Below are 280,721 nucleotides of genomic sequence, written 5' to 3'. Positions count from 1 at the left end.
CCTTCAGCAAGTGCATATTGCTCCTAGGCTCAAAGCCAAGTCTTTATAGTAGCCACATTACCCTTCACACCCCATATGATCTCAGAATAGGCACCAGCTCCTCTAGGAAGCCTTCCGTGACCCACAAGACTCAGGCCCTTGGTGCTCCCTAAATTGTTCTCGCGGACCACTTAGCTCCATTAATTAAACCTTCATTAGAGAAATGATCTGATTAGTCACTGTCTCTCCCCCAGATTCTAAACTTACATACTTCTGTCACCCACTTAGCATTCAAAGGGTCCTGTCTAGGGAGGCACCTGGGTGGTGGCTCAGTCGGTTGAGTGTCTGACTCATGATTTTGGTTCAGGTCATGATTTCATGGTTTGTGGGGTCGAACCCTGCCGGGGCTCCATGCTCAGCGGGGGTCTGAGATTCTCTCCCACTCCTTTGCCTCTCTCTCTCTCTCTCTCAAACAAATCTTTTTTTTTTTTTTTTTTAAGATTTTATTTTATTTATTTGACAGAGAAAGATCACAAGTAGGCAGAAAGGCAGGCAGAGAGAGAGAGAGAGAGGAGGAAGCAGGCTCCCTGCCGAGCAGAGAGCCTGATGCAGGACTTGATCTGAGGACCCTGAGATCATGACCTGAGCCAAAGGCAGAGGCTTAACCCAGTGAGCCACCCTGGCGCCCCTCTCAGAAACAAATCTTTAAAAAAAAAAAAAAAAGGCCCTGTCTAGAGGTGGGATCCACCTGCCCTTTGGGGAGTGGGTGGGTGGGACAGCTCACTTCTTCTCTGCCCTGCACCGTTGCCTCTAGGTGCCCCCATTGCACAGCTATGTGTGCAGCTTCCTCCAGTCCCCTGATCCCAGAGCAGAGGCAATGTACATAAACAGCTCAACCAGGAGAGTGGGAAGCTATACATCTCAGGGTTCCCAATTCAATGCCACACTTCTCCAAAGTCCATCTTGCCCTTACCTTCCACAAAGCACCAGGCCTAGGGCTATTGCTCAGCGAAGCCTGGTGTGTGGACACTAGTGCCTCCTCCTGAACCCACAAGTTACAGGTCAAAGCTCAGAGAGCAAAAGAAGGTCTTTATTTGGGGGGCGGAGGCCCTGGGCTGGCAGCTGGGGGCACAGGGGTGCTATGTCGGTAGGTACCCAGTAGGATGGCATTGATGTGCTCCAGAGTCTGGTTACTGAAGACCATGTTGAGGTGCTGTGTCCCGTGCAGAGGCAGCAGGTGCACAGGCTGGGGCTGGCGGCTCTGCCAGCGGGCACAGAGCTCAGTGCTGCGTGTGGCCACGGTGTCATCACCATCTTCATAGAGTATCCCTACAGGGTCTGTGTAGGGAAAGCCGTGGTCAAAGATGTAGGTGCGGGGTGTGGGCAGGCCCACGCCATACAGACAATATACTTCCACGCCAGGTGCTGGGAGGCCTGCCAGTAGGTCACGTGACTGTAGCCACATGTACCAGCCTTCCTCAAAGTGCACGTCTGCAAAGAAGCGCTGGAAGTCATGGCCTGTGTAGTTGACTCTGGGTGTGGAAATGAACACATGGTCTTCAGGCCATGCCTCGCTAGAGGGAAACATCCAGGGGGAAGTCGTTGTTATACGCTGTTCCTCTCTCAGCTTGATGCTGGACATGATTGGGATGCCCTGGTTGTCACCTGTGAACACAAAGCCAGGTGGGTCAGGGAGCCTGGCTACGTCCGGCCCACAGCTTGTCTCCCAGCCCATTTCAGCTGGACGCTCAGTCTTGTCCCTGCCCAATTCCAACACTGCCTCCAAGCCACAAACTCTGAGCATGCCAGCATTCAGTGGGTGTTCAGTGTGTGCTTATTAAATGAGAAGCCCTGATGGCACGTGGGGCAGAGCTGTAGAGCCCCAAAAGGAGGGAGAAGTTGGTTTCTGGAATATGGGTATATATGTGTGTAGATGAGAGGTTGGTGCGGTGCTTCTCCCTCAGCCAAGTGTCTGGTGGCCGCTGTGGACTGAGGCTACTCGGGGTCAGAGCCATGTTATTGAAGAATCAAATCAGACTGAGTCTCTGTTTGGCCCTTATTGATGGAGTCTGATGAGTGTTTTCCTCAGCAGATCAATGAGCTACTGGAGGGAAGGTCAAGTCTGGCTGTGCCCAGCATATAGTCAGTGCTCAACAGGTGACAGCTGTGTCAGTTCTCAGGGAAGGGCAGAGGGGCTTCCAGGGACTGGCCCTGCCTTTGGCAGATCTGTTCTCAGTAAGCAGATCTCTGGAAAACGGGCTCCTGGAACCAGAAGCCTGCCGAAATCCGAGTGGGCAGGCCCTGAGACTACAAGGAACAGACCTAGGTCCATGTGTCAGATTGATGGGGTTCACTTCCTCTCTTCCTCTCCATTTACTTTCCCTTTGTCACTGAAACACCAGATCACCAAAACAGACTTCTGGCAGGAGCTACCAGGCCAGGCCAGGCTTACTGCTCTCAAGGGGCCAGTGACAGGGGCCAGGCCTCAGGAGTGGTAAATAACACCCCCCACCCCCAGCCTGGCCATGTGAGCAAAAGCAGGAGTGAGGGCAGGGCCGTGGTCAGCTTCATCCCCCTTCACCCCAGGCCCCTCATTAACATGGGTGGTCTGAGGCCCTCTCACCTGAGGCCAAGACCAGCATGGGCTTGATGGAGCCCCCCCAGGGAGCCCCAAGAGAGATGAATCCATCGATGAAGCGGTCCTTCCAGGCCTGGGGCTGGCGCAGCAAGAAATAGAGCAAGTGCAGGCAACCAAGGCTGTGACCAATGAGGAAGACAGGCTTCCCATAGGCAGCGTGCATCTCCTCCACCAGCCCGGCGAGCTTCCGGTAGTATTCCTCCTGCTGGCCTGCAGCGGAGTGGGGTGGGGGGTCAGGGCAGTGAGGGGTCAGGGCCCACCTGCCCCAAGCCCACTGTCTACAGAGACACTCACTGGGCTCCAGCCGCCAGTCGTAGGGGGCAGCGCGTACCGTCTCATCCCGCACATACCCATTGTTGACCAGATTTTGCACCAGCGTGTGCATGTAACCTGTGGGGAAGGCAGTGGCATTGGAGGCTCTGGTCACGGCTCCTGTGGGCTGGCCACGGCTGCAGCCCACCCTTTCCCCAGTAAACACACCTGCCAGCTTGTTGTTGTCCAGGTACTCAACAGAGTAGGTCTTCCCGAAGCCGGGAACACGGATCTGTACACCAGGGGCATTGGACACGCGCCCAGAGCTGCGGTTGTAGACAACCCTGGAGGCGGTGGGACATTCAGCCCACCAGCAGCCAAGGGGCTGAGCGTGGGGGCCGGCAGAGGGGAGGGCACGTACCTGGTATTATCAATCCAGCAGTCCACCCCAAGGGGTAGGAACATATTGAGATCCAGCCAGATGGTGAAGAAATCCTCTGTCTTGCGGTAGCACATCCAGTTCACCACATCTGGTTTATCCAGCTTGGCTTCCAGCTGATTCCCCAGGCAGCCAGGCACTGTGGGTACTAGCCTTCATTCTGAATTCTTTGGATTCCTCCTCCCCTGTGCTCCTCTCCCCACTCCCCTCCCTTCTCCCCCCCCCCCCCCAATCAGGCTGTGTGACCAGCTCCGCCCCTCCGTCTCCCACACCCTCAACCTCCAGGAACTAAGGACTTGATCCTTTCCTTTAACACCCCCACCCCAACCCCCCAGCAGCCTAGAGCCCAGGTTCTCCTCAGGCGTGGAAGGTCCAGGGGCCAAGGCCACTGGCCCCAGTCTACAAAAGGCAAACACCTACCCTGGCCTCTCCATTAATGCCGAAGTCCAAGGTGAGAACAAATAGGTATGGGGGATTGGGGGCTGGGCCTAGGAGAAGGAGGCAGGCCTTGATGGGCCTCTTCTGATTTCCTGGGTTGGGCATCTTGTCTGTGCCCACATCTTGTCTGTGCTGGGGGATGGGGGCTGAGTGGCTATAGCTGACCACAGCTTGTAATACCCAGGCCAAGCCCTCAGGCTCACCCGCCCCCAACTCCACAGGCCTGGGGTAGATAGCTGAGAGACGCAGAACAGTGTGGTGGGGGAAGGGGTTCATTTCTTTGCAGAAGCCTTTGGACCCTCAAACACAGGCAGGTATGAGGCAAATGCAGGGGCAGAAGGGCCTTGGCAGGGTCTGCTACCGGGGGGCTGGGGCCCAGGCTCCCTGAGGTCTGGCCTGGTGCATCAGGGGCCTGACGGGGGCTTACCGAGGATGACGGGCCGTGTGTGGTTATTGAGCTCAGCCTTGGGCGTGGTGTGCGGGGGGAAGAGCACATTGAAAAGCCAGAAAGGGGTGGCAGGGGGGAGCAGCAGCCCCAGCAGCAGCAGCCCCCACTGCCATGGGGAGCCCGGCGGCCCCATTCCAGCCCTAGTGCCTATTGCCCAGTGAAGCAGTCCTGGGCTGGCCTTATCTGGAGTGGGGGTGGGAGGGGCCCTAAGGCCAGTGGGAGGGACAGCCTGGCCAATGGGGGTGGCCAGAGATTGCCGGAAAGGGGCATAGCCTCAGGGAGCCAGCTCTGGGCCTGGTTTCAGTTCCGCCTTCTTCCCTTGGTGCCAGGGGAAACAGAGCCGGGGCAGCAGGAGGCCCAGAAGTACACAATGTTTTATTGAAAAAAGTCAGGCTCCAGCTGGCCAGTTCCATTCGGCTTGGCTTGGTGGGGGACCCTGCCCACAGGAGCCTGAGCCAGGTCTTCCTGCAGGTGGGCAGGGCCAGACCCCCCCTCCCCTGTTGCCCTTCCTCTCCTCTCTGATGGTGACATCCAAACAATAAATATGCAATAAATAGCGTTCCTGGGCAGGCTGCCTTCCAATCCCATGTGAGCCCCCCTCCCCCTAAGTCTTCTCCAGCCAGGACAGCCCTCCTGGGGTGCTGGATGGGGAAGTCCCCAGACCTCTCAGGGTCCTGCAGAACTTCGGATCCATCGGCATTATCAGCCCACGCCTGGGCTTCCACAGAGACCTAGCAGAGCTGGGTCCAGGACAGGGCCAGGCAAAGCAGGGCTGCTGGATAGGTGCTAGGAGGGGGCTATTATCCTGGACACCTTCACTCCAAGCCACAAGTGTCTAGCCGGCTCAGGAGTAGATGGTGATCACTTCACGGCCGCCGCCACGCACCAGCAGCACACGCTCGAGGCCCTCGGTCAGCACCTCCAGGAACTCCATGTCTGTAGGGCATCAGGTCAAGGAGGCAGCACCGGCACCAAGGGGCACCCAGGGAAGTTTGGCCTATTAATCAGAGCTGGGGTAACCTCGCACTCCCCGCGGGCATCTAAGGAGAAGAGCTCCTGGCCTGACCTCAAGTGTTGTCTACCTCCCCACTGCTTCCCTCTCCACAAGAGGATACAGTTCTCATCACCTTCGCTGTTCTTGGGTGGGCCAGGCATGTTCAGTAGAACCAGGCGGGCATCGTGGGAGCGCGTGACAATGACTTCATTGAGCTTTACGGCAGTGTGCATGCGACGCACGTTGGACTGGTCCCTGTAGGAGATGCAGCTGATCACAGGCCCCACCCCTGGTCCACCAAAGACCTTCTCCGACCCAAGCACACCTCCGCTCCCAGACTCCTCTATGGTGGGGTCCATTTTTGCTACACTCACGGCTTAATATGCACCAGCTCCCGGAAATTGTCAGGGGCATGGCTAGGGTCCCAGGACTCAGCCGCCATGTACTTGTCCCGCGTCCATGTCATCTGGATTTTGTCAGCACCAGTGCCAGACTCATCCTCCTCGTCTGAGTACAGGCTCTCCAGCCGCAGGGCTGAGTGTCGGTCCTTGACCAGCTGGGCCTGAGGAAAGTCAGCCTTGGTGCCACAGGAAAAGGGCGGCCTGGCTGGCCCAACATGAGCACTGGGCCTCCGGGAAATGGGTACTGACTCAGGTGAGGTTAGGTGGGGTGAGTCATTCCAATTCCCCAAACCAATGGGGTCTCCGAAGCCTGACCTACCACCTGCGCCCCTGCCCCAAACAAGAGAGCCACCAACTTCTCGCTCCCGCTCCGTCTTCGTCAGCCGCATCTGCCGCAGCATCTGGGAGCGCTGTTCCATCATCAGTGTCCGCTCATAGGTGTATGCAGAGATATCGCTGTTGTGCTGGAGAGAGAGAATGGGCCACAAGGAATGGGCTGCATGCGGCAGGGCAGCCATGGGGCCACAGGGGCAGGTGACTCACCATCTCTACCACCTCCACCTCCGCCTCAAGGCGCAGATGGTACAGGAAGATGGCCAGATCCTTCTTCATCTGGATGCTGTTGTCGTCCATCTGGGCCACAGTGAAGATGCGCATTCGGCACTTCCTCCACACCTGGGCCCCAGGAGCAGGTAGGCGCTTTAGCCACAAGCCACCCCACCAAGGGCCCAGCCCTGCCCGCCTGCCTCCACCCCGCCGGCCCACCTTGTGCTGGCGTAGCAGGAAAGGCAAAAGCATGAGCATGCCCCCGTCGTGCACGATCCACCAAATGTCAATGTGGCCCTCCAGGTAGCGCTCATGGTTGCTGGGGTAGAAGGCGATGTTCTTGGGGACGAGTAGGGCCAGGTGGGCCGCCGTGGTGCAACGCACGGTGTCTGGGGAAGAAGGCCACTGCTGAAGGCCAGCCTGTGGCCCTCGGGCCTCCACCCTTACTTGATCCCCAGCCCCTCTCCCACAGCCCAGGACCTGCCCCGTCACGCACCGATAAAGGTCTTCCAGGCACGCGGGTCCTCGCTCTGTCGCCAGCCGTAGGGCCAGCCCAGCACCACAGAGTTGTGCCTCATGCCGCCCAGGCCACAAGACTGGATGAGGTGGGCCAGCCCCTCTCGAACCTTGCTGGCTACGACCACCTGGCAGAAGCCCTTCACCTTCTCAATCTCCATCATGTTCTTGATTGTCTGTAGGGAAGACACCAGGGGCGGAAGACAAGGCCATTAGTGTTCCCTCTGGTGGGCTCCCTCTCCACAGAGTGTCCCAGGGGTGAGGGTCAGGGAGGAGAAGGGGATAAGCCGCCCACCCAGAGGCCATATTTTCAAGGTGGGACAGCGATTCCCCCTTGCCTCAGCTCTCGGGGCAGCAGTGCTGGCCACCTGGCTGGCCAGGATTAGTCCCCTTCTCCTAGGAGTTAGCAGGAGCCCAGACACCTCCAGTCTGGTGCAGCACCCTGCCCCCTACAGCAGGCACCTGTTCAGCTGCCTGAGCCTCGCCATAGCTCTCCAAGAAGCTGCCCTGGATGACAGAACCGACGATGGTCAGGCCCTTGCCGGCCTTCAGCTGGGAGGCGAAAGTGAGGAGCCGCGGGTACTTCACGTGAAGGTCCTCGTCCAGCTTCAGCAGCACCAGCAGCTGAGGCCTGCAGGGCCCAGGTGGACAGCCTGAGACCTGGGCCACAGGTTTCCAGGGAGCCCCTCTTCCTCCTTTCTCAGCTCACAGGCCCCCACAGGTTTGAGAAGCAAGAATCCAGGGGCACTTGACAACCCTGGGACAGGGAACATGGACTTGGGAGGGAGAGCCAGCACCTCTTGACCTCCCACCCTCCCAACAGCCCGAGGACCTAGAGTGGCTCTTGCCAGCCCGGGTGTGAACTCACCGCCAGTTCTTGGTGTGGGGAGGCCCCTCCTCTAGCCGCAACAGTGCATAGCGGGCAGCACTCAGGGAGAGGCCTCGGATCCCGTCACCCCACTCCTTTTCAGCCCTGCGGAGACCACCATGCGCTGGTGAGCCCCTGGGCCCACCCGCGGGATTCCGTCCATGTGTATGTGAGCCAGTCCCAGTCACAGAATCCCGGCCCCACACCCACGGTGGCTAGTAATAGATGGCTCAGCTCCCTCAAACCCGACAGACCACCCCACCTGCCCTGACCAGGTGGCAGCCTGCGCTTACCCTTGGTATTCGATGTACTTGTAGATCATGCCCGCAATAAGCATGGCCACCAGGGCGTAGTACCAGGAGGAGACAAACATAAGGGCCAGGCAGAGGCTCATGCCCAGGAAGGACAGCGCCCTGGGCCAGAGTGGGTAAGGACCAGAATCAGGGAGATCAGTAGGGTCCCCAGCCAACCCTCCAACACCCCAATCTCTTACCAGAGCAACGCTACCCAGGAAACTCAAACTCCATCCTGGGCGGGGCTCCCCTCTTCCCCCACAATTCTTGTGTCAGAGGACTTGGATGATGGGTCCGGCTGGTGCTTACCAGTGATAGTACTTGAACCGGGGCCGCCAGTTGGGTGTCCTTAAGAGGGTCTGCACGGCACAGGCCAGGTTCACAAACAGGTAACACATCAGAAAGAACCTGCAGCACAGGGAATGGTTGGTGCAGAGCAGCCTCCTCGGCAGCCAGAGGCCTGACGTACCTGCCTTTCCTCAGGCTGGGCCTGGCTGAGGAACCGGGAGTGTGTGGTGGCCCCGCCCTGTGTGGTCAGGTCTCCTCAGCCACAGGGCCTGAGGCAGAAGGGCCCACTGTAGGGGTGTCCACAGAGTCAGCTCTCAGAGGACCAGCAAGTGTCTACAGGCAGATGAGGTGGGAAGGGGGCTCCAGGGAGGGGAGCAGTGGAAAAGGATGGCGCTAAGGAGCGCTCAGTGTCAGGAGAGGACAGACAATACTCAGGTACTCAGGCTGCTGGCCAGGTGACCAGTTGGATGAAAGGCTATTGTGAATGTGGAGAGGAGAACCTCCAGGGAATATGAAAGGGCCATTTTGCATACAATGAAGTAGGGACCTGTGGGGACTCCGGTGGGTGTGGGAGGCTGGGACGTGGGAGCCCTCCAGCTGAGGAGCACAGGGCTGAGGGAAAGGAGCGCCCACTTCCACCTTCAGCTGGCAGAAAAAGGAATAGCAGACAAGAAGCCAGGACAACTTACTAGAAAAGGCATACCAGGGGGTAGAAACCCCTAGAACGGAGAAGTGGTCAGTCCCTTTGGGGCTGCAGGGAAGAACCACCTGATAAAGGCTGATACACCCTTTGGCCTGGGCAGTGGGGGGTCACCATCTGATGAAGATGGCAAGAACGGTTGTAGGCGCACACGCAGGCACACGCGGAGCTGGGCAGCAGAGCCGCCAGCAGAGCTGGGGGCAGTGAGAGAGAGCGATTCTGGCAGGCCTGGCTTTGGCTAGGGGGCTGTTTCAGGGGGAAAGGAGGACCTGTCACGCCAAAGGCTGAGTCGGGCAGTGAGGGGTAGGTCTGTGGTAACCAAACAAGCACGGGCGGTGGAACGAGATGCCTGAAGAGAAGCAGAGTAGCCACTGGCAGAGGGGCACATGGTGACCACAGGAGCTCCGGCTCAGGGACCCCTGGAAAGTGCCACATGCTGACCAACTTCTACACAGCACCGGGGGCCTCAAATGTCCAGCTGACTCCAGAACTTTAAAAGCAAACAACTTTGAAAACAGATGGGTGGGGCAGTGGTGACTTCATTAAGGCACTCGGCATTCAGTGCATGCCCTATTGGGTGCGGAGGGCTCTGGCTGCCTGCTCTGGGAGTCTCCCACAGAGAAGTGTGGGACCTGCTGGTCTCTAAGATCCTGTGTAAGTGGTGGGCTCACTCTGGAACCGTCTCCATGCAGAGGCAGGCTGATCTCGACCATGCACACTTCTCCCCACACAGCCTGACCCCGCTCCCAGCTGGACCCTCAACAGCGGACAGGGTTACACAGGAAGGTGCTGGGGGCCCCTAGATGACAGGTGCTGAGGGTACAGACTCCTTTCCCAAGACCATTCCCCTGCCCTCCCCTGGCCCCCAGCTCACATGGATAGAATGGGGGCCACCATGTCAAGCGAGGCGATGAGGATGCCCAGCTCGGCAATGAGTGCCGTCAGGAGGAGTGCCCACGTTGGTTCACCGTTTGCTTTTCCATGGCCAAATACCTGCAGGCACCAGGGTCAGTGGGGTCAGCAAGGGAAGAAGCTGGTTCCTCACCCCCATGCCACACCCTGGGCCACAAGCCACAGCCCGGCCTCCATCATTCCCAAGGCTCTCTTCCGGGGCTTGGGTCATGCCCACACCTGCCCTGACAGGTACCACAAGCTTCTCCGCCCTCCCATCTCTCCAGGACACTCTGCTGTAAATGAGCCATAGAAAGGCCATGAGATAGAAAGGCCATTGGGATTCTGGGCCCAAGTAGCTCTGCCAGCAGCAGGGCAGGGCTGGGCCAGGGCAGCTCTCAGCAACTTCTCACAGATGGCTACACAGCCCCAGGGCCACGAGAGGCCCCAGCATGATGCAGGGCATCCATACCCCTACCTCTCTCCCCTGCCAGTGTGAGTGGCCAGGGGCACGCAGGCTGTGGGGGGTGGGTCAGATGGGCTCACCCTGAGGAAGGGAATGATGTTGTCCTTGGCAATGGCCTGCAACAGGCGCGGTGCCCCTGTGAGGCTTTGCAGGCCGGCACCACACGTTGAGAAGAAGGAGCCGATGACGATGACCCAGGGCGAAGGCCAGGCCAGTGTGCCCACCACCAGGTTCCTGCTGACGCCGTCGCCGTACCTGCAGGGGCCAGGCTCAGGCCATGCTCCATGCAAGGAGCCCCCAAACCCTGCTGGGGGGGCTGCCCAGAGTGAAAGATGTCAGCAGTCAGGAAGGCTGGCTACGGTGGGCAGAGTTCCGGCCCCTCAGCAGAGAAGACTAGTTCCTTAGGCCCTGTCCTTTCCCTCAGCCCAGTCCTGGTCCTAAAACCACCATCCTCTCAGAAGAAGAAGTCCTGGTGGGGCCGGACTCACCTGGTGGCACAGACCACCACTGGCAACCAGCAGCCTGAGGACATGTGTGGGACCACGTGTACGAGGGGAGCTGGTGTCAGGGCAGGCAAAAGCTGAGCCCCCTGCCACAGGGAGGGGCCCGGCTCACTCACTTGTCCCGGAGTACCACACCCTCGATGCAGGCGCCAAAGAGAACCACACTGCTGAAGTCTGCGGCCGTGTCAAGGAAAGCGAGGCCTCCGCTGGCTCTGCCGCCCCCCTGGGTCCCCACACAGAACCCACACTCCCCTCACCCCAGCCTGAGGCAGCAGGCAGCTGGGACAACCCCAGCTGAGGGTCTCGTGTCACCCATCGCGCGCACGCATGTGAAGAATGAGGTGTGTATGTGTCCACGCGTGTGTGGTGCGTGTGTGCTGGCCAGCTGGTGACTTATGTGCAGATGAGGGCCTCCCGCCCCTCTCCCCACCCACCCGTGGCCTGGGAAAGGATACACACAAGGGAGGTTGTAACAATGGCTAGAATGGTCCCCACAGGGATGGACTTCTGGGCATCACGGAGGTCCCCGGAACGGTTTGAGCCAGCCATAATGCCTCCAAAAACAACAGGACACCCTCAGGGGCTCCCCAGGAGTGAGGGCAGGGCCGGGTGGGCGGGCGAGAGGTACTCACCTGTTACGGAGGGAAAGAAGATGCCAACCAGCACGGTGAAGGATGTGGCGATGTCAGCCACCACGTACAGGGGCAGGCTCTCCTTGAAGCCGAGGGCATCTGTGGAAGGCAGCCCATGCTTCTCCACAACCTCGCCCTTTTCCAGGTAGGCGCTCCACAAGTTTTCTGTGGGGGCAGCGGCATCAGGACTGTGGCCCTGCTTACTTCCCAGGGGCAGTTTGAGGCAGCCCAGTCAGAAGCTGCAGCTGTAAGGGGCTCTGGGGTTTCGGGATGTTGGCGGGCGGCGGGGGGGCAGCATTGGCCACAGGGAAGGAGCTGTCTTGACAGAAGGCTGACAGGCAAAGGTGGCTGAACCACCATTGACCAGAGCCTCGCCACTGCCTGCCTCCTTCACAGAAGCCCTTTATAGCTCCTGTGAGAATCACAGGCAGCATCAGAGGCGGGTGGCTGAGGAGAGAGGGGCTGCCAGAACTTTCTGGGGGCTGCTGCATGCCTGGGATACTGGCCAAACTGGCTCTTTTCACCCAAAACCTAGCTGCCAGGAACAAGGCTGAGAGGACACCGCTGGGCCGGGAAGGCAGCCAGACATGCCCCCCATTCCTGAGCTGGCCACACAAGGACAGCTCTGTGCTCCAGTCCCCTTCCGCACTCGCTCCCTGCCTCCTACTCTGCCCGTGTGTCAGAAGCAGGAGGATGGGAGGGAGGACGCACGCACCCTGGAGCACACCGGCAGCTGCACCGGGGATGCCAGGGATCTCGGTCACATTGTTGACCAGGAAGTAAGGGTCACAGGAATCAGTGGTAAGGTTGGGGCTGTGGCAGAAGAGGTTCCATAGCTGGGTGGCCACTGTCTCATTGTTCATTGTGGTTGTCTTGGCACACACGTCAAACTGGTCCCGGGACAGGGTCCTGTTGCCCAGCATGCACACTCTGTGGGGAAGGATAGGAGGGGCAGAAGCATCAGCACCTGCTCAGCTGGAGGCCCAGTGTGTTCCCATCCTCCAGTCTCTGGGACTTAAAGGCCACGTCCTTGGGAGGGATGTCAGGGCGATGCGTGGAGGTATTCCCAGGTTACTTACGGAAACACAGGAGGGTCAAAAATTGACTTGATGCCCCCGGCATAGATGGACAGGATGGAGATGATCACACATGCCAGGAAGAGTGAAGCAAATTTGTTCACATACTTGACACCAACAAACACCACCAGGGTCATGAAGGTCAGAAAAATGGTCCCATACACCCGCATATTGTTCAAGGTAGCACTTGATGTATCGTGGGTGCCTGTTGGGTAAAAAATGGCAGCCGGCGGAGCAATGTACGTCTGAAACAAGACGGATAAAGAAAGTTCAATCTTCCTTTTTGGAAAGTGAATTCTGTCACTTTGGTTTTCTTTTTAAAAGAATATTTAGACAAAGACAGTCATAAAAGACCATATATTTTATGATCCCATTACATGAAATATCCAGAATGGGTAAATCCGATTAAAGACAGAAAGTAAATTAATGGCTGCTTAGGGCTGGGGGGAATGGGGAACAAGACTACCAACAAGAATGGGATTTTCTTCTTGGGGGGATGAAAATGTTCTAAAATTGACTGTCGTTGATGGTTGCACAACTCTGCGAATATACTAGAAACCATTAACTTGTATACTTAAAATGGGCAGAGAACTGCATTGTATGTGAATGATACCTTAATAAAGTTGTAATTTTTTTAAGATTTATTCAGACACAGGAGTCAACCTGAATAGCTAAAGAGCCAACAAATAAAATTATGATAGTACTGGATTATGAGCCAAAGAATAAATACCCAGGAGTCTGTAGTGATACAAATACATGGTTAAATAAATAAATCAACGGAGAAGAGGACACATTCCGCTTACAGAAGAAATCCAAATAGTAAATGCAGGAATGCGGGAAATGGAAAATAAAAAACAACCCCTCTCCCCAACCCGAGAAGATGCAGGAGCAGAGCCCTATTACAGGCAAAGGAGCTGGAGGTGGGGATAGTGAGGCAGTTCCTCTAAACATCTCCTATTGTCTGGATCCCCAGGGACGTGTACTCTGTGCTCCCCACAACCCCTCCATCTCTGCTCCACCAGCTGGGGCAGTTCAGTGGGGAGGAGGAAGCTGAGTCAGAGTGCACCTGGGGCTCATGGAGGGGGCACAGGTCCGGTGGCTGTTCACCCTTTTAGGGACAAGGATAACATGGATCTGAAGGGCCTTGGCACAGAGCCCTGGGGAGAGACAGGCACAGAGCCTACACAAGCCCAGGAGGTAGGCTCTGCATGATCACCGAGATCACAGAGTTAAACGCAACAGTTTACAGACCACCTGCTATGGCTGAAATGGTGCCTAGGTAGATGGAACACTCAGGGTCAAGGTGAAGGCAGCCAGGCCCCTCCCCTGCCTGGCCAAAACTGGCAAGGGCTTGAAGGGGAGACTGGGTGAGCAAAGATCCTTCTCCCTTGAGAAGGCCCTCCACATAGTAAGGCCCAGCCCCTGGCCAGAGGTGATGGGAGCATGAGCAGCCTGGCTTAGGGAAAAGGGACTAGTTGGACAAGAGCAGAATTGGCCAGGGCTTAGCCTAACTCACCAGCAAGATCTCAATGGCACCTAGGATGTACATGGCGGCTGCAAATGTTGTTCCCAGGTAGAAGCACAGGCCCACAGCGCCTCCAAATTCTGGCCCCAGCGAGCGGGAAATCATGAAATAGGAGCCCCCAGCTACAAAAGAGAGTCAAGTCTGGTTCTTCTGCAAGGGGTTCCCCCTGCAGGACAAGCCCTCACAACCACCCAGGGTGACAGGGAATGTTTTTCCCACTTACAGATAAGCAGAGGGTCAGGAGGCTTGCCCAAGGCTGTACAGTTCATAAGTGGCTGGGCTGGGCCTGAACCCCTTCCCACAGGACTCCAACATTCAGCATCGGCCAGTGAAATTCAGACACACAGCTTTGCTAGAGCAGCTCTGATCCACAGCAGTGCCCATGCAGCCCGCTGTCCCCCAACCCCCTGCACTCAGGCCAGTCCTCACAGCCTCCTCTAGCCAGGGCTGTCCTATCTCAGCATGCTCACCCCTCACAAGGGCTGTGTCTGTTAGTCAGACCCCTCCAGACCAAGGCAAGGGCTTGGTCCAGTTTTTTTGTCCCCAGGTTCCAGCACAGGGCTGGCCACCAGGCTAACTCTCCTGCCTTGAGACTGTGCTTCTGTCAGAGCCTAATACCCCTGGCAACACTGACGGAGTCAAAACTGGGCCCCTGGGGCTAGTGAGGGTGCAGGGGACAAGAGTGACTCCATGTTTCTTGTTCAATCTGCTCCTAATAAAATGCCTCTGGTGAAAAATCTGGGAATAGGGCTCCAAAGACTTTTAAAAAGTAAATCCTTTCCAGGGCTCTAATCCTATCTCTAGGATCCTCTCCTAAGGGAGCTATCAAGGGCCTGAACAGAGATCTGTGTGCAATGCTGTTCATGACAACGTTTACAATGGTGAGGAACCAGAACTCGAGAGCAGAATAATCACATAAATTAGGTAATATCTTATTGATCCTGTTTAAATAACCAAATAAACTGTTTCTAACTCGGGATGATGGGATTATGGGTACTTTCAATTTTCCTTTCTGTATTTTTCTTCACTTCCAAACCTTCTTATGGTAATCATCATATATTGCCTCCCCGCCCCGCCTTACTTTTGTACTAATACTAATAAAGCTGTTATTTTTTTTTTAATATTTTATTTATTTATCAGAGAGAGAGAGGGAGAGAGCGAGCACAGGCAGACAGAATGGCAGACAGAGGCAGAGGGAGAAGCAGGCTCCCTGCTGAGCAAGGAGCCCGATGTGGGACTCGATCCCAGGACGCTGGGATCATGACCTGAACCAAAGGCAGCTGCTTAACCAACTGAGCCACCCAGGCGTCCCATAAAGCTGTTATTTAAAAACAAAAATCCACACAGGGGTGCGGGGGAGAAAAAAAAGTCCAGAGACAGAACCCAACTTGAATAGTTAAAGAGCCAAAGTGGAACAGTTTGAACAATAAGATAAATAGTGATAGCACTGGATTATGATCCAAAGAATAACATAAATATCCGGAAATCTACGTTAGTATAAAAACTGTTTGAATAAATAAACAGGGTCTCTGAGAGCGAAGTCCAATTTCATCACCTGTCGTGAAAATGAAAACCCTCTACCTTGTCTATCTTATAATCCATAGTGTCTAGACTCTTTGGTGTGGGCCACCCTGTAGGTCCCATCATCTTGTCAGCCTGGGTACCCTTTTTTTAAAAACTATTTTGGGGGCGCCTGGGTGCCTCAGTGGGTTAAAGCCTCTGCCTTTGGCTCAGGTCATGATCCCAGGGTCCTGGGATCGAGCCCCACATCGGGCTCTCTGCTCAGCGGGGAGCCTGCTTCCTCCTCTCTCTGACTGCTTCTCTGCCTACTTATAATCTCTGTCTGTCAAATAAATAAATAGAATCTTTAAAAAAAAATAACTACTTTTAGACTAAACAAACAGAACATAAAACATAACAACAATCTCAAAATCCCTCAAGCAAGGGTGCTCCCAGAGATTAAGACCTCACCAGACAACGGCCTGGGGGGAAGGAGGGCATGGGAACGGGTCTCTGGACCCCTTCCTCCCACCAGGCCTGGGGTGGTGCGTACCCACCTGGAACCACACCATTGGTGGCGATGGCGCTCATGGAGATGGCCGTCAGCAGGGTCTGTGGGAAGGAGGCCTAGGTGAGCAGCTCAGAGGGGTGGGCTCCGTGCGGTGCCTGCGGCCCCTACCCCCGCAAGGATACTCACACAGCAGCAGCAGATGAGCACTATGAGGAGGGCCTGCAACACACCGGCCGTGCCCACCATCCAGGTCAGCCGCAGGAACAGGATAACCCCGAAGATATTTTGCAGACAGGGCAGGTACACCCCCATGAGGGTGCCCATGCTGGGTGCCTGTGGAGCAGGAGGGGAGGAGGGGAACACGGAACATCAAAGGGGCCCAGAGGGAGCACGGAAGGCCAGCCCCCGGTCACTCAGAAGACTCCTTATCCCCGGGGTGTTCTCTCAGAACGGTAGGTTGGAATCCCGAGTGCAGTCCTGGGAAGCACGGGGGGTTGGTGTGACAGCTAGGTTATCTATGCTGACTTCCACATATGAAGACAGTTTGGGACTAGAAAAGTATAAAGCCTGATTTTTTTTCAAAACCCCACATGTGAGCTTTTGAGCCTCACTTCCCTCTCAAGGTGTGGCCCCCTTCCCTTCCTCTCTTCAGTTAAACTTCTAGAAAGAAAGATCTGTCTTGGACGCCCAACTTCTCACCCAGCAGACCCCATGTCATCCACGTTAGAGTCCAAGAAGTTGTCCCTGGGACTTCCTCTGCCAACCCCCAACTCCAGTCCTGGTGGATACCAAGGGCTGCCTCGTCTATCTCTCAAGCTGCCCTGAGATCAGGCTACCTTCCCTTGGCCTAGTCCCCTGAACCTGGGGTACCACACCTGTGGCACCTGGGTGGCACCCCAATGTGCCTGTCAACCTCTCCACATTCCAGCCCACTCGGCTGCCAGAGCAGGTCTCTGAAAACCAAGCCCAAACTCATAGTCCATGCTGAAAACTCTCTGCATTGTCCATCCTGTAATTCAGTGTGGGCCAGATTCCCTGGTTTGGGCCACCACATGAGCCCCGTCACCTTCTCTGACAGCTTCAGCCCCTGATGACACTGGTCCCGCATAGCCTCTGAACCAGGACATGTGCTGGGCTCTGCTGGGAAGGGTCAGCCCTGTCTCACTGCCTGGCTAACTCCTCTTCAGTTGAACCTTCAGGTGCTTAACGGTTGCCTCTTCCAGGAAGTTCTCCTGGGTTGCCTTAGGTTGAGTTGCATCCCCTCAACACATCTGATATACATGGTAACTGTTCACTCAAATGTCTCATGGCTACACTGGGTTATAGTCGGTTTGCTCACATTTCTATCACCAGTAGACCCTACAGGTACCCAAAAAGTGACCCTGAGCCCAGTGAGTAGTGCCTTGAAAGGCCCCTGGGATAACCTGTTGGGAAAATCCTGCAGAAACAATAGAAACTCAAGCTGAAGGACAGGTGAGGAAGGTCCAGTGGACAAATCCAGACAGAATTTCTCAACTCTTTAAGGGCAGAGTAGGGGTCATCCAGGAGGTCAGGGCAGAGGCTGAAATAAGAGGCAAGGCTAGCACCTTCCTGAAAGGTTCCTTTTGAGTGCAGCCTAGGGCAGTAGGGCCATAAGAGCTTTCACAAGAGCCCCAGCAAAGCCTGCTGCCCTGGAGCTGGGGTGTCAGAGAGAACCATGTGGCCACAGGAACTCTACTGAAGGGTCCAGGTCTGGGGCAAAATCTATGTACAGCCTAAAAGGGCCTCAGAAGGGCCTGGAAAGGCCAGAGTATGAACAAATGGTCCCTCAAACTGTAGGTGATAAGCACATCTCATCTGGGTTCTGAACCCTTCATAGAGGGCCTGGACCACTCACTGGATGGTGGCAGCTCCCAGCCCCACCTCCATTCTAAGCTGAGTCACTCTGGGGAAAGGGCAGTGTGGGAAAGGGCAGGGCCGGAAATGCTTTCTGCATCCCCAAATAACCTCTGGCAGCCTCCGAAGGTCATTTGGCCAGAGGCAGAGCAGCTGCCACGGAGAGGCTGTCTTGGGTCTGGTTGGAGGCCCACCCTTCCTGCTTTAAGTCTCCTTTCCTGAGGGCCCTGCTCAGACCCGTCCTGGGTAAGGATCACAGCTCAGTGGTTACAACTCCCTAGATTCCTGCTGACCCACTGCAGACTGGACCAGCCTTCTCCTTCCTCCATGGAAAAGCCACTGAAACTGAGACACGCTGCCAAGCTCTCACATCCCAACCCTAGAGCCGAGTGAGCTGGGCAGGTAAGCTGAGGCTGGATCCCAGCATCCTGACAAGGCTCCTCATAGGCTAGGGGACCCTGACCCTTCACTAACACAGACTTCCATCTGACACTCTTGTTGAGATGTGCGCTAGTCTTTCTCAGGGACCTTTTAACTTCCAACCATCAGGTCCCTGGATTCAGCCAGAAGGAAAAGGGAGGAAGCTCTTATCAAGGATCCTACCACCTGCTGCAAGCAACACTCTTAGAGGCTGACACACCCCTGCAGGACTGAATAGGGAGAGCTACAGATACCCGGGCTTCTCTGCCATGGGTGGTCCAGAAAGTGCCAGCAAAATCTAAATCACAACCAGCAGGATAGAGAGGGGGTCAGGTCTGAGTGACCTCAAGACCTTAGCTGCCCTCTCTGAAGGGGGGGCTGGTTTGCCTCCTGGAGGAGCAAGGTGAGGGGTGCACAACAGTCCTGTGTACCCTCTCCTTGGGCCACCCCAGGGAGGCCCAAATTTCACAAGCAGGTCTGAGGCTGCGTCCCCAGTTTATCGTAACCAGGAACAACTTCTATTAGTGCTGACCTCCAGCAAGAATACTACAGTTAGTGCCAAACATAAAATTTATTTATTTATTTATTTTAAAAAAATGTTCTTTATTTGAGAAAGTGGGGGAGAGCATGTGTGCATGCCTGTGCATGAGAGTAAGGGCTGGAGCAGAGGGAGACAAGGACTCCACGCAGAGCCCGGAGCACGACACAGGGCTCAATCCCAAAGGCCAGAGATCATGACCTGAGCTGAAATCAAGAGTCAGACACTTAACCAACTGAGCCACCCAGACAGCCCTCAAGCTTCTTTTAAATCACAGCTGCTTCCTAAACCTCAGGGAGTCAGGTGGAGACTCAGGTGGAGAGGGAGGGCTCCTTGCCTTCAAACTGAAAATATGGAATAAAAACCCAAACTTCACTTAAACTGAGCCCCATCCTATAGGGCAGCTGAGCAAGGATGTGTAAACTCATCCGGAGTGGAGAGGATGGCTGGAGGGCCAGAGGCCTGGATAGTGACGAGGGATGGGGACAGGAGAGGGAGAAGTAAGCTCCAAGAGACAGTGTTATGTTCCAAACATGCCCCTAACTTTGGCACCTGAGGAACAAAGGGGCTGTTGGAGAGGTCTGCCAATGGAAGCAACACAGTGAGGGGCAGGTTTTGGTCACTTGATTACATCGCCCCAGTGTACAACCAGGTTCCTGATTCCTACCCTTAACCATCCTGACGGAATGCCAGGGCTCTGGCCCTCTATAGTCATCTATCACACAGTAAACCCACAAATCTGTCTTCTCGTGTACGCATTCATCTTGTCTAGCTGAGTGACCTCAGACGAGTCACTTCATGCCTCTGACACTTAGTTTCCTTGTCCGTAAAATGAGGATGAAAGTAGCACCTGTTTTATACCTTTGTTGTGAAGATGGCAGGCAAGTACCCAAGCCCACTGCTTAGCATGACGCCTGGTACACAGAGAAGGCAGAGAAAAGGCAGCCATCACTCTCACTATCGTTCCTAGGGTCTTCTTGGCCCTCTGCCCCCATCAGAGGCTCCTCTTCAGGCCACCACTTAAAGCTTTCTTGAGCCCAAGGCACTCAGTGCCCTTGATCCATGCTCACCGTACCTGCTACCCACACCCCCTGGGATGCTCACAGTTGCCAATTCCATGGTGTTGAGTCTGTCTGTCCTCCTAGGACTGGCCCCCCTACTGCCCCGACCAGCTTACCTTGGCTGCTCTCCGGCGGGCGCCCTCCCCACTCTCAGCTTCCTCATGCTCCTTGGCACCCTGTGTGAGGTTGGTGTAGCTGACGAGCTTGCCCAGAAGAGATGATACCTTTGGGCGGATGTCCAGCTCCTCCTGTAAACAGAGCCACAGGGCAATCTGGCAATGGGCCCTGAAGGTGCCAGGCTACTCGTGTGTAGCCAGCAGCCTGGCTTCTGGCCCCTTGCCAAGCCCTCAAGCAGGTCTGGGCCTGATTCCACTTTTTGCCTGGGGAAGCCCAAGCCAGCCTACTGGACTGGTGTGCGCACCACACCCTAGCACGCGCCACTCAAAGGCCCAGTCCAATGACTGCTTCTCTCTGCCTTATCTTGGCTACAATCACTACCAGCCCATTTGTGAAAACTACCTGCCTCGGGTAAGGGCAGGGCAGGGCACAGCTGGCAGAAGAGTGAATGACACACTTCATCCTGAATGTTCTGCCTGTCTACTTCCCAGCCACGAGTGGCCCTCTGGTACTCACATCTGCCCACAATGCTCCCACAAAAAAAAAAAAAAAAAGCCATCCCAGCTAACCAAGGAAGTCAAAAGAGGATGTCTGGAACCAAGTTAAGTCTCTCTTATTTGCCCAGACCCTGAGCCTCTCAGATGGTCTTCTCCTCAGGCCCCAGGCTTTGTAACATACCTCAATCCCTAAGGTAGGATCCTGGCTCCCTAGCCCATCTTCAGGTGGAGCCAGATCAAAGCCTTTGCTGCAGAAACTTGCCATTTTTCCAGGTCAGGAGGCCTCCAGGGCTCAGGCTCCCCAACCCCCACTTGAGTCTAGGCCTTCCCTATTCCTGCGCCCTTCTCAGCACCACGCCTCTACCTGCCTGTTGCCCATTTAGTCTCTCCCTGTCTGTCATCTCCCTTCCAGCTCTACACACAAGGAGAAACTGGTTTGAAGTGAGAAGTGAAGATGCAGGTCTATTGGGGCATATGGAGGCTGACAAGGAGCCCATGAGATTCCACGGGGCAGCTGAATGTATGGGTCAGCGTTTAGAGGCCTAAACCATGCCTTAAATCCAGATCCAACTTCTGAGCTTGAGTCTGAAGAGGATAAAGTTCAAGTTCAGAGGCATAATATTGGGAATGTTTGCAGAGAGGTGTCCACTAAGCCTGCAGATGTGGAGACAGAAAGGAGATCCAGTAAGAAGGACCAGTACTCTATAAATATGAAGACAGAGTTAGAAGAGCCAACCAGGGAGAACAAGGAAGAGTTCACAGGAGATGGAAAAATGAGAAATCCTGTAAGTAAAGGGAAGAAAGGAAATCCCAAGATGAGAAATCCTGACAGGCGGTCATCTGGCAAGGGGCTACATAGAAATCAAAAGTACATACCCCTGGAGGTGATAATGGTGTAGGGCTGTGAGTGGACTCTGGGAAAGCAGTTTCGGTTCAAAGGGCCAAGGGAAATAGGCAGAAAAGGGGAGACTTTAGGAGGAGCTGAGATATTAGGTGACACAACTGTCCAGACTGCCTGCTTAGCATAGGCTTGAGTCCTGGAGGGTCCCTGCACCACCCCCACCTGCCTGCCACACCTGTGGCCCAGAATGGCTGCTCAGCTACCTCAAACAGTGCCAGGTTCCTGTCATAGTAGTCACTTCCTCTGGAAGCCTCCAAGGGACAAAGAAAAGGGCTGCTCTCTCTGTGGTTGCCATGTCCTATGGAGAGAGAGGGACAAAAATCTCAGTCAAGGTCTGTCTCTTGAGTCCCCAGCTTGCCTGCACCCCAGCCCTACAAGCCAGCCCACAAAACATATCTCTGTGGAGCATTTTAGTGGCCAGTGTACCAGGCTGGGCCTGTTTCCCATCATATTTTGCCGTGAAGAGCCAAAATTAACAGAGTGACCTACGACTAAAAGCCAGCGAAACACTTCCTCCAAGGCAGCTATGTGAAGGGTCCAGACACACTAGCTCAACCACGTGTTAAGGCCGAGGGGCGGAGCCTGATGGGAGGGGCGTGGGCAAGTCCTGGCCAGCCCTCCGACCGTCCCAGAGCCCAGTCCCCCCACCCTCAACCCCGACTCCCATTTTCCAGGTCCACCTGGAATACCCAGCATGCTGGGCGCCGAGGGCTCAGCGTCCTCAGGGCCCGAATGGGCGCTGCCCTCCAGGTAGATGAAGCCACACAGGGTGCCTTCAGCGGCCATGGCCAGCAGGCCGCCTGCTCGCTATCCCACCATGCACTGGGCGGGGGCGTCCTGGAGGGCAGCCCAGGGCATGCTGGGAGGAGGCAAAAGGACTGTCCAGACGGCGGAAGTGGTGCAAGGAGCCACGTAGGGTCGCCTAAGAAAACCCTAGGAGAAAGCCGGGCCAGGTGGGTGGTGGACTGAGCAGGGATTATAAACGGAAGCCTGTTGGTCTCCCTTCTAGGTCCCAGCAACTTGCCGCAGAGCGAGGCTGATACCAGCCTTCACCCAGCATCCCGCTTCCAAGCTCGAAGTAAACCTCGCGGAAAGGAAGAGGGAAGACCCTTTTTAAAATAAGCCCGCCTCGACCCGAAGCTCAGCTGATTTTTCTGGTTGTTCAGCATTCAAATTCTCCCATTTCCCAGACTTTATCCTTTTTCTGTCTCTGTGGGTTACATTCCCAGTTTTCCATCGAGTAGGCAGAGGACACCAAGTACGCTTTTTCTAGTCGTTAGGTGCTTTTGTCCCCCTCTAGACAGTATGGCAGCTGCGGCGGTGGCTGGAGGCCTCATAGCAAATGGAAAGCTGTCATCTTGGGTTACAAAAGCCATGTTGGTGTTGGATGGCAATAACCGTGGCAGCGGGGTTGGCCTAGTATCCATTGATGTAGGTGGCAACAGAATTGTCATCACCGACCCACTAGTGGTGTCCCAGCCATGCACTGGCCAGGCCTGGTTTTGTGAATTATGTGCCAACCCTCCCTGGTTCAATAACCCCCCTTCATTTCTCTTGTCTGCAGCTAAGAATGCTGAATGATGCTTCTTCCATCTGAAACATTCTCTTGCCATCGGCGTAAGATTTAACTTGCCTTCTCTGAGCTGACAACATTCAGTAGTAGGTGCTGCACTGTGGATTCTTTATTGTCCAGAGACGGACAGGTAAAGTGTGCTGATGAAAATTTGGGGGCAGTCAGCTCTTTGTTCCCCCAGCATGTGAAGGGGATGTATCACCTCACGTAGGAACCTGAACTATCTAAGTGAGACAAGCAGCGCAGTCCCACGAGCTACACAATTGTATGTAGGTCGTGCCAACAGCACAGTGGACAAAGAAAGCAAGCAAGAGTTCAGGACAGCCCACTGGGTCATGTTAAAGCCTCATGGGGTCATTTAGCTCCTCAGACACTCTATGAAATTTGCTGTACCCTTGATACTTGTTCACAATCAGGATAAGGAGCTACAAGAAAAATCAGAAAACCCAGTAACACTGCTCATTCCATTAACAGCCCTTCAGTGAGAAGCCTCTGAAAAGTGAAAAGTGTGACCAAAAAATGTGTCTCTTCTGAGTAAGTCAGATGCTTCATTTTGTCAGAAAATGGCAGCTGTAGAGCGCATCTTCTTTCCCTTCCTGCCCTGGCTGCCAGGAATCTCCAAGCTAAAGTTACTCCTTAGGTACCGTCACCATCTGTCTCATCTCAGAGTCCTTACCCTCTTCCTCTTCATGGTTATGATCTTTCTGACTGTTCCAGTGCTTTGGGGAGACACTTTTGTTGCATTTATCTCTTCTGACCCTTTTGTGAAAGTAGGCTGGAAATAAATTATAAATTATGCTAAGCTCGTGCACTGCAGCCTGTCTCACCATTGTTGCCTATTTCTCTGAAGAGACAGCACTGGTATCCAGAAAATGCAGAGTTGAGCACATAGCAGTACCCTCTGCCAAATGCTTGTGAATAGTCCTCCTAAACCCACCTGGTCCTTGTCCCTCCAGCCATGACCCAGAGTGGCTGAGAGCCTATCCAAGGGTTGCCTTTAGTATTCATTGCAGCACTCCAATAGATATTATTTATTTCCTTTTACTAACAAGGAAAATAAGGCTCAGAGAGATTCAGAGACATGGTTACCCGGTGAGAGGAGTCAAATTTGGGTCCCAGGATCCACCAGAATCAGGTGGCAGCTAAGCTACAAGTTTCCTACTCCTACTCTTCTGGGCCCTGGTTCATCCCAAGATCCACCTCAGGGTACAGGTAGCCTTTAACCAGAGAAGAGTGGCTGGGGTTTGCAGTTAGCCCAGGGTGCATATACTCACAGTTCTTGGCGCTCACATGGCTGGCAGCCTGGCTTGGATTCCAGACCCTCCCTCTGTGTGACCCAGGGCAACCTCCTTACCCTTTCTATCCTGCTTTAGTTTCCTCTTCTATGAAGTAGAGATAGTAACACCCACTCTTGCAACGACCCAGATGCATCAGAAAAGGAACAATCTGGCGCCAGACACCCTGCAGTCATTCCTTGGATTTCCCCAAAGATTTGTTTAAGGACAGCTCCCAAGGAACTGTGGGAAGGTGGGGAAACCTTAGCAGTGCCTGGATGTCTGTACTGCCCTCAGCTATTCCAGAAATTCCAGGGCAGGTCTGGACACGCCTGCCAGGCCAAAGCTACTCAGATACCAACCTGAGACCCCCAATGAACCAGGGCATGGCGTAGTCCTGGGGACTTCCTGTGAGGTCCACATAACTGTGTGTTCCTGCCAACAGCTATGAACACACCAGCTACAAGTGGGGATCCAGGTGAGAGTCCTCATCCCTGTGCTCACAGGGATCTGCCAGGGGTACCCCTCTAGAACCTTCCTACCCCCTGCCCACAAGCCATAGTGAGGTGGATGAGAGGCCCATTTACACCCCTTGGAGCTTAAGTATGAGCCTTGAGAGAGTCAGGTACCAGGTTGGAGTGGCGCCATGAGATGGACCTGAGGCTGTTTTTGTGCTCCCTGACCTTTTGCAGTCCCTACCAAGAAGGTTCATAATCACTCACCAGGGCGCAGAGTGTCCCCCATACTGCAGACACAGCCAAGTTCTGGCTGAAAAGGAGCAAGAGGAGAAGGAGGGGGACTAGTGGGAGGAGCTGGCTCAGCTTGGAGGGACCTGGCAGGAATCAGCCAATGTGGCTCCAGGTCCCCCCAGTCACCCTGGGACGCCAGGGCGGGGCCAGAGGCTTGGCTCAGCTCTGCTTGCCCACTGGTCCAGGCTGATCTGGGGATGCAGCCCCGCCCAGCCTCTGTAGGAAAAGAACGTCCCAGGGCTAACCGGGAATCAGGGGACACTGGCTCTTGCTGACCACTGGAATAAGGCTAGGGGCAGGGGTGGAGGTGGAGTGTGTGCATGCACACAGCTGTAAACCTTCATGTCTAGCAGCCCACTCCACTGTCCTGTGCCATCTCCACACACAGCTGTCAGGTTGATACAACATCACACTTGCACAAGAACATATATATGCTGCTATTTGCACAGACATGCTTTCTAAGAGAGTCCTGGCAAGGAGAGCCCCTCACCCCCAGGGATTCCTAGGGTGGAAGATGGAGAAAGGGGCTTGGGAGAGGCAGGAACCTGGAAGAACAGAAGCGGGACCACCTTTAGGCCCAATTCTAACACCTAGGTTTAAGGTTAGGGCACTGGAGTTTCTAAGCCTGGGTTTGAATGCCTTGGGGCAGATTTAATAACTGCTCCACTCCTCAGTTCACTCCTTCCTAAGCGTGAGTAACAGGACCTATCCCCTGGGCAAAATTGGGAGGATTAAACGAGTTAATTCATGTGCAGCCGCGAGACAAGCCTGGTTCTGCGGGAGTGCTTCACAGATGCCCAGGGGACCTCCAGCTCTGAGGTGGAATCAGCTGGAGTGCACTCACAGGCAGTTACCCCTAGACTCCCTCAGGCAGGCACAACCTTCTTTGCTGGCTCTGGGAGGAAAGAAAAGAGAGGGTAGTCCCAGGGACTGAGTCGCTGAAGCGCAAATGGGTAGGCGAGGCGAGAGGAGGCTGGGAGAGGTTCACAGAAGGTCTTGGGAGTGGGGTCCGGGTTGCGGCTGTGCTCCCAGGCGGGAAGGGCCAGAGATGGGTGCTCCGCGCTATTCTCGATCCGGGCGGCCCCGCCGGCCTGGCTTCCTTCGTCGGCCACGTCTGCAGCTCCCGCCCGCGGCCCGCAAGGGAGGAGCTGGGATGGGGAGGGCGGCCCAGCCGCGGGCGCCGGGGGGCCCAGAAAAGTAGTGTCTGCGTGCGCGGAGCGAGAGAGGTGGCGGAGGGGCAGACTAAGAAAAGTTGGGCCCCCATCGACGTGTGCTCGCACGGTTCGGGGGTCTCTGCGAGCGCCAGCCACGCGTGGCCCGCTCCCCTGCCCCCCACCAAAGCCCCCACCGGGAGCGCCCTCACCGTCCGAGTCCTCCCGCTCCGCGCGTTCCCCGTAGTCCACCCAACTGAGACCCTCGAGGTTGTCATAGTCGCCGCGCCTCGGCCCGTCCACCGGCACCACGGTGAAGTGAGGCATGGCGCGCGCTCGGCCCCGCCGCCCCGGCTGCCTGCCGGGCTGCCCCGCTGCCCCGGGCCGCCGCGCCCCGCCCGCTCGCATTCCTCCCCGCTGCGCTCACTTCCTCCGCCCGCCCCCCGGGCCGCCCCTCGGGGGCGGGGGAGCAGGAGGGGCTCGGGTCAGCTCCTCCCCGAGGGGGGGCCTAGGCGAAGCGACACCCACCCCCCAACCCCAGCAGTGCCACTAAGCAGCTCTACGCCCTGCAGAGAGCCCAATTCCTGTGTGACCTTGGTTGAGGGACCGCCCTCTCTGAGCCTTAGATGTGATTCTTGTAAAATGGGGAAATGCGCTCCAAGAGATGGGGCTCGGGGTGCACGGGCTTCTGAGCAGAGGACAGTTCTGTTTCTCAGGAAAGAGTAGGCAGGTTCGGAACAGGACCGCACAGGCCATCCCAGCCCTACCCTGGGCCTCCCAACATTCCTGGGTATCCCCACCCCAATCCCATCATCTTCCTCTCCCCCTTCTCTTTCATGTCTCTGTAAACCGAACCCGAAAAGATGCCGTCCCTACACTGTGCCCCTCATGGCAGTTTCTCCCTGTTGGAGGAGGCTGGAGATTTCATGCCCCTTCCCCAAAGGCTGCTGCCTCTTTGGCGGGAAGGATACCTATGCCCCTCCGCCGCCCCATTGACCCCTTTGGGACACTACAATTGGGTTCTTATAGTCAAGTTCTTTTATCTTAATTTTCTCTTTTACTGTTTACCTCCTGGGGGTTCCTTTACCAAATTGTTTACTTCTTTGCTCTTAACTTTTTTCTTTCACTTTCTACCCCACTGCTTCAGATAACTTATCCATGTTGGCTTTCCTTTAACATCTTTATCTTTCTAGGCTATCCTTTCAGTTATTTCTCGAACAGAAAACCCCAGAGCCCAGAGACTGACTTGTCTCCTTTTTCCTCCCCCTCTCTCTTGTGGCTCAGAGAACTTTAGAACATCAGAGAAGAATCAGTGGTGTCTCTCTGACTGCTGCCTCTTCTGGGCTTCAGCTCTGGGGTGGAATGAGGAATCAGTGTCCCTGGGTCCTGCAGGGGGTCCTCCAAGCTGACCACCACTTTGGCCCTTACCCCAAAGTCATCCATCTAGAGCCTGTCGACTCGACCTCCTGTCCTTCACGCCACCTTCAGCTGTCCATGGTGGCAGCCTTCCTATGGACTCCCTGTTCTCTCCCAGTGCTCACGGTAGAACCATCTCTTCTGAAGGGAAAGCACGTGCTCTTCTCTCTTCCCTTAGCCCACAGGGCCCTGTTTCATCTGGCCCCTCCAACCTCCCCAGCCTCAGTCTTCTGACCTCTTTCACTTCCCTAAACTCAGAGCCTGACTGCACTGCACATTACCTGCTCTTTGCTCAGACAGAATGCCTTTCTACCCCCTGCCCCCACTCTTGCTAGCCAAACTCCCTGGTATTGGGGAGGTCTCACCCTGGAGTACCACCTTCTCCCCAGAAGACATCTCTGACTCACATGCGTCCACCCCACCTCACCCTCCTCTGGATTGGGTTCTTCTTAGGCACTTGCCCTTCCCAGTACCCTCTGCAAGGACACAAATGTTACTGGGGATCTTTGATTAACATTTTTCATGCCCACTAGGCTGTGGCCTTCAGGACCCTTTTGGTCTTGTCACCTTGGTATTCTTAGTCCCTCTCCCCAACACATCTTTTGAATAAAAAATGAACAGGTCCCTGCTCTTCCTGTCTTCCCTAATGCTCTGCAAATGTTTCTATACACCCTAACATGCAGCCTCTCCTCAGGGGTGGGGTCAGGTATTGTGTGAGAAGATAGGCCACTGTAGCCCAACTGACAACCTTGGACTCTAAGGGACTCTGTGGCTAGGATACAACTTCCCCCATACCATCAACTGTCCAAGTAGCCTTTACCGTCAGGGTACTTCCAGGCAAAAAGAAAAAGACATTGGGGAACACAGACATTTCAAAAGAAAACATCTATCAGGAAAAGTTTTCAAACACATGAAATAAAAATTCCAAATTAGCCTAATAAACATTATAAAAATAAGGGAGAATATTAACAACATGAAACAAGAAAATATAAAAAAGCACAGGTAGAAAGATATGAAAAATAAAGTTGTTCTGTGGTCTATTGCTACATAACAAATTACCCCAAAACAAGGACTTAAAACAACAATCAACAAAAATATTCGCTCATATCTCTGTTAGCTGAGTAAAGCTCATCTCTACTCCATGTGACATCAGCTGGGGCCAGAGGTTCCCTTTCCAAAATGACTCACTCGCATGGCTAGCAAGTTAGTACTGCCTGTAGGCTGAGAGCTGAGTGGGGCTGTGGATCAGGGGATTGGGTCCTCTGCATGAATACTTCTCCGTGGGCTGCTTGGCTTCCTTATGGCACAGTGGCTGCAGTCCATGAGTGAGGGTCCCAAGAAGCAGGGAGTAGAAGCTGACAGTTTCTCTAGGCCTAGGCCTGGAAACAAGCACAGCATCATTTCAGCTGTATTTTACATTATTTATTTTTTATTTTTTGAATAAAATTTTTTATGAGACTGATGCGCTACCTACTGCGCTAACGAGGCACCTGAATAAAATTTTTTAAAAGGTTTCATTTATTTACTTGACAGAATGCAAGAGAGCACAAGCAGTGGGGTACAGAGTGCAAGGGGAAAGCAAGCTCCCTGCTGACAGGGAGCCCAATGCGGGGCTTTTTCCCAGGACCTGGTATCATAAACTGAGCCGAAGACAGACAATTAACCGACTGAGCCACCCAGGCCCCCCATCTGCTGTATTTTACTGCTCAAGCAATAACCAAGCCCAGATTCCAGAGGGAGTCGGGTGACATTGAATCTATCTCTGGATGAGAGAAGTATCAAAAGAATATGGGACCATGTATTAAAGTTACCACAATAATATTTGGAATGAAGAACACAGTAGGTGATCTGATAGCAGAAAGTTATAGCTGAGAATGAATTAGTAAACTGAAAAGACCAAATGAAGAGTCCTCCCAAAAAAGGAATCCTCCCAAAAGAAGAAAGAAAAAAGAATGAAAAGGAAAACAAAAAGAGACGGGAGGATGGAAACAGAAATCCTAATATCTGCACCGTAGGAATCCCCCCAAAAAGAGTAAAAATGGAGGAAAAGTACAACATAAATGGGCCTTGAAAACATGCTAAATGTCAGAAGCCAGACACAGGAGGTCAAATCTTGTATGATTCCATTTGTAAGAAATATCCGGAATAGGTAAATCCATAGAGATAGAAAGCAGATTGGTGCTTGGGGGAATATTGGGCTGGGAAGTAACTGCTTAATGTGTACAGGGCTTCCTTTTTGGGGGACCAAAATGTTTTAGAACAAGATAGGTGGTGGTTGCACAACATTATGACTGTTCTAAATGCCACTGAATTATACACTTTAAAATGGTTAGTTTTATGGTATGTGAATTTCACATCAATAAAAAGATTGCTAGAACTATAGGGAGAAACTGACAAATACACTACCACAGTGGAAGATTTCAACACAACTGTCATGGTCACTAAGAGGTCAAGGAAAAAACAAGGGTATAAAAGATTCTAATAATACAATTAATGAACTTGAACAATTGGACACATATATAGTTTGACATCCAACAATTGGAAAATTCCATATTTTTGTTAAGTATACTTGGAATATTTACAAACACTGATTATTGGTGGTGAGGAATACCTCAACATAACTTCTGTTTCCAACCATGATGGCATAACAGGGGCCAAATTTACCGATCTCTGTAACATAAGTAGAAATCCTGACAAAATGTATAAAACAATGATTTTCAGACACTGGACAATAGGTAGTGCAGGATTGTGATCCCAGATGAAAGGAAAATAAAAATGATGGGAGGCCTATGAGAGCACTACCTTATTGCCTAAGAGATAATTTCCATGCTGTAACGCGGGAGTGGGAGGAAGGGTGGAAACCTAGATGGAACCCAGTGATCTTGCTGCATTGAGGAGAAAAAAAAGTCAGCTTTTTGGAAGGCCAAAGCAGCTAGATTCACAGGATAGAATACCAGAGGAGGAAGCTACACAAAAAGAGAAAGGCCTAGAGATCTGTAGCAGATCCTCTTGAGTCTACCAGAAGATTGATCTGCACACATGTAAGAGGAAGCTGTCAAGGCCAGAGAAAGAACCACTTGGAAAGAAGTAGGCTCCACAATTCCTGTAGCTCACATGGTTCATGTTCCCACCATCTACAGTGAAAGACCTTTTAACATATGAGACATTAGCTAGAATCTTCAGAAGGACATCACCTTAGTAAAGAGGCTAGTTTAGCCCTAGATGAAAAAATTGGAAACAAGGACTTGAACAGATGCCCATATGACACTGTTCACTGCACAGCTGAAAGATGGAGGCTACCCTAGTTTTCTTTGACAGATGAATGGATAACAAACTGATCTGCCCATCTAAGGGAATATTATTCAGCCATAAAAAAGGAATGAAGTCTGATATATAGTACAATGTAGATGAACCTTGAAGACATTTGGTTCAGTGAAATAAGCTGGATGCAAAAGGACAAATGTTGTATGATTCCACTTACAGAAGTTAGCTAGAATAGATAAACTCATAGAGACTGGAAAAAGAATAGAGGTTATTGCTTAATGATTAGAGTTTTTGTTTGGGATAATGAAAAAGTTTTGGAAATACCAATGATGTTTGTACATTTGTGAGTGTAATTAATGCCACTGATTTAAACACTTAAAAATGGTTAAAATGAGGGGCACTTGGCTGGCTCAGTCGGTGGAACATGTGACTCTTGATCTCAGGGTCAAGAATTTGAGCCCCGTGTTAGGTGTAGAAATTACTTAAAAATAAGATCTTTATTTTATTATTTTTAAAGATGTTATTTATTTATTTTAGGGAAAGAGAATGAGTACATGTACATGCGTGAGCAGGGGCGTAAAAAGGAGAGACTTTTTTCTTTCTTTTTAAAAGATTTTGTTTATTTGTCAGAGAGAAAAAGAGAGGACAGCCCAGCCCGGGAGGGGCAGGCAGAGGGAGAAGCAGATTCCCTGCTGAGTGAGGAACCTTTGATCCTAGAGCCCTAGGATACCTAAGGCCGACTTTTAACCAACTGAGTCATCCAGGCATCCCGAGAGAATTTTTTTTTTTAAAGATTTTATTTATTTGAGAGAGGGAAAAGGAGCAAGGGGGAGGGGCAGAGGGAGAGGGAGACAAAATCATAGGCAAACTCCCTGCTGATTGCGGAGCCCCTACTGGGAACTTGATCACCCGATCCTGAGATCATGATCTGAGCCGAAAATGTGAGTTGGATGCTTAATAGACTGAGCTACCAAGTAACCCTAGTCTTTGTTTTGTTTTGTAAACTGTGATATAATTGACACAAAAAGTGGTGTAACTCGGGTATTTTCTAAGTATCTGAGTTTGATGATAACACTTTCTTGTTTGCCTATTTAAAGGGTCAACCTGAGGATGCATCTTTGAAAATTAAGTTTAGCCTTTTCTGGTTTTTATTTTGCTTTTTAAGTAGGCTCTATGCTGCACGTGGGAATTGAACTCAAGACCTGGAGATCAAGGTTGTGTGCTCTTCTGCCTCAGCCAGCCAGGAATCTCCAAAACCTTTTGGTTGACAAAAAAAAATCCATAGAGGGGCGCCTGGGTGGCTTAGTGGGTTAAAGCCTCTGCCTTCAGCTCAGGTCATGATCCCAGGGTCCTGGGATCGAGCCTCACGTCGGGCTCTCTGCTCAGCATGGAGCCTGCTTCCTCCTCTCTCTGCCTGCCTCTCTGCCTACTTGTGCTCTGTCAAATAAATAAATAAAAATCTTAAAAAAAAAAATCCATACAGAAAAATTCACATACCAGGACACCTGGGTGTCACATACTAGACACCTCAGGGTGGCTCAGTTGGTTAAGTGTCTGCCTTTGACTCAGGTCATGATCCCAGGATCCTGGGATCGAGTCCCACATCTGGCTCCTTGCTCAGTGGGGAGCCTGCTTCTCCTTCTGCCTGCTGCTCCTCCTGCTTGTTCTCACTCTCTCCCTCTCTCTGGCAAATGAATAAATAAAACCTTTTAAAAATAATAAAATAAATTCAGGGAAAAAAAAGAGAAAGAAAAATTCACATACCCTATGTGTATATAGCATGCTGAATGTTCACAAAATAAACATACCTATGCAACCAGCACTCAGATCAAGGTATAGAACTTTACCAGAAACCCAAAAGCCCTTCCTCATGCCCACTTTCAGAAATTACCTCCCCCAGGCTGTTACAGTATAGATCACTTTTGCCTGTCTTTGTACTTCATATAAAATAATGAAATGATATGAGATGTATTATTTTGTGCTGACTTTGACTCAGCATTACTTTGAGAGATTCTTCCAAGTTGTGTGTAACTGTCCTTGGACATATGTGTCTTCAACTTTAGTAAAAAATGTCAAACTGTCTTCCAAAGCAGTGGGTGTAAGTATGCTTTTTTCTCCACATTCTTGCTAACACTTGGTACTGTTCATCTGTTGAATTTTTAGCTGTCTTCACTATGAGTTTTACTTTGCATTTCCTTAGTGGCTAACAATGTTTAGTACCTTTTCATATTCTCCTTGGCCATTTGAATATCCTTTCTTATAAAGTTCCTATATCTTGTCCATTTTTATATTGGACTGTCTGTCTGTGGATATAAATCTTCTGTCAGTTATATATGTTGAAAATTTCTCTTACTCTGTAGCTTGCTTTTTCACTCTTTTTAATGGTACCTTATGGTAAACATAAGCTATTAATTTTAATGTCATCCAATTTATCAATATTTTCCTTCTGTTGTTAAGGCTTTTTATGCTGAAGTCACCAAAGTATGTTTCTACATTATCTTCTAGGAGTTTTACTCTTTTGCTTTTTGCATTTGGATCAGTAACATCTTCAAATTAATTTTATATTGTGTTGCATTCTGTATGGTGTGAGCTAAAGGACTAATATTCTCCCCTACCCCAACTGTCCCGGGTTGTCCTTGTTCTCCTTCACCTCACATCCAGCTCTCCGTCCTAACTTCTGGCTGGCTTCTCTATACAGAGTAAGACCCAACACCAGATGCGCAGGTAACAAACAGCCTTGCACAGATTTTTCCTTTGGTTCCTACATATGCAAAAAGTCCAACCTCTATAATAAGTCTCTTATTTTATATCATTCCTAGTGGATCTACTTATCTGATCAAACACCAACTGAAAGGATACGCTTAAAGTGACAGAACTCATTCTACCAGATAGCAAGACTTGTTTGAAAGTTACTGAAATTAAGACAGTGTGGTATTGATACCACATAATATTGATTTATTTATTGATAAATAAATAAATGGAAAAGAATTAGAAAACAGACCTATACATTATATGGACATGATTTACAACATAGTCATTGTGTATAACATATACATACGCAGAGAGTATAATTTCTCTTTCTCCCAATTTTAAGTTCCCTTGCAAGGAACTTAGATCAGGCTCTGGCCTGAGTGGATTAAGAGAGGAAAGGTGGCTAAAGATGAAGGGTCTGTAGTAAGCCAAGCAAATGGTGCTAGTTTCCTTTTCTTTTTATTTTTTTTTTTAAGATTTTATTTATTTATTTCACAGAGAGATCACAAGCAGACAGAGAGAGAGAGAGAGAGAGGGGAGAAAGCAAGCTCCCTGTTGAGCAGAAAGCCCGATGTGGGGCTCGATTCCACCCTGGGATTGTGACCTGAGCCAAAGACAGAGGCTTTAACCCATTGAGCCACCCAGGCACCCCTTCTCTTTAAGTTTGATTTTTCCCTTTCTACTAAAAAGTCAGTTTAACAACAAATCAGGACTTTATTTTTAAAAATCTAACATTATATAAATTTTTTTTCTTGACATTTCCAAACAAGTTACTACTTATTATAAATGGTAACAGTTTCAGCTTATTTCTTTTTTAATTTTTATTTTTAAATTTTTTTAAAGATTTTATTTATTTATTTATTTATTTGTGTGTGTGTGAGAGAGAGAGAGAGCGAGCACAAACACAGGCAGAGTAGCAGGCAGAGGCAGAGGGAGAAGCAGGCTCTCTGCCGAGCAAAGAGCCCGATGTGGGACTCGATCCCAGGATGCTGGGATCATGACCCGAGCCAAAGGCAGTGGCCCGACCAACTGAGCCACCCAGGTGTCCCGCTTCTTTTTTATTTTATTTTATTTTATTTATTTATTTGACAGAGATCACAAGTAGACAGAGGGGCAGGCAGAGAGATGGGGGAGCAGGTTCCCCGCTGAGCAGAGAGCCCGATGCGGGGCTCGCTCCCAGGACCCTGAGATCATGACCTGAACCAAAGGCAGAGGCCCAACCCTCTGAGCCACCCAGGTGCCCCTCAGTTTCAGCTTTTTTTTTTTTTTTTTTTTTAAAGATTTTATTTATTTATTTTTCGGAGAGAGAGAGGGAGAGAGAGCGAGTGAGCACAGGCAGACAGAGAGGCAGGCAGAGGCAGAGGGAGAAGCAGGCTCCCCGCCAAGCAAGGAGCCCGATGTGGAACTCGATCCCAGGACGCTGGGATCATGACCTGAGCCGAAGGCAGCCGCTTAACCAACTGAGCCACCCAGGCGTCCCTCAGTTTCAGCTTCTTAAACACACACACACACACACACACACACACTTGAATCTTTCAGAGACTGGGAAATTACCTATTGTCACATTCCATGATGGCATAGACACTGCACAGAAATGGATTCCTTTGTGTTCTTCTCTGGGCTCGGGCTTTTGGCATAGGAATATGGTAAGATCCCTTTGTGTTTCCCAAAAGAGGCAAAGCTGGAGTCCATTCACTTTGAGCCACTGAAGGTAGACCTAAAAGAGCCCTTACTAACCAGGAGCCCACCAGACCCCACTCCCCTACTCCCCGGGGAGAAGAAAGGACTTTCACACCAGGATCCATACTCAAAAATGTTTATTCTCAGCATATACTTGTGTCTGGATGAGCAGGAGGGGCACTTTGTGAGACTTTGCCCCAGTGGCCTCAGGGGGAAATGGCCAGGTCACCAGAGATACAGGGTGAGGACTGAGAATGTGGCAGCAGCCACGGGACCTAGAACAAAGTATGGGGAGGCTTTTGAGGGCCTCTGGAGGACCTGACTGGTTGGCCACTTGGTCACCTCCAGGCGTGTGGCCACGTGTCCACTCTGAGGCTGAGACAGGAGGTGGGAGTGGCAAGACCTGACCACTTGCCTGTCTGGAAACTCATCATCCACAGGGTTCTGCCCACTGTTCTGTTCTCTGACCTGGGGGTGGGAGTCAGCAGTTAGTGGCTTCCATAGCACTCCTCCTCATCTACTCAAACCACTGCAACTTCCTTTTGCCCAGCCCCGCATACCTTTTCTACCTGTCTGAAGACCCGCAGCAGGTTTCCACGAAGGACACCCTGAAGCTCTTCCTCACTCCAGCCGCGAATCAGCAACTCCTCTATTAATACTGGGTATGTGGACACGTCCTCCAGCCCCCGAGGGAATCTGTGTGGCGGGTGAGTCAGCCAGCTCTGGAACCTCAGCCCTGATCCTGGTCTAGGGCCCACCATCCCACCAGCCCCAATCACAGATGCAAAACTGAAGGTCATGTCCTCCAGGCTACTGAATGTCGCTTTGGGAGCTCCCTGGAGATTGAGCTGTGGCTTATGCCCTGAGCAGATGACTGGCCCAAAACAGATCTGCTGGGCTGGGAGTGGAGCATGTGCTGGGCAAAGGAGGGTACTTAATGAATGCGATGATCTGGAGTGGGAGTGGGTCCACCAGGCCACAGGAGGGGCAGGGACAGTCCAGGAAACAGGCCCTGGTAGTGTAGAAATACCAGGGGAGCTAGGAAACCAGAGCCTATAGACAAGGTCTGAAGGATGGGAGGACCATGGCATGGGAACAGAGACTAAAGGACTCCCTGTTGTCTTGCCCGGGACAAACCCCAGGGAAACACTCACCGACCAGACCCATCATAATTTCCGCCAATCCCGATGAACTCTGATCCAATGACTTCTCTGATGTGGTCAAAGTGATCTATGGGGTAGGGGATAGTGGTGGGCAGCATAGGCTGGAGCTAGCCCTGGTCTGGGGAAGCTCAGCCCTGGTCAGTTCTCCTGCCCACAGCGCTCCCCACCATGGCAGCTGACTTCATGGAGCCCCGGGCCAGTTGTGAGTTCTGAAGTGGCTCGAGGATGAACAGTGGACTTCAGAGCTGCACCTTTAGAATTTTTTCTGCCTGGGAGCCACCCTGCCTCTGGGCTCCTTGAGAGCCTGCCTGTCCTATCCAGAGAGGGGAGAGCAAAGAGATTCAGAGACAGAGGCAGTTGCTTCTCCCAAACACGCCAGCACTGATTGTGGCCCCAGATCTGGGTAGCAGTGAAGAGCTGTGTCTGCTCCCCTGGGTTGTCAGAGGTCTGCCTGTTGCCCAACAGCCATGCTGAACTGCTGGAGCTGTCCCAAGGGCCCCCCATGGTCATAGGCTCAAGCTAGAAGGGCATAAGTGGACGTGAGGCTCACCTGCCACAGTGGACACATTAGCAAACAGGTTACACTGAAGCACCCCCATGGACAGCGTCACCATCACAATGCCACCATTCTTCTTCTATAGGGATAAACAAACCGGACACTCAGTTTGGCTCTTCTGACCTGATGGCCTGCCCTGGGCCCTGGGGACCCTGGTAGGACAGTGCTTGGTCCTAGCTTCAGGGGCTGGAAGAGGCTTCACCTCTGGGTCCCTGAGTGAAGCTGATTTGGCTTTGACTTTCAGAGATGGGGGTGGTTAACCAGCCTTGGATCCAAGGATGGTGCCTGTGCTAGTAGCTCCGCTTAAGGTCAAGAACATTGTATGAAGCAGGCCTACCTCTGGGTTTGAGCTGAGGTAGCTACTCACCAGAAGTTGCAGGATGTCATCGGGAACATTCAGCACACTGTTGCACACGGCCCGGGCAGCTGAGTGGGAGAAGATCACGGGAGCCTTCGACACCTTCAGGGCTTGTCGTACCAAAGTGTCTGATGCATAGGACAAGTCCACCATCATGCCCAGGCGGTTCATTTCCACTATCACCTTCTGCAGAGACAGTTTTTTTTTTTTTTATTTTATTTTTGAGGTGGGGAGATGTCAAGGACGCACATACGAGCATATTCTCTGTTTGTAGGGAACAGGTGGGGTAGGGTATAGAACAGGAGTCCTCACCTCACCGAAGCTTGTCAACCCACTGACGTTGGTGTAGAAGTGGTGTTTAAACTTGGTGGAACTTTCTGCCCTGCAGGAGAGCCAGAAGAGGGCAGTTTGTCAAAGGCCACACATCACGGGCAACAGCGCCTGAGGGCTCTGCAGTTCCTCCATTTGTCCATCCATCCAGAACAGAGTAAGGACCTGGGCTAGCTGCTTTCTGGGAGTGTGAGGGGCCTGCTGGGGTGGACTCCTGTGTCCTCACCTCTTTGGACATTTCCCCACCACGCCGTGTGCCAGCTCACCCTGGCTGGGCGCTGCGCTTACCAGGGCGTGCTGCAGGTGAAGGTGAGTGCCAGGTAGCGCACTCCCAGCAGGTAGAAAGCACGCAGCACCGACAGGCTGCTGTCCAGTGAGTGACCGCCCTCCACACCAATGAGGCAGGCCAGCTTTCCAGTGCTGTTCAGACCTGGGAGAGGATGGATAATCCAGTGGTCAGCACCAGAACCACCAGAGGGAGCTCCCAACTGCACCCCATTTGCCAGCCCACCTTCGGCTGACGTCACTAGTTCCAGTTCAGAGTAGGAGGCGCACAGGCGACGAATGAGGTCAATCTGCTCCAGGGTGAGGCGCAGGGCATCCTGGTCCTGGGTCTGGCAGGGGGCGTAGGCTGACCAGAACTAGAGGTAGGCCCCGAGGGTCTGGAGTGAGATTAGGGTGGCCTCCGTAGTCCTTGGCCTGCCACTCTTCCTCAGCCCCCAAGCTACTCTTTTGGGTCAGTGGCCCAGAATGAAATACTGCATGACCCTGTGGTATCCTGATGACTGTGAAGCTTGTTGCCAGCAGTCAGACTGTGGACCGTGGAACACCATTGTCTGCTGTTTGTCCCTGTGTTGTGTGAATGCCCTGAGGCCAATCCACTATGTCTTTTTGGCTCTAGCAGCCCCCACACTCACCAGAGATCTTTGAGTCACTTTCTGTGTATCTCCACAGAGCCTGGGGACCCATGTGGCTGGCCTGCCTTGGCCTCCAGTGTTCCCGGCAGCCACATGATGACACACTGTGTGTCCTATGATTCTAATCACCCAGAGGTCTGCCTATCCAGGTTTCTGTGGCCCCAGCATTCCCCTTCAGCCATGCTGTAGCACCCTGTGTATCCCTGTGGTACCTGGGCAGCCACGAGGCCTTCCTTAAGCTTGTCCAAGCTGGTCTGGCCACGACTGAAATTTCGCAGGTTAACATCTTGTAGTCTGTTCTGGAAAAGCTGTCTCAGGAGCTGGGGCAAATGGTTGTGGCTGGGGATATCAAGACAAGGTTAGAGTTGAAGATATGACCTCCAGGTCAGGCAGGACATGTTGACACACCTGGTCCTCTTCTGTCCTGGTCCACTTCTCCGTATCACAGCGGCAATATGGAAGGATTCCTGAGGTGCAGCTGAGGGAGTACGGGGTGGGGGTGGGTGGGTGGGGGTGTACACCAGGACGGGGCGGGGGAGGTAATGGAGGGAGAGGGCCTGGGTGATGGAGGAGAGAGTGCATCCACGGGATGCTATGAGGGAGCTTCCTCACTAGCCCTGCATGCTGAGAACCTCTTCCCCAGCTTTGGGCTCGGTCTCCATCCGCCCCCCAACGACCGCACCTACGCACCCGTCCACGAGAGGGAAGACCCGCATCAGGGCCCGGGCGCGTTCCCGCATTCTTGGAGTGCCGGAGGTGGCCGGCGTGGTCCGGGAGCTGGGGGTGACCGCTGGGGTCGGGGAGCTGGCAGAGGCTGGCATGGCCCAGGAGCTGGGGGCTGCTGGTGTGGTTGGAGCTCCGGGGATTCCCGGCGTGGTCTGGGCGTGGGTTACCCGCCACTGCAGCAGAGATAGCAGGAGCAGGAGACGCAGCAGAAGTCGCTTGCCGAGCGCGGGGGTACCCTCGAGGCCCAGGGTCTGCATGCTGCGCAGGGTGGGACGGGTAGGCAGGGGCCGGTGTCGAGAGGAGGAGCGGCGAGGGGTAGAGCGCGGCGATGGGGTCCCGACCGACCGTCTAGTAAGGTGACCCAGCGGCGCGGCCTAGTGAGGAAGCGGGCGGGCGTCAGAACGCTTCCACCGACAGGGGACGACGCCGCCGCCTCGCATAGTGGCCGCAGGGGGCGACACAGACTTCCACCCCCAGCTCGGAGGGCGCCCCAGCGGCCCGGATCAGCCTCTGCAGCGCCCCCTGCTCCTGGATCTGACCCCTGCACCTACTGTTTTCCTGGCTCCGGGGACCCAGGGATCGACAGCTCCTAGACGAGGGACGGGGGTGGGGGGCAGCGGTCTTCCCAATCTCACCCCTAGACGGACAGGTCGCAGGTCCATGTGGGGTTTTAGTTTCAGGAATGTGCCCCACCCTGCAATAGGTCAAACATTCCATGAAAAAGAGTAAATTGGATCTGTACTTCTTGACTGAGAGAAAAAAGATTCTATGTATTTTTAATAAAAATGAAATATAACAATAATATAATGGGACCATTTTGTTTTAGTATCTAGTATTGAAATTTGCTTCTGTTATGTGCTAATACATGCACAAGAAAAGACTCTAGATACTAAACATTAGTTATTTGTAGCCATCTTGGCAAAGCTACTCCCTGGCCAATTTATGTCACATTTTTTCTTTTTGGTAATATGGTCCTCCTGGCTGAGGGATGGGTGGTGCTGGTGAAGGCTGGCCAGGTTAATAAGAGATTAGTGGAGGCACCACAGCAGCTGAGTCTTGGAAGGATGGGGTCTGTATTGGCAGGGGTTGGAGAGGGCATCCCAGATTGGACAATTGCCCCGGCAAAAGTCTGGTTTGGACAGGATAGCTGTCTGTAAGGGAGGAGCTGGAAGGTCCTCAAAGGCATAGAATAGTGGGACAAGAATTCTTGCTTAAGGGTATGAGGGGGCTTGGTCTGACACATGATTTCATGTGGGAAGAAATCCTCCTTCAAGACAAGGTTGTTTCCAGGATGGCCAGAGGCCTGGACAGTGTAATTCATTGTTTTCTGCAGAAAAAACGCAGATGCACTGGGAACTGATCTAGAACTGCATTTGGGTGGCATCTGGGCCTCCTGGGTCTGTACCAGGTCCTACAGTCTGAGAGGGGCCTATAGTGCAGACTAAAATCTGATTCATTTCCTTTCTGTAACTGGACCTGTCACCTATTCTCCCATCTGAGCTCCCTGATAATTGGGCCTCCCCTTCTGGGCACCAGGAGAAGGGCCTTGACCTCTGATCACCCCTACCTCCTGTCCTGCTCCCTACTCATGCATGGGGGTTAAGGACTAAATCTGACCCTGCTGCCTCCAGCTTTGGCTCTCTCAGGAATGAGAGAGACAGAAGGGAGGGAGAATGTTCATTCTGGTCTCTCATATACCAAGCTGTCTTGCTACAGGAGGTCTTCATTTAAGTGATATAAACGACAATGAATGATGAATTTGCTAATAGTTTATTGAAAGTTCAGAAGTACTGGGGTGCTTGGGTGGCTCAGTCAGTTAAGCATCTGACTCTTGGTTTCAGCTCATGTTATGATCTCAGGTTCATGAAACGGAGCCCTGCGTCGGGCTGCACACTCAGTAAGGAGTCTGCTTGAGATTCTCTCTCCTTCTCCCTCTGTCCCTCCCGCTCTGCTCTCTCTGTCTCTCTCAAAAACAAATGAATATATTTTTAAAAAGTTCAGAAGTATTGTACATACAGCTATTTCCTATGATAGTCTTAGGTGAAAAGAGAGGGCATAATGTTTATAATTAATTTTTAATGTCTTCAAATTAATACATAAACACCATTTCAAATGTCTGGTTTTGGTTTACTAAGTAAATCAGAGTTATACTCTTCCTGATAATGATTGGAAAAGTTGGGAAAAATATAAAAAGGATCTTCTTGAAGACAACAGAGAGTTAAATAAGACACTTTAAAAATTACTTGATGAGGATCCAGCGAGGGTGGAAACCCAGAGATGAGCCCGAGTTTTGGGCTTCTCTTCCACAGGGGTGTTGTGGTCTGAAGAATCACCAAAGTAAGGGGGACCCTGATGAACACTTAGTTTTGAGTTAGAACACAAAAGTACGCGCCGGGAGAATGAATGAGGGAACCCACCGCAGGCCTACAGCACCTCTGGTTATTAAGCAATTGTCTCAACTCCAGATGCAGTCTTGTGTGCTCTGCTCTGTGATGCTGGGGCTCAAACTCCTAAAACCATATTTTCCAGCCCCCTTGCTGGCTTCCTGGCATTCTGCCAAGAGGGGCTACAGAGGAAACTGAAAGGCAGTTTTTTTCTGTTCCAGCAGTGACAGTTAGCTGCAGGCTGTCACAGAGCAGCCCCTCATGTTTAGAACACCTGCACTGCTGAGCAAGGTCCTGTCCTCAAGAGGTCTGCCCCCCAGCAGCACAGGGCCCTCCCATAAGCTTCTATTTCCTACCACCTCTTCCCATTTTTTCCTAAATGGGCCCTGAGCTGGATCAGCTTTGCTTGGAAGGATCTGTAAAAGGATTAAGGTAATCTCACGGGGCTACTCAGTGTACCCAAAAGAGTCAAGAAGGGAGTGAACAGGCAAAATGAAGAGAAAGCACTATTAGAACTTTCTGAGTAATATCGCAAACTGCAGCCCATTTGGAGCCTGAGGGAAAAGGAAAACACGTGTTCCGATATACATTTTCAAAGATGAACTTCTCTAGAACACTAAAATAGTTGAAAAATATTAAAGAACTGAAAAGTAGGTGTACTAACTCACACATTATTTTATTCATACCCAAACCAGAATTTATTATAATTTTACTTAATTGGCTTTAATGGAGGCAAGCTCATGAATAAAATTTTCCTCTTTTTTTTTGGGGGGGGGGCTTTGTATGTTTTTATTTTAATTCTTGTTAGTTAACATACAGCATTATATTAGTTTCAGGTGCACAATATTATATTGGTTTCAGCAATTCCATACATCACCCGGGGTTCAACAAGTGCGCTCCTTAATCCCCATCACCTGTCTCACCCATCCCCCCACCCACTCGTCTCTGATAACCATCAGTTTGTTTTCTACAGTTAAGAGTCTGTTTCTTGGGGCGCCTAGGTGGCTCAGTGGGTTAAAGCCTCTGCTTTCGGCTCTGGTCATGATCTCAGGGTCCTGGGATCAAGCCCCACATTGGGTTCTCTGCTCAGCAGGGAGCCTGCCCCCCACCTCTGCCTGCCTCTCTGCCTACTTGTGATCTCTGTCAAATAAATAAATAAAATCTTAAAAAAAAAAAAAAAGAGTCTGTTTCTTGATTTGTCTCTCTTTCTCTCTCTTTTTTTCCTTTGTTTTGTTTCTTAAATTCCACATGACTGAAATCATACGGTATTTGTCTTTCTCTGACTGATTTATTTGCTTGGCATTATACTCTCTAGCTCCATTCCATGTCATTGCAAATGGCAAAATTACATTTAAAAAAAAAGATCTATTTATTTATTTACTTATTTATTTGACAGACAGAGAGAGAGAGAGAGATCACAAGTAGGCAGAGAGGCAGGCAGAGAGAGAGAGGGAAGAAGGCTCCCTGCTGAGCAGAGAACCCAAATAGGGGCTTGATCCCAGGACCCTGAGACCATGACCTGAGCTGAAGGCAGAGGCTTAACCCACTGAGCCACCCAGGCACCATAAGTTTTTCTTTATAGCTGAATAATACTCCATTGTGTGTTTGTATGCATATATATATGCCTCATCTTCTTTACCCATTCATCATTCATTGGACACTTGGCCTGCTTCCATAATTTTTTAAAGATTTTACTTATTTATTTGACAGAGAGAGAGATCAGAAGTAATCAGAGCAGCAGGCAGAGAGAGAGGTGGAAGCAGGCTCTCTGCTGAGCAGAGAGCCCGATGTGGGGCTTGATCCCAGGACCCTGAGATTATGACCTGAGCCAAAGGCAGAGGCTTAACCCACTGAGCCACCCAGGTGGCCCATTGCTTCCATAATTTGGTTATTGTAAATAATGCTGCTATAACCACAGAGGTGCATTTATCCCTTTGAATTAGTGTATTTGTATTCTTTGGGTAAATACCCAGTAGTGCCATTGCTGGCTCTGTAGGGTAGTTCTATTTTTAGCTTTTTGAGGAACTGCCATCCTATTTTCCACAATGGCTGTACCAGCTTACATTCCTACCAACAGCGTACAAGTGTTCCTTTTTTCCCACAGTCTTGCCAACATGTGTTGTTTCTTGTGTTGTTGGTTTTAGCCATTCTGACAGCTGTGAGGGGATACCTAATTGTGGTTTTCATTTGCATTTCCCTGATAGTATGTGACAATGAACATCTCATAAATAATATTTTCAAAATCTCCCCCTTGGTTTAGCTCATTTACTATTGAGAGATTGAATGTTTGGCAATTTCTCTTGACCAAGTGAGGATCTTAAATAATTTCTAAATAACTGTAGCCTATGAAACTTCTTTTATAGGATGCCACTGTGACTGATACAGTTAAAAAAAATTTTTTAAGGCCATGTCTAAATTTGCATAAAATTCCAGTAAGCAAAACTGAGAGTTTGATGTTCAACTAACTGAGCCACCCAGGCTTTGAACTATACCATTTGGGGTTATTATGAAAAGTGCTGCTTTAAATATTATTTAATATGCCTTTTGGAAAACCTATATATGCATTCCTGTTGGATATATACCTGGGGTGAAATTACTCATTCATGGGGTATGCATAGACTATTAGTATTAACTATTATTTTTATTAGTCATTATTATCATATTTATTATTATTAGCTGTCATTATTAGCATTAACTATTAATTTTGACTATTATTAATGCAGTTGCTATTATCATTAATGGCCTGGGAATAAGATAGTGTGGTTTTCTAAGTAGCTTGTGCTTCTCAGAGAGGAAGTCCCTGAGGGACATGGGAGGGGGTGGGTCCACATCCAGGGAAGGTCCGTGGCCCATCATGTAGCCTGGTGTTTTGGGCTCTGTCCAAATAGGAACAAAGATTATTTGTGATCCAGGCAGATTCCCTTCTTGGGAATCCGAACCGGAGTTCCCTTCAAGATCCCCAGGTTGTGGGGCACCTGGGTAGCTCAGTCGTTAAGCGTCTGCCTTTAGTTCAGGTCACAATCCCAGGGTCCTGGGATCGAGCCCGACATCGGACTCCCTGCTCACTGGGAAGTCTGCTTCTCCTTCTCCCTCTCTCTGCCTGCCACTCCTCCTGCTTGTGTGCTTTCTATCTCTTTCAAATAAATTTAAAAAAAAAAACTTAAACAAAAAAGAAAAAAAAAAGAAAAGAAAAGATCCCCAGGCTGTGGGTCAGGATGTGGACTGAGTGAGCTATTGAGAGGCAACCCAGAGGAAGATCCATTCTCCCAAAGCTGGAGCATGTGTCATCCACTGTCTTCTTCCAGTGCTGAGCCCAACCACTGGGGTCTTCTTGGGTCATGCTAGTGAGACTCAGGTCTTACCTGAGTAACTGGTAGTTGACTGCAGGATCCCCACCAACCACCAGAACTGGGATCCTGTGCCACCATCCAACCCTCCCCGCCCAGAGAAGGATACTCATGCCTGGTTCCATGTGTAAAACATTTATTTTCAGGAAATGTTTGTGCCTGCATGATGGCGGGAACATTGTGCAGTGTCTGTAGCTGCCGTAGTAACATCTGGTAGGATTAACTGGGTCACCAGAACCACAGAATGAGGACTAAACAGGCAGCAGTAACTGTGAGGCCTGGAGCCATTCTGGGGGGAGATCTTGACAATGATTGTCTAGGTGACCACTTAGGTGTCCAATGCTCTGAAGGCTCAGTTAGTTTCTGGTCTGGAGCCAGGTACCGTGTCTGGTGCAGACGTGAGAGAACAGAGCGGCAAGAGCTGCCCAGCTGCTCATCCGGGATCTCATCCTCCAGCGGGCTTTGCCCCTTGCTTGCCTCCCGTACCTGGAGGTAGGAGTCCATGGTCAGCAGCTCCCATAGCAGCTCCAACACACTTGCTCACACCCCTGTGCTACTCTTTTGCCCAGCCCAGCAGCATACCTGCTCCACCTGTCTGAAGACCCGCAGCAGATTTCCGCGAAGGACACCCTGGAGCTCTTCCTCACTCCAGCCGCGACTCAGCAACTCCTCTATCAGAACCGGGTACATGGACACGTCCTCCAGCCCCTGAGGGAACCTGAGTGGCCGCGAGCCAGCCAGCTGTGGAACCTCGGCCCTGTTCCCTGTTCATGACTCAGAACCACAGCCCTCTGTGTCCAGGTCTACTGACCCCTAGCTTTGGTCAGATATGGGAAAGGGAGACCTGAAGAGGGTAAGTGATTCAGACCTGCTCTGCTCGTTATACTGCAGAAGAAAGCTCCTAACCACTTTGAGTCGTCATAAAAACTCATTGAATTGTACTATTAAGATCTATGTTGGAGCATCTGGGTGGCTCACTCAGTTAAGCATCCCACTCTTGATCTCAGCTCAGATCTTGATCTCAGAGTCATGAGTTCAAGCCCCATTTAAAAGAAAAACAAAAAAACACAATGATCTTTGTCTTTCACTGAATACAAAATTTCCCTCCGTTTATAAAAAGAAGAGAAGCTTTTTAAGAACTGGGTTGAGGGGCACCTGGGTGGCTCAGTGGGTTAAAGCCTCTGCCCTCAGCTCAGGTCATGATCTCAGGGTCCTGGAATTGAGCCCCTCATCGGGCTCTCTGCTCAGAAGGGAGCCTGCTTCCCCCCTCTCTCTCTGCCTGCCTCTCTGCCTACTTGTGATCTCCGTCTGTCAAATAAATAAATAAAATCTTTAAAAAAAAAAAAAAAAAAAAAGAACTGGGTTGACCTCCTGCAGGCACAGACCCAGCTGCAGGCAGAGGAAATGCTCAGTTCACACCAGAACTTGCTAAGAGTCTGCTCAGAAGCAGTGGGTCATGGCACCCTGGATGGCTTAGTCGGAAGAGCATGTGACTCTTGATCTTGGGGTCATGGGTTGAAGCCCCACATTGCGTTGTAAAGATTACTTAAATAAAATTTAAAAATGGCTCTGCTGGCACTAAGGGTGGGCAGATGATGACCTAGAGTGGGGCCAAGTGTTGCAAACAAGCAGTAAGGCCCAGGAAATAGACTCTGGGTGTGGGGAAAGACAAGGTGGGCCTAAAGCTGTGAGGACCACAGTGTGGTGGGCACAGTGACTATCAAGGCCCTACTGTAGCACAGCGAGTCTTAGACAAGCCATAGGGAAGCACTTACCCTCTGACCCCATCATAATCTCCGCCAATCCCAATGAACTTGGATCCAATGATTGCCCTGATGTAGTCAAAGTGATCTGGGGGATGGAGAGTCAGCAGCGTGGGGCTTCCAGGGCAGGGGTGGGATGGGGACCACACTCTACCAATTCCCCTTCTTGTAGCCTATAGGCCGCACAGGCCAGTCCCTTCATGGCCTGGCACCCAGTGTGCCAACTCGAGGCTGATGCCAGTTGACTCTAGACTGGAATTTAGATTTGGAGTAGACCCCATTTGGGCTTCTTCTGATCCAGAATCACCCTGCCTCCAGTCTCCTTGAGAACCATGGTGGCTCCTTTCCATGGGTGTGGAGAATGACGGGGGACAAAGAATACAACTGACAAAGACCACAGAGACTTACGGGGCTGCCCAGTCCCTTGGTCAGAGACAGGGGCAGGAAGCTCTGGGAGCCCCTGCAGAGGCACAGATGGTTGGCACCTGGGCTCTATGTGTGAATGCCTCCCTTATGCCCATGAGTATCATAGTTACCAACTCTGTGTCTTCAGTTCCAAATGGCACCAAGGTGTTTTATACCATTCATCATTGAGTTTTTAGGAGCTATGCCTGCAGCCAAGAATGAGTGAGACCACTGGGGCTGTACTGAGCCTCCCCGCTGCAAGGCTTCAGGTGCAAATCAGAGCCCTTCAGAGAGTCCAGGCAGGGCTTACCTGCCACAGTGGACACGTTGGCTAATGGGTTGCATTGCAGCACCCCCACTGACAAAGTCACCATCACGATGCCACCATTCTTCTTCTGCAGGGGTGGACAAATGGACACTCAGCTTTGCCCCCGAAATACCCACCTGCCTCTAGGCTCCCATGAAGAAGGTGTTCAGCTCTGGGTTTGATGTCAAAGGAGACTTCACCTCAAGGTTTGTGTAAATGGAGGAGACTCCACTCTGGCTGGGATGGAAATGTCTTGCAGTATTTACCGCTTAGAACCCCCACACCTGAGTTCAAGAATTCAGGGGCTATGGACTGTGGGTTTGTGAGGCAGCCTAGGGTTTGGGAAAGTTGAGGGAACAGGGGCTCAGGTTCAAGGGCTCTTGGTTTGAGGGCCCGGGCAGTCTCTCACCAGAAGCTGTAGGATATCATCAGGAATGTTCCTGGCATTCTTGCATACACTTCGGGCAGCCGAGTGGGAGAAGATCACAGGTGCTCGTGACACTTCCAAGGCTCTCCGAGCCACAGTGTCTGAGACATGGGACAAATCGACCATCATACCCAAGCGGTTCATTTCCAGCACCACTTTCTGCAGTGACAGGTTGGGGAAAGGGCATCAGGGGTGCACTTGCCCATGAATTTTTCTGTAGGGAACTGGTGGGGCATGCACATTCACAGGGGGCAGGGTATGGAGCTAGGATCCTCACCTCACCAAACCTGGTCAGCCCAGTGACGTTGTTGTAGAAGGAATGGATGCCCTTAGCTGAGCTCTCTGCCCTGCAGGATGACCAGGAGGCAGTCTGAATGGTGGCCCTGACTTGGCCACAAGAGCCCACTGAATCCTCTAGACCTGCATCCCCCTGCAGCAAGAGCAGGGACCCAAGCTGGGCTGTGCCTGGCACAAGGCAGTCCCTACTGGGAAGCCAGTCTTGCTCTGGGAACCCCTGCTCCCCTCCCACTCCAGGGTCAGTGCCAGATCCCAGGGGTAAAGCTTGGTCTGAGCCCCAGTGTGATCTCAGGCAGATGCCTGCATCAGTGGACGCATACCATTTACACTGTGCTCACCATGGTGTGTTGCAGGTGTGAGTGAATGTCAGGTAGCGCACACCCAGCACATAGAAGGAACGCAAGACGGAAAGGCTACTGTCCAGTGAGTGGCCACCCTCCACACCAATGAGGCAAGCCAACTTCCGGGTGTTGTTCAGAGCTGGGGACAGGTAGGTCAGAGGGATCACTTTCAGAGGCTGGGGTATTCGGACAAATACCTAACACTCTCCACCCATCTGCCTACCTTGAACTGAGGTCACAAGCTCCAACTCAGAATAAGAGGCACACATGCGGTGGATGAGGTCGATCTGCTCCAGGGTGAGGCGCAAGGCATCCCGTTCCTGTGTCTGGCAGGGGACGTAGGCTGACCAGAACTGGGGGAAGGCCATGGGTTGGTTTGGGCAGGGGTTGCTTTCAAGCTCCCTGGGCTTCTTGCCTTCACAGCCCACAGAGCAGAAGTGGTCACTTATAATGCATTGCTTGCTCTGTGGTCTGTGGATGCTCACCAAACGAATTCACTGTGACCCCTGCAGGCCCCAGCATCCATGTTGTGGTATTTTGGGAGGCCCTACTATAACTGAGTTCCCATGTGACTAACCTGTGGTCTCTGGGGTCCTCACACTCCCTCTCAGCCCTTCCGTCCGTCCCTGTGGTACCTGGGCGCCCACGAGACCATCTCTAAGCCTGTCCAGGCTGGTGTGGCCATGGCTGAAATTGCGCAGATTGACATCCTGTAGTCTGTTGCCGTAAAACTGCCTCAGAACAAGGGGCATGTCGTTGTGGCTAGAGGGAGGGCAAGGCAAGGTCCGGTTAGGGTGAAATGGGTGGGTTCCTTGGGCTTTGGGATCAAGCAAGACCTGGGCCAAGGTTGGTGCAGGGAATGACCCCTCCAGACCACACTGTCACCAGACTATACTAGAACCCCTTGAGGACTACGCTGGGGGTTCCCACCAGGGACCGAATGAAAGAGGAAGGGAAAGGCACCCAAGGATGATGGGAGAGGGCGTCCAGGGGTGGTGTGAGGGAGTTTCCTCACTAGCCCTGCATGCTGAGAATTCCTTCCCCGCTTTGGGGTGGGCTCAGTTTCCACCCGCCCTCACGCCCGCACCTACGCACCCATCCACGAGAGGGAAGTCCCGCATCAGGGCTCGCGCGCGCTCCCGCAGACTTGGGGCGCTGGAAGCCCCCAGCGTGGCGGAGGAGCTGGGAGTGGCTGGCGGGGTCGGGGAGCTGGAGGTTCCCGGTGTGTTCTGGGCACTGGTTATAGGCCGCGGCGGCAGCAGCAGCACTAGGAGCAGGAGACATAGCGGAGGTCGCCGGCGGATCGCGGGGGTACCCTCGAGGCCCAGGGGCTGCATGCTGCTCAGGGCGGCACAGAGAGGCGGGGGCCAGTGTCGAGAGCCTGAGGGGTGGCGAAGGACAGAGAGTGGCGATAGAGTCCGTAACGTCGACTCGGACCACCGCAGCGCGGTCTGGCAAGGGGAGAAAAGACTCGGATCTCGGACCCGGGCGCGCAGAGCGTGCGCTCCGCCCGCCCCCAGCCAACCCGACACCACCCTCTGCGCGACTCCTCTCCTCTCTTCCTTCTCTCCTCGTCTCCAGTGCTCCGAGGGACTAACCCAGGTTGCTCTGCTACTGTCTCTAACCTTGCTCTCCAGGAGAGAAGGCTTGGGGTGCTCCTCCCAGAGAGCAGCCTCTCTCAACCACATCTGGTCCCCAATCTGCCTGCACCAGCCACCCTGAGGGCTACATGCAAATGTCTGTGGCCACAGTACTCTGAGCTTTCTCGGATTCCTGCTGCTGAGCCACAGTGAGGGTGGGGTTGGGAGGAGACAGTTTCTGGAAATGAGGGGTTAACCTTGAGGACTTTGCATTCAGGAAGAGGCCCTCTGCCCCTGACCTCTCTCTCCCCTACATTACTTCCTTGCCTACTTGTCCATCCCCTGGGGGACTCAAGCCTGAACTGGGAACTCTCAGGGGCGCCCCTCCCCCTGTTTTCCCCAGTCAGTCTCAGGCAAGAGCTCCCTCCTCAGGAGATGCTACACCTCTGAATGAAGAGATTTCTGGGATGTGAACTGAGCAACCTTGGCGGGGGTGGGGGGTGGGGTGGTGGTGGTGTCGGGGTGGCCTACTGAACAGAGTAGGAACTCAGCAAGCTCTTTGAGTGGGAGGAAATAAAGTCATTTGTAGGGCAGCAGAGCACCCCTCCCCCCCATCCCAGCAACATTCCTCCCAGAGCTTCAGGCTGGGCTGTTGGTCAGGGTCCCACCTACCTCAGTGTGGAAGCCTGGTCTTCACTGAAGTCAGATATATGGCTCCTAAGGAAAGGCCTGGCATCTGGGTTCTGAGGCTACATTCGTCTTATCTTTTTGCTCCTGTGGCTCTAGCTCTTCCAGAAAACTCTAGGCTGAGTTGCGTTCTTCCTCTGTAGGCCCCACCCTCATTCCCAGCCTCAGGCCTTCACCCTAGTTGCCTTCTCCAGGAACCACCCCCCTACACACACACACACACACACACACACACACACACACCCATCCCACATATAAACAGTGGAATTCATCCTCTCCCAGAAGCTCCACCACGGAGAGGCCTCAAGGTCTCTGCCGAAACTCCTTCTTCCCCAGTCTCTCAAGGTTCCACCGTGAACCTTGGCACCTTCTGGAGCTGTTTCACCTTTGGAACCTTTTCCAGGTGGCAGTAGTGACCTGTGCGGGGGTAGTGACCTAAATTTGGAGACCTTAGAAACAACCCTAGAAAGGAAGTGAGGAAAACTCTGCCAGCTTGGGTCTATCTGAGTGATTGTGCAGATGATGGTGCCTGGTGTAGTCAGGCAGGGGTGAAGGGCAAACCGGTGGCACTGTGCTGGGTTTGGGTCTGCTGACTGCTGCAGCTGGAGGGTTCTCTGGGAAGCCCCACGGCAGAGTGTCCCCTGGGGTATGTCCTTGCCCTGGGTAGCTGGCGAGCTCAAGCTCAGACCTGGCTCCCTCCTTTCTCCCTCTATGGCTGGCCAGCCATCCCACGCTCACTCATGAAGCCAGTGAGTGTGGAAAGGGAGGAGAAACTCTTGGACCAGCTGGTCTCCAAGACAAAAATGTTAGTTTGAGGAATAAACAATTTGTCTGTTCTGCTCTTAATTGGCCCCCAGGAAGTGGGAGTATAAACAATGGGGAGAGGTAGGGAGGAAATCCAGAATAAATAGCAGCATAGCAGCTGCTGACAGAGAAATAAGAAGGGAGAATTTAATTTTTGAGGGTAGCTTTTCTCCAGGGATCATATGCCTTACACCCCAAGACTTGAAGGAAACTGTTGCCCAGCAGAGACAGGCAGTGCTGAACCTGAGAAAGTGGGCACCATCTCTGTAGACCACCAGCCAGGGGGAATAATTTTCAGTAATGTTCCACTTCGGTCCTTAAGCTAATTAACACCGCTAGTCATGGCCTTGCGGTGACTAGCATGCAAAGTCAATCACAGAAACACAGACATACCCAGACCCTTATATGGTTAGGGACATGTGAATGCTCATACTCAAGGAGCAAGGGGGTTTTAGCCGGGTGGCCTGTTCTTTTTACCTCGCCCGAGGCCATCTCTTTACCCTGTCCTGTGCAGCGGGACATAAACACATACTAATGAAGACTTGTCCCCTTCCTTTCTCCCTCCCCTGCCTCCCTCCCTCCCTCTCTCTGTCCCGCCCTCCCTTTCTTCCTCTCTCTCTCTCTCTCTCTCTCTCTCGCGCTCGCTCGCTTGCTCGCTTGCCTTTTAGAAGACTCCAGCATCTGTGGACAGACCTGGACAATTTTGGGGGAGGGACTATGAGAAGTTATCCAGGTTCTGGCAGTATACACGAGAGGAAACAAGGAGGGAAGCCCAGGGCCTGCCTCCAGAGCTGACCTGAATGTCATCGGTGACGCCTCCTACCCTCTGCCCACTTCTCCCCTTTAACAGCATCTCCAAATCATTCTGGTTCAACCTCCAAACATCTCCCAGGGGTACTTTCTCCATTCCCACTACCTCTTCCCCAGCTCCAGTCACTTTCATCTCTCACCTCCTCCTGGTCTCCCCACTTTTAGTCCATTCCCCAACTGAGCAGCCAGACCTATCTCTCTTTGAGAAAAATCTGTCATCTTCTTACCTAAAGTTCTTTCGTGGCTTTGCATTGCTCTTTTTTTTTTCTTAAAGATTTTATTTATTTATTTGACAGAGGGAGATCACAAGTAGGCAGAAAGAGAGAAGGAAGCACGCTCCCTGCTGAGTAGAGAGCGCGATGGGGAGCTCAATACCAGGACCCTGAGATCACGACCTGAGCTGAAGGCAGAGGCTTAACCCACTGAGCCACCCAGGCGCCCCTTCCCATTGCTCTTAGGATACAGGTTTTCCACTAGTTGAAGTCAGAACTTTTGTAAGTCAGAATGGAGTAAAACCATGAGTACCCCAGCTTTCAGAAAGTTTGCGTCATGCCACCTTGCTTTTATGAAAGACCTACGTTAGCACCTGTCTTTACTAACCAAAAGAAATCTCTGGGCTCTCTGCTCAGCAGGGAGCCTGCTTCCCTTCCTCTCTCTCTGCCACACTTTCTGCCTACTTGTGATCTCTGTCTGTCAAATAAATAAATAAAATCCTTAAAAAAAAAAAAAAAGAAATCTGGAGAGGATTTCTGCTTTTAGGAAGAAAGCCATTACCATACTCACATAGGTCTGTCTACCAGATTCCTTTCTTTGGCTTGTCTCTCCAGTCTCAGCAAATGGCATAAACCCTCTTGCCCTCTTGCTTTGCTGCCTATAGCCAGAGCTTTGTTACGTGTTGTTCCCTTAGCCTCCCACTGGTGGGGCTGCTGAGGCAGGGCCAGTGCAGGAAATCTTGACACCAGGGAGGGGTGCGTAAGCGCCTTCTCTTCAAATTCCTCACCAGTGTAGTGTTGACATAAATCAAGGCCTGCCAAGGACACAGTGATAGAAACAGGCTTCTCCTGGGACCAAGCTTACTTTTGTGGCAGAGCTGACCCAAGGCCACTGCTCTCTAGTGTATCACAATATGCAGGGAAGAAAACTGTCAGAGTGACAGGCCCCCTCACACACTCAGAGTGCGGGAGTGGGGGGCAGAGCCAGGGGCTTCCTCAGTCTCCAGCACTGCCCAGGTGATGTTCATCCTCGTTCAGGGCTCCTTGCTGCCCCTCCTTTCTGGCTGTCACTCTGGTTCAGCTGCCACGAGGATGGACAGAGCCAATTTCCCAAGATGCAACAGTCTCTGTGGCCAGAAGACAGCCTGGCTGCCAGGGACACGCATCCTCCAATCACAAAGCTGAGGCTACCCTTCTGGAAGTGGCCAACAGGTAGCTTATTTTCCTTTTTCAAAAGGCAGCCACTGTCCACCTTGCTGGGAGAAGTGCAGTAAGCACCAGTGCGTCTCTGTCTCCTGTTCCATCCGGCCTCCTTTCTAATCCCCACCTTTGTCTTCCACATCCTTGCCAGCCTTCCTGTCCATCTTGGGTCTCCTGTAGCCAGACTCTGCCTGATCTCAGGCAGTATGGAGGATCCAGTACGCAGGGTCCCCAGAGCAAATCACAGTAGTGTTCTGCAGGCTTGAAGTGTCTGACGGGGCTGCTTCCCAGGACCAGATATTTCCATCATTTAAGTGTAAAGCTCACAGGGCTTGGGACTCTGGCCCTGAGGTTGGTTTGCCTGCAGTCCCATGTTCTGGAGGTAGTGCCATCAGCTGGGGGAGGCTGGAGAGGCGGGGCCTACAGGAGTTCCACTAAGAAAGGTCCTACAGGGAAGTACCTGGGATTCAATGACACCTTCTGAACTGTGTCATTTGGTCGCCTAGAGAGGGGAACATATCATGGAGAACTCGGACAGATCCAAACCCTCTTTGGTAATGTAATTTCTTTAAAAATGGAAACGTGGATGAGCCTCTCCTATTGCTTGGGTTCACGCTTGCTGGAACCTTCCCCCCTCCTCCTCCTCCTTGCCTGAGTCCGTATCCTTTTCACCGCCGTCTGCAGGGGCTGGCCCTGCTGAAGCTGGCCAGTGAACTCAGTGAGGCCATGACCACCCTATTCGGACCCCACACGGAGCACAGCAAAGGCTGAACCAACATTCCTTGAAGAGCGAGTCGACTCGGAACTCAGTCAACACCTGCCTTTCCTTCTTTCATAGAGCAAGGGCACGTGACAACAGTGACAATGTTGTCAGAGCAGCCAAAGCTACTGTGTGTTCCAGGCTGTGCTACCAGGCCCATGTGCTGTAGTCCATTCCATCTTTTTTTTTGAAGATTTTATTTATTTATTTTGACAGACAGAGATCACAGGTAGGCAGAGAGGCAGGCAGAGGGAGAGAGGGGGAAGCAGGCTCCTGGCTGAGCAGAGAGCCCGATTTGGGGCTCAGATCAAGGACCCTGAGATCATCACCTGAGCCGATGGCAGAGGCTCAACCCACTGAGCCACCCAGGTGCCCCTAGTCCAATCCATTTTAACAACAGCCCACAAGGTAGGTTTTTTTGGTTGTTGTTTGTTTTCAAAGATTTTTATTTATTTGACAGAGAGACCGCGAGAGAGGGAACACAAGCAGGGGGAGTGGGAGAGGGCAAAGGAGGCTTCCTGCTGAGCAGAGAGCCCAGTGCAGGGCTCGATCCCAGGACCTGGGGTCATGACCTGAGCCGAAGGCAGATGCTTAACTACTGAGCCACCCAGGCGCCTGCACAAGGTAGGTTTTTAACCAGTCTCATTTTCTAGGTGAGAAAATTGAGGTTCAGCTCAATGAAGCCGGCTGATGGAGCTGGGATCCGGAACCAGAATTCCCTTACTCTTAGATTTTTTTCGGTTTTGAGCCCTCTGATTCAGTTCTCCATCTCGGACCACTCTGGGTCCAAGGCAGTTACCCCAACAAACGGATGCCCTTTCTTGACCTCTGTGCCCCTCTGTCTGGAGACCTCCTTGAATCCACATCCAGAACACTGGGTAGGGGAATTCATATTTTGGGGGGCAACTTGTGAGGACAGTGGAACTGAGTTTGTGGTGGAGGAATGTACTTAGCTTCCTGATGTCCAGGGCTCTCTGGGACCCCAGGCCAGAGCTACTCGGGAGTTTTTTTGTTTTGTTTTGTTTTTTAATCTCTTTGGGCATCCTCTCTGTGGGTACTCCAGGCCCTGAGGGGGAGAACTTTGGAGAATGACTACCAGCCATTTGGTAAGGTCTGTCCGGTCTGCTTCTGCACGTGCCACTCATCTCCTGTTCCCTACTGCCAGGCTCACCAAAGTTGGACTGGACTGGCCTTGTCTTCAGTGCGGCTTCATGGGACATAAGACAGCCATCTGGGGAAGCCAGTAGTGGCAGAGAGAGTGGGCTCCTGGCCCGAGGATGGAACCCGCCTTGAACATGGCTGAAGGGGAGGAAAGGTAGGGGGGCTAGCAGCTACACGTGTTCTCATGGCCAAGTCCAACTGAGGTTCCATGGACTTAACTTCCAGCTGTTGCCTCTCTCACCAGGAGAGGGTTCAAGTCCTTCCCATCATCTCTTTGTCTAGATATTCCCTACTGATCATGTGCTGGAGCTGGCCCTGTGCTGGGGAATGCCATGAAGGGGCTGGACAAGTTTCCAGTTATCTACCACATCTTCTAACAGAGGCATCTGGGAGAATGGGCTGTGTGAACACCAGGTGCTGGGAACTAGCTCTGACCAAACATTTATGATGTGGCATATATGATTTTTTTCAGTTATCCTCAAGTTCAGACTTGCGGTCCCTTTGCTCGACCTAGCCTGCTTATCTCTGAGGCCTATCAGATTGGCAACAACAGGCTGTACATGGCACACCCTGCCTCAGAGCCCCCCTGTGTCTTGGAATTTGCTGACTGCATCCAAGTTGTCATTTCACAGGTCCCTCTGTCACTTGTATTTCCTATAAAATCAGAGTTATGGGAAAAATTTAAAACCACAGGTTTCCACATCCCACCCTAAAAATGTATTCAGTAGGACTGGTATATGTACTGGGGATCTCTAGTTTTCCTGAGAGCCCAGGTTAAGTCTGTTGCCTCGTGTTTGGGAATTGCCAACCTACCAGACTCCTCCAGGATCGCAGATCTTCCTAGGTCACACCAAGTATCAGAAAGCAGCCTGAGGGTCTAATCTCCAGCAGTGGGTAGTGGGAGTGTCTGCAGGAAGAGGCATTCGCTGTCTTTTGGGGGTTAATGAGATTTATAGTGGGAACTCCCCAGGGCTTGTGCCTCTTTCCTCTAATGTAGGTTAGGGAAACTTCTTATCAGGACCTTTCCCAGCCTTGAAGGTCTGGAAGAGGAACAACACTCTTGCTGGTATGGCCCTCGAGGGTGAGTGTGCTGTTCACAAGGTGAGGGGCTTCACCTGGGCCTGAGGGCTACAAGCTGCTGACAGTGCCCACTTTGGATCTGGGATGCTAAGGCAGGTAGACCTGGCACACAGGCCTGTACACACCCTGTCTTATTCCTTCTCTGCTGATCTTCCCCCACCCCCACTCCCTAGGACCAACAGTCCCCTTAACTGCTGAGAGAGACATTCCGCTGGTAACAGCCAGCTCCCCACTGCCATGGCACACAGTTGTCGGAATGATATTTTTAGCATCTGTATCTGAGCATTTCACTACCCTGCTCAACTTCTTCCCGTGACTTCCCATCACACTTAAGATCCACATTCCTCACCGTGGCTGATGAGGCCTGCTGTGGGCTGGCCCATGCCTGCTTCTCCAACCACATCTTTTATTCTTGTCTTTTCCCTCTGGCCACACTGGCCTTTCAGTTGGTCCTAGAACAGGCCAGCCTCACTTCTGCCTCAGGATCTTTACACTTGCCATTTCCTCCTCCAGTTCTTCACATCTTCACGGAGCTGTCCCCTCCTCAAAGAAGCCTCCCCTGACTACCTTGTGGAACCTAGCATGCCCCTCATCACTCTACCCTTTTATCCCATTTTACTTTTATTGCACTTACATTTGAAACTATATCCTTTGTGTCTTCCTTTAGTTTGTGGATGCCTTGAGGAGAGGGGCTTCTGTCATCTTTTTCACTAATACAGCCCGAGCAACTAGTAGGTGCTCAATAAATATTTATGGAGTAAATGGATGGATGGGTGGATTGACAAAGTCTCCTCAGACCTGCCTCTTATCTTCTCACACACACACTCACACGCACGCGCACACACACGCATGCACGCACACGTGCACATGGAAAGGGAAGTTCTCATCAGGCTCTTGATTTCTTAAAGAACCCGTCCGGGTCCTGCCCTATCTGCACAGGTGTAGAGAGCCCATTAGAAGCTGCACTTGGGTCCTTTTTGGAAGCAGAAGGTCTGACTACAGGTTCCGCATGTGGGCATGTACTTCCAGGGAAGAGAGGGGTTTGGGGCCTGGCCTTGGACAAGCTGGATTTCAAGTCAAATATGTTAGACAAAATCGTTTTATTGAACAGTCAGAAATCCCCTTGGGGCCAGAAAGGGCTGGAAATGAAGGAGCACATAAGCCTCAGTGGTGGTGACACCCAACTCTCTCCATTTTCTTCCTGCGCTGGGGAGTGGGTCTTCCTGGGTCTCTTTATTCTGCTTCCTGGAACTCCAGACACGGGGCTCCCTGGGTAGACACAGATTGCTTTTTTCAGTTTCAAAAAGCCCGGCTCCTCTTGGTTTGTGTTGATGGCTGCTGGCAATGACTCAGGACAGGAGTCCATCTGATAGATGGGCCCCTGCTGATACCAGTCTGAACCCTCTCTCTGCTCTGGGATCCTTGTTGGCTCAAAAAATACAGACTTTTCTTTCTTCTTCCCAAGAAGGGACTCTGAAGTATTGAGCAGAGAAACAGAAGGTTTTCTTCCAGGCCAGTTTCAGCCCTGGAAGAAAACCTCTCATTTCAAGCCTCAGTTCTTAAGACTCCTTGTCTATAGCCAGTTAGTATGGAAGGAGGCTCCTGGCCGACGAAAGCTCAGACAGAATGGCTCAGGTTCTAATCTCCAATGATGGGCAGTGGGGTTCACTGCAGGAAGAGGCATTAGCTGTCTTGGGTGGTTAAACATTTTCCCTCCCTGGAGAGTGGCTCAGCCAGCAAGCTTCTGTGGGGTCATCCTCCGGCCACCATGCTGCAATCGCCGAATTTTGGGGCTGGAGCAACCTAGGTCTTTATCCGACTCTGTCAGAGCTCGACGTCTCTTGGGAGTCCGGCTGGGAATTGGTTTCTCTGCTTCCACCTTTGCTGGGGTGGCCACAGGAGCATCCCCATAGGTCCGGTAGCCACCAACCAGGCAGTATGTCTCCCCATGCCAGCCCACTTGGGTTTCTCCACAACCTCGGTAGAGGACATGGTAGTGACCAGGTGTAGGAGGAGAAGTGGGAGCCACAGCTGCTGGAAGGAAAAATCAGATCTCATCAGCCTTTTCTGCTACATACAGTGACCTGCCAGGACCTCCCCTCTCATGTCTCTCCCAGTTTCTGACTGAAGCCCTTTAATCTGCTCTGTATCCAAAACACAGCCTTGGCCTATCACCTCTGTGAGTTCCCTAGAGAAGGAATATGGCTGCAGAAGTGATTCTTTGGAGCTTAGGGCAGCAGCAGCAGACCAGGAAATCTGTTCCCCGTTCTCAGAGGAAACCGTAGAACCTGAAAACAGTTGTCAGCAGGATCCTTTCCATCCCTCCCTTCCACAGCAGAAAAAGCATTTCTTAAGGTCTGTCACTTCTGAGGCTTTAATGGAAAAACCTTTGAGGTATTGGAAAAGTAATATAAATGGGCTAAAACCCCACCCACCTTGGCAACTCCTCTTGGGTCCCATTTCGTTGCCTTTTCCAACCACACTGACCTCTAGCCCTCTGATACTTTTACCTAGATTAGGAAAAGGCCAAATGTGCAGGCCGAGTGACCAGGAGCTTCAGAACCAGATTTTAGATAGGAAGTCTAGGCTCACGTCAACCTAACCTCCTAGGACACTATTTCGTCAGCTCTCTTGTCTTGTATCACTCATCTCTCTCCTTGACTCTTCTGTTCTTCCCACCAATATGACACCACCTTTCCCCAGTACTCAGCCACTCAGTCTGGGGTGTGTCTCAGGGAACCCTTGTGCACGTCTATGCAACAGCACGGCGAAGCTGCCTGGCTTTGAAGCGGAGATTCACGAGGAGGCCTCAACCGTTCTTCCTCAACCTGAATTTTTGCGGACAAAAATTCACTTGACTTTTGCTAAGAGGCCAGCCAGAAAGGGTCAGAATGGAAGAAGCTTGTAGCCTAAAAGGAAAGGCTGCATTTGTAAACATTAGAAGCTTTCTGAACAGTTGCCCAAGGGATGACGTTTCACTCCTCGGCAGTGAGCAGGAACACTGTAAGTCCCTCAGGGGGCCCCAGGCCATTTGTCTTACTTACAGCTAGTTAAGTTCTGAGGTGTGGTGGGCAAACCCAAAAGGAACATGTGGCAGCCAGGTGGAGTTGTGTGTATACCAGGGACTCTTGGACAGATGCCTGGCCTAAGCCTACCTGCTGTGCTGCCCTCCCAGGGGACAGAGGACAAGTTAGAATGAATATAGAAGATCCGGTCAGACATTCTCAGGCAACCAAACAGATTGGTATCCGGTAGAGAACTGGTAAGAAAGTTTCCCCGAGAGCACCACGGTCTGCGTAGTTACCCTGCCACGGAAACTGTGAGAAGGCCTGTGAGGTCATCACTACCCAGTGAGGTCACATAAGGAATCTGTGACTTGAGGGACAGGTTTCAGGCTCTCAGGGTTTTGTGGAGGAGAGCAGGGTGGAGGCAGAGAAGCACCTTGCTGGGGCCCTCACACTTCTCTCCCCAGCCAGTCCTAGTGAAGTAAACACTCCCGGTGGAGCATACCTGTGAGCTGGCATAATCCTGGGGACCGAAAAGGGCAAGGGAAACCCACATTCTGTGACTGGCTTGAGTGGCAAGGTTAACCTAAGAGACAGCTAGTTTGTACGGCACTGACCCTAAGTATTCAACAGCTGGAGAGGCAGAGATTTGTGTAGAAGGCTCTTTGGCAGTGAGTCTGAAGGATAAGTTAGATTTGGACCCAGGGAGCGGAGATGAAGACATTCCAGCTGGGAAAATAAAAGCAAAGACAAGCTCTTCTTGAACTTGTCCTGCTCCAAATGTAAATTCATAGAACCCTCACATTTTTACAACTGAGGACTCGATAAACCAAGAGGTTAAGGGGGACTATGCAAGGTTGCATAAGTAGTGGAGAAGTGCTCTGCTCTATGGTAGGGCTTCAAGTCGGACTCTGAATTTGTACCTGATATGAATGTGAGGACAAGCTCATCACATTTCAAAGTGACACTGGGAGAAAGGTTAAAGGTGCTCCAAGGCAAAATGAGGGTCCTGAACGGCTTCACAAAGTGGGAATGATGGGCCCACTTTAGTATAAAATTCAAAACAAATTCATGACAAAAAGACAATACAAAATGACAATTTAATTATTACATTCACCTCTCCCCACAAAAAGCAAATACTGTAATAACAGTCCTACCACTGACAGGAGCAAGTGTGGGCTCAGCAGAAGTGTGGGTGAAAAACATGGTCAAACTGAAGAGATGTTACAAAAGCTGATTGTGTCCTACTCAGAGGTGGAGGAAATAGACAGCTCTGCCCTTAGCCTGATCAGGCCCACAGGAAAGAACCATATTTGGGGCAGCCTTGGATATAGTGCAGCCAAGAACCTCCTAGCAATGAGAGATGAACTTCCTTAGGAGGGGACCCCCATCTTGCTGACCTTGAATATGCAAAGATGGGATGCTTGTTTCCCAGGGCAGTTGCAAAGGGGATGTGTCCTGGAGGTAGAAAATGACAGGACTACTATTTGAGAGGTTGGGCAACCCTGGTTGAGAACCACATCATCTTCTTTCTATTCCAGGGTTGCCTGAATATAATGTGGTGTGTGTTAGAGGACATAGGAAGTCAGGCCTGATTAGAGTGGACTGCCCTTGGGGAGAGCTAGGAGGAAAAGTGTGAAGGGGAGAACCGTGGAGGAGATTGTTTCTGGTAGGTGGGTCAGCAGAAGACCACTTAGATTCTCCCAAGGCTCCAGAGAGATTATTTGTCTGAAAACATCATTCTGACCTGGAAAGGTTACTGAAGGCTTATCGGGACATGACTCCATCTCTGGGGAAGGCAGAAGAGAATAGACAAATGGTTGAGTTCAGGAATCTGTAATTTTTTAAAGATTTTATTGGACAGAGATTACAAGTAGGCAAAGAGGCAGGCGGAGGAGGGGGGAATAGGCTCCCTGCCAAGCAGAGCCCGATACAGGACTCGATCCTAGGACCCTGAGATAATGACCTTAGTGGAAGGCAGACGCTTAACCCACTGAGCCACCCAGGCACCCCTGTAATTCTCTTTTTTTAGGATTTTATTTTTAAATAATCTCCATATCCCTCATGGGGCTTGAACTCATAGTCCAGAGACTGAATCACACGCTCTACAGACTGAGCCAGCCAGGTGGCCCTGGAATCTATTTTTAACAGTACTGCCAGAGTGATCCATGGATAGAGTTACCAAATTATTGTCCAAACTGGGTTGCTTTTGAGAGTCAAAGTGAGCAATGTTGAAAGTTGGTATAAAACTCAACCCTTAGTGCAGGTAGACTAGATTCTGTCATATTTGTATGATTTTGAGTAAGTTCTTTTAACTCTCTGAGCCTCAAACTTCTTCCTATGAAAAAGAGAGCTATGATTGTGCATTTAGTATAATATTCTCTCCTGGCAGATTGCCCCATGCCCATTTCTTTTCTCTGCAACCTCATTATTTTCAGTGTGCAAGTATTTTGTTTTGTGGAGTATTTGATCTCAACTGTGCATTACTTTAGGCTTATAGAATGATGCAGAAACTGGAACCTAGCAGAGGTTCCATGAAGCAGAGAATGCTATATGCTTATTTTGCCAGTTTTGTAAAAAGTTTCTCTTTTCTCTTCCCCTGCCACAAGAGATGAGAAAGAAGGTAGAGCCTGGAAATGCACACCAATACTTCTGTGTCAGTCTGTCTGTCTTCTCTTCTTCTGCCAGTACGTCCCAGAGAGAGTTCACCAAGAATGCCCAAGCTTGCCATGGGCACTGTTGAAGAAAATCTCTCTGCTAGTCACATCCCCTTTCTCTGGGATGCTTAATGGATGTTTTGGGGGGCAAGAAATAAAATCTGTTTACTAATTGAACAGCAATGGAATGGGACATCTTGGTGGCTCAGTTGGTTGGGCGTCTGCCTTTGGCTCCAGTCATGATCTCAGGGTCCTGGGATCGAGCCCCACCTCAGGCTCCCTGCTCAGTGGGGAGTCTGCTTCTCCCTCTCTGCTCGTGCTTGCTCTCTCAAATGAATAAAAACTTCAAAAAATAATAAAAATAGAGGTACCTGGGTGGACCAGTGGGCTAAATAAAGCCTCTGCCTTCTGCTCAGGTCCATGGTCCCAGGGTCCTGGGATCGAGCCCCGAATCAGATTCTCTGCTCAGCGGGGAGCCTGCTTCCCCCGCTCTCTGCCTGCTTCTCTGCCTACTTGTGATCTCTGTCTGTCAAATAAATAAATAAATAATTCTGAAAAAGAAAAAAAGATATTCTTCTAAAAAAAATAAAAATAAAAAATAATAAAAATAATTAAAAAACAGCAATGGAAGTGCCTCGGTCCCAGATGTGTTGTTTGGAGCGTGAATCTTCTCACAATCCAATGAATTCTACCCCAGTGGTAACTATTATCAGAAGAGCCCCATAAATACATCATTTACTGTTTGGAATTATGACATAATACAATGCCAAAAATCTACTTTATTTTTCAGAACTCATGTGAAAGACTACAAAGAACCATGCTCATTCTGCAGTGCTGGCCCATCTACCTTTGGAAGCCAGAAACAGCTCACCAGGCCTTCAGAGAGGTGACTGGCTGCCCAGTGCATCCTACTGACAACTGTGCTCACCCACCCAGGACAAAGGGAAAGATTCCTATTAATGGCATCACATTTAAGCTGGCTGCCATCAGATTTGCTGGGGCAAAGGCTCGCTCACTGAGGACCCAATTCCTGGAAGACTTCTCCTCCGGCGCGCTGCCAGCTCAATCTTCTGAACCAGGTTTACATCCCAGGGATGGGTCACAAAGCTGATGACGGTGCCAGGCACCTCGCTTCCTACACGGCCCACCCTACCAGCTCTGTGGATGTAGTCTTGCAGGGTGAGAGGGAAATCATAATTGACAACTAGCTCTACATGGGTGCTGTCCAGGCCCCGAGAGGCTATGTCTGTGCAGAGGAGTATGTCTTGGGAGCCCTCCTGGAAGCACTGGAAGATGCCTGCCCTCATTGAGGCTGGCATTTGTCCCTGCAGCCTTAGGTGTTGGATTTTGTGGTCATCCAGAATATATCCCAGCCAATTCACAGTGCTGGAGCTATTACAAAACACCAGAACAGTTCCTGAGCGGCTAGACCTGTATGCTTTGTCATGCTGCTTGAGAATCTGCACCAACTCAGTCACCTTCTCTGCTCCCTTCAGCCTCATAAATGTCTGTCTAACATGAGGCATGATGCAGTGGAGCTTAGAGCTGGTGATGGTGGTTAGAGAGTCTGGGCTGGCAACTTTACTTAGCAGTTGGCCTACACCTTCAGGAAATGTGGCCCCCACCAGCACTAACTGAGCTTTGGGATTGAAGGGGTCTTTTAAGTCAGCAGAATCTTCTGCTATATGGCTCTTCTCCAAGATATAGTCCACTAGTTCCAGGAAGCTTTCATCCAATAGTGTGTCTGCCTCATCCAACACCAAGTAGGAGAGCTGCCTCAGGGTGATCAGTTGACCTTTCAGGGCCTTCCACAGAGCTCCTGGAGTGGCCACTAGTACATCTACTGAGGGTTGTTTGGACAGTTGCAGCCGGATCCTACTCATGCCATGGCCTCCCTCTAGCTCCCGCACGTGGAGGCCCAAGGAGACGCCCAAGGGCTGGGCCACCGCCCGCACCTGTTCGGCTAATTCTCGCGAAGGTACAAGGACCAGGCCTCGAGGAGCTGGTATACTGTGCGAATCCAAGGTTGGCCGGCCCAAGAGCCGCTGAAGCAGAGGTAGTAGGTATCCAAGAGTCTTGCCACTGCCGGTTTCCGCAGCGCAAAGGATGTGGCGGCCGCGAAGTAGAGGGGGTATGGTGCGCGACTGCACGGTTGTAGGCCGAACGACTTCGGGAGCTGCCTCCTGTAGTGCATGCAGCACGCGGGATTCCAGACCAAGAGCCGCGAAGCTGCCCTCAGATGGGGAGTCCCGCAGCGCTGGTACCTCATGTTGCGCTCGCTCGATAGAGAAGTAGTCCCTGCGGGAGCGCCGATTCTTCCAACCTCGCGAAGCTAGTGGCGCGCGCTCCCAACGGCCCAGCGTGAGGCGCGCCGGCTGGTTCAACTCTGGCCGCCGCGCCGAGATCAGCAGCCGGCCAGGTCGCGCCAGCACCAGCCGCGGGGAACTCCGTCCGCTTTGCCGCTGTTCCTGCCGCAGCTGTAGAGCCCGCGGGATGCGAACTACTGGCAGGGGCTCGTCCGGACCGCGGACCGCTAGGTCCCGTCGAGGTGCCAAAAGCAACCGAACCGTGAGCCGCAGCACCCGCGGCGGCCGCGCCAGAGCCATAGTGCTTTGGTGTGCGAGAGGCGCATGGCAATGACGTCACGGGCGCGCAAGGCCTCGAGGACGGTGTCTGGCACGGCTCAGCAAGGCTCTCGGAGTTGGCGAACCCTGAGGAAGGAGGGACAGTCTGCAAAGTTCAACTGCGGCGAGGTCTGTAGGTTCAAACAGGGGTTGGCGACGTCCAGACCCGGTCCAGCCTTGGGGAGACGGGCTCGATGAAGGCAGCCTCTGGGGTCCGGCGCTACGCGGCCGTGGGGGCCTGGTCTTATGGACGGGGGACGGAGGGCTTCTGGCGATTGGGTGACCGAGCCTTGCCATACTCCTTTATCGCTCCCACTGCTTCCTTGATGGCTTGTCAGTGCAGGTCTCCTCCCGTAAATTCCGAGGGTGCGGTGGTGTTTTCCCAGATGTGGTCCCCGTGCAAGGTCTGGTGGTAAATGTTTATTGAGAGTCTGAATGTATGGTCAGGCCTGGGGGAGAAGACAAGGGCCAGGTGTCTTAGCTCTAGGTACCTCCCCCTCCCCCACCCCGCTTCCCTCTGATGGCCTGTGAAGTGGAAAGTAAGATTTTCAGGCTTTATATCAAGCAGACCTTTCTCCTTGTAATCCCCCCGCCCCCGCTTTTTTTCTTTCTTTTTAATTAAAAGGGTTTTTTTTTGTTTGTTTGTTTTAATATTTTTATTTATTTATTTTACAGACCGAGATCACAAGTAGACAGAGAGGCAGGCAGAGAGAGGGGAAGGGAAGCAGGCTCCGTGCTTAGCAGAGAACCGGATACGGGGCTTGATCCCAGGATCCTGGGATCATGACCTGAGCCGAAGGCAGAGGCTTTAACCCTCTGAGCCACCCAGGCGCCCCTTTTCCTCCCTTTTCAGCTGAGATTCACTCTCCATTCTTTTGCCTCCCCTGCCAACTTTTCATCCTGAAGCTACCATTCTTGTAGTACACTCACCTCCACTGGCTTCTCAGATACCTAAATTGTTTAAATAGTGGTGAGAAAGGCCCTTCTAATCTACTGAGTGATCAGATATGTGAGGCTTGCCTCACATAGCCCTGGTCAGACAGAATATTTTACTTGAATTCAGATGTTCAGGTTGCCAAAAAACGCCTTATCTTTTTCTGATTGACTGACTTCTCTTAGCATTATACCCTCTAAATCCATCCATGTTGTTGGAAATGGCAAGATTTCATTCTTTTTTTAATAGTTAATATTCCAGGGGCGCCTGGGTGGCTCAGTGGTTTGGGCTGCTGCCTTCGGCTCGGGTCATGATCTCAGGGTCCTGGGATCGAGCCCCGCATCGGGCTCCCTGCTCCGCAGGAAGCCTGCTTCCCTCTCTCTCTCTCTCTTTGCCTGCCTCTCTGCCTACTTGTGATCTCTGTCTGTCAAATAAATAAATAAAATATTTAAAAAAAATAGTTAATATTCCAGTGTGTGTGCATATACCACCTCTCCTTTATCCATTTATCTATCAAGGGACACTTGGGTTCCCTCTATAATTTAACTGTTGTAAACAATGCTGCAATAAACATAGGGATGCATATTTTTTTTTTACTTCATGTTTTCATATTCTTTGCATGAATACCTAGTACTGGAATTGCTGGATCATATGGCAATTCTGTTTTTAATTTTTTTGGAAACTTTCATACTGTTTCCACAGTGGCTGCTCCAGTTTAATTTCCACCAACAGTGCAGGACGGTTCTTTTTTCCTCCACATCCTCACCAATGCATGTTGTTCCCCAAAAGATAAATATTTCTAAAGTTTCAAATGCCATTTTGATACATAAGTAGACTTTCTGGAAAGTTACCATTAAACCATCAGAGGAGAGTTTTGAGTAGTGACAGATGAACAGAGTCATTGGATAGAGCAGTGGCTCTCAAGTGAGGGTGACTTTGCCCCTGCCCCACCCCGAGACATTTGACGGAGTTTGGAGACATTTTCATATTTTATTTTTTTAAAGATTTCATTTATTTATTTTGTCAGAGAGCGTACAAACAGCTGGAGCGGCATGCAAAGCAGGCAGAGGGAGACACAGACTCCCAGCTGAGCAAGGAGCCCAGTGTGGGACTCAGTCCCAGGATCCTGGGATCATGACCTGAGCTGAAGGCAGCCGCTTAACTGACTGAACCACCCAGGCATCCTGAGCATGGAGACATTTTTAGTTGTCACATCTGGGAAGGTGCTATTGGCATCTAGTGTGCAGAGGCCAGGGATGTTGCTCAACATTGTACAATGCGCAAGAAAGTCCCCAACAAAAAGGATTATCTGGCCCAATAGGTGAACAGTGTGTTGTTGAGAAGCCCTGCATAGAGCATGAGGACTGAAGAGTGGCTGAGGTTACAAGTGCTTTTACTACAGGTAGTCGTGTTTGACAAGCTCTTTCACTGGCTCTTCCTCACCCTCAGAATCTGTAGCAAGTATATTGATGCCATTGCTTGCTTTGACCTTGGGATTAGGAATGTTGGAGGCCCCGTAGGTCATAAACACAAGAAAAAGTGATTCAAGGGAGTGAAGCTGGAGAAGAGAAATTTAGAGAGAACAAGACCATCCTTATGGATCGGGGGGATGTGCCAAATGGAAGAGAGATGAGGTGTGCTGTGGGGTGTACTACTCCAGAAGGCAGAACAGGGACTCGTAAGTAATAGGCAGATGCTAAATTTGATAATAAAGAACTGCTGTAACAACTAGAATTGCCCAGATCTGTCTTGAGGGTGCTGAGTTTTCTATCATTGAAAAGTTTATATCCAGGCCAGATGACTGCTGGTTGGCAATATGGTAGAGGGGAGTTGATACAAAGGACACTCTAAGATATTGTGATTCTATACTACTTCTATGATTCTTTTCAAGAACTCAGGGCTCCTTGTTCCTTATCTATGTAGCTTCCTGGACATCTGACTCAACAGATTTTATCCATTTACATGTGCCACTGTTTTTTCAGATAAAAACAAACTCTTACTTTGCACCAACCCAGAACAGATACACTGAAGGAATTATCAGAAAAGAATAATACATTGGTATGTACTTGCATTTGGGTTCTGCCCAAATATTTGGGGGCAGGGAAGCTAGTTAATATATGGCTGCTTTCTCACCATGCTCAAACCCTGACAATATGATTAATTCAAAATCTCATAAGGGTTGGAATCTGTCTGAGCCATTCTCTGCTCATGGTCCTTAATTTCTTTTTGTCAGTTCATCAGCCACTAAATAAGGCTCCTCTCTTTTCCTTCTGCTCACTTCGAGTAACCTCTAGTTGTTATTGAGATACATGTATATTACAGTGCTTTAGAAATAAGAAAGTTTTACTTATTGTAGAAAGAATGTAAGCTCCTGAGAGCAGAGGTCTAACTGGTAGTATTTTTTCCCAGGGCTGCCATGGTAACTCACATTATCTGGTTACTCTGTAAGTTTTTTTTTTTTTTTTTTAAGATTTTTGTTTATTTATTTGACAGAGTAGGCAGAGCTGCAGGCAGACGGAGAGAAGCGGGCTCTCTGCTGAGCAGAGAGCCCAACATGGGGCTCTCTCCCAGGGCTCTGGGATCATGACCCAGCCGAGGGTAGCCGCTTAACTGACTCTATGAGTTTTAAACAGATGCCCTTAGATCTCAGGTGATAATGGTACAGTCATTCTTGCATTCATTTATTCATTGAGTAAATGTTTCCTGAGCACCATGCATGTGCTGGGTACTGTTCAGACAGACAGTGAGAAAAACAGGTAAAATTCCTGCCCTAGTGGAGTTTACATTCTGATTTAACTGGTTTGGCGGGGGGAGGGGTAATACCTGGACTTTGTTTTTTGTTGTTTTTTAAAAAATATTTTATTTATTTATTTGACAGACAGAGATCACAAGTGGGCAGAGAGAGACCGGGGGATGCAGGCTACTTGCCGAGCAGAGAGCCTGATGCGGGGCTCGATCCCAGGACCCTGGTATCTTGACCCGAGCCGAAGGCAGAGGCTTTAACCCACTGAGCCACCCAGGTGCCCTGACATTGGTGTTTTTTTAAAGCCTTTCTAGATGATTCTAATGTGCCACCCTGTTTGAGAATCACAGTTATAAACAAAACACTTTGGGAATTGCGAGGCACTGCAAAAATAAAAAGTGGCTGTTAGTATTCCCTCCCTGTTCCTTCATTACCCTGCCTGCATCAGGACTGTTGTGCAAGTGCTGGCCATTCTCTTATCAGCCCATGTCATTATGTGCCTACACCATTTCACCTTCTTTCTAACCCATTTCCTTGTCTCCTTACGGTCTTTCACTTTCTAGCCCATCATCTATTTTCTGAATGATCTTGCTAAAACCCTGCCATGGCCTTGTCACCCCTTGACGCAAAAGCTGTTAGAGGATTTGTGTGGCCTACAGCTCATCTCCTCATCATCTCCAGAGTCTGCCCCCACTTCATCTCCTGCTGCTTTCTTACCTGAGTCTTGTTCACTCAAGTGATGGCTCTTATGCAAGTTGCATAAAGGGCTCGCAGTCCTTCACTTGGTAAGCAAGGGAGTGGGGTAGTCATTTGTCTGCTCTAACCAAACGAGGTATGGCAAGGCACTTGAAGTGCTCTGTGATAGAGCACATTTGTCTGCGATAGAGCCCTTCTGTGGCTGAAGCATGGGTCATATTGTGGTTCTCATTGCCACTTGACCTGTTAATTTCTTTCCACAACAAACCCTAACACTTATGCTAGATTGTGTTTTCTGTGCTCTGTGACAAAGACTTGGTGATAAGCAAGATGCAGGGCTTGCCTTCCCCTTGTGATGAGGCAGGTAGGTTGACAGTTAGTTGCTCTTATAATTACAAGAGTATATTCCATCCCAGGACAGGAATGAGCTAAGAGGAGATGCCCTTACTCTGTGTTTGGGAGATAAATGTCAGGGAAGGCTTTCTGGATGAAGTGAATCTGGGTGATGTTCTGAAAGGCTGCTGGAAGTCAGCCAGGTAGAGGGATAGGAATCTGGGTTCTAGGCAGGGGCAACTTGTTCAGAGACTACAGGCCAGTTTGTTGAGAGACAGCAGGCTAGGTTGGGGAACTAGGAATAGTTCAGAAGAGATGAAGCTTAGCATGGGGGAGTTAAGAGGGCAGGGGGCAAGAGATGAAAGATAGGGCTTCTGAGGAAGGCAGGGAGCAGACTTGTTTGCAATGTGAAGGAGCTGGGACTTAATTGTAAGGGCAGAAGGGAAGGCTGTGGAGAATAGGAATATCCTGTCCCAATCTGTGTTTTGAAAGACCCTGCCAGCTGCTGGAAGGAACTTAGATTGAACACAATGAGCCTGGAAGCAGAGAGACTGGTTTGCAGGCTGTTGTCGTCAGTCACCTGATAGATGGCAGTGGCAGAGCTGAGACGCTCCTTGGGCTCAAGAGCTCAGTTATTCCCATTTCTTTACCTTCCGCACTTCACACAGTGCCTTCATCCTAAAAGAACTAGTAGATGTTTGTTGATCTAACAATAGACTTCAAATGTGTTGAAAGTGTAAAAGCCGGATAGTGAGAGCGGTTAACATTTATTAAACTCTTACTGTTGGGATGCCTGGGTGGCTCAGTTGGTTAATCCCCTGCGTTCTGCTCAGGTAATGATCCCAGGGTCCTGGGATCAAGTCCCACATCGGGCTCCTTGCTCAGTGGGGAGCCTGCTTCTCTCTCTGCGTGCCGCTCTGCCTGTTTGTGCGTTCTCTCTCTGACAAATGAATAAATAAAATCTTAAAAACAAACAAACAAATCCTTACTGTGTGCTGGGAGCTGTTGTGCATCATAGAATTGACTTTTCACAGCATCCCCCCTGACATAGATTCTGTGGGAGCCTCATATGCCAGAGGGAGAGGCTGAGCCTCCATTAGGTTCATTCATCTGCCTGGGGCAGAGTTGGGGTTCCAGTGCACGTCTGATTCCAGAGTTTGGAATCTTAATAGAGAGATGCTGTATCACCTCTTTCTCTTGTAAGTATAATAGGTCACTTTAATTTTTTCTTATCTACACATGTTTTGAGTGGGAAATAGGATAATTATCTGAATATGTAATCCTAATTGACTTTTTTAAAAAAAGATTTTATTTAATTATTTGACAGACAGAGATCACAAGTAGGCAGAGAGGCAGGCAGAGAGAGAGAGAGAGAGCCTGATGCAAGGCTCGATCCCAGGACCCCGGGATCCTGACCTGAGCTGAAGGCAGAGTCTTTAACCCACTGAGCCATCCAGGCGCCCCTTGACTTCTGTTTTAACTCTAAATTTGTATTTTAAAGAAATTGCTTTTTAAGCAAGGTCGTAGCCTCTAGGAAAATTTACATGGAAGAGTAAATGGTAAAGTTTTTTCCATTCGTTGCTTTCCCTGAGTAGTGTTATCTTCAGTCTGAAAGTGTTATAATTAGTGGGATTTTGTATCTATGCAACTGAAGTTAAGGTTACTGTCTGAGAAGATAACCAAAACTGTCAGAAGAAAAGCCCTTAAAAGAATGGTAGAGAGAGAAAAAAAAAGAAAAGAAAGAAAGAGAGATCGTCTCAGTTTGTGTGACTGAATTGGTGATCTGGGTATGATCTTGGGGCCCAGCAAATGGTTGTGAGGGTAACTGGGAAAGGGTGGGGACTGCCTCTTTTCTTTGAAAGGAGTCTTTTTGGAGGCAGGCCTGGTCAGGCACTGCTGGCAGGTGCCAGAGGGAGTTCCCAGACCAACCACCCTCTAGGAGGGTGTGCTTAGCTGCCAGAGAGTAAGAATTCAGTCCTGCCTTCCTTTCTAAGCAGCTGCTAAGTGTAAAAGCTGCTAAGTGTAAAAGCTGCTAAGTGTAAGTACTAGGCTCAGGGAAAGAAACCTGGTAGTAAACTAGGTAGTCATATTCCTGTCCTTGTGGAACTTGTCCTGGTGGCCTAGAGCAGGAGCTAGGGGTTAAACAAGAAACCACACAAATCAGTGTGGACACATGGGGATTGTAACGGAGCTATAGAGAAGCACAAAGTGTTGCGAGAGCATGTGACCAGGGACCTGAAGTTAGATGGTTGGTCTGATAGGGAATTGTCTCCAAAAAGGGGACATTCAAGGTCAAGAGGACCTCAGTGTGGGTGTGTATGATTGAGTTAGGGAGAGTCTTCCAGACAGAGAGGATTGATTCCAAGTGCACAGACCCCAGAGCTTAGTGTGGGAGACTTTCAAAGAAGTCCAGGGTGGCCAGGACAAGGAGAGTGAGGGGGAGAGAGGCTTGAGGTAAGCTGGAGATGTGGGCAGGGACAGGTCATGCAGGGTTTGGTGGGCCATCAGAAGGGTTTGGGAGTTCTTCTAAACTTAGAGGGAAGCCATTGAAGGATATAAACAAGGGAGGGGTATTATCAGAGTTGCCTTTTTCAAATGCCACACAATATCAAGAGAAAGGATAGGAGGGGGTAGGATTAGATTTGGGAGACCAGTTAGGAGGCTGGCTTCCTGCACAATGGTGGCACGGGAGATGGAGCAAAGCATTGCTTCTCGGCCTTTTGGCTAAGATCAAATGGAGATGGAGCAAGGCAGATGGATTAGAGTTACATATTAGAGTTATATATTAGAGTTATATTTATATTTTGAGTTATATAGAGTTATAATTATATTCCACAGTAGTTAGCGATAGATTAAATGTGGGGAATATGAATTAAGGATGAGTCATTGGGTGAATGGAAATGCTAGTTGCTGAAATGGGAAACATTATCTCTCCAGGTATTCGCCTGATTAACACCTTCTCTCCCTTGAAATCTTGAATCAGAAATTATTTCTTGGGGCGCCTGGGTGGTTCAGTCGGTTAAACATCTGACTCTCGATTTCGGCTCAGGTCTTGATCTCAGGTTTGTGAGATAGAGCCCTGTGTCAGGACCCACGCTCAATGCAGAGTTTGCTTGAGATTATTTCTCCTCCCTCCCTCCCCCTGTGCTGTATCCCCTCCCTGCACTCTTGAGTTTGCTCTCTTTTTCTAAAATAAATAAAATAAAAAAAACAAAAAATAAAAAGAAGAAGAAGAAATTATTTCTTAAGGGAAGCCTTTCTCAACCCCCTATTCATCCATTTCCTGCTGGCACAGCTTCCCAAAACCTCATGTCCTTCATAGCACTGTACATTGCCGTAATTTCACAATTTGTAAGTTCCCTTTCTATAAGCTTCTCTTCTTCTGTACCTCCTCCTCCTCATAGTGCCAGTTAGTGCTTAGCATATCACAGGGGCTCAATAGATGTCTGTTGAATGAATTAATGAAGATAGAGGAGGCAGCTTAGGAGCGCAGATCAAGATCTTGTTTTTGCATGCTTAGTATAAGACGTCCTTAAGATACCCAGGTGGGTATGTGTATTGAACAGTTGGTGTAATATGCTGGTGATCTTTAAAGATGCCAATATTTTAAGTCATGGGAATAAGTAAATTTGCAAGGGAGAATGTGTGGAATTAGAAGGGAAGGGGCCCAAGACTAAGGAGGAAACAAGTGAGTAGAGGAGGTGAAACCAGGAAAGACACTGAAAAGCAGGGCAGAGAGTTGGGAGAAAAACCAGGAAAGTATGGGGTCAGGGGGGTCAAGGAAGAGGGGAGGCTCAACCATGTCACTGTACTATTAGTGAAACAAGATTGTGGACAGGTGATGCACAACTTTCAGGTCATTGGTGACATTGAGCAGTTTTAGTGGAGCAGTGAGGTGAGGGCCCGGCAGAATGGGCTGAATAATAAAAAAGCAAATGGAAACAGTAACTGAGCAGAGCATAGCATTGGCTAGCTAGCTTCATGACTTTTTAGAGGGGTCCATATTTGCTAAAATAAATGTTAACAGTTCTCTCTGAGATATGGGATTTGGATTTTTTTTTCTTTTTACTCCTGTTGGCTCTATTTTCAAAGTATATTTAGGATATGATCACTTCTCACCACCTCTAATACCAGCTCCCTGGCCTGAGCCACCATCAGTTTTTATGTTGGTTACCAAAGAGCCTTGTACTTGGTCTCCCTATGTTTACTCTGGCCCCCAACAGACTGCTCTGCTCTTTACATAGCAGTCACCATGATCCTGAGAAAACATGTTCAGTCATGCTACTCCTCTGTTTAAAACCTATTACTGGCTTCTATTTTGTGAAGAGCTAACAGCCTGTAAAGTGTCCTTCAAGGCCATATGGGATCTGACTACTGTGTCCTGTCTGCTTACTGCTGAGACATTTTGTATCTGACTTTCATTACTTTCTCTTCTCTTTGTGTTCCAACCATATTGGTCTCCTTGCTGCTCCTCTAACACACCAGGCAAGCTGCTGCCCTAGGGCCTTTGCACTGGCTGTCTCTTCTGCTGTGTATCTTTTTTTTTTTTTTTAATATTTTATTTATTTATTTGACAGAGAGAGAGAGAGATCACAAGTAGGCAGAGAGGCAGGCAGAGAGAGAGGGGGAGGCAGGCTCCCTGCTGAGCAGAAAGCCTAATGTGGACTCGATCCCAGGACCCTGAGAGCATGACCTGAGCTGAAGGCAGAGGCTTAACCCACTGAGCCCTCTTCTGCTGTGTATTCTTCCACTAGATACCAACTTGGCTAACTCAAGTCTTAGCTCAAATGTTATCTTTCCATTGAAGCCTATCTTGGTTTCCCTATTTAAAATTTTATATTTTAATGTACATATTTTCATATAAATGTTTTTATGTTTTAATGTAAAATATACAATTAATATACCATGTATTTGTATTTTTCCTGCTGGGAGTGTGGGGTAAATGGGTGAAGGTGGTAAAAAGACAGGAACTTCTGGGGCGCCTAAGTGGTTCAGTTGGTTAAAAGTCTGACTCTTGATTGCGGCTCAGGTCATGATTTCAGGGTTGTGGGATCGAGCCCTGTGTTGGCTCTGTGCTTAGCACAGAATCTGCTTGTTCCTCTCCGTCTTCTCCTCCTCTCCCCCTTCTCTTTCTCTCTCTCTAAAAAAAGAGAAAAAAGATATGACTTCCAGTTAGAAGATAAATATGTTCTGAGGATGTAATGTACAACATAGCAACTATAGCAACGTATTTGAAGGTTGCTGAGAGTGGATCTTTTTAAAAAGATTTTATTTATTTATTCAGGATGCCTGGGAGGCTCAGTTGGTTAAGCGGCTGCCTTCGGCTCAGGTCATGATCCCAGTGTCCTGGGATCAAGTCCCACATTGGGCTCCTTGCTCAGCAGGGAACCTGCTTCTCCTTCTGCCTCTGCCTGTGACTCTGTCTGCCTGTGCTCACTCTCTCTGACAAATAAATAAATAAAATCTTTTAAAAAATAATTTATTTATTTATTTATTTATTTATTTGAGAAAGAGAGAGAGAGGGAAAGGGAGCAGGGGGAGGAGCAGAAGGGGAAGGAATGCCAAGCTGACTCGGTGGGTTGAGTGCAGAGCTCATTATGGGGCTCTGTCCCACAACCCTGAGATCATGACCTGAGCCGCAACCAAGAGTCGGATGCCCAACCTACTGAGCCACCCAGAGACCTCACTAAGAGTCAATCTTTAAAGTTCTCATCACAATAAAAAGAATTATTAATATATGAGGTGATAGATATTAACTTACTGTGGTAATCATTTTCTGGTATATACATATATCAAATCACTATGTTGTACACCTTAAATTAATACATTATATGTCAATCACATCTCAGTAAAATGGAAAAAACTTTTGACCCAGCCCCTGTGCTTTCAATTTCCTTTTTCCCTGTTTTTTAACTCCATAGCATTACCAGTTTTCCAACATGCTATGTAATTTGTTTTATGTTATTTTTTTGCCTTTGTTCCCCTGCTAGAATAAAAGTTCTGTTAGAGCAGAAGTTTTTCTGTTTTGTTCTCTAATTATCCAAAAGACTAGGACAGTGACTGTCCCAAACTAGGCATATAATTATTATTCTTTAGATGAATGAATAAACATGCCTGATTTTTAGGATCAGAGAAAAGGGAAACAAAGTCCTGTGTGTTGGATAGAAGAAGAAAAGTCTGCCCTGGATAACAGAGAAGATTTTCTTTTTGTGGATTTCAGACTCTTGTTTTCCCTTTCTGCAGGCTTTAGCAGAGGAAGAATGATTGAGCATAGCCTCTCACTGTGCTACCGCAACAAACTCATCTTAGCCCCTATGGTTCGGGTAGGCACTCTTCCAATGCGGCTGCTGGCCCTGGACTATGGAGCAGACATCGTGTACTGTGAGGTAAGAGGCTCCTGATTTTCTCGGAGGGCTTTGCCACCATTGTGGCCTCCTTGTCTGTGAGTGGGAGTGGTCAGGAGTTAATTGGGGGCAGAATGGGCACTCACTTCACAGGCACTCCCTGAAGGCAGTGGGAGACAAACATGACACTGGTGAGTTCTCTGGGCCCTGTTCAGGGTCAGGAGCCTGGGCAGCATGGAGGCCTTGTGGGATCCCTGGGTTGGGTGATTAGATGAGTGTTGTATCAGGTCACTGCCCTGGCCTCCGCACGAGTGAATAGACATTCGTGCATGTGTAATGAACTCAAGGTTAGGAAGAGGAGAAAAAGGAGCAGGGAGGCTGGATGGGGTTGGTTTTGAGAGCCACAGGATTTTCTGGTGGTCATACCTAGTGGGTTGCCTACATCCTGGCTGCTCTGGAGCGTAGTAGGCCTTTACACTCAGGCTTAGAAAGTATTTTCTAGGAAAAACAGCATTACAGAAGTAGCTGATATTGCATAGTGTTGGGGTGTGAGCAGTGTTTCTCTGGTGGGCATATAACAGAATTATCTGGAGAATTCTCTCCCACTCACCATCCCCAGTCCTGATATGTCTCCTTAGTGTGGGTGAGCAGTTGAAGAAGAAGCTATTCAAGTGCTTCAGATACTTCTATCTTTGAAAGGCATTGCTGGTGGGATGGGGACTGTGGCTATAAAAGGGCAGAACAAGGATCCCAGTGGTGATGGGACTGTTGGAACTGTTCATGGAACTGTTCTGTGACCAAACTCTCAGTGTCAGTATCCTGCTTGTATTACACTATAGTTTTGTAAGATGTTACCATTGGGGAGGTTGGGCAAACAGTACATAAGAGTTCACTTTTTTTTTTTTTTTTTTTTTAAAGTAGGCTCCATGCCCAGCACGGAGCCTGATGCGGGGCTTGAACTCATGACCCTGAGATCAAGACCTGAGCTGAGATCAAGAGTTGGATGCTTAACCAACTGAGCCAGCCAGGCGCCCCTGGGAGCCCACATTCTTGCAATTGCATGTGAACCTCCAATTATCTCAAAATAAAAATTTTAATTAAAAAGCCACTGGTATAGAGAGGGAACTTGGGAAGAATATACCCTAATGTACTGGGTGTTTGTATGTGGGGGGACAGGTAAGTAATTTATGATAGAAAAGTAAGAGTGGGGCACTTGACTGGCTCAGTCAGTAGGGCATACAACTCTTGATCTTGGGGTTGTGAATTCAAGCCCCACATTGGGCTTGTAACCTACTTAAAGTAAAATCTTAAAAAAAGTAAAAGAGTGAGAGAAATAGGCAAATTAAGAAGGTGTGTCAGGGAAGGCAAAAGTCAAGTCTGTCAAGTGTGATAGATGATATAGAGAAATCCATTGCAAAAGGACCAAAAAGGTGATAGGGAAACCTGACGATTGGAGGACAGCTGTGGCACAGAGATGGAAACACTTGTGGGGGCAACGGATTGCGGAGTAAGCAGCAAATGAGGAAGTAGAAACAGAGGTGCCCACTACCCCTCAGGAATTCAAGAGGTGAATGGAAGAAAAGAGTACGTGCAGGTCTGGGAGATGAAGGAAGCTGGGTGAAGGGAGTTGTTTCTAGGTGACTTGTATATTTGCAACATAAGAGAAAGCACTTTGCCTTGAGGTGAGGGCTGAAGATTCAGCAAATTGGTGTGGGGTGGGTAGGGCCTGGACTTGGAGGGGCAGGATTCTAGATGAGGTAGTGGGGCCTGCCTCCGAGGTAGGGCAGGGAGGAGAATGGGGGAAACATGGAAGGCCGGGAAGCCAAGGGGTTTTGCCTGAGATATGTTTTACAAGATGTGGGAAGCCAGTCCTCTGCTGGCGGTGAGGGTGGCAGGAGTGGGGTGGGGACCTGAGAAGAAAGTGAGGGCAGTTTGGTCCCGTTGCTGTGGAGAATGGGCACTGGGAGATTTGCCTGGCAGCTCGGTCTGCATAGTCATGCTGTTTTTCAGCTTTATGGGAAGGAGAACTACAGAGCTTGAGGGGATGCCCATGGCTGGGGATTGGCATGCTGCTGTCTGTAGCCAGGCAGGGCCAGAGCCATCTAGGGTGCTCGCAAAATGAAGTGGGAGAGAGAGAGCATGTGTTGTCCACATGTGGGAGTCAGAAAGCGAGGTTCCCGAGTTTTGGGTCATGGGTATAGGACCTGACTTCTAAGAGGTTTGTTGAAATAGAGGCAAGGAAGTCCCAAGAAATGAGAGCTGGGCATCCGTAAGCCTTCCAACCAGCCAGAATTTGCCCAGGGCAGGGAGGTATCTGTGTCCAGAGGCCAGTCGCAGGGCAGGGCAATGTGGTAGTACACTGAGCAGTGTTTATCTGGTCCCTCATCCTTCAAGCCTCTACTCAGGCCCTCAGGTAGTCAGCTGTGGGTTAAGTGTGGCCTTTCTTAGCCAGCTCCCTCCTGGCTCTCCAAACTTCTTGAATTTCGAAGAGGATTGGGAGGATGGTCTGTGAGGACTCATGGACTGTGAGGGACTGCAAGGACTCATGGACTTAAAGCCTGAGGAATGAGGACCAAAAATATCAGTCCCAGAGAGCTCAGCAGTTGTTTTGTTGCCTATGATGCCCCCTTCAGCATGCTTGGTGGGTGTTTACTCTGGAGAGTCAAGACGGCTTATAAACGGACCGGCCTCTGCCAAAGTCAAGATGACTTATAAACAAACCAGCCTCTGCCAGAGGACACCTAGGCCTTCCACTCAGGTGTAACACCTGTGGAGAGCAAAGGCAGGCTGGCCAGTGGACCCTTGCTTAGCATTGGTAGGTGGCCAGGGATGGCGGAGTACTGAACTTGGCACAGTATGGTGCCTGCTGCCCCCTGGTGGGCCCAGTGTTGCTGTGTAGGCCGGCTGCCTGCATGATCTTCTGGGTTCACAATGAGGTGGTCCAGCTGGGGTTTTAGTTAAACCGTCCCACCAACCTCACAGGACCAGAGTATAGGCTCTAGGAAATACCAGGCATGCACGCACCTCCTTAAAAGCTCTGCAAAGCCCTCAGAAGCTCGAAGTGAAGGAAGGATGAAGAAAGATGAACTAGCTCAGCAGAAGTCTGATTCCCCACAAGTTCTGCCTTATTGATACTGGTTTTCCAGGAGTCCCTCAGATGTTATGTAGCTATTCCTTTTTATAAAAGCAAGCGACTGAGTGCTGAGGTGGCTCAGTTGGTTAAACAACTGCCTTTGGGTCAGGTCATGATCCTTGGGTCCTGGGGTTGAGTCCCACATGGGGCTCCCTGCTCAGCAGGGAGTCTACTTCTCTCTCTCCTTCTGCCTGCCACTCCCCTGCTTGTGTGCTCTCTCTCTCTCTCTCTCTCTCTCAAATAAATAAATAAAATCTTTAAAAACAACAAAACAAAACAAGGGGACTCCAGTTGCCCAGAATGTAAGAACACACCACCTGTTAGACTTAAACCTTTTACTAAATAAGACTAAGGGAGGAGGCAGTGTTCTGAAGAGGCCCTGGTTGCCAGAATGGGTACTTAAAATTTATTTGTGCATGTGGTAAGAAAACACATAAAATTTACCATCTTAGGGGCACCTGGGTGGTTCAGTGGGTTAAGCCTCTGCCTTCGGCTCAGGTCATGATACCAGGGTCTTGGGATCAAGCCCCACATCGGGCTCTCCAAGCCCCACATCGGGCTCTCTGCTCAGCAGGGAGCCTGCTTCTTCCTCTCTCTCTCTGCCTGCCTTTCTGCCTACTTGTGATCTCTGTCAAATAAATAAATAAAATCTTTAAAAAAAATTTTACCAACTTAACCATTTTTGAATGTGCACTTTGGTAGTGTTGAGTTGTGAAACAGATCTCTAGAGTCTTTTCATCTTCCACTACTGAAACTCTATGCACATGAAACAACTCCCCCCTTACCCCATCTCTCCAGGCCCCGGTAACCACTCTCCTATTTTCTGTTTCTATGAATTTGACTACTTTAGGTACCTCATAGAAGTGGAAGCATATGTGATACTTGTTTTTTTGTGACTGGCTTGTATCACTTAGCATAATGTCCCCAAGGTGCCTCCATGTTATAGTATGTGGCAGAATTTCCTTCCATTTTTAGGCTGAATAATAGTCCAGTGTATGTTTATGCCCCATTCTCTTTATACATTCATTGGTTGATGAATATTTGGGTCCTTCCACATCTTGGTTATTTTGCATAGTGCTGCTATGAACATAGGTATGCAAATATCTCTTTGAGAGCTTGCTTTCAATTCTTTTGGATATATATATATCTACAGGGTGGATTGCTAGATCAGGTGGTAGTTCTGTTTTTAATTTTTGGAAGAAACTCTATACTATTTGCCCTAAAAATTGTACCATTTTATAATCCTACCAATAGTGAACAATTTCTTCATGTCCTTGCTAACACTTGTTCTGTTCTGTTGTTTTCCTTTTCTTTCTTTTTTAAATAATAGCCATACTAATGGGTGAGAGGTGATAGCTCATTGTGGTTTTAATTTACATATCTCTGATGATTGCCAGCCATTGCTGTATAATCTTTGCAGAAATTTTTATTCAGGTTCTTTGCCCAGAATGGGCAATTTCTTAAAACTTAAAAAAGAGGGATGCCTGGGTGGCTCAGTTGGTTAAGCGACTGCCTTCAGCTCGGGTCATGATCCTGGAGTCCCAGGATCAAGTCCCACATCGGGCTACCTGCTCAACAGGGAGTCTGCTTCTCCCTTTGATCCTACCCCCTCTCATGCTCTCTCTCTCAAATAAATAAATAAAATCTTTTAAAAATAGAGTTTTACCCACTTAAAAAAAAACTTAAAAAAGAAATCAGATTTATAGAAAAGTTATTGTATGTTTATACTTCAATAAAAAATAAAAAAAACTTTATAAAGGGAAAAAATTATTAAAAAGTTGCATCCATACTCAGATTAACCTATGGTCAACATTTTTGCTTGATTTGTTTTATCATTTGTGTTCTATCTAATGTATATATTTTTTCTCCTTAGACTAATTTTTTAAACGTTTTTCTTTTCTTTGTTTTAAGATTTTATTTATTTATTTGAGAGAGAAAGAGAACATGAGAGGGAAGAAGGTCAGAGGGAGAAGCAGACTCCTGGCAGAGCTGGGAGCCCAATGTGGGACTCGATCCCAGGACTCCGGGGTCATGACCTGAGCCAAAGGCAGTGGCTTAACAAGCTGAGCCACCCAGGTGCCACTTAAACTTTTTTTTAAAGATTTTTTAATTTAATTGTCTTGAGAGAGAGAGCAGGAGAGAGCAAGCATGAGCAGGGGGGAGCAGCAGAGGAAGAGGGAGAAGCAAGACTTCCCACTGAGCAGGGAGCCTGATGCAGGGCTCCATCCCAGGACCACCTGAGCTGAAGGCAGATGCTTAAGCAACTGAGCCACCCAGGGTCCCCCTTAACTAATTTTTTAAGCTGAAATGCAGTTGACAATGTTAAATTAGTTTCATGCATTCTCCTTAACTATCAGAGTAAATTCCATTCACTATAATTTCTTACTTCTCAGTACTTCATTGATATTTTACCAGAATCAAGTCTTTCTTCTATACAATGATGATATAGGCATCATCTTCAGTAAAACTAATTGATATAATCCTTTTTTTGATCTATCCTCTATCTTCTGATTTTGTCAAGTGACCCAGAGTTGTTCCTCTAAGCATTTTTTTAACATTAAAAAAAATTTTTTTTAGGGTGCCTGGGTGGCTCAGTGGGTTAAGCTGCTGCCTTTGGCTCAGGTCATGATCTCAGGGTCCTGGGATCGAGTCCCGCATCGGGCTCTCTGCTCAGCAGGGAGCCTGCTTCCTCCTCTCTCTCTCTCTCTCTGCCTGCCTCTCTGCCTACTTGTGATCTCTCTCTGTCAAATAAATAAATAGAATCTAAAAAAAAAAAAATTTTTTTTTTAAAAGATTTTGTTGGGGTGCCTGGGTGGCTTAGTGGGTTAAGCCTCTGCCTTTGGCTCAAGTCATGATCTCAGGGTCCTGGGATCGAGCCCTGCATCAGGTTCTCTGCTCAGCGGGGAGCCTGCTTCCCCCTCTCTCTCTGCCTGCCTCTCTACCTGCTTGTGATCTCTCTCTCTCTTTCTCTGTCAATTAAGTAAATAAATAATCTTAAAAAAAAAAAAAAGTTTTGCAAAAGAGAGAGAGGGCAGGTCTGAGCAAAGAGAGGGGCAGAGGGAGAAGCTGAGGAGGAAGCATGATGCGGGGCTCTGTTCCAGGACCCTGGGGTCACGACCTGAGCTACCCAGGTGCCCTAACATTTTTTTTTAAGATTTTATTTTTAGGGGCACCTAGGTGGCTCAGTGGGTTAAAATCTCTGCCTTCGGCTCGGGTCGTGATCCCAGTGTCCTGGGATGGAGCCCCACATCGGGCTCTCTGCTCGGTATCCTTCTCTCTCTGCCTGCCTCTCTGCCTGCTTGTGATCTCTGCCTGTCAAATAAATAAATACAATCTTAAAAAAAAAAAAAAAAAGATTTTATTTTTAGGTTCTCCTGAGTGGCTTAGTCCGTTAAGTGTCTGCCTTCAGCTTAGGATGCAGCCCTGTGGCTAGCTCCCTGCTTAGCCAAGAGTCTGCTTCTTCCTTTCACTATGCCCTTCCCCCTCTACTCATGCTTTCTCTCTCAAATTAATAAGTAAAATCTTTTAAGAAAAGATTTTATTTTTATGTTATCTCTACATCCAACATGGAGCTCAAACTTAGAACCCCAAGATCAAGAGTCGCATGCTCTACTGACTGAACCAGCCAGGCTCCCCTTTTAACACCTTTACTGAGATAAGGTTCACACATACCATATAATTCACCAATTCAAATTGTGCAATTCAATGGCTCTCGGTATATTTACAGAATTATGCCTCCATCACCACAATCAACTATTGAACATTTTCATCACACCAAAAAGAAACCTCACATCTGTTAGCAATCCCTCCCCAGTTTCTCCCTCCTTGAGTCCCTGGAAACCACTATTCTACTTTCTATTTCTATAGATCTGCCTGTTTTAAACATCTCATATAAACAGGATCGTACCATATATAGTCTTTCATGCCGGTTTCTTTCACTTAGTGTAATGTTCCTAATGTTCACCCATGTCATTGCATGTAGCACTACTTCGTTTCTTTTAGTGGTTGACTAATAACTAATTGTATGTGTATACCACAGTTTGGTTATCCATTCAATTGATGGACGTTTGGATTATTTCTACCTTTTGGCTATTTTGAACCATGCTGCTATGAACATTTGTGTACATTCCTCTTGGGTATATAGACCTGAGAGCAGAATTGCTGGATCATATCATAACTCTGTGTTTAACCCTTTGAGAAAATGCCAGACTGTTTTCTGAAGCAGGTGTACCATTTTATATTCTTGCCAGTATGATGTTTCCGGTTTCTCCACATCTTTGCCAGCACTAATTATTTGTCTTTTTGATTATACCCATCCTAGTGGCTGTGAAGCGGTATCTCATTGTGGTTTTGATTTGCATTTCCCTAATGATTAATGAAGTCGAGAATCTTTTCCTGGGATTATTGGCCATTTGTATATCTTCTTTGGAGAAATGTCTAATAAAATCTATGCCCATTTTTAAATTGGGTTATTTGTCTTTTTATTCTAAGAATCGTAAGAGTTCTTTATATAATCTGTGTAATAGACCTTTATCACATATGTGATTTACAAATATTTTCTCCCATTCTGTGAATTTTCTTTTCACTTTATTGATAGTATCCTTTGATATATAGAAGTTTTAAATTTTGATTAAGTCCAATTTATCTATTTTTTTCTTTTGTACTTTTGGTATCATCTCTAAGAAATTATTGCCTGATCTAAGGTCACAAAGAAATATCTGTGTTTTCTGCTATGAATTTTATAGTTTTGGCTCTTATATTTAGTTCTTCTTGATGAGTTAATTCTTGTATGTGATGTGAGGAGTCCCTACCTCTCATCAAAATTTATTTTCTTGCGCTATTTATTGAAAAGACAAATTTTCCCCAATAAATTGTCTTGGTACCCTTGTCAAAAATCAGTCAATTATAGATGTTTTGGTTTGTATCTAGACTCTGAGTTCTATTCCACTGGCTTATTTTGTTTATCCTTATGCCAGTACCACAGTCTATTTTTTTTTTTCTTAGAGAGAGAGAATGAGTGGGAGGGGAGGGGCAGAGAGAGAGAATCTTAAGCAGACTCAAGACCTAACATGGAGCCCGACAATGGGCCCGATCTCATGACCATGAGATCATGACCTGAGCCAAAATCAAGAGTTGGATGCTTAACTTACTGAGCCACCCAGGCCCCCCAACACAGTCTTGATTTTTATAGCTTGGTAGTAGTTTTTGAGATTAGGAAGCATGAATGTTCCAACTTAGTTTTTCTCTTTCAAGATTGTTTTGTCTAATCTGTGTTGCTTGCATTTCCATATGAATATTAAGATCAGCTTATCAAATTCTGTAAAAAGAGGAACTAGGGTTTTGATAAGGTTTGTATTGAATCTGTAGCTCAGTTTGGAGACTATTTCCATCTTAAGAGTATTAAGTTTTCCAATCCATGGTCATGTCTTTAATTTATTTAGATCCCCTTTAATTTCTTTCTACAGTATTTTATTGTTTTCGGTATGCAGTCTTTGCCACCTTGTTTTCTTCAGGCCTTCATCATTTCTCATGAGAGATCAGTTCTTATTTTTTTAAAATATTTTATTTATTTATTTGACTGAGAGAGAGAACACAAGAACAGGGAGTGGGAGGCAGAGGAAGAGGAAGAAGCAGATTCCCTGCAGAAGAGGGAGCCTGACATGGGGCTCAATCCCAGGACTCTGGGGATCATGACCTGAGCTGAAGGCAGACACTTAACCAACTGAGAAATTAGTTGTTAATCTAACTGAGGATCCCTTGTGTATGGTAGGTCACTTCTATCTTGCTGTTTTCAAGATTTTCTCTTTGCCTTTGGTCTTCATCAGTTTGTTTGTTTATTTCTAGGTGTGACTGTCTTTGAGTTTATTTTACTAGGATTGTTGATTTACTAAATCCTAGGTTTACTAGGATTTATTTTACTAGGATTGTTTTTCATCAAATTTGGGAAATTTTCTACCACTGTTTCTTCAAATATGCTTTCTATCCCTTCTTATCCTTCAGGGGCTCCCATTATTCATTTTGGCATTAATTTTTTTTTTCTGAGGGGGAAATTGATTAGTTTTTCAATCTCAGTATATTGGTATTTCTGAAAATAAAGGATATACCAAAGATCCTTCAACCAAACTGGAGACTAAAAGTACCTGTGCATACCAGAGGTGGGGCTAGAAAGGTGGCCTGGAGAGACACTGGTGATAAACTGGGGATGAATGTTATGATCAGCTCAGGGAGAGAAAACAAGCCAAGAGGAATGGAGAAGATAAAGGTGGCAGAGTGTATTTCAGATATAGGAACGTAACACATGACAGTCAAGAAAGAATAAGCCCATACATGATAAGGCATTTTATTATTTATTTATTTTAACTAGGCTCCATGCTGGGCAGGGCTCAACTCAGGGCTGAACTCATGACCCTGAGATTAATACCTAAGCTGAGATCAAGACTGGAGCTGAGGTCAAGAGTTGGATGCTTGGGGCACCTGGGTGGCTCAGTGGGTTAAGCCTCTGCCTTCGGCTTAGGTCATGATCTCAGGGTCCTGAGATCGAGCCCTGCGTCAGTCTCTCTGCTGGGCAGGGAGCCTGCTTCCCCCTCTCTCTCTGCCTGCTGCTCTGCCTACTTGTGAACTTTCTCTCTCTCTCTCGCTGTGAAATAAGTAAATAAAAAATCTTAAAAAAAAAAAACAAAAAAGAGTTGGATGCCTAACTGACTGAGCCACCCAGATACTCCTAAGCCATTTTAAAATTAAATGTTGTGGGATGCCTGGCAGGCTTAGTTGGGAGAGCGTGTGACTCTTGATCTTAGGGTTTTGAGTTTAAGCCCCACACTGGGCATGAAGCCTACTTTAAAATAAAATAAAGTGTTATCCAGAAAATTGGGTAGTTATTTGAAGAAAAATATGACTTACAATGGCCTTAATTTTCAGGTAAGTTAAAATCTAAATTAATTTTAAAAAGAAGAAAAAAACAATTTAGATTATATCCTTAAATATATAATGGAGATTTATTTAGAAAGTAGAAAGCACTGTTCATGGCAAAGTTAAGGTGGTCTCTTCTATAAAAATAGAACATTATGTATAATAGAAATTGAGGGTTGTGACAATATGGATAGACCTAGAGGGTATTAAGCTAAGTGAAATAACAGAGAAAGACAAATACTATATGATCTTAGTGCATGTGGAATCTAAAAAACAAAGCAAATAAACAAAAACAACAACAAAAAGAAACATCCTCATAAATACAGAGAACAAGCTGGTGGTTGCCGGGGGAGGAGGTTGGGGGATGGGTAAAGTAGGTGAAGGGGGTTAAGAGGTGCACACTTCCAGTTATAATATAAGTAGGTCATGGGGTTAAAAAGTACAGCTTAGGGAATATAGTCTATAATAATGTAATAACTTTGTGTAGTGACACCTGGTAACTAAACTTGTGGTGAGCTTTTCATAATATGTAGAATTGTTGAATCACTGTGTTGTATACCTGAAGGTACCATATTATATATCAACTATACTTCAATTAAAAATAGAAAAAGAAGTTTGTTGAGTTGGTTGAGCGACTGCCTTCAACTCAGATCATGATCCTGGAGTTCCAGGATCGAGTCCCACATCAGGCTCCCTGCTCAGCAAAGGGTCTGCTTCTCCCCTACCCTTCCCCCTCTCATGCTCAGTGTGCACTCTCTCTCTCAAATAAATAAATAAAATCTTTTAAAAAAGTAAAAAAAAAAAAAAAAAAAGAAAGAAAGAAAGAAAGAAAAAAACCAGGGTGTAGGTAAAACAAAACAAAACAAAAAACCTGAGGAAGTAGTAGTGGTAGAAGAAAAATACTTGTGATAACTAAGATGGAAGAGCTCAATATCCAATTTGACAAAGAGTAGACTTTTTCCTACAACTTGTGTAGGTGTAAAAGGTAGTTTGCTATGAAGATGCACGGATCATAAACTCTAGCACTTGGAAAAACAATGTTTTCACTAATCAAGGAAATACAGTAAAAGAAACCATGAGGTTCCATTTTATCCCCGCAGAACTAACTGAAATGAATAAAATTGATGAATTTTATAGTGGTGTTGAGGGTACGTGGGTGAGGAGACACATTTGTGGTTTTATTGGTGACAATTTAATTTCTCCACTTTAGCAGTTGAACATCTGCTGCGGGCAAGGTCTTGAAGAGGCTCTGGCAGATGTTGAGTGAGCCCTTGCAACATGCTAGATGCTAGTGATTGGAAGATGAGTGAGACATTATCCAGGCTGCAAAGGCTTTTTTGATGTGGTAGGGAAACTGAAAAGACAATAAGATATTTCAAGAGTTGTTTTGCCTTAACTCCTCCTGTTGGGGCCCAGGCTACCTGGCCTCAAAAGCCTCAAAGCCTACCTTTTTGTGTGGACACAGGATCCTCCTTAGGGGGTTCATAGTCTAATGGTAAAGATATTATAGGGATATCTATAACATTTGAAGAAGTAGTAAATGACTTGGGGGAGGGGGGTTTGGGAATCCCAAAGAGGGCAAGGTACTGCTGGCATGGCTGGGGCCCCAGCTTGCCTTGCTTTAACCTGCTCATTTCCAGCCCAACTTCAGGCTGGCTGCAGAGCTGCTTTTTATGAGCACAGGGCACTCAGTGCTGCCCACTTCTCCACTTGCCTTTTTGCCTGCCCCTGCAACTAAGATCACTGGCTCCAGGGGCTCTGTGTTGAGCTGTGTCCATCCCTTGGGACATCACACAGTTCTTGGGGTTTAGATGCCAACCGTGTATCCATAACTGTTTGGTGGTAGTGATTTGTTTGTCCAGGCCTGGTGGATATCAGGTACTTATGACCTAAACGCAACATGGAGGGAATAGCCACAGAAACACCTATGGTGTGTACTAACCTGGGTGATGAGTCTGCTAGGGGGAGCCCCGTGGATGCAATAGGTGCCCTTTGGCCACTTTCACCCTATATGCTCTGTGAGGGAGCAAAGGCTGTTGTACTCATCTGGCTGGAATTGGAACTTGCTGAGGCTCATAGGTAGTCAGTATGGACATGCATGCCAGGGGGCAGAGTTTCTTCCTCTATTCTGGACCTGCAGAACCCCTGGGCATGAGCTTCTGGGGAGTGCGGCAGGTACCTGGCTCTTGTGATTTATCTTACACATCTATTGAAGGGGTCACTGAACAAAGCAGTAGAGTTGTCTCCTCCCAAGAGGCAGAGGATCTCAGTCCTTCAGGAGACGGGACTTTGGCTTCATTTTCATGATCCCGATTTTGAAGAAACCTCTTTCTCCTTTCTTTCCTGAGTCTGTTTGAAAATGTTCAGAGCTAAAGAGCTCAGCCCTTTTGTTTCCACAGTGTGACCTATGTAGGTCAGGAGTTTTAGACTTGATCTTGGGGCCTGGGAGGCTCAAGTAGGTTGAGCATCTGCCTTTGGCTTGGGTCATGATCCCGAGGTCCCGGGATCTGACCCCATAGAGCCTGCTTTTCTCTCTCCCCTGGCCCCTCCTCCCCACCCTGCTGTGCTTTCTCTCCTTATCTCTCTCTCTCTCAAATAGATAAATAAATAAAAATCTTTATAGAATTGATCTCAAATCTGCCTCCCTTTGCTTTTATTCTCTGGTCTCACTCTTGTTCTTGGACATTTCCTGGGCGCCCATCACTGTCTGCTCTGTGTAGGGATGAGGTAGGAGGTTCTTTGAGGGGATAGACTGGAACTGAGACTAGTAGGGGAGGAAAGTGTCCAGGTATCCATAATCTGGTCTATTGTCAGTCCCTGAGTGGCTCATCCTTTCTAGGCCCCCAACATCTTCAAGGGCCCTGGGAAGAGCAGCTGATCAAGGGTCGCTCACTTAGGCTCCTGCTTGCCATGCTTAGGGAGGTCAGCACTACATTCCCCCAAAGCCACGATTTGTTTTTGGTAGTAGGGTGACAGACCAAGCAACTCCCCCCTATTAGTGACCCCCAGTTTTGGTCCCTCCCCCATACCCAGGACCTACATGACCAGCACTGACAAGTGCCCTCTGATTCCTCCACAGGAGCTGATTGACCTCAAGATGCTTCAGTGCAAGAGAGTTGTCAATGGTGAGTGTGGTTCTGGTCCCAGGAAATGTGTGCGCCTGGTCAGGCCCAAGCAGCACTAACTAACCCCGCCCTTGCCTGGGGTGACTGTGTCCTTCTAGTGTGCTCCTTGTCTGGCTGCGTGATTTCGTGGATCATGTGCTCCCTTGACAACAGTCACTACTATTCAGAGACTCTGACAAAAAGCCAGATGTGAAATAGGCTGAATATACCTTCCACCCACAGGCTTGCAGGCTTAGAAATTAACGGATTTAATAGTAGAGAAGTGGCCTTAAGAGCCTTGGGGTCAGGGTGGCTTCAGCATTGTTCTTGGTCCTGCCACTCTCTAGCTGTGACTTTGGGCAAGTCATATGACTTCTCTGCCTCCATTTCTTTAGCTGTAAAATGAAAATCAGAACCCCTGCTTTACTTAAATCATAGAATTGGAGTGAGAATCAGTAAGATAAGGTGCATGTAAGTACTTTGCAATAGAAATGGTTGTGCTAAATTGTGGTTTTGCTTCTGCTTTATTGATGAGGCTGATTCTGCTTTGCTTAGAGTTGTGGTGTTGTTTGAGGTTTTTGAAATGTATACACATTTGTGAAATCTTAATATCAGTTCACCAGAAGTTATGACTCAATTTTGTCTTTAATTGTTTTAGATTTATATTTTTTGTTAAGAGAAGACCCACATACAGACCCACATAACTTAGAAGATAAAAATCCCCCCAATCTCTTATTTGAAGAAGTAATCACTAAGAGGAATAATACATGATTTTTACATGTATAGTAAAGCATGTATATAAAAAAAGAGCATGTTTCTGTATATGCCCTTCCTTGGGATCATGCTCTGCATATTTTGCCCCTTACTTTTTTTTTTTTTTTTTAAGATTTTATTTATTTTATTTGACAGACAGCGATCACAAGTAGGCAGAGAGGCAGGCAGAGAGAGAGGAGGAAGCAGGCTCCCTGCTGAGCAGAGAGCCTGATGTGGGGGTCAATCCCAGGACCCTGGGATCATGACCTGAGCCGAAGGCAGAGGCTTTAACCCACTGAGCCACCCAGGTGCCCCTAAAGACTTTATTTATTTTACAGAGAGAAAGAGAGACAGCAGGAGAGGGAACACAAGCAGGAGGGGTGGGAGAGGGGGAAGCAGGCTTTGCACCGAGCAGAGACCCCGATGCAGGCCTCAATCCCAGGACCCTGGGATCATGACCTGAGCCGAAGGCAAACGCTTAACGACTGAGCCACCCAGGCACCCTTGCCCCTTACCTTTTTTTCCTAGGACTTTTTCCCGTATTGGTACCTACAGGTAACTATGTTGGAATTGATTTCATCAGTGCTTTTAACGGGGTTTCCAGTATTTCGCTATTATAAATAAAGCTGTAGTATAAACACACTGTTTTTGTGGTTCTTCTCTCAGACTTCCTCCTGCCAGTCATGAGCCTGTGCTGCTGGAATTCACTTCCATTGCCTCTACCAACCTGTCACCACTCGGCCCCTCCCTTTTTCATCTTCTAATCTGTTTAGTGCTGGGTTGATAATAACAGCTTCCATTTATGGAAGTGCTTTATGTGTATTAAAATTTCATTTATTTCTCAGAATAAATACACAGGATAGGCGTCGTCTCCCATCTGCCATGTTGGATCTCTTTCATGTGACAGTCATCTTTGAAAACTAATAATGTAGCATGTACTGTGGAGCTTTATTATGAAGAACATATGAAATTCTTGTTATTTGCAGTAGTTATGTTCTATAAAGTTGCTTCAAACACCAAATTAGCGAATACTGAACCGTTGCCCTCAGGGGAAATATGAGCGAGCCTCGGGTCACAACATTGTCACTAACAGATCAGTACATAACCTTGTTTTGTGTGTGTTTCTATTTAAACTTTGAACTCACAGACAGCAGTACTCTAATTTCATGTTTGAACAAAGGTTGTTTAACGTGGATTTTCTCCCTAAGGCACCTTACACCCTTCTTGTGCTTAGGAGCCCTAGATAGCACTTTGGCTCTGTGCTTGCAGCCATTTTCAACAGTGAGAGCAACAAAAGCAAATGAAAAAAAAAAAAAAAAAAGACATGAAGTATGCTATCATATGGACACTTATTTACAGTGTGAGCAGTGTGAGAGCTGAGACAAGAAGGTAGAGCCTCGCCTTGTTTGACTTCAGCTGGGAAGGCATGCATCAGGTGACTGACTTTTTTTGCAGTTCTGCGTATGTCTGTGAATGACCACGAAAATGCCATGAGTGTTGATTTTGGGGTTACAGATACGTTTTGGCAAGCAGGCAAATTTGCAAGTACGTATGTGCACATAATGAGGGTTGACTGTGATGTAGGAATCTGCACTTGCAATCCCCAGCAATTAATTAAGAAACAGCAATTTTCCTCAACTTCAGAGTGACCTGTGGGAAAATTTGGGCTGAATCTGAAACACAGACAAGGTTCTACATATGTACATTTTTTTTTACAGCGGTTTAAAAATTATGCAATATAAACACTGCATAAAATGGAAATGCATAAAATATAAGCATGCAGTGTGACAGATAACTGGAAAGCAACCAGCGTGTATCTCCTGTCACCTCAGTCAGGGACTAGGACATCACCTGCACCTTGGAGATCTCCATGTGCACACTGGCTTCTTTAAAGAATTGTTACTTCCAGTATCCCTTTTTCCCCTTCAAAGTGATATTTTTGCTGTGTTTTCTTGCAGGGATTAGAGCTAGGTTGAACTTGCTTCTTCACGGGGTGGCCCGGCGTGTCTGTGTTTTCTTGCAGAGGTGCTCAGCACAGTGGACTTTGTCGCCCCTGATGACCGGGTAGTCTTCCGCACCTGCGAAAGAGAACAGAGCCGGGTTGTCTTCCAGATGGTATGAGATCACCGGGGGGTGAGTGCCCTCTCAAGGGTTACTCATCCTTCAGTGCCTGGGCTCCATTGCTTAGTGATGGTACTCTGAGACTCTGCTTTAATGTTTTCCAAAGAGTTGTTCATGAGTGTTCACACTGTTGGAGACCGTTAAAGGAAATCAAGCTTTGGCACCCTGTGACATGCCTCCGGGGTCAAATATAACTCCCTTTGTTGTAGGAATTGTCTGTTTGGCATGACTTCTATATTTTTAACCCAATAAAACTGGTTATTCGGTTCATGTTTTTTGTTTTTGTACAGTCTGTATATTTCCCAGAGAAATAAAACTAGGTTTCCTCAAGAGCAGTTAATTTACATTAGTCTCATAATGACTATATAGTGCTCTTCTCTCACTTTGGGCATTTCTTAGTACTTTTTCAGAAATAGGTTCTGCATGAAATTTACGTTTTTAAAAAAATGGTAATAACAACGGATAGACATGATAAAGTGAATATAGCAAAATATTAATTTTAGCATGTAAGTGGTGAGTTTAGGAATGAATGTTCACTCTAAAATTTTGTCAGCTATTTTTGTAAAAAGGAAGTAATCACAGCACCGAGGATGTTTTCTAGGCCTTCCAGGTTCAATTTTCACCTCCGACAGTGAGCTAGTTCAGTGGGCTGGCTGTTGAATAGAAGAATGCCAGCCAGACTGTACTTGCTGAAGTCCATGTGCATGTGCTCACACGTACATGGTGTGCATAGAGGTGTTTGTGCATCTGTGCTCGTATACCTGTGTCAGGGATGGTGCCTGATGGAGCCTCTTTTGTTCCCAGGGGACTTCAGATGCAGAGCGAGCCCTTGCTGTGGCCAGACTTGTGTAAGTTCTTCCCTTGTTGGGGCTGCCTCTGCCTCTCCTGTGGGCTGGGGAGCTTTACTATTTCTGGTGACCTTGGAGGGGAGCACCTTATGTTTCTTAGTGTTCTACCTTCTCTTTCCAGGTTAAGAGTGTCTGGTTTTTTTCCCCCTCTGTTTTGGCATCTGAGGGCTGGCCTGGGACTCATGTACCCATTGTACCCACATCCCAGATAATCTCTGTTCAGGCCACTCTTCTTTAGTGTTTATTCATGAAGCTCTCTTCCCAGGGATTCTTGTGACTATGAGCCCTAAGGTTTTGAGTCTCATGAAGTGTAGGTAAGGGTTATTGCTCCTTAAATTAATGAAGGCAGAAGAGTAATGTGGTTAAGGAGATGGGCTTTGGAGTTAGACAGACCTGGTTTGGATTTCTGGGTTTCTGCTTGCTGAGTGACCTTACATAAGTTACTGACCATACTTCAACCAGGAGAACTTAGTTTCCTTATCTAGGAAATGAGACCGGTAGTACTACCTACCTCTGGCATTATAGGTGACGGTAAGTGAGATAATGCATGTAAATGTCTTCACAGTATGTGGCATGTAGTGAGTGATTAATTTAGCTATTAATTACTTTAGTGCTGGGAAGGAATTCAGGCATTAACTACAGACTGTTAACTTTATACACACCAGAAGATGAGCTAACGGTTCTTTCCATATCTGAAAATTGTTTGGAGTAAGCCAGCTGTGCAGCCCAGCAAGCAAAGGCACTCCTGTAGCTTCTTCTAGAGCCAGTGGTCTGGGAAGGTGCTCTTGTACTCCTGTCACTTCTGTGTGTTGACAAATGGCTTTTAATACCCCAGTCAGAACTGGAACTCTGGGATCAAGTTCAGTGGGGCTGTCCCTCATTATTTGGATTATCTGATATAATTCCCAAGTATCAAGGTCTGCTACAACTAGTCGTTTGTAGGTATTTGCACACAGTATGCTCTTCCTCTTGAACTCTTCTTGGGGAAGGCAATTGTACATTTCAGAGACCAGTTTTTTCACCTTCTGTCACTGAGGGTTGGTATATTTAATAGGGCCAGGGTAATGTAAGAGGTTCATGAGCACAGATCCATGCCTTTAACTCTAAATTCTCTCCTAAAGTTGGATCTTTATTATTTTTTCTACTTCATGTTTTCCCAGGGAAAATGATGTGGCTGGTATTGATGTAAACATGGGCTGTCCAAAAGAGTATTCCACCAAGGTAAACTGATTTCCTTATATGCCTTACAAATGTAGGGTACAGAGTAAAGGCAACTAACAAGACGTTACCTGACTGTGGACAAAATCCTGTACTAGATGGAGAAAATGCTCAAAAGGTTATTCTTAGGTCCACTGCCTAAATTGGATTATGGACCATAGAAGATTAGCTTAAAATATTGTATCAGTATAACTTTTGAAGTTGATAATTCTTCTATGGTTTTGTTAGAATATCTCTATTCTTTTTTTTTTTTTTTTTTTTAAGTTTTTTTTTAGGGGCACCTGGGTGACTCAGTCACTTAAACATCTGCCCTCAGCTCAGGTCATGATCCCAGGGTCCTGGGATCGAGTCCCATATTGGCTCCCTGCTCAGCAGGGAGTGTGCTTATTTCTCTGCTCACCACCCCCATCTTCCACCCCTGCTTCCATGTGCACACTTAAAAAAAATAAATAAATAAACAAAAATAAAGATTAAAAAAAAAATTTTTAGTATTTTATTTTAGAGAAAGAGAGAGAGCAGGGGAGGGGGAGGTGTAGCAGAGGGAGAGAGAGAATCCTAAGCAGTTTCCACGCCCAGTGGAGAGCCCAATGTGGGCTTGTTCTCACAACCCTGAGATTATGACCTTAGTCCAAATCAAGAGTTGGATGTTCAACCAACTGAGCCACCCAGGTGCTCCTAAAGATTTTTTTTTTTTTAGAATTTATCTATTTATATTAGAGGAAGAGAGTGAGAAAAAATGTATAGGGGGACGGGGAAGAGGAGAGGGAGAGGAGAATATCAAGCAGACCCTGCTGAGCGTGGAGCCAATGTGGGGCTTGATCCCATGACCCTGAGATCATAACCGAAGCTGAAATCAAGAGTCAGACACTTAACCAACTAAGCTACCCAGGCACCCTGTCCCTAAAGATTTTTATTTTTAAGTAATCTCTATACCCAATATGGGGCTCAAACTCACAACCGTGAAACTGGAGTCACACATTCTACTGACTAAGCCAGTCAGGTGCCTCAAGAATATCTGTATTTTTAGAAAATAGACACAAATCCTTACTTGTAAAGGCTATGATGCAATGTGACTTACTTGTAAACGCTTCAGGAAAAATTTTATTTGCATACACATACATACCTAAATAAACACAAAGCACTCAAGCCTAATGATGTAAACGTTAAAAGAAAAAATTATGAACAGGGTTTTTTTCTTGAATAAAACTGAGATATACTTTAAAAAAAATAGAGGATGCAATGCTTGTGTTCCCTTTGTCATTATCAGAAGATCAGAGCAGAGTGCGGGGGCAGCTCGGAAAAAGGAGTAGAAAGGCAGCCCTTAAACGGAGTATCTTCTAGGGAAATGTGGTCCTTGATATGACCTGGGACCCTGCAGGCAGAGGGAGTGGATGAGCAGGGGCCCGGCAAGGCCAGGATGCGACAGAGGCAGACAACCTTGATTTGACTCGAGAGTTGGGGAGTAGAAGACAAAGAGGAAGCAGAGGAGCACAGGATTGAAAATCTTGGTTAGGGCCAGATTAGCTGAACTTGGTCTTCTTTTTCTTTTCTTTTTTTTTCTTTTTTAAGATTTTATTTATTTATTTGACAGAGATCACAAGTAGGCAGAGAGGCAGGCAGAGAGAGAGGGGGAAGCAGGCTCCCTGCTGAGCAGAGAGCCCAATGCGGTGTTTGATCCCAGGACCCTGAGATCATGACCTGAGCCAAAGGCAGAGGCTTAACCCACTGAGCCACCCAGGTGCCCCCGAACTTGGACTTCTGATATTTCTAGCCTTTTGGAACAGAGGAGCCATATGATCAGAAACTTAGTTTCCTTCCCCAGGGGAAACTAGACTAGTTTCTTTGTGTGTCTTTCCAAATATATTCTGTGATAGAAATACTAATTTGAAAGCCAGGTCTGGTAGATTCGAGTGGAAATGGGCTAGGGGTAGGGACATGGGCTTAGGAGATGAGTATCCTGGGTCCGTAGCGGAGACTGAGGATGGAGAGAGGAGAAGTGAAGCTGGAGCAGCATTTGATAGGGCCTTGGGTGGCAGCTGACTAGACTGGGTGTGGGGACGTGGGGTGAGAGTTGGGTAGAGGGAGGAAAGACCAGCACAGCAGCCAGGAGGACAGTTTGTCTTCAACGTGATTGGGACTGCTGGAGGAAGAGTGTGTTTGGGGCAAGTAACAAGGACAGCTTCAGGTTGGCTGCATGTGAGGCACCAGAAGGAGTCCTGTGGGGCTGCCGCTGAGAAGCTTATCACAGGATGTGTGGTCAGGGTCTGCAGTGTAGACATAGCAGGTGTTCCCCTGGGTCCACTGCCCAGAGTTAGCCCCTCTGCTCCCTGGAGTTACATGGCTTGGGGGCTTTGGCTTTAGGCCAGGAGGCAAAAGATTACTTGAAGCGAAGGCTTTTTGGATACTTGAAAACCACAGGGCCTTGTAGACAGTTATTTCAAGGAATTACGGAGGTTTGAAATTGCTGATGAGGAGTGGAAAACTTGGGACCTTGTTTTGCCGTCTTCTAATTACTCCTTTGTGCTTCTGAGATATGTAAGGAACAGAGTTTAAATTATTGGCGTAATTAATCTCCCTGATACATTGTGGGATGGAAAAGTAAGGAGCCAAATTAGATACTGTATACCACCATTTATATATGAAGGATGAGGGATGGATGTTTACATATGTTTACATTTCTCTTCATAGAATATATTTGGAAAGACAGACAAGAAACTAGTGACACTGGTTTTCCCTGGGGAAGGAAACCAAGTCTTTATTTGGTTTGGCATAAGGAATAAATTTTCACTGTAGGGGTGCTCCTCAAAATAGCTAACATCTGGCACGGCACTGGCCCCGACCAGTCAGAACAGATACTACCAGTATGCTATACCAGTACATAGCCCGTGAAGAGCCACCCTCTTCTCTTCTCATGGTTCAAAAACTGAAGCTTTATAAAAGGTACAAATTGAAAAGTTTTCCATTTCTTAGGGAAGGAGAGTTCTTACTTTTTACCCTTTTGAACCTTTAACATTTTTAATGTGTTACGTATACAAAAACAGCAAATAAGTTAAATAGGAAGGAAGGGAGGGAGGAAATACGAATGGACAAAGCCATTGTTGTGGAAGGCCTGGATTTTAGATCCTGTGATTCCAGAAGGAAAGGCTGTGACTGTGTGTGAGGTGGACGGACGGGGCCAGGGTGAGTGGCTCCTCTGCCTTCCCAGTTTCCTCTGACATGCAGGCTCCGGCTGGCCAAGTCTGCGGTGGTTCTGGGTCCTCCGATTCTAATATCTCTTCCTTAAAAATGAAATTAAGCTGTAATAAGTGAACGTCAAACTTCTGAGCACATCCTGTGAGCTTTCATCAGTATGCAGTCTATGTACTGACAAAGGATTTATTTATTGGATTTGTTTTTCTCCCTTTACCTCATTTTTTAATGGGTTCATCTTTGGAAAGGTCCTCCCTTTCCCTGACTGTTAAAGTAGTTCATTCCGTTGTCCAGAACTTGGTGAAAGCATAAAAAAAAAAAAAGACTAGTCATCAATAATCCCACCATCAAGAGGCAGCTACTGTTGTTAAGGTCAAGATTTAAGTGGCTCCTTCGGTTGTTGGTTTCCACTAGCTGGGGCTTTTTCTAGAGCTTGACATTGGTCTGGAGCATTGTTGCTGGCAGGGAAGAAGAGCCTGGCCAAGATTTGCCAGTTAAGTTCCTCTAAGTGGCTTTGCTGGCGGTGATGGTACCAAAACAAGTTTTGGGAGGATAGGACAAAGGCATATTCAATCCCATTCCAAAGGGAAAAGGATTCATTGCCTTCTTAAGGGCTTGCCATATTGTGGAGTTTCGTTTATTAAGACTCTAAGACCCTGGGTAGAGAATGGGCACTCCTGAGAAACAATTTTTGTGGCACCCACTTGTAGATGGATCTGTGGGTTTTGCAAAGAGGATCAGAGTGATGACTTTTAGTATTCATCCAACTCTGATCTCTGACATTATGGGCCTGGATGCTGCTTCCTCCTGCTTGACTAGAAGTGCCGGTGAAACTTGGCTGTGAGTGCCGGGGTGGTGCCCGCTTGCCACACCACATTGCCATCCCACGGGGAAGGGAGCACCCTCCTCCAGCTATAAGAAGACCCTCTGTGTGCTTTTCCTTAGGGAGGAATGGGAGCTGCTCTGCTATCAGACCCTGACAAGATTGAGAAGGTAAGTCCTGCAGAAGTGCAAGCAGAGGTCCTTATACGTGCCTGGGAACTAGAGTCATCTGGAACACATATCCACCCTCACTGCTGCCACCCCCAATCCCCGGCCAAGATTTAGTGAATCAGTTAATCCACCTGGAAATTTTTTTTTTTTTTTTTGAAAAAAATTTTTTTAAGATGTATTTATTTGAGAGGCACCTGGGTGGCTCAGTTAAGCATCTGCCTTTGGCTCAGGTCCTGATCCCAGGGTCCAAGGATCAAGCCCCACATCAGGCTCCTTGTTCAGTGGAGAGTCTGCTTCTCCCTCTCCCCCTGCTTGTGCTCTCTCTCCCTCACTCACTCTCTCTGTGTCAAAAAAAAGAAAAAAAATCTTTAAAAAAAGATTTATTGGGACGCCTGAGTGGCTCAGTTGGTTGAGCAGCTGCCTTTGGCTCAGGTCATGATCCCAGCATCCTGGGATCGAGTCCCGCATCGGGCTCCTTGCTCAGCAGGGAGCCTGCTTCTCTCTCTCACTCTGCCTGCCACTCTGTCTGCCTGTGCTCGCTCTTTCTCTCTCTCTCTGACAAATAAATAAATAAAATCTTAAAAAAAAAAAAAAAAGATTTATTGGGGCACCTGGGTGGCTCAGTGGGTTAAAGCCTCTGCCTTCAGCTCAGGTCATGATCCCAGGGTCCTGGGATTGAGCCCCACATCGGGCTCTCTGCTCAGCAGGAGGCCTGCTTCCCTTCTTCCCTCTCTCTCTCTCTCTGTCTGCCTGCCTCTCTGCCTATTTGTGATCTCTGTCTGTCAAATAAATAAATAAGATCTTTAAAAAAAAAGATTTATTTAAGAGAGAGCACGTGGGCGGGAGGGACAGAGGGAGAGAGAATCTAAAGCGGACACTCTGTGCTGAGTGCGGAGCAGTACAGGGCTTGATCTCACAACCCGGAGATCATGACCTGAACTGAAACCAAGAGTTGGTTGCTTAACTAACTGCACCACCCAGGCACCACTCCCACCTTTTTTTAAAGTAAGCTCTGTGTCCACCGCAAGGCTTGAACTCATGACCCTGAGATTCAGAGTTGCATGCTCTACTGACTGAGTCAGCCAGGTGCCCCTGGAGTCTGGGAAATTTTCAAAAGGCTTCTCAGTCACTGTGATGTACAGCCAGCTTTGGGAACCCCTGAGCGAGCATACAGCAGCCTTGGAGTTCCTCAAAAGTTCAGGGCTTAGGAACATGTGGACTGAGAGCTGGGGCCTTGAGGAGTATTTAGAACCTCCTCTGTGTGACCTGTGTCCCTTCTGAGAAGCTCATGAGAGCATATGCCAGGCTACGTGTGGTCTGTGGACAGACTCAGTGGCGTTGGGGGTGGGGATGGCCTCTCCCAGGGGGCTTGCAACAGTGGGTCTCCTCCCTCCTGGTAGAGTCTGCCAGCAGCTTTGAGAGCCATCAGGCCAGTGTCATGTGAGGCAAGCTGTACTTGGTCACCTCTGGTCCCCTTCCCTTGGCGATTCCAAAGACCAGGTTTATGAGGCCCTGCAGACAGGTGGGCTTTTGTCACCCGTGTTGGGAGCTGCCAGGGCCTGTGTGACATTTTCTGCTACACCATACATACTTTTTACTTTTTTCTCAGTCCTCAGCTTTCTGTTTGTTGCTCCTCTTAGCTCCTTTGTTTTCATTCTCCATTCCCAGCCCCCTGTCTGGGCTTTAAGCCTCCTAGTGGCTCCCACAGGCTAGAGCAGCAAGGACTAACGCGCCACTAAATAGAAGCTGCAGGTATCTGTGCTGGCTGCTCTGCAGCAGCTCGACCGTGTGTACTCCTCCAGCCCTGCTGTCTTTGGGATCTAGGAAGACCAGTGTGTTGACGGCTTTGCTGCCTTTCCATTTTTCCCATGTGCAGATAGGTGCAAGTATATATATCTATGTATATTCAATTTGTTCCTCCAACCCCTTGACGTAGACAGGGGAGACATTTGTTAATGTCTGTTTGATCAAGAATAATAAAACTATGGGGTGCCTGGGTGGCTCAGTGGGTTAAGCCGCTGCCTACGGCTCGGGTCATGATCTCGGGGTCCTGGGATCGAGTCCCACATGGGGCTCTCTGCTCTGCGGGGAGCCTGCTTCCTCCTCTCTCTCTCTCTGCCTGCCTTTCTGCCTATTTGTGATCTCTGTCTGTCAAATAAATAAATAAAATCTTAAAAATAAAAAAAAGAACCTCATTTTTAGACTATAGTTAGTAATATCTCTCTTCACCCCTGCCCAAGATTTCCTGGGCCCCTCTGGCTGCCCAGGGCATTCCCCTGTGCATGGTACACTGGGGCTATGACTAACAGTTGGTAGGGCCAGGACTTGAACTCAGTTCCCAGTGATTCCCAAGCCTGTGCTCTCCCATCTTTTTTTCTACCCATTCTGCAACAACCAGGAGAGCTAAGAGTCTGCTTTTCCTGAGTCAGCTAGGAGATCTAGTGAGACAAACCTGCCTGTGGGTAGATATGCAGTGTTATCTGTGTTATGAGCTTACCTCAGGTCCTTTTCCCTCACAGACTTTCAAACCACAAGACAGGTGGTCTGACTTTGATCTGGGAGAGTTGAGTCCAGCAGGGTTTCATGCTAGAGCCTAGCCAGAAGCAGTCTCTATTCACCCGGTCCCCTTAATGTGACCCTTTGCAGGTGGCTGGGGATTTTGATTACTAATTTCCTTCCTGATTCTGAACATGCACAAGAAAAAGAAAGTGCTTAGAGCTACTTGGATGAAATATGGCAAAGGAAGTTCTGTAGAACAGAACTGGATCAAACCAGCTGATGTTGTTTTAGTCACCAAATATCAGCAGATTCTAAGTCAGCACTAGCAAAGGAAACTTCCAGAGATGGTACTGTCAGCCTGAAGGACAGGACTAGAGGGAGAATTTTTATTGTGTCTCTCAGTGGATCTGGCAGTTGTCCACCCCACCCCATCCCTGCCCCACCAAGGGATAGTTGCCCCCTCAGGCCTGCCAGAGGACCACAGGCCCAGTCCACCACCTGGGGTGGCATCTGGGGATTTTCCTTCCTGCCAGTCCCTGGCATTTGTGCTTATTAGGCCAGTAGACCTTCTCTTGTCCGTGATCTGTCTACCTGCCTTGTCAGCCCAGCCTTTTGGTCTAGTGTCTTCTGGAGGGGTCAGTCTCTGCTTGGGCTGGAGAGAAAGCCCTCCTTGACTGGTTCTTGCGATCTGGCTCTCTGCTGCCCCCACTTGTCTGACCGCAAGTGGTCTGGGCATCCCCTGTGCTCTGCCGGCAATCCAGTTCTTGGAAGAGGGCTCTTGATCACCTTCCCACCAACTTGCCTAGCCTGATTTTTTTTTTTTTTAAACATTATTATTTTAAAGTAATCTCTGTATACCCAGTGTGGGGCTTGAACTCGTGACCTCAAGATCAAGATTTGGATACTCTACAACTAAACCAGCCATGTGCCCTGAGCCTGAAATTTTTGACGAGGAAAGAATATAGCAGTGCGGCAGACGTTCATTGTCATCTGCATGTCTCTCGATCTCTGGTTCATATGTGATCTGACTCTTTCCTGTGTGACTTCTTGATCTTTCTTTGAAGTCCTTTGCAATCACTATGCAAATTAATACTTTTTAATGTGTTGAATATATTGTCTTTCCTTTGCCAATTTCACTTCTGTGTATCCAGCTCGCCTAAAGAGAGGCACATGAGGAGAAAAAAAAAGAGAAAGAAATAGAGGCTCATGGGGGCGCCTGGGTGGCTCAGTGGATTAAGCCGCTGCCTTCGGCTCAGGTCATGATCTCAGGGTCCTGGGATCGAGTCCCGCATCGAGCTCTCTGCTCAGCAGGGAGCTTGCTTCCCTTTCTCTCTCTCTCTGGCTGCCTCTCTGTCTACTTGTGATTTCTCTCTGTCAAATAAATAAATGTTAAAAAAAAAAAAAATAGAGGCTCATGAGGACAGGGTTCAGGCAGGACCTGTACAACCTTCCTGGCTCCCTCATTTGCCAGATCTTGGAACAGCACATGGAGAACATTGGTTTCAAGCAGGAAAGAAGCTTTCGGCCATATCTTTTCAGTCAGAATGAGCCCTAGAATCACGTTGAGGAGGGAGGGTGTTAAGCTGAACCTCTAAAAAAATAAAAAAATTAAAAAAAGATTTTATTTATATGAGAGCGCAAACAAGCAGTGGGGAGGGGTAGAGGGAGAGGGAGAAGCAGACTCCCTGCTGATCAGGGAGTCCAATGCTGGACTCAATCCCAGGACCCCGGGGTCATGACCTGAACCAAAGGCAGACACTTAACTGACTGAGCGACCCAGGCACCCCAGACTGAACCTTTTTTAATAATTGGAAAGATTTGGGCGCCTGGGTGGCTCAGTGGGTTAAGCCGCTGCCTTCGGCTCAGGTCATGATCTCAGGGTCCTGGGATCGAGTCCTGCATCAGGCTCTCTGCTCAGCAGGGAGCCTGCTTCCCTCTCTCTCTCTCTGCCTGCCTCTCCATCTACTTGTGATTTCTTTCTGTCAAATAAATAAATAAAATCTTTAAAAAAAAATAAAATAATTGGAAAGATTTTATGGTTTTCCTGAGAAATTGATGTACATCACTCTGTAAGTTCAAGGCATACAAGCATGATGATTTGATTTACATATATTGTGAAGTGGTTACTACAGTAAGCTTACCTGTATTCTGTATCCCTCATCTCGTATGGATACAATAAAATGAAAATTAAAAAAACTCTTCTGAAACTAATGTCACATTGTGGGTCAACTGTACTTTAAGGATAAAAACAAAACTAAATGTGATGAGAACTCTTAGGATTTACACTTTTTTTTTTTTTTAAGATTTGCTTGTTTATTTGTTTATTCATTTGAGACACGGAGAAAGAGAATAAGCAGGGGAGAGAAGCAGGGGGAGAGGGAGAAGCAGACACCTCGCTGAGCCAGGAGCCCAATGTGGAGCTCGATCCCAGGACCCTGAGATCATGAGCTGAGCTGAAGGCAGATGCTTAAGCATCTGAGCCACTGAAGTGCCCCCAGATCTACTCTCTTAACAGCTTTCCCAGGTATCATACAGCAGTGTTAGCTGCAGGCATTATGTCGTACATTGTATGTTCATACCTTTTGACCACCTTCTCCAGCTCCCGCTCCCAACACCTCTGGTAACCATAAATCTGATTTCTTTTTCCAGTTTCTTTCCTTTTTATTAGATTCCTCATATAAGTGAGATCATACCGTATTTGTTTTTCTTTGGCTTATTTTTTTAAAAAAGATTTTATTTATTTATTTGACAGAGATCACAAGTAGGCAGAGAGGCAGGCAGAGAGAGAGGGGGAAGCAGGCTCCCTGCTGAGCAGAGAGCCCAATTTCGGGGCTGGATCCCAGGACCCTGGGATCATGACCTGAGCTGAAGGCAGAGGCTTTAACCCACTGAGCCACCCAGGCGCCCCAACTCTCTGGCTTATTTTATTTAGCATAACACTTCAAGGTCCATCCGTGTTTCTTGCAAATGGTAGGATTTCCTCATTTCTTATGGCTGAATGACAGAGTCTTTTGAAAACACATATTCCTAAGCCCTGCTCACTTAGGGACCCATTTAGGAAGTACAGGGTGGAATCTAAGGTTCTGTATTTCTTAGGCTGTCCAGAAGATTCTGATGTTTACCTGGCAAAGGATTACTGTGTTCTACGTAGGTGTGCATGAAGATCCACTCATTCGTCCACTTACCAAACATATGCACACCATGGTGTACCAGGCAAGGGGCTTCTGGTGCGGGGGTGCTAGTGTAGGGAAGGAAGGACACATACATGTACATAGACTTGTCCATGCCATGGTGATGCACAGGTCTGTAGCACGGTTAAGTAGTATGAGCATTGTGGTTGTTTTTCCAGAATAGTTTGTGTTTTCCTCACTGCAGATCCTCAGCACTCTTGTCAAAGGGACACGCAGACCTGTGACCTGCAAGATTCGCATCCTGCCATCGGTAAGGATGGTGTTTTACTTTTCAAGGTCCATTTTCTCTCAATGTGTTGATTTGGGGGGTGGTGAATGATTCTCCAGGAGCTGAATTAGGATGGAGGAGGGGTTGGTGAACCCACTTTTTTGAGCTGGCAGCTAGCTGTTCCCTCTGTAGCTTCAGTAATCACCCTGGGCTGTCCTCTTCCTCAGCTGGAAGATACCTTGAGCCTTGTGAAGCGGATAGAGAGGACTGGCATCGCTGCTGTCACAGTTCACGGAAGGTGAGTGGTTGTATATCTAGTGACTGACTTGAGGGAGGTTCTCAGCCATCCTTTTTTTTTTTTTTTAATATTATTTATTTGAAAGACACAGAGAGATAGCAAGAGAGAGCACGAGTGGGGGGTGGAGGGCAGAGGGAGTGGGAGAGGAAGAAGCAAGACTTACTGCTGAGCAGGGAGCCCAACTCAGGGCTCTGTCCTAGGGCCCTGGGATCACAACCTGAAGGCAGATGTTTAATGGACTGAGCCACCTATGCGCCCTCGTCCTCAGCCATCTTAACAATGCTTCTCCAGACCCCAGGGGACAGTGAACTTTTCTTGTACACATGCAGCCTACCTCTGCCTAGCTCTTTAACATCCTATAAGTCCTGAGGGCAGTCAAACCCTTTATAGGCTGGCATTCTTCTTTGTTTCATTCACTGAACACCTCCTGGTGGTAGACATTGCACTGAGTTTAAAGACGGAAGAAGAGGAAGACTGAGTTTAAAGATTCTAGGGGAAGAAGAAACGCCCATACCCTCAGGATGTGTAAATGGTAGAGATTGAGTGATAGGTTCAGAATTGTACCATGCAGCCAGGAAGTGGTGGAATTAGAACTCTGACTCTGAATCTCATTTTCTTTCCACTACGTTGGGTCATGGCTTCTCCCTTGAATGATCCCAGGCAGATGGCTGTTTTTTTAAAGGCACTGTCTCTTTTGTCTGCCCTCTTTGGACTGCCAGCTGTCACAATGACTACTTGAAACAGCCCTTGTATCTGTAGCTAATGTGCTGTCTTCTGGGAGCTGACGTGTTGCTGACAGATGCTTTTGGCTTCCCAGGCAGTTTTGCTCCCTGTGTCTACCATGTGCTTTTGTACATCCCAGGTAAACAGACTTTGGCCAGAGTGACCCACCTTCTCTGAATGTTACTCCTTTTGGATTCAGGGGTCTTGTTGGAACAGCCCACTGCTTGCTGGTTGTTTCTATTCCAGCATTTCAGACGAGTAGAACCCATAACTCCCAACAGGGAAAAGAGAAAAGCAGAGTTCTGTGGGTTGAAGCCAGTAGGGGGCGGTGAAAGGCCATACATTCGTACACACATGTCCCTACTTGCCACAGCAGGCTCTAGGCTCAGGCTGCCTGGTTTGGTCTCCTGGCTCTGCTGCTTGTTGGCTGTGTATCCTTGTACAAATCACTTAACCTCTCTGAGTACCACGTTCCTCATTTGGAAATTAAAATAATTTCTGTTTTATAGGGTTGTCTTGAGGCTTTTATGAGATCATGAATATATAGCCTTGGCACGGTGCCTGGCGTATGGTATTCTCTGAATAAATATAGCTATTTCTTTTTGCCAGTAGTTGGAAACACCAGGAAGACAGATTTGGGTGCGTTTCAAGAAGGGCTTTAAGGCCATCAAAGCTGTTGAGGATGGACTAGACTGGCTGCGGGGCTTGTGGGGAGGTGGAGGTAGAAGATGGGTTGACAGGCCTTCTGAGGTCCTGTGGCCCCTGACCCTTCTGTTGAAAAGGGATGGGCCCAGGCAAGACCTGAGCAAGAGCTGTCTGGTCACCCATCTCTTTTGCTTGTTCCTGAGCACAACTTAGATCAGAGCTCACTTCAGTATCCCTAAGACTGACTCATACACAAGAACTTCTTGCAGTTAACCTTGGAAAGAGGGGCCCCAGGCTGCGGTCCTTCCTTGCTGGGGCTCGTTGTGACAGCTATGATCTGAGGCCTGTCCTGGTTGCTGGTTCTACCCTGTGCCAGGTACCTTTCCCCAGGATCAGCTGCCCAACTTGGCCTCAGCATAGACAGCTGTGTGGGAGTGGCCAGTCTGAGGGCAGCAGCTGTTCCCAGTCTCATAGGGAGGGCAGGGCCGGGACAGTAGAGGCAGCATTCTTATAGCACTGTTCCTCATCTCTGGCAGAGGTGAGGGGAAGCCAGGGAAAGGCAGTGTGACCTTGGGAGCCAGGCCACCTCTGCAGCCATGCCTCACCTGCAGGCCTGTAAGGCTGGACTTGCCTTCTCAGCAGGGGCTAATGCTGCTCCCGCAGAGGTCATGGAGAGACGTCCTCTGCAGTCCAGAACCCTGTTCTTCATGGCCATGTGTCCTTCCTGAGGTTCAGCAGGGAGGACAGTAGGGTTTGACTAAGGTAAACTGTTTGAACCATGACATGGCCTCAGCCCTTGGCCCCATCTTTTTTCTTTATTTCCAAGGAAGCGGGAGGAACGACCTCAGCACCCTGTCAGCTGTGAAGCCATCAGAGCCATTGCTGAAGCCCTCTCCATTCCTGTCATAGCCAAGTAAGCCTCTCTTCTTCATCATTTACTGTTTTATGCTCCACCTCACTCTGGGGGATTTGAGCTGACATAGAAAAAGTGGATGGAGATAGTATTAAAAAATGATCTGAGGGAAAAGGAAAAAAGGTGGGGCAAAAAATGAGGTTGGGCATGAGGTTGAAAAGTCTGTATCATGTCCCCTGGCCTCTAGTGAGTGGCTGATGTAGGTGTGCAGCAGGCAGGGCGCCTCGCGTTCTGATAAAGGGGTTGAGATAAGGGAGTGTTCAAGGGACTGGGAGAGCGAGAAGGCGGCCCCTGCAGCAGGCCCCAGGCAAAGTGATGTCACACCCAGAGTTAGGTATGTAGGGTGTAGGGTGGGTAGTCCCAAGCCAGAGTGTACTGAGGTATGGTTAGGGGGCATAAGGCAGGTCACAGTCCAAAGCATGCTGGGCAGCTACAGGACCAGGAGCAGAGACATTTGTGAGGCACGAATGACCAGCTCGGAGGCTTAATAGTAAGATAGTGTCCAGTTGTCACTGGGGAGCTGGCTATGTGGGCCAGTTGGGATCCAGTGGAGCCTTGCACCTTAGGAGGGCACAGAGCCTGAGGACAGGATGGGAACAGAGAAGTTCCAAAGCCCTGAAGCCCTGACAAAAGGCACACCTGACTGGTGGGAAGGAGGGAGGGTGGGAGCTAAGGTTGGGGGTCTTAGCCAGGCCTGGTTGTCGCTAGGCCAAGGACTTGTAGGAGTGGCTTGGAGAGGGTAGGGCTACTCGAGAGCCTGGATCCTGCTGCTGCTGCTGCCACCCAAGGGTCTTCCCCACAATACATAAAATGCTGTCTCTGGATTGAGGCTGTCACTTCTAGTGGAACGGATGCAAACAGCGGTTTCCAAGGGGGCCCTTGGGGCCTCAGAGTGGCAGGAAGGGAAATTGCAACCAAACTGGGCCTCCTTCCTTCCTCTCGTAATCACCACCGCGTCTGTGGTTTTTGACCCAGCCATTAGTAGATGCATAGGTGCCCCCCAGACTGGGGGTTTTCCTGTGATCCCAGCATCTACTGACAGACCCGAGTCTTCAGATTGGGGATGGCTTTAGGATGAGGAGGCAGGAAGGTAAAATCTCTGGGAGACCTGTTACGTGTGAGGCCTGGTTCAGGCTGTTTCACTGCATTATTTGACGTGGAGTTCCTGACCCCGAAGTGGGGTGTGTGTTATGACCTCTGGTCTCCCGAAGTGCTGGTAGCTGAAGGATTGGCCAAATCCAAATAGTTAATCTCAGCAGCTCTGAGAATTGCCTTTTTCTGAAAATGCTAGTATAAGGATGGGGCCAGCCTCACTCTCCTGTTGCCTTTCAGTGGAGGATCTCACGACCACATCCAAAAGTATTTGGACATAGAGGACTTCCGACAAGCTACAGCAGCCTCTTCGGTGATGGTGGCCCGAGCTGCCATGTGGAACCCGTCCATCTTTCTCAAGGAGGGTCTGCGACCCCTGGAGGAGGTCATGCAGAAGTACATCCGATATGTACGTCTATGCGCTTTTTCAAAAGAAACATTTCTCACTGTCTGCCACATTCCTGCAAAAAGCGCCTTGGGTGAGCCCCCAGCCCCCAGCAGCCTTTTTGTGCCTCTCCTTTTCTTTTTAGCTCTTGTAATGTAGCATTAGGTCTCCCTGACTGCAGTGTAGAGACAGCGTGCTGGGGAGGCCTGCCCCTACCATCACCTCCTTCTGAAGCTTCCAGGCGTGGGGGTCATAGTAAGGATGCCTGGATTCTGGATGCTGCCAGGGTCCAAACATGTGATGTCTTTCCCTTTCTCTCTCATAACCCCCTGCCATACATGCACTCACAGTGACAGTGGTGTCGGTATCACTGAAGACAACCGTGCCAAACGGTTGGCGCCTAAGCAGCCACAGCCTGGAGGAGCCATGGTAGCTGTTGTTGAGGACAGATTATCTCTATAGAGACTTCTCTTTGGTCATAAGTCAGAATCACTTCTAAAACACTTTTTTTTTTTTTTTGCTAATTCCCAGAACCCTTTACCCTCTGATTTAGGGACTAGCCTAACTTTAACCTTTTCCTCTTACTGAGATCTCGATGGTAGTGGCAGAGGCATTTACCTCCAAAGGAATTTTTTGACCAGTTCACCTGCCCTGTCCCTTTGGCACAATCCTAGAATTCTGTGAGACTCTGAACATGTCTGCAGGCAGAGATAGTCAGTGGACTTCTAATTCTTCGGTGTGTTGGGCCTGAGCAGAGAGTCCAGCCCTCATCTTCTTCAATACTGGGGCTCACACCCTCTGGGAGGGTCAAGAGCATCTCAGATCCTCAGACTGCCCATACCCTCTTTAGGCCATGGCCATGCCTATGGCTGCTATGGCCACCATGGCCTATGGGTATCCCCAGGACTGTGCAAGTTGGCGATGGTAGGAGGCCCTGAGGCTTCTGTCCAGAGATAGGCAGTTTCTGTTCTAGAGCCTCTCCTGCTTGATGCTACAAGCCCTCATTCCCTGGGTTTCACATGTCCTGTTGGGCAGGTTGGTGACTACTGGGCTCTCCCATACTCTGGGCCAGCCAGAGACAAAGGGGGTGGGTTGCCTTAGCCCAGGCCACCTGTCTGGCTCTTGCAGCTGGCAGGCACGTCTGTAGCAGGGAAGATAAGCTCAGCACTGCTCCCTGTGAAAGGTGATGTTATCATTCCTACTCTGTGTCCTTTGGCAGCTCCTCAAGAGCTGTTGTCCTGGAGGAAAGGAGTGGCTTGCAAGCAAAGGCAGGGCTGCTTCTGGTCCAGCCAGGTGCCTTCTGTCCCTGACAAGCTGAATCAAGGCCTTGCCACTAGCTGGGGCTTGCCAGCAGATCTCTGCTTTGTCCTCTTCGTGTCATGCCGCCTTCCCAGGTGCTGAAGACATAGGCCTAGGTGGGGATATTAAAAGGATACAGAGGGTGAGGGCTGGGAGGGTGTTCTAGAGGGCCAGGGCATCTCTCACCCAGTGCTTTTCTATCTGCCCCAGCCAGGCAGGCTTCTAGTGTCCTGCTATGTACAGTCAGCTTGCCTCCCTGAGCCCGCATTTGTCAGGAGTAGTGGTGACAGCTGCCCCTCACGCTTGTGAGACTTGTGAAACTCAATGAGGGGACAGGTCACATGTGAACATGATTGGTAGAGGGTACTGTGCTTTCCCATGCAGGTGGGATGTTGGAGACAGGTTATTTAAGATGTGGGCAAGGAAGGTATCCACTGTGTATAGAAACAGAAGAATCTTGCCCCTATCCTGCCACACCAGAGTCTGACTTGCTCCCTGTCCTTGCCCTGGAAGAGCAGCAAGTCCTCTGTGGTAGTCTATGGTGGCTGAAGCAGGAGGCGCTCCCCACACTTCTGGACATCCTTTGGCCTGTCTGGTTGAGTGTGCTCCTAACCCTGGATCTCACCTGTGACTCTTGAGCTTTGTACTGCTCGCTGGAGGAGTAGATGGCCAGGATGGAGGTGGTTTTCCTTATGAGCTCACAGTGCCCCAGCTGCAGGCACACCTCTGCTGTCCCCTTGGAGCCCCTTTCTCTGCCATCAGGGCACAGCTTAGGCCTCAGAGCCTGCCTGGGCAGCAAGTGGGCTCATGCTGCTTCTTCCCTCAGGCCATACAGTATGAGAACCACTACACCAACACCAAGTACTGCTTGTGCCAGATGCTACGAGAACAGTTGGAGTCGCCCCAGGGAAGGTTGCTCCATGCTGCCCAGTCTTCCCAGGAAATTTGGTGAGAGGGGCAATGGCTGTCCGTCATTCCTTGCAGACATTGCCAGGCTTGACTATGAGCCCTAAACTGACTGTCGGGGACCAAGGATGCAGCTTCTGGAGGTGGATGTATAGGAGTGGGGCTGTGGTACAGTTTCTCCTCACAGAAGAGGAAACTTAACGAAGCATTGGAACTTTCCATCCCTGGACTGACCTCACAGCAGAATTTGGGGAAGTAGAATGCTGAGGATGGAGGAATATGGGGGCTGGGCTTGGGAATTCTGGAGGAAGGGGCTTTCATAGTAAAAGATCTGTCACACGCTAGACCCAATGGTCAGGAGATGGGGGTTGTAGAATTGAGCCCCTGGCCTGAGCCTGTGCCCTCAACCCATAACTGCAGTCTGGGAGGCTCCCCCTTGGTCCCCTGCATTTGGTGTAGATCCTCACAACCTGGCCTGGTACCTATTCCTCTGGCTCCCTGTCTGCTTGTCTGTTTTCCCAAGCTCCACATCTGTGCTCATGCTGGGTCTTCTGCCTGAACGCTCTTTCCTCCTCCCTCCTTAGAAACTTTCCTAAACCACACTTGTGCCCAGGCACCCATCCTCATGAATATGCTTTAGCCTTCAAGATGCTTGCTAGAAGGGGAAAGAGTTGTCAGAACTCTCTTCCCAAACCTGGGCTTGTGGTGTTGGTTCTGTTCCTACCCCACATAGCTTAACCAGCTTGACTCGGGTATCTTGTGAGTTTGAGAGAAAGAGTAGAACTCTGTAGTTCTGGGTGGTACCTCAGTTTAGGCTAGGCCTAACTGCTTGTGGCTCGGGCAGGAAGTGGGGAACCACTTAGTGGTCGTGGCCTCTGTCTCTTCCTCCCTTGGGCCCACATGAGGATGAGGCTGTGTATAATCCAGGCACTTGTTCAGTGTAGGTCAGTTCGCTCACTGCTGGCTGGGGACACTTGCCTGTGTTTTCTTCTTTGGAAGAGAGGCTGGGCTCAGTTGCTAGAGGTGACCTTTACAGCCTTTTCCACCCAGCCCAGCCTGCCCTCCAGTGTCCAGCCTCAGAGGCTCACACTCATTCTTTGCCAGTCAAGGCTGATCCCAGGGGTAGGTAGGGGAACCTCCTGATGGCTAGGTCTCAGTGGTGTTTTCGTGCGTGTGGGAGGGGGCAGGAGGGTGGGGTGGTCATTTCTCAGCGGTGAGACCCTGGGCTCTTGGAGTAGTTTCCTGGATGCTGGGTCCACTAAGGGGTTTGCTGTGCTCTGCTTGTCTTTCCACAGTGAGGCCTTTGGTCTTGGTGCCTTCTATGAGGAGATGACACGAGAGCTAAATGCCCGGCGGGCTGAACTCTTGGCCAGAACCCCAGAGGCTGCGGCAGAGCCAGCTGAAGACACCTCTGGTGTCATTAAGATGGCTGTCAAGTTTGACCGGTAGGTCTAGGTCTCCAGGTTGGCCTCTGCTTGGCCAGGGCCCATGGCCTCAGCTGGCTGATTGCTATACATGGTTAATGTCACGTTCAGGGACCACAGGTCTTCTTCGTTTGGATCCTTGTTCTCATTTTTCAGCATCCCAAAGAAGGCAGTTTGGGGAAGATGGTTCCTAAAGGGCAGGCAGCACTGTCAGGGGTGTTGTCCTAGGGTGACCAAACTTCTTTCCTTGAATCGCCTTGTCCCACAACTCAGGGGACATAATAAGGGTGGGTACTGAGCTAGATCCCAGACCACTGCTTGGCCACCTATGTTCCCAACCCCCACCCAATCCCTCTGGCTTGTGTTGTGGGGCAAACTGGATCTTCTTCTTCTTTTTTTAAAGTAAGCTCCACACTGGGCATGGAGCCCAGCGGGGTTCCTGAACTCATAACCCTGAGATCAAGACCTGAGCTGAGATCAACTGTTAGGGCACTTAATCAACTGAGTCACCCATTTTTGACTATTGAAAGTTGTTTTCCAGGCTAGAGTTCAGAGTGCTGGGAGTTCACTTTGTATCCTAGTTCCCCAAGCATGCTGAAGCCCATCTTCCCTTTAGGTAGAATCCAGACCCCACACCACTGGTGGGAGGACAGAAATGGGAGCTCAGGGGAATAAGTATAGGAATCCTAAGGCAGCAGCCTGGTGGTGATTGTGGGCAAGGCCTGACTCCTTCCCCTCCTTGCCCTAGGAGAGCATACTCACCCCAGATCACCCCCAAGATGTGCCTGCTAGAATGGTGCCGGAAGGAGAAGCTGGCGCAGCCTGTGTATGACACGGTGAGTTCTTGGCTGTGGCCTGCCCTGCATCCTGCTCTACAGTGCCTCCCACAGCCGGTGCCATTGCTCCCAGCATACCCATAGCTCGTACCCTGAATTCCAGACTGCTTGACTGAAGCCTGGCTTTGCCCTCCATGGACATGGCAGTGGTTGCTGGCAGCCCGACTGCTGATGTGATAGTCCCTTCCCTGTGACAGTGGGCTTATTGTCAAATTCTGACCACTTTCATAAAATTGAACTTGAGACCTACGTAAGGGGGCTGCTTGGGCCAGTCTCTGCCGGTGGTATTGCTTAGACCAGGGAGACTTCTCTGGAAAGGACCAGGTGGCTTACTTAGGAAGGATGCGTAAGGAGTGGTAAGACAGTCTTGCTTCACCTCCTTTGGTCCCCATGGCCATGCCTTATTTAGGCTGCTCTGTCTCTTTGGACTAGCCTTCTTACCTCTGATCTCCTTCCAGGACTTGTGTCCTCTCCCAGAGTGACTTTTCCAGAACAAATCTGCCCTCTGCCTTCCTGCTCAAGTCTCCTCTCCTCAGTGTCTTTGGGGTCAAGTCCTAGCACCTCAGCACAGAGCGCAAGGCTCCCCACATGCCTTTCTGCTTCCTGTCTCATCCACTCAGCTCTTTGTCCAACCATATCACCTGGTTGTTCTGCCAAGTGTACCTTCTCTGCCCCATCCTTGTCCCCTCTCACCCCTTTGCCATCTGGTGAATTTTTCCTCATTTTGTGTGACCTGGCCCATCCAGATGTCAGTAGGAGCAGGATCCAGAGTCACGCGCGCTAAGGGCTCTGATGGCCCTTGGCTTAGGTACGTGATTGACCTCCTGACACACTGGAGTGTCATTGTCTGTTTATGTATCTGCCTTTCTTCCTCGCCAGATGGACCAGGCACTTCTCCTGGGGAGGACCATGTGATACGGGTAGCCTTCATTTAACTTAGGTGGGAGGTATTTCCTTTTTTCTGTCTTCCACGTGATCCTAGCAGGTGAGCCCCAGGGCTCATTCCTCTTGCCCCCATGCAGCCATCCCTATTTCCTTTCCTCTCTTTGCACCAGGTTCAGCGCCCCCTGGATCGCCTTTTTTGCTCTGTCGTGACGGTTGCTGAGCAAAAGTACCAGTCTACCTTGTGGTGAGTTTCCTTATCAGTGGACATGGGGCTTGGGATGAAGGGCCTGAACCGAGCCTTGGCAGAAGAGGGTTTGGGGAGGATGGTGTACCTGGGCAGTGGACATCCCCGGGCAATGACCCCCTTCCTCAATCTTGTTAGAATCTTTGCCAAGGGTTTATAGAGTCAGGCCTCTCCAGCCTCTTGCCCTGCACCCAGCCTACCTACCTACGTGCCTTATTGTCCCATTGCCTCATCTGCCCAGGGACAAGTCTAAGAAATTGGCGGAGCAGGCTGCGGCCATCGTCTGTCTGCGGAGCCGGGGCCTCCCTGAGGGTCGCCTGGGCGAGGAGAGCCCTTCCTGGCACAAGCGCAAGCGGGAGGCCATTGACCAAGACCCTGAGGGTTCCAGAAATCAGGAGCACACGGTGCCTGGGGAGCTGTGCAAGAAGCTCTTTGTGGCCTTGGGAAGTGGTGAAGAGAGCCCCCTGGGAGGCTGGTGAGCACTGTCCCTACCTTGGTCACATGCTTCAGGAGCCTGGCCGTAAGATGTCTGTGGGTGCAGACCATGAACCAGATGCCATCGGACAATTCTCTGACTGTTCCTGGCAGGAGTTACGAGGTCCTGACCTGGGCTGTCAGCCTGGAGCACAGGCTAAAGGGTGCCTAGGGTGCACATCTCCCTTTGTGGGTCTGAGTAGCAAGGCCGAGTTCCCAGTGACCTCAGTATTTTCTTTGAAAACAGGAGCTTTTCAGGTGGTGTCTCCTCATCCTGACATTGGAACAGTGCAATAAAGATCTGCCCATCCTTCCCCGCAGCTGGCTGCTTTAGCCTTGGGCATCTTCACACACAGACACAGGGCCTGGCATAATTATTCTACTTCCATCCTCTCTGCGGAGTTGGAGTTCCCTAAAGCATATCCTTCTGGGTCTGCGTGGAAGTGGGGGACGGGGTATCATCTTGAATGCACACAGGACTTGGGATGAGCCAGGAAGGCCCAAGAAGCCCATTCTACTGATGGCAAACCTGAGGTACTACCCATCAATGAATTTTCATGATGAGATGTGCTATAAAATCTGGGGAACAATTAGGGTATCTGGTGCTCCCGGAAGGGACCAGCTCAGGTGAGTGTGGGGGGCCCTGGGTTTGACCCCCAGCTAGCTGGAGCCCAGACCTGATGAGGTCTCTGCTCCAGACAGGGGACACTGAGGACACACGATGCTGATGCCAGCAGTTTAGGGCCCTCACAATTGCCCACCCACGCCACTGCCTGTCACCAGCCCCCACTATCCCACTTGGGCCGGAAGGAAGTGGCAGATTATCTTTAATTTCCTCTTGGCAGTGAGAAGCAAACAAACGGCTACCACATCTCATGGGGCCTCCCCCTCTTACTGGGAGGGGCGTTCTGACCAAAGGTCCCTGCCCTGTACCACCCCCGCTTCCTCCACTGTAAACACACTACTTCTCCTCCCCTTTCCCAAGTTCTTTGGGGAGGGGCCCTCTAGGCCAAGGCTATGTTTCTCTCCTGTCCCTGGGGTCAGGCCCCTGTGCCAGGTTGCTGGCCCTGGTGGCCCGAATGAAAGATCAGGCATGTGAGGCCTCGGTCTCAGTCCCTGAACCGCCCTTCCCCTCACACTTGTTCTCCTGTATGCAGATAAGGCTACCGCACTACCAGCCGCCTACCGGAGCCCATTGCCGTCTGACCTTGGGAAAGTCACTTCTAGCTCTCTTTGGGCCTGAGGGCCCTCAGAGGAGAGGGAGATCAGCTGCTCTCTGCTTGCAGGAGGCTGGCTGGAGGATAAATAGGCCTGTGATTGGGGCACTGTGTGGCTAATGGGGTCACTTCACGCTGGGGCTGCCTTAGCTTCCTAGACTAGCACTCCAAGAGAAGGGACCCCACCTAGGAGACAGCTGAGGCTTGGTCCAGTCTCAGCATCAAGCTTTAGGCACAATTTCTGTCTGATTTTTCTCACAAAAAAACTAAGTTAAAATGCTCCTTTCCTTAGATCCCAACTGGAACAGGGCAGACAGGGTGGCCCTAGTGGACCCTGGGCATCCTGAGCTAGTCAGAGCTTGTGGAAGGACCCTGTGGTAGCCAAATACCAAGTCTTAAGATCCACTTCTCCTGTGGGGTTGGGCTTTACCGCCTTTTCTACCACCAGTGTACTTTCCCTGGGGAAGCCCCTTCTCTGGTGGGGTTAGGTTTATTTCTGGGCTTTGGGGAAGGAGAGGCAGGGTAAAGCTCAGCTGTTAAGAGGGTAGAAAAATAAAAAGAGAGGCTGGAATATGGGAAGTTAGAGGGCCGAGGAAAAGCACTGGGGAGAGGGTCATTCACAGGGGAGCAGGTGGAAAGGGGCTCATGTATATTTCATAACTAAGGATATCTGGCCAAGATCCCAGGTATATCCCAGGTATATGTTGGCCTTCAAATGGTCTCACATTAGCATACCTGAGTGAGACCTGCCCTGGTCTCAGAGTGACCTACACAAGTCTGGGACCAACTGGGAGGGCTCAGTCAGGTCTGAAAGCTCTTCTCATTGTTCTCATCATTCCCACCGTAAATTCAGGACACTTAGATGCCCAAAGCCCTCTATGGGCCGGTGTCTATAATACGTATTCATCCATTCCAGCCACCTAGACTGAAGACTTACTCATAGCTCATCACATTTTGGGGACACATGGTTTTGGGCATGAGAAGGAGGGATGACTAAAGCTGGAGGGGGTGTCACATCTTCCGAAGGCCACAGCAAGACTGGACTTCATGCACGGATGAGTGGGGAATCTTTTAACCCTGCACACTTAGTTCTTTCCAGCTGTCAGTTCTGCTCAGAACCCTTCTGTGGCTCTCCACTGCCCTCTGGATCAAGTCCAAACTCCTCAGGCTAGTGTCTGAGGACAAAGTGCTGACCCTGTCTTCTCAGCACTCTGTGCTGACCTCAGCATCCAACGTTCTTCAGTTGCAGTTGGCCGGTATTGCCTCTGCCCAGCTTGGGAGCTGCTCAAGGGCAGTTCTTGTGGCCGCTATGGCCAGCCTTGGTGTGGGTGTGGGGAGCAGGCACAAAAGAACAATCAGACAAGCTTGTTGAATGGGGTATGTGGCATGGAAAGAAAGAACTTTTCTAAACCCTGACTTTTCCTCCAAGGCTCCTATTTCCCCTAATGTGGAACAAAAAGTGCTGGGCTGGGCTAACCTAAGCTGTACCATCCCATGGCTCAGAGGCCACAGGAGAGCCTTCAACACTGGGGGCTCAGGACCAGGCCTATGAAAGTAATGGCTTCCCCTAAATCTCAGGCTTGACTCACATTCACACAGGAGGGAGAGGAGTATACAGAAACCCACATAGTCCTTGTCCATCAGTCTGGGGTCCTATTTACTGTGGTAGTCCCCTGGCCACCTGGTTGCACAGGGCTCTCAGAAGGCTGGAGGCAGGTCAGATGGCCTCCTGCCATTTACAAGAGCTTTTGAGCTGGCCTGAGGAAGAGCTGATAGGGGAGGTCCTGGCTGAGGAAAAGGGGTAGAGAGACTTCATGTACTGGTGTGTGTGAGTGGGGTGGGTCTGCGTTCCAGCCTGCAGGGCTCTTAGCCATTGCAGTCTTTCTGACAAAGATGATAACACTTTTCCTGCAGTCAGTGCCCACCGTGGCTCCAGTCCTTATCTAGGTTAGAGTTCTCAGTTTCTTCCAGACCAGAAACCTTCCTAAAATGTAATGCCTTCTGAGTGTTCTCCAGCTGCACAGTGGTTGGGATACACAGATGGATTGCACAGATGCATAGATGTATGCATTTGAAGAATGGGTGAATTTTTTAAGCCATCTCTAGCTTCTGTGTGTGGTCCCTTACCAGTGGTGGGACTGATAGCTCCAGAATCTCTCTCTTGCATTCCCCCTGGCCTGGCTAGTTGAGTCCCTGGTTTATGGGGCAGAGGGGATAGATAAAGGTCTGTTTTCTCAATCCAGATGACAACCTAGGGAGGTATTTTGGGGAACGGTCTAGGCAGGGGGACCACAACACATCCTGAAATTGCTCATTAGGATATTTAAACCACACAGTGCTGATTACTCCCTCTCTTTGACCCCTGTTATTTTCTTGTGTCCCTAACCTCCCCCTTTGCCAGAATTCTGAATATGTAAGTTGCTTTCAATCCTTTCATGGCTCCCTATTGGTCTCAGGATAAAGTCTAGATACTTTGCAGTGGACTGTAGCTCTCGGCCCATTCATCTGGTCTTACCTTCGGCTTCTGCTGAGTGCCAGTGCTTTTTGATTTCTAAGTTTTTTAAATCTGTTATCTGCCTGGATTATCTTCCTCACCTCTCAATCATCTTTCCAGTTCCTACTTAGTCCTTTGGAGGCCCTGCAACCTCAGGGGATTATGAACCTTCCTGGAGATCCTGGTACATCCCTAATTTCTTTGCACAGTAATTAATAGAATTGCTGGTCTCCTTTCCCCCAACCCCTGAAGGGAGACCAATTTATCTCTGCTTCCCTAGGTCCAGCTCAGGTATGTGTACAGAGCACGGGGCAGGAAAGATTTTCTAACCTCAGGGATGAACCTATCCAAGATGAGCATCTCATCTACTCTGGATGTTACCTGTCCTGACCTAAGGCCTAGTTAGGCCTACCCTAGGGCTCCCTAGTAGCTCGGGCTTTTGTCCATATTTTGAGACCTTTCTTTCTTTCTTTTTTTTTTTTTTTTTAAGATTTTATTTGTTTGACAGAGAGATCACAAGCAGGCAGAGAGGCAGGCAGAAAGAGGGGGAAGCAGGCTCCCCACCGAGCAGAGCAGAGAGCCCGTTTCGGGGCTGGATCCCAGGACCCTGAGATCATGACCCGAGCTGAAGGCAGAAGCTTTAACCCACTGAGCCACCCAGGCGCCCCATATTTTGAGACCTTTTTTTTTTTTTTTTTTAAGATTTTATTTATTTATTTGACAGAGAGAAATCACAAATAGATGGAGAGGCAGGCAGAGAGAGAGAGGGAAGCAGGCTCCCCGCCGAGCAGAGAGCCCGATGCGGGACTCGATCCCAGGACCCTGAGATCATGACCCGAGCTGAAGGCAGCAGCTTAACCCACTGAGCCACCCAGGCACCCCTTTTGAGACCTTTCTATAAAGCATTCCACTTTGTCTTCTTCACCTTATTGTGGGTGAGTGCCTGGGCCCTTGCACCTGCACCCAAGCCTCTGACACCTAGTGCCCTGGGTTTCTACAGCAACTTGCTTCTAGAGATACTGTGCCCTGGGGGGCCTGGAGCTAGGGAAGTAGGTCACTGCCACTTCTCCTAGCTCCCAGTCCACACGGTCTTGAAGGAGCCCTAAGTAAACAAGCGAGGATCAGCGTCCCTTGGCACGGCCTCCACCCCAGGCCCAGGAGGAGGCATCCTTGGTCTCACGGGGAGACAAGCCCGCTGGGGAGGGACCGAGAGCGAAAAACAGTTCTTCAGACACGGTGTCACTTCCTCTCCACTAACAACCACCCAGCTTGGGTAGTGGGTCCTCTCGCTTTCACGGATGTGCACCGGGATGCGGAGGTCACCGAGCCCGTGAGTGGTGCGAGTTCACCACCGGTTTTTTGGATCAATCGGCTTCAGCCACGGACCGACCTTGCCCGTGGGGCTTTGCCGAGGCCTCGAATGCGCCGGCTGTCCTCCAGAGAGCAGCTGCCAGCTGGTAGGGACAGACAAAGGCACTGCCACCCGGCGTGGGCCCCGCCCCGAAGGGGTGGGTCTGCATTGTTGAGGAGCTGAGACTCAGGACTCCTCCGGCAGCTGCGCAGGTTTCCTCCGACTCCGCCTCAACCTAGCTGAAGGCTCGGCCCAGCCCTGCCATCCCTAGACTCCACCATTAGGGTTGGGGTGGCAGGATGAGTGCGTGAGTGGCGTTCACGTAACCCTCTCGGGCCCTGACACCTTCTTGAAACCTAGCCATCAGAGCAACATTTCGGCCACCGATCACCAAACCCATAACCCCACTCGACGTGAGCTCTGCCCAATAAGGAAAGGGATCTTCGATTGGCGGGTGGATTGGATTGCACTCAAATCCAATTAGAGGGCCCTGGTTTAGAAGTTAAGGAGAGAATAGCGGCCGAACTACAACTCCCAGGAGGTAGTGGGGCTATCCTACGCTCCTTGTGCACGTGACTTCCTTCTCCCGGAGGGGGAATCACGCGGTAGGCCGGTGAGGGGGCGGAGCCTTTGGGCAGCTGTGGCGCCAGTGACCTATGGGCAGCAAGGTGTCTGGGCGCGCAGTAGGGGGCGGGGTTAGGCGTGCTACACTGCGCGGCAGCGCGCTGGCGGAGGCGGCTGTTGGGGGGCGGAGAATATCTGCTAAGGTGGCCGTGGCGGCGTAGGCACCAGCGACAGACTGTGGCGGTGGCTCCTGGTGCGGCTCGGCGCGCGGCCAGCTCTCGAGTTTGGAACGGAACGCTCGGTGTCACGGTCCCCGCCCGGAAACTTTGCCGCGGAACCGCGACCTCCTGGCCCGCGCGGCCCGGCATGAAGCGGCGCTGAAGAGCTGCCGCCTTCGCCGCCTCCGTCGCCGCCGCCGCCAGAGGAGGAGTCGCAAGCACCCTGGGCCACGCCGATGACTACTGCAAACTGTGGCGCCCACGACGAGCTCGACTTCAAACTCGTCTTTGGCGAGGACGGGGCGCCGGCGCCGCCGCCCTCGGGCTCGCGGCCTGCAGGTGGGTGCCGTGCCGGGCGGGACTGGAGAGCGAGCGTCCCTTCCTCTCTTGGTTCGCACGAGCTCGTCCCTTCCCTGTACCTTGGTTGTCCTGGGGTTAGTAACGCCGTGTGTGTATGTTTGTGTGTTTGTGCGTGCGGTGAGTGAAGAGCGGATTTAAGTTGCTGAAGAGGCATGTGGGTCGTAGCGACGTGGAAGTGGCCGCGGGCTTGGCTGGAGGCGAACTAGGGGGGAACTCGACTCCGGGACGCCTGTAGCCAGTGGACGCCTGCGGTTTGGAGGCCGAGGGTCCGGGCCGTTGCCCAAGTGGCGTCTGGTTGTCGCTCTTTTGCCAGCGTGGTGCAGAGAAAAAGCTGTCCCCGTGAAGTGTAAGCGCGCTTGGCTTTTCATCTATCCCAGGTTTTAAACATTTGTTGTTGTAAGAAAGGAGCACATTCTTGAGGTGTAGGAGTTCTCAAAAATTCGTGCACATGTCTGTTTAAATCTGCTTCGTTGGGAGAGTAATGCCATCGCGTTAATAACACTTGTGCAAGTTTATGGCCCACATTTAATTTGAAGAGTAATTATAACGGGACTTTTCTGAAAACTGGATTTCTTTTCTTGAGCAAAATGTTTCGGAATATTTTAAAAAAAGAGTGGGGTGCCTTCATAATTCTAGAAAGTTCTGGAAGTCAATTTTTGTTTCAGTCAAAACCTCACCTCAGAAGATGTTTTAGAGATGGTGAATTGGGAAGGTTGGGCACCATAATGCTTGGAGGTCAGACCAATCAGGAAATAGAAACAGGATGGCTGGGGACTTAGAGCTCTCAAGTGACCTGGTTTGGAATACTGTGGTTCATTAAGTTCAGTTTCCCTATTGCATATGCAGGCGAACTTCAAAAGAGAGATGGATAAGACTGATCTCTATTTATCCTTTCTGGGTATTAGTTGAATTACTTCATGATGATATTGATGTTCCACAGACTTTTCTGTAGCATTGCATTGAAATACATATCTGAACGTGAAAGCCTAAGGATTTTTTGGACAGTATTTGTCTTATCAGCCCTTTTAGTCTTTATACATTGTCTTTTTTTTTTTTTTTAAAGATTTTATTTATTTATTTGAGACAGAGATCACAAGTAGGCAGAGAGGCAGGCAGAGAGAGAGAGAGAGAGAGGAGGAAGCAGGCCCCCCACAGAGCAGAGAGCCCAATGTGGGGCTTGATCCCAGGACCCCCGCATCATGACCCGAGCGGAAGGCAGAGGCTTTAACCCACTGAGCCACCCAGGCGACCCTATACATATGTCTTTTTCAACATAGTAAATTACAGTAGTTATTTGTTGCCTGAGTTTATTTCAGTTCCACTGACTGAGCACCTGTTACCTTGAAGATACTGTTAGGTACTTTGTAGTGTTGTGTTGGACACAAAAGAGGGCCGAGGCCCCTCAAGGAGCTTGAGAAATGAGTGGGGGGGGGACATATAACCCAAATAATTATGCCCCTGTGCAGACTGAGTGGTGGTATGTGTTACCGCATAGGTAGCAATGGAAAAAGGGGAATTTGTGGAGAGAGTAGCACTGAATTTTGTGTTTAGATTATTGGGATTTAATAAGGTAAAAAACCATTTTAATGAGTATTTTTATTATAAAGAAGATAAACAGTTAATGATCTCTACAGACTTTTATTGAGCACAGACTTGATTAGGGTATGTTATATACCAAATTCATGATCAATAAAGAAGTTTCCTCATGTAAGTAGGAATTGTATGTACATCCAAAATATTGGATAACATTTAAGAGCTATGAAAACAGCTTTTAAAGAAATGATTTTTGCCATAAAACCCCCCAAACCATTTTGGTTTTAAATTGGATCTAGGAGGAGTTAGGGTTTGAAACTTGACCTATACCTGAAATTCCCAAACTTAAACTTGAGCAGTTTTATTTGATAAAAATTTCACTTTAAAATATCATGGTAGCTATTTTTTTAAAGCCTCCCCCCCAGTTAAGGTGAAATACATATGACATACTCATTTTAAAGTGAGCAATTCAGTGGTATTTAGTGCATTGACAGTGTTGTGCAACCTCTTCTATCTAGTTCCAAAACATTTTCAACACTGCAGAAGGAAACCCCAAACCTATTTTAAGTAGTTGTTCCTCATTCTTCCTTGTTCCCTCCCGCTCTCTGGCCTCCCAGTCCCTAATCTGGGATTTGTTTATGTGGATTTACCAATTCTGGGTATTTCATGTAAATGGAGTCATACAAAAGTGTTTGATTTCTTTCACTTAGCATAGTAGTTCATGGTTCATCCATGTTGTAGAATATATCATTACTTCATTCGTTTTTATGGCTGAATAATATTCTATTGTATACATACCCCAGTTTATCCATTCCTCCATTGATGGACATTTGGACCTTTGGTTATTGTGAATAGTGCTGCTGTGAATACGTAGCAGCTAATTTAAAAATTCTCCTGAGAAGGATGTGTTATATGTTCAAAATTACTTGTTCACAAAATTAGTTTTCATTTTAGTAAGCATAATGATGAGTGTGTAGTTTGAAGATTTTATTTATTTACTTGACAGAGAATGCCAAAGCAGTGTGAGAGGGTGAGGGAGAGGAGAAGCAGGCTCCCTGGGAGCCAGATAGGGGGCTTGATCCCAGGATACAGAGATCATGACCTGAACCGAAGGCTGTCACTTAACCAACTGAGCCACCTAGGTGCTGCTATGTATGTGTAGTTTGAGGGAACAAGTAGATTAACTGACATGCTCTTAGGATGGTAAAATGCAGTAAAATGAGACATGAGAATAAAATTGCTTGGCAGAGGGCACCTGGGTGGCTCAGTTGGTTAAGTGACTGCCTTCAGCTCAGGTCATGATCCTGGAGTCCTGGGATCAAGTCCCACATCAGGCTACCTGCTTGGCAGGGAGTCTGCTTCTCCCTCTGACCCTCCCTCTTCTCATGCTCTCTCTCTCTCATTCTCTCTCTCAAATAAATAAAATATAATAAAATAGTTTGGCAAAATTAAGGTCGGTATGGGGTTATATCAGTGTGTTTACATGTTTATGGATTCACTTCCTTACTGCATCGAAGGTTTCATGAAGGCGGGGATAGTGTCTGTATCATGTTCATAGTTGTATGATTGGTGCCTAGCATAGTGCCTTTAACATAAGTGGGCACCCAGTATGTGTTGAATTAATGAATAAATACTGCTTAAGTTTTCAGTCAGTGCTAACTTTTTTTGTGGTAGAGGAAGTTGCTGAGACTTTTTTCAGTTCTTTGGCTTTTAGTGGCCAGTCCCATCAGACAGCAGATCTTGGTAATTTGGGACTGAAGGTTTTCCATCTCTTTGAGGGTTTGGTTTGTATTACGTGTAAATTTCCATACGGAAGATTTTTGAAAAATATTTGGAGGAAGGGATAATGGATAGGAACTGAGGATAAGTAGAGGAGTTGAATTTAGAGAATGTTCTAAGAGCAAGCTTGTTAAAGTACAAATTAGATGTTTTGATACTTGATAATGTTGGATACATTTATGACAGGTTTTTTTTATTTTATTTTATTTATTTATTTGACCGAGAGATAGCTAGAGAGGGAACATAAAAGTGGGAGAGGGAGAAGCAGGTTTCCTGCTGAGCAAGGTACTTGTCAACCTGGCTCTATCCCAGGATCCTGGGATCATGACCTGAGCCAAAGGCAGATGCTTAATTTTTTTTTTATTTTTTTAAATTTATTTTTTATTTTTTATTTTTTTAAAGATTTTATTTATTTATTTGACAGACAGAGATCACAAGCAGGTAGAGAGGCAGGCAGAGAGAGAGAGAGGAGGAAGCAGGCTCCCCGCTGAGCAGAGAGCCCGATGGGGGACTCAATCCCAGGATCCTGAGATCATGACCTGAGCCGAAGGCAGAGGCTTAACCCTCTGAGCCACCCAGGCGCCCCAAAGCAGATGCTTAATGACTGAGCCACCCAGATGACCCTATGACTGAGTTGAGACCACAAGTAATCAGAGAGGCAGGCAGAGAGAGCGGAGGAAGCAGGCTCCCCACCGAGCAGAGAGCCCGATGCGGGGCTCCATCCCAGGACCCCGAGACCACAGCCTGAGCCAAAGGCAGAAGCTTTAACCCACCTAGCCACCCAGGCGCCCTCCATGACTGAGTTTTTAAGATTATTGCTTAGTGAGGTGTTTTGAGATTTTTCCATTAAAGGAAATTTAAGTCCCTGGAGTCCTTAGCTATGAGGACAGTGCTAGTTTTGATTTTTTTTCAGTTAATAATGAATCAAACTATTCTATTTAAATTTTCTTTTACTTAATACCTTGCTTCAAGATGAAGATAAACTTCAATAGTAAATAGAACATTTTAAATTGGTTAGTGTTTAATGCATTTCACTAACATTATTTGCCATTATAAAGGGCAGCTTCTGGTGCTATATTTGAAGGTACTGATTGTGTATCTCTAATTTAGTTTGATGTTATAATAATCTTTTCAAATTCAAAGTTTGACTCTCAGGGTTGGTCTGTTCTTAAATATTGACTTTCTAGTCCTCAGTGAGAGTCACTGGGAGGAGTGTGTGCCATATACTAACTGCATAGTATCTTTTCTATTGATGCTTTTTAAGAGGGGAGAAATATCTTAGATACAATATGCATTTTTTTGAGAAATTTGCTTTAGGATAAGATATGTGTAATTTTATTGGATATCACTTTAATACACAACTTTTCCTATGTAAATCTGAGGAACTTTTCCTAGATGATTGTCAAAGTCTTTAATTTGTAGTGTTCTTTGTTTAGTGCTTGAAAATTTGATTCATGTGTTTTTTATAATTTAAGATAATTTTCTCACTTTACAGTTTTTATTGATAATTTTTACTTAAAGTTTTTGTTTTATCTGATGTTAAGTGAGATAATATATTTAAACTCTTAGCACAGTTTTTGGTCCAGTAGTGCTCATTAAGTGCTGATAGTTAACATTTCTTAACACACACGCGTGTGCACGCACACACACACTGATAGGTTATTTTTTATTTCCTCTTTTTTCCTAGACCCTTTTCCCTGTGCTAAACTTAGACACTGAAAGTGAGTAGGGACAGGGAGGAGATCCAGTTAATTAAACCTTGCTTAGAGAAATTGGAATACTTGTCTTAGACATTTTTATTTTATCTTCTATTCTTTTCAGTGTTAACCTCCTTTCTCATATTTTTCTAAATAAAAGTACTGAAGGTCACTTGCTTTTATGTTTTTCTACTTTCTGGAATTAAACTGTTACTCAGTATGGTGTGAAGTTGGTTGATTTGCTAACCATACTAAGTATAATTGGATATTTAAATCAGTATGAAAAAAGGGAAGTTGCTTCTATGGTTTCCTGTAGAAATTTAATGGTGTGTTTGTATAGTGCATTAGGTAGTGTATATGAGGAGAGGATTACTGCTGAGCCTTACTTTCATACCATAGGTCAACTTTTTTAGACTTGAATGCAGTGAGAATATGTATTTGGTGATCAAGTCACTGACAAACATTTCAGTTATTTCACTTGGAAGAATAATTTAATATTTTGTCTCTTTGACACTTCCTGATAGGGGTAGGTGCTCCTGGGGATATTAACAGAATTTTGTGATGGATCTATCATATGTAAGAGCATTGCTATACCTGCACTTTCTTAGGTTTTCCTGTTTGCCAATACAAAAGGGACATTTTGGCATATTTTTTAAATTTAGTAGAAGTAATACTGTAGTATTTATATTACATGTTATAAAAATTAAAACTTGGGTGTTATGTACATGGCCAAGCAATTGTGGGTCTTGTAAGACCTGTATCTTCGGCGTTTAAGGGCATTTAAGGTGTTAATTTAAGGTAAATTGTAGGATCAGTTTATCGTATGACTTGCCTTTCCCTGTGACAGCCAGTAAACTTTGCCAATAATCGTATGTATTTTTAATGAGGGCATATCCCAAGCTCTGCTTTTGAGTTTTGCTCTTTATTTATTTCTTTCAGTAAAGTGTGATCATAAAGACATTTTTGGTAGGAAAATGTGAAATTTGTTTTTCTTTGCAGAATGTAATGAAGTACTGGTACATAAAATGGAAGCCTACTAAGACAAGATATGCAGTTGTGTTACTGATTGTGAACTTAATGCGTCCTTTACTTTCCTTATTAGTATTGAGTAGTTCGTGATTCAGTATGGTGATGTTTTATTTTAAATAAGAGGTGGGGTTGAGGAAGCCATAAGAAGGTGAAGTCAGTTGCATTACTCGTAAGAGTTAGGAAACCCGAGTAGGTTGAGCCTCATTTGATAGTAAGCTGCAGTTTGACTGCTCACAGCAGTAACATAAATACGAGAGGTGTCGTCTAAAGCTGTCCTGGTGGGTCAGGGGAGTAGACACAGCAGACTTGGCAGTAAGCCTGGCTTCTAAAACAAAATCCAAGTCATCAAATTTGCCCAGGCATGCCATATGAGGTTCAAGTAACACTGGAATTTAAGAGGAGTAAGTTTGTTCATGGAAGCTTTAAGAGAGTCACAAGCAAGAGTAAGCATTTTAACAGCCATAATTTTAACTCAAATATAGTATGGATCTGCATATATTTTAGCATTTCTGGTAATGTTTATATAATTATAATAAAGAGCTCTCACCTGCTTGCCTGAATTCAGTAGACTTTAGAAGAGAGGAACAATTGGGCCTATAAGATTTAAGTAGTATGGTCTCTGAACTTTCTTTCTTTAAATTACTACCTGAAATCTAATAATTGGGACAGTTATCCTTTGTGTAAAGGAACTACATGTCTTCGAAAGCCAGAAAATCTCTGGTACACAGGAGAAGTAATTTTGAAGTCTCCGTTTTCCTACAAAATGTAAAGTTTGAATATGTTTTATGTTACAGAACCAGGTGATAGTTTTTGATTTTTTAAAATTTTCAGTGTCTTAAAATAATTTTTATATTTCTAAATTCTGTGGTAAAAATTAAAAAAAATTTTTTTTTTTAATTTTTTGGGAGAGAGAAAACCAATGATGGGGAGTGGCAAAGAGAGACAGAGGGAGGGAGAAGCAGATTTCCTGTGGAGCCACCTGTGTGATGCGGGGCTCGATCCCAGGATCCGAGATCATGACCTGAGTGGAATGCAGCCCCTTAACCGACTGAGACATACCCTCTGTGGTAAATTTGTATCAGCTTTGCTGTTTATTTTAATTAGAAAAAAGGATTAAATGAGCTTTGAAATTAATATTGAGTAATAACTTTTCACTATTGTATCATATGAAAAAATATTTCTAAAAACATTTTTTCCATGAAGGTAATTAATCATTGGCCAGAACACGTTAATGGGCAATTTGTGAGTTGTACTTAAATATAAATATTTTTCAGTACTGTTTTTAAAAAGTTGTTAAATTAAAAATGACAGGAAAAAAAATGATATTCAAAAGTTGTTGAAGCTAAGTGCATCTGGCTGGCTCCCTTGAAGAGCATGTGACTCTTGATCTTGGGGCTGTGAGTTCGAGCCTTACCTTGGGTGTAGAGATTATTGAAATAAACAAACAAACTTAAAAAAAAAATTGTTGGGGCTGCTTGGGTGGTTCACTGGTTAAGCGTCTGCCTTTGGCTCATGTACATTATATGACAATCATATAATAGCTCCTGTAATGGTCTCAGGGTCCTGGATTGAGCAGAACCCAACTCCCCTCCCCAGCAGGGAGTTTTCCCTCTGCCCCTCTCCCTACCCTGCTCGTGCGCCTACATGCTCGCCCTCTCTCTAATAAATACATAAAATCTTTTAAAAAATTGTTGATGCTGATGTTAGCTAAGTGGGAATTTACTGTATGTTTTAAAATTTCCTTAATAGAAAGTTTAAAAAAATGACATTGAGAAACTCTTCAAGTTCCTTAAGGTGTTAGATTAGGATAGGAAAAATGTTATTTTTGTTTTGTTTTGTTTTGTTTTCAATTTGAGAGAGAGTGAGAGAGAGTGTGCATGTGAGCACACAAGCAGGGGGGTGGGAGAAGCAGACTCGACTGAGCAGGGAGCCCGACGTGGGACTCAATTCCAGGACCCTACAATCATGACCTGAGCCAAAGGCAGATGTTTAACTAACAGAGCCACCCAGGTGTCCCAGAAAAATGTTTAAAAATAGCACTCTGAGGGGGCGCCTGGGTGGCTCAGTGGGTTAAAGCCTCTGCCTTCGGCTCAGGTCATGATCCCAGACTCCTGGGATGGAGCCCCACGTCGGGCTCTCTGCTCCGCAGGGAGCCTGCTTCCTCCTCTATCTCTGCCTGCCTCTCTGCCTTCTTGTGATCTCTGTCTGTCAAATAAATAAATAAAATCTTAAAAAAAAAAAAAATAGCACTCTGAGGAGCGCCTTGGTGGTTTAGTTAAGTGTCCAGAGCTCAGGTCTGGATCTGGGGTCCTGAGTTCAAGCCCTGTTATTAGGCTTCTTGTGAGTCTACTTAGAACAACAACAAAATAAAATAGCATTATGAAGTTAATAGGATTTGCTGTTGCATGTAATTAAAAAAAAAAAAAAAAACTGGTTTAGCTGGGCACCTGGTAGGTTCAGTTAGTGATCTCCCTTCTGGGATCAGGCTCAGAGCTCAGCAGGGAGTCTGCTTCTCTCCTTCTGCCCCTCTTTCCTGCATGCTCAGGCACTCTTTATCTCAAATAAGTAAATAAAAACCTTTTAAAAAATAAACAAAAACTGGTTTAGCAAATAAACAGAATATAAAAATCAGCTGTGATATGTCTGATTTACAAAACCCATTTCTCTCTTTAATTAGTATTAGTAGTGGTACGGTGAGATGAGTTAGTGCACAGAAATAAACAGTGAACTGATCTTTTGGTGTGCTTTCAAGTAGATATTTTTTAGGAATAAGCATTGGATTCTTGGTTCCAGCTCAGGTCGTGATCTCATGGGTGTGATCAAACGCTGGAGGCCTGGAGGTGTGAACCAGATGCTGCTCAGCGGGGGTCTGCTGGAAGATTCTCTCCCTCTACCCATCTCCCCACTCACACTCTCTCAAATAAATAAATAAAAATATTTTTTTAAGTAATTTTTAAAAATTTAAAAAAATTTTTAAAAAGATTTTATCCGCTTAATTAGAAAGTACACAGAGGGTGGAGCCTGAGGTGGGTCTTGGCCCATGATTCCAAGACCCACGACCCCAGTGGAAATGAAGAGTTGGAGGCCCAACCAACAAGCCACACAGGTGCCCTGGTATTTCTTAATTTTTAAAATGTTTTCCAATATTTTAGGGGTTAGAAAAATTCACTTATTGCTTAGTAATTTAGGGACTTGATGATATTATTATTATTTATTATTACTTTGTTTTTTTAATCGAGGCTCAGCACCCAAGACAGAGCTTGAACTCAGGATTCTGAGGTTGAGACCTGAGCCGAGATCACTCATCAGTCACTTAACTGACTGAGCAACCCAGGCTCCCTAGGCTTGAAATTATTTTTGCAAATATTAATGTTCTATTTTGCTTATATCCATCAGTCTAATATTTATTAAATATTATCAGTTCTCTTGAACTTTTTAGATTTATGATGAAATGAAACTAGAGAAGTTATTCTTTTTTTTTTCCCTATTGATTTATTTATTTACTTGACAGACTTGCAAGAGAGGGAACACAAGCAGGGCGAGTAGGAGAGGGAGAAGCAGGCTTCCCACTGAGCAGGAAGCCTGATGTGGGGCTCAATCCCAGGACCCTGGGGTCATGACCTGAGCCGAAGGCAGATGCTTACCAACTGAGCTACCCAGGTGCCCCAGAATTTGATCTTAGTTTTAAGACTAGTTTTTAAGACTATTTTTTTTTTTTTTAAGATTTTATTTACTTGTTTGAGAGAGAGAGAGATTGAGAGAGCCAGTGGGAGGAGGAGGGGCAGAGAGAGAAGCAGACTCCCAGTGGAGCAGGGAGCCCAATGTGGGACTTGATCCCAGGACCCTAGGATCATGACCTGAGCCGAAGGCAGTCGCTTAACTGACTGAGCCACTCAGATATACCCTCTTTGTTTTTTAAAGTAGGCTCTGTACTCAGTGTGGAGCCCACCTGGGTCTTGAATTCAGGATTCTGAACTGAGATCAAGAGTCACAGATTTGGGCGCCTGGGTAGCTCAGTGGATTAAGCTGCTGCCTTCGGCTCAGGTCATGATCTCAGGGTCCTGGGATCGAGTCCCACGTCGGGCTCTCTGCTCAGCAGGGATCTCAGGGTCCTGGGATCGAGTCCCACGTCGGGCTCTCTGCTCAGCAGGGAGCCTGCTTCCTCCTTTCTCTCTCTGCCTGCCTCTCTGCCTACTTGTGATCTCTCTCTGTCAAATAAATAAAATCTTTAAAAAAAAAAAAGAGAGTCACAGATTTTAACCAACTGAGCCACCCAGGCACCCCAAGACTAGGTTTTTAATCCTGGTATGTAATTTATAGTGATTAACTCATAAAAATAGTTGACATGTAAAGTTTTTTGATTTGTGAACATTTCAGAGCAAACAAGGTCTACGCCTTGACATTTGTGAGATCATATTGAATACTAAAGGAATATAAGTATTAAACTTGTCCTTTATAAATGGAAAGCCTGTGGGGAAAATACAGGAAGTTTCATCTAAATGTTATTTCCTCATTTTTTATTGCAATATACACGTTTTAAGGAAACCTTGTATTTCCTCTGCTATTAATACTACTTCATGGCTTTCACCTCCTTTCAGTAAAGGATTTCAATAAAAATGACATTTAGGAAAAAAATGACATTCAGAAATTGTTGAAGCTAAATGATATATGAGGACTTAATATTATTCTATCCTCTATGTTTGAAAACTTTCCTAATACAAAGTTTTGAAACTTTTTTGACCATAATGCAAAAAGAGTAAGAAATGCATTTTATGTTTCAACCTAGCACAGGCATATGTGTTTATACACAGAAAACTGAGATAGAAATTTCAGATAAAGCAGTATTTACATCTATTATGTGACATAACCTTGACATTTTTTCCATTATATTAAAAAATTATTCAGACCTTCTGTTTGAAAAACAGAGTTTTAGGAAATGGTTTTATAATACTGATTATATGTTAGGTCATAGAGATGTTTTTGTTATTCAGGCCATATTTCCTTATGTCTTTAGTCTTTAATACTTTTTTTTTAAAAAGATTTTATTTATTTATTTGACAGAGATCACAAGTAGGCAGAGAGGCAGGCAGAGAGAGAGAGAGGAGGAAGCAGGCTCCCTGCTGAGCAGAGAGCCCGATGCAGGACTCGATCCCAGGACCCTGAGATCATGACCCGAGCTGAAGGCAGCGGCCTAACCCACTGAGCCACCCAGACACCCTAATACATTTTTTAAAATTATTTTTTATTGGATTACTTTATTGCTATCTTTTATCGGGTTACTTGGTTGCTAAATTTTGTCGGTTCCTGAATATGAGTTTATCTCCTCTTTTTCTCTGCTCTGTGACCCAACTCAAATCTTGGTCACCTCCTGTTTAGATTTATGAAATTTTCTCTTCAAATTTTATTCCCCCCCAATTATTTTTGAAAGTCACAGCCAAGTGGATCTTTTGATTCCTGCTCCTTGAATCTATACCCTGCCTCCTCACTGGTCTTTCTCATTATGCTCTACCTATTTTATAATCCTCATTATGTTAATAACAAGTTTATCATCTTTAATTTTATTCATCTTTTTTCAGTGTCAGTTTGAAACCTTTTGCTCTACCTGAATTGCCTCTGCCTATCACATGGCCTTTCATAGTTTTTCTCTTCTGTGAGTCAGTTTATAAACACTATTTTGAGGACTGTCGAGCTAGGTTTAGGTTTGTTATGGTTGTGTGACATTGCTAAAAAACACAGAATAGTTTTTGGCTAATGATCCTTTCATTTTATAATAGAGGATATTGAGGTTCAAGTTTATTTGCCAAGGGTCATTTAACCAGTTAGTTGCAAAACAAAGACCCAGGACCTCTGACTCCTATTCCTTTGTTCTCTAAAAAGTTGCTTGATTTCTTGAAAATTGTAGAGTTATTTTTGCACAGCTTATAATTTTGATCATTTTTGTAACTGTTCCTTTTTGTACTTGTGTTCTATTAGGTTTATAGAACTGTTTCTGTTCTATTACATAAATACTTAATTTAATTGAATACCTGTTATGTGTAAAGTTTTTTATGTATATATTATCCCTAAGTTTTATGATAATGATTACTTCCACTTTTTTTTTTTTTTTTTTTAAAGATTTATTTGTTTTAGAGGGAGAGAAAGCGAGCTAGCAAGGCCGGGTAGGTGGGCAGAAGAAGAGGGAGAGAGAGAACCTCAAGCAGTCTCCCTGCTGAGCAGGATCCCACAACCCTGAGATCCTGATCCCTGCCTAAACCAAGAGCCAGATGCTTAACTGACTGAGCCACCCATGTGCCCTTGTTTTATTAGTTCTGTTTTATATCTGAAGAAACAAGTGTCGGGTTTGACCATCTGTAAAGTGGAAGATAGGGCATTTGAACCCTGTTTTTGTTTGTTGTTTTTGTTTTGTTTTATAGTAATCTCTATACCCAACTTGGGCTCGTACTTACAACCTGAGATCAAGAGTCATGTATTCTACCGACTGAGCCAGCCAGGCGCCCAGGCCCTGTTTTTTTGTTTTGTTTTGTTTTTTGTTTTTTAGGCTCTTTCTACTATGTCTCTTGCCTCTCAGAAAGTTTAAATACAGATATATTCAGGTTTTCCTTTTGTGAAACCAAGACTCATGATGAGCACGTGAAATCAAAATATATGTGGGCTAGGGCTTACGAGTTACTTGTGTGTTCTTGTGACTAGATTTTCTGATTTTGGCTCAGAATGGCTGCTTGAGGGGTGATGCTTCTGCTCTTGCCTGTTCTAGAAATTTTTAAATGGTAGCAGTATTATAGCCAGGCCAATAGAAGGTACTGCACAGCTAACTGTGCTAGGCCCGAATTTAGATGTTAGGCCTCTTTTCTTTGCTTCCTTGTGGATCTGGAGGTCAAGAGGTCATGCTGTTCTAGGTTTTCAGTAATGAGGACTTGGCCTTTCTCTTTAACAAGTCCCTCCCCTGTTGTCCTGGTTAGGGTCTGTTGTGTGAACTTTGCAGGCTATTTTGCACTTATGATTTAAAATTTAAAGCATTTTTTGACTTGTCAAAATTGCTCTAAACCTAAATGAGGGAAAAGTTAAGAATTTAAAAAATGTGAAATTACTAGTTAGGGGAGTTTTTTTGTTGTTTGTTTGAAGTTAACATTTGCTTTTATGTGTTCCAAAAGATATGTATGTACTATTTATTTCTTTTGTTGAATTTTTTAAATTTTTATTTGTTTAAAGATTTTATTTACTTGACACACAGAGAGCATGCACAAGCAGAAAGAGTGGCAGGCAGCACTAAGCAAGGAGCCCTATGCGGGGCTTGATCCGAGGACCCTGGGATCATGACCTGAGCTGAAGGCGGATGCTTAACTGACTGAGCCACCTGGGTGCCCCTCTTTGGTTGAATTTAGATCTCAAGTAAAATTGATTTATGTCTATAGCCGACTAACACTGATTCAGTTTTTTTCTTTGATATTTTGGTCAGTTTGCTATCTGTTACCTACTCTTATCTCTCAAGATTAGTACTGCCATTTGGGCTTCTCTTTGTGTGCTCCCTACTTCTTTTACACATACCCAGTTCTTTGAGCTTTACCAGAACTCTCCTTTTCAGAGCAAAGGCAAGAAAGCTCTTTTGTTATATTATCTAATAAATGTTGGCTGATAGTTATTTTTGAAACTTCATTGACTTTTTATCATCTGATCGCTATTTGAAAGAAATAGTAATACTTTAAATTTTCTAGTTTAAACATATACAAAATAGTTATATTTGGGGTTGATATATTTGGTAGGGGGAAGAAAGAGATACAAACACGGCTATGCTTGGCTATTTTCTTTTTAAGAGCGAGGAAGAACTGTTCCAGAAGCCTACAGCAAACTTACCCTTTCATTTCATTGACCAAAATTGGGTTACATTCCCTTTCCTAAATTAGTCACTGGTAAAGACTGAGGGAATTATTCTTAGCCAGCCAGGCCCATCCCTTGGCCTGAGGATGTGGTTGACTTCCCCTGAAGCATACGGGTGCATGAGAGAAGGATAGATAGATAGGTATGTGGAAAAAATGTATTAGGGAGGAAGGAGAAGATTGAGGAGTGGGGAGGAGAGTATCAACCAAAAGAATCCTCTGTGCTTACTATCCACAGCTTGTTAGCAGTTGAGGAACTTTAAAATGTAAATGCAGGGGCGCCTAGGTGGCTCAGTGGGTTAAAGCCTCTGCTTTCCGCTCGCTCGGGTCATGATCCCAGGGTCCTGGGGATTGAGCCCTGCATCGGGCTCTCTGCTTGGCAGGGAGCCTGCTTCCTCCTCTTTCTTTGCCTGCCTCTCTGCCTACTTGTGATCTCTGTCTGTCAAATAAATAAATAAATAAAATCTTTAAAAAAAAAAAAAAAAAAGAAGCTTTAAAATGTAAATGCAACTTTTATTATGCAGTTACTTTTTTTTGCTTTTTCTTGCTGTATCAAAGTTCTTGGGATATGGGAGCTTATGTAAATTCAGAGAAAGACTGAATCAAGTATGGCTAATAGGTTTCTGTGAATGGTGTGTGGGCTATTTGGGACAGTGAATTCATGTTCCTTCCATGGTACAAGTGGAATCAGAGGGCCATGCATGTATAGGGTAGCATAAAGACAGTCATCTAGTTAAGCCAATCCGGATTTTTCAAAATAGCATTACATGTTTTATTTTATTCATTGTCTTTAAGGCTAGCCTGAAAGGAACCTAGAATTTGTTAAATGGTGAAATAGAAGGATATGTATGTACTGGGAAGAGTAGGTTAAAAACTAGATAGGACTTTGTATGAAATCTTAGAGTAACTGAGAGGGAAGGGAACTCAAAATCATTAGCTGAATAAATGAACAAAATCATTCAATTTTTTAAAAAAGATTTATATATTTGCGAGAAAGAGAGAGCTTGAGAGGGGAGAGGTCAGAGGGAGAAGCAGACTCCCCACCGAGCAGGGAGCCCAACATGGGACTCCTTCCTGATACTCCAGGATCATGACCTGAGCCGAAGGCAGTTGGGTTAACCAACTGAGCCAGTCAGGTGCCCCCAAAACCATTCAATCTTTTAATAAAATTTATTGTATCAATATTATATGTGAATACAGTTCAGTTTATTGGAGTGGACATGTAAATAACGGAAGAAATATCTATGTAATACAGGTACAGAGAGAAGGCCCTCTGAATGCATAAATGACAACTTTTTTTTTTTTTTTTTAATTTGACAGACAGAGATCACAAGTAGGCAGAGAGAGAGAGGAGAAAGCAGGCTCCCCGAAGAGCAGAGAGCCCAGTGCGGGGCTCAATCCCAGGACCCCAGGATCATGACCCGAGCCGAAGGCAGAGGCTTTAACCCACTGAGCCACCCAGCACTCCATAAATGACAACTTTGAGAGGTCAGAGAAGAGGTTACATTGAGCTGAATCCAGTAGAATGAGTTTCCTAGATAGACAAAGGAGGAAGTATATTTTAGATTCATTGATGACTACATCCAAAGACCCAAGTTAGAGAGTTCTTTAATTTGGAAAGGTTGCAGATCAGGCTATAGCATCCAAATTCGGACAGAAAAGGAGAATCTATTTGGTCATAGTGAGGAATTTGAATTTTAGAATCAAGATTGTAGGGAGCCAATGAAGGGTTTGAAGCTGAGGAAGGACACCAAATCTGTGGCTCAGATCACTAGGCTAAATTGGATCATGGATTAAGACAGGAATTGGGGGAGTGGGGCTGGGTGGTAGGGGCAGCCAATGTATCTGAGAAGTGATAAGAGCAGAGAGTAGAGATGGCAAGGTGGGAATAAAGCTGAGATAGATTTAGGGGAAAGAAGTCAATAGGACCTGTTATCAGTTAAGTAAATAGAGGAAGGAGACTAGAATTATTTCTTCTTTTCTAGTTCAGGTCAGTTGTGATAGGAGAAGCAGCATATTTGGAGGTAAGGAGAGGGAAAGTTGATTCAGATATTAATAAAGTGTTTAATAAAATGTTTCAAACATTATGAGAAATTTGGGAGACTTCTATACCAATTTACCAGAGTGATAAGGTGTGGAGACTAAACAAAGTAAAAGGGGAGTTTGGACTTCTGGGGAGGAGAGTGTTAGTTGGAGGAAGGTGACTAGGAAATGTATGGTAAATAAGGGCTGTTTAGTAAGATTTGTTGTGCAGATAAGAGTACTCCTCCTCCGGGTACTGAAGAGGGAGAACACTTTACAATGGAAATTTATGTCCCCTTTATGAAAGAAAAATTTATGCCCTGCTTTTAGGCTGTGAAGGAGAGAGCAGGGTTCTTCCTGTGTCTGCCTTCAGCTCAAATAATCCTTATGTCAAAGTGGCATATTTTGGGGTGGTATATTCTGATCTCCTTCAGTAATAAACAGTACTTATTTAAAGTGTACAGTCTGGGATGGCTGGGTGGCTCAGCCGGTTATAAACGTCTGCCTGCTTTTGCTCAGGTCAGGTTGGATGAGTCCTAGAGGACTCAGCAGGGAGCCAGCTTCTCCCTCTGCCTCCTGTTCCCCCTACTTATGCACTCCTATCTCTGACAAATAAATAAAATCTTTTTTAAAAATGTGTAGTCTGATAAGCTTTTTTTTAAAGATTTTATTTATTATTTATTTTTTTAGAGAGAATATGAGCTGTGGGGGCGGAGAGGAGCAGAGGGAGGGGAATGAGCAGACTCTGTGCTAAGCATGGAGCTTGATGCCAGGATGCCAGGCTTGATCTGACGACCCTAAGATCTTTTAAATTTTATTTAATTTAATTAATTAATTTATTTATTTATTTATTTATTTCCCCGACCCTGAGATCTTGACCAAAGCTGAAACCAAGAGTCAGATGCTCAACTGAGCCACCAAGGTGCTCCTGGTCTCGCTAAGTTTTGATGCATGTATATCTATGAAACTTTTTTTTTTTTTTTTTTAAAGATTTTATTTATTTATTTGACAGAGAGAAATTACAAGTACACTGAGAGGCAGGCAGAGAGAGAGAGAGAAGGAAGCAGGCTCCCTGCCGAGCAGAGAGCCCGATGTGGGACTCGATCCCAGGACCCTGAGATCATGACCCGAGCCGAAGGCAGCAGCTTAACCCACTGAGCCACCCAGGCGCCCCATATCTATGAAACTTTTACTGTGTTTAAGATAGTGAACATATCCATCACCCCCAGAAGTTTCCTTATGCCCCTTTATTGGTCATTCCCTCTCACTCACCTTTCTTTCCCCTCTCCCAGACAAGCACTGAAGGCACTATAGAAAATACGTAAATGAAATTAGGTAATATGGACTTTTTTTTTTTAAAGATTTTATTTGTTTGAGAGAGAGAGAACATGAGCAGGGGGAGCAGCAGGCAGAGGGAGAAGCAGGCTCCCCACTGAGTGAGGAGACCTATTGGGGGCTCTATCCCAGGACCCTGAGCGGAAGGCAGATGCTTACCTGACTGAGCCACCCAGCAGTCCCTGGAGTATATACTTTGGATGTGGGAAACAAAGGCAGAAGAGAAATTATTAAATTTCCTTATTACCCATAGCCTATTGACCAGTCCTTCAAATAGGCAGAGTGACATTTCTCAAGGTACTCAACTGCCTGATATTAATACTTTGCTAAGGGCAAAAGAATCTTAGCCCGATCCCCAGGATCTTGTAAGTTTACTTTAACATATAAAAATTCCTTTAGAAATTTCCTTTGTCTTTAAACCCTCCCAAGATCCGTGTTGGTAATCATCCTCCCAAGCATATGACCCACCAATATACATCTGAAGGGTCTCGTGACTAGGGTTTTATTGGATGGTAGCAAATGACCTTTTCCTAACAATAGTTAGCTCCCTGAAGGTCCTGGAAACCTTGCTTCCAAAATTTCTTAGAGACTTAACCCCCTCCCTTAAACCCCTCCCATTTTGAAAGTATATCATGGGTCACTCCTCATGACCCCAGTGCAGCTCTTTCTACCAGTGGGTCCTGTCCCTGTGCTGTAATAAAAACACCGCTTTGACTAAAGATGTCTCAAGAATTCTTTCTTGGTCATTGGCTTGAGACCTAACCCCACCAACCTCACCTATATTCCATAACTACATCACTTTGTCAGGGGAGCAGGGTTAGCAGGTTCTGAACTTCTTTTATTTTTATTTTGAGAGAGAGCAAGTCAGGGGGGGTCGGGAAGAGGCAGAGGGAAGGGGAGGGAGAGACTCTCAAGCAGACTCCCTACTGATCGAGAAGCTTGATCTCCCCAGTCCTGAGATCATGACCTGAGCCGAAATCCGATGCTTAGCCAACTGAGCCACCCAGGTGCCCCTGGGTCTGACTTCTTTTAATGGGCATTGTTATTTTGAGATTCTTCTATGTTAGTTTATCAGTAAGTTATTCATTTTTATTGGAAAATAGTTTCCATTGTATGCATATGCCATAATTTGTTTATCCATTCACCTGTTGATGGACTTTTAGATTGTTTCCAGATTTTGGCTATTATAAACAAAGTTGCTGTAAACATTCATGTGTAAGTATTTATGTAGACACATATTTCCTGTACTCTTGGATAAATACCTAGGAACAGAATGGTTAGATTATATGATAGGTATAAGTTTAACTTGATGAGAAACTGCCTAACTGTTTTCCAAAGTGGATGTATCCTTTTACATTCCTCTTAATGGAAATACATATCTGCACATCTGGTATGGTCAGTTTTTTTTTTTTTTTTAATTCAGGCATTTTAATAAGTGGATAGTAGTTATCTCCTTGTATATACTATCTCCTATAGTTTCATTTTATATTTCCTCAGTGTATACGTATATATACATATAATGTGTGTGTGTGTATTTATAATTCTTTCTATGTGCTTTTTTTTTAACCATCTGTATATCTTTTGGTGAAGTGTCTGTTGAGATTTTTTTGCCTATTTTAAAAAACCCTCAAATTTTGAAATAATTATAGATTCACAGAAAGTTGCAAAAATATATGTACAGAGGGAGGTTCTGAAAGTCCTTCACTTAAGTTTCCACCAGTGATAGCATCTTGCATAGCTATAGTATAATATCAAGGCCAGGAAAATGATTTTGTTACAGCCCGCCAAACTTACTCACATGTCACCAATTTTACATGCAGTTGTGTGTGTGAGAGAGAGAGAGAGAGAGTGTGTGTGTGTGTGTGTGTGTGTGCGCTTCTGTGCAATTTATCCTGTGTAGATTTGTGTAACCACCATCATAATCAAGATACAGAACTGTTCCATTACCACAAAGTTCCATCTCACTAACCCCTTTATAACCACACCCACTTCCCTCCTTCCTCCCCACCCCATTATCTAATTCCTGGCAACCACTAATCTATTCTCCATCTCCATAATTTTATTTCAAGAAAATGTTATATAAATTAAGTCTTACAGTAGTTAGCCTTTTGAGTTGGGCTTTTATCACTCAGTATAATTCTTGGATGATCCTTCCAAGTTGTTGTCTGTATTGTTTGTTCCTTTTTTTTTTTTAAAGATTTTATTTATTTTTTTGCCAGAGAGAGAGAAAGAGAGACCACTAGAGAGGGAACACAAGCAGGGGGAGTGGGAGAGGAAGAGGAAGAAGTAGGCCTTCCACCAAACTGGGCACCTGAAGCGGGGCTCAGTCCCAGGACCCTGAGATCATGACCTGAGCCGAAGGCAGATGATTAACCGACTGAGCCACCCAGGTGCCCCAAGTTTGTTCCTTTTAATTACTGAGAAGTATTCCATGATAGGAATTGTATTACAACTTATTATGTTATTTCCACTTAATGGGCTTTTGTGTATAAAGTAACTATGAACAGTTATATACAGGTTTTTGTTTGTAAGTTTTCATTTCTCATTTAAATGCCTAAAAGTACAGTTGCCTCCCAAACTCCCAACAGTTTATAAGAAACTGCCAGATTTATACATGCCCACCAGCAGTGCACAGATTACCCAGTTTCTTAGCATCTTAGTTGGTATTTGGTATCATCACTATTTCTTATTTCAGCCATATTGATGGGTGTATGATGATATTTCATTAGGTTTTTAATTTATATTTCCCTAATGGCTAATATTATTAAGCATTTTTTTAATCCTCTCTATATCATCTTTGGTCAAGTGTCCAAGTCTTTGCCTCTTTTATTTTTTTTCAGCTTTTATATTTTTATTTGTATTTATTTGACAGAGAGAAAGAGAGATCACCAGTAGGCAGAGAGGCAGGCAGAGAGAGAGGGGGAAGCAGGCTCCCTGCTGAGCAGAGAGCCCGATGAGGACCCCAGGATTCTGGGATCATGACCCGAGCCAAAGGCAGAGGCCTTACCCACTGAGCCACCCAGGTGCCCTCTTTGCCTCTTTTAGAGTAGGATTGTTTTCTTATTATTCAGTTTTGAGAGTTTGCTACTTTTTTTTTTTTTTTTAAGATTTTTATTTATTTATTTGACAGAGCGAGATCATAGGTAGGCAGAGAGGCAGGCAGAGAGAGAGGAGGAAGCAGGCTCCCCACCAAGCAGAGAGCCCGATGCGGGACTCGATCCCAGGACCCTGAGATCATGACCTGAGCTGAAGGCAGAGGCTTAACCCACTGAGCCACCCAGGCACCCCGAGAGTTTGCTACGTTTTTGGTCACAATTTTTTTTATCACTTTTATGCTTTCCAAAGAGTTCCTCCTAATAGATGTCTTGTCTTTTCATGAACAGTGTGTTTTATAGAAGCTTTTAGGTTTTTTTTTCCCATATGTATGATTGAAGCTTTTAGTTTTGGTAAAGTTTGATTTATCAATTTGTTCTTTTATTGATTGTGCTTTTGATGTGACATCTAAGAAGTCTTTGCCTAACCTAAATTCACGGTGATTTCCTCCTCAGTTTTCTTTTGGGGGTTTTAAAGTTTTGGGTTTTACATTTAGGTCTACAATCTATTTTGAGTTAATTTTTTGTGTGTGTATGGTGTGACATGTGGACCTAAGTTTGTTGTTTGTTTCCATATGGATATCCGGTTTTTCCAGGCCCATTTGTTGAAAAGGCATTGCCAGCATTGCCTTTGTACCTTTGTCAGAAATAAGTCCACCATATGTATGAATTTATTTTTGAACTCTGTTTTATGTTAAAATGTGTCTGTCCTTTATTGATACTATGCTCATGATAACTGTACTTTTAGAATCACTGGAAATCGATATCACTTTTCCAGCTTTGTTAGTTTTCAAACTGTTTTGGCTATTCTAAATCCGTTTTGCTTTTGCTTTCCCATGTAAATTTTGGGATCAGCTTGTCAATTTCTATTGGGAAAAAAAATCTACTGTTTTTTTTTTTTTTTAAAAGATTGATTGAGAGAGAGGAAGAGCAGGCGCGTGTTTGTGTGTGCACTTGTGCACACGCAATGGGGGAGGGGCAGAGGGATGGAGAGATCTCAGCCTGACTCTCTGTTGAGCATGGGGCTGGATGCAGCTAGATCCCACTACCCTGAAATCACAGCCTGAGCCAATAATCAAGAGTTGGATGCTCCTCCGACTAAGCCACAAAATCTGTTGGAATTTCGATTAGGATTATGTTGAATCTATTTTTTTAAAGTAATCTTTACTTCTTTTCCCAACATGGAGCTCAAACTCATGACCCCCAAATCAAGAGTCATATATTTTACCAGCTCATCCCACCAGGTGTTCCAAACTATGATGAATCTATAGACCAGTTTTGGGAGAACTGATGTCAGTATTGAATCTTCCAACCTATAGATAAAATTTTTTATTTTACAAAATAAAAATATTTATTTAACAAAGTATTTTGTTAATTTCTTATATATCATTGTTATTATATTGCTGTTATATAATTTCTCTCAGTAATATTTTATGGTTTTCAATGTGTAGGTCTTTCAGTTGTTTAAGTGCTTCTGTGAACATTGATATACTAAGTTTGTGGACATGTTTTCCTTTCTCATGGGTATGTGCCTAAGAGTGCAATTTCTGGGTCATATATTAATTCTGTGCTTAACTTTTTTTTTTTTTTAAAAGATTTTATTTATTTATTTATTTGACAAAGAGATCTCAAGTAGGCAAAGAGGCAAGCAGAGAGAGAGGAGAAAGCAGGCTCCCTGCTGAGCAGAGAGCCCGATGTGGAGCTCCATCCCAGGACCCTGAGATCATGACCTGAGCTGAAGGCAGAGGGTTAACCCACTGAGCCACCCAGGCGCCCCTGTGTTTAACTTTTTGAGGAACTGCCAAACTGTTTTCCACAATAGCCACACTATTTTACATTCCCATTAGCAGTGCACAAGAGTTCCTGTTTATCCACATTCTCACTAATACTTGTTATTTTTTGTTTTTGGTCTCTCACTATGGTTTTAATTACCATTTCCCTAATGACTTGTGATGCTGAGCATCTCTTCATGTGTTCACTGGCTATTTGTATAACTTCTTTGGAGAAATTTGTATCCAAGTCCTAAAAATAGTCCCATTTTAAAATTGAGTTGGCTTTTTGTTGTTCAGTTGGAAGAGTTCTTTATATATTCCAGAGACTTTTTTTTGGTTATAACATATACTATATATAGTACATTCTTTTTACATTGTGTGCATTCCATCCTGGAACCGCCCCACCCCCCAAAACTCATGGTTGATTTTGTGTTTTTTTTAAATATTTTATTTATTTGACAGAGAGATCACAAGAGATTTCTGCCTACAGAGAGACCGGCAGAGAGAGAGGGGGAAGCAGGCTCTCCACTCAGCAGGGAGCCTGATGTGGGGCTCTATCCTGGGATTACGACCTGAGTGGAAGGCAGAGGCTTAACCCACTGAGCCACCCAGGCGCCCCGCTTTTTTTAAAATCTGCATACATTAAAGTTCATTCTTTGTGATGTACAGTTCTGTGGATTTTGACAAATGCATAGTGTTATGTGTTCCTTACCCTATTGCCATATAGAAAGTTCCTTATCTTAAAAATCCTCCCATGAGTCACCTTTACAGTCACTCCCTCTTCCTTTTATGTCTAGTTTCTTTCACGATGTAAAATGTATTTAAGTTGCATCCATGTCATTATATGAATTAATAGCTAGTTCCTTTTAATCACTGTGAAGAATTCCACTACAGATGTATCAGAGTTAGTTTATACATTCATCTATTGAAAGACATCTTGGTTCTTCCTGATTTAGGCAATTATGAATAATTCTGTAGTGTTAGACACAGGTTTTTGTGTGAACCTAAGTTTTTATTTGGTCTTCTTAAAGCATCATATTTTATTTTTTGGGGGTTTTTTTTTTTTTTTCATTTTTCTCTACTTTCTGTTTGATTTATTTTTAGCTTTCATGTCTTCATTGTTGCTTTTCAAGTAGAGGACATTAAGGAGGAGTAATTAACATCTACTTCTTCAGGGAGGTGGATAAAAGTTCATTCTCTATTAAGAGCTGTTCCAGTGTATGGATGAGACCTGAAGCCAGATAAAATTGAAAAATGAGTGAAAAGTGGAGACAATAACAGTACATGACTTTTTCTGAAAATGTATTTGTATTTTTTAGAGGGGGAGAGGCAGAGGGAGTTGGAGAGAGAGTATTTTTTTTTTTTTAAGATGTATTTATTGGGGTACCTGGATGGCTCGGTTGGTTAAGCATCATCTGCCTTTGGCTCAGGTCATGATCCCAGGGTCATTGGGCTTAATCTCATGGACTCTGAGATCATGATCTAAGCCAGAATTAAGAGTTGGATGCTTAATGGACTGAACCACTTAGGCTCTCCTGAAAATTTAGTTTTTAGAGCATGGTGTCTCAGCTTTGGTACTATTGACATTTTAGACTGGGTAATTCTTTGTTTTGGGAGCTGAGTTGTACATTGCAGCATCTCTGGCCCCTACTTGCTTTGTGCCAGTAGTACCCCTTCAGCTATCACAACCAAAACTGCCTCCAGACATTGGCAGTCTGGGGATCAAAATTGCCCCCATCTTAAAACAGTATTTTATTTTATTTTATTTTTTTAAAAGATTTTATTTTATTTATTTGTCATAGAGAGAGAAGCGAGAGCAAGCACAGGCAGACAGAGTGGCAGGCAGAGGGAGAAGCAGGCTCCCTGCCAAGCAAGGAGCCCGATGTGGGACTCGATCCCAGGACGCTGGGATCATGACCTGAGCCGAAGGCAGCCGCCCAACCAACTGAGCCACCCAGGCGTCCCTTAAAACAGTATTTTAGATGAAGAAGAGTGAAGACCCTAGAGAAGAACTCAGATCTCAGGGAAACTTCTTAAAGGAAGTGAGAGATTGAAGGAAGTAGTGGGTGGTGAGAAGGGGAAGGTTGAAGCAATGAAAGAGAAGGTAACTGACGGGACTGGGGAATGGAATTTGGAGCATAGATGGAGAAGAATAGCTTTATATGGGAGATGGGTCACTTTTTTACTGAGAAAGGAAGAAATGAAAAGGATAAATATAGGCATTTGTAGAGATCATATTTTTGAGGGTGGCGTAGGAGATAGTGGTTCTCTGTTATTTGTGTTTCTTCCAGTCTGTACTGGTCTTGTCTTTTCCTGTCTGCCTACCGCTCCTGCCCCATTCATTCCCCCAGCGATACTTAACTTATGTTTAATAACAGAAAAACAAATGATTGGATTGATTCTGGGTTGAAATCTGCTGGGTGGAAGGTCAAAGAGTAGACGAAAATGAGCTGTCTGGAAGAAGGCATTTGAAGTGCTAGAATCGGAGATATAGTTTAGATAAGATAGTAAGTAAAACCAGGAGGTGAAAGACTGAGAGAAAGGGGAAGGGTTAAAAGACTGTGCATCTAGATGAGGTAACACAGTTGGTATAATAGAATAAGAGAAAGAGTGATGAATAGTTAGGGATAGTGGTAAGAGATTGGAATTTTAGCATTTTAAGATTATATGTAGCAAAATCGGCCCAGGCAATGTCAAAGTCCAGGTTAAGTTCATGGGAATTAGAGGCTGAAGTGAGGTGGTGATGGAGGACTTGGATGTTGAAGATGCCTAGGGTCAAATAGACTTGGATTGTAGAGGAAACCTGTTACAGATGCCAGTGACCTAGAGGACATTGGATAATGGTAATAACAGATGGAAGATGATTTAGCTGGATGGTGTGGACCTTTCAAAGACTGGTAAGAAATGTTGCAAAAGCTGGGAGAGGTGTGTGGAAATAGATGAGAGAGTGCTGTTGGCTCTGTCTTTTGGCCCCAGAGCACACATTTGAGAATTGGTGAATAAGCAACTATATACTACAATGACTTCCTGAGAAGCAGTGTCCTCAGGGGAACCAGCCTTAAGTTTTAGAGATGAGGATGGAGGATCTTTTCTGTAAAAGATTGAGAACAGAAAGGAGTCTGGTGTCATCCTTGTTAGTAGCCTGATATGTAGGGGGAAAGTGTAGAGTAGTAAGGGATTAATAGAAGAAATGATATCTAAAAGATAATCCTGGTTTGGGGAGAAATGGAGGGACTATAGTACATGACATTGGTTTCTGAAATAATGGATCTTGTACACTCATTGGAAGCGTAAGGGTTAACATTCATATCACTATAGTAAAGGACTTACCGATGTGGTTTATTAGATGACTACTTTTAAAGTTCTTATATTTAGCTTTTATTAACTCTGATAATATGCTGTTTTAAGCAGTAGAACTCTATTGTTGACTTAATAAAAATTATACTCAGTAGTAATACACAGATTATTGAGAACTAGATTTGCTTCCGTTCTTTTAAATGTTATATATGTATGCCTGTGTTAGATACATAAACATTTATTTAGTGATGTTCCAGATATGAGGCTAGATATATTTTTTAAAGATTTTATTTATTTATTTGACAAAGAGAGAGAGAGCACAAGTAGGTAGAGAGGTAGGCAGAGAGAGAGGGGTAGCAAGCTCCCCTTGCTGAGCAGAGAGCCTGATGCAGGGCTCGATTTCAGGACCCTGAGATCATGACCTGAGCCAAAGGCGGAGGCTTAACCCACTGAACCACTCAGGCACCCTGATGCTGGATATTGATACAGATTATCAAGAATACTCATAGCAACCTTTCAGTATAGATATTATCCTCAATTTACTGATAAGGTAATTGAAACTCAGATAAATTAATAAACTTGAAGAAGGTAAGGCCTCTATTAAGTGGTGTATTTGACTCCAAACTTAGTGTTCATCATGTTTTCTCTTTTGAGCCCCACCCTGCCTTGGGCTTGTGTTATTCTACACTACTTTCTAAATATAATACACAATCCATTATTTGTCTAGTGTGGTCTTAATGTAGTCTGTATTAATGTTGGAATCATAATTTGACCACTTTGTTGTTTTCTCTCAGCCTTTTTAAAAAAAGATTTTTTTATTTTATTTATTTACTTATTTTTTTTTATATAAAGTTTTTTTATTTGACAGAGCACAAGTAGGCAGAATGCCAGGCAGAGGGAGAGGGAGAAGCAGGCTCTCTGCTGAGCAGGGAGCCTGACTTGGGGCTCGATCTCAGGACTCTGGGATCATGATCTGAGACAAAGGCAGCTGCTTAACCAAATGAGCCACCCAGATGCCCCAAGATTTTTAGAGAGTGGAGGAGGGGCAGGAGGACAGGAAGAGAGAGAACCTCAAGTAGGGTGGTTCAGTTGGTTAAGCATCTGCCTTAGACTCAGGTAATGATCCCAGAGTCCTGGGATTAAGACTCGAATCAGGCTCCCTGCCCAGTGGGGAGTCTGCTTCTCCCTCTGTCCCTCCCCCACTCATGCTCATGTGCATGCTCTTTCTCTTTTACAAAAATAAATAAATAAGTAATTAATAAAAAAAAAAAGAGAGTCCCATGCAGATTCCATGCTCATGAGCTTAGAGCCCGGCACCCAACACGCAGGCTCCATCTCACAACCCTGAGATCATGACCTGAGCCAAATCCAAGACTCAATGCTTAGCTGACTGAGCCATCCAGGCACCCGTTTTTTCTCTGCTTTTAAGAGACTTTCCCACAGTTTCTCATGGTAATTTAGAATTTTGTCTTTTATAGTAGTTGCCATTGCCGTTATAGTTAATACAAGTATTATACAAATACTAATAATACTAATCCATTGTAACATTTGGAAACATGAGTATGTATTTAATAGTTATATTGGTTATTAATAAGTAACTTAAAAAGGACAAGCTACTAATGTTGATGTTGTACTAAAGGACAAGCTATCTAAATGTTGATATCTGTGGGTCACTATTTCCAAAACAACAATTTGTATACCTAATTGCTACCATGATTTCTTTCCCCGTTGTTGAGAATGTCACATGCAATGGATTCAAACAAAGGCTTATTATTTATAATCTAGATAGATTTGATTTTCTAATTGTTCTCTTTGTAGGCCACTATAATGGCTATTGTAGGAAAAAATTAAATTGTCCTGGCATTTTTTAAACAAAATCATACTAGTATATATTCTATATTTTCTTAGATGACTGTGAATTGACTGTACTTATTTTTTCCTACATGTGGATGTTAAGCTGTGGTGGCAGAACCTTTCTTCACTATTGACTTTATCCCTGTAATTGAGCGTAATATTAAGTAGATGGTTACCAAATGATTCTCCTGTTTTTTTCTTTTTGGGTGAGAATTCCTTTGAACAATTGTTCATTACTACTGTTTTTCAGCAGCAATAGGACCTAAAGGATTCCTTTACTTTTTAAAACTCTTCTTAGGGGCACCTGGGTGGCTCAATCGTTAAGGGTCTGCCTTTAGCTCAGGTCACCATCCCAGGGCTCTGGGACGGAGCCCTGCATTTGGGTTCCCTGCTCAGCGGGAGGCCTGCTTCTCCCTCCCCCAATCCCACTGCTTGTGAGTCCTGGGATCTGGCCCCATGTCAGGCTCCCTGCTCGGTGGACAGCCTGCTTCTCCCTTGCCCTCTGCCTGTCTACCTCCTCACTCTTGTTTTCTCTCACTCTCTTTCTCAAATAAATTAAGTCTTTTAAAATAAATAAAATTTTGGGGGTGCCTGGGTGGCTCAGTGAGTTGGGTCTCTGCCTTCGGCTCAGGTCATGATCTCAGGGTCCTGGGATGGAGCCCAGAACTGGGCTGTCTGCTCAGTGGGTAGCCTGCTTCACCTGCCGCCCCCCACCCCCCGCCTCTCTGCCTACTTGTGCTCTCTCTCTCTCTGTCAAATAAATAAATAAAAATCTTTAAATAAATAAAAAAATCTCTTTTTAGGAAGTATTTTCTTTCTGCTTTTGTAGGGTATAGTATGAGTACCTGTGTGAAATTCCACATTGATTCTAACATACTGCCTTTTTTTTTTTTTTTTTAAAAGATTTTATTTATTTGACAGAGACCACAAGTAGGCAGAGAGGCAGGCAGATAAAGGAAAGGGAGCAGGCTCCCTACCGAGCAGAGAGCCCGATGCAGGGCTTGATCCCAGGATGCTGGAATCATGACCTGAGCTGAAGGCACCTACATTCATCCATTCATTCATTCATTCATTCATTTATCTATCTTTCTATTTATTTATTTATCTATCTATTTATTTATTTATCTATTTATTTATTTATCTATTTGTCTATTTATTTATTTATCTATCTATTTATTTATTTATTTAGACAGAGAGCACAAGCTAGGGAAGCAGCAGGCAGAGGGAGAGGAAGCAGACTCCCTGCCGAGAAAGGAGCCTTGATTCCCAAGACCCCAGGATCAACCTGAGCCGAAAGCAGATGCTTAAGCGACTGAGCCGCCCATGTGCCCTAGAAAACCAAATTTAACAGCATATTAAAAAAACAAACAAACGGAATTTAGGGCAGGAATGCTGGGGTGATTCAACATATGAACATTAATCATTACAGCACTAGAATTGGAGGATCATCTGAATTGATACAAAAAAAAACCATTTAACAGAATTCAGTACTTTTTCATGATAAAAGAAAAAAAAACTCCAACAAACTAGGAATAGAAGGGAACGTCCTTAAAATGATCAAGGGATTTATGAAAACCCCATAACTAACATCATACTTAATGGTGAAAAATTGAAAGCTTTCTCCCTAAGACCAAGAACGAAACAAAGATGCCACTTTAACCACTGCTATTCGACATTGTACTGAGAGTCCTAGCCAGAGCAGTTAGGCAATAAAAAGAAATAAAAGGCATCCAAATTGGAAAGGAAGAAGTAAAACTATCTCTTTGCAGATGGCATGAGTCTATATATAGAAAATCCCATAGAATCCACAAAACACAATTAGAACTAATAAATTAAGGAAAGTTGGAAGGTAGAATATCAACACATAAAATTCAGTTGTGCTTCCATATACCAACAAGGAACAGTACAAAAAGTAAATTAAGAAAATAATTCTGTTTACATCAGTCTCCAAAAGAATACAATACTTAGGAATAAATTTAACTAAAGAGGTAGAAAACCTACACACTGATAACTGCAAAATATTGCTGAAAGAAATTAAAAAGCTAAATAAGTGGTAAGAATTCCCTTGTTCATGGATTGGAAGATTTAATTTTAACACTGAAATATTCCACAAAGCAGTTTAGACAGTGTGGTCTGTACCAAAATTTCAGTGGCTTTTTCTGCAGAAATGAGACCAATCCTCAAATTTATATGGAACTGAAAGGGGCCCAGAACAGCCAGAACAATATCGAAAAGGGAAAAGCATGAAAACTTCCACTTCATAATTCAAAAACTTAATTCAAAGCAATAATCAAGAAGTGTGGTATTGGTGTAAGGATAATCATATAGACTAAATAGAACATAAATGCATACAGAAATAAACCTAAAATATCTATGGCCATTTAATTTTTTTTAATTAAAAAAAGATTTTATTTATTTGACAGAGAGAGAGTACATGTGCCCAGGCAGGGGGAGTGGCAGGCAGAGGGAGAAGCAGGGTTCCCACTGAGCAGGGAGCCTGATACTGGTCTTGATCCCAGGACTCTGGAATCATGACCTGAGCTGAAGGCAGGCACTTAACCAACTGAACCACCCTGGCACCCGTACGGCCAAGTAATTTTTGACAAGGGTGCTAAAATGATTACATGGAAAAAGAATAAATCAACAAATGGCACTGGGACAACTGGATAACTGCATACAAAAGAATGAAGTTGAACCCCACCTCACACCATATATATAAATTAACTCGAACTAGATCAGTGCCCTAAATTTAAGAGCTGAAACTATAAAACTCTTAGAAGAACACATAGGTGTATTTTCGTGGATTTGGGAAAAGATTCTTAGAATTGATATTAAAAGAGGAGCAACAAAAGAAAAACTGGATGAAATGGACTTCCTAAAAATTAACTTTTGTGCATCAAAAGATACTATAAAGAAAATAAGGAAAGTCCTTATTCAGCCATAAAAAAGAATGAAACCTTGGGACACCTGGGTGGCTCAGTTGGGTAAGCATCTGTCTTTGGCTCCGGTCCTGATCCCGGAGTCCCGGGATTGAGTCCCGCATTAGATTCCTGCTTAGTGGGGAGTCTGCTTCTCCCTGACTCTCCTTTTGTGCTTTCTCTCTCACTCTCTCTCAAATAAATAAAATATTTAAAAAAATAAAAAGAATAAAATCTTGCCACCTATAACAACATGCATGGACCTAGAAGGTAGTATGCTCAGTGAAAAAAAAGAGAAAGACAAATAGCATATGATTTCACTCATATGTGAAATCATTTCACTCATGTGAAACCTAAACAAACAAAGAAACAAACAGACTCATAAATACAGAAAACAAACTGGTGGTTGCCAGAGAGAGACAGTGGGGGGATGGGCAAAATAGATGCAGGGGTTTAAGGAGGTACAGTTTTCCAGTTATAAAATAAGTAGGTCACAGGGATGAAGAGTACAACATGAGGAATACAGTTAACAAATAATAATAACATTGTTTAGTGACAGATGGTAACTACATTTATGTGGTAGGCATTACATAATGTAAAGAATTGTGGAATCACTATGTTATGCACCTGAAATTAATACAATATTTTATCAATCATACTTCAAGAATAAAAATTTGAAAAATAGTTCTTGAAAAATGCCATTCACCAAACCCCTCTGCAGATGATTCTGTGTTACGATGACATTTTCCCTTCAGAAAGTTGATTTCCTCTCTTAAAAAAAAAAAAAAAGATCTGAAAATTGAGAGAGAAAGAAAGGACAACCTAGAAAATAGAAGAAAGTATTTGCAAATCATATATCTGATGAGTTTGAGTATCCAGAATATATAAATATATATAAATATATAAGGAACTCTTACAGTTCAAAAACAAAAAGACCCAATTTTAAAAATGGGTGAAGGAACTGAATAGACCTTTCTCCAAAGAAGATAGATAAATTGCCAACAAGCACAAGAAAAGATATTTGAGGAGCACTTTGGTAGCTCAGTTGGTTAAGTTAATCTCGGGATTGTGGGTTCAGGCCCATGTCGGACTCCACTCTGGGCATGGAGCCTACTTTATAAGTAAATAAATAAATAAGTTTAAATAAGAAAGAAAGCCCTTCAACATTGGTCATTAAAGGAATGTAAATAAGAACCACAATGAGATACCACTTCATACCCACTTCGATGGTTTTAATTTTTTTCCCCCAAGATTTTATTTATTTGGGGGAGGGAGCAGAGGGAGAGGGAGAGAGACTCTCAAGCAGATTCCCTGCAAAGAGTAGAGCCAGACATGGAGTTCTGTCTCATCACCCTGAGATCATGATCTGATCTGAAATCGAGTCGTATGCTTAACAATCTCAGCCACTCAGGCACCCTAGGGTCACTTTGATTAGAAAATAAATAAATAATAGTAAGTGTCAAGGATGTGGAGAAATGGGAACCCTCATATATTAGTGATAGCAATGTAAAATGGTATAGTTTTATGGAAAAACTGTTTGACAGTCCCTCAGAAAAGTGAAACACAGAATTAGCATAAGACCCCGCAAATCTACCTCTAGGTACATACCCAAGAGAATGTAAATATACTGTCTTAATAGACGTTTGTACACAAATGTTTATAGCAACATTATTTATTAATAGCCAAAAGGTAGAAACAATCCAGATGTCCATCAGTGGATGAATGGGGAAGCAAATTATGGTGCATACAAACAATGGAAGCCATAAAAAGGAGCAGAGTAGTCAAAGATGTTGCAACCTTGATTAATGTGGGAAACATTACAGTAAGGGAAAGAGGCCAGATTAAAAAAAGATCACATACTCTGTGATACGTTTTAGATGATGTGTCTAGAATAGGCAAATCATAGAGATAGAAAGCAGATTAGAGGTAACCAGGGATGCAGGGAGAAGGAAATGAGAAATGATCTCTTAATGGGTATGGGTTTTTTTAAGGGCTGGTGAAAAAGTTTTGAAACTAAAGAGAGCTGGCAATTGCACAACATTGTAAATACACCAAATACCCCTTAATTGTATACTTGAAAATAGTTAATTATATACTTTAAAATGGTTAACTGCATGTTGTGTAAATTTTATCTCAGTAAAAACAGAAACAAATTGAAAGAACTTCTAGAAAGAGGACCAAAGACATACATTTGCCCATTCCCTACTGAATCTCCACTAAATGATTGTAAAAGGATTTTTTTTCAAGATTTTATTTATTTATTTAAGAGAGAGAAAGAGAGAGAGAGAGAGTATTAAGTGGAGAAAGGTCAGCGGGAGAGGCAGACTCTCTTGTCAAGCAGGGAGCCTGATGCGGGACTCTGTCTTGGGACTCCAGGATCATGACCTGAGCTGAAGGCAGTCGCTCAACCGACTGAGCCATCCAGGCGCCCCTCTAAAAGCATTTAAAAAAAAAATCTTTTTTTTTTTTAATTTATTTTCAGAGAGAGAGAGAGAGAGAGAGAGTGTGCATACGCAGGGGGAGCAGCAGAGGCAGAAGGAGAAGCAGGCTCCCCGGTGAGCAAGGAGCCCAATGTGGGACTTGATCCCAGGACCCCAGGATCATAACTTGAGCTGAAGTCAGACATTTAACCGACTGAACCACCCAGGTACCCTAAGGATATTTTTTAAGGGTGTAAACTCACAAGAACAAAAAGAACAGAAGATGAAGCCATGACAACAGAACTTTTAGAAGGTGCAATGCAAACACATGGTAACTGATAAAGCAACTGAAAAGTGTGAAAACTAATTTCCAACAAAGAACTCCAGACACTTAGGAAATCAACTACCAGGTACTTTTGGTGAAGGTAAAAATGAAAAGAAGATTGGCACAGTGTTTGTTTAATGAGTTACTGACCTTCCCAATTTCTCTCACTGCCTCCCTTCACACTACTGGATGACCACCTCTCTAGGCAGAACACTGGAGATTTTCTCAAGAGGTAAAACAGGACTATTAAGAACCAGGCTAACCGGGATGCCTGGGTGGCTCAGTGGATTAAGCCTCTGCCTTCAGCTCAGGTCATGGTCTTAGGGTCCTGGGATCGAGCTCTGCATCGGGCTCTCTGCTCAGCGGGGAGCCCCGGCACCTGCCTGCCTGCTTCTCTGCCTACTTGTGATCTCTGTCAAATAAATAAATAAAATCTTTAAAAAAACAACAAAAAAACCCCCAGGCTAACCATACTGAAAACAGAGTTGATGAAATTGAAGTTTAAAACTTGCATATTAAAACCCCCAATATTCTTCTCTCCCTTGGCTTATACAATAGTGAGATTCTTCTCGGGGAACCTGGGTAGCTCAGTGGGTTAAAGCCTCTGCCTTCTGCTCAGGTCATGATCCCATGGTCCTGGGATTGAGCCCCGAATCCTTTCCCCCCCCTCTCTGCTTGCCTCTCTGCCTACTTGTGATCTCTGTCAAATAAAAAATAAAATCTTTAAAAAAAAAAAAAAAAGATTCTTCTCTTGCGAGTCTGATTAGCCTAAGAGAAAAGACCTACAGTTTATGACATAACAAGGTAACCTAGTAAAACTACGATTAGGCCTACAAGTTAGCAAGTGCCAATTGTGATCACATAACTGCCATTAAGGCTTTGGTGCCTCATTTTTTAAAATAAGCAGATAGCTACAGATCATTGAACATCTGAAAAAAGCTTCAACCTTAAAGACAAAAAGAGAAGTGAAGGGAAAAGACTATGCAGCAAGGCAGAAACCTCAAAAATAAAAACAAAACCTAACCTCAGTAACCTCAGGAAAAAAAAACAAGATATTGTAACCTTGAAACAAGAACATGGGCTTTTATAAAAAGATGAAGGGTGTCTGAGTAGTTCATTTGGATGAGTGTTAGGCTCTTGATTTCAGCTCAGGTCACGATCTCAAGGTCATGAGATCAAGATTGAGCCCTGCATTGGCTCTTTCCCTCTGCATGCATCCATGCTCGCTCTCTTAAAAAAAAAAAAAAAAGATGAAATAAGAGCTCCTAGAAATTAAAATAATGAATGGCAGACTCAAAGAAAAACTGAAAGATCACGCTGAAGAAATTCTCCAAAGAGTTAAGCAAAGAGAAAAATAGGAAATGGAAAAGAATATTAGAATTTATCTAGGAGTCTGAGCTGCCTCTCCTTCTCCCTGCCACTCATGCTGTCTGTCACTCTCTCTGTCTCTCTCAATAAATAAAATCTTTAAAAAATGTTTGTAGTATTTTGTTGAGGATTTTTATGTCTATATTCATAAGGTATATTAGTCTGTAGTGTTTTTTTTTTTTTTTAAGATTTTATTTATTTACTTGACAAATCACAAGTAGGCAGAGAGAGGGGTGGGAAGCAGGCTCCCTGCTTAGCGGAGAGTCTGATGCGGGACTCCATCCCAGGACGCTGAGATCATGACCTGAGCCCAAGGCAGAGGTTTAACCCACTGAGCCACCCAGGCGCCCCAATCTGTAGTATTCTTGTATCTTTGTCTTGCTTGGTATCAGGGTAATAAAGGCCTCATGGAATGTTCTCTCAGTGTTTGATAGAATTCACCAGTGAAGCTATTTTGTTTTGGACTTTCTCTGTTGGGAGATTTTTTGGCTACTGATTGAATCTCTTTATTTGATATATGTCTGTTGAGATTTTCCTATTTCTTCCGAGTCAGTTTTGGTAATTTATATGTTTGTAAGAATTTGCTCATTTCTTGTAGATTGTCTAATTTGGTAGTGTACAGTTGTTCATAATATTACTATCATAATATTCTCATATTTTTACCAGTACCAGTTACAATACATCTTAGTAGCATCCATGAAGATTGTACTAAACTCTTATTTTCTCAACTTTTTAAATTTAATTAATTAATTAATTGATTAATTAGAGAGAGAGACAGTGAGAGAGAGCATGAGCGAGGAGAAGGTGAGAGGGAAAAGCAGACTCCCCGTGGAGTTGGGAGCCTGATGCAGGATTCGATCCCAGGACTCTGCGATCATGACCTGAGCTGAAGGCAGTCGCTTAACCACTAAGCCACCCAGGCGTCCTTGTTTTCTCAACTTTTTAAAAAATATTCTTGCCTAAAGTTGTTCCATACAGACTATTCATACAAGCTAATTCTTCAGTCACTTTAAATTTCACTTTTACCCTTAAATAGTAATTGAACGTAACCTGTACCTGTAACATCTTTTTATACATCAGGAGCCAAGGAGAACGACTTGAAACCATTTGCCTTGTTACGCAATTGCCTACTGATATTATTACCAGTGTCCTCAATTTTTCAATCAACCATGCTTGCTGAAAGGCTAATACAAGTTTATTTTCTCTGAGCAAGTCTCTTCACTTGCTGCAATCAAACAATTTAAATGAATTACCATTAGAAGATGGTTTTCTGTGGTTGGCTAACAAATGAGCCATTCAGAAACTAACTTCAGTTGCAGCCTCATTTTTATTCTTTCCCTTTTGTAAAGAAATTCTGCTATGATAAGGTATTCTGTTGTTGTTGGGATTTTTTTCTCCCTAAATTTTATTTTCCTGTGAGTTGAGCTGTTGTGATGAATTTACTGTGGTATTGCTGATGTATAGGGTATTCTTATAGCACAGCCATAATGTCATTGGATGATAAATATAATACCTTGCCATTTAATTTGATAGCAGAATAACCCACATTCCGGGTGCCCTGGAAGTGTGACTTAGATTTGAAGTCTGCTTTTCTCTGTCCTGTTTTGATTTGATAGGTGTTTACTGGTAAGTTTAAAACGACGTCGCAGTATGTCAATATGCATTGCATTCAGAATGCTGTCCAGTTAAAACTGTGTCACTGCAGTTTGTTAGTGGAGCAGGTAGCAGTGGGAAGCAGTTACCTCTCACAGCTGCTCAGCTCTACCCTTGTTGTGTGAGAGTAACCATAGATGATACCCAAACAAATGAGCATGGATGTGTTCCATTAAAACTTTATTTGTGAACACCAGAATATGAATTTCACATCATTTTGTGCCATGTAACAGTATTACTTGATTTTTTTTTTTTTTCAATCATTTGAAACTCTTCTTAGCTTGTAGGCTGTATGGAAACAGGTGGATGCCAGGTTTGGCCACGGGCTATATTTTGCCAACACTTGCTCTATGGTGTTTAAGACATTTACAGATTACTGCATGCCTGTGTGTGACCTCCTAGTGGCTCAAGGGACACGGAGCAAATAAGTCTTGAGATGGTCAAGTTTCTGAAGGCACCATGAATTTGAGAATTGTTGAGTTGGAAATCTGGAGCTAGAACTATTATAGAGAGGTTGTAGTAGCTGCTCGTATCATTCCTAGCACTTGGGCTTTGGTGACACTTGGGAAGAAGATGAAGCAGCACTCTTCCAAATTTTGTATTCATATCTCTGCAGTGCTATAAGACATTTATGACAACAACTTGAACAAATACATATAAGCATCAGGGATTTTCTAGGTACTAGATATGTAGTAGGTAAAGTTATTTTCAAATAATATAGAGATTATGTCACTCTCCTTTTGAAACTCTATTATGGTTTCCATTATCTTTAGAATAAAATTCACACTTCTTACCATGATCCTTCTAGCTTTTGCTTCTTTTCTGTTCTCGCCCTTCTGTTGTTGGCTCTAGGCACATACTGGGCCTTTCACTTCCTAAAGAAGCCAAAATCTTATCTGACTGTTTGCTTATAACCCTTGTGTTGAACTATTGTTTTCTCTACCTAAGCCTCCTTTTCATTGCTTGCTGGTTCCTATTCATCTTTCAGGTTTTAGCTTATATGCCACCTTCTCAAAAAGGCTGTCCCTGTACACTCTGTCAAGTAGATTGCTTCTTTAGTCTCTGAAATATCTGCCATTTAGTAGTAGTTACAATGTTTAATTTTTGTTTTTGTCAATGTCCCCTGAGACTGTACACTTCATGAAGCCAGGGACCATGCATATCTTATTTACTATTTATATATTTACTTATTTACTACTTATATACCTAGAATTTGGGACAGTTCCTAGAAAATAGTAATGACATTATAAATAATTGTTGAATAAATGAGCACTTGGGTTTCTGAGATGTCACACTTTTTGGGTTTTCTTCTATTTCTGTGACTGTCCCTTTTCTTTCCTCATTTTTCTTTCTCTCCCTGATTCCTAAACTTTGGGCTCTCCTATGCCTCAGTTGCATGCTTTCTTCTCCATCTGCACTTACTCCCTTGTCCTCTGTTCTGGTCTTTTTTTTTTTTTTTTTTAGAGATTTTATTTATTTCAGAGAGAAAGAGAGAGCATGAGGGGTTTAGGGTCACAGGGAGAAGCAGACTTCCCACAGAGCAGGGAGGCCGACGGCGTGGGGCTTGATCCCAGGACCCAGGATCATGACCTGTGCCAAAAGCAGACGCTTAACCGACTGAGCCACCCAGGTGCCCCCTCTGTTCTGGTCTTAGTAGGATTAAATGTTATCTGTACATTAATGACTCCCAAACCTATGTGGTAAACCTGAGATTTTATATAAAACTATCTACTTGATATCTCCACTTGGAAAGCTTGTTGGCATCTCACATTTTGTATGTCCATAGGAGAATTTTTGATGTTCTGTCTCCCAAATTTCTCCTTTATTTCAGTAATTATAAACACTGTTCTTACACTCTTTCAGGCCCCAAACCTTGGTGTCATCCTTGCCTCACCTGTGTTTCTCACATCCAGTCCAAGTTCTGTCAGCTTTACCTCACAAACAAAACACTCCACCTCTCTTCTTACTACTTTTTCTACTTTTACAACCTACCATCACCCAGGGTCTATGCTCCATTATTTTGTACTTAGATTATTTCAATAGTCTCTTAAATATAGGTCACATTGTTATATATCAGATTATGACAGTCCTTTGCTTACAACCCTCCAGTGGTTTCTCATCTCATAATAAAAATCAGTTGTTCTAATGGTCTGTGAAGCCTTACTTTACTAGCCAGTGTCCCTCCACCCCCAGGCCTGACTTTGCCCTCTCGGTTCTTTACCCATTGGCCTTCTTGCTTTTTCTCATAAAACCCCAAAATTCTATGTCTTAAGGACTTTGCACTCAACTATTTCCTCCACCTGTAGTGTTTCCCCCATAGATTTCTGTATAGCTCTGTTCCTCTTATTCTTTTGGTATTTCCTCAGATACTGGAGAAAATCCTTTTCTTACTTAACCCCTTATCTAAATTAACTTTGGTCCTTTTCTCACTTCTATTCCCCTTCCTCTATTTTTCCTTACAATAAGTATTACTACCTGACATGTTACTGGTGTTAACTTTAAAAATAAAGCTGCCAGTTATTTTACCAGCTAAAATGGGAGTATTTGGAGTAGCAGAAAATTGTGATTTGAGACAAGCAAGCTATAGCAAAACCATAGGCAAATCTGAGAAAAGGGAATGGAAAGGATTTTTATGGAGGAAAGTGGGGGAGTTGGGCTGTTTTAATCAAAAAGCCCATTGACGTTAACTGGAGCTCAAAGTATAGAGGCTTTTCTTTGGCTGTTGTGACAGACTGTCATTGGCTGAGCTGTTGCCTGGGGGAGGAGAAAAACTTCTCTTCTCCTTCCTTGGGGTGGTAAACTGGTGTTCACTTGCTTTGTTCATCTCTTCCTGTTTGGGCTGCAATTGAGGAAGACTTGGAGGGTGTGAGAGCTCCCCCTGCTGGCCGCTTGGCTTTATTTATTTATTTATTTATTTATTTATATTTTTTATTTTTAAAATTTATTCCCAGGACCCTGGGATCATGACTTAAGCTGAAGGCAGAGGCTTTAACCCACTGAGCCACCCAGGCGCACCTGGACTCCATTTTTAAAGACGTTTTATTTCATGGTGGCATGGAAGCTCTTTGAGGATGGGAACTTTGTTTACTCTTGTGTTTTCAGTGTCTAGAACATGTCTGTTCTGTAGCAGCTACTCAAAAAATGTTTTTTTAGGGATACCTGGGTGGCTCAGTTGGTTGTTTCTGTCTTGGGCTCAGGTTATGATCCCAGGATCCAGGGATTGAGTCCACATCTGGCCCCTTCCTCAGCACATCCCCTGTTTGTGCTCGCGTTTTATCTCTCCCTGTTTGACAAATTAAAATCCTCAAAAAAGTTTTTTCTTAAATGAACGATCATGTTGCTTCTGGTTTAGGACAAAATACACATATGTGGTTGAAAGTGCACAACACAAAGTTAGCACCCCAAAAGTGGAATGGTAATATAGAAATACATTGATGTATCAGTGACCTTGTTGAACTGATGAAATAACCAGTTCTGGAATTGCCCTATCTTTGGACCTCTTGTTAACATTGGAAAATACCTTCCCTCCCTTCAGCTACATTTAATTGGATTTTGTTTTTTGCAGTCTGGAAACATTATATTTCATACAGAACCATTTTTACTCCTAAATTACATTAAAATTAAAGTAACATCCTGGTTGGAGAAACTAAAGTAAAACTGATACTCATGTCCTTCACATGATGCATATTAAAACAAGTCTTTTGAAACAAATGTCTGTACATAGTAGATGTGCTAAAAATGGGTACCCTGTGATCTAGAAACTCCACCTTTAGGTATTTATTTATTCTTGGAAAGGGATTCAAAAGAAGAGAAAAAGCTGTGTATATAGAGATGTTCAGTGCTATATTATTTATCAAAATAACAGATAGGAAATAGCGATGATCATTGACTCTTGACCTTTTAACACATGGACTTGAAAATTACTTAGCAACTTTTTTTTTTTTTTTTAAAGATTTATTTATTTATTTATTTGACAGAGAGAAATCACAAGTAGGCAGAGAGGCAGGCAGAGAGAGAGAGAGGAGGAAGCAGGCTCCCTGCTGAGCAGAGAGCCCGATGCGGGACTCGATCCCAGGACCCTGAGATCATGACCTGAGCCGAAGGCAACGGCTTAACCACTGAGCCACCCAGGCGCCCACTTAGCAACTTTTTATAAGCCTCAATAAAATATAAAAAACATTGGAAATCAAGGGGTGCCTGGGTGGCTCAGTGGGTTGAGCCTCTGCATTTGGCTCAGGTCATGATCCTAGGGTCCTGGGATTGAGCCCCACATCGAGCTCTCTGGCAGAGAGCCTGCTTCCTCCTCTCTCTCTCTGCCTGCCTCTCTGCCTACTTGTGATTTCTCTCTGTCAAATAAATAAATAAAATCTTAAAAAAAAAAACAAAACACCACTGATAGTCAAGTTGTTTGTTATACAAATCTAGGCTATTAGAAGTCGGTATAATGATTACTCTTTCTTAAGAGGTGGGTAACGACTTGGAAGCAAGACAAAGTGGGGGCTTTTGAGTTTTGTTTTGTTTTTTTAAAGGATGCTTTTACAGGGACACATGAGTGGCTCTGTCAATTAAGTGTCTGTCTTCAGCTCAGGTCATGATCTCAGTGTCCTGCCATGTTGGGCTCCCTGCTCAGTGGGGAGTCTGCTTCTCCCTCCCCCTCTGCCCCTCCCTCCGGCCCCTGTTCATGCTGTCTCTCTCTCAAATAAATAAAGAAAGAAATAAAATCTTTTTTTTTTTTAAAGATACCATTACAAGGTATGTCTCTTTGTGACAATTTGTCAAGCTCTATAGGATGTCTGCACTTCTGTGATGTATCTTGTACTTCAATGAAAGGTTAGGAAAAAAATCTCCAAAATATTTTAATCCACAGCTATGTAAAAAAAAATACCCATGTAGACAAAGACATACATGAAAATGTTAAATATTAGTCAAGTGTTAGGTGATAGCATTTGTTTATGATCTTCTTAGATAAGAAACAACTTTTTAACTTTAAAAAGTTTTTAATTGTGATAAAATATAGATAACATGTTTTCGATTTATATTTTCATAACTGCTTTATTGGGATATAATTCACATACCATACAATTTACACATTTAAAGTGTACCATTCATTGATTTTAGTGTATTTACAGAGTAGGGTAACCATCACCACAGTCAGTATTAGAACATTTTCATTACTCCAGGGCACATCAGTGATTCAGTCAGTTAAATGTCTGCTTTTGGCTTATCATGATCCCAGAGCGCCTTGTTGGGCTCTCTGCTCAGTGGAGAGAGTGTTTCTCCCTCTGCCTCTGCTGCTCCCCCTGCTTGTGCTCTCTCCTCTCTCTCACTCTGTCGAGTAAATAAATAAAATCTTTAAAAAAAAATTTTTCCGGGGACGCCTGGGTGGCTCAGTTGGTTAATAAGCAGCTGCCTTCGGCTCAGGTCATGACCCAGGGTCCTGGGATCGAGTCCCACATCAGGCTCCTTGCTCAGCAGGGAGCCTGCTTCTCCCTCTGCCTCTGCCTGCCATTCTGTCTGCCTGTGCTCGCTCTCTCCCCCACTCTCCCTGATAAATAAATAAAATCTTAAAAAAAAATTTTTTTTCCGTCACGTCAAAAAGAAACCCAATACCCCTTACAAGTGATTCACGATTTTCCCCAAATCTCTCTCTCTCTTTTTTTTTTTAAATTTATTTGCCAGAGAGAGAGAGAGTACACACAAGCATGCAGAGAGGCAGGCAGAGGGCAGCGAGAGAAGCAGGCTCCCTGCTGAGCAAGGAGCCCTGAGCCGAAGGCTGCGGCTTAACCAACTGAGCCACCCAGGCATCCCTTCCCCAAACCTCTTATTATTGTTGTTCAGTTAATTAATTTTTGAATATGGTTGACACACAATGTTACATTAGTTTCGGGTATACAAACAATACCTTATGCTATGCTTACCAAAAGTTTATTTTTTAAAGCTTTTGTCACTGTCAAATATGGATTTTCTTCTTTGGAGCTCTGATCTTCCTACTTATCTTGATTCAGTAAGTGGAGCTGAGAGAGTGGAGTGAGTGGTGTACTTAAAAAGGTGTTACAGGGGTGCCTGGGTGGCTCAGTGGGTTCAAGCCTCTACCTTCGGCTCAGGTCATGATCCCAGGGTCCTGGGATCAAGCCCTACATCAATCTGCGCAGCAGGGAGCCTGCTTCCTCTTCTCTCTCTGCCTGCCTCTCCACCTACTTGTGATCTCTGCCTGTCAAACAAACAAACAAACAATAAATAGGGTGTTATAATTTATTAAGAAATACTTCAGAATTTTAAAAAAGTATGATATATCCACCTTAAATTTTAAAAAGGGAAAGACAAGGTGATTAACATGTAGTGAGTTCTTGCTAAATATTAATTGTTATATTAGGTTGCTTGTTCTGAAATTGCCACGGGTGTATCAATTGATACCCTGATCACCTCTTTACAAAAAAATATTTTGTTTATTCATCTGACAGAAAGAGAGATCACAAGCAGGCAGAGAGGCAGGCAGAGAGAGAGGGAGGAAGCAGGCTCCCTGCTAAGCAGAGAGCCCGACAAGGGGCTCGATCCCAGGACCCTGAGATCATGACCTGAGCCGAAGGCAGAGGCTTTAACCCACTGAGCCACCCAGGTACCCCACCTCTTCATGGTTTTAAAGAAAAAAACTGCCTTAGAAAAACTGCTGAGTTTGTACAGCTATGGAATGGCAGAGCCAGGGTTTAATTAAACACAGGGTTTTTTGTTTTCTTTTGTTTTAATACATGTAAAAACTCTGAATGTGGTAACCAACCACAGATCATCTTTAAAGTTCAAAAATCTAGGACTTACGGAGATAGTTAAATTATGGGATGCCGGTTAATGGCAGCAGCACTAGGAGTCTAAAGATGTGTTATTTTCCAGGGGTACTAATGTACTGAAATAACGTGATATCCTTGAGTACTTTTGAGAAGAGGCTAAAGGTTTGTGCTTCTGTCTACTATCTATGAACAGTTCTGTCTTCGGTTTCCCAGTGATCTCTTTTTGGAGGAAGTGAAGGTGTTAACCAGCACCTTGTGCTAGTGCTTCAAACTTCTGTCTCTGTGAAAAGAATAATAATCACTTCATTCTAAAAGTAAAATTGCAAAATACCCTTTTTGCTGCAAATACTCTCAGTAGGTAATTTGGCAGGACTTGTTGTTTAGGGGTAAATATTCCATCCAGGAAGGGTTGCATTTTAAAAGCTCTGCCCTTACAAGGTTTACTTTAATAATCAATCATAGGTTAAAAGCTGTAATGAGTTATTTTCTAGTTGAGGTAAATTGGATCCAGTGGGATCATTTGGCTCTTATAAACCTGGTCTTCTATGTCCAAAGATATGAATTCTTGATGGTATGATGTTGAAGGAGAAAACTGCTGTTGTTAACCATAAACATTTCTTGGGGAGCCTGGGTGGCTCAGTTGGTTAAGCATCTGACTTCGACTTAGGTCATGATGGAAGGATCCTGGGCTTGAGTCCTGCAGGCTTAGTGCTAAGTGGGGAATCTGCGTGAGATTCTCCTCTACTTCTCCCCTTATTCATGCATGCATGTGTGTGTGTTCTCTCTCAAATTAAAAAAAAAAATTCTTTAATGTATAAAGTTCTGGTACTACTACATGGAAACTGAGGCCTTGGAGAGGTTAAATGATATGACTAAGAGCTCACAGTTAATGGCAAAGGTAGACTAGAATCTGGGTCTCCTGAGTTGAGTCTGCAGTCTTTGTTAATAAACTTAGTGTGTATACTTATTAACTAAAAACATTCCGAAGACTATTCAAATGTTCTATCCCTTAGTCCATTTTAACTTGCAGACCCCAGATGAGGCTGAATTGATAGGATTGTATCATTTTATAATTTCATGAATGTTTTTTAGAATTACGTATATGATTATTTCTTTTATAGAAGCATTTATTTTCAGATGTTTTTCGATTTTCATTTTAGAAAATGTGGAAATAAGGAGGAAATTACACATATACTTACATAAATAAATATGTGATATAAATAATATCTGCAGAAATAACCAAATACATTTTTTTAAAAACCACGTTGGGGCGCCTGACTCATTCAGTAGAGCATGCAACTCTTGATCTCAGGGTTGTAAGTTGAAGTCCCATGTTGGGTGTAGAGATTATGTTAAAAAAAATATATTTTTAAAAGCACACATCGGTGGTGTTGGCAGAGTAGGGATTTGAATATAAACAAAACACACACATCACTCTTTAGTAGAGCTAATGATGTACATTTTATGTCCACTTTTTTCTCTCAAAATTATTATTTACTTTCTCATCTAGTAATTTATACATCTAAATTTTCTAGTTTCTTGTTTTGTTGATTTCTTTTTCTTTTTTCTTTTCTTTTTTTTTTCTTTCCCCCATAGATCTTGAGCCAGATGATTGTGCATCCATTTACATCTTTAATGTAGATCCACCTCCATCTACTTTAAACTCATCTACTTTAAACTTACCACATCATGGATTACCGTCTCACTCTTCTGTTTTGTCACCATCGTTTCAGCTCCAAGGTCACAAAAGCTATGAAGGAACTTGTGAGATTCCTGAATCTAAATACAGCCCATTAGGTGGTCCCAAACCTTTTGAGTGCCCAAGCATTCAGATTACATCCATCTCTCCTAACTGTCATCAAGAAGTAGATGCTCATGAAGATGACCTACATATAAATGACCCAGAAAGGGAGTATTTGGAAAGGCCTTCTAGAGATCATCTCTATCTTCCTCTTGAGCCATCCTACCGGGAGTCTTCCCTTAGTCCTAGTCCTGCCAGCAGTATATCTTCTAGGAGCTGGTTCTCAGATGCATCTTCTTGTGAATCTCTTTCACACATTTATGATGATGTGGATTCAGAGTTGAATGAAGCTGCTGCCCGATTTACTCTCGGATCCCCTCTGACTTCTCCTGGTGGCTCGCCCGGAGGCTGCCCTGGAGAAGATTCCTGGCATCAACAATATGGACTTGGACACTCCTTGTCACCCAGGCAATCTCCTTGCCACTCTCCTAGATCAAGTGTCACTGATGAGAATTGGCTGAGCCCTAGGCCAGCTTCAGGGCCCTCATCAAGGCCTACTTCCCCCTGTGGGAAACGACGGCACTCGAGTGCTGAGGTTTGTTATGCTGGGTCCCTTTCACCCCATCACTCACCTGTTCCTTCTCCTGGTCACTCCCCCAGGGGAAGTGTAACAGAAGATACCTGGCTTAATGCCTCTGTCCAGGGTGGATCAGGCCTTGGCCCTGCACTTTTTCCATTTCAGTACTGTGTAGAGACTGATATCCCTCTGAAAACAAGGAAGACTTCTGAAGATCAAGCTACTGTACTACCAGGAAAATTAGAGCTCTGTTCAGATGACCAAGGGAATTTGTCACCATCCCGGGAGACTTCAATAGATGATGGCCTTGGATCTCAGTATCCTTTAAAGAAAGATTCATCTGGTGACCAATTTCTTTCAGTTCCTTCACCCTTTACCTGGAACAAACCAAAGCCTGGCCATACCCCAATATTTCGGTGAGTTGATGGAAATGGCTGCTGGTCATTTTTCATGCTTATGGGTTATTGGTGGCATGTAATTACATTATCTGTATGGAATGGTTTGACCATTCCCCACCCCACCCCGGTTTGTTTTTGTTTTGTTTTGTTTCAGTGTCTTTTGGACAAATTAATTGAAGTCTGCATGTATTTTCCATTGATTTTTCAAAGGGCTTTTAGATAGGCTAGACTTAGCGTTTTAAAAGCGTGTAGATAATGAATTGTAAATAATAGTAGATTACATTTAAGAATCCCCAGAAAGAATTTTCTTATCTAAAAAAGCTTCTTGTGAAAGGTTGATTATAGTATGAGTTAAATTACTAATAAAACTAATTGCGAATAGGCTTCTTATATTTTTAAGAGCTTAATGTACCAGTGAAATTTGTATAATGGCAAGCTTTTTTCTTTTAATTTTAATTAAATTTTGTCTTTTAATTTTATAAGTGAATTTTTTATTAGTGTAGAGGAATTTTAATATTTCATGTATTCATTTGTCATCTGCCATATGGCTTTTGGATTTTGTGTTATATTTGAAAACCCTACCTAGGCTAAAATAATTAAAAATAAACAAAAATCTAACTTACACATTTCTAAATTTTTTTTTTTACATATTAATTTTACAATATGTGTAAATAACATAATATATAGTAATTGTATTTACATATATGTATTTTTGAATCTTAAGTCTAGCTAAGGCCTGGAGTAGAGAATAGTGTAACAACTTTATTTTCCAAATAACTGATCAGTTACCATAAGCCTATTTTATTTTATAGAATCAATCCAGTCTATAATTGATTAGAAAAGAACTTTTATCATGCACATAGTGGAGTTAGGTTTGTTTACTTTTTTTTTAATGCTTTTTCATTGGTATGAATGTTTATTTCTGGATCCAAATCTTTAGAAAAATAAAATGTGGAATTACGGTATTGAAGACACCTTTTAGCCTATTACACAAGCTGCTTTTGAAAATTGTCTTAATCTTTGTAGGGGTTTGGCTAAGTCTGTGAAACAGTATGGAAACTAGCCGAAAGTTGAAATTGAAACTCAATTTCAGCCTAATAAAAGTTCATACCTTTGTATTTCACAGTAGTTAGTAAAGCTGGGCTGGGGACATTCAAAGAAATGAATGTTGGGAATGACAGCATTTCAGAGGTAGAAGTCCAAATTCACTAGTCATTAAAAAGATATTTTTAATATAAATCATTGTAGTTTTGGGTCCTTTAATATTTGACCAATAGACATATAAGTTATTTCTTTTTTAAATCCCACATTTTCAGTGTTAATATGTCTGAATGAATTTGTATCCCTTTAAGCTGTTTAAATTATCTTATTGATCAAGTGACATTTTCTCTAAAATTGAAGTTTAGAGTGCTGCAGTGATAGGCCTTATAGTTTTTCAGCCAGGTGTGTAGTGAACTTAAATTTGTACCTCACATTGCAGTATACTGCTGACTGTAAGCAGTATTTCAGTGAGACAGGGAAAAGAGCAATAGGGAAAAAGTGGGGAAACAACATATAGAATAGACTAACTTCTGTAGGTACACATCAGGGAGGGAGACCTATGTACTGAGATCCAAGGATCTTTGGATCCTTAGAGAGACACTGATATATATACACATAGATTGACATCATACATTATTTTGTTTTTGTAATTATGTACACATAGTTGAAAAATCAGTTATAGTTTTATAGAATGTTAGAATTTGTCCTTTTAAAAAGAATGCAGGAAGCCAAAAAGTAAATGAAATTGATTTTATTCTTCAGTTCAAGAATGATTTCTTAAGTATCCATCATATCTAACGTTATAACTTATTAAGTGAAGTTTTCTTTTGCATTACTCTGCTTCAGCGATCATAGGAAGAAATAAATTGTTGGTTGCTAGCAAAGAAGTTATTTGAATAATTGCGTGGCAAGAATAGTGTGGTGAAATGCATTTTTTGTGTGTTTTTTGTTTATAGCACATCTTCATTACCTCCACTAGACTGGCCTTTACCAACTCATTTTGGACAGTGTGAACTGAAAATAGAAGTGCAACCTAAAACTCACCATCGAGCCCATTATGAAACTGAAGGTAGTCGAGGAGCAGTAAAAGCATCTACTGGGGGACATCCTGTTGTAAAGGTATGAGTTGGGGCTTCTTTTGGAGATATCTTACATCTGTTGATGATAAAGTCTACTCATTTAGGTACTACTGAGCCCAGAGACAAAAAACTCAAAGCTTGAAAACCTCCATTGAGGTTTTGTGTTCTTGTGGATAATGGCAGCACTTCTGCATTGAGGTGTTTTGTTTTGTTTTCTGTACTGAAAGACAGTTTTTTGATTGCAAACTTACTCTAGCTGGGGAACTCTGGGGAAAGATTGTAGTGGTCAAACAGTTGTTTTTCTCATTAAAACAAAAAACAAAATCACGGCTGTATTAAGCTTTTAAGTGTAATACATGCCCATTTAAAATCCAAGTAATACCAGAAAAGTAGAATAAAGCAATAAATTACCCCAAATCTAAGCCCCTCAGAATGGGGCACTGGGTGGCTCACTTGGTTAAGTGTCTGTCTTTGGTTCAGGTCATGATCCTGAGATCCTGGGATCAAGCCTCGCACTGGCTCTCTGCTGAGAAGTTCCCTGCTTCTCTGTCTGCCTGCTGCTCCCCCCTGCTTGTGCTCTCTATCAAATAAATAAAATCTTTTTTTAAAAAACCCAGAAATAAGTAGTTGTTAATATTTGATTAACATTGTAGATAATTTTCTCTGTATAGTTAGTGAAAGACTGAATGGATGGCTAGAAAATAGAGTGAATTTTTTAAGGATAAGATTATACTGAACATCTTTGTGACTAAAATATTTAACTAATTTTTATCTGAATTTATTAGAAAATAAAACTAACATGAAATCATAAAAATTATATAATAGTTGAGTGTGTGAAATATATCTAATATGTAAATTTTTAGTCATAATAGTTGACTATTACTTTAATTTTATTTGAATGAAACATTTTAAAAATGAAACAGAAGTAAAACTGAGAACTACTAAATCTTAGATATTGCTCTTCATGGTCAAAGGTCCTAAAAAGATCTAAGGTCAAAGATAATATTATTGAGAAACTGAATCATTGTTTAATGGTTTGAATTGATTCCCTGCTTGAAAGATTAGGTGATTGTCTGTCTTAAACTTCTCCTCTACCCACTACCTCCTGAATTTTGTTGCTTATATTATTTTCCTGCTGATGCAGAGCCATCTTCCCATCCTTATACCCTGTCATTCCCCATTGTTTAGCTTTAGTCCTATATTTAGTTGGATACAATAGTTACTACTAATTTTTACTTATTTCACTGTTAGGTGTTTTTGTTTAAGGAGGGCTTTGGATTCTGTGTTTCTTGGATTCTTTCATTTTTGAGAATGTTTGTTGCCTTAAATACTCAAATAGCAGAATGGCTGTGTATAAAAACATTGAGTCACCCATTTTCTTTGTCAGAACTTGTCTTAATGGCATTGTGTATTGTGGAGAAATTAATTATATCTGAGGTGAGCTAGAACAAATGGTAAGAAAAATCAAAGATACAGGAAACGAGGCAAAGAATCATCTCCCTTAATCTAAGTGACATAAACTCTTAGATTAAGAGCGAAATATGACTCTAACAAATGGCAGAATTCCTAAGACAACTGACATAAAGCACTGAATAAATTTAAGATATGCAGCATAATGACTTGACTTACATAAATTACAAATTGATTACCATGATAAATTTAGCTACATTCATCACCTGATATATGAACTGTCATTTCCTGTAAATAAACAGTATTTCATAGTTCTTGACAAACTTTACATTTTGGGGGGGGGTGTTAAAATGACTTGTAGCAGGAAATGTCAGTTATAGAAAGAAATCAGGGGGAGCCTGGGTGCCTTAGTTGATTGAGCATCTGACTCTTGGTTTCGACTTGACTCACAATCTTGGGATCGTGATTTCAAGCCCTGTGCTGGGCTCCATGCTTGGCAGGGAGTCTGCTTGGGATTCTTTCCCTCTCCCTCTCCTCCCATGTGCATGCTCTCTTTCTTTCTCTCTCAAATAAACAAGTAAATCTTTTTATTTTTATTATTTTTTAAAAGATTTTATTTATTTATTTATTTGACAGAGAGAAAAGTCACAAGTAGGCAGAGAGGTGGAAGCAGACTCCCTCCTGAGACGATAGCCCGACATGGGCCTCGATCCCAGGACCCTGAGATCATAACCTAAGCTGAAGGCAGCGGCTTTAACCCACTGAGCTACCCAGGCGCCCAATAAGTAAATCTTTTAAAAAATAAAGAAATCAGATTTGTGGTTATCAGTGACGGAACTGGTTGAAGGTGGTCAGGAGGTACAGACTTCCAGTTATAGTATAAATGAGTACTGAGGATATAGCATACAACATGACTATAGTTAACACTGCTATATGATATATTTGAAATTTGCTGTGAGTATATCCGAAAGCTTTTATCACAAGGAAAAGAACCTTTTGGTTCTCTCTCTCTCAGTTTTGGTAATTATATCAGGTGATGAATGTAGCTAAATTTATCGTGGTAATCAATTTGTAATTTATGTAAGTCAAGTCATTATGTTGCATATCTTAAATTTATTCAGTGCTTTATGTCAGTTGTCTTAGGAATTCTTCTATTTGTTAGAGTCATATTTCGCCCTTAATCTAAGAGTTTATGTCACTTAGATTAAGGGAGATGATTCTTTGCCTCGTTTCCTGTATCTTTGATTTTTCTTACCAAGAAAGAAATTATTTTTTTAAAGGTTTTATTTATTTATTTATTTGACAGAGAGATCACAAGTAGAGAGGCAGGCAGAGAGAAAGGGGGTGGGGAAGCAGGCTCCCTGCTGAGCAGAGAGCCTGATGTAGAGCTCAATCCCAGGACCCTGGGATCATGACCTGAGCCAAAGGCAGAGGCTTAACCCACTGAGCCACCCAGGTGCCCCGAAAGAAATTATTCTCAAGAGCTTAAATGAACAAAATTTTTTTTTTAAGTCCAAGTGATTTGTTTCCACAGTATTCCTTTAATTAAAAACTGGTTCTCTCTCTGGGGCACCTGGGTGGCTCAGTGGGCTAAGTTTCCAACTCTTGATTTCGGCTCAAGTCATGATCTCATGGTGGTGGGATCAACTCCTGTGTCTGGCTTAAATCTCACTCTCTCTTTCTCTCTATTTTTAACTAATTTGCAGCAAAGTAAATCATAATTGTAAGTAACCATCCCTGCAAAAAGTCAAGAAAAAATTTTTCCTTAAGAATGAAAAATACTGGGCGCCTGGGTGGCTCAGTGGGTTAAGCCGCTGCCTTCGGCTCAGGTCATGATCTCAGGGTCCTGGGATCGAGTCCCGCATCGGGCTCTCTGCTCAGCAGGGAGCCCGCTTCCCACTCTCTCTCTCTCTCTGCCTGCCTCTCCGTCTACTTGTGATTTCTCTCTGTCAAATAAATAAATAAAACCTTTAAAAAAAAAAAAAAAAAAAAAAAAAGAATGAAAAATACTACCTTCTGCTCCAGGCCCTTTGGCAGAGACAGAAAAGGTCAGGAGTGCTTACGATCTTTCAGGTCTCAGCTGTGCTAGGGGAAAAAGCACAGCTCCTGAAAATATGATATATACTGGGGTAATGGGAGTGGGCCATAATACATACATGAATACTGTTAACTCTCTTGAGCTAAACTCAACAAGGCCAACCTTTAACTAATTCTGTCCCTGTTTACCCTAATCTCCTCAGGCTATAGACCAAAGTTCTCAAACAACATGGGGGATAAAAGGCTGTAAATTAGTTAGCATTAGTTAGCATTTTCTGTTTTATTTTCTCACTTTATGACTTTTATTCCATTAATTTACTTATTAATTTTATTTATTCTTACTACTCTTCCTGGTGGGTAAAGGTATGGATTAGTTAGCAGTTCTGCCACACAAATCAGAATCTTAATCATCTGTTTTGCATTTCTCAGACTGTCCCTGCTATCACCACAGACATATATATTTTGTTTATTTTGTTAGGTATTGGGGGAAGAAGATTGTGATACTACTACATTCCTTTGTCTTTATCCAGAAGTTCTCTCTTTTTCTAATAATCAGAAGAAAACAAGTATTGCATGATCAGAGCCGGTCATTGCAAATTGGAAATAAAACTGATGCCTGATTCTGTGTACTGTACCACACTCACAGGGTTGTGTGCTTTGTATGGACACTTAATTTGTTTATGCCTATTTCTGAGACCTCATTTTTCCTTCTAACAGAGGAGGCCCTTTTCTGGCAACTAAAATGACATTTTGTAGATATCTCTGCTGTTTTGAGAATTTTGTAATAGGAAAGGAAGACATCATTTGTCATTCCTTATTGGTCTGACTCATCTCACATAAGAGTTGTGTGCTTCGTTCTCAAGGACCCTCCCCACCAAAGGGCCCTGATTTCGCGGTGTATTGGCTTTTTTTTTTTTTTTTGGACATTTTATTGCTGTGTAAGATTGCCACTAAAGTATAAATCTTAACATACACAGCTCAGTGAATTTTTAACACATGCACACACCCATAAAATACCACAAAGGTTAAGATATAGAATATGTTATATTTTTAAAGATTTATTTGAGGAGGGAGGGGCAGAGGGAGACATAAAGAGAGTCTTAAGCAGACTTATACTGAGTGTGGAGCCTAACTTGGGGCTTAGTCCCACCACCGTGAGATTACAACCTGAGCCAAAACCAAAACCAAGAGTAGGACGCCCAACTGACTGCCCACCCAGGAGCCCCAGTTTATGGAATATTTTAAGCACCCAGAAGATTCCCTTGTGTCATTCCTAATTTGTATCCCCCAGCCAAAGGTAATCTTGCTTCTGACGTCTTATCATTATAGATTGGTCTTTTAATTCTTGAATTTCATATAAATTGTATCATACAAGATGTCCTATTTTCAGTCTGGCTTTTTTAAAAAATTTTTTAATTAACATATAATGTATTATTGGCCCCAGGGGTACAGGTCTGAATTGCCAGGTTTATATACTTCACAGCACTAACCATAGCACATACCCTCCCCAATGTCCATAACCCAACCACTCTTTCCCTACCCACCCCTCCCCAGCAACCCTAAGTTTGTTTTGTGAGATTAAGAGTCTCTTATGGTTTGACTCCCTCCCGATCCCATCTTGTTTCATTTATTCTTTTCCTACCTCCCAAACCCCCATGTTGCCTCTCAATTTCCTCATATCAAAGAGATTATATGATAATTGTCTTTCTCTGACTGACTTACTTCGCTAAGCATAATACCTTCTAGTTCCAGCCACATTGCCACAAATGGCAAGATTTCATTTCTTTTGATGGCTGCATAGTATTCCAGTGTGTGTGTGTGTGTGTGTGTGTGTGTGTGTGTGTGCGTGTGTGTGTGTGTGTGTAGTACATCACATCTTCTTTATCTATTCATCTGTTGATGGACATCTAAGTTCTTTCCATTGTTTGACTGTTGTGGACATTGCTTCTATAAACATTTGGGTGCACGTGCCCCCTTTGGATCACTACCTTTGTATCTTTAGGGTAAATACCCAGTAGTGCGATTGCTAGCTCTATTTTCAACTTTTTGAGGAACCTCCATACTGTTTCCCAGAGTGGCTGTACCAGCTTGCATTCTCACCAACAGTGTAGGAGGATTCCCCTTACTCTGCATCCTCACCAGCATCTGTCATTCCCTGACTTGTTAATTTTATCCATTCTGACTGGTGTGAGGTGGTATCTCATTGTGGTTTTGATTTTTATTTCCCTGATGCTAAGTGATGTGGAGCATTTTTTCATATGTCTGTTGACCATCTGGATGTCTTCTTTGCAGAAATGTCTGTTCATGTCCTCTGCCCATTTCTTGATTGGATTATTTGTTCTTTGGGTGTTGAGTTTGATAAGTTCTTTATAGATTTTGCATACTAGCCCTTTATCTGATATGTCATTTGCAAATATCTTCTCCCATTCTCTCAGTTTTCTTTTGGTTTTATTAACTGTTTCCTTTGCTGTGCAAAAGCTTTTGATCTTGATGAAGACCCGGTAGTTTATTTTTGCCCTTGCTTCCCTTGCCTTTGGCGATGTTCCTAGGAAGAAGTTGCTGCGGCTGAGGTCGAAGAGATTGCTGCCTGTGTTCTCCTCAAGGATTTTTTTTTTTTAAGATTTTATTTATTTATTTAAGAGAGAGACAGTGAGAGAGAACATGAGCAAGGAGAAAGTCAGAGGGAGAAGCAGACTCCCCATGGAGCTGGGAGCCTGATATGGGACTCGATCCTGGGACTCCAGGATCATGACCTGAGCCGAAGGTCATCCAACCAACTGAGCCACTCAGGCGCCCCTCCTCAAGGATTTTGATGGATGCCTTTCTCACATTGAGGTCCTTTATCCATTTTGAGTCTATTTTCATGTGTGGTGTAAGGAAATAGTCCAGTTTCATTTTTCTGCATGTGGCTGTCCAATTTCCCCAACACTATTTGTTGAAGAGACTGCCTTTTTTCCGTTGGACATTCTTTCCTGCTTTGTCGAAGATTAGTTGACCATAGAGTTGAGGGTCTATTTCTGGGCTCTGTATTCTGTTCCATTGATCTATGTGTCTGTTTTTGTGAGTCTGGCTTCTTTTATTCAACATTATGACTGTGAGAATCATCCATTGGGTGCGGGGGAGGGTGTTCTTTTTCTTTGCTGTGTAGTATTCCATTGCATGAATTTGCTGTGATTTCTTTATCTGTCATCCTATTCATAGACATTTGGTTTGTGTTCACTTTTGGAGTATTATGAATAAAGTTGCTATGTTATTTTTTCTCTTCCTTTTTTTTTTGCATATCTTTTTAATTTTAATTCCAGTGTAGTTAACATGCAATATTATATTAGTTTCAGGTATACTATACCTTTTTTTTTTTTTTTAAAGATTTTATTTATTTATTTGACAGAGAGAGAAAGCACAAGCAGGGGGAGGGAGAGGGAAAAGCATACTTCCCCAGTGAACAGGGAGCCCAACGTAGGGCTCAATCCCAGGACCTAGAGATCACGTCCTGAGCTGAAGTTGGACGCTTTAACTGACTCAGGTACCCAGGTGGCCCACTTCACCTATCTTCTAATAGACAAAGCCTTCACTTTTTTGGGTATATGTCCAAGAGTGGAATTGCTGGTGTTTCAAAGTACCTGTACCAATTTCTACTCCTAACTAGCCATATATGAAGGTTTCAGTTACTGTACATCCTCACCCATACCAGTTCTTGTTTGCTGGTAATTTTTAACCATTCCAGTAGAGTTCTAGGGGAATCCTAGTGGTTTTAATTTGTGGTTCCTAATGACCAATGATGTTGAACATCTTTTCATGTATTTGTCAGTTATTTGGCTGTCCTCTTTTGTCAGGTGCCTGTTCACATCTCTTGACCAGGTTATTTTTTTTTTTTTAAAGATTTTATTTATCCATTTGACAGACAGAGATCACAAGGAGGCAGAGAGGCAGGCAGAGAGAGAGGAGGAAGCAGGTTTCCTGCTGAGCAGAGAGCCCGATGCAGGGCTCCATCCCAGGACCCTGGGATCATGACCTGAGCCACCCAGGCGCCCCTCTTGACCAGTTTTTGAATTAGCTCTTTTTCTTATTGATTTATAGGAGTTAATATTTTGAATAGAAGTTTTTTGTCAGATATGTGTTACAAATAAAATTTTTTTCTCATATTTTGGTTGCTTTTTCACTTTCTTAGTTGTGTGTTTTGATGAATGAAAGTTTTTAATTTTAGTCAAGTCCAAACTGCTAATCTTTTTTCATGGATAGTGCATTTATTTATTTATTTATTTATTTATTTATTTATGATTGCCCTCTTGATAATGTTGATGCCTCTAGTCCATGAATATGGTCTATCCTTCCATTTATTTAGGTATTATTTAATTCCTCCTTGTAGTGTTTTGTAGTTTTCAAAGTAGAAATCTTCTACATCTTTTGTTATTTCCAGTGTTGAGTGTTTTTCTAGAATACAGAAATGTAATTAATTTTTCATGTTTACTTTATATTTCTTGACCTAATAGTTTATTTTAGCTTCTTTTGGATTTTCTAAGCAGTCAAGTCATCTTTGAGTAATGAGTTTTACTTCTTTCTTCCTAATTTTTATACCTTTTTCCCTCAAAATTTTTATTGTGGTAAAATACACGTAAAATTTACCATCTTAATTATTTTTACACATACAGTTTAGTGTATTAAATACGTTTATAATGTTGTACAACTTTGACTACCATCCATTTCCAGAGCCTTTTTTTTTTTTTTTTTAAGATTATTTATTTATTTATTTATTTGACAGAGAGAGAGAGGATCACAAGTAGGCAGAAGTCGGCAGAGAGGCAAGCAGAGAGAGAGGGAGAAGCAGGTTCCCAGCCGGGTAGGGAGCCCGATGTGGGGCTTGATCCCAAGACCCTGAGATCATGACCTGAGCCGAAGGCAGACGCTTAACCCACTGAGCCACCCAGGTGCCCCATCCAAAGCTCTTTTTATCTTTAAACTGAAATTCTATACCCCATTCTCCCTCCAGGCATTGGAAACCACCATTCTACCTTTTGTCTCTATGATGTTGACAACTCTAAATACCTCATATAAGTAGAATCATACAATATTCATCTTTTTCTGATAGGCTTACTTCAGTTAGCATAATGTCCTCAAGGTTGATCCATGCTGTAACATATATCAGAATTTCCTTCATTTTAGGGCTGCATAAGATATCATTGTATATACAATGTCCCTTTTCCATTTCTTCCACATTTTAGTTACTGTGAATAACATTGGTGTGAACATGGATGTGCACATCTTTTTGAGACCCTGCTTTCAATTCTTTGGGGTATATACCAAGAAATGGAATTGCTGGATCATGCAATAATTCTACTTCTAATTTTTTTAAAGATTTTATTTTATTTTTCAAAGATCTCATTTACTTATTTGATAGAGAGAGAGGCAGTAAAAGAGGGAGCACAAGCAGAGGGAGTGAGAGGGAGAAGCAGTTTCCCCACTGAGCAGGGAGCCTGATGCAGGGCTCGATCTCAGGACCCAGACACTTAATGACTGAGCCACAGACACCCCAAGATTTTATTTGTCAGAAAGAGAGAATGCCTGCATAACCGGGGGGACTGGCAGGGAGAGGGAGAAGCAGGCTCCCTACTAAGCAAGGACCCTAATGTGAAACTCGATCCAAAATTAACCAAAATTAGAAATTGAGTTCTTTAGTTGCATTAACAGCATTTCACGACTTGGTAGGCATGTGGCTAATGACTTAATGACTACATTGTCCTTTTTTTTTCTTTAGGGAAGGAGGGAAGGAGGGGTAGGAGAGATAAAAGGGGCAGAGGGAGAAGGAGAGAGAGAATCTTAAGCAGGCTCCATGACCAGTGCGGAAGCCTGACACACAGCTTGCTTTCACAACCCTGAGATCATGACCTAAGACAAAATTAAGAGTCAGATGCTTAACCAACTGAAACACCCAGGAGCCCCTACATTGTCTTTTAACAAATGATGTTGGAGAATTGGACATCCATAGGCCATCCATTTATTTTTCATTCAGAAAATAAATCTGAACCTAAACATCACATTTTACACAAGAATTGATTCCACGTAAATCAGGAATTTTTTTAAAATGCAGATGTAGAAGATGTTTATCATTGCAGAAAGTTTTGAGCAGTGGTGGTTTGATAGCCAGTGAACAGGAAGAGGTTGAAGATTGCAAATGTAAAGGGGTAGCAAAAGAGAGTTCCTTTTTGGTGATGGAAGAGTTCCTTATCTTGACTGTGACGTTGGTTATGTGAATCTACACATGGGATAAAATTGCATAAAGCTACACATACATTTTATTATACAGTGACAGTTGTATTAAGGCACAGATATTTTGTATTTTTAAAATTTGAGAGTGCTCACACAAGTTGGGGGAGGGGCAGAGGGAGAGAGAAAAACAGACTCCCCACTGGGCATGGCGCCTGGTGCAGGCCAGTCTCAGGACCTGAAGATCGTGACCTGAGCCAAAGACAAACGCTTAAACAGCTGAGCCACCCAGACACCCCAAGGTATAGATATTTTGAATCTTTTCTCAAAAATTATTGAAATTTTAAAAATGAGGATTGTTAGGGCACTTGGGTGACTCAGGTGGGTGGCATCCGACTCTTGCTTTTGCCTTGGGTCATGATCTTACAGTCATGGTATCGAGTCCCACTTTGGGGTCCATACTCTGCACGGAGTCTGCCTGAAGTTTTCATTCTCCTTCTTCTGTCCCTCCCCACTCTCGCTTGCTTTCTATCTCTCTCTGAAGTAAATAAATAAATCTTAAAAAATTAAAATAAAAATACAGAATTTTTTCATATTTAGACTTTCTATTTCATCATACACTGAAATCCTTTCCCTGGTGATGATTTTTTTTTTTTTTTAATGGTGATGATTTTTTTATATGATGTTATATGTACATTTTCACTTTGAGGCAGTTTATATTATGGAAATTTAATTTTGTATTTTTAGTATCTCTGCGATGTGTTCTCATGTTTCTGATATGTTCAGATTCCCTCCCCCCAAGTAATTTAGTAGAACTGATAATAGAATTGCTCTTATTGAAGCTCTTGTTTGTCCTATAGTGACCTTCAGGCTTTAACACTCCAGCTTTAGTTAAATTAAGCAGGCACAGACCTTTGCTATGGAAACGATACAGAAACATAACAAACAGCTTGGCTTAGTTTTTTCTCCAAAGCAGAGGGTGGTCTGAAGAGAGGTATACATATTCTAGATGAAAGTTTTTAGAGAGTAATGTTAGCAGCAATAATTTGTTTATGGCCTGTAACATAATGCTCCTCTGAAAATGAAATGGGAAGGCAGTCTAATTTATTTGGTGGTCCTTTACAATCCCTAAGGTACATAGAAGAGCCCCTACTTTTCATATGCATATAATACATATGCTTGGAGCAGATGCTGGCTGAAATATGTGTTATGAAATATATTCCCTTTGAAATCTTATATGCATGATTACCTTCCCGCATCACTGGTTTATTTTACTATCGAAGTATAAAGGACAGGTGGCTTATGTCTTTGCCAAGCTGGTATTAATGTGAGTCATCTAATATGACTAGGATACTTTGGTATATAGTACTTACTGGTACGTTATGTGATATTTGGGTAGCTTAATAGATAGCAATAAAATTTTTATTTGTATTTTCTATTTTAGACTCAGCTACTCTGTTTAGAACTACCTACTTCAGTGACTATTATTATTATTTAAATAATTCTGTTGACTAACCCCATGTGTTATTTTGCTTCACCAAATTGTACTGTCTTACTCCAAAATTCATTCATTTAGTAGTGGTTGACCGTCTGTAACGTGCTAGGTACTGTACTGTGCTCTGGAGATAATAGGATGGACCCTGTCCCCTGCATAGTACTTGGAGGCTAGTGGTAAAGTTGGTATTTCTTCCTCTACTAGGTGAATAGTTGGTTCCATAGAATGATTTGTTCAGTTTGGATTAAACATGAAAGAGCAACAGGTATAGCAGAAAGGAATAGATAATCACTTATTAGCTATGGGTTTCCAATTTCTTCTTTAGTTATTAACTTACTTAGGGTTTTTTTTTTAAATTTTATTTATTTGTTTGACAGATTACAAGTAGGCAGAGAGGCAGGCAGAGAGAGAGAGAGAAGAGGAAGCAGGCTCCCTGCTAAGCAGGGAGCCTGATGTGTTGCTCGATCCCAGGACCCTGGGACCATGACCTGAGCCGAAGGCAGAGGCTTTAACCCACTGAGCCACCCAGGTGCCCCCTTAGATTTTTTTTTTTCTTATTGTGATCATGTTGGCATTATATTTTTTATGGATTATTTTCAGTTAAAGCTATATAAAATTTATTAACTTATTCTACAAAAATATATGAAAAGAAATTACAACTGAAAATATTGAGGGGTGCCTGGCTGCTCAGTCAGTGTAGTTTGCAACCCCCCCCTTTTTTAGAGAGGGGGTGAGAGTACACATGTATGTGCACATGCGGGGGAGGGGAAGACCGAGAGGGATTGAGAGAATCTCAAGGAGAAGCCCCACTGAGCCCAGAGCCTGGCACAGGGCTCAGTTGCATGACCTTGAGATAGTGATCTGAGCCAAAATCAAGAGTATGACACTTAACTGACTGAGACCCACAGGTGCCCCAGAGTGTGCAACTCTTAAACTTGGGGTTGTAGGTTTGAGTCCTATGTTGGGTGTACAGATTACTTTAAAATAAAATCTTAAAAAAAGAGAGAATATTGATAGATTTCTTGACTATATAAATACAGAAAACTGCAGCTTCCAGTTAAATATAGTAAATAGCACACATGTGTTTTACTTTCATTAGAACTTAGGCAGCTGCAACTTAAGCCTGTTGGACAGAGAGAAAGAATCAATAACAAACACAACTCTTTTTACACCAAAGAACCCTGGAAAGACTCAGGAATTTGAGGCAGTGAGTGTCTCTGAAAGTAGGATGCAAGGTGGAGCTGACAGCAAAAGGATTGTTTGAAAGTCTGCAGAAGTAGTTAGAGTTCCCGGATTTTTCTCTTATGTGGCATAGCCGTGTGATAACCACTGTCTCACCCTGTGAGAATATTGCAGATTTACTCTTCAGAGGGAATAAAATAAAGATTCTAGGTTCTAGAATTACTGAAGGCAGAGCTTGAGGATCTGTACAGAAAATGGAGTGGAGGCATAATGAAAGTCTGCATACTAAATAGGGAGACTGCTGACCCCCCTTTCTTAACTCTCAAAATGTTTAGAACAAGTTTATGTTTCCTAGACAGAAAATTGCAAGATTTGCTTTTAGACAGATATGTAAAAAAAAAAAAAAACTTATGTGCCTCTTGACTACGGATATTCTACTAATGATCATACCCAACTCTACTTTATTTTAAACAGATATTTTGTAATAGAATTTTATTAACCTGAAATGGAAATGCAAAGATTATTTAATCAACTTGCTTGTGCAAATTTAAGAATATAAAAATAATGCTATAATATTATAAGGAAATAAATGTAGAAAACTAAATTATAACAAAATAGTTGTGTTTCAAAATGAAAAAGCTTGGTATTGACTATAGAAGACAATGAAGTAGTTAGATGTTTTTACCTGCAGTATCACTGCAAGTGTTCTGGATACAAAAGCAGGTATATTGATCATCAACCTAAATTCCATTAACAAGCGGCATTACTGGCAATAACATGATTTTCTGAAATGATGAGCTCTTACTAAAGTTTTCTTCAGTTTATATGGTAGTCACATTCATTAGACATTCATGTGTTAAAGCTTTAACAGTTTTGGGGCACCTGGGTGGTCGATTAAGCATCTACCTTCGGCTCAGGATCGAGCCCCGCGTTAGACTCCTTGCTCTGCTGAGAGCCTGCTTCTCCCTCTCACTCTGCCACTCCCCATGCTTGCCCTTTCCCTCTCTCACTCTGAGACAAAGAAATAAAATCTTAAAAAAAAAGCTGCAATTTTTTGGTATTTATATATACTAGGGAGTTGGATTCTAAGTTCATAAACTTTTCTATATACGTAAATGTTTGTAGGACGTTCTGAAGTTCTGTGCAATATCAATTGGTTCTGTGCTTGAAAGAACTGATTATCCCATGCATTGATAGGAATTTCAGTCTCTGGCCCCTTGTCATAAAATGCCCAAAGTGTACCTCACTTTGCTTGTTGCGATGCTCATTCATTTATATATTGTCTGTGACTGTTTTTATGCAGTGATGGCAGAGCAGTTAAGATAGAGAACATAGGTGGTACTCTCATCACCTCACACTTTGCTCAGGATGTGCAAATCTTAAAACTCAATAGTGTCTCAAGTCCTCAGAGTATGGCTGTACTGGAACTTTTACAATGCATACTTCTGTAAAAACAAAAAAAATGGATTTCAAAGGTCATCCTTTTAAGGCACAGTGGACTGTATTATTTTGTTATCAAAATAGATAGCAAAGCATTGTGTTTATCATTCAGTCAATGTTAAGGTTGGTCTAAAAGGATGTATAGGGTCACCTGGGTGGCTCGGTGGGTTGAGCCTCTGCCCTCAGCTCAGGTCGTGTTCTCAGGGTCCTGGGATCGAGCCCCACATCAGACTCTCTGCTCAGTGGGGAGCCTGCTTCTTCCTCTCTCTCTGCCTGCCTCTTTGTCTACTTGTGATCTCTTTGTCAAATAAATAAATAAAATTTTAAAAATAATAATAATAAATAAATAAATAAAAGGATGTACATCTTTTATATAGTCTCGCATTTCCATCTATCTGTGTCATTGTTACTTTGAAACCACCATGACCAACGGTGAAAACATTACCTCCTCTGTCTCCAGAACTGTTCTAAATCTAAATAAAGTGACTTCTTCACTTTACTTGCTAGTGATACCACCATTCTATTGGATTCTGAGTCTCAGAACTTTTTCTTAAAGATTTTATTTATAAGAGTGTGTGCCCAAGGGGGAGGGAGGGGCGGAGGGAGGGGCAGAGGGAGAGGACAAGGGAGAAGCAGACTTCTCAACTGAGCAGGGAGCCCAACATGTGGCTTGATCCCAGGACCCTGAAATCATGACTTGAGCTGAAGGCAGATGCTTCACTGACTGAGCCACCCAGGCGCCCCTGAATCTCAGAACTTCTTACTTCTTTTTTCTTTTCTTTCATTCTGTATATAGGCAGTTAGAGAAATCTCTATAGGGAAGGATTTATTGTATTCATCCCTCTCTGTTTCTATTTTCTGTTTATGTTTTTACTTCCATTCTAATTTAAATTTTCAGTACACATGATGTTAGTACTTAGTGCTTTGGCCTCTTAGCTGATTTCCATGATTCTGTCTTTTCCTTCCTTCAGAGAGCCTTCATTGATTTTTATCATATTCTTCCCAACATCCTTTTTATTATAAAAAGATTTCTGCCTTTTAAAGTCTTCACTGACTTCTTTAAATAAAATCTTAAAAAAAAATAATAAAATTCAGGGGTGCCTGGGTGGCTCAGTGGGTTAAGCCTCTGCCTCCGGCTCAGGTCATGATCTCAGGGTCCTGGGATTGAGCCCCGCATTGGGCTCTCTGCTCAGCAGGAAGCCTGCTTCCCCATCTCTCTGCCTGCCTCTCTGCCTACTTGTGATTTCTCTCTTTGTGTGTCAAATAATTAAATAAAATCTTTAAAATTAAATTAAAAAGTCCTCACTAATTTCTTAGAGTTTAATACATGCCACTTTGTTCTTTATTTTGTTGTCATCTATATAGTATTGGCTGAAGCAATGATATTCAATATGGATATTTCCATAATGGATCTTCAGTTAAAAGAGGAAGGGGTAGAGGTAGAAGACAAAGTTTCTGCCTTTTTGGAACTTAAACGGTACTGAGGAAAACAGATAATAAACCTATAGCACACTTTGTAAAAAAAGATTTATTTGCGAGAGAGAGAGAGAGAGCGCGAGAGCGCGCGAGTGAGCAAGCACACACACATACCTAGTGAGGGGCGGAGCTGAGGGAGAGGGAAGGAGAGAATCTCAAGCAGACTCCCTGCAGAGCTGGGAGTCTGACCTGGGGCTTGATCTCAAAACCCTGAGATCATGACCTGAGCAGAAATTAAGTCACATACTTAACCAACTGAGCCACCCAGGTGCTCCTATAACATACTTTTTGTAGTGATCCATACTATGAAAAATAATAAAAAAGGGAAGGGGACAGTGATATGGTATTTTAGGTAAGGTGGTCTTCTCTGAGGAGCTGACCTTTGACTATGGAACTGAAGGAGTGAGGTAATATGAAGATCAGAGGAAAGAATGTTCCATAGTGATAAAGTATGAAATATGAAAGCCTTGAGGTTAGGAATAAACGTGGGTTTCGTCAAGCAATAAGGCCAGGATGGTTAGAGCAGACTGTGAAAGGGAAAAGAGTAAGAAGAGAAGGTAAGGCAACAAGTTAGCCAGGGCTCAAATCACGTAGGCCTTATAAATCACCACAGGGCATTTGGATTTAGTTGAGTGTTGGAAGGAAGCCATTAGAGAGTTCTGAGCAGGGCATGGAATTATCTAGTTAAAAGTTTGTTCTGTCTCCTGACAGTAAATAGCCTGTATGAGAGCAAGAGCAAGAACAGGGAGAATGGTTATAAGGCTTTTGTAATTGCTTCTGTAAGTGTTACAGTCCTGAAAACCATCCTAGGTCAATTGTATTACCCCAGAATAGGCAGAAATCTTCATGTCCTTTTAATCAATTATGATGTTGCTTAGTTACAAATTCCACTACAGATTCATGAATGGACAAGTAGGGGGAGTGAAGTGTTCACCTGAAAAACCTCATAGTAGACTAGAACTCCTACATACTCGAATTCTGACTACATTACATACCTAGAAACACGGATAAGACTGGTAGCTAGTATTTATCACTGCCTACATGACAACACTGTATTAGGCATTTTATATTTGATATCATGTAGCAGGATAATTTATAAACCATAGTACAGAAAGAGGAGAATTTTTCTTAAAAGGTATTATAAAATCTCTGGCTTCAAGCTACGTGGTCTGGAACACTGTCCAGCCATCCAATCCAGTACTGCTATAGTGAAGGCATCACTGACACTGGGACTCATTACCATAACTTGTGGCAGTGCTAGGGACTGAGTGCTGGAAACTCCACTGCTGCCTTGAAGAGCCGGACACCACCTCCAGTATGTGTATTGAAAAATAGACTTTATGCAACCTACATTATTATGTCTTTCCCTTGCTGGTTTAATGGATTAAAGCAGCCATGGAACAAATCTTTCTCCCAGTTGGTGGCTAAAAGTAGGAGTGGAGATTACTGAGACACATTTTTCTTTCTTTTTTTTTGAACTCTTAGAATGTTTATTAAATCAAAGATTTACAAGGACAGTGATGAATAAAAGTGAAAATTTTCAATCAGGAAACATGAAGTTTCAATGTGTAAGAGTTTATATTCAATTTCATTTTTTTAAAAAAATCTTCCCCTTTAAGATTATATCATAACATGTGAAGCACTGGTGAGATCTATGTCACCAGAAATTCCCAGTTTGCTGATTTCCTGGAGATTTTTCATCCGATGATTATACTACAACAAGTGAGCATCATTGACCGCAACCTTGAAGTGGTCAGATTCAACCAGCACTTGTATTTTGAATGGTTTACCACTTTCGAATGGGAAAGTCGCCTGTCTTTCTTCCTTTCCCCAGATGTTATCCAGCTTTGTATTACAAACAATGATTCTCTTGTTGTCCTCATTGAAGCGTGGGTTAAAGTGGAAAGCAACATCATTCCCTCTCTTGAAATCTAAAGCAAATCTGTTTGCATTGGGCTTCATTGTGCCCAGAATTGTTATCAGCATGCGAGGCATGACTCCTCCAGGCAAGGGCAGGTCATAAGGTACAGTCAGTGGTCCAGCAGGGATGCCAAAGGCGCCAGCAGCGGGCTGGGCTCCAGGAGCACTTGGCTGTCCAGGAGGCGGGTAGGCCCCAGGCCCACTCTGTTGCCCAGGGTGGGCTCCTGGTGCAGGTGGTCCAGGATAAGCAGGAGCTGTTGGGCCAGGGTAGGCTCCTGGAGGTGCCTGTCCAGGATAGCCGCCAGGAGGGGCCTGTCCAGGGTAGCCACCAGGAGGGGCCTGTCCAGGATAACTGCCAGGAGGGGCCTGTCCAGAGTAGGCATCAGGATAGGAGGCCCCTGGGTAGCCCCCTGCTCCAGCAGGCTGGTTTCCCCATTGACCAGGCCATCCTTGAGGGTTTGGGTTTCCAGACCCAAATAAAGCATCATTAAGTGAAAAATTGTCTGCCATTTTCCCAACGCCTCGGCGCTTGCTCGCTTGCTGCGGGGGTGGCTTCTGGTGAGGTGCTGCGATCCCCGAGACACATCTTTCTGAAACTTGTAAGACCACCAAGTATGAGGAAACCACTATCTCAAAGCCGGGGAATCAGACTAAGGCTGCAGCAAAGCCCAGACATAGCTTAAGAATTTGTTACCTGACAAAAGAAATAGCATGCTTTTTTCTGGAGGCAAATACTTTCCTACTTGAGTCTCTAGAAGTCTCTTGAATACAAAATGTTCAGGATATGGTCAGCAATACACACACAAAAAAGAAAGTGTGATCCACAATAAAAAGAAAAGCAGTTGGTAAGAGCAGGCCCAGACATGGTCTAGATCTCTCTCCATCTGTGTTGGAGTTAGCAGAAAAAGTCTTTAATAATAGCCATGATAAAATGCTGAACCATCTAGTAGAAAACATAAGCTACATATGTGAAGAGATAGAGGGATTTTAGTAGAGGTAGGAAAAAAAAATTTAATTGAATGGATAAGGACAAAGATACAGTATTTATATTTCTATTTGTAATATAAACAAAAATTCTTAACTAAAAACTGACAAACCATAACCAATAGCACAGTAAAGGGATCATACATCATTGCCAAGTAGAATTTATCCCCCAAATGCAAAAGGTGGCCCAACACAGGAAAATCAATTGATATGATACACCACATTTAACAGAAGGGATAAAAAATATACGATCATTTCAGTTGACACAGAAAAGGCATCTGACAACATTTAATAGCCTTTCATTTAACCCCCCCCCCCATACACACAAACTGGGAAAGGGGGAAAATTCCTTACCATGAAAGGTCATTTATGAAAAGCCCACAGCTAAAATCATATTTAATTAATGGTAAAAGCCTGAAAGCTTTCTCCTTAAGATTAGGAAGAAGGATGTTTACTTTTACCACTGCTATTCAGCATTTGTGTTGGGAATTCTAGCCAGAACTATTAGACAATAAAATAAATAGAAGGCATTTGAATTGGAAAGGAAGAGGTAAGATTGTCTCTATTCATAGATATGTTCCTGTACATAGAAAATCTAAAATCATCCACAAGAAGACCACAGAGCTAGTAAATACAGCACTTCTGGGTGGAAGATCAGCATACGCTCAGCCTTTGTGTCTCTCTGTACCACTGATGAGCAACCTGAAGAGGAAATTTTAAAAAGGGTTTCCATTTACAGTAGCATCTAAAGGAATTAAATACTTAGGAATGAACTGAACCAAGGAGGTGTCAAAATATGTGCACTTTTAAACTATAAAATATTGCTGAAAGAAAAATGTAGATGGAAACATAAAAATAAAATTTAAGCATATGTAAAATAAAAATAGATATCCGTGTTTGTAGATAGGAAGCCTTAACATTATTAAGCCATCAGTACTGCCCAAAGCACTCTATAGATTCAGTGCTATACTTAGACCAAAATTCCAACTGCCTTTTTTGTTGAATGGAAAATCATATTTTTAGATTCATATGGAACTGTGAAAGGTCTCAAATAGGCAAAACAGTCCTGAAAAAGACTTGGAGGACTTACTTTACTGACTTGTAACTTACTACGAAACTATAGTATTTCAAACACTGTGGTACTGGCATAAAAACAGACCGATGAAATACAAGACAAAGCCCCAAAATAAGCCCTTAACATATTTGGTCAGTTCATTTTCTGTAGGATGCCAAGACTATTCAGTGGGGGAAGGGACAATCAAACTGGATATCTGCATGCAAAATAATGTAGTTGATCCCTTACCTTACATCACATACAAAAATAAACTCAAAGTAGATCAAGGACCTAAATGTGAGACCTAAAGCTATAAAACTCTTAGAAAGAACCATTGGGGGAAGCCTTCTTGACATTAGATTTGGAAAAGGTGTCTCAAGTATGGCACCAAAAGTATAAGCAGCAAAAGACAAAACAGATAAATTGGAGTCCATCAAATTTAAAAACTTTCACGTATCAAAGGACACTACTAAGAAAGTGAAAAAAACTACAGAATGAGAGAGAATATTTGTAAATCATGTATCTGCAAGGGATCAATTCAGATTATATAAAGAACTCCCAACTCAAAAACATCAAAACAAAAACAGATATACACCAAATGTGCCCCCAAAGAATGTTGAATTTTTGTTTTTTTGTTTAAGCAGTCACTTAACTTGGTGGGAGTCAACCTGTAAAATGTGTCTCTCTCTGGTTGGTGGCAGCTCATAATTACATTTCAGTTATATTAGCCTTACATTCCTTGGGATCTGACATGTTCATAGGTGGTTCCCAGGTCAATCAAACGATTGGGCAAAGTTTATGTATATAATTTGGAGCTTCCCCTCTCCGGCTGTCTCCTTTCTGGGATTTCCCTCTTATTCTCCAGGAGCTGTGGTTGTCCTGTTCTTCAGGCCCTTCAGACTTTAGATTTTCTTTTCTTTTTTTTTTTAAAGATTTTATTAATTTTATTTGAGAGAGAAGGAGAACATGAGTTGGGGGAAGAGCAGAGGGAAAGGCAGGTTCCCCACAGAGCAGGGACCCCAACCCATGGCTCTGTCCCAGGACCCTGAGATCTTGACCTGAGCTGAAGACAGACACTTAACAGACAGCCACCCAGGCACCCCAGACTAGATTTTCTGTAGGAGTTTCAGCCACTTTGTAAGGCATGGACTCTGGCCTTCTCTCAGGTTAAAAGCCTTAAAAACAGGAAACATACTTTTCCTTACTCTCTTCTTACATGTGTCAGTTTGCTTCTAGTATATGCTTATGTTGGTTACCCTCCATGCTTTCAAGTCATTCTTTATGTTCCAGGGGTTTTTTTTGTTTTTTTGTTTTTTTAATTAATTAATTTATTTGTCAGACAGAGAGCACTAATAGGCAGAGAGGCAGGCGGGGGGCGGGGGGGCGGGGAAGCAGGCTCCCCGCCGAAGCAGAGAGAGAGCCCGATGCGGGACTTGATCCCAGGATCCTGGGATCACAGCCTGAGCTGAAGGCAGTGGATTAACCCACTGAGCCACCCAGGCACCCTGTGTTTTAGTTTTTAATTGTTATGTGCATGATGATGGGTCATACTGATGCTACTCAGCCATCAGATTGGATAGGGGAGTCTCCCTAAGTGCCAAATGTATACTTCTTTAGGCTCTGTTTCCTTTATTTTCCTCCATCTTTGTGGCTTTTTTTTTTTTTTTTTACCTCCAGCACCTCCTGGTCCTCCCTCTGTATACTTACCTTCACCTCAACAATAGTGAAGGAAGAATACCAGAGAATGTCAGGTAGCCCAGCCTGTTAAGTCAGTTGAAATTTTAAGTTGGTAATGTATCTAATAGGCTTTTTGAGATTCTTCTAAAACAAACTGTCTATGATTTTAATAGCCTCTTAGAGGAGCTTCCTGCACACCCAAGTCTTTTAAGTCTGATCTGGATGGTTAATGTTGCCTGACAAAGAGAATCATCATTCCTTTTGGTTCTTCATAGCATTCTGTAAGAAGGCTTTGTAAAATTTGTATTGTTTTAGATATTTATATAGGAAAAAGCCCTCGTCCCTTTGTAACATATTCCAACATTTTATAACTCATAAACTTCTGAAATGTGGAAGATTGTTCACTTATTTTTCTTACTGTTATCTTTTTGAAATAACATTTTCTGTATCAATAATATGTTACAAATATAATAGACTTACTCTTCTAAACTTATTGTAAATACATGGATAATGAATTGTATTTTTCCATTTGTTCTTCCTACTTAGCTCCTGGGCTATAATGAAAAGCCGATAAATCTACAGATGTTTATTGGAACAGCAGATGACCGATATTTACGACCTCATGCATTTTACCAGGTGCATCGAATCACTGGGAAGACTGTTGCTACTGCAAGTCAAGAGATAATAATTGCCAGCACAAAGGTTCTGGAAATTCCCCTTCTTCCTGAAAACAATATGTCAGCCAGGTATCTTGAAACATACCTCAAAATGGACAGTTCTTTTTTTTTTTCTTTTTTCCCTTAAACAGCTTTCAGAAAAAAACATTTCTTTTTATAGTATAGAAATGAAGTATTCATTGTTCTAAATTAACAGAATAACATTATGTAAATAATCATAGTATATTATCTAAGATTGGTAACAAATTTCCAGAAAAGAAATTCAGTTCACCATAAGTTTATGAACCATCTAGGACCAGCCAAGTGTTATATTAAATGATAGAGAAAAATATATTGGACTTTTTTCAAGTTGCTCACAGTCTAATAGGATAGACAGTAATAATTGCAATACAGTTATTATAATTGTTAAATTTCCTTAAGGAAAACTTTGACCCTATCTCCAGGTGTCCCGTTTGACTCATTTCCAAATAAAATGAAGTAGCTAGCTTCTGAATGAGAATGCTTTAGAGTTTTGTTCAAGTTAGGAGTATATGTAGTTTATTATATGTTAGATTGTATGTTAGAAAATGAGTGGCGTAAACACTAGACATTTAGTTTGTTATTCCACAACAGAAATACACAGGCATTTTAGGAATAGCACGATGTCTCCATAAGTCATTGGTGCTCCAGACTCTGTATTTTTTCTTCTCTGCTATTTTAACATGTGTCTTCTATCCCCAAGATACAGAATGGCTACTAGAGCTCTAGCACATCACATCTAGCCATCACATCACATCCAAGCTATAGTCCCAGAAGGAATAAGGAGGAAGGGTAAATGAAAACTTCCATCTGAGTTAGCCTCTTTTTTATGTTATATAGTGTTGTGTTATGTTATATTATTTATATATATTTTTTTAAAGTAAGCTCCTTGCCCTATGTGGGGTGTGAAATCACAGCCCTGAGACCAAGAGTCACATGCTTTACTGAGCCAGCCAGGCGCCCCCTGAATTTGCCTCTTCTCGAAGAGCTTGTCACAGGGGAGCCTGGGTGGCTCGGATGGTTAAGTGTCTGCCATTGGCTCAGGTCATGAACCTGGGTTCCTGGGATTGAGCCCCACATCAGTCTCCCTGCTTGGCTAGGGGCCTGCTTCTCCTCTCCTACTGCTCCACCTGCTTGTGCTGTCTCTCATGCTCTCTCTCTGTGTCAAACCAATAAATAAATGTTATTTTAAAAATAAATAAAAAAATAAAGACTTGTCACAGAAACCTACCCAACACATCTCATTGTTCATCCTTGTATATAAGGAACATCTGGGATGTTTTGTTTTCTTTCTACTTGAGTACTTTTCTGTCTCTAACAATGAGAAAAATGGGGGGAAAGGAAATTTAGTATGCAACTTTTAATTGGTCACAACTAGGCATTTTAAAGTTACAGTGAGGTTTGTTACATAGATTATTTCAAACTACGGTATAGACCTTTCTTAAAATGACAGTAACATCCATTCCAGGCTATTGCGAAAACACATACATAAAATTAGATTTTGGTCTCTAGCTCTCTTCCTTTAAATTTATACTTAAATAACTTTTTGGGTAAGCTGCATATACCCCTGAAGGCATACCAATTTGTGATATAATTCTATTATTAGAAAATAAGAATTGCCGGGCACTGTGTGGCTCAGTTGGTTAATAAGCATCTGCCTTCAGCTCATGTCATGATCCCTGGGTCCTGGGATCGAGCTCTGCATTGGGACTGCTCCTTGGGGAGCCTGCTTCTCCCTCCACCTCTACCTCCTCTCTCTCCTTTCATGAATAAATAAAGAAAATCTTAAAAAAAAAAAAAAGAATTGTCTTAAGAAATAATCAGTTATTATGGCTCAGTTGGTGAAGCATCCAGCTCTTGATTTTCGGTACATTGGATTTAGTAAGGAGTCTGCTTATCCCTCTCCCTCCTTTATCCCTCCCTGTACACACATTCTTTCTGTCTAAAATAAAATCTTTATTTAAAAAAAAAAGGAAGAAAAAAGAGGAAAAAAGAAAGAACTTACCTTGTTGACTTTTCCCCCTTGTTACCTATTACTAGAAAAGACAAGTTAATATAAATTGAAATAAAACCTACTTTGTTTACATGGATGGTACTCAATAACCCAACCCAGTTCTCTGCCTCCAGGCATCCTATTTGACCCTTTTCAAATAAAGTGAAGTGGCTAACCACTGAATGAGAATGCGTGCATGTGAACTTCTTCCCTTTTACTCTAGGATCTTATTTTTTCATTTAGCATCAAAAGCATATGAATATACAGTTGTAATAGCTGCAAAGATGAATTTAAAACTCAGTTGACCCATCTTTTTTCTAAGAACTCAAAAAATTGATCCCTAGAAGATAGTTTGCAGGCCATGTTTCCATTTGTTCTTCTGGGTCTTAAAAGCAACTGGACTTAAATCAAGTTCAATAGAAAGTTACCAGAAGCTTCTTAAACTTCTTAACTTTGTTTTGTTTTGTACTTTTTTTTAAGATTTTATTTTTTTATTTGATAGAGAGGGAGCACTAGCAGGAGGAGCAGAGGGAGAGGAGAAACAGGCTCCCCGCTGAGCAAAGAGCCCAATGTGGGGCTCGATCCCAGGACCCCGGGATCATGACTTGAGCTGAAGTCGGACACTTAACCAACTGAGCCACCCAAGCACCCCATACTTCTTAACTTTGTCTGAAGGATAGAATAAGAAATATCCATATGAATAATTTCATAATCTGAAAAACCACTATTAAAAATATTAGCTTTTAAGTTGGTCATTATTACATATATACATATACACAGAATCTTTAGAAGTTAAAGGGAGAAGCTGGTATTTCCTGATGGCATGGTAGGTTTTGCTTTACCAGACAAGGAGAGATGTATAAAAACTTACCACATTTATTTTTTGCCTTGTTCTCCAGAAGTTCACAGTCAAGTTTGGTTACAGTGATTATAGTAATTTGTATAACCCTAAATTTGGAATATATTCATTTCCTGTTCTTCTGTTGAAAGTTTTTTTTTCTGTTTTCCTTGACCTAATTTGTATTTATGTTGTAAAATGCCTCATCCTTTCTAAAAATAATGTATAAATCAATAAACAAAAAAGAGTACACAAATTTCTAAAATTTTCAAGAAATTGGGAAAGCTTCACATATCAATTAATGTGAGAAAATCAGCTAAACATATCTCTCTTATCCTTTTCCCATCTACTAGTATGTGGAACAGACTGTAGTCATGACTCCTGTCCCTTCCCCAAGAGGATATGGCATATGTTGCCTACCTGGATCAGACCAGAAAGCAAAAGCTGCAGAAATACTATTGTTACTAGTACATACAGCTAGTGCCCTCATCGCACCCTCGCACCCTGTCAGGTGCACACCTGAACTTTCTCTAGCCATTCTGTCCACCCTGGCCTTTTAGATTAGGGACAGGAATTCTGTAAGAAGGCTTGTGGCAACATTGTGTATGTCCAGAAAAGGGTTGAATAAGAAGCAACTAGGAGGGGTACCTGGGTGGCTTAATTGATGAAGCATCTGAGTCTTTGATTTCAGCGCAGATTGTGTCAGGGTTGTGAAATTGAGCCCGGATTCAGGCTTCACACTCAGCAGGGTGTCTACTTGAGATTCTCTCTCTCTCCCTTCCTCTGCCCCCGCTTTCCCTGCTTGTGCTCACTCGGTCTCTCAAATAAATAAATCTTAAAAAACAACAAAAAAAAAGCAACTAAGAAGTTACACAAACCTAAGGAAACTTCTTCCCTGTATCTTAGCTAATAGAGCAGCTGATGAATGAGGCTGTTTTACCTAACAACTAATTATAAGCTATAGTTATTGAATGTATTATAGTGTCAGTAATGGTAGATAAATAATTTGTGCATGATAAGACCATCATTGTTCAAAATAATTTATGTGTAAGTTAGTTATAGTTGTGTTAAATGACTCTTATTCTCTAAAAACACTAAGGTGGGGAAAGCTTGGCAGATATTCCACTTGTTTTGCCTACTGTCCCATAGGCGTGGTCATTTCAGTCCTAATTTATTTTGCATGTGTAAGACTCTTTATTTAAGACCATTATACTAACTCATTGCTGTAAGCACCCTACAAGATACTTTAAATATAAGATGCCATTATTCATTGCCTTATCCTACTCAAAACTCCTCCCTGTTTTTAAAACTAGATGAATATGGATATGGCGGTATTATACTCTGACCTAAAATATAGTTATATATTGGGGATACCTGGGTAGCTAGCTCAGTTGGTTAAGCCTCCGACTCTTGATTTCTGCTAAGGTCATGACCTCAGGGTGGTGAGATCAAACCCTGTGTTCCCCTCACCCTAGGAGGGAGTCTGCTTCTCTCCTCCTTCTCCCTCTGCCCCCTCCCCTTGTTGTTTCTCTCTCTCTGTCTCTCTCTCTCTCTCAAATAAATGAATAAATCTTAAAAAAGGAGGGGGCACCTGGGTGATCAGTCAGTTAGGCATCTATCTGCCTTCAGCTCAGTTCATGATCCCAGGGTTCTGGGTTGGAGTCCCACATCTGGTTCCTTGCTCAGCAGGGAATCTGCTTCTCTCTCTGCCTCTGCCCCTTTTTCCCCCTTCCTTACCCCCCAACTGCTTGTGCTCTCTTACATGCTCTCTCTCAGGTAAACAAATCTTTAAAAAAATTGAAAAGTAAATACATTTTTTTTTAAAAGATAAAAATAGGGGCGCCTGGGTGGCTCAGTGGGTTAAGCCGCTGCCTTCGGCTCAGGTCATGATCTCAGGGTCCTGGGATCGAGCCTCGCATCGGGCTCTCTGCTCAGCGGGGAGCCTGCTTCCTCCTCTCTCTCTCTGCCTGCCTCTATGCCTACTTGTGATCTCTCTCTGTCAAATAAATAAATAAAATCTTTTAAAAAAAAAAAAAAAATTAAAAGATAAAAATAAGGGGCTCCTGGGTAGCTCAGTCAGTTAAGTGTCTGCCTTCCAAAAGGGTCGTGGTCCCAGGGTCCTGGGATTGGTCCCCACCGTTGGGCTCTCTGCTCAGCAAGAAGCCTGCTTCTCCCTCTCACTGCACCTCACCCTGCTTGTACTTTCTCTCTTTCTGTCAAATGGGTAAATAAAATCTTTTTAAAAATATCTTAAGGGCGCCTGGGTGGTTCAGTGGGTTAAGCTTCTGTCTTGGGCTCAGGTCATGGTCTCAGGGTCCTGAGATTGAGCCCCGTATCGGGCTCTCTGCTAAGCAGGGAGCTTGCTTCCCCCTCTTTCTCTGCCTGCCTCTCTGCCTACTTGTGATCTCTTTCTCTCTGTCAAATAAATAAATAAGATCTTTTTTAAAAAATCTTAAAAAAAGATAAAAAATAAAATACAGTCATACTTGTAAACAAAATTGATAGTTATTTTTATTCCTCTGTGTGGTTTTCTTGTTGGTCCAGTCTTTTCCTGCATTTTGTAGCCAGAGGTATATTGTGGGGTTGTTGTTGTTGTTGTTTTAAGATTTTATTTATTTATTTATTTGACAGAGAGAGAGCAAGCACAGGTAGGGGAATCAGTAGAGAGAGAAGCTGTTTACACACTGAGCAGAGAGCCTTATGTGGGGGTCCATCCCACGACCCTGGGATCATGACTTAAGCGGAAGGCAGATGCTTATCGGACTGAGCCACCAGGTGCCCCGTGTAGCCAGAGTTTTAAGATTGTCATTTCTGATGCTCATTCTATATCTTCTCTTAGAAACAGCTCTCTGCTAAAATACCTTCCCTTGGTTCATCCAAGTGTCTCAGGTCAGTAGAGCATGTGACTCTTGATTTCAGTGTTGTGAGTTTGAGCCCTATGATAGGGGTAGAGTTTAAAATAAAATAGTACATACATATATTTATATAAAATACCTTTCCTCAAAACTCAGTAAAATGGATAGTCTCTGGTATTTCTTTCCCCTTAATGATTTACATTGGCATGTTAAGATGAAAAATCACAAGTTGCCTGGGTGGCTCAGTTGTTAAGTATATGCCTTTGACTCGGGTCATGATCCTAACGTTCTGGGATCAAGCCCCACACTGGGGCTTCTTCCTTTCCAGCTCCCCCGTGCTTGTGTTTCCTCTCACTATCTCTATCTGTCATAAATAAATAAAATCTTTAAAAAAACAAAAAAGGATGAACAATCACTACCTCATACAATTTGATCAATACTGGTTGAGCTGAAGTGCAGGTGTTCAATATTAGTTAAATATAATTCATTATCTTTAAATGGCAAATACTTACTTTCAAAAGTGTTTTTTTTTTTTTTTAAATTTCTTCTGTGTCTTTCTGATCATGAAAATACTCATCCTTTTGAGATTCTTTTTTTTTTTTTTTTTTTTTAAAGATTTTATTTATTTATTTGACAGAGAGAAATCACAAGTAGATGGAGAGGCAGGCAGAGAGAGAGAGAGGGAAGCAGGCTCCCTGCTGAGCAGAGAGCCCGATGCGGGACTCGATCCCAGGACTCTGAGATCATGACCTGAGCCGAAGGCAGCGGCTTAACCCACTGAGCCACCCAGGCGCCCTCCTTTTGAGATTCTTTCTCATGCATTATTCCTTTTTGAGAACCTAGTTCTTTAACACATCTTGTCCTCACAACAACTGCTGTAGGCTCTTGGCAATGAGCACCAGAGTTGGGACTGTTGATAGATAAAGCAAAAGGACGATGACAAGGAATACCACAAGAGAGAGTAAACTTTAACTAGAATGTTGATTATTAAGTTACCTGTTTGCTTTCTTCTTTAAATATGTGAATAAGGGGCACCTGGGTGGCTCAGTCATAAGCATCTGCTGAGAGAAAAACCACAAAAACTTAGTGTGTTTATACTACAGCTTTATTTATAACAGCAAAATACTGGAAACCCCATTAAAGCACTGATGAAATCAATTCTGATATAATTACATGTAGGTACCAACATGGGAAAAGGTCCTAGTAAAAAAAAATAAGGAGCAGGGATGCCTGGGTAGCTCAGTCCTTAAGCATTTCCATTTGGCTTGGGTCATGATCCCAGGGTCCTGAGATTGAGCCCTGCATCTGGCTTTCTGCTCAGAGAGAAGCCTGCTTCTCCCTCTCCCACTCCCCCTGTTTGTGTTCCCTCTCTTGCTGTGTCTCTGTCATGCAAATAAGTAAAATCTTAAAAAAAAAAAGGTGAATACAAACATATGTTGTAGGTACTGTTGTTTCCTACCATGATTTTGAGTTAAGCAGCCATACAAGTAATAAATTTTGAAGATAATGAAATGTTAGACCTTAAATACCAAAACGTTAATTTTATGTGTGCATACTTTAGAAATGAATCTTAGAATCTTAGCCTGATGGATTTTTTTACTAATTAACATAGCACTAGAAAAGTCTAAATATGCTATTAATGACTGATTAGTAGTCCTACAAGTGAAATCTTTTCTGGCTTGGTTACTTTTATAGAATTTAACTGTCTTTTTATTTTGTATTTCACTTACCTAGTTTTGTAAAACAAACCACTCTAATAGTTTCATGGCTCAAAGTAATAACTGTTCATTATTTTCATGATTCTTAAGGTTGGCTGGACTCAGCTGATCCATTCATGTGGTGGCAGCTGGGATCACTCTTGCCCCTGAATTCAGCTGGAAGCTCAACTGTGTTTTGAACATCCAAGATGGTTGGATGTAGCTGGAATAGTTGAAGATTGTCTTGGCCTTTCTTTCCAGTTTGCCAATTGGACTTCATGGTGGCTCAGGGCTCTAAGAGAGCAAAAGTGAAAGTTATGAGGCTTAAATGGTGGGCCCAGGACTTAACCCTCATAACTTCCACTCTATCAGTTGGTTACATTCTGTCTGTCAAAGCAGATCATAAGACCAGCTTTCAAAGGGAGTACCTAGGTATTCCACTTCTTGATGGGAGAAGTGGCATGCAGGTACAAGAATGGGCAAGAATTATTAACAGCCATCTTTTTAGACAATCTGCCATGCTTACCATTATATGTTTGTCGTTGATAATATATTTTTTAAAGATTTTATTTATTTATTTGACAGAGAGAGAGAGAGAGAGATCACACGTAGGCAGAGAGACAGAGAGAGAGAGGGAGAAGCAGGCTCCCCACTGAGCAGAGAGCCCGATGCAGGACTCGATCCCAGGACCCTGGTATTATGACCTGAGCCGAAGGCAGAGGCCTAAACCACTGAGCCACCCAGGCATCCGTTGATAATATTTTTTTTTTTTTTAAAGATTTTATTTATTTATTTGACAGAGGGAGATCACAAGTAGGCAAAGAGGCAGGCAGAGAGAGAGAGGAGGAAGCAGGCTCCCCACTGAGCAGAGAGCCCGATGCGGGACTCGATCCCAGGACCCTGAGATCATGACCTGAGCCGAAGGCAGTGGCCCAACCCACTGAGCCACCCAGGCGCCCTGATAATATTTTTAATCTCAAAATTGACATAGGAGAAAATAGCAGTCATACTTTTTTTTCTTTTTTTTTTTAAGTGGGCTCCATGTCAAGGTGGGCTTGAGCTCATGACCCTGAGTTCAAGATCTGAGCTGAGATCAAGAATCAGACACTTAACCAACTGAGCCACTGCGGCACTCCATGCATTTTTCTTTTTTGACCTGATTTTAGGTAGTGATAGTTCTTCCCCGCTAGGTTGAGCTAAGTTGTTGAGGACCACTAAATATCAGTAAGCAAATAAAATTTGTCTATTTTTCTCCCTAGTATTGACTGTGCAGGTATTTTGAAACTCCGCAATTCAGATATAGAACTTCGAAAAGGAGAAACTGATATTGGCAGAAAAAATACTAGAGTACGACTCGTGTTCCGTGTGCACATCCCGCAGCCCAATGGAAAAGTCCTTTCTCTGCAGACAGCTTCCATACCTGTAGAGTGCTGTAAGTGAGCTTGTGATGTTTTCAGATTTTGTTTATAATAAGCCATTTTCTGTTTTGTTTATAATGTAATATTTGGATCAGAAGTATAAATCGAGGCACAGAGATTAGATGTCTAATGTGATTTTCTTGTATGGAAATAAGCTGCTTGTTTAGGTGGGAGGGGTGCTGATTTTGGAGTTAGGAAATGGGTTCTCATGATAATTTGACCATAGGTAACTGTGCTGTTACTGTGCCTGTAGACAAATTCTCTTGACCACAGTTTTCTTAATCTATAAGAAAAGAAGATGGACTTGATGACATCTGAGAACCAGTTGAAGCTATGGTTCTGATACTAAGTATCCCTTGGTCACCCTTGTTTAATTAAAATGTGAGCCTTCTTAAAAAAAAATGTGAGCCTTCTTGTTGGAAGATGCCTATCTTTGCAAGCTGACGTCTCAGCTAAATAAAGACTTTTAGGAGTTTATTTTTTGGTTCATTTGTTTTATCATTAATCTATTTATATCCAATTGAGAAAATGAATTCCCTCCTCCCCTCCAGTTTACAAAGGCAAGAAATGAGAATAGGCCCTAGAACTTGGTGCCTACTCCAGCTCTGGAGAACTGTGAACCTCTCGCAGGTTAGCTGGTAGGACTGGAGTTTTGAGACTGCTATTTAGATGTTTAGGGCATAGACTTAGAAGTGTTCTAATTCCATGTCTAAATTTTGTGTAGGAGGAAACTGAGGCACAAGTATCTGAAGTACTTACTCCTTCAAGCTTATTTGCTTGCTGGTGAGAGCTGTGCCTAGAACACAGGTTTTCCTAGTGCTCTTTCAGTTATACCATTTTATTTCTGTCAAAACATGCATTCCTGATTTGGGATCAAACCTACTGCATTACCTTTCTGTGCTCCTTTTTGCTGTTTGTTGGATTGCACTACTACTTTATTATTTCCTGGTTGGCTTTCGGAATCACTGAGCAAATCCATGGTAATAGAATTCACTGTAGAAGTAGTTTTATATTAATTTTAATAGACAATACAGGTATATGCTACAAAATTCAAAAAATACGGAGTGAAAACAAATTTCCAGGTCAACTATTTCCGCTTCTTAGAAGCAGCTGTCATTGCCATTGTTCTTATTATCATCCCAGACTAGTCTGTGCCAGTATAAGCGTATGTGTATCTATTTTTTAGCAAAGCTCAATTATTTAAGTTGATAGAGTAATTCGAATTTTTTTTCTAATTTTTAATTTTTTTATTTTTTATAAACATATAATATATTTTTATCCCCAGGGGTACAGGTCTGTGAATCGCCAGGTTTACACACTTCACAGCACTCACCAAAGCCCATATCCTCCCCAATGTCCATAACCCAGTAATTCGAATTTTTGAGATGAAGTTATTATAATGATTTTCTATTTTTTCTTTAAGTTTATCAAATTAATATGTGATTATTGCAAATATAGAAATGCAGAATGGTACAAAGAGTAGTATGGAAATCTTTTGTAATACCACTGCCCTGAAGTAGTCACTATTAACCTTTTTTTTTTTTTTAAAGATTTCATTTATTTATTTGACAGACAGAGATCACAAGTAGGCAGAGAGGCAGGCAGAGAGAGAGGAGGAAGCAGGCTCCCTGCTGAGCAGAGAGCCCGATGCGGGGCTTGATCCCAGGACCCTGGGATCATGACCTGAGCCGAAAGCAGAGGCTTTAACCCACTGAGCCACCCAGGCGCCCCAACCTTTTTTTTTTTTTAATTTTTTTTTTTTTTTTTTGTATATATTTGAAAAATATATATCTTTTAGTTGAATGTACCTGCTTATTACGCCTTTGCCATTTGTTGAACACAGTTTTGCTGTTTCTTTGAATGTACCTGCGGTGGCTAGTTTCCACCATAAATATCTAAAACTTGAAATAGTCTACATCTTAGGCTAGCCAGTGCTTGTTGTCATTTCCCTTCTCTTTGAGCCATTTGGAACATAAGTATTTTCTGAGGTCTAAGTTAGTGCTCAGTACTTTCCAAGTTGTAGTTGATCCTATATCCCAGACCCATGTCCTATGAAAAGGGTCCGTTTTAACATTCTCTTTGAGTGGGACAGTGATCCCAATTCACATACATTTTGTAGCTTGGTATTAAATACTTGGGAGAGCCAAGAGCCATAGTAAACTGGCTATGTGTGCTTCCTAAAGGTATTCAAGTTTAAATTTCTTTAAAATGTGCTTGCCAAACAAAACAGCTGATCCTCAAAGCCACCAATTTTCCACCCACGAAATAGAACTAAAAGTAGACCAGTTTTCCAGCTGTGAAGAAGAGCACATAATTCATACTTTTTATTTGTTTTAATCCAGAGAAACCTAAATAAGCATTTGGCAAGAAGAAACCTTACAGAACCTAAGCAGTCAGAAGAAGTATAATCTGTAGCTTAAAGCTCAGACAGTTAAAAAAACAAAGAAAGAAAAGAAAACTCTAATAGAATCTCACAATATATAACAATTTGAAATCAGTCAATATCAGAGAAAGGTGACCAAGGTCACTGTTTATAAAAGTTGGTAATTTAAAGACTGGCCTTTTCTTAAAGACTTTTCTTAAAGACTGGCATTAAGAAAGACTATGTTTCACATACCCTGGCAAGAAAGGGTGCAGTGCACTGTGGAAACATTTACTTCCATTTTTAAAAATTCAGTGTGTACTTCATGTATGCTTCAGTTATTTAGAAAATTGCCCAGAATGGAATCCTGCTGTCACAGTAATGACCTGTATATTTTCTTGAGGAAAGAGCTAATTTTTTTCTTTTAGAAACTTGTCTTCTTTTAATTGTATGCAATATAATTACATATGTTTGCATTGATCTGCTTTATATAGTTAGATTAGATATATCAATTTTAATAGTTGTATGGAAAAAAATGTATTGAAGACAAGCTAAAAGGAGAAAAGTGGATGAAATTAATGTTTTGAAGTCAATATGAAGTTGTAGACATTGACTAATTTTTCTTTTGTTGGTTTCTTTATAGTTGTAAGAAAATTCTTTAGAAATCACACAAATCTAATAAATCTATTTTGTTTTCTAAATAATAGTGGATATTGCTACCATTGTCTCAGACTTAAAAAGCCCAGAGTTTGCTTCCCTTTATTTTTATTGTATAGCTTGAATTTATCATTTACGTATGGAATATTTTAAACTAATATTTTGTTTCTTCTTAACTCGTAAAAAAAAACCAACAACAGCTCAGCGGTCTGCTCAAGAACTTCCTCATATTGAGAAGTACAGTATCAACAGTTGTTCTGTAAATGGCGGTCATGAAATGATAGTGACTGGATCTAATTTTCTTCCAGAATCCAAAATCATTTTTCTTGAAAAAGGACAAGGTAAGTAAGATTTAGTTGATTGACCTCAAAATAAGGGGTAGAAGGGATAAAATAAATTATTCAGATGTTTCACTAACATTAATAACAAAATAGTTTTCCTAAAGCTACAGACATCATTTACACAGATTTGTTTTTGGAAGCCATACATTTCTTAAATTTTCACATAAATGTTGAATTCTCATTAAGGATGTTTCAAAAGCAGTATTTCTACTCCTTTGTATACATATACTACTCAAGAGAATTGACAGTATGTTGCACAGAAACGAATATTTGCAGCCACATTATTCATAATAGCCAAAGTGGGAACAATCCAAAATGATCATAACTGTTATGTGGATAAACAAACTGGGGCCTATCCATATAATGGGATACTAATCAGCCATAAAAAAGAATAAAGTAATGATTCAAAACACACCACGAGTGAACCTTAAAAACATGCTAAGTGAAAGGAGTCAGCACACAGTGTCCCAAATCAGCAATCCATAAAGACTGAAAGATTAGTGGTTGCCACTGGAGGGAGGGGAATGACTGTTAATGGGCATGGGGTTTCTGGAATTAGGTAGTGATGGTGGTTATAGAGCCCTGCGAACATACTAAAAGCCTTTCAATGTTATACTTTAAAAGGGTGAATTTTATGTATTTTATATATGAATGTATAAATTGTGTCATTTTCAGAAATGTAGAAGGATTCTGTGACTATCGGGATGTTTGATTTAGCGCTTCTTGAGCATATTTAAAACAGTTTTCCATTAAGCTCCTGGAGGACAGGGACTACCTCTACAAAGAAACAAAAAAACAGTACCTCCCGCATCTCACACAGCGTCCCAGGAACCTGCAGGGTGGTGGAGGTGCATGAAAAAAACAAACACTTTCCATCAATTATTCCTTCTGATTTTTTAAAGCATTTTTAAAGTCGTGAAATACCTTTTTATAAGAAGAATATAACACATACTCATACCTCCTACCAAGTTTAAGAAGTAAGACATTTATCTCTGAAGGCCTTTTGAAACCCCTTCCCAAATGGATTCTACTCCTAAATCAATCCATGTTTTTCTTTATAGTTTTATGTATTTTCTCTGGTTTTAGGCTGTATAACATTGCATATTTTCTTCTGAAAATTGCTTTTTTCAGAGGTCAACATTAATGTTTTAAGATTGATCCATGTAATAGAAGATCTTTCATTTTCACTTCTTTATAGTTTTACTGTATGAATTGCCACAGTTGATTATGTTTCCTCACTGGGTATTTGGGCTGTATCCAGTTTTTGACATTACCAAACAATAACTAGCAGTGCTACTATGAACATTTTACTGCTTATCACCTGGTGGACATAAATAAGAATGTCATAATTCTTTTTTTTTTTTTTTTAAAGATTTATTTATTATTTATTTGACAGACAGAGATCACAGGTAGGCAGAGAGACAGGCAAAGAAAGAGGAAGGGAAGCAGGCTCCCCGCTGAGCAGAGAGAGCCCAGTGTGGGACTCGATCCTAGGACCCTGGGATCATGACCCAAACTGAAGGCAGAGGCTTTAACCCCCTGAGCCACCCAGGCACCCCGAGAATATCATAATTCTTATATTTTGTTTATCTGGTAGGTGTAAAATGGTATCTTGAACTTTGATTTTGAATTTCCCTGACATTTATTGAGGGTGTTATGGGTCATTTATGTATCCTTTTTTGTGTAATATCTGTTGGTGTTTTTTGCTCATTTTTTTCCATTGATACAGTTTTCATTTTCTTACTGCCTTATGAGATTGTTTATGCATTCTGGATATCAAAGTGAGTTGGTGAAGTGCCTCACTTTTTCCCATTCCTTAAGTGTATGTCATACAATTTTACCTTCCTTTGAACGTGTAACTGAGCTAATTTCTGAAACCTTCCGGGGTGGGGGCTTTGTGGGACTATTGGTTTCTGCTATAATTCTATTCATGGGTATAGGACCATTTATGTTTATTTCTTCTTGAGTTATTTTTTGTGATTTATACTTTTCCAGGTTAAAAAAAAAAAGGCAAACCTTCAGTCTGTTTCTCCTTTACTCTCACATTGTTACTACATTCACAATACTTCTGACTCCAGATGTGTGGGTTTCCCATATATCAACCAATTCTTTGAAATGAACTGGATTTTTTTTTTTTTAAGACTTCATTTATTTATTTACTTGACACAGAGAGACACACAAGAGAGGGGAAGTGTGAGAGGGAGAAACAGGCTCCCCGCCAAGTAGGGAGTCCAGTGCAGGGCTCCATCCCAGGACTCCTGGATCATGACCTGAGCTGAAGGCAGACGCTTAACAACTGAGCCACCCAGGCACCCTGAACTGGATTTTCTTAATTAAATTCAATTCTGACAGTATCTGGAGTTAGCTCAGACCATAGCTTAAGGGCTCAGTACCATAAGACTGCCCCCTACTTCAAATGCCAGTCGAAAGTAGTAGGTGCCCAGTTGCCCACATCATCGTTCTGACTTGGCTACAAATTGGAGGTTCCCATTACCTCTATCTTGGATTTGATCATTTGGTAAAGCAGAACTCCGAGCAATACGTACTTGTATTTACCAGTTTACTGTGTAATAGAGAATATCATAAAGGATACAGGTGAACAACCAGGTGGAAGAGATATGTGGAATAAGGTATATGGGAATGGGTGCAGGGCTTCTCTATCTTATGGACATGCCACTATCACAGCTACCCCCATGTGTTTGACAACCCAGAATTTCCCCCAGTCTCTGGAGTAATTTAGTATTTTTATGGAGGCTTCACCACACAGGCTTGACTGATTATTCCTTATTCTCCCTTCTCTGGAGAATGGAGGTGGGGATGAATGTTCCAAGGTTCTAATCATGGCTTGGTCTTTTGGTGACCAGCCACCATCCAGGGGCCCGCCAGAAGTCACCTCCTTAGAACAAGAGATAGTTCTGTCACCCAGGAAATTCCAAGGGATTTAAGACCTCTGTGTCAGGAACTGGGGTCAAAGACCAAATACAGGGCGCCTGGGTGGCTCAGTTGGTCAAGCATCTGCCTTTGGCTTAGGTCATGATCCCAGAGTCCTGGGATCGAGTCCCACATCGGGCTTCTTGCTCAGCAGGGATTCTGCTTCTCCCTCTACCTCTCCCCCCCCTGCTCGTGATCTTTCTCAAATAAATAATTAAAATCTTAAAAAAAAAAAAAAGACCAAATACAAGAACAAAAGGTATTCCTTGTGCTGTTCGTATCACTTAGAAAATCGTAAGAATTTTAGGAGCATTGGGATGCCGGCGTGGCTTAGTTGGTTAAACATCCCAGGGTTCTGGGATCTAGTCCCATGTCAGGCTTCTTGCTCAACAGGGAGCCCGCTTCCCCCTCTGCCTGTCACTCCCTCTGCTTTGGAGTTTGAGCGCTGTCTCTCTCTCTCTTTCTTTAATAAATAGAATCTTTAAAAGAATGTTTTAAGGAACTTCAGGAGTTTTATCCCAGGAACCAGAGGCAGAGACCAATATATATTTTCGCTATTATTTCACACAAGGATTTTATTTATTTCACTCAGTTTTCAAATTTGTTTGACATTAATTTGGTTATAATACTGTATTTCTGCATCTGGAATTACATCCCTTTTTAAAAATGTATTCTGCTGTTATTTGTGCAATCTCTGGTTTTTTAGCCAGGGTTTCCAGAGTACTTTGACTTTATTGATCCTTTCGGTTGGTATTTGTTTTCTGTTTCCCTCGTTTCTGTGTTTTTTTCTTTTTTAGGGCTTAATATGTTTCTTTTTCTTAATTTAAATGGTAATCTCATTTGTTTTTCATCCTTTCCTCTTTTTAAAACTTAAGTATTTAAGGCTATACATTACCTTTGTTGCCTCTTAAAATTTCAACACCTATTTTTTCCCTGAATACTCTTTCTTAGGGTTTAAGTAAGTTTAAATCTTTTCATACTAAACCTTTCCCATTCTGTTGACTCTGACATCCTCATAAGCTGTCATTTTATTTCTTTCATTTATCATCTAGCCTCTCAAAAAGGTAATGTTACCACCTTTATTTCCTTACCTGCTACTTACTCTTTCGTTCTCTGTATTGAAACATAACCTAAAACTTTTGACAGTCAACTACCCACACTTCTTGACAGTCTTTTCTTTCTTGGCCTTTGTGTGATTGTATTTACCTGGTTCCTGGCACATTTTTAACTGTCCTCACTCATCTTTTTTTAATCAGTTTTTCTGGCCCTTAAGTATAGATGTTTCCCAAGGTTCTGTGGTTCAGCTTTCTTTTCATTATGTTCCTTCATTCTAGGAAATTTCATCAGTCATCATCATATCTCCATCTATAACCACATTATTTTTTTTAAACTTCTCTTATATACTTTTTACCCACCAAATCCTGTATAGATGGCCCACTGATACTTAAAATAAAAAATCACATCAGATGTAACAAACCAGTTTGTTTCACTGGGTCCCCCAACTTGATTAAAAATGTTACATCTCCCTGTTCTTAGGTGGGAAACCGTATTTTTTCATGTGTTTTCCTCCTTAAAATTCACTTCCCGGGGCCCCTGCATGGCTCCCTCATTAAACATCTGCCTTCAGCTCGTGTCATGGTCCCATGGTCCTAGGATCGAACCCCACATCAGGATCCCTGCTTGGCAGGAAGCCTGCTTCTCCCTCTCCCACTTTCCCTGCTTGTGTTCCCTCTCTCACTGTCTCTCTGTCAAGTAAATAGATAAAATCTTTTAAAAAATAAATAAAATAAAATTCACTTCTTCCAATTCCTTTGATCCTGACCCATACCTGCCTGTCTAAAAGAAGTATCAGTTCTGTATCACAGTTTATTAATTCATCAATTATTTATGAAGCATCTGTTACATGACAGACACTAGTCTAGGCATTAGGAATATAATGGTGAATAAAATCTTAGAGTTGCATGCTTTGATGGCCTACATTCTAGTGGGGAACAGACAATAAAGATGTAAGTGAACAAGATAATTCTAGATAAAGGTACTATGAATGAAGAGGGTAAAGTGATGGTAACTGAATATTGATTTATATCAGGTGGTCAAGAAAAGTCCTTCTGCAGCATTAATATTTTAAGCAAAAGAAGAAGTGTAAGGAAGAGATAGTATCTCAGAGCTTCCCCTTTCTGTTATAAAAATTCATTTGTGCCTGAATATAATAAATGTCTATTTATGTAAGGCAGTTTCATGATAGAATTCCTTTATTTTTGAGTGCTTTTAGTTTAAATTGAATCATGTTAAATGGTAGCAATTACTGGTTTCAGATAAGATGCAGCTGTGAATATGTAACTCCCATTCTGAAAGCACCATCAGTAATCCCTTCATATTTTAGGCTCCTTGACATGGCATTTAGGTCACTACCTTTCTTTCCAGCCTTATTTCTTACTCCTCCGTGAGTCATACTTTATATCCCACCAACACAGCTGCTTATGGTTCCTTGTATTGTGTAGTTTTTTGCCATCTTGGCTTTGCTTGTGCCCTCTCTTCTGCCTAGGACCCCCCCCCCCGTCACTTGAATTCTACCTTATTTTTAAGCTTCAGTTCAAGAGCTCAGGAAACCTTCCTTTACTCACCCCTTCACCAAGACTAGGGTAAGAATCCTGAATTCTCTTGGCACATTCAGAGTGCACCTTTATTACTGTAACCGCCACACTTTATTATAATAAACTGTATGTATTTACCTTTCATCTGCAGACTTGAGGGTAAGCGTATCCTTTCATCATTAACTCAGTAACCCAAAGTGCATGGCCCATCAGGACCCAGCAAATGATTGTTGAACTGAGCTGTATTTTTGTGTAGGCATAGCATTTGTCTGTAGTATCTCTTGTGCACAAGGATAGCCATTATCTTGTTACCAGACTGGAAAATGATTGTCACAATTAAGAAGGTGTTTGATTGAGCCTTTTCAGATATGAAAAGACTTTCAGATGAAGTTATGCTAACTGTGAAGATACTTGTGAGAGTTAGTCAATGGGCAAATGCCCATGACTTAATAAAGAAGGCTTTAGGGACGCCTGGGTGGCTCAGTTGTTGCGCGACTCCTTCGGCTCAGGTCATGATCGTAGCTCCTGAGATGGAGCCCCCTGTTGGGCTCTCTGCTCAGTGGGGAGCCTGCTTCCCTGCCTCTCTTTGCCTGCTGCTCTGCCTACTTGTGATCTCTCTCTCTCTCTCTCTCTCTCTGTGTCAAATGAATAAATAAAATCTTAAAAAGAAAGAAAGAAAGAATGCTTTAGAATACTGCACATCAGACTAGAGTGAGAGCTTTAGTAGCATTTGGGGTTCTCCCCCAGGTGAACAATTCACTTGAGAGGAAGAGACAGAAAATGTGCTGGCCAGATCTTTGGATGACACAAACATGGGAAGCCTAGCCAAGTACATTCAAAGACCATCAGTGTCTAAAAAGATCTTGACAAGCCAAGAAATCCAAGTCTAGTAGGGAAAAATTAATCTAATAAGTGCTGGCAGAAAAAATACGTAAGTGCAGTGTAGGAGTTTGAACTTGGTGGTAGGAAATGTAGTGGACTGAGGGAAACTATGGTACACTAAGTGTAAGTCAGTATTGTGCAGTTGCCCCAGGAAACTTTTATTAGCAGACACAGTGTCTTCACATAAGGTGGCAAGAACCTTAGTTGCTGTCTACCATGCTGGGTCATTTCCCACCTGGGCTGTTCAGTTCTGGGCTTGGTACATTTGGAGGGAGATGGTCGTGTTGGAGAAATGTTCAAAGAAGAGTGGGCAGGAAGGCTAATTAATAAAATACTGTGTAAGAGATAGATGCAGAACTGGGGAGACTAGCCCCAACAGAAGAGGAGACACCTGCAAACATAGCTGTTTTTAAACATCTGGAAAGCTACTCAAGAGCAGAGGACCCCTCAAGATTTTTTGGATTGTTGGGCTGCAAGGGGTAGTTCTTAAACCACTGATGGGATATTGTAAGGAGGCAGATTTCATCTGTCATGAAGAGCTTATCCAGCAGCAGTGACTGTCTAGAGATTAAATGGGTTACTTCGTGAGGGAGTGAGTTTCCCATTACCTAAGGTATATAAGCAGAAATTGGCTACCACTTGGTGGAGGTGCTCTCAGAGGATTTTCAAACATCACTCAACAGAATAAACTGGGGGGCCTGCTATCTCAGGTAGCCCAAGATCTTTCTTCCCATTTTTTTGTCATGGGTACATACTTTATTTTCATAATGGAAGTCCGAAAAAGATTCCCTTTGCCAATAAGCTTGTGATACTAGATACATTAAATGTTGTTTATATACTTTCTGACTTGAATTACTTTTAACTGTAAATTTTTTTTTCAATAGATGGACGACCTCAGTGGGAGGTAGAAGGGAAAATAATCAGGGAAAAATGTCAAGGGGTAAGAAATTTACTTTATTTCTTTTTAAATACTTAAGAAGCATGATGAGAAAATCGGATAATGCCACTTTATGTTATAGATGAAGACTCTTTTATCTGTTGTATGAAAGAAAAGTAAATTCAAATTTTTAGAAGTTTGGACATTAGATAGGTACTTTCCTGACACTAAAATTAAATTTAGGATAGATAAACAATTGGTGTCTTTCCCTTTTATTAGAAGGTTCTTACTGATGTTATCACGAAACTTTTTCTCTGAATGCAGTGAAGAAATCAAATAAATTCAGTAAAGAACATATATAATGGGCAAAAATTAGGGAGGAGAACAAATCCTCATGGGTTTGTGTATTTAGGATTATATTTGCATCTGTTCAACATTAAGCCTTCCAGGATTCACCACTGAACGCTGTGGTCCCTTCATCCTGGTTGGATTGGTGACAGAATCTTCTGGGGTAGAGAATGACACTGCACAGTGCTCTCCAGAGACCTGGAGAAATTAGGTTAAGGATTGCAATTGGTTTGGGCTAACAGTTTTCACTCTGCTTGTGTAAAATTATTTTTTATGTAGGAACAGATCTTGTATATTGTCAGTTTAGAACATTTTGAATGTGAAATTTAAGAAATCTAAACTATAGCACAGCTCAAGAAATATTAAACCTGACTGAAAACCAGAGTAGACTTCCACTTAAGATCAATAGCAACATGTAATATTCAGTAGTGCAGAGTATCTCACTACGTAGTATATAAGACTGTTTTTATTTCTGCTACAACTAGAACCCAACTGGATGACTAAAAGGTAATTTCTCCTTTAGTGGTTTACTTTAAAGAATTTATCTCTGTTGAGACTAGAGTTTCTTAGAGTAAATCTCCAGATGATTTACATGACCAGTTGATGTGCATAATTATCTATGATGGGAGAGACTGTGTAGTTAAGGCTCAAGAGTCATGGTGAGTTTAGCAGGTGCATTTCATTTTTAGTTCTGAGTGTAACATAATCTTGCTTTCCATGCTCCTTAGGCTCACATTGTCCTTGAAGTTCCTCCATATCATAACCCAGCAGTTACAGCTGCAGTGCAGGTGCACTTTTATCTTTGCAATGGCAAGAGGAAAAAAAGCCAGTCTCAACGTTTTACTTACACACCAGGTATGGGAAGTCGTGATGGTTTACTATAGAACTTGCTTTCATAATGAATAAAAAGTTGTTCGATGAAACCTATATGGCAATGTTTAAGGTAGAGTGCTTATAATCAATAAAAATCCCAACATACGCCATTCTATCAAGTTTGTGTTGACTTTTAAATTTAGATGTGGTTGTAGTTGTTATTTTGTAGTTATTTATTATAAGAAAATCAGAAGATTGAATATAGGTTTTAAATCTGTTTTTCAGTAGCTACCAGAAATCACCAGCACTACAGTAAAGGCAGGTGTTTGTAAATATGTGTGAAGTCCCCTTGTGTCCTGAACATTGCAGGAAGGTAGTGTGTTCATCTTAATCATTTCCAGTCAGATGAAAAATCTCCCATTAGATTTTCATTTGGCCAGTAGTGACTACAGCATACTATGGGCCATGGGGAATATAAAGTTGTTGCCAGAATTTCTGGTTGTATAGATGCACTCTAATAAAGCTTCCGTACTGCTTTCTGCAATAGTTCAAATGGTGTAACTTTCCAGGTCTTGGTTGTGACACATAAATATTATTTGCAGTAATCACGCTGAACAAATCTTTATAGAGGCCCTCTCTGTTTTAGGCACCGTATTAGTCACCAGAGCATATGATAATAAAAAAATCATAGTGGACTTTACTCTTCAAAACTTATTCTTGCGGGGCGCCTGGGTGGCTCAGTGGGTTAAAGCCTCTGCCCTTGGCTCAGGTCATGGTCCCAGGGTCCTGGGATCGAGCCCCGCATTGGGCTCTCTGCTCGGCGGGGAGCCTGCTTCCCCCTCTCTCTCTGCCTGCCTCTCTGCCTACTTGTGATCTCTGTCTGTCAAATAAATAAATAAAATCTTTAAAAAAAAAAACCAGCTTATTCTTGCAAAAACTTCTTTTTTCCTTAAGATTTATTTGTTTATTTTAGAGAGAAAGAGAGAGAGAGGGAATCTCAAGTATGCTCCCCACTGAACTCCAAGCTTGACACAGGGCTCGATCCCACAACCCTGAGATCATGACTTGAGCCCAAATCAAGAGTTGAACACCCAACTAACTAAGCCACCCAGACACCCCCTCTTGCAAAAACTTTTAAATGGTTTATAGTTAATGAAAATAATGAACACTTAAATTTGAAAGGGTACTGGTTATGAATGATCATTTGTCATTCATATTCTTTAAAGCCTGACTGTATTTCACTTATAGCCTCTAAAAGCATTTATAAGGGTGCCTGGGTGGTTCAGTGGGTTAAAGCCTCTGCCTTTGGCTCAGGTCATGATCTCAGGGACCTGGGATCGAGCCCTGCATCAGGCTTTTGACTAAGCAGGGGACCTGCTTCTCCCTCTCTCTCTCTCTGCCTCTCTGCCTACTTGTGATCTGTCAAATAAATGAATAAAATCTTTAAAAGAAAAAAAAAGGCGTTTATATTCCTAAATCTGAAAATTAATATTACTTGATCATGTTAATATATTACTTGGTAATAAAATATTTCAGATAGTTTTCAAATAGAATACAAACATTCTGAAAGATTTTGGTTAGCTTTTTCAGTATTAATTCAGTAAGTATTTGAGGGTGCCCACCAGTTGGGTGAAACCTATCTCATTTCCTTTATCATGGAATTTATAATCCAGGGGGTCAAACAGAAGTTAATGAATCACTGAATAAATTAGTTACTAACAAATTTGTAATTAGAAACTGTAGTAAGGACTCTGTAGGAAAGGGATATGATGCTATAGGTGAAAATAACAGAGGGACCCTTGCTTAGGCTAACAGGTTGAGAAAAGGCTTTTATGTGAAAGTAATACTTGAGTTGATAACTGGAAAATAATAATAGTTTAAAGACCTGTTGTATATATGTGTGTGTGTGTGTATATATATACATACATAAGGTACTGTTCTAAGCCCTTTTTCTATTTATTCTTTTGAACTCATAATAGATGTATGAGATAGGTTATTATCTTGTTTTATAGATGAAGAAACTGAGTAGCTAAGTATTATGCCCACAGTCTTAGAACATTTAAATCTTACAGCCAAATGTCATGCATAGGCAATCTGGTTCCAGAGTCTGGGCACCTAACTCTTACACTAGAGTACATCTCAGGTTTGTTCATTGATTTAGCAGACATATTGAACACTTAGTGTGTGCCAAGTGCTATTCTAAGCAGTTTATACCTAATAACTAATTTATTCTCTTATTTTCCTGTAAGGTAGGTAATAATTGCCCTTTTCATTTTGCAAATGAGTGAACCAAGGTCACACAGCTAATAAGTGGTGAAGGTGAGATTTGAATCCAGGCAATCTGGCTGTAGAATCTATACTGTTAATAACTGTCTTAGAGAATGTGAGGGAGAACATTTCAGATAAAGTCAACAGCACGTGCAAAGGTCTTGTGGTTGGTTGGATAATAGAGTATTAAAAGAACTTCAGTGGGTTAAGTGTCCAACTCTTGATTTGGGCTCAAATCATGATCTCAGGGTCATGGGATCCAGCCCTGCATTGGGCTCTGTGCTCAGCATGGAGTCACCTTGTCCCTTTCCTTCTGCGCCTTCCCTGTTCTCTTACTCTCTCTCAAATAAATACATTAATAAAATCTTAAAAAAAAAAAAAAAAGAGGGGTGCCTCAGTTAAGTGTCTGATTCTTGGATTTTGGCTGAGTTCATGATCTTAGGGTTTTGAAATGATTCCCTGCTTCACGCTCCATGTTGGGCATGGAGCCTGCTTAACATTCTCTCTCCCTCTCCCCTCTCTCTATCCTCTAATAAAAAATGAAAAAGTTGTAGGGCGCCTGGATGGCTCAGTGGTATAAGCCTCTGACTTTGGCTCAGGTCATGGTCTCAGGGTCCTGGGATCGAGCCCTGTGTCAGGCTTTCTGCTCAGCAGAGAGCCTGCTTCTCCCTCTCTGTCTGCCTGCCTCTCTGCCTACTTGTGATCTCTCTTTCTGTCAAATAAATAAATTAAAAAAAAAAAAGTTCCAAGAAATGAGCTTTAACAGAGAGGTAACGTGATCAAATTTGTATTGTAAAAACCACTTCCAGAGCGCCTGACTAGCTCAGTCAGTAGAGCTTGTGACTCTTGATCTTGGGGTTGTGAGTTCTTCTTTTTTTTTTTTAAGATTTTATTTATTTATTTGACAGACAGAGATGACAGGTAGGCAGAGAGGCAGGCAGAGAGAGAGGAAGGGAAGCAGGCTCCCTGCTGAACAGAGAGCCCAATGTGGGGCTCAATCCCAGGACCCTGGGAGCATGACCTGAGCCGAAGGCAGAGGCGCCCCTGGGATTGTGAGTTCTAGTCTCATGTTGGGTATGGAGCCTACTTTAAACCACCTCCCCTCAAAAAAATCCTTTTCCCTGCAATATGTGCATGTATCAAATTAACTTGTGGTACACCTTAAATTTTACACAATGTTATGTGTCAAATATATTCAGTTAAAAGAAAGTTTAAACTAAAAATCATTTCCCCCATATTTCTCCTGTCTTATTATAAGGTATCAATGACCAGTTTAGTCTTTTCCTCAAATTACTAACTATGGAAAGTGAGATTTATATGACAGAGGCCCAAAAAGGTTAAAAAGGTGATTCAGATAGTTAGTGTTTTGATTATATAGGGGAGACAGCATTAATGATAATAAAGAATATCAGGGAAGGAATAAAATTTAAAATATAAAAGTTGGAATGGGCCTTAGTTGGGAGAAGGAACAGTAAGGGATAGGTAAGGATGAACAAGATGGGTGTATATTCGGCTGGTTTATACATTTAGTAGTGGAGAGTTTAGGGAGTTTCCATATGATAGCGTCAACTTTTTTTTCTTTAAAGAATAACAGGGAATATTCTGTTGTGAGCAGAGGGGAGTGTAGGTGATTTGGCAGTTTGAAGAATGTAGACAAGTTTGAAATAGTTGTTGTAAAGAAAGGGGAGAGTAGGTTACCACAGAAACATAATAGGATTCTAGGCATGATCAGAAAACACCTTTGATGCTGATATTCATGAATTTATAAATATTAATTTGCCATGTTGCGTAACTTTCTTAAATAGCACTCAGATTCAGACATGCAGTCCAAGAATGTTAACAAATGCTATGAAGATGGGAGACTGTAGAATCTAATCTCAATAAGAAGGGAGAGGGCTTCTGGAATTGTTTTAAAAATAAAAAAAGCAGGGGTACCTGGGTAGCTTAGTGGGTTAAGCCCTCTGCCTTCGGCTCAGGTCATGATCCCAGAGTCCTGGGATGAAGCCCTGCATCGGGCTGTCTGCTTCCCCCTGTCCCTGCCTGCCTCTCTGCCTACTTATGATCTCTCTCTGTGTCAAATTAAAAAAAAAAAAAAAAAAAAAAGCTTCTAAAAAATAAATAAAATAAAAAAGCAATAGAAGAGGATCAGCCAATTAGAGGTTTTCATTTTTACTATCTTAGTAGTATTAACTGACAGGCAAAGAGTAGTAACTGAACAGGCTTATAATGCCTTTACATTATCAGCTCATGGGTTGGGAGGACAATATAAAAGCAGAACCCTAGAGGGCATTATATATGAGAATGGCAATCACTGGGGCCCCAGAGTACTGAAGAAATATTGGATTGGACTACCAGCTGTCATCACTGGCCTTATGATTGACAATATACTAATCAGGTGGCACACACAAAACAAAGACTGAAGAAGTGTTTGGAGGCGCCTGGGTGGCTCAGTTGGTTAAGTGTCCTTCTCAAGGTTTTGGCTTAGGTCATAATCTCAGGGTTGTGGAATTGAGCCCTGCGTCAGACTCTGCGCTCAGTGTGGAGTCTGTTATAGATTCTCTCTGTCTCCTGCTCTGTCCTTCCTCCCTTCCCCTCTTCCCCTTTCTCCCTCCCCACCTCTGCCTCTGTTCCTCTGTCTCTCTCTCAAATAAACAAATAAATAAATAAATCTTTCTTTTTTCTTTCTTTTTTTTTTTTTTAAATTGGGCAGTCCTTCTGGCTGATTACTGTCTTTTCTCTGTAGTATTTGGCTTTTGTCATTTTTTTCTAAAATGAAGTTTTGAATAAAATTTTTATAAAAGCAAATATATTTTTTTGTGAATGTATTTATTTTGTGTGTGTGTGTGTGAATTTATTTTTTTAAAAAGACAGATTAAGGGGTGTCTAGGTGGCTCAGTCAGTTAGGTCTCTAACTCTTGATTTTGGCTCAGGGGATTTTGGCTCCTGGGATCAAGACTGTGTCAGTTCTGCATTTGGCACAGAATCTGCTTGTTTGTCTCCCTCTGCACCTCCCCTGCTCACAAACATGTTTTCTTTCTCTCAAATAAAATCTTTGGGGGAAGAAAAGGAAAAAAATAGATAAGTTGAAAAAATATTTTCAAGCATCCTAATTGTCTTCTGCTCTGAAACTGTCATTCTGTCTTTTTGGTTCCTTTTGATCCATTTATAGCACAACATTTGAAAATCAAAATGGGACCAAAATATATATAGTATGCTAATTTTATGACCTCAACATTTTTATTTTTCTTCATGAGCAGATAAAGCTTTACAGAATTTCAAAAGAAAGAATTCTAGTGTGTGATACTTACATTAGAGTTACGTTTGTCTTATTAATTTGTATGATTATTTATATTAAATATTTGTGTCTTATTTGTTGTGACAATTCTTTTTTAAATTTTGCTTATAAAAAATTTAGATAGGGGCGCCTGGGTGGCTCAGTGGGTTAAGGCCTCTGCCTTCGGCTCAGGTCATGATCCCAAGGTCCTGGGATTGAGCCCCGAATCGGGCTCTCTGGTCAGCGGGGAGCCTGCTTCCCCTTGCCTCTCTGCCTGCTTGTGATCTCTGTCTGTCAAATAAATAAATAAAAAAAAAAAAAAAAAAAACTTTAGATATTCAGCAACGCCTTTGTGGCTCAGTTAGTTAAGTGTCTGCTTATCCCAGGCTCCTGGCATAAAGCAGGATTGAACCCTGTCTTGGGCTCCCTCTGCCCCTTTCTCTCCCTCTGCCCCTTTCCACCACCTTGGACTCTCTCTCTATTGCAAGTAAATAAAACCTTTTTTATTTTTTTTTTAAAGATTTTATTTATTTATTTGACAGAGATCACAAGTAGGCAGAGAAGCAGGTGGTGGTGGGGAGCTGGCTCCCCGCTGAGCAGAGAGCCCGATGTGGGGCTCAATGCCAGGACCCTGAGATCATGACCTGAGCCGAAGGCAGAGGCCTAACCCACTGAGCCACCCAGGTGCACCAATAAAATCTTTATTAAAAAATTAAAAAATAATTTTACGTATTCAGAAGTTATTTGTTTTTTATTAAAGGATATGACATTTTGTTACCTTTTTGACAATAGGGTATTCCTAGCAATAGGAATCTGACCATTATCAATATCCGGTGAAAGAATAATCAGTTGCAAATGGCTGTTTTGAGTTTGTTGTTTTGTTTTAGTTTTTATTTTTGAAGTATAGTTGATGTACAATGGTATGTTAGTTTCAGGTGTAATAACTTTTTTTTTTAATTGGAAATTGTATTTAGCGTAATTTGTCCCATAGTCAGTTTACATTCTAAAGTTGAGAATGAGCATATTTAACACAGAAGGTAGAGTTAGTCTGGTTCTAAAATTCAAGTCATTCTAGATATTGTAAGTTCTTTTTAACTGTATTTCTCTCTAAATAAGAATAGATAATCCTAGACCAGCAAAGAGGACTTCTTAGATTTGGTACGGTTGGAATCTTAATCCCTTATCGACAAAAAGTGATAGTTGATTTGGCAAAGTGGAAATATACTCAATTTAGGAAAGCAGAACTCTCGATCTGAGTGTACTTATTTGACAGACAGAGATCACAAGTAGGCAGAGAGGCAGGCAGAGTGTGTGTGGGGAGGGTGGGGAAGCAGTCTCCCTGCCGAGCAGAGAGCCCGATGTGGGGCTCGATCCCAGGACCCTGGGATCATGACCCGAGCTAAAGGCAGAGGAGTCAACCCACTGAGCCACCCAGACGCCCCATTCTCCCTCCTTTATATGGAAAGGTCATCCTGGGTATGGCATTTACTGTGGCTTTCCTGGGACCAGAGTAGGAGCTGAAGTAGAAAAGGGAAAAAGAATCCAGTTGTACAGGGAGAAAGTTACAGTTGTGCCAAAGTCAGACACAAAGAAAGTACATGAAGACATAAGAGAGGTCAGAGTTGTTAGACACATACTTGAACTACCTGAGCGAGAATAAGAAACGGGATGCAGGCCTGGTTTGGGAATGTTAGCACTGGGACAGAAGCAATAAGAAGACTGGTAATATGCTTTCTCTGTTTTAAGGGTTGTCCTGTTAAGGGTGGGCTCACTTACAGCTTGCCAGATTTAGAGACTAACACAATGATGAATGATGAGCCCATTCCGTTCTTGGTAGGACACCAGAGAAAAGTGTCAAGCTCAAATGCACCCCCCATAATAAGTGCTCCATTAATTACCTACTATACAATGCATGTAGTCTCAGAGCTGTTCTAATTCTTACTTAGGTTTCCTCAGATTGAGTCCATGCTTATATGAAGAGACTTGTGATTGACAAGGGTTCGGTAAATGGTCAGATGAGGTTTGACTGTGCTTTGGTTCTCATTGTTATTTTCTTTTACATAAAATGAAGTTCTCACATTTTAGTGAGGATGATGAAAATTTTAGTTATGTTAAAGTAATATAAACGTAGAAGGGACAATGAGATGTGAATTCAGGAAAATTTTATTTTTTTAAGATTATAAATTTTTCTTAAAAAAAGATTATAAATTTTTCTATTTTCTTTTTCTTTCTGTTTTTTAAGATTTTATTTATTTATTTGTCAGAGAGAGAAAGCAGGGGGATGGGCAGAGGGAGAAGTAGGTTCCCCGCTGAGCAGGGAGCCTGATGTGGGACTCGATCCCAGGACTCTGGGATCATGACCTGAGCCAGAGGTAGACACCTAACTAACCAAGCCATCCATGCATCCTATAATTTATTTTTAGAGAGAGCAAGCAAGAGCAAGAGTGATGGGAGAGGGAAAGAGACAACCAGACTTGAGTGCAGGCTCAATCCTAGCAGCCACAAATCAGAAATCAAGAGTTGTGTTGGTCAACAAATTCAGCCACCCAGCCACCCTAGTAAAATTATTTTTAAAGGAATTATAGCACTTTAATAGGAAGATAAAGTAGATAATTTTTTTTAAAAGATTTTATTTATTTATTGGACAGAGAGAGAGAGATCACAAGTAGGCAGAGGCAGGCAGAGAAAGAGGAGGAAGTGGGCTCCCCGCTGAGCAGACAGCCCGATGTGGGGCCTGATCCCTGCAACCTGGGATCATGACCTGAGCTGAAGGCAGAGGCTTAACCCACTGAGCCACCTAGTGCCCCTAAAGTAGATAATTTTTAGAAAAGTGGACTGAAGTATTTCCTAAGGGAAGCAATGAAATCATTTGTTTGACACACAGAAAATTAACTGATGGTTTTCTGTTTTGATAAACATTAAAATAAGCAAAATGCATTCATTTTCTACATGAAACAGTCCTTTCAACCGGTAGATTAATCTAAAATCATGGACTTAACTACTTTTTTGATATGATAAGGATAGTGTTTGTTATTCATAACCTCTACTTGTGTGATGGAATGGTGAAGTTGAATCTTTCTTGGTCATACAGTATAGTGATTAAAAGCATGGACTTGGGGCGCCTGGTGGCTCAGTGGGTTAAACTCTGCCTTCGGCTCAGGTCATGACCCCAGGGTCCTAGGATCAATCCCCACATCGGGCTCTCTGCTCAGCAGGGAGCCTGCTTCCTCCTCTCTCTCTGCCTGCCTCTCTGCCTACTTGTGATCTCTGTCTGTCAAATAAATAAATAAATAAGTAAATCTTTAAAAAAAAAAATAAAAGCATGGACTTTGGGGGTACCTGGGTGGCTGTCGGTTAAGTGCCTGGCTTTGGGTCAGGTCATGATCTCAGGGCTCTGGGATCAAGCCCCGCAGTGAGCTCCCTGGTTAACAGGGAATCTGCTTCTCCTTCTCCCTCTGTCCCACCTCCCTCTCCCCTCAGCTTGTATGCGTTCTCTCTCTCTCTCTCAAAAAAAAAAAGAAAAAGCATGGGCTCTGGAGGCAGAAAAACCTGGATTCAGGTCCTTATGATGCCACTTAACTGCTGTGAGATCTTAGTGCCTTTATTCTCTTCAGTACACTCATCTATAAGGCAGAAGTAATAATAATAATCCCTATCTTGGAAAGGTTGTTTTGAGGAAATTAGAACTTTTGGGTGCATATGACAAAAACTCAATTCAAACTAGCTTAACGTAAAGGAAGATTAAGTGCAATGCTGGCTTTAGGCATGCTTCAGCTCAAGCAGTTTGATCTTAGAGCTTAAGGTTTCTCTTCATCTTAACACTGTTTTTCTTTCTGTTGGCTTTAGATTTTGAGCATGCTTTCACCACATGGCATCTCTAGGTTTGTTTCATCTTCATAATTAGTGATTCGAGAGAGAATCACCTCCCTTCTACACACACATCCATCTAGATCGATCCTGGGATCACACTCACATCTTTGGTTCGGTCCTGTTGCATTTATAGGAGTTATTATGTATTCTGGATATTAAACCCTTTTCAGAAATACTATTTGCAAATACTTTTTCCATTCTGTGGGTTATCTTTTCAGTCTCTCGATGGTGTCTTTCAATAGTCAGAAGTTTTTCATTTTGATGAAATCCAGTTTGTTTTTCTTTTGTTGTCTATACTTTCAGTGTACATAGTGCTAAACAAACCATTGCCAAATACAGTGTCATGAAGCTATTGCCTTTTGTTTTCTTCTAAGAGTTTTGTAGTTTTGCTGTTATGTTTAGGTCTTTGATCCATTTGAGTTAATTTTCATGTGTGATTTTCAGATAAGGTTCCATCTTCATTATTTTGAACGTGATACCCAGTTGTCTCAGTACCATTTGTTGAAGAGACTGTTCAGTTCACTGTAGAAGGGTTTGTTTTTGGTCTCTATTCCATTGGTCTATATGTCTGTCCTTAGGCCAGTATCATGTGGTTATGATTGCTGTAGCTTTGTGCTAAGTTTTGAAATTACAAAGTGCAATTCCTCTGTCTTTGCACTTTTTCAAGATTGCTTTGACTATTTGGGGTCCCTTGGGATTCCATATAAATTTTAGGGCGGGTCTATTTCTGCAAAAAAAATATATTGCTGGGATTTTGGGATTAAATCTGAAAATTGTGTGGGGGAGTGTTGTGTTCTTAACAGTTAATTAAGTCATCCAGTCCATGAACCTGGAATATTGTTCCATATATTTAGATCTTCTTTCATTTCCTTAGCAGTGTTTTGTGGATTTCACTGTGTAAGTCTCGCTTACCTTGGCCAAATTTGTTCTTTAGGAAACAAATTTATTTATTTATTTATTTATTAAAAAGATTTGGTTTATTTATTTGACAGAGATCACAAGTAGGCAGAGAGGCAGGCAGAGAGAAAGGAAGAAGCAGGCTCCCTGCTGAGCAGAGAGTCCCTCATCGGGCTCCTTGCTCAGTGGGGAGCCTGCTTCTCCCTCTGCCTGCAGCTCTTCCTGCTTGTGCTCTCTCTCTCTCTCTGACAAATAAATAAATAAAATCTTTGAAAAAATTCAACTAATTAACATAATGTAGTATTGGTTTCTGAGGAAGAGGTCAGTGATTCATCAGTCTTATATAATACTGGTGCTTATTATATCATGTGCCCTCCTTAATGTCCATCACCCAGTTACTCATACCCACACCCACCTCCTCTCCAGCAACCCTCAGTTAGTTTCTTATGATTAAGAGCCTCTGATGATTTGTTTCCCTCTCTGATTTCATCTTGTTTTATTTTTTCCTCTCTCCCCCTGTAATCCTCTGTTTATAGGATGTCTGTTTTTTTTTTCTTAAATTCCACATGAGTGAGATCATATGATAATTGTCTTTCTCTGATTGATTTATGAAATCATTTTCTTAATTTCCTTTTCAGATTATTTATTGCTAGTTTATAGAAATGTAATTGATTTCTACATGTTGAATTTGTTTATTATCTCCAGCAGGTTTTTTGTGTATACCAATACTTTCTGGATCCCTCATTACTCCTTTGTAATATGTATCTGATGATGGTTGAGGATCATTGTAAACTAGACCATTGTAAACTAGAAGCTCTATGAATATTAGATCAGATCCGTGATGTTTGATGCAAAATGCAAAACCAGGTGACCAGTAGATTTCAGATCTCAAATTCAAGGCTTTTTTTTTTTTTTTAAGATTTTATTATTTTATTTGAGACAGAGTTTAAGCAAGTGAGCACAATCAAGGGAGCAGCACAGGGAGAAGGCAAAGCAGGCTCCCCGCTGGCAGGAAGCCCCATGCGGGGCTCAATCTCAGGACCCTGAGATCATGAACCAAGCAGAGGGCAGCTACTTAACAGACTGAGCCACCGAGGCACCTGTCAAATTTAAGTCTTTTTTTTAGACCTTAGAGCTTTGTTGTGGGGTTTTTAAAAATCATTTATTTTTGAATAGATAATGTATATACTTGGTTGAAAACACTCAAAAGACACAAAAGTTTACATAGTAAAAAGTAAATCTGGTTATTGCTCTTACCCCTAGTCACCTAGTTTCCATTCCCAGCAGTAAACATAGTAGTACCAGTTTCATGACAGCTTTCTGGAGATATCCATACCTATATAAGCAAAAACATACACATATGTCTATATACACACACGATATTTTACAAGAATTGTGATATGTACACATTGTTCTGCGACTCAAGTCATTGGTACATAGGAATGTATTTGAGATCTTTCCACAGCACTTCATAGAGTTCTGTGCAGTGTTGTTTTTTTAACTTGAAACTTTTAGAGCAAGAACCACTCCCTGTTGTCTTATGCTTGCTGACTTCACATATTTTATATTATTTGCCTTCTCTGAAGGCATTTGTATTTTTAAACCCCTGGCTTGGGTACATACTAAGTTAGGTAGCCTGGAATGAGGGCCCTTTATGATCACTGTATATATTATGTAATAATATTTGCTCTAATCATTTTCTTTTTAGTTTTGATGAAGCAAGAACACAAAGAAGAGGTTGACTTGTCTTCAGTTCCAGCATTGTCTGTGCCTCATCCTGCCCAGACCCAGAGGCCTTCCTCAGACACAGGACACCCACATGACAGTGTACTGTCAACACAGAGAAACTTGGTTTGTCCCATTCAACAAACATATGCATCCATGGTTACTTCATCTCATCTGCCACAGTTGCAGTGTAGGGATGAAAGTTCTGGTAAAGAACAGCATATGATACCTTCTTCAGTCATGCACCAGCCTTTTCAAGTCACATCAGCACCTCCTGTGGGGTCTTCCTATCAGCCTATGCAAACTAATGTTGTGTACAACGGACCAACTTGTCTTCCAGTTAATGCTGCCTCTAGTCAAGAATATGATCCGGTTTTGTTTCCACAGGATGCACCTCTTCCCAGTTTAATAAATCTTGGCTGTCAGCCGCCGTCATCCATACCTTTTCATTCTTCAAATTCAGGCCCAGCAGGACATCTCTTAGCCCACACACCTCATTCAGTGCAGACCCTGCCTCACCTGCAGTCAGTGGGATTTCATTGTTCAAACACAGGACAAAGATCTCTTTCTTCTCCAGGGGCTGATCAGGTCAGAGGCCAGCCTTCCCCTCAGTTACAACCCATTACATATGGTCCTTCACATTCAGGGTCTGCTACAACTGCTTCCCCAGGAGCCTCACATCCCCTGGCTAGTTCACCACTTTCTGGGCCGCCATCTCCTCAGCTACAGCCTATGCCTTACCAATCTCCTAGCTCAGGAACTGCCTCATCATCGTCTTTAGCCACCAGAATGCATTCTGGACAGCACTCAACTCAAGCACAAAGTACAGGCCAGGGAGGTCTTTCTGCACCTTCATCCTTAATCTGTCACAATTTGTGTGATCCAGCTTCATTTCCACCTGATGAAACAACTGTGAACATTAAGCCTGAACCTGAAGAGCAAGAACCTAACTTTTCAACAATTGGTCTGCAGGACATCACTTTAGATGATGGTAAGTTCATCTTTATATTCTTGAAGCAGTGAAGATCTGGGAACTTCCTTCTCTGATAGTCATAAAAAAGTCATCATGGATTGCTTATTGGCATATGGCATGTGGTTGGGTTTTTTCATTTTTTTGTGATATTTGTTGTCACTAGAAACATGTTAATCTGTGACTTTGAGAATAGATGTGAAGATCTATGCTTTACAATCTGTTTTACCACTAATATCTGTTGCAAAGGTGAGACTTGAATGATAGCCCATTACCCATTTGTGATGGAACTAAGGAGATGAGATTTATTGGGCATCTCTTCTTTCTGAAAGTATAGTGAGCTGTCTGGAGAATGGAATTCAGTAAATATTTCTGATTGGTATCTATTTGGAAGGCACACAGTTAGATGCTGGAAATACTAGAAATGTGTTTGAATGGAGTTCCTGTCCTTGAGGAGACTTACACAAGTAAAGAACAGTGGTGCCCCTCTCTCCACCCAGCTTGCTGAGTCAGATAGTGGTGATGGTACAAGACCTGTTGCCACCAGGATAAAGAGCTGTTTATATGAATGTAGCAAGTTGGCAAATAGACCTCTGTTTTAAATTAGAGAACAAACTTTGGAATACTAGTTATTTCAATAGTTGAAAATTCTCCCAATGTAGCATTTTTAGGAAATAATTTTAGACTTTTTTCTTGGCTCCATCATTTATATGGTAGTGAAATTTTTTCTAAATAGGAATTAAGTGAAAGCTGCTGGTAACAATTCAATATGAAAATTCTAAAGATTCTGAAAACTCAGATAAAGAATTTCAATTCTCTCTCTGATTCTGTATTTTGTATAGAAAAGTAATTTTAAGTTAGCCATCTTACACATCTGGAGAAGGTGAATTTACTGCTTAGTTGCAAAGCTGTTATTAAATCCTAAATGGCAAGCATAAAGAAAAAGGAAGGTAAATAAAATGTGGCATCCCCAGTCCCAGGGCTTTCACTAGATCGGTACATGACTGACTGATCTGCAGTGGGTCTGAGTTACTTACAATCAAGGTCTAAAAGAAGCACATTAGGAGATAATCAGAGAGCTGTGCTAGATTCCATAAGAAGAATTCAGCAGTGGGGCAACTGGCTGGCTTAGCCAGTAGAGCATGGGATTCCTGATCTCAGGGTCGTGTGTTTGAGCTTCATGGTGGACCTGGAGCTTACTAAAAAGAAAAAATAAAAAAAAGGATTCACCAAAGCTTCCTTGAGGAGATGATATTTGAGAGCCAAGTCTTAGAGGATGAGTATATATTTTCAGTAAATGAGTATCAGAGGGCAAATCAGACAAAAAAAAAAAAAAAGCAGAGATGGAGCTGTGTCTGAGAAAGCATCACTGGATGGATGGAAGGCAAATGCCATAGTAAAAGATGGCTTTCAAAGCCATAAGGGGATATGCCAAGTCATTTGTGTGTAAACAGAAGATACAATTGGCCCTTGAACACCTTGGGGACTAGGGACACCCACGCTCTCTCAAAGAATCCATTTATAACTGTCAACTCCCCAGCAACTTAACTACTGATAGTCTGCTGTTGATTGGAAGCCTCACTGATAACATAGACAATCAGTTAACATACTATTTTGTATGTTATATGTATTTCGTACTATATTCTTAGAATAAAGTAAACGAAAGCAAAGAAAAACAATATTAAGAAGATCATAAGGAAGGGCCACCTGAGTGGCTTAGTCAGTTAAGCGTCTGCCTGTGGCTCAGGTCATGATCTCAGGGTCCTGGGATCGAGCCTTGAGTTGGGCTCCCCACTCAGCGGGGAGTCTGCTGCTTCCTCTACCTCTGCCCCTCTCCCTGCTCATTCTTTCTCTCTCAAATAAGTAAAAATCTTAAAAAAAAAAAAAAGAAAAGAAAGAAAGAAAATCGGGACACTTGGGTGGCCCAGTTGATTAAGCGTCTGCCTTCATCTCAGGACCCTGGGATCGGGTCCCACATCAGCTCCTTACTCAGTTAGGAGCCTGCTCCTCCCTCTGCCTGCCACTCCCCCTCCTTGTTCTCTCTTTCTCTCTCTCAATCTCCGACAAATAAATACATAAAATCTTAATACAAAAAATAATAAAAATAAATCATAAAGAAGAGAAAAGGTAAAAAAAAATCCCCATATAAATGGATTCTTGCTACTGAAACCCAAGTTGTTGTTATTGTTGTTATTTTAAGATTTATTTATTAGAGAGCATGCCTCTGGCAGAGGAAGAGAATCTTTCAGGCAGACTCCCCACTGAGTGTGGAGCCCTGAATCAGGCTCCATCCCATGACCCATGAGATCATGACCTAAACCAAAACCAAGAGTCAGATGCTCAACGAACTGAGCCAGCCACGTGCTCCATAATCCGTGTTATTCAAGATTCAACTGTATATGTGTAAACTGAGCAACACCTACAGTGTGCATAGTATTTTCCTATTCATTATTTCTTTTAATCCTTATTAATCCTCTGTCTCTGAGACAGTGATCATGTAGCAAATTGGACTACATGGTGACACAACTGGTAAGTAGCAGGGCTGAGACTGGAATTACGTTTTTGTTTTTGTTTTTTTTTTAAGATTTTATTTATTTATTTGACAGAGAGAGAGAGAGAGAGGAAACACAAGCAGGGAGAGTGGGAAAGGGAGAAGCAGGCGCCTCGGTGAGCAGGCAGCCTAATGCGGGGCTCAATCCGAGGGCCCTGGGATCATGACCCGAGCTGAAGGCAGACATTTACCGACTGAGTCACCCAGGTGCCCCTGGAATTATGTTTTTTCAATCTAATCTTTTATCTTGCAGCATTATAGTTGCCTCCTAGCAGCAGCAGGCCATAGTGGTTACAACTCTGTGCTAAAGGGCATCCCTCAGGGTTTTGTTTTTTGTTTTTTGTTTTTTTAATTCCTAAAGGAACATGTGTGCTACACTTCATTGCATGAACCCATGTTCACAGCTGTATCTAATCTGTCACAGTTGTGTTGGGAGTACCTTGAGGGCTCTCATATTAAGTGTCTTATGCTTCTCTTTATACACAGCTGGCATTAAGTGTCACTGCCTACCCAATAATGATGAACACCAGCTGGAGAGGAGACTTCTGCTTTGATGCAAAACAGATTTGAAATAAGTTAAGGCTTTTTAAAATTGACATAAATTTTAAAATGTTACCTATTTATTCTTTTGGCAGTTTTAGACTATTCATAGTGCTTTTAAGATTTATATTTAGAATTTTAATCCTGAGACAAGGGGTAAGACCTTGAGTGATAACCTGCCATGAGTTTGTGATAGAACTGAAGACATGAGGGGCGCCTGGGTGGCTCAGTGGGTTAGGCCGCTGCCTTCGGCTCAGGTCATGATCTCGGGGTCCGGGGATTGAGTCTCGCATCTGGCTCTCTGCTCAGCAGGGAGCCTGCTTCCTCCTCTCTCTCTCTCTGCCTCTCTGCCTACTTGTGATCTCTGTCTGTCAAATAAATAAATAAAATCTTTAAAAAAAAAAAAAAAGAACTGAAGACATGAGATTTATTGGGCACATCTCAGTGTATTCCAACTCATTTTTTTTTCCATATGAGGACTTTTTTCTTCTAAAAAGGGACCAAAGGTAATGGAACTTGTTTTTTCTAGTTTATCAGAGTTTGAGTGATATTTTGGGGGCAACAAATTGGAACTTCTAGAAGGGTTTTGTGAAAAAGTTTATTTTACCCTTTGAATATGTTAAAATACGTTGCCAAAACAAGGAATTTGGAAAGATGAGACCTATGAGGGGAGGTATAAAAAAATTTTCATTTTTGCTCCATTCATTATATAGGCCACACAATTAAGAAAAGTTCCCAAATTGTAGTCCTACAAAAGATGAAGTCTCTGTTGAATTCTCTCTTTGCCACCTGTCAGGAGACTTGATAGAAGGTCGGTGCTGCTAGCAGTATTTAAAGCGGGAGGGACTAAAATGCACTCCTGGGCACCTTGGATCATTAGAAGTTTGATATTTGCCAGCTGTCTCATTGATAATGTTATTTTGATTTGCCTTTGAAGGTAAAATTCTAGGTATTTATACAATTTTGCAAAGTTTTTATACAGATTTTCTAAAAAACAATAACATCTCTCATAGGCTTGGAACTCCATAGCACTTGAATGCCCCCTTTCTGGTTAGCTTTAAAAGGAAGCCATAGGGGCACCTGTGTGGCTCAGTTGGTTAAGTATCTGCCTTCAGTTCAGGTTATGATCTCAGGGTCCTGGGATCAAGCCCTGTGTTGGGCTCCCAGCTCAGCAGAGAATCTGCTTCTCCCTCTTATGCTCCTCCGCACCCCTCCTGGTCTCTTTCTCTCTAATAAATAAATAAATTAAATCTTTAAAAATAAAAATAAAAGGAAGCCATAAGACATGCCAAAAAGGGTTAGAAGTACTTAAGGCAAACTTTGCAGTTAGTTTAACCTCAGGTTTTATATTAACTTTTCTATATTGTGTTAAGTTTTTTTTTTTAAAGATTTTATTTATTTATTTGACAGAGAGAGACACAGCGAGAGGGGGAACACAAGCAGGAGGAGGGGGAGAGGGAGAAGCAGGCTTCCTGCTGAGCAGGGAGCCTGACGCTGGGCTCCATCCCAGGACCTTGGGATCACGACCTGAGCCCAAGGCAGATGCTTTAAGACTGAGCCACCCAGGCACCCCTATATTTTAGTTTTAAATATTAAGTACAAAGTAATTTCTGTTCTACAATTAGAAGATACAAATATATTTTTTTTAATTTGTGTTATACTAGTTAAATATACTTACCACCTAATCCTAAGAACTCTGTTAATCATATTTCTGTTTTAGAGTGCCTGAGAGGCTCAGTCAGTTAAGTGTCCCAACTCTTGATTTCGGCTTAAGTCATAATCTCAGGGTTTTAAGATCAAGCCTGTATCAGGCATCATACTGGGCATAGAGCCTGCTTAAGGGTCTCTCTGTCTCTCTCCCTTTCCTACAGTTGAGTTTTTTCCTCTCTCACTCTCTGCCCTCTTTAAAAAATAATAATAAAAGTAAATTTAAAAATAAAAATAAATGAAAATCACATTAAAGATTTTAAAAGATTAAAGGTAAAGTATCCTTTTTATTTTGTAATTTTTAAATAGAGCGAGTCAGGAATCATTCAGTTATTACTTGACTTATTTTTAGAAATGTGGACATTAACACCTTAATTTTTTATTATAAATTTAGTGACATTTAATAGAGATGATATTAGTGTGCCTCAGCTCAGAAATTGAAAACTTACAGACCTACAAACACCTCTAATACAGCTCCCTCATTTTATAGATGAAGAATCTGGGTTTTACAGAGCCTATGATTTTGGTCCAGGGTAACACACAGTTAAATAGCATATAAAGACTGAAACCAAGTCTCCTGGCTCCTAACTCAGTACTTCAGGTATTTTTCCAGTGTTTCTTCTCATTGGTCTGTGAATGAGACTTTAGATGTACAGCAGTTGGAATATTGAAAGAAACTGCCATTCTGTCAAGCTTCAGTTTGTTGAGAGGGGCAGGGACAAACTTAAGATTATAGATTGCCAGGGGCGCCTCAGTGGCTCAGTCGGTTTAAGTGTCTGACTTGATTTTGCTCGGGTCCTGATCTCAGGGTTGTGAGGTGAAACCCCATGTTGGGCTTCCTGCTCAGTGAGGAGTCTGCTTCCCTTCATCCCCACATGCTCTGTTGTCACTCTCTCACAAAAAACAAACAAACAAACAAACAAACAAGGGCTCCTGAGTGACTCAGTGGGTTAAAGCCTCTGTCTTCAGCTCAGGTCATGATCCCAGAGTCCTGGGATTCAGCCCCACATCCGGCTCTCTGCTCAGCAGGGAGCCTGCTGCCTCCTATTTATCTGCCTGCCTCTCTGCCTACTTGTGATCTCTGTCAAATAAATAAAATCTTTAAAAAAAAAAAAACTCACTATAAATAAGTTTGTTTTGTTTTGTTTTCAATTTTATTTGTCAGAGAGAGCACAAACAGGGGGACCAGCAGGCAGAGGGAGAAGCAGGCTTGTTGAGCAAGCAGCCCGATGTGGGATTTGAGCCCAGAACCCTGGGATCAGGAGCTGAGCCGAAGGCAAATGGTTAACTGACTGAGGCACCCAGGCCTTAGTTCCAGATTCTCAGTATAAAGAAGTTTTAAAGGCTCTCTAGTCCATCCTCTTTCACACTGGAGTTCATACTCTGGTATTCTTAATGATATTCTATTCCTCTGTACCTTTCTCTTCGCCTTCTTTGGAACATCTCAGGGCCTTTTGAGTTCTAGCTGCCCTTATTTTATGTGGGCTCTGATGCCTCTGGAATCATGCAGAACAAATCTAATCCTTCTTGTAATAGCCCTTCACATTTGTGAAATCTTGATCTCTTTTCCGGTCTTAAAAACACTCCAGCAACCTCACCTGTCCCTCACCCTTACAACCTCTGCTTGACCCTAGTGTTGTAGTTCCTTTTTGTAGTGCAGTATATAGAAAGGAGCACCTGTAGCCAGCTCCAAGGGCTTTAGAACTGTTACCTTCCTTGTTCACAAGGCTTTATTTATCAATACAGTCTGAGGTCAGGGGATTTTCTTAGCTCCATCTTACTGTTGATTTAGTGAGTCATAAGTACTGCTATATCACATCCTTTCTCTCACCACTCCCTACCCCTTGGGATTTGCGCATGTTGTTTTTGGAACCCAACACTAAACTTTATAAGTATCTTTGTTCAGTTTCGTTGAGGTGATTTTGGCCCTTCATATTAACCTTGCAAGCTCAGTAGAGTCTATTTCAGCGTCATATGGCTCCCTACCCAAGGCGTATTCTTTAGGGAAATAACAACAGCAAGGGTGCCTGGGTGGCTCAGTGGGTTAAGCCTCTGCAGTCAGCTTAGGTCATGATCCCAGGGTCCTGGGATCGAGCTCCGCATTGGGCTCTCTGTTCAGTGGGGAGCCTGCTTCTCCCTTTCTCTGCCTACTTGTGATCTCTATGTCAAATAAATAAATAAAATCTTGAAAAAAAGTAACAACAGAATACTGATTTTTACCAAGTGATGGTTTCTTTCAACAAGTCCTCTTAGAGGGGTGTCTGGGTGGCTCAGTCGATTAAGGATCTGCCTTCAGCTCAGAATCCTGGGATTGAGCCCTGCATCAGACTCCCCGCTTATTGGGGAGTCTGCTTCTCCCTCTGCCCCTCCACGCCACTCATGCTCATGGTCTCTCTCTTGCTCTCTATTTAAAAAAAAAAAAAAAAAAAAAGAGGAAGTCCTCTTGGAAGGCTGTGATGTTACTTATTTATCCAATTTAGGGCATTTTTCAAAAATCTTTTGCTACTTCTTTTTTTCTTTGTACCATTGTCCCTGCTTGAAAATTATGCTCTCTGCATCTATAAAATTATCAGTGAGTTTTTACTTGTGTTACAGTTTGTATTCCTGGAGCTGTAACTTTTCCTAAACATTGCAGTGCATTATAGTGTATATGTCTCAGTCTTTGGACCAAACGATACACATATAACCAGTACAGAAATGTAGACTTGCACAGCTGTGTTTTAAGCATTTTAATTAAGATTATAGTATTGTTAAACTCGATTGCCTTTGACCTTTAAATCCAAGCCCATTTAATTTGTGACTGAACTGAATCCAGTTACAGCTTTCCATTAGAATCCCTCAATTCCCATTTGTCCTCTTTTGTTCCCAAACTAACAGAGCTGCAGCTGAAGCCTTTCAGCAGAGAAAAGGGTACATGTTAAATATAGCCTGACCCGCTGCTCTGGTGAAAACTGACACGGCCGCTTGCAGGCTCTGTGCGGTGACATGCTGATCCTGAATGTAGGGCAGTTGCTAATACGACTGTAAACAGGGACTTCAGACGTGACCGCAAATGCTGCAGTTCTGCATATAAGTAACAAGATTTGAAAGTATCAGGGGAGGGATAAATGAAAGATGTAGGAGGCTGGTGTGGAGGAGCAGAGGTAAATATTGTGTGTTGTATTCTACCTGTTGGATATTAGTTTCATTGGTGTTTATTATATTTAAACAAAACAATAAAGCCATGTATATAGTCAGTGGTGAGAGGGGTCACAAATAAAATATTTAATGACTTTGGGGCAATGAGGTGGAGGGAGCAGATGGTATTGAACTTTGTCCTTTAACTGGGGCTTTGGGTAGCTAATGAATCCTCTTCTGGGAAGCATGCGTGTAGTGTCCAGCATCAGCATATTTATGAGAATAACTCCAGAGGCAGGAAATTCCCGTAAATAATGCCTATGTAAGCTTTGGATAAGCTTTTGGCTTATCCGGAATGGACCATGATGGTGATTCAGGATCTTAGACATAGGGACTCTTGGGTATATGATAAGAACATTTAATTTTCAGATCCAGTGAAGCAACTATAAGCATTTGAAAGAATTTTTAATTTCTTATTTAAATGTATCTATGTACCTCCACAGACACAAATTAATTGTACTCCATTTGAACAAAAATTTTTCTTTGAATGAACTTGACACTGAAATTTATACCTAAACTAAGAAAAATCCAAGAGAGGCTACCACTAACTAACGTATATATCAGCATATCAAAAGTCTTCAAAAAAGGGGGCCTGGGTGGCTCAGTGGTTAAGCATCGGTCTTTCGGCTCAGGTCATGATCCCACTGGGATCATGTCCCAAATGGAGTCCCACATCGGGCTCCCGGCTTAGCAGGAAGCCTGCTTCTCCCTTTCCCACTTCCCCTGCTTGTGTTCCTGCTCTTGCTATCTCTCTTTCTGTCAAATAACGAAATAAAATATTTTAATTAATTAATGAAGGGTACCTGTGTGCCTCAGTTGGTTAGACAATTGCCTTTGGCTCCGTTCATGATCCCAGGAGTCCCGGAATCGAATCCCACATCCAGCTCCCAGCTCTTTGGGGAGTCTGCTTCTCCCTCTGACCTTCTCCCCTCTCATGCTGTCATCACTCTCTCTCTCAAATAAATAAGATCTTTTATTTATTTATTTATTAAAAGATTTTATTTATTTATTTGACAGAGAGAGAGAGATTTATTTGACAGAGAGACAGGCAGAGAGGCAGGAGGAGAGAGAGGAGGAAGCTCCCTGCTGAGCAGAGAGCCCAATCCCAAGACCCTGAGATCATGACCTGAGCTGAAGGCAGAGGCTTAACCCACTGAGCCACGCAGGTGCCCCTAAATAAAATCTTTTAAAAAAATAATTAGCGAGGGCGCCTGGGTGGCTCAGTGGGTTAAGCCGCTGCCTTTGGCTCAGGTCATGATCTCAGGGTCCTGGGATCGAGTCCCGCATCGGGCTCTCTGCTCAGCAGCGAGTCTGCTTTCTCCTCTCTCTCTGCCTGCCTCTCTGCCTACTTGTGATCTCTCTCTGTCAAATAAATAAATAAAAATCTTTTTAAAAATTTTTTTAAAAATTAGCAAATTGTGGTTATTATTCTTGATAATAAAACATGTTTTGTGCTCGGTGCTAGCCATTTTGCTAGTGTGATAGTAGCTCATTATTTCTTCCCAACAATCTATGAAAAATGTATTACTAGTTTATTTTTTAGAGAAGTGGCTCAGAAAGCTTAACTACTTTCCCAGCATTACATGGCCATAAACACTGGGACTGGCATTTGAATCCAATTCTGCCTGAAATTTATTTATTTATTTTTTTTTATTTTTTTTTTATTTTTTTTTTTTCTGCCTGAAATTTAGATTGTCTCAAATGTTTAATGGTTTCTGAATAGCTATAATTGATTACTTTATGTAATCTCACCTTTGTAAACACAATAAACATAATAACTTCCTTGTGTCTGTCATGCGTAAGGTACAAAGCCAGTGTCTAAAGCTGTACTCAATTTTAAAAATTTGTATCTTCATTTTGAGCTCCCTTTGGAGAAGGATCATTCACAAAGTCAAAAATATTTTAAGTGAGAAATGAATTTTCAGCTCACCAGTTCAGCTTTTATGGTTTGATGGTAACTGGTAATTGACTGGCTTTGTGTGACAAGGTTGCCTCTAGCCATGGATCTTAGCTTTTGATAAAACGTAGGTTGAATATACTCAAGTAATTCTTTCGTGTCTGAAGATGTCTGACTTTTTTTTTTTTTTTTTTTAACATTACCTACCATTAGCCTGTCTTATCTGTGCAGGAAGAAAAGTATCAAACTCTTGAGTTGTGGTGGAAGATTGGGTATGGTTGAGAGTGGTGGGACAGACATTCTAGCTTTACATAAGCAAGAGTTAGAACAAATTAAGTCCCTTATTATCATATTGTATATTTAAGCATCTGTAAGTGGTTTTATGTGGAATGAGAATTTTAAAATTTGACTGTATTTGTGTTGCTGAGGATATAAACATTGGTTTTGGGGGTGCCTGGGTGGCTCAGTTGTTAGCATCTGCTTTCAGCTCAGGTATGATCCCAGGGTCCTGGGATGGAGCCCTATGTCGGGCTCTCTGTTCAGCAGGGAGCCTGCTTCTCCTTCTCTTGCTTCCCCTACTTTTGTTCCCTCTCTAGCCTTCTCTCTGTGTCAGATAAATAAATTCTTAAAAAAAAAAAATTAAAAATGAACGTTGGTTTTTTTTTTTTTTTAAAGATTTTATTTATTTATTTGACAGAGAGAGAAATCATAAGCAGGCAGAGAGGCAGGCAGAGAGAGAGAGAGGGAGAAGCAGGCTCCCCGCTGAGCAGAGAGCCTGATGCGGGACTCGATCCCAGGACCCTGGGATCATGACCTGAGCCAAAGGCAGCGGCCTAACCCACTGAGCCACCCAGGCGCCCTGAACGTTGGTTTTTGAAAAAGTCATACATTCATATGTTAAAAATGCCAGAGGTTACAACACAGTACATACACAGAAAATATTCTCTCCTATGTATGTAATTGTCCTCTGTATGGACAGTTGGAGGAATTACCAGGTTCTTGGCTGTCATTTCAAGGGTATTTTAAGCATCTATAAGCAATTGTATACATTTTTCCCTTATTTTTACTAATGTGATGCATTTTGCTTTTTGCATATATTCAGTCTTAGAATTTTCAGTACTGTAACAAAAACTTAATTGGGAGATATTTTTAATAAAATATTCCATAATATAGCTGTACCTTTAATAAGTACAATAAAAAACTTTTGACAAATGTAATTTCCTATCTTTTTATAGATACCTGTGTATATGTATATGATAAATGCCTAGACGTAAGATTGCTAGACAATTTGGGAAAGATTGTCAGATGTCTTTCATAAAAATTGTACTAATTTACATTGCCACTGGCATTGTGAGAAGGTATCTGTTTCTCTTGTACCTTCACCAGCACATTCTGTTGTCAGACATATTTGCCAGTGGGTTAAGTGGAAAACAGCTTCTAAGTATAATTTTAGTTTACATTTCACTTAGGAGTTAAGCTAGTGTACCTTTTTACATGCTAAAGAGAAAATCTTTGTCACAAATTTGTCATCTCTGTTGGTATTTACCTCTCTGTTGGTATTTACTTTTCTATTAGATTATTGATCCTTGTCTTACTGATTTATAGTATGTAGAAGCCCTTTATGTGTTAAGTTCCTAAGCTCATTGAGCTATGAGTTTTTTTTTTTAAAGATTTTATTTATTTATTTGACAGAGAGAAATCACAAGTAGATGGAGAGGCAGGCAGAGAGAGAGAGAGAGGGAAGCAGGCTCTCAGCAGAGAGCCCGATGTGGGACTCGATCCCAGGACTCTGAGATCATGACCTGAGCCGAAGGCAGCGGCTTAACCCACTGAGCCACCCAGGCGCCCCACATTGAGCTATGAGTTAACAAAATTTTTCCCAATGTAACATGAATTCTTCCCATGAAGAAGTTTTGTTTACATTTATATAACTTTTTTTAAGATTTATTAATTTATTAGAGAGAGCATGCACATGAGCAGGGCAGGGAGAGGGAGAGAATCCCAAGCAGACTCCCCACTGAGCACAGATCCTGACAGAGGCTCAGTCCGATCCCAAGATCACTGACCTGAACCAAAACCAAAAGTTGGATGCCTAACTAACTGAGCTATCCAGGCATTTCTACATTTATATAACTTCTGAATCATTTGTTTTGTTTCCCATAGCTTCCATGATTTTTTAAATCTTTGAAAAAGTCATACATTCATATGTTAAAAATGCCAGAGGTTACCTTTGTGTGACAAGGTTACCTCTAGTCATGGATCTTAGCTTTTGATAAAACATAGGTTGAATATACTCAAGTATGTAGAAGCCCTTTATGTGTTAAGTTCCTAAGCTCATTGAGCTATGAGTTAACAAAATTTAACATTCTTTCGTGTTTGAAGATGTCTGACTTTTTTTTTTTTTTTTAAACATTACCTATCATTAGCCTGTCTTATCTGTGCAGGAAGAAAAGTATCAAACTCTTAAGTTGTGGTGGAAGATTGGGTATGGTTGAGAGTGGTGGGACAGACATTCTAGCTTTACATAAGCAAGAGTTAGAACAAATTAAGTCCCTTATTATCATATTGTATATTTAAGCATCTATAAGTGGTTTTAGAGCAGGAATTTATTTTGGTGGAATGTATGAGGAATTGATCCAATATTACTTTTTTCAGATGGCTACCTAGTTGTCAAACATTATTTTATTAAATAATTGTTTTTCCATTTTATTTTTTTTTAAGATTTCATTTATTTGACAGAGAGCACAAGCAGGGGGAGGGACAGGCAGAGGGAGAGGGAGAAGCAGGCTCCCCACTGAGTGGGAAGCCCGATGCAGGGCTCAATCTCAGGACCCCAGGATCATGACCTGAACTGAAGGCAGCTGCTTAACTGACTGAGCCACCCAGGCACCCCTCCATTTGATTTAAACTGCCAACTTTATCTAATACTTAACTTCCCTGTATATTTGTATCTCTCTCTGAACTTTTTCACAATAGAAAATTTTAAATTTTAAATCTTCAACCTTGCATTAGAAATTCAGTAGTGTATTAGGGCGCTTGGGTGGCTCAGCTGTTAAACATCTGCCTTCCGCTCAGGTCATGATCCCAGGGTTCTGGGATCAAGCCCCACATCAGGCTCGCTGCTCAGCGGGAAGCCTGCTTCTCCCTCTCCCACCTCCCTACTTGTATCCCTTCTCTCGCTGTCTGTCTCTGTCAAATAAATAAATAAAAGAAATTCAGGGGGCGCCTGGGTGGCTCAGTGGGTTAAGCCGCTGCCTTCGGCTCAGGTCATGATCTCAGGGTCCTGGGATCGAGTCCCGCATCGGGCTCTCTGCTCAGCAGGGAGCCTGCTTCCTTCTCTCTCTCTCTCTGCCTGCCTCTCAGTGTACTTGTAATTTCTCTCTGTCAAATAAATAAATAAAATATTAAAAAAAAAAAAAGAAATTCAGTAGTGTGAATGAAAGAACACATAATCTTGTTGGCAATTTCTTTATAATGTGATCTGACCAGTGATTTTTACAGTGTCACACCAATTCATGTCATATGAATTGTTGCATACGTAAAGTTTGTAAGCTGATTACATTAATTTAACTATTGCTTGCCTACTTATGCATTAAATTGTATTCATTTGTTTATTCAAACAGCATTTATCAAGTGCCTATTATATGCTAAATACTACTGTTAGAGGCCCTTGGTGGATAAAACAGATCTTACCCTCACAGAGCTTGCATTCTAGTGGGAGGAGCCAGACAATAAACAATAGACACAATAATTAAGTAAGTTATAAAATGTGTTGGGAGTGCTGTGAAAACAGAAAAAGAGCAAGCAAGGTAAAGGATGTTTGGGGTGTTGGGAAGGGTAAAGTGGAGAGCACATTGCAGTTTTGAGTAGAGCAATCTGAAAGTACTTCTTATTGATGAGGAGACATTTGATCAAACACTTGAAGATGAGGAAATAAGCCATGCGAATACCTGTAGGAAGAGTATTCCAGGCAAAAGTGACAGCCAGAGGAAAGACCCTGAGGTGGAAGCATGCCTGGTTTTAGTAAAGAAGAGTAGCAGTGAGGCCAGAGAGGCTGGAACAAGAGGGATCTGGGGGAAAGGAGTGGGATATGGCCTCAAGGAAGTAACCGGGAACCATAGCATGTAGGGCTCAATCTTTTCGGTTTCAAGACTCCTTTATAATCTGATGAGCTACTGAGGATTAACAAGAACTTTTATTTATGTGGCTTATATCTTTCAGTATTTATTGTATTAGAAGCTAAATCTGAGAGCTTTTAAAAACAGGCGCACATTCCATTCCAGCTGTGAAGCTGTCAAAGACTGTGTAGCTCCACTGGAAGTCTCCACTATAGAGTCATGAGAGAGTGACAGTGATAAAGGCAAGAAACATTTTAGGATTATTGTTGTTTTGACAATTGCATACACCCTTAAAAGTTCTCCAGAAAAAAAGAACTGCTGTGGAGAGTCTTAGAGCCCTTGTAAGGTTTTGATCAGATGAGTTGTGATCTGATTTAGGTTTTAGCTGGGCTGCTCTGGCTCCTGGTTAGAAAAAGGACTGCAGGGAAGCGAGGGCAGAAACAGGGAGACCAGATAAGATGCTATTGTAGTAGTCCAGGCCAGAAATGATTTAGACTAGGTGGTAGCAGTATACGAGCTTTGAAATGGTGTGATTTTGAATATATTTTAAAGGTAAAGCCAATAGCATTTCCTGACAGATTTCTATACAGGGTGTGAGAGAAGGAAGTTAAAATCATCACCAATGTTTTTATTTGTTTGTTTCTTTTTTTCCTGAGAAACTAGAAAGGTGGAGTTGCCATCAGCTAAGATGGGGAGGGCTATAGTTGGAGGAGGTTTTGGGGAAAGATAGGTGTTTGGTTTTAAATGTGTTGCATTTAAGAAATTTGTTGAATGTTCATGTAGAGGTATGAAGTAGTCATGTGGGTCAACGAGTCTAGAGTTTGGAAGTGAGTTATACACTGATGATAAAAATTTGAGAGTTGTTAGTGTGCATATGCTATTTAAAGCTGTGACACAGGCACCTGGGTGGCTCAGTTGGTGAAGCATCTGCTGTTGGCTCATGTCATGAGGTCATCAGGTCATGATCCCGGGGTCCTGGGATGGAGACCCACGTCAGGCTCCCTGAGCAGGGAGCCTGACGGCTTCTCCCTCTCCTCCCATCTTGTGCTCTGTCACTGTCTCTTAAATAAATAAATAAAATCTTTAAAAAATAATAAATAGGGACGCCTGGGTGGCTCAGTTGTTAAGCGTCTGCCTTCAGCTCGGGTCGTGATCCTGGGGTCATGGGATCAAGCCCTGCATCAGGCCCCTGGGCCTGCTTCTCCCTCCCTTATTGGTCATTTCTGTTTCTTCTTTTGAAAAAAATCTTAAAAAAAAAAAGAAAAAGAAAAATGTCTAGTCAAGTCTTTAGCCATCTTTTTCATTGTTTTTGTTGTTATAGGAATTCTTTATATATTTTGGATATTAAGCTCTTATCAGATATATTATTTATAAATATTTTCTCCCATTCTTTGTGTTCTCTCTTTACGCTCTTGATAGTGTCCTTTGATATTTTGATAAGGTCTTATTTATCTGTGTTTTCTTTTATTGCCTGTGCTTTTAGTGTTATATTTAAATCATTGCCTAATCCAAGGTCATGAAGATTTGCCCTGTGTTTTCTTCTTCTTAGAATTATAAGGGTGGTGCTCCTAGGTGGCTCAGTGGGTTAAGCCTCTGCCTTCGGCTCCGCATCGGGCTCTCTGCTTCTCCCTCTCTCTCTGCCTGCTTCTCTGCCTACTTGTGATCTCTGTCATTCAAATTAATAAATAAATAAAATCTTAAAAAAATAAAATGCCGTTGGTATTTTGTTAGGAATTGCATAGAATCTCTATGTTGCTTTGGATAGTGTTATTATCTTAACAATATTGTCTTCCAATCCATGAACATGGGATGTTTTCCATTTATTTAGAAACCTTAATTTCTTTAAACAATGTTTAGTTTTCAGCGTACAGATCTTATGCTTCCTTGGCTCTTTCCTAAATATCTTATTCTTTTTGATATTATTGTAAATGGTGTTGATTTTTAAATTTCCTTCTTGGGTTGTTCATTGAAAGTATATAAAATACAACTGGGGGCACCTTGATAGTGCATAATTAGGCATGGGACTCTTTGTTTCAGCTCAGATGGTTATCTCATGGTCATGGGATCTAGCCCTGCATCTGTTCTGTGCTTATCACAGAGTCTGTGTGGGATTGTCTCTCCCTCTCCCTTTGCCCCTCCCCCTTATTCTCTCACTCGCTCAAATATATAAATCCTTTTTAAAAAAAGAGTACAACTAATTCTGGGTGTTGATTTTTTTTTTTTTAAGATTTTATTTATTGGAGAGAGAGGGAACATGAGCCAGGGAGGAGCAGAGAGAGGGAGAAACACACTCCACACTGAGCACAGAACTTGATGCCAGGCTTGATCCAACGACCCTGAGATCACAACACGACCAGTAACCAGGAGTCAGACCCTTAACCGACCCAGCCACCTAGGCATCCCTGTGTGTTGATATCTTATAACTATAACTTAATTTATTAGTGCTAATATTTTTTGTATATCAGTTCTTTCAAGCTTTTTATGTATAAGATTATTTATGAAAAGAGATAATTTTACCTCTTCCATTACAATTTGGATGGCTTTTATCTCTTTAGCCTAATTGCTCTGGCTGAGAATTCCAGGACCAGGGGCACCTGGGTGGCTCAGTCGTTAGCCGTCTGCCTTCGGCTCAGGTCGTGATCCCACGGTCCTGGGATCGAGCCTGCATCCGGCTCCCTGCTCGGCAGGAAGCCTGCTTCTCCCTCTTCTACTCCCCCTGCTTGTTCCTTCTCTTGCTGTGTATCTCTCTATTAAATAAAGAAATAAAATCTTAACAAAAAATAATTCTAGGACCATGTTGAATTAAAGTGGCAAGAGTGGACATCATTGTCAAGTTCCTGAGGGAAAGCTTTCAGTCTTTCACCATTGAGTATGATGTGGGTTTTTCATATATGGTCTTCATCATGTTAAGGAAATTTCCTTCTATTCGTAGTTTATTGGGTGTTTATGAAAGTGAATTGAATTTTGTCACATGCTTCTTCTGCATCAATTAAGATGACTGTGTAGTGTTTTATCCTTCATCCTAATAATGTGTAGTAAATTACATTCAATGCTTTTCAATAAAGCTTACTTGGCCATGATATATACTTTTAGTATACTGCAGAATTCAGTTTGCTAGTGTTTGTTAAAGATGTTTGGACCTGTATTCACAGGGGATATTGTATAGTTTTCTTGTAGTGTCTTTGTCTGGCTTTGGTATCAATAATGCTGGCCTTAGAATGAGTTAAGAAATATTCCCTCTTTAATATTTTGGAAGAGTTTAAGAAAGGAATGGGGCACATGGGTGGCTCAGTGGGTTAAGGCTCTGCCTTCAGCTCAGGTCATGATCTCAGGGTCTTGGGATTAGGCCCTCCATCTGGCTCTCTGCTCGGCGGGGAGCCTGCTTCCCCAGCTCCCTCTCTCTGCCTGCCTCTCTGCCTACTTGTGATCTCTGTCTGTAAAATAAATAAATAAAGTCTTAAAAAAAAAAAAAGGACTGGTATTGGGGTGCTAAGGTAGCTCAGTCAGTTAAGTTTCTGACTCTTAATCTCACCTCTTGATCTTGATCTCAGGGTTGTGATAGGCCCTGTATGGGGCTGCGATGGGAATCAGCTTCAAATTCTCTCTCTCCCTCTGCCCCTCTCCAACCCCACATGTATATGCTTTCTCTCTCTCAAATAAATCTTGAAGAAAGAAAGGATTGGTGTTAATTCTTCTTCAAGTGTTTTGTCACAGTGTTTTTGATAGGAAGAAATGAATCAGGTATTTTGTGAAGCTGTCAACAGTGTTTCAAGGAACTAGAAAGATGTCTTGAGGACTGCACATTTTCATAAGCACAATATGAAATTATCATTGCATAAATCAACTCATTAAATCACTAGGGTTGGGGCACCTGGGTGGCTCAGTGGGTTAATGCCTCTGCCTTCAGCTCCAGTCATGGTCTCAGGGTCCCAGGATAGAGCCCTCGCATCGCAGCGGGCTCTCTGCTTAGCAGGGAGCCTGCTTCCTCCTCTCTCTCTGCACCTGCCTGTCTGCCTACTTGTAATTTCTGCCTGTCAAATAAATAAATAAATCTTAAAAAAAAAAAGTCACTAGGGTCTGCTGGCCTCTTAGCTTTGTTCCTTTGCTTCTTCTTATTTATTTGCTGATGTATCTGGAATCACATAGGTCTATACCCTCATTGTTTTAGAAGATTCTGTTAGGCAGATTGGGCATCCTCAGAAAGGAGACTTTTGACTATGTATATTCAGTCTCTAAAATACTTCATACACTGTAGTCCTTAAATCCTCTTTGAGAACTTGGTGAGTGATCTCAATTTAGTAATAAAGAAGCTTAAGAAAATTTTTGCCTGTAAGCACAAAGGATTTCTGGCTGTAGTGTTTTGTTTTGTTTTGACCCCTTAATTGAGGCTGCATTTTGCACAGATTGGCTCCTCCTTTGTTTTACCTCCTTTATCAGCCTAAGACAAGGGCATTAATTATTGTTCACAGAGACTATATACAGATTCTTCTGTGCTAAGATAAAAATAAGCATTTTTCTGGAATCTAAAGGTTAGATCCTTTTGTTTGAGGTTGAATAAGCAATGGCTAAAAGTAATTCCTTATAGGCGAAAGGAGGAGGCTTTGCATGGTTGTGTTTGGGCTCTCTAACTAGAACTCTGAACATGTCAGCCATTATCACAAAACTGACCAGTAGTAACTCTTGAATACAGTGACTTTCAAACATTTTCGATAGCTTCATACAATAAGAAGTAAGTTTTATAGCATGACCTAGTACCTAACAAAAATACATATACAACTAACATGAAAGTCTCAGAAGCCAATTCTTAACTTTTTTTTAAAAGAAAATGCAGCCTATCTTCTATCTTGTTCTATTTATTTTTGAAAACATGCTCTTTTCAATTTGCTGAATTGACTTTATAACCTGCTAATAAATGTGGCCCTTAATTTAAAAAATACTCCTCCATAACCCTCAAATTTACCTCTGCATATAGTTTTCTGAGCTTTTGCCCTTTGGCATTTTGATTCTGTGGTTTGAAGTAGAACCTAGGAGTTTCTATTTTTATCAAGTGCCCAAATAATTCTGATATCGCCATAGATAAATATTTGGGAACTACTAATAGACCCAACCTAAAAACTCTTTTGCTTAAAACTAAATCTGTCATATAAAATTGCGGACATCAGGGTGCCTGGCTGGCTCAGTTGGTAGAGCATGTGACTCTGGATCTTGGGGTCATGAGTTCAAGACCCATGTTGGGGGTAGAGTTTACTTTAAAAAGATAAGTAAATAAAAATAAAATTGCTGAAACCATCATTGTCACTTTTGAAGTTTTTTGCCCTTTTAATTTTAGGAAGTAAGTTAGCCATTATCTAAACTCTCTGGACTCCAGTATTCATATTATTTAATAAAAGGTGGGGAGCCATTTTATATAGTGATTGACAGATAAAGGATGGTTAAATTCCTCTTGATTATAGAAAAAACAGGCTGGGCATGTAGTAGATTAAGTTATTCTCTGGTTTGTTCCATTCAGTAGTGATGTTGTCTTCTTTGACACAGACCAGTTTATGTCTGACTTGGAACACCAGCCATCAGGTTCAGCAGAGAAATGGCCTAACCACAGTGAGCTCTCATGTCCAGCTCCTTTCTGGAGAATCTAGAGGGTGAGTGTTGATTGAAATGTGTCATTGTTTTTATACCCAAATCTGGTATTTGCATGCAGTGGCTGGATTTGCATGTGCTACAGAGGATGGGGTATACACGGGCAGTCTTCTTGATAGGTTCACTCATTATCTTTGGAGCTACACTTTGACTACAAGACTCTACTTTTTAAATCTAACCACACTAAGGTTCTTACATTAGTGTTTAGAAATTTAATCTGAGTTTGAATAGAAAGCAAGTATTTAAATTTATTAAATCAAAGCAGAGAAGCCCATCTATAAGAATTCTATGGCTTGCGGGGGGGGGGGGCAGCGATAAAAAGGATTCTGTGGGTTGGGTGCTGAGTAAACCTGGTTACCAAATCAGGTGTATAAGCCTACTGATTTCTGGTCATGTTTTGTTGTGAGGCAATATGAAACAGAAATAAAGCAGGAAATTTTATCTGCCTGCCACAGGCAACTTGAATCATTTACCCTGAGCCTGACTTGTGGGCCTGTGTTTACACTCCTGATAGTGCTTCTGGGATTCCATTTGGAAAGAATCCATAGAAATGAAGTCTGTGTGAGGGAAGGGCTGGACCTCAGGCCTCTCTTCCTCAGCAACTCACCAGGAACATAGCTCTCCCTGCTGTCACACAGCCCCTTTCTTCAAAGACTCTGAAAGCCACTCGAGAACATACGTGATTATAAATACACAAATCATATATTGTAAATATACAAGTTATATTGTATATTATATATGTGTAAATTATAAATATGCAAATTTTAATTCTCAAAATGCCGTTTGAATTTAATTTTAATGAATTTAGGTTTGGAAGGGGACTACCCAAATCCTTATATTTAGGATGCTAAAGCCTCATCAGATAAGGCACCCAAACACTGGCTTCTCCCAGAAGCTGAGCCTACCCTGGTCTCATATCATCCTTGTCTCTAGCCATGAGAGGAATAAAAATGGCAACTAAATTCTTGTATTTCTTTAAGGAGAGTTATAGCCTTAAGGGTTTTTTGTTTAATTGAAGTGTAATTGACATACATATCCTATTAAGTTTCAGATGTACATCACAGTAATTTGATATTTTTATACATTTAAAGTGATTCCCCAGGTTAAGACTTGTCCCAAATAGCACCATATAAAGTTATTACAGTATCACTGACTTTATTTCCTCTGCTTACAATACAACTCCATGACTTAACTATTTTTATAGCTGGAAGTTTTTATCTCTTAATTCCCTTCAGCTATTTTGACCACCCTCCCCACCTTCCTTCCTATAACCAGAAAGATTTAAATGAATTTCCTCATATAATGGTTGAGAAGATCAGTTGAAGAAAGATTAAGTAAATCACTCTAGTTATATCACAACTGAACCAAAATTAAAGTTTTATCTCTTCTAGAGTTTACCCCATTGCTCTTCCTGTGTGTGAAGCAACAAGTAAGTTGGTCACTAGTGATCTTGGTAAGAAGTGTTTCTTTGCAATGAAGGGATCAGTGTATGACTAAGGAGTGAACGGGAGGTAAGAACAGAAACATGAAATAGCAGGCAGTGTATGTAACTCCTTTAAGATATTAAACAATGAGGGGCGCCTGTGTTAAAGTCTCTGCCTTCGGTTCAGGTCATGGTCTCAGGGTCCTGTGATCGAGCCCCGCATTGGGCTCTCTGCTTGGCGGGAAGCCTCCCCCCCACCTCTCTGCCTGCCTCTCTGCCTACTTGTGATCTCTGTCAAATGAATAAATTTTTAAAAAAATCTAAAAAAAAAAAAAAAAAAAAGATGTTAAACAGTGAAAGAAAAAAATTAGATATAGAGGACTATGTGGGTTCTAGGATTTTTGTTTACTTGCTTGTTTAAGGTGGAGAGCCTTACCATACTTAGTAACAATGAGAAAGATCCAGGAGAGAAGGTGGGTAGATTGACTGAAGAGCTGGAAGTGTGAAGAAAATTTTTGGAGTAAGTTTTTTTTTTTTTTTTTTTAAATATTTTATTTATTTATTTGAGAGAGAGACAGTGAGAGAGAGCATGAGCGAGGAGAAGGTCAGAGAGAGAAGCAGACTCCCCATGGAGCTGGGAGCCCGATGCGGGACTCGATCCCAGGAATCCAGGATCATGACCTGAGCCGAAGGCAGTCGTCCAACCAACTGAGCCACCCAGGCGTCCCTGGAGTAAGTTTTGAAGAGGCAAATACATAGGATCTATAGCACAAGTGCTGGAATGAGTCATGTGGATTTATGGTTCTGGAGCTCATGTTGGGTCCCTGGAGGCTATAGATTTGGGAGTCAACGGTATATAGAAATGGACAAGATTATCCAGAGAAAATGTACAATATGCAAAAAAAAAAAAAAAAATAGCGAGAGGGAAGGAATCTTACAATCTTAAAATTCTTCTGAATCCAACATCTTCACACAAAGTAAAAACAAGTGGGTTTTGGTTTTTATTTTTTCACATTTCAGTTTTGCTGATATAAAAGGATACATGCTGATACTTGAATACACTTTTAGGTACCTGTGTACTGTTTACTCAGCTGGAGATTTAATGTTTGTCTTTGAAGAATGTTTTGACTTACAGCCTTTTCTAGAGGAAAGATCTGTATGATACTGAGTATAGTATCACACACATAAGAGATTTCTTAAAAAGAAAGACTTATTCTCCTGTCTGGGAATAAGGGGACTGATTGCCCTGTCAGGTGTGGTTTTAAACAAACAAACAAACAAAAAAAGGTGTCATAATTTCCCTTTACTAGTAGTAAAGCTACTGTTAAAAAGTGAAAGATAGGACGCCTGGGTGGCTCAGTGGGTTAAGCTGCTGCCTTTGGCTCAGGTCATGATCTCAGGGTCCTGGGATCAAGTCCCGCATCGGGCTCTCTGCTCAGCGGGGAGCCTGCTTCCCTTCCTCTCTCTCTCTGCCTGCCTCTCTGCCTACTTGTGATCTCTCTCTGTCAAATAAATAAATAAAATCTTAAAAAAAAGTGAAAGATACCTTTTAATCTTTGTACATATATTTTCATTTTATCCTGTGGTTGAAAGCTGTCTAACGTTAGGTCGAAGTTTAAAATGACTTAGTTAAAAACTTGGCATGATAGAGCTTAAGCTGGTTATCTTGGTTCTTGCTTAAAATAATTAAATATTCTTTCTGTTACCTTTATGGTGATGAGTTTTATTTTTGTTAATAAATAGTAGTCTCTCTAATGGAGATTCCAAAATGCAATGGCTTAACCACATTGGAAGTTCTCCCACACTTCATGCTAATTCAGAGATCAGGATGCCTTTTATTTAATTGTTCCTCTGTTTCCTTAGGTATGATCAAAGCAGAGTTACCACTTTGACTTGAGTCTTAGCCCAAAGCAAGAGGTATGGGGGAAGGAAGGGAAGAAGTTACTGATCCTGGGATGAGGAAGATGCACACATCACTTCTGTTCACATTTCATTGGAAGAAAGCAAATTATATGACCGTACCTATGTACAAAGGGGAAGTTGGGAAATGTAGTTTACAGCTAAGTGGCTGTGTGAGTAGTTAAATTCAATTACTTAAGAATGAATTAGGGTGCCTGGGTGGCTCAGTCCTTGGGCATCTGCCTTCGGCTCAGGTCATGATCCTGGGGTCCTGGGATCGAGCCCTTCCCGCATCTGGCTCCCTGCTTGGCGGGAGGCCTGCTTCTCCCTCTCCCCCTGCTTGTGTTACTTTTCTCGCTGTCTCTCTCTCTCTCTGTCAAATAAATAAATAAAATCTTTAAAAAAAGAAAAAAGAATGAATTAGGACAGTTAGCAATCTACCATAAATGCTTTGTAAGTTTTCAGGAACTTTTTTTTTGTCTTTAGTTTGAGAATTTTGGTAAATGCAATTTAATTCTTCATCTCGTGCCACAAATAGGTGAATTCAGTTATTTAATATATGTAGTTTAGATGGTGTCTTCCAACTTACCAAAAACCCCAAGTATATCTTAGCAAAACTGTGAGAGAATAATAAACCATAAATACTAGATTTTTCATCCATTTAAACTCATTCCATTACTTCCGAATTTCTCTTGTTTGTTTGTGTTTTTTTCATTTCAGGTGTAATTCAGAAAATAATTGCAGCCTTCATTTTATAAAAAATAACATCTCCATAAAATTTTTACCAGAAAATGGATTATATACCTTTAAACTTGGGGTACAGGGAAGGGAAGAAAAGGTGAATTTTCCAAACCTGGGTGAAGGTTCATTGCAGCTTCAAAATGAAATAACATATATAAATAAAGTCTAATTATACCAGGAAATGCTTTACAAAATGCTCAAGATGCTCAGGTGCTAGTTAGAAAGGCCCTTTGGATTTTTGTGTATATAACGATATATCTGTCTACTCCAGGGGCAGTGTCCTGGGTTGCTCCTCCCCTGTCCACCTGGTGGTGAGATTTCATACTATACCATGCTTGTCAGCTCTAGCTCTGAAACCTTAAGCATTGGAAATAGCTCTACATAGGAGACCTGTTGTTATGCAAACGCCTCTTTTGTATAGAAAGCATTCCTGTGGACTCTTAATTTGGATAGCAATTTTTTTTGTATTTATTTTTTAATATTTTATTTATTTATTTTATTTAAATACTTAGTATTTATTTTATTTATTTATTTGAGAGAAAGCATGAGAAGGGGGAGAGGCAGAGGGAGAGGAAGCAGACTCCCCCCCCCCCCCCCAAGCAGGGAGCCCGACAAGAGGCTCGATCCCAGGATTCTGGGATCATGACCTGAGCTGAAGGCAGCCACTTAACCAAGCCACCCAGGCACCCCGGATAGCAATTTTTAGATTAAAAAAAAAAACAAAAAAACAAAAACCTTGTTCTTCCACAAATACTGCTGACAGCTCTGACTACTGTTGTGGTGGCACAGGTGATCCAGGTGTTGGGGTAGGGGGAGTTGATAGCAGCTGTCACAAGTGGGCCAAATTCCATGACCTATATAACCTGTTAGTATGGGTGTTGAGGGCTGTTGATTCTTGTTCTAGGTTTTTGGTTCACTTTATTCTTTAAAGGAATTACATAGGGTTATAAACTCCTGCACTTAAATTGATGAAATAAAAAAACCCACCTCACAACCTTCTGGACTGGGGTTTAAATGAATGAATAAATTCATGCATATATATTCAAAAGAAAGGAGAAAATGAAATTGCAAGCAGTATTTTTAAGAAATAACCTAATGTCAAATCATTCAGTTTTTTTCATCACTAAGTTGTACATTTGAAACTAATGTAAATATGTGTCAACTATACTAAAAAAAAAACCATACACACACACACACAAACAAAAAACCTGGGGCACCTGGTGGCTGTCGGTTAAGCATCTGCCTTTGGCTCAGGTCATGATCCCAGGATCCTGGGATCAAGTCCTGCATCAGGGTCTCTGCTCAGCAGGGAGCCTGCTTCTCCCTCTTACTGCTGCTCCCTCTGCTTGTGCGCTCTCTGTTTCTGTCAAATAAATAAAATCCAAAAAAAAAAGAAGTAACTTAAATATTGTGTCTATCAATAATTGCTAATAATTTACATTATAGATTTGTTTACCAGTAATAATTTTGACTTGCTTAAGTTGACACTCAAATTTTCGCTGGTTGCAGCAGAAAGCTATTTCAGGAATCCAGAGGTAGGATCCTGAGCCCAAAGCTCCCAGCCTCAGGGAGAAATGAGAGGCAGAGAAGAGCTGCAGACTCTGCCATACTGTGCTCAAGTCACTGCTAAAGGGCAGCAAAAGGACCACTTTGTTGTAGTTCTGACTCCTTGTCCTAAAACTCATACTCCGTATTCACCTGTGGCAATTATTTGAGCATAATTTTTGTTTTTCCAAGTCCCCAAATTATATTAAAATACTCACTTGCTCAGTGATTGTATTCAGCACATAGTATGTACCGAGCACTAAGGGTTCAGTGGAGAACAAGATGGATAAGGTCCCTGCCCTACTGGAACTTAAATCTGCTAATTATTATGTATTAATATTCTGTATTAAAGTATATTTGAGTACTGTCAGCTTGAGTGCTTCTTTGTGGAAAATCATCTTGGCTTTATCAGTCTTAAAATCCCAAACAGTCAAGAATCTACCAGGTTGCTTCAGCTAAGTGAGGTTAGGGATCACAAGCAAAAGAACAACAGAACTTTGATAAGAGGGAGCAGAAAGAAAACAGCTTTAATCAGGCTTTTGCTATATACAGCATCACCTGATTACCTCAGAAAATGATGTATTTATTCTTATCAAAGTACTTTGTGGGGACGCCTGGGTGGTTCAGTTAGTTAAGTGTCTGGCTTCCACTCAGGTCATGATTCAGGGTCCTGGGATCGAGTTCCACATCAGGCTCCCTGCTCACTGGGGAGCCTGCTTCTCCCTCTGCCCGCCACTCCCACTGCTTGTGCTCGCTTACTCTCCTCTCTCTCTCTCAAATAAGTAAAATCTTAAAAAAAAAAAAAAAAAAAAGTGTACTTGGTAAGTGGGTGGATAGAACTGAATATATTATATACCCTCATACTCAAGAAAATGTAAGCATTGACTTTCTCATAGATACAGGAAAACAATACGTCATGTGTGGGGTTTTTTTTATAATGACAAAACACCATTTTAATCACCTTATAGATTTAAAACTTGGACAGTGAGATAATTTAAGAAGGTGTGTTGCATGGCAGCTTGGAACATCTCTGAAGTTACCATCCCTGGAAGGGATAAGTGTTGGGAAAAGATGATTGTCAGCTGGTACTCGCTTCTGTATTTGGCTTTTGCCACTGCTGGGAGACCTGTCTAAAATAGACGCTGTCAAAATAAAAATCAGATGGTCCTTCATTAGTCTTAATAATATTGTCTGGTCCCTTTCCTACCCCATCACCTAGTGAACTTTAACATATTATTTCCCAGTAGTTTTCAAGTAATTGTATTGAATTAGGATCCATTTGTTGTCACCAGAAATTGCTGTTTCTTTATTAGTAAGGTCCTTGCCCTTAAGAAAATCACAAGCTATTGAGAGACAGAGAATGATGACGCCCTACCAGTAATTCGGTGTGGTGAGTTATGTGAGAGGCCACATGCGGAGATCATGGGCCATCCCTGTGCTCCGTCTTAGCATGAGACTAGGCCATAGACTTACACGTGGAGTCCACACTGAAAACACTGTTCCTTGCTTGTTAATGTGGCTTGAAATAACAGGTGCCAACGGCTGCCTTTTCTATTTTTGTCCCTTTTAGATTCTCTCTTTCCTGTCTCTCTCCCCTCTCTTAACTTACTCCCTCTCCCTCCCCAAGCATCACATTTGTCCAGGTTTTTGCACTTCGTCTAAATGATTTCCCTGTTTCTCTACTCTTGGCCTCCAAGAACTGACATGGGTTTGGAAACTCACTCCACCGTTTACTAAGCAAATGAGTGAACTGCCAAAGCCTCAGTTAACTGATTTATAAAATAGTGGGTTCGTAGTTACCTTCAAATGTTGTGAAGATTGAAATAAGATACAAAATTTCATTTGTAAACTGTCAGAGATGCTCAGTAAGTATTTATGAAGTGCATGTTAGTTCCCTTCTTATAGCCATCAGTGTATGAATTTGAAGAATTTTTAAAATTACCTAAACTTTAAAAAGAGTAGATGTTAATACTTGAAGATTTTTTTAAGTGATTGTGTCTCCTTTGCTATGATCACATCACATTCTAAGTATAAAATTTTTTTGGTGTTGGCCTATTTTCACTTATAGCAGTTGTAGTGAGATATAATTCATTACTATGAAATTCACCCTCAAAAATACACCATTCAGTGGTTTTAGTATATTCACAGAATTGTGCAGCTATCACAACTATCTAATTTTAGAAAACCTTCTTTACTCCAAAAAGAAAAACAAAAAATATTCCCATACCCGTTAGTAGTCACTCCCTATTCCTCTCTCACCATGACTCCTGGTAACCTCCTATTTTCTGTCTGTTCTGGCCATTTTATACAAATGGAATCAAACAATGTATGATCTTTTGTGTCTGATTTCTCTCACTTAGCATGTTTTCAGGGTTCATCCATGTTGTAGCATGTATTAGAACTTCATTGCTTCTTGTGGCTGAATAATGTTCCATGGTATGGGTAGCCCACATTTTGTTTATCCATTCATCACTTGGTAGACATCTGGATTGTTTCCACTTTGGGGCTATTATGAAAAATACTTCTGTGAACTTGTATTTGAGTATAAGTTTTTATATGGATATATGTTTTCCGTTCTTTTAAGCATACACCCAGGAGTTTAATCTTTGGTTGATAAAGCAAGGAATTTTCATTTCAAAGCAAAGAATTCTCATGACAGAGAACTAAGGGTTCTTATTGGGGGAATTTGGAGTTTTTTTTTTTTTTTGTTGTTTTTTTTAAGATTTTTTGTACTTACTTGAGAGAGAGACAAAGATAGAGACCGAGAGCACAAGCATGGAGGAGAGGGAGAAGCAGGCTCCTCCCTGACCCCTGAGATCATCACCTGAGCTGAAGTCAGACACTTAACCAACTGAGCCACCCAGGTGCCCCCGGTATATTATTTTCTATACTGGCTCCTTAAGATTGAAGTTTTTTGTATTGTGCTTCACAGAGCACTATGTTCCTTGAAGTGCTTGACATCATAGAAACCATAAAAAAAAGAGTCTTTTCCAAAAGTTTGCCCCCAACATAATGAATACTTTGTATTAGCATAAGGTAACAAAGTAACTGCTTTATTTAGTAAATCTTCCTTTATTCTCACCAAAACATTTATTTGCATTCACTTTACATACAAAGTACACCACAGGTATCAGAAGGGGGAAACCCCCTGTAAAGGCATGCAAATTCAGGAAAAGTGAGATTAATATGAACTCATGTCAGATGTATCCTGTCTTCTGCTCTAGAGCAGAAGCTTATACAAGGGTAGGAATGTTTCCTGTTCTCTGAACCATCTCCCTTCCCATCCCAAACTGAACTGAAAGGGAAAATAGAGGTCTGCAATAAGGTCTCCATTCAGTTTAGGACCAGGCTTTAAGCACTGCATTTACCTTTACAGAACACTGGAAAGGAAAAAAAAAAAATCTTTGAAATGGAACTCGCCATTCAGCATCATATGGTCAGTCACACAAAGGTCACTAATCATTCTTTTTCTTGTTTTTCAGTGAACGAGATAATTGGGAGAGACATGTCTCAGATTTCTGTTTCCCAAGGAACAGGGGTGAGCAGGCAGGCTCCCCTTCCAGGCCCTGATTCCCTGGATATAGGAAGATCCGAAGGCCTCTGACAAGAGTTCACTGCAGCCTTGTGTCCACCACCATGTACTTCTCAGCATGTTTCTCTCCTTGGACCTTGGGTTTCCAACTCTGTGGCCATCAGGACTGGCACCGGGAGTTGGGGTCACCGTATGTGGGGAAAGCAGCATTCCTCCACCTCAGGCCTTGGGTAGATTTTGTAAAAGAACAGGAGCAGCATAGACTGAGCTTTGGGGAAATAAGCTTTGCTTTTTATATTTAAATAGGATACTTTTATATGATGGGTGCTTTGAGTGTGAATGCAGCAGGCTCTCCATTTCAGAGATGCTGCTTTTGCAAGTGACCTGGTTGCTTAGCTATGATTGGTGATTTTACTCCTTTATGGTCATTTGAAGGACTCTTTAGCCTTGATGATATTTTTAAAGTAGGAACTTTTGATAAAACCTTCCAGAGGCAAACAAAAATTCTCCTAAGCCCACACCTATGCCTCAAAAACTCAGCATGTCCTAAAGCCTTTCATAGATTTATAGGAAATAAAGCCAAATGTAGCTCATACTTCTTTATAAAAGTAAACTGTTAGAGAAGAGACCATTCCAATCATTGACGTGTTGGAATATAAAACAACATTCCAGAGCATAGCCTTTTTGTAACGTTCTAGGTAATCTTCCTGCACTCTCTCCATACTGACGCCATGTTGAAATTGCTTTTTTTCCCTCAGGGCCTTGGATAAGATAGCTCCATGTAAGGTGACTTTGAAAGGTGGGCTTTTTAGCTTCCTAGCTTTAATATCCTGCCATCCTGCAAACAAGTAGGCTGTGGAGTGCTTTTCCCTTGTGTGTCCTCTGTCCCAGACCTTTTCTAACTGGGAATATCTGCATTTGGCTGCTCTATAACCTTTGAAGCCACAGCCTCATGATGGTTTAGGCAAATTTGCCGGTTCTAACTCCTCTCCAGAGGCCAGGCTGTGTCATAAGCTAAGCACAAATGAACTATGCGTCAGAAGAGGAGCAGAGAAAATGCAGGACTCCAGAAGGGAAGCTTCTACGATTCGCAGTGGAATGGAATGCTTATCCCTCGTTCTGTTTACAGCCGAAAATGATTCTGGCCTACCCTCCTCCCATCTACACGGCCTCAAAAACACAGCCTTTTCCCCAAAAGGCTTCGACGCAAACCCAGACATGAGGTAGCATCATAGACCTGACCCTCCACACCAAAGATGCCCCGGTGCTGCTGCTGGTGAGGCTGGTGCCCAGGGCAGGGGCCAGCAAAAACCTCCAGCTTGCTGTCTACCAAAGGAGGTGCCCAAGTTGGGTGCTTTTTCCAAACCCTGCCCTTCTCCCTTTAATGGGATTAGTACCTATTCCAAGGCTGGGCCCATTTCAAAGCACCTGAAGTTTGCAGTATGTTTTCCAACAAAATCATGTAATTTCATTTATTCAGGAAGGAAAAAAAAAATTTTTTTTTTTTTTTGAGTGCCTGTATGTGTGACAGTGTGCTGAGCTGGTCAAGGGCTTTTTAATCCAGGGAATTAGGAGTCCTAGATGCCAGGACTCTCCATTGAGGCCAAGTAAGGCCTCCGCAGGGGGAGCCGGCTCATTGCCCACCTCCTCTAGTCAGCCAGGTAGGAGCCGTTGGCCTCCTGCAGGATAAAGAAGTATGTTCCCCCCCCCCCTTCAAACCATGATTTAGTTTTCCCCTAAACCTAGTTAGAGAAAAATGTCTGTCCTTCAGCAAATCACTCTGGTCCCTCCTGGAGCTGGGTGTTTTCACATTTTTCTTTAAAAGTTTTATGTCAGAATGTGGACAGTGCGATTTGCTTCAGGGCCTGTAGTTGGCAGCCCACAGCTTCCTTTGGAGGGGTTTTAAGAGGCAGCCCCTGAAAAGAAGTTCCAGACAGCTGGCCGGACTTGCCTCCACCCTCTTGCCCCTGGGGTAGCTGTCTCACATGGGGTTACTGCAAGAGTTTCCCTTGCAGGACCCTCTGGGGGTTGCTCTGCTGCCCTCATGAATAAAAGCCTCTATGATCCAGAGTTGCTATGCACCAAATTCTGATGCCTTTTAAATACCTTGATGCCTGTAGCACTAGAAATGCTTTCCTATTTAAAATAAAAGTTGAATTTTAAAAGAGCTTTGTATACTATATAAGCAGTCTTGTATCATTTTGTTAAGTCTTTGGCTTAAGAATCAGTATTTTCTGGCTTTACAGGTAAAGACTAAACTTCTGTACACAGTTGGGCTGTGCAAACTGACTTCTAGTAGCAACACTGAGCAACTGGGCATGTCTCAGCATCTACCCCTGCCCCTTCCAACCTGTGCTACCTCTTGGGTTGAGGAAGGGCATAAGCAGCCTTCTACTTGCTAGATAGTAAGGGACATGGCTGAAGACACCTCGAAAGGGACCAGATGTCCTGTCTTCGGTTTCCCGTGTGGTGTTGCTGCCCAGGGCGAACTACCACCACTGGAGCTCTGCTAGGATCTGGCCATGAAGCCCTTGAATGGCGGGATTGTTTTCCTAAAGATTTATTTATTTTGGCAGGAGAGGGAGACCCCCGAGATCACAACCTGAGCCAAAACCGAGTTTTGTGCCACCCCAGCGCCCCTGGCCTTGAAGCCCTGTTGAAACCTTGTATTTTATAAAATGGGCGACGTACAGTTAAGGAATTGGTTCTCTGTTATGTTTACAGCACTTGGGATTGTGTTTTCTTACACATTTTGTACTTTAAAACCTTTTATAGGAGTACAGTGCTCCTTACACAAGTAACAAAGGGAAGAGCCAGCAATTCAGGTTCCTCACTTACAGGGCTGAAATAACAAGCGGTGACAGGTTAACACTGTCCTTGAAATCTGCCTGAGTTTTCCTCTCCCTGGGGCAGGTGTGGAGCCCCACACTCGGGAGTCCAAAGCAGCTAAAGGCACTTTGGTTTTTAAAAGTCCACTTGGTTAGGAACCTTTGTTTATTTTACGGAGGAGTGAGTAGAGTTCCAAATTTCTTCCGAAGCTTCAGTTCTGTACCCTCTAATGGGTGCAAAGGACATTCCACGATGTCTAATGAGTTCAGGACAACTGGCCTGCCCAAGGTGTGCATGAAAAGTAGGCAGTAAGTCCCCTTTAAGTCAGGCCTGAGATTTTGTGTGAAGGCCTCCTGCCCCCTAGTGTCCTCTGGGGATACTGCAGTACAGTCGGTCAAAACAGTCTGTGATTTTGCCACTCATAGTCCTTATGCCAAGTTGGAGGAGAGCTAGCGTCCTTGGACCCATGGCACAATGTGGCCACTAAGGGTCAAGTATTCCAGGGGCTGGGGCAGCATTTTCTGCCTCCCTGACCCCTACCAGAAGGGAAAGGGAAAGCACAATATTGGGATCTTTACTCAGAAGCTCCCAGGAGTCATACATTGAAGGCACCAGGGCTTACATTTTTAAAAAGCAAGCATGCCTGCTGTGGACATCAGCCCCACAGAATCTGGGTACGGACCACGGCCAAACAGACCGAAGGATCTCATGGTGCTATTCAGGAGGCCCAGATCAGGCCACTGGGAGCAGGGTAACACCATTCCACCCCCAGCCCTGCGTATAGGGTCCAGCCGTCATCTTTAGGGTGAACAGGCAGAGCAACAAGTGGGAGATGGAGCTGGGGCTTGAGCTCATTCTAGGTGCTGAGAGCTTTGACAAGCCCAGGAAGGAGCCACCTGGGTGAGGGTACTGGTTCTCTCGATGCCAAGAGAGACATGACAGATGTTAGCCAGCTCTTACCTCCTGGCTCCCTCACCTACAAACACACCCACTCTTTGGGGGCCTGTAGCACAGTTCGGGGCGGGTCACCAACAGGCATCAAACTGGTGTAGTCATCAGGGGCTAACTGCGGAAGAGAAAGAGATTTAGGAGAGGGAGCTGTAGGTTCAGCCAGTTCCCAAGCCCTCCAGCCACACCTCACCTGATAGGCCTGGAAAACGCTGAGTAGATCCTTCATACCAGCTGTATATGGGACACCCTGCATACGGACCAGGGCTCCTGGCTGGGACAACACTGAGGTGGAAGCAGAGGCCAGGGCAGTGGGGGGTGTGGCGAGGTAGCCCACAGTGGTCGGGGACACTGGGGGGCTAGAATGGAAGAGGCAGAATTTAAGAGTGTAGTCCCGTCTGTGGCCTAGACCTGCCTCCCTCCCTCTTCCCTCTCTGCCTGTGTTTAGTTCAGTTCCTCCTCCCTAAAACTTCTGTCTCCAGAGTCTTCCATTCTCATTTGTAGACGGTATTCTCCAGACCGTACCTGTCACTTCCTTGTCCATCTTTGATTAAGTCCCAGCTCTGACAGACCTTGGATTACGTGGCCCAGGAAGGGGATCATGACCCTCCCGCACACCAGAATGGGAGCAAGACTGTGGAATTTTCTCAGCAGCCGGTACCTGGGGTAGTAAGCTGTGTAGTTCATGTAGAGTTGAGTGGCTGGCCCTGGGTAGTAGGCAACAGGGGTAGGGGCAGCAGGCACCCTGGCAGCCGGGAGCAGTGCTGAAGAGGGATACAAGGCTGCCGTCTCAGCCGGGATGAGTGTTGGGGTGGCCTGGAAGGTGGCGTAGGTAGGTGGTGAGAGGCCTGGAGGCAGAAGCAGAGAGTGCATCTGCAGGGAGCCCAGCACTGCCCTGGGTGAGGCAGCCAGAAGAGAGTCCCCACTGCAGAAAGAGAGGCTTACAACAGCTTGGCCCCCACATGCCTCCTTCCCCAGCCCCTGTAACACTCACAGGGCAGCTTGCAGGGTGGAGGGGACATGCCACTGCGGCTCAAGGTGCCCCCCATTAGCACACGGCTCATCTCCTCCGTGGAGCAGGGGACCACTTCCACATAGCGTTCCTTCATCACTTTCTTATGGCAACGCTGTGCAGCAGCTAGGGCCCGCTCTGCTGATGTCATCTGGATGAAAGCGTCGCCTGAGGGCCGACCCTGTGCACAGGGTCGTCTCATAAACAACCTGTCCTGGCAAGAATGCCTTGCTCCCAACCACACAGCCCTCTCTGACCGTGTCGGTCGCCCTGCTGGCAAAAGCCTCACCTGCTGGTTGAGCACCATGTGCACCCCGTGGGGCCGGATGTCAGCAGCTGCCTCCCCCAGAAAGCTCAGGATGTCTTCAATGGTGGCTGTATAGGGCAGGCCTCGAAGGCGTACACAATCTCTCCCAGTCCCCGCTGCCAGTGGGAAGGGGATGGGGAGCAGGGGAGCGGTGAGTGTGGGAAGGAGTGGGCTGGATGCATAGCGGTTCAGGACCTGGCAAGGAAGGCAGCCATGGGCCCGTCAAGCCAGGTGGGACGGGGGACCCTGGAGGAGACGCACACGGGAGGAGGGGGAGCCCTGGGCGCTCACCTGTTGCACCTCAGCCGCCGTGCTCCGGAAGAGTTCGATGTATCGCTTACCCAGTATGCCCTTGTGCCTGCGCAACGCAGCCTGCGCCAGCTCCTCACAGGCGAAGAGGGCAAAGGCATCACCGGTGGGCCGGCCGTCAGGGTGGCGCACAAACAGCAGCCCGTCAGCACCCCCAGTCACCGGGCACTCGGGCCCCAGAAAGCCCAGCACGTCCTCCGGCCCAGCCGAGAAGGGCAGTCCCCGCAGCCGCAGTATCACCTGGTCTTCCCGCGACAGGAAACGAGCCACCTCTAGTGATGTGCCTTGGTGAGAGGCAGGGGAGTCACCCACTGACTTCATCTGTGCCCTCCCAGATAGCCGCCTTCACGTGGCATGCTGGGAAGGGGACAGGAAGGTGGGGAGGGGGGCGGTGGTGGGCAAGTAGGACACGGACGGAGAACCAGCAGAGTGAGGTGCTGCCGGGAGCATACTCACCCCCCGCGATCTTCACAAACTCCTCTCCTGTTGCTTTGTATACCTGTGGGGACAGTGGGGGCAGCCCATGGGTCTGCAGCCTGGTGGGCCTCAGCTCCGCCCTGCTTTACTCCCAGCCCAAAGCCCCACCTCGATATAGCGGACGCCCATGTGGTGCTTGTGTCTCTGCAGCGCTAGGTCCCGCTGCTCGCTGTCCACAAAGCGGATGAGGGCCTCGCCATTTCTGCGGCCCTGGGCATTGAGGCAGAGTGCGACACCACCCCTGCAGAACCAGTGCAGTGCTTTGTTAGTGCCTCAAGGGCAGGCCCGCCCTCCAGGGCCCATCGCCCTGCCAGACCCACCTGGCAATGTTGAGTCCTTTGAAGAACCGAGCCACATCCTGGTCTGACGACTGCCAGGGCAACCCACGGGCCCGAACCACGGTCTCACTGTCCACCACATCGGCCTTGCTGCTGCAGGGGCAGGCCAGAGTCAGAGCCCCGCAGCTCTTGGCCCCCGGACCTCAGCCCCACCCTCACACTCACCAAGGGCCTGTCTCATATTTCTGCTTTACCACCTCGGCCTTCGAAAACAATTGACCTGAGAGGAGATGGCATGGGGGTCAGCAGGGTCTGGTGGAGGGGGGTCTCCCCACCAAGCTCTGCAAAGAGAGGACAGTTGAGGGGGATAAGAAGGTGACAAAGGAGCTTCCACCTATGGTCTCTCAAAGAAGGTAACAAGTGGGGAAGGGGACTTTGAGGAAGTAAGACGCAGACAACCACCTAGTCCTGAGAGCAGGTGACAGGTGGTGAGGGAAACCTTACCACTGGGCTCTTCGAGCAGGTGGAGGATGACAGCTACCATTGTCTTCACTTCCCAGACCCCAAAGTCATCCTCTGTGGCATCTGTCTCCAGCCCCAAGTCTATGAGCAGAAAAATAACAATAAGGAAATCCCAACAGAGAGGCAAACATTTGTTCTGATCCGGCTCATATATGCCTTTACAAGTCCCCATCCCAGACACATGCAGACATATGTCCCTATTTCAGACGTACCCCAGCACCCACAAGAAGGCATGTCTCATCAAGGACTTTACAGATAATGTAAACTCGTGTGTGTAACCCTTCAGGATGCACATACTCAACACAGCTTCCCCCCGACCTAACCCTTCCGGGTCGCAGGTACCCTGTGCCATGGTGGCCACGGTGAGCTCCCTGGCAGGACAGGTGCTTGGGTGCTGCACATGGAACTCTCTGCGGAGGTCGTAGAAGGAGAAGAAGGTGTCGGGGAGCACCAGGTTCTGGAGGCACATGGGAGGGGGCATGAGTGGGGGGAACTGAGTGGCCCTGCCCAACCCCATGACAAGGGTCCTGGGAACCCTACCCCCTGTGTGCCCTCAGTGGCATACCTTCCTGGAGGCCTCGGGATGCAGGACCTGTCTCAGCAGCTGCTGCCCATCAGTGCATAGCATGTAGGGGCCCCCACCTAGCAGAGCCACATCCCCGCTCACCAGCTGTGAGAACTGGGGAGAGGGAGTGGGGAGAGAGACAGACACATGCTCATAGCTAGGCGGCCAGGAGGGAGGGCACAGGCTGCAAAGCAGGTTCAGCTAGATGTTCAGCCCTACCCTGCCTGGGGAGAAGTTGGCCACAGGTGTGAGGCCTGGTTCTGTGTGTCCCTCTTCTCCCCCAGAACACTGTCACCTTCTCCAGGCCAAATGGGGGCAGACACGTATCACCCAAAGCCCCCATCAAACACACTCCGAGAGTCTGGAGTAGGGCCAGAGCAAACACCTGGTGAAGTGGGACAAGCAGGTGGGAAGGGGCGGGGCAAAGCAGGTTAAACCTGTCCCTGACCAGGCACCACCCTCAGACTGGTGGGGGAGGCCCAATCCTCCTGCCTGAGGCCTAGCTGGCTCTGGGTCAATGGCAGCCCCGCCTCTAGGTCTGACCAACCGAGGGCCAGAGAAAATCCAAGGACAGAGCTCCACACCTGGACGCCCTGGGCAGCATGAGCTTTGACCCACACTATCGACCAGCTGGCACGGAGTTGTTTGCTCACAGAGGGGGTGGCACTTCTCAAGCTGCCCAGCACCCCCCCACCTCCGGCCTCCCAGCCTTCCTCCTTGCTCGAGAACAGTAGAAGTACTAGGCACAGGCCCAGAGCGAGCCAACCCAGTTCTCCTTCAGCACGCTCCCCAAGTAGGGTCTAACCTGGGAGCCCTTCTGGAACAGGATCAGGTTCAACATGTTTGTACCTCATCAAGAACCACCGGCGTTGTTGGAAAATGAAAGAATTTGTGCGTGTAAAGCACTTAAACTCATTACACTCAAGAATCAGACTCAGGAGTGCAACACAGGAGATAAGAAAAAGAAAACAGCAAGGGGAGCCGCCTCCCACTTCAGCCAGCACTGGGAGGCACCCTGGGCCTTTGCACTCAGGAGACAGGTAGCCTTCAGGCGGGGTCCGGACAGCGCCCACGCCCGGCCAGCCGGCCGGGACAGGCCTAGACCAGCAGCTTACACCTGGCGGCGTCTGCCTTGGAGGCAGACCCCGCCCTACTCCCCCGCTCCAGCGTCTCCTAGGCGGGTGGGTGGGCCGACGTCGCCGGCGGCGGGGACCGTGACCTATGGCCGACACCAGGCCCCTGGGCCCTTTTGCCTTCCGAATGCCGCTCTCGGAGACCTGGCCAAGCAGGTTCCCAGAGGCGTCTCACCCCACAGCCCTGGCGGCCCTGGGAGGGGTCTCGCAGTTTCCAGCCCACCGCGTCAGTAGGAGTGAATCCCTGGAAAGGCTGAAAAGGAAGGTGCCCCCAGGAACGGCCGGCACACGCGGGAATCTCTGAAACTTTTAAACAACAGGAACTCGTCCTACAGCCCAGGCCAGTTGGTCGCAGCACACCAGGCCTTGCCTCCTGCCGCCTCTCCCGCTGAGAAATGTCCCCGCGGCCCCGCCATGCCTCCACTCACCCGGGCCCCAGCACTCACCTGCTGCAGCACCTTGTCCAGCGGCTCGGCCCGCGCCAAGCTGTCGGCGCTCAGGCCGCTCGCCTCGCGGCACTGCGGGCTCAGTGCGGCCGCCTCGGCGCGAACCAATGACTTGTGCAACGTCCCCACCTACGAGCGGCGGGGGAAACCTATCAGCCACTGTTCCCCTCGGATCCTGGGGACCCCACCAACCCCTTCTCACCGTACCTGACGGCTCCGCGGCTCCACCACTTGCCAGACTAAGAGGATCAAGTCGGTCTCATCGGAACCCAGGTCCGGCCCCAGCGCACCGGCCGTGGCTCCGAACAGTACGACCAGGGGTCCGGGCCCGGGGCGGGGGTCGGCGGCAGAGTCTGAGGTGGGGTTCGGGCCCGGGGGCGGTGGCTGGGGAGGCGGCGGAGTCATGGCCGCAGAGGAAGGGGGCGCTCGGCCAGACACACGCGGACCGACGAGGCGCACGCACGCACCGGCCGACGGCAGACACGAATCAGCTTGGGCGGGACACCGTGTGTCGGGGGCGGCACCTGCGGCCTGGCTGGCGCAGTGGGCGCTGCTGAGACCCGCCCGCGGCGCCCCGTGGGGCGGGGCGGCTACTGGCCCCCGCCCTCTCCGGGCGAGTTACCTGTAGGCCCCGCGGGCCACGTGACCGAGGGCAGCCGGGGGAACAGAGGGGTAAGGCTGCTAGAACCAAGCGCAGCGCGCGCGCGCTCAGACGCCCGGCCTGGGTACGCGCTCACGGGCCGGCCTCCCATTCCGTCAAAGGGCTTCGCCTGACTCGGTATCGTTCTACTCTGTCCCTTCCCACCATGAGGCCTACGCCAAGAACAGTGCAAAAACAGGGGTCACACGGGATTTGTGAAAATCACCAGGAGACAGTATAGGGGCTGTGGGGGGGTCATGACGGCCGGTCGGGGGGGTGACAGAAGTCACCTAAAAGGGAGGTGAATTACGGGATATCACCCAGAGGCCTGTGCGGGGGTGGTCACCAGAGGCCAAGTGGATTAGGGGGAGGGCCATGGGAACGGGGGGAGTAGAGGTCACGGAGCAGGGCTCGTCCACACACGTAGTAAGACCTGCCCGCGGTGCCGAACACGAGGTGGTGTGCAGGCCTCGGTGCTGGGGAAGCAGGGAGAGCGCCACCCCAGACGGGGGTGAGCCTAATGTTCAGGGTTACCCCACGTGGAGACTGCTGCCTGTTTTCGTCGCCCTCCCCTCCTGATCTCTGGAGATGTGAGCGCGCCGGCGGGTGGGGGCTAGCGGCGAAGGTGTACTGTGCGCGTGCAGGCTGCAGATCCTCCATCTCTTCTCCATCGGAGACCAGCAACCCAGTAAGGGCAGTCCCGCGTGGAGGACCTCCACCACCCTTTCGCCCCGTCGTGCTTGGTGGGGCTCCTTTACGGCGCATTTCCAGGCCGCCCTGCACTTCGCTAAGTGCTCCCCGTTTATATGATTGAGAAACTGAAGAGTATGGTGGGAGGAAAGGACGTGGGCTTGCGCCAAGGCCGCGCGGAAACTGAGGCGGGAGCCGCACCTCGCGCTTTCGGAAAAGCTGGGCGCAGCGTCCGGACGTTCGGACGATGGAGAAAGAGCTCGGGGTGGACAGGCGCTTCCGAGGCCTTGCCCATTAAACCCACACTTCCGCGCATCCCTACTTAACGGATAAAGAGACCGACGTGCCCAGTACGGAAGTGACTTGCGCCGGGAGTGGGAAACAAACAGATTTTCCAGCGGCTTCGGGTGACGAGCGCTTCCTCTGGTATAGGCGGGTATCCGCCCCTTTCCGGACAGCCCACTCCCGCGCCTGCCGGCTGGTTCCGACGACGGAAGCGCTAGGCCAATCAGGCCCTGAGGGAGGGGGAAACTTCGCTCTGCGGGTCCAGTTAGCCTCTAGATAAGCCTGGAATGTCAAATATTTGTTTGGGGGCGGGACCCAACAGCGAAGTAAGGCTCCTCCCCTATCCGCCCCGGAGCGCGCTTGCGCTTGGCGGAGTTGGGCTTTTCCTCCAAGCCTTTGCCTCAAACCCGTGTTCACCCTCAGGGCCTCTCCTAAAACTCTTTTGGCGGGCGGGCCTCTTTGTAGGGCTCCTGTCTGGGCTCCAGCGTCTACAAGACAGTCCGGCGTCACCACCTTGCCATCTGAGCGCTAACTCTATCTTGATCTCAGCCTTCTGGGAGCCCTCATCCATTGAACCTCCAGACCTTCACACTAGGCCCTTCCCTGTTCTTCCTTCAGCGTGAGTCTCGAGGTCAGGTGTTCACGGAAACCACCTTTTTTTTTTTTTTTTTTTTTTTTTTAGAGATTTTTATTTATTTATTTGACAGAGAGAGGTTACAAGTAGGCAGAGAGGCAGGCAGAGAGAGAGAGGAGGAAGCAGGCTCCCTGCTGAGCAGAGAGCCTGATGCGGGACTCGATCCCAGGACCCTGAGATCATGACCTGAGCCGAAGGCAGCGGCCCAACCCACTGAGCCACCCAGGCGCCCGGAAGCCACCTTTTTGAGGTGACCTCTCCAGTGTGGCACCCCTAGCCATCCTGGCAGCGTGGGGCAACTCTGCCCGCCTCCAACCGCACGACAGTTCCCGATGATTGGACTCTTAAAAAAGTAAATTTTTTAAAATAACGTTAGGGCCCCTGCTTTGCTGAGCTCCTTTACTCATCTTCAGATGGATCCTCTCAGATCACACATATTAATACTAAACAACCCTCACTCCTTTCCCCCAACACTCAAGTAACTTCTAACACAGTAAATCCTTTATTGTCTCCCTACACCGCATCCACTGGGAACTCAGGCCTTGGAGGACAGGCTCATCCCCAGTGCTTACCACATTGCCTGGCTTGTCGTACTTGCTCAAGACAATGAATGAATGAATGATTGGTTGTCAAAGTGCTTTGCTTTGCATCGTGAGCCTTTGGATATTTCAGTACCCTTCCCTGGGGCTAACGGGTGGGTCTTTTTCCTCTGGGAGTCTCCATCGGAGCTCCTCTCCCAACCCATCCCGTGTCCTGCATTTTTCTCTCAAGGCACCTCCCCCTGTAGTAGGGGTCGCCACAGAAGTTTGAGATTTCTCGATTTCATTGAGCAGCGTCCCCCATCCTAACCCAGCTACTAGGGTTCATAAATCGTTAATGAATGAATTGGAAATAACATACGTGAAAGGGGTGAACAAGGCTCCAAAGGTCCAGCCCGTAGCGTTTCCCAGAGTGTAATTCAGGTACTCACGGGGAAAGGAAATTGGTCCTGTGAAGCCAGGCCACACAGTCGCCAAATCTGGCGCTCCAGCGGCGAGTACATGAAGGCTGGGGCAGATATAGGTTGGGAATCCTCATGTGAGCCTGGGAGTGTGGCGGGTTATGGGGATCTACCAGTGAGTCTAGGAGTGGTGTAAAAGCGCCCTCCTCTCTCCCTCCCAGGCCAGAAAATATCCCACTATGGAAGAGGATTCTCCGCTGGATGCCTTGTTGGATCCACTGCGGAGATCCACACTCGCCGCCTCGGGGCCATCCACACCCTCGGCGGCCCCGTGGCCCACGACTCGACCATCTGCCGCTACCGTTCCTTATCTCCTGAGCCGCCCGCGTAGTCAGCGCTCTGGGCTCCACCCAGGTTCCCCGCTAAGCGCCTTTGCCGAATCTCCGCTGAGTACCCACCAGAGGGCGCAGTGACCCTGTCGCTTGAACCAGGTGCGGGGGGCTGGGAGGAGGAACTTGCCCAGGAGAGCCCAACCTGGGGCAATGCTCCGGGACAGAAGTGAAAAGGGAAGGGCCTTGAGACCGCCTCCCTCTGGTTAGAGCATCTTTACCGATCCTGGCTTCCTGGGCACAGGCCAAGTTTTGTTTTGTTTTGTTTTGTTTTAAGATTAATTTATTTGTTTGACAGAGAGAGGGAGGGGACACAAACAGGGGTAGTGGGAGAGGGAGTAGCAGGCTTCCCCGTGAGCAGGGAGCCAGATGATGCCAGCTTGATCCCAGGACACTGGGACCATGACCTGAGCAGAAGGCAGACACTCAAGAACCGGCCACCCAGGGGCCCCCATAGGCCAAGTTTTTAAGCTTGGTTTTCAAGACCTCCAGCCTCTCTGTTCCACTCCCACCCACCATGTGCCCTGGACACACTGTGATTGTTCAGGCCTCCAGGCTGCTGCACATACTAAGCTCCCTACCTGGAGGCCCCACCCACCTATTCATCCCTTTGTTTTCCTGGCAAATTCCTACTTACTCTTCAAGACCCATCTCAAATAATTCCTCCTCTATGTAACATTCTCTGATGCCTAAGCCAGGTTAGATAACCTGTTCTGGGGGCACCTGGGTGGCTCAGTTGGTTGAGTGTCTGCGTTTGGCTCAGGTTGAGATCCCAGGGTCCTGGGATCGAGCCCCACAGTGGCCACCCTGCTCAGAGGGAGGCCGCTTCTCCCTCTCAGTCTACCTGCATTGTGTCTACTTGTGCTTGAGTGCTATCAAATAAATAAATAAAATCTTAAAAAAAAAAAAAAAAAGAGATAACCTGTTCGGTCATGATTTGGTCATTGTTTGGCCTTTCGTGATTCCAGGGAGGCTCTGGCATCAGAGGAATAGGATCCTGATGAACCGGGAGCTTTAGGGAGAATCAGTTGCCCTCCAAATGGGCTCAGCTCTGGCTACCAAACCAGCTCAGAAGCTGTGGTCTTGATTTCGTTGCCCCAAGCCCAGGCACCCACCTGGTCCAGACAGGGGAGCTCGGAACTTGTGCAAGCAAGAGGGAATGCAAAGGGCCCAGTGTCACAGAAAAAGGGCAAAAGCTGTTGGCTGGATTCTCATCTGAGGAAGGTAGCCCAACCAGCCTGTGGACCTCTCAGTCCCTGATCTCCTTCTTCAGGTCTGACAAGCACCAACCAGGACTGCATCCTGGAAGTGGGGGAGTGTTAGAGAAGGGGGCGTATCACTCAGTCAATCAATATATGTTCAGCACCTGCTGTGTGCCTGGGACTGTGCCAGTGGTACTTAGTAACCCAAAAGGCAGGTGCACCAGTAGCAGGCAGGTGAAGGGCTTCCTCCTGCATGGATTATATTCCGCTGGGAGTCAGGTAGGGGCTGCTTCAGAGTCAATGGTGTCTGGGCTGAGGCCTAAAGGCAGAACGCAGCTGAATCCCCAAAAATGGGGGCTGCAGAGTGATCCCATGCAATAAGTGCACAGGTCCAGAGTGAGAATGAGGTTGTCCTGTTCTAGGGAGCAAGGAGGCTGTTGAAGGTGGAGATGAGCAACTGAAGAAAAGAGGAAGTGAAAGTTATGGGAAAAGGCCAGAGTCCCCTGCAGGGTCCTCATTCACTGTGAGTGAGATGGGTATGATGCTTGCAGTAGGAGCATCGTGAGTGGGGTTAGACGGACAGCGAGGGGCTTCATTTAATGTTTAATGGCGTCAATCTGACCCATGGAGAACAGTCCATAGGAATAAGGGCATAGACTGGGACATGAGCAGGGAGGCTACTGTGGGGATGAAAGTAATTTGGCTTTGGAAAGGTAGACTGGCAAGACTTGGTGACTACCGGGTTGTGGGTTTGAGAATTAGAATAGTATCTAGAATCCAGGATGTGCCCAGGTCTGCAGCCAGGGAGGGATCATGTGGATGACAAAGTCATTATGAGAAGGGGGAGATCCTTATCTTCTGATTCCCTCTCCTCTTCACTTTGTTGGCACAGATCATTGCTGACTAGGCCTTGACATCCTCTCCCTGCAATGCCCATGGTTCCTATCATCTTCTGGGCCTGCGGGACTGGCACACCCTGTGAAGGGCCCATGGTCACCTGAGGCTGCTGGGTTGACAAGACATTCAGACTGGCCACAGTCCAGGGCAGCCCAGGCCATCCTGATGCCTACGCCCCCTCCACTTAACCTTTGACTCTGGACTCCTGCCTGTCCCTAGTACTGGCGAAAGTATCTCTGATCTCCCACTGTGGACCTGTACTAGATTGGTCTTCAGCAACCCCTCTTCTGGGGCCTAGGATGGAGGTGGGGAGGCAGGGGTTTGGGGTCCTTTCTGGGGCCTAAGAGAGATAGCTGGACCTTCAGAGAGTAGTGTACCCCAACCACCAATGTGTTTCCCTGTAAGAACATAGGAGGGGTGGGTCAAGATGGTGAGTTGATTCATCCAGGCTTACTCTGAAAGGCTAGAAAAGGTCAGTGATTGGCCAAGAGGAAGGAAGGAAGGAAGGGGCGTGCCAGAAGTCTTAAGACCAGCTACAGGAGGATCAGGGTGCTGTCTGGCCCTCAGGAGGAAGTATGTGGAAGATCAAGACTTTCAGTCTCCAGACATACTGGTCTCCTTATCCTGGAGTGACCTATGGTGCTGGTCATATTGCCAGCTGTCAAATCTGCCCATTCTGTTTGCCTCTGATTCCTTGATCTGTGTCCTCTCTGGATCCTCAGTTTGCGTGGACTGAGAATGGTAGGTGGAATACAAGGTCAGAACACTTGTCCTGCTCTGCTAGGGAATCTGCCAAATGGGCCATGGCCACAGGGCTGAGGCTCAAACCTACTTTCTCTGGGGCACCAGAACTGCTCAGTCTCGTAGGGTGACTCCATAATGCCGGCAACTAAAACTTTAGGCCAGGCAGCCCTCACACCCACATGCTTAATCCCTGGACAGACGCAGGGGGACCCCTGGACCCCTTGCTTGAACCCACGTGCCATCATGGCAGGGTGTGAAGAATTGGTGTGGGGACTGCACAAAGGTCCTGGTCAACTCCCGGTCCCCTAAGACCCAATAACTTTCCGGGACTCACTTCTCCCCTTCTTCCCCTTGCTCTGACCAGAGTGTCTCAGCAGCCGCCAGCACTGGACCCTGAACCCACGCTCTGGCCGACCCGTTCCAGATCCCAGGTCAGGGACGAGCCAGGAATCGGGAATGAGGGCGCGCAGCGTGGACTTTGGGTACCCAAGGATGGGTTGGGTATCCAGCAGCGGCGAGCTGGGTCCCACTAGTCCGGGACTGAACCGAGAAGCCAGACTGAACCCCCCAATCGATCGATGCGCTCGGCGTGCGGCGCAGTCTAAGGAGCTGGCTTGGGATCCGCAGGGGCGGGGCGGCGAGCTCCGACTGGGAGGGACGTGCCTGGCGGCGAGTCCCTATTGGCAGGTATTTTGGGGGAGGCGGATTCTGATTGGTCAGGCCCTTGTGGCCGAGTGCGGGCGGCGGGGTTAAGCGCGTCGCCGCCGCCCGGGCCTAGGCGCGAGCACGGAGCGCTGAATCCGCACCTCGGACCTGTAGCGGCGGTCTCAGGCAATGGGTCTTCGCGTCTACCTCTACCATGCGACGCTGCTCCCGGGTGGCTTTCTGTTCCTCCTGCTCCTGGCGGACCCGGCGCTCCCGGTCGGACGTCCCCCTCCGGTGGTGCTGGGTGAGGCTTGGGTCCAGTCGTGGGTCCGTGTGTTTGTGTGTCTTGCAGGACGGGCCGCGGGGGCGGGGAGAGGAGCTATCTTCTCGGTCTGCATCTGCTCCTAGCACGAGGTCGGGAAGCATATGACTGTCTGTCTTGTCACCTGGATCTGTTCGTCCACCTCCCGCCATGCTGGGCGCGGGTGTGGTCAACCTCTGCTCACCTTCCCCTGTAGAATATGGGATAAGTGAGAAGGCTACGGTACAGTTGTCCTACAGTACCCCTGTCTACGTCAGTCCCAAGCGTTGCCTTGCTTTATGCCCATTTTTTTTTTTTTTAGCTGGAGAGACCGAGGTCCTTTGGCCCCACTCCTGAGCCTTGGTGGGAGCTTGGGTGTTCTCTTGGTCCCAGGGTCCTCACTGTTGGTCTGGGCATGGCTAGGAGGCTGTCTTTCTGGACCCCCAACCCCATATGTTTCAGGAGGCATTATTAAAAGGAAGCTTTTTGGGGAAAGAATGACTCTCCTAGCCGGCCACCAAGACTTCCCACCCACCCCCAAACTTATGAAATGGGTGGCCTTGGGCCTGAGGGAGGCCTAAGGGAATCTGAAGATGGCTAAAGACAGAAGTAAGGCTTGCAACAATGGCTGTGAACAGATGTGAGGAAACATGCTTGTACTCTTAATCCTGCCAGACCAGTTTAGAGTGGGCTATATTGGGATTAGATGATCTCCCCTGCCTATTCCTTCCTTGGTCCTGGGCCCTGCAACTATGCAGGAGCCTCAGTGTTTCCTTGTGGTGGTGGACATGGAAAGACTTCTGTCTTGGGGGCCTTGGATGCTTCATTCAAGTATTGAGTTGGTGGCCAGCCAGGACTCCTAAAGGCAGAGACATTCCTAAGGTATATGTTAAATACCTAATCTGCTGCAGCATGACCCCCATGCTCTTTCTTCTTCTTCTTTTTTTAAAGATTTTATTTATTTATTTGACAGACAGAGATCACAAGTAGGCAGAGAGGCAAGCAGAGAGAGAGGAGGAAGTAGGCTCCCTACCACGCAGATAGCCAGATGTGGAGCTGGATCCCAGGACCCTGGGATCATGACCTGAGCCGAAAGCAGAGCTTAATGACTATGCCACCCAGATGCCTCCAGAGTCACAGAATCCTAATCTGCCTAGCTTCTCAGAGAGTGAAGGTGTTGGCATAAATCCTGGGAAACCCCAGTGGTCAGCAGAAGAGCTGTTCCTGTGCATAGAGCAGGGACCTGACCTTGGCTATCAGAGGATCAGCCCCCAGGGGTGACCATCCAGGTGAGACCTAAATTGGTGATAGAGGAAGCAGAGACCAGAGAAGTGATACAAAAGAATTGGGCAGGAGGAGACTGTAACAAGCCATTTCTACCCCCCTCAGCCTCAGTCTCCTCATCTGTAAAGTGGGCATAGTAAGGACATTCTCTCCCAGTGTTATTTGAGGTGAAGGGTACATAGATATCTCTTGTCCTAGTTTTAAGCAAAAAGGGGCTTAAGAAATGACCACTGCTATTTTTAGAGGCCACACAGCCTGTGCAGGACAAGGGGCATTTAGGCACAGCAAATCTGTTGGCTTCCTCTTTTAGCCAATTCCTTTTTTTTTTTTTTTTTTTTTTTTTTTTTTTTTTTTTTTAAAGATTTTATTTATTTATTTGTCAGAGAGAGAGCAAGCGAGAGCGAGCACAGGCAGACAGAGTAGAAGGCAGAGTCAGAGGGAGAAGCAGGCTCCCCGCAGAGCAAGGAGCCTGATGTGGGACTCGATCCCAGGACGCTGGGATCATGACCTGAGCCGAAGGCAGCTGCTTAACCAACTGAGCCACCCAGGCGTCCCTAGCCAATTCCTTTTTGATGGAGACAATGACCAAGATCTCTGCACTGTCACGCTGAAGACTCCCCACTTCTGCATCTGTATTATTAAGGGAGGTAAAGGCAGGTGCCTCCCCTGCCTCCCCTGGTTTCGCTGAGGGCACTGTGAGATGATGTACAGGGAAGGCATGCCCTCTTCAGGGCTAGGTTCGTAGAGCCCAGAGAATGCTCAGGAGAGCCAAGAGCTGGTTGTTCACTTGGTGATCATGGATTCTAAATGAGGATGTGCTTGGAAGGTGTCAAGGGCATGGCATGTAGAAACAGGTGAGGCCTGAAAGGTCAGTGGGAACAAATATTCTGAGTAGGGCCTTAATATTGGGCAGTGAAGCTGCAGGGATGGGTTTGAGTGTCACGAGGGCCCCAGGGTTCTGTGTAGACTAGGCTCTGTGCAGCTGGTCTGTTGACCAGCTTGGGCATAGAGAAGTTATCCTTGGGCCAGGGCACACCCACCCCTACAGAGCAATGGCTGGAATGGTGTGATGTTTCAGGGTAGCCATCTCTGCCACGGGGTCCAGGTGTGCTGAGAGGCTAGGGCCCTCCAGATGGTCTGGTCCCTGAAACCTTACTGGGCTCCCAGTAGGCTGGCAGTTGCCTGTGTTCATTGCCCCCCTCCACAAGCTTGTCCTGGAATGCCTTCCCTGGATTCAGTTTTGGTTGGTTAAGTGGCCCAGGGTTTTGTCTTCTTTCCTTCTCCTTCTTTGAGTGAACAAGGCCTTCCTCTGTAGCCTGGAACAGCTGTGGGTTGAAGGCCTTTGGGTTCAAGCCTCAGGGGTCCCCAGCCTGCCAGGTCCAGGGCCTCATGCGTGCTCTGTCTCTCTCTGCAGTGCCCGGCGATTTGGGCAACCAGCTGGAGGCAAAGCTAGACAAGCCAACAGTTGTGCACTACCTCTGCTCCAAGAGGACGGACAGCTACTTCACACTCTGGCTCAACCTCGAACTGCTGCTGCCTGTCATCATTGACTGCTGGATTGACAATATCAGGTGGGGGCTGGGGCACAGATGAGGTGCTGCTCACCGACCCAGCCTGGAGAAATCTCTAGAACCTGTTTTTGTCTCAGCCCCTCTCAGCAGACCCTGACGTCACTGACCTCTTGCCCTTCTCATTTCCTCAGGCTGATTGGCACCAACTCTGCACCCTCCCAGACAGAACTTTTTCTGTTTCCTGCAGCTCTTGTCCCTACCTCTCCAGTTTATGCCGTGTAATTCACACCTTGTGTGTGAATGCCTGTTTTTTGTTTTTTGTTTTTTAAGATTTTATTTGGGCGCCTTGGGTGGCTCAGTTGGTTAAGAGTCTACCTTTGGCTCAGGTCATGATCTCAGGGTCCTGGGATCGAGCCCCACATCAGGCTCCCTGCTTAGGAAGTCTGCTTCTCTCTCTCCCTCTGCCCCTCCCCTTGCTCCTTCTCTCTCTTACTCGCTCACTGGCTCTATCAAAAAATCTCTTCACCTGACTCACAGTCTCGAGATACAGGTCCCATGCTTCACCGACTGAACCGGCCAGGTGCCCACTTACATGTAGATTCTATACTCCAGCCCCTATGTATAGTCTCAACATGGCTGTACCCTTTCCCTTGCCTCTGAGTTGGCCACTGGCCCCTCAGCTTCTTGTTCCTCCTGGAATATACCAGGTCTCTATGTCTTTGTACATATGGTTCTTTGAGCCCGGAATCTACCTCTACACCCTTTGCCTTATAAATTCCTTCCCTGGGACGCCTGGGTGGCTCAGTTGGTTGGACGACTGCCTTCGGCTCAGGTCATGATCCCGGAGTCCCGGGATCGAGTCCCGCATCAGGCTCCCAACTCCACGGGGAGTCTGCTTCTCCCTCTGACCTTCTCCTCGCTCATGCTCTCTCTCACTGTCTCTCTCTCAAATAAATAAATAAAATACTTTTAAAAAAAAAAAAAATAAATTCCTTCCCATTCACTCTTTCTTTTTTTTTTTTTTTTTAAATCAGATGACTTCGATTTCAATCTTTTTTTTTTTTTTTTTTTTTTTAAAGATTTTATTTATTTATTTGACAGGCAGAGATTACAAGTAGGCTGAGAGGCAGGCAGAGAGAGAGAAGTAGGAAGCAGGCTCCCTGCCGAGCAGAGAGCCCGATGCGGGGCTCGATCCCAGGACCCTAGGATCATGACCTGAGCCGAAGGCAGAGGCTTTAACCCACTGAGCCACCCAGGCGCCCGACTCTTTTTTTTTTTTTTAAAGATTATTTATTTATTTGACAGAGAGAGATCACAAGTAGGCAGAGAGGCAGGCAGAGAAAGAGAGAGGAGGAAGCAGGCTCCCTGCTGAGCAGAGAGCCCGATGTGGGACTTGATCCCAGGACCCTGAGATCATGACCTGAGCCGAAGGCAGCGGCTTAACCCACTGAGCCACCCCGGCGCCCACCCATTCACTCTTTAAAACCTGAGCCTGGTCCTTCTGAAAAGTTTCCCTTGCCACTCCCAGAGCTCTTAACCTTTCCTTCCTCCAGGCCACATGCCTGTTTTCTTTCATCTTTATCAGGTGCCATAACTTTGCTTCCAAGGATGTTTCCCCGCTAATAAGATGATAATGTTTTGGGAATTACTGCTTATGGAATACAGGCACTGTCCATATTACATACTTTCATTTAGTCTTACAACAATCCTCTGAGACAGGTACTGTTTTCAGATGAGGAAATCTGGAAACTCAAAAAGCGTTACAAGGTTGCCTTGGGTCACTCAACTAATAAGTGGCAGAAGCAAGATGTAAACCCAGATTGCGTGACCCTGAGCTAAGACCTAGCTCCCTGAAGGGAGAACTTGTATCTTGTTTATCTTTATAAACATAGAGCCCAGAACACAATTGGTGCTCAGTAAATGTTGGAACTGAATGGAGTTTCACAAACTAAATTTTTTTCCTGGGGACATACTGGCTCATTCTCCAGGTGTTTTGCCTTTCCCAGTTGTTTGTTTATGACACATGCTTTGTTGACTTTTTCCTCTTCTGTACATGATCAGGTTATTTCTAGGCTGTTGATCTGCAAATCTATTTTTATACCAGAGACGTGGTCTCAGATACTGCCAATGGGCGTTTTGGGCTGATACTGACAGGGGCTTATCAACCTTCTGGACATCTGACCTGTTTAGAGCTGCATTGGCTTTGTAGAAAGTTTTCTCCATTTTGCTAAGTGGCCACTGGGTTCATTGACAAGTTGCCCTAGAGAAAATGGGCTCCCAGGACCTATTATTTGGGTCAAAGTTGGTATCTTGTCAGCTTTCTGTGGCTGATCTCAGGGGATTAGAACTCAGGGCCATCAAGGATTGCAGGTCTAGCCTGTGTTTTCTTTTCTCTCTTTTTCTTTTTTTTTTTTTTTTAAGATTTTATTTATTTATTTGACAGAGGGAGACACAGTGAGAGAGGGAACACAAGCAGGGGGAGTGGGAAAGGGAGAAGCAGGCCTCTTGCAGAGCAGGGTGCCTAATGTGGGACTCGATCCCTGGACCCCGGAATCATGACCCGAGCCAAAGGCAGTCACTTAAAGACTGAGCCACCCAGACACCCCTAGCCTGTGTTTTCTTGGGCACCTTTTTCTGCTTGATAGCAGGGAGGCCAGAACAGAGTTCCTGGTCTAGCACAAAGCTTTCCTCCTGTCTCCCACCTCCCTGTCCTGTCGTTCTTGCAGGCCTTGTTTGTTTCTCCATGTAGCAGCCACAGGTGTTTAGGCCCGGAGGTGGGGCTTTCTCTGTTTGGTTCTGTTGTGTGTTACACTTACCCTCTCCTTTGCCCTGTGACGTTTTGTGGTGGGTGGGAGGAGCTGAATCCGCAGAGATGGGGCAGTGGGTGCATGCAAAGTTAGGCTGCCTGCCTTTTGGGTCAAGTGTGATGTGGATGGCAGAGCCAGGCCTCGCACTTCCCTTTCCTAGCCAAATCCAAGAGCTGCATTCTGAGGTGGATGACACCGAGAAGAAACTATCGCTTTGACAAGCATCCTTGGATCAATCTTTGGAATGGGTCTTGGTTGGGGTCCTCAGGTGGATGCGGTTCCTCTGATCTGTGCTGCATAAACTTGTTTTGTTACTTTTTGGTCTCCCCTATAACTTCCTGCCAAATGTGAGGACAGTAAGGGATATGACTCAGGATCCAGGGCAGTATTAGGACACACCAGGTTCAGTGTCACCTCTGGATCACTAGCTCAATGTCCTCCCCTGACAGGCTGGTCTACAACAGTACGTCCCGGGCCACCCAGTTCCCAGATGGTGTGGATGTACGCGTCCCTGGCTTTGGGAAGACTTTTTCACTAGAGTTCCTGGACCCCAGCAAAAGCAGTGTGGGTATGTAGCCCTTGCTCATGGCCTCCAGGAAATGGGGCTGGAAGTTCTGCTATATTCCTGGAGTGGGAGAAGTGCTCTTTGTTTGAAAGGGTAGCCTGTAAACTGTCTCTAATCTAGCCACTGAGTCTTACAGTGTTCCCTTGGGGATCTTTCTACAGTAGATGTCCCAGTCTCCTTGTTGGGCGTGGCGTGGGGGGTTAGCACTGCCTGTCCTCTCTCTAATTCCCATACATTACTGTCTACAGGTTCCTATTTCCATACCATGGTAGAAAGCCTTGTGGACTGGGGCTACACACGGGGTGAGGATGTCCGAGGAGCCCCCTATGACTGGCGCCGAGCCCCAAGTAAGTGGTTACTTTTGCTTCCTCCCTGACGTCTTGGGGGGTGGGGATGAGGAGGTCACAGTCACCATAGGCCCTGGACTGTCCCCTCCCCTGGGCCCTTTTGTGTCTAGCCTAGCAATCACAGCTGTCACCCTTAGTCAGTCTGTCCTATCCTTCCCCATTCCTCCCCCCAGGATTTCTGGGCCTCTGAGCCCTGGGGAGAGATAATGAGGTTGAGGAGGAGAAAAGGAGCTCCTAGGTTTCCTCCCATCTTGGGAAAGAAGACCATTCCCCCTTGGATTTCAGCATTTTCACCACCCACCTAGTCTTGTATCTGGCCTGAAGAACAGGTTCAGGCCCCAGGACCCTTCCTTCCTGACTACTGCCTGGCTCTGGCCTACAGATGAAAACGGGCCCTACTTCCTGGCCCTCCGGGAGATGATCGAGGAGATGCACCAGCTGTATGGGGGCCCTGTGGTGCTGGTTGCCCACAGCATGGGCAACATGTACACACTCTACTTTCTGCAGCGACAGCCACAGGCCTGGAAGAACAAGTATATTCGTGCGTTTGTGGCACTGGGTGCGCCCTGGGGGGGCGTGGCCAAGACTTGGCGTGTCCTGGCCTCAGGTAAGACCCTGCCAGACCTAGCAAGTATGGGGGGTGGGCAGGGCTGCTGATGTCAGGGATGGTGTTCTCTCTTTCCTTCAGCAATGTCCTCCCTGGCCACTTTGTGTCTCTTCTCTTGGGTGAGGATCCTTCTTTCTCCAGAGTTATATGCTTTTCCAACCATCTTTTTTTCCAAAAGAGAACCTAACACTTTCCAAAAGGGAACCCAACAATTTTGTCCTACTAGGTGATGGCCTTGGTTATCCGTGTAAATTTTTTTTTTTCCAGTGTGTCCAGGCAGTGGCACAACTGTTGGTCACACAGGCACTTGCTTGTGCCTATGTCTTCACACATACACTGTGCTCTGGCCTGGCTGGCCTAACTCAGTCTGACCCCAAGTTCTTTGGGGGAGCCTTCTCCCTTTCTTCCTTTCCACCTTTGCCCCACAGAAGGAAAGCTGGGCTACAGTTTCCTGTTTATGAGTTAGACCTCCATCTGTGGCAGTGGGGAGCCTTTGTGGGTAACGCAGGGAGGAAGCAGGTGCAGATTTCTTTGGGCTTCCTTGTCTGGCAGTGGGGAAAGCTGCCACCTCCTTCCCTAATCCTCCCCAGTTCACCTGCCTGTTTATGACTGTCACCGTGCTAGCTGTAGCCGTGGGGCTTTCCTCCCTCCCTCTGCTAGGACGGGGGTGAACCCATGGCCCCTTACTTTAGGAGCCACAAGCCGCAGCTGTGCTCAGCATGTGAGGAGCTTTCTTCCTCATATCATCAGCACTGCCTGACCTACTTGTTGGTCAACTGATAGTTGCCATCACGTGAGACCCAGTGCCTCTCCCGGTAGTGACGCTGGATTGGCTGGACGATTAATCCAGATATAGAGAGGACTCATTATAGCCACCTACTCTGTCTAGCCTGGACCTGAAAGGACAGATGGAGGCATGCCTGAGTCTGAGACAGGAGCTGTGGTGGGGCTCGGGTTCCGGCCTTTCCGAGCCTCCCTGTGAATCCCTTTAGAGCTGTGCCTCAGGTTCTGGGAAACTGTTCTGTCAGGCCTTTACAGGGGTGTGGTAGTCATGGACTAGCTAGGGGCTTCCTTTTCCTCAGGGGTCCTATAGCCAGAACCCCACAAGAGCGGAAGGCCTCTGGTCAGTCAGAAAGGTGCAGGGATGGGTGGCTGTGGGCCCTGAATAGATCACATGACCCCTGTTAACAAGTTCCAGCTCACTCCCCAGAGGCCTCACTGGCTGTGTTGCTGGCATTCCTGTGTGAGAAAGCTTCTCGTTCTGTCTGCAGCCTCCCCTCCTGCCTCGACTCCTGCTGGCCTGGTTGCCTGGGCCAGTGACAGGCAGATGAGTGGAATACGACCGGGGTGGCTGGCGGCAGGCCTGAAACTGAGCCTGGGAAAAGGGAGACATGTTCATAACTCAGCGTAAGAAAAGAAAAAGAGGAATGTGTCTCTGGGCTGCCAACATGCTGACTGACCTTCAGCAAGGTCAGTGCCCACAAGTGGTGACAAGTGCTCAGTGGAGGGTACCTTTTACACAATGAATCACCTCGTGGGTATGCGCTGCCTAAATCCCTGGTGACGAAGTGCAAAAGGAAAGAAACAAATCATGCTCACATGCTTCCCAGATAGAGCAGAAATAAGGGAAACATGGGAGTTATAATGCGGATGAGTTATAATGGAGGCACGGGATTGCTGACTGGGCCCCTCCTGGGGGGCCCCCCCATAGAGGTGCTGGCTGCACCGTGCTCCCCAGCCAGTGCGCATGCCTGAGCACAGATTGAGCGAGCCCTTTCCCTGCAGGAGACAACAATCGGATCCCAGTCATCGGGCCCCTGAAGATCCGGGAGCAGCAGCGGTCTGCCGTCTCCACCAGCTGGCTGCTGCCCTACAACTACACCTGGTCATCTGGGAAGATCTTCGTGCACACCCCCACAACCAACTACACGCTGCGGGACTATCGCCGCTTCTTCCAGGACATCGGCTTCAAAGATGGGTGGCTCATGCGGCAGGACACGGAGGGGCTGGTTGAAGCCACAGTGCCTCCTGGCGTGCCGCTGCACTGCCTCTACGGCACCGGTGTCCCCACGCCAGACTCCTTCTACTACGAGAGCTTCCCAGACCGTGATCCCAAAATCTGCTTTGGTGACGGCGATGGCACCGTGAACTTGCAGAGTGCCCTGCAGTGCCAGGCCTGGCGCGGACGCCAGGAGCAGCAAGTGTCGTTGCAGGCGCTGCCAGGCAGCGAGCACATAGAGATGCTGGCCAATGCCACCACCTTGGCCTACCTGAAACGTGTGCTCCTTGGGCCCTGATCCCCGTGCCAGGCAGGGCTGTGGGGTGGTGTGGCCATAGCTGCTTCTCTTGTCCTCCGGGGCTCTCGTGGCCCATGAGTGGCGTGGTCTGTGACTGACTGCCTAAGGTCCTCAGTCTTTGGTTGTGACACGTCTGCCACTGGGAAGTGCTGTTTCTTATCCTTCCTCTGTGGGAGGGAAGAAGGAAGAAATAGTCTGGCCTTACTTGAGGGATCCTTGCTGGAAAGAATGCTGCTGCTGATGGGATTGCTGTGACCTCAGGACTGGCTCCGCAGGGCGGATCGTCTGGCACCTGGCCCCAATCCCGAACTCAGGGGCCATTTGTTCCTCATACCCCTGTGGCCTTTTCACATTCACCCACCAGGCCCTGGTCCCTCAGTCTTCCTGTGAGGGATATTACTGAGCTGTGGTCCCTGTCCCTAAAGGTCCCAGGGATGGGCTTCTGGTCCCTACGGTGATCTTCCCACAAACTGGCCACAGGTAGGCTTGCTACTGGCTGTGAGTGGCCTATGGCCTTGTTGCTCAACAGCTTGACTGTGGCTTTCTGGAGAGCCTGGTTCCTCCTGCAGGCAGGGGCAGGTTCTGTTCTCCGTGGTTCCCAGGTCCTGGGACATTCACTCCTACCTCCCTTACCTCCAAGAGCAGCCTAGCTCAGGACTGGGCAGCAGGGGGCCCTCCATTTCTTGGGGGCTCTGTCCCTGGAGCCTTGGTCCCCTTGGTTGGGCTGTTACCCACAGTATTGATGGTTCCCTTTCCCCTGGGACTGTGGTTCAGGGATGAGAGCAGGGCTCAGTCCCATGGCCTTTTAGGTACTCATGAAGAAAACTCAAGGAAGCAGCTAAGGCCATTCAGAGCTACCCTGAGCTGCCCTCTTATTAACCCCACCACCCCATTAGCACCCTGCCCTAAGGTTTTTCTAGCACCCAGGTGGGCTGGCACAGGCCTGAGAAGAGGTAGGGCTCTTGCCCATCTTGCCTATCACCTACTCCCACCAGACAGCTCAGTGGTATTTAGTCTGCAGAGACTAGCCCAGAAACTTGAGTGGGCCCCTGAGAGAGCCAGGTGGCTTGGGGCTCCCCTGGGAGTTTTCTGTCTGGTCCAGAGGTGCTTCACGGATCTTCCTATAATAGCAGGGATGGATGGAAAGTCTGAATCTGCCTTGGGGACAGTCATCTCCAAGTGGGCAAGTGGCTATAGGCCAAGACTGGAGTCTGGCCTCTAGGATATGACCCCAGAGTCACAGTCAGGCTGGACCATGCTGCTCTCCCACCAGGTTTCTGTGGAGCTGGATTTTCTCTGTTGGGAACATACCCAACATCTCTCTCTCCTTTTATTCCTGGGTGGTGGGCTCCTCATGGAGTTCTAAGCAGGCTGTACCTTGATTCTGGCAATAAAAATATTCTGGATGCTGTAAAGGACCCTGGCTGAAGCTCTGTTCTGAGCATGAGAGGAGGGAGGTAGTGGAGTGGTGAAGGGGATAAAGAGGCAGGTAATCAGGGGCTAGACCTTTCCTGAAGCCTTGATGGGTTCTCTTAGCACCAAGGAAAGCATGGGTTCTGTGCATCTATTCGGGCTTTATCCTCCTGCTCCATCTCCTGGAGTCTGCTTCCTCTGCTGGGATTAAGAACCAGGACCTGAAATATTCCCATTGGAATGTGGCTCCTGCCTTCCCTCTGTTCCTGCTTGGCCCACAGGCCCCACGTGCTCCCGTAGAGCTGGGGGCAGTCCTGCAGGTCACCCTGGCTGAACTCTGCTTCCCAGCCTTTTTGTCCTCTCTCAACTTTAAGGTCTCAGCATCTTTTGATCTTAGAGTTCTTCTTAAGACACAACCCATCTACTTTGTTTCTTCAGATTATCTGCCCACCATCTGTCTCTCTCCCTACAGAGACTGAGGGAGGAGAAACTAGGCTGAGACTAGGACAGAGACCAAGATGGGCAGAGACCAAGACTGGGAGTCAGTGAAGATGGATAAAGAGAGAGAAGCAGAGAGCCTGATACAGGGAAACATGTATAGAGATGGGGTCCGGGACTGTCTGTGGTGCAGAACTCAGAGAGGGGTTTTAGGGCAGTGCGAGGTGGTGAGAGCCCCAGTTCCTGCCTCCTCCACAGAGCCTGGGCTTTATGCTTTAATACACTCTGGACCACTAGAGGGCGCTCTGAACCCTCACTGCGCTAGTTATTGGCCAAACCTGGAAGAAGGCTGGCCCAGAGACGGTGAGGATGCCCAGCGATACATGGGTCCAGCTGCAATTGCTGGCCTTGGTAAAAGGATAACAACACAAAAGGGTGCAAACCCTTACCTCCAGGTCCTGCCCAGCCTGAGTCCCAGCTCTGTGTTGATACCCACCCTCCCATGTCACTCCTTGTGGTGGCCTTACAGCCACCTACTCACCCCTGACCTGTTTCAGCTCCACTGCTATCGTTGGTTTCACAGCTGCAGAGAGAGGGCATGGAGCCACAGCAGGCTTTAACACCAGCCAACTGGGGTTCAAATATGACCTTTACCAGCTCCAGGCAAGTAGCCTGGGGAGTCTCCTTACCTCCCTGAGCCTCAGCTTGCTCATCTGAAGAATGGAGCTGAATAAATGTACCCTGCGGGTGGTCTTGAGGAACACGGATGGTATTGGGGAACATCTGATCAGTGCTTGCTACATAGTGGGCTTTCATGGTGGGTTGTAACCGGGTGTGAGACAGCAAAGCCAGACAGCTGGATGCTGGCAGGTCTTGTATGCGTTTGTTGCAGGGATAAGTGGACCAGTTGCCATTGAGTGACGCAAGTGAGCAGAGAGTCCTTCCTCCGCCTGGCTAGGGAGACAGAGGAACGATTCAGGGGTCAAAGGGTCAGATTCTAAAGACTCCAAATATATACATACTTTCATTCCCACTTAGGGAGGGTATTCTAAGCAGAGAGCACAAGGGGGCCATACCAGTGAGGGTTCTTCAAAGATCATTGTCTCAGG

At 45.0% G+C, this 280,721-nt stretch overlaps 11 protein-coding genes and 1 long non-coding RNA gene across 37 annotated transcripts; 4 read left to right on the top strand and 8 right to left on the bottom strand.

Annotated features, from left to right (window-relative positions):
• Window positions 1-1,048: 1,048 nt before the first annotated feature.
• LCAT (lecithin-cholesterol acyltransferase) lies at window positions 1,049-4,468 on the bottom strand. 2 transcript variants are annotated; one of them, XM_059153283.1, is made up of 6 exons: window positions 4,174-4,468; window positions 3,291-3,447; window positions 3,098-3,213; window positions 2,912-3,007; window positions 2,603-2,827; window positions 1,049-1,644 (listed from the first exon to the last, which is right to left on the bottom strand). In XM_059153283.1, exons 1-6 carry the CDS (start codon window positions 4,325-4,327, stop codon window positions 1,070-1,072), a joined length of 1,323 nt encoding a protein of 440 aa, XP_059009266.1. In that variant the 5' UTR covers window positions 4,328-4,468; the 3' UTR covers window positions 1,049-1,069. The 2 variants fall into 2 exon arrangements, with proteins under 2 accessions (XP_059009266.1, XP_059009265.1); XM_059153282.1 differs by having other exon boundaries at window positions 2,912-3,213.
• Window positions 4,469-4,549: 81 nt separating this feature from the next.
• SLC12A4 (solute carrier family 12 member 4) lies at window positions 4,550-26,455 on the bottom strand. Of its 2 annotated transcripts, none has more exons than XM_059153281.1 (24): window positions 26,273-26,455; window positions 21,517-21,611; window positions 19,915-20,046; window positions 16,091-16,237; window positions 15,951-16,005; window positions 13,885-14,015; window positions 12,372-12,613; window positions 12,008-12,222; window positions 11,293-11,457; window positions 11,116-11,214; window positions 10,777-10,834; window positions 10,238-10,412; window positions 9,675-9,793; window positions 8,122-8,220; window positions 7,813-7,932; window positions 7,520-7,624; window positions 7,114-7,282; window positions 6,632-6,827; window positions 6,355-6,524; window positions 6,133-6,264; window positions 5,946-6,053; window positions 5,563-5,750; window positions 5,310-5,443; window positions 4,550-5,130 (listed from the first exon to the last, which is right to left on the bottom strand). In XM_059153281.1, the coding sequence occupies exons 1-24, from the start codon at window positions 26,385-26,387 to the stop codon at window positions 5,039-5,041; spliced, it is 3,261 nt and encodes a 1,086-aa protein (XP_059009264.1). In that variant the 5' UTR covers window positions 26,388-26,455; the 3' UTR covers window positions 4,550-5,038. The 2 variants fall into 2 exon arrangements, with proteins under 2 accessions (XP_059009264.1, XP_059009263.1); XM_059153280.1 differs by lacking the exon at window positions 26,273-26,455 and adding an exon at window positions 23,563-23,731.
• Window positions 22,179-23,570, top strand: LOC131818654 (uncharacterized). Its single transcript, XR_009348905.1, has 3 exons — window positions 22,179-22,266; window positions 22,878-23,016; window positions 23,361-23,570. It is a non-coding gene; the product is annotated as an uncharacterized LOC131818654 (long non-coding RNA).
• An 8,836-nt stretch (window positions 26,456-35,291) lies between the features above and the next one.
• On the bottom strand, window positions 35,292-39,667 carry LOC131818030 (dipeptidase 3-like). The gene is made up of 10 exons (XM_059152067.1): window positions 39,186-39,667; window positions 38,708-38,834; window positions 38,090-38,219; window positions 37,867-38,008; window positions 37,561-37,630; window positions 37,258-37,434; window positions 36,885-36,969; window positions 36,326-36,401; window positions 35,732-35,867; window positions 35,292-35,639 (listed from the first exon to the last, which is right to left on the bottom strand). Exons 1-10 carry the CDS (start codon window positions 39,476-39,478, stop codon window positions 35,397-35,399), a joined length of 1,479 nt encoding a protein of 492 aa, XP_059008050.1. The 5' UTR covers window positions 39,479-39,667; the 3' UTR covers window positions 35,292-35,396.
• A 5,404-nt stretch (window positions 39,668-45,071) lies between these two features.
• Window positions 45,072-53,179, bottom strand: DPEP2 (dipeptidase 2). Of its 5 annotated transcripts, none has more exons than XM_059152936.1 (11): window positions 53,157-53,179; window positions 49,588-49,873; window positions 49,128-49,254; window positions 48,716-48,845; window positions 48,490-48,631; window positions 48,132-48,201; window positions 47,837-48,013; window positions 47,431-47,515; window positions 46,728-46,803; window positions 45,535-45,670; window positions 45,072-45,438 (listed from the first exon to the last, which is right to left on the bottom strand). In XM_059152936.1, the coding sequence occupies exons 2-11, from the start codon at window positions 49,827-49,829 to the stop codon at window positions 45,181-45,183; spliced, it is 1,443 nt and encodes a 480-aa protein (XP_059008919.1). In that variant the 5' UTR covers window positions 49,830-49,873; window positions 53,157-53,179; the 3' UTR covers window positions 45,072-45,180. The 5 variants fall into 5 exon arrangements, with proteins under 5 accessions (XP_059008919.1, XP_059008918.1, XP_059008917.1 ...); XM_059152935.1 differs by lacking the exon at window positions 53,157-53,179 and adding an exon at window positions 50,745-50,905 and having other exon boundaries at window positions 49,588-49,943; XM_059152934.1 differs by lacking the exon at window positions 53,157-53,179 and adding an exon at window positions 50,745-50,905.
• A 4,697-nt stretch (window positions 53,180-57,876) lies between these two features.
• Window positions 57,877-62,864, bottom strand: DPEP2NB (DPEP2 neighbor). The gene is made up of 2 exons (XM_059151671.1): window positions 59,942-62,864; window positions 57,877-58,820 (listed from the first exon to the last, which is right to left on the bottom strand). Exons 1-2 carry the CDS (start codon window positions 60,006-60,008, stop codon window positions 58,516-58,518), a joined length of 372 nt encoding a protein of 123 aa, XP_059007654.1. The 5' UTR covers window positions 60,009-62,864; the 3' UTR covers window positions 57,877-58,515.
• A 343-nt stretch (window positions 62,865-63,207) lies between these two features.
• On the bottom strand, window positions 63,208-65,054 carry DDX28 (DEAD-box helicase 28). Its single transcript, XM_059151661.1, has one exon. The coding sequence runs from the start codon at window positions 65,052-65,054 to the stop codon at window positions 63,435-63,437; it is 1,620 nt and encodes a 539-aa protein (XP_059007644.1). The 3' UTR covers window positions 63,208-63,434.
• Window positions 65,055-65,082: 28 nt separating this feature from the next.
• On the top strand, window positions 65,083-114,732 carry DUS2 (dihydrouridine synthase 2). Of its 8 annotated transcripts, XM_059151664.1 has the most exons (18): window positions 65,084-65,201; window positions 67,989-68,064; window positions 68,885-69,026; window positions 76,022-76,164; window positions 89,244-89,289; window positions 92,045-92,136; window positions 92,947-92,990; window positions 94,151-94,211; window positions 98,343-98,390; window positions 104,265-104,330; window positions 104,516-104,586; window positions 106,781-106,867; window positions 108,200-108,368; window positions 110,470-110,591; window positions 111,845-111,994; window positions 112,722-112,809; window positions 113,865-113,938; window positions 114,180-114,732. In XM_059151664.1, exons 4-18 carry the CDS (start codon window positions 76,039-76,041, stop codon window positions 114,415-114,417), a joined length of 1,482 nt encoding a protein of 493 aa, XP_059007647.1. In that variant the 5' UTR covers window positions 65,084-65,201; window positions 67,989-68,064; window positions 68,885-69,026; window positions 76,022-76,038; the 3' UTR covers window positions 114,418-114,732. The 8 variants fall into 8 exon arrangements, with proteins under 8 accessions (XP_059007646.1, XP_059007652.1, XP_059007647.1 ...); XM_059151667.1 differs by lacking the exon at window positions 67,989-68,064; XM_059151666.1 differs by lacking the exon at window positions 68,885-69,026.
• A 4,541-nt stretch (window positions 114,733-119,273) lies between these two features.
• NFATC3 (nuclear factor of activated T cells 3) lies at window positions 119,274-254,317 on the top strand. Of its 3 annotated transcripts, none has more exons than XM_059153035.1 (11): window positions 119,274-120,595; window positions 164,963-166,100; window positions 168,080-168,242; window positions 189,625-189,824; window positions 198,416-198,588; window positions 201,794-201,934; window positions 209,226-209,281; window positions 210,295-210,421; window positions 222,397-223,404; window positions 242,883-243,012; window positions 252,101-254,317. In XM_059153035.1, exons 1-11 carry the CDS (start codon window positions 120,493-120,495, stop codon window positions 252,186-252,188), a joined length of 3,327 nt encoding a protein of 1,108 aa, XP_059009018.1. In that variant the 5' UTR covers window positions 119,274-120,492; the 3' UTR covers window positions 252,189-254,317. The 3 variants fall into 3 exon arrangements, with proteins under 3 accessions (XP_059009018.1, XP_059009020.1, XP_059009019.1); XM_059153037.1 differs by having other exon boundaries at window positions 119,277-120,595; window positions 242,909-243,012; window positions 252,101-252,230; XM_059153036.1 differs by lacking the exon at window positions 242,883-243,012 and having other exon boundaries at window positions 119,284-120,595.
• On the bottom strand, window positions 185,047-185,971 carry LOC131818521 (galectin-3-like). Its single transcript, XM_059153066.1, has one exon. It carries the CDS (start codon window positions 185,871-185,873, stop codon window positions 185,157-185,159), a length of 717 nt encoding a protein of 238 aa, XP_059009049.1. The 5' UTR covers window positions 185,874-185,971; the 3' UTR covers window positions 185,047-185,156.
• On the bottom strand, window positions 245,422-261,569 carry ESRP2 (epithelial splicing regulatory protein 2). 10 transcript variants are annotated; one of them, XR_009348856.1, is made up of 18 exons: window positions 261,184-261,565; window positions 260,977-261,105; window positions 259,398-259,511; window positions 259,175-259,289; window positions 258,815-258,913; window positions 258,536-258,590; window positions 258,353-258,463; window positions 258,141-258,273; window positions 258,012-258,054; window positions 257,538-257,839; window positions 257,229-257,441; window positions 256,922-257,120; window positions 256,589-256,775; window positions 256,121-256,286; window positions 255,940-256,045; window positions 249,580-249,760; window positions 248,291-248,436; window positions 245,422-247,936 (listed from the first exon to the last, which is right to left on the bottom strand). XR_009348856.1 is itself a non-coding variant. In XM_059153045.1 (16 exons), exons 1-15 carry the CDS (start codon window positions 261,379-261,381, stop codon window positions 255,956-255,958), a joined length of 2,154 nt encoding a protein of 717 aa, XP_059009028.1. In that variant the 5' UTR covers window positions 261,382-261,565; the 3' UTR covers window positions 245,422-248,436; window positions 255,940-255,955. The 10 variants fall into 10 exon arrangements, 5 of the variants coding, with proteins under 5 accessions (XP_059009028.1, XP_059009026.1, XP_059009030.1 ...); XR_009348857.1 differs by having other exon boundaries at window positions 245,422-248,436; window positions 255,940-256,041; window positions 261,184-261,566; XR_009348855.1 differs by having other exon boundaries at window positions 245,422-248,436.
• A 6,559-nt stretch (window positions 261,570-268,128) lies between these two features.
• Window positions 268,129-279,176, top strand: PLA2G15 (phospholipase A2 group XV). Of its 2 annotated transcripts, none has more exons than XM_059153062.1 (6): window positions 268,129-268,346; window positions 271,042-271,198; window positions 274,395-274,513; window positions 274,759-274,857; window positions 275,240-275,464; window positions 277,250-279,176. In XM_059153062.1, exons 1-6 carry the CDS (start codon window positions 268,232-268,234, stop codon window positions 277,759-277,761), a joined length of 1,227 nt encoding a protein of 408 aa, XP_059009045.1. In that variant the 5' UTR covers window positions 268,129-268,231; the 3' UTR covers window positions 277,762-279,176. The 2 variants fall into 2 exon arrangements, with proteins under 2 accessions (XP_059009045.1, XP_059009046.1); XM_059153063.1 differs by having other exon boundaries at window positions 275,365-275,464; window positions 277,250-277,627.
• The last annotated feature ends 1,545 nt before the right edge of the window (window positions 279,177-280,721 follow it).

Source organism: Mustela lutreola, chromosome 16 (genome assembly GCF_030435805.1).
Source record: "Mustela lutreola isolate mMusLut2 chromosome 16, mMusLut2.pri, whole genome shotgun sequence".
Lineage (NCBI taxonomy): Eukaryota > Metazoa > Chordata > Mammalia > Carnivora > Mustelidae > Mustela > Mustela lutreola.
This window is presented reverse-complemented; position numbering and strand designations above follow the sequence as displayed.

Bases quoted from the DNA above. Each gene is read 5' to 3' on its own strand.
- LCAT (XM_059153282.1), bottom strand. From the start codon at position 4,327: ATGGGGCCGCCGGGCTCCCCATGGCAGTGGGGGCTGCTGCTGCTGGGG. The intron at 3,448-4,173 runs GTAAGCCCCCGT...TAGTACCCACAG, and splicing joins CACACGGCCCGTCATCCTCG to TGCCTGGCTGCCTGGGGAAT. The intron at 2,828-2,911 runs GTGAGTGTCTCT...ACTCCGCTGCAG, and splicing joins CGACTGGCGGCTGGAGCCCA to GCCAGCAGGAGGAATACTAC.
- SLC12A4 (XM_059153280.1), bottom strand. From the start codon at position 23,716: ATGGTGAGACAGGCTGCAGTGCACGAGCTTAGCATAATTTATAATTTA. The intron at 12,223-12,371 runs GTAAGTAACCTG...CCTTCCCCACAG, and splicing joins TTTGACCCTCCTGTGTTTCC to AGTGTGCATGCTGGGCAACA. The intron at 5,131-5,309 runs GTATCCTCTTGT...GATGCCCTACAG, and splicing joins CAGCGAAGGTGATGAGAACT to ACATGGAGTTCCTGGAGGTG.
- LOC131818030 (XM_059152067.1), bottom strand. From the start codon at position 39,478: ATGCAGACCCTGGGCCTCGAGGGTACCCCCGCGCTCGGCAAGCGACTT. The intron at 38,009-38,089 runs GTGGGCTGGCAA...ATCCTCTCCCAG, and splicing joins ACTAGTGACGTCAGCCGAAG to GTCTGAACAGCACTGGAAAG. The intron at 36,970-37,257 runs GTGAGTAGCTAC...TTATCCCTATAG, and splicing joins ATGACATCCTGCAACTTCTG to AAGAAGAATGGTGGCATTGT.
- DPEP2 (XM_059152936.1), bottom strand. From the start codon at position 49,829: ATGCAGCCCCTGGGCCTCGAGGGTACCCCCGCGATCCGCCGGCGACCT. The intron at 49,255-49,587 runs GTGCGTAGGTGC...CCCTCCCTCTAG, and splicing joins GACTTCCCTCTCGTGGATGG to CCACAACGACATGCCCCTTG. The intron at 47,516-47,836 runs GTGAGAGACTGC...CCACCCCTGCAG, and splicing joins ATGATATCCTACAGCTTCTG to AAGAAGAATGGTGGCATCGT.
- DPEP2NB (XM_059151671.1), bottom strand. From the start codon at position 60,008: ATGTCTGACCGGATCTTCTATATTCATTCTAACTTGTCCTCTGTCCCC. The intron at 58,821-59,941 runs GTAGGCTTAGGC...TTTTCCTTCCAG, and splicing joins CTGGGAGGGCAGCACAGCAG to CAGCTGTGGCTCCCACTTCT.
- DDX28 (XM_059151661.1), bottom strand. From the start codon at position 65,054: ATGGCTCTGGCGCGGCCGCCGCGGGTGCTGCGGCTCACGGTTCGGTTG.
- DUS2 (XM_059151663.1), top strand. From the start codon at position 76,039: ATGATTGAGCATAGCCTCTCACTGTGCTACCGCAACAAACTCATCTTA. The intron at 104,331-104,515 runs GTAAGGATGGTG...CCTCTTCCTCAG, and splicing joins AGATTCGCATCCTGCCATCG to CTGGAAGATACCTTGAGCCT. The intron at 113,939-114,179 runs GTGAGTTTCCTT...TCATCTGCCCAG, and splicing joins AAGTACCAGTCTACCTTGTG to GGACAAGTCTAAGAAATTGG.
- NFATC3 (XM_059153035.1), top strand. From the start codon at position 120,493: ATGACTACTGCAAACTGTGGCGCCCACGACGAGCTCGACTTCAAACTC. The intron at 198,589-201,793 runs GTAAGTGAGCTT...AACCAACAACAG, and splicing joins TTCCATACCTGTAGAGTGCT to CTCAGCGGTCTGCTCAAGAA. The intron at 210,422-222,396 runs GTATGGGAAGTC...TTTTCTTTTTAG, and splicing joins ACGTTTTACTTACACACCAG to TTTTGATGAAGCAAGAACAC.
- LOC131818521 (XM_059153066.1), bottom strand. From the start codon at position 185,873: ATGGCAGACAATTTTTCACTTAATGATGCTTTATTTGGGTCTGGAAAC.
- ESRP2 (XM_059153045.1), bottom strand. From the start codon at position 261,381: ATGACTCCGCCGCCTCCCCAGCCACCGCCCCCGGGCCCGAACCCCACC. The intron at 258,914-259,174 runs GTACCTGCGACC...TTCTGCTCATAG, and splicing joins CGTGGCCACCATGGCACAGG to ACTTGGGGCTGGAGACAGAT. The intron at 258,464-258,535 runs GTGAGTGTGAGG...CTGCCCCTGCAG, and splicing joins AAATATGAGACAGGCCCTTG to CAGCAAGGCCGATGTGGTGG.
- PLA2G15 (XM_059153062.1), top strand. From the start codon at position 268,232: ATGGGTCTTCGCGTCTACCTCTACCATGCGACGCTGCTCCCGGGTGGC. The intron at 268,347-271,041 runs GTGAGGCTTGGG...CTCTCTCTGCAG, and splicing joins TCCCCCTCCGGTGGTGCTGG to TGCCCGGCGATTTGGGCAAC. The intron at 274,858-275,239 runs GTAAGTGGTTAC...TCTGGCCTACAG, and splicing joins TGACTGGCGCCGAGCCCCAA to ATGAAAACGGGCCCTACTTC.